Source organism: Hypomesus transpacificus, chromosome 25 (assembly GCF_021917145.1).
Source record: "Hypomesus transpacificus isolate Combined female chromosome 25, fHypTra1, whole genome shotgun sequence".
Taxonomy (NCBI): Eukaryota; Metazoa; Chordata; class Actinopteri; order Osmeriformes; family Osmeridae; genus Hypomesus; species Hypomesus transpacificus.
The window spans coordinates 2,110,653-2,368,152 of record NC_061084.1 but is presented as its reverse complement, the minus strand read 5'-3'; the positions used below and the strand labels follow the sequence as shown (position 1 = coordinate 2,368,152).

General features: G+C 42.2%; 1 protein-coding gene across 1 annotated transcript; it reads left to right on the top strand.

The window, feature by feature from the left end:
* Window positions 1-38,851: 38,851 nt before the first annotated feature.
* On the top strand, window positions 38,852-249,394 carry LOC124486914 (neurexin-2-like). Its single transcript, XM_047048794.1, has 12 exons — window positions 38,852-39,553; window positions 76,026-76,043; window positions 123,462-123,491; window positions 167,428-167,439; window positions 214,145-214,446; window positions 223,849-223,872; window positions 233,210-233,371; window positions 240,958-241,405; window positions 242,551-242,934; window positions 245,155-245,358; window positions 248,795-248,821; window positions 249,387-249,394. Exons 1-12 carry the CDS (start codon window positions 38,887-38,889, stop codon window positions 249,392-249,394), a joined length of 2,286 nt encoding a protein of 761 aa, XP_046904750.1. The 5' UTR covers window positions 38,852-38,886.
* Window positions 249,395-257,500: the final 8,106 nt, after the last annotated feature.

Genomic DNA, 257,500 nt, shown 5'->3' with positions numbered 1-257,500 from the left:
CCATACACCAAATTGTTATTGCAAGAGGGAATATGGAGTGCTGGTCAATATGCCAAATACCAATAAAAAAAGTTATGCCTTTGACCCAATTAAGGATTCCCACATCAAGGCATGGTTGTGGTCTTCATTGTTTTCAGTTTTGTGTATTCCTCATTGAGAAGTTATTCTACAGTTCATGACAACGTAACTTTGCCACTGGAATTAGGTACCTGAATTATTAATCTCTGAGCTAAGAACATAAGATGTTTTTTTGATAACTGAACACAGTTTACTGTTTCAACTAGCTACATTATATAAACCAACAAATACTTGGACAACAAAAATGTGTTGGGGTTGAAATAAGAAAACCAAACCGGTTAATTATTGATACTCCTCTTTCATGTTTCATAACATGTTACGTTCACACCATAATGTCAAGTGAAGTGTGACACATATTTGTTTACCTGAAAACCAATGTTTACACACAGTGGAAGAAAATGCAATGAAGCAAAACCATACGACCATAGGATATGGTCCTATGGTCCATAGGATATGATGGGGCCAACAACAGAAGGGAATAAAAAGGTAGACAAGTGGGACACTTGGCTTTGTGTCCCACTTGTTTTCACACTTTTTTTGTGAAAGCAGGGAAATGGGTCGCTGAGGCTACGCATTCACGGCCATGACCCTTTTGTTGACTACTTAAATGAGAGGTGGTGTGATTTAGAGTACAATCTTCAGCACTTGTTTCTTTGATCTGCATTTTAATTTTCTTAGGTTAATTTAGCATTTTTACAGTGTCATTTTGGAAGTACAGTGAGTTGCCCTAAGTGGAGCGACAGCAATCAGTCTGAGAATCGTTCATTTGCATATTGAAAGCATTTAAATTCAAGTTTCAAAGTTTCAAATCCAAGGTTTGAAGTATTCAGTTGCGTCAGGTGTGCGCTCGCTTATTTAGCTGCTGTGGTTGCAACAATACTTAACAATACTATTGCAGAATAATGTCTTCTATGGTTGCCAAGGAAGAACATGTTTTTTAACATTAAGGGAAGTGGACGTGAGGGAAGATGCTTAAAGGAAAACACTTCATCTGTACCTTTTCTTTTTATCCTCTGTTCTCTGTCCTTCTTCTCCTTTGTTGAGGTGAGAGCCAAATGCCCTTCATAAAACTATGAGAGATGGATGGGCAAGCACATATCTCTGTTTCAATACGTATGTGTGAATGCGGGTGAATTATGGGTCCTTGTATGTTTATGTGTCTGTGTGGGTGAATGTTAGTGTGTGTGTGTGCAAATGTGTCTGCGTTTGAATGGGCATTGTTTAGGGGCCGTGCATCCAGGGCAACCTGTTAAGGAGAGGGGGGGATCCTAAAGTTGACAGACATAGGACCAACTGTCACTAATCCCTTGGATTGAGCAACGGAATAGTGTCCCACCTCTAACCCCTCCAAGCCTTGTGAAATGGAGGTGTCGTGAGCTAACCTTACCTCATGTATTCTTTGTCAGCACTGAGGTACCTTTCAGACATGGTTTATAGTCTAGGCAGGGGCTGGCAGCTTGGTAGTGACACAGAGGTCACCCTGGGTCCTAAATCATGTCATGTTGATATATACGCCATGCCATTATGATATAGGCCCTTCGACCCATACCAGTGACTGAGCTCTGTAAATGAAAGAAATATAGGAGTGTACTAGCTCTGGGAATACCTCCCAATGGTAGAGATTGAGAGTCCATCGCCACACTCTCCCTCTAGCACATTGCATCAGTCCCCTTAAAGGCCCTTTCCCAAAACCAAAAGCACCTTGCCTCCAGGTGTGAGAGCGTCAAATTGAGTCGATACAAAAGAGGTCTGTTAAAGAGCTTGGGCATCTGCCAACTTGGCAACCATCCCTCCTCGATGGTGGAGATGCAGGGTAGCCATGAGCTATTGACCCCTGACTCCATGCTTTAGCATGCTAAGCATCTTGAACCTACCCTGAGAGTTGATGAGCACATCTGTTTCTGGAAAAAGGTGAGACAACTTTTTACAAGTTCTTGGATCACAAGGTAAAGCTTTAGTTTTGCTTTAGTTTTCCTGTTCATTTTTTTGTATGTGTGTGTGTTTTGTAAGAAGACTCTCCATCTCTCTTTTTACTTCTGTCACTGGAGGTCCTCTCGAAAAGAGGAGTAGGGAAAGGAGGAGGACAAGGACGAGAAGGTTAGGAACCCTCAATTATTCATTTGCATCTGCTAATATGAAAGCTGCCCATTCCACATGAAATAATACATGAAATGTCTTCCTCAGACAGTCCCCTGTCAATTATTAATAGTGCCCCTTTTTCTGCCATGACTACACAAAATCAGTTATGGCTCCAAAACTCCAAAGTAGAAGGGATGTTTCTTATAGCTAAGAGGAAGAAGCTGTGTGATGAGATTTTAGTTTTGTCGACGATTAGGTGCGGATAATTGAACATTACTCCGTTTTTAAGGACTTTATGGAGGTGAGATGAATGCTTCAGGATTGGAAAGGTTTTGATAGACAACTCTTTACCCTGGTACCCTGTACCAATGTTTTTTGTGTTTCCAAGGACCCTGAGTGCGTTCTCTTGTTTGGGACTGGAAAGTGCCATACTTCACATTGTCTAGGAGCAGGCCACACACACACACACACAAACACAAAGGCATACTCTGAGAGAGTGAATGTAGTGTGCCATCTGTGTTTGTGAGTGTCTGTGTTGTTATGCAACTGTGTGTGTTTTTATGTGTTTGTGTAATCGCCCATGCTCACTCATGCATGTTCGTCTGTGTCTGCGTGTGTCTTTGACTGTCTAGGACAAGTGTGACCTGGATATAAATAGCCACTACTGTCTCATTCTTTCTCCCTACAGTCCCCGTGTGTTGCATATTTTACAGGGTCTCAGTCCCCTCTAGTTCACACAGGTATGGACAGGTGTCGACTGTGCATGTACACCTCACTCTCTCCTGACCAATATTGCTTTAGAAAGCCACGCTAGGGTACAGACAAGGACACACATGGACAATAACATTAACAATAATTCTGTGCACATTTTTGTGGAAGAGAACAAACTTGCTCTCCACATAATATTATTTGTTGACATAGGCTTTGTCAGGAACAAAGTGAGTTCAGGCACCAAGAGAGCAATGGTCCTAACCCAGAATAGTAGATTTCTGAAGACAGAATCCCCAGACAAATATTTAGCACAGACTCATCAGATAGATATCTAATCAACCAGGGAACTCTTGGATGTCTTTACTGAGTTGGATCTACTATGTATTTACAGAACCTAACTGCCCTGCAATGTAAAGTAAAAAAGTATTAAAGCAACAACATGGTTGGAAATAATTACTTGTAATAAATTGTAAAAAAAAAATCAAATGGGTGTGATAATATCTGGTACAAAACAACAGATGGTGAACAAAGTATTTGTCAATTAAAACACATCTTAGACCTAGACTTTTAATTTTTGAATTTATTCAAGGAATGAATTCAACAACAAGAGAGAAAGAGAAGAAGAGAGAAAGAGAATATACCATGAAATCAGTTAAGTCCGTAATAATAATGATCTTTTGACATGACATTTTTGTTTACTCATAATGGGCTCATTACATCTGTCTTCGCTCTTAGCAGCCAACCTAAGCAAATACATTGTCCAATGCAAACAATTTTCCACAGCATTACAGTTATCAGTTATCTCATGTTTTTATAATGAACCCACTGAAGCATGTAAAGTAGAAAGAACCCCTAGGGTGTAAGACTCATCGATGATGTCATAAACACTATCAGACAAAAGGCTGGATCTGAATTCTGTTGAATTTCCTTTAGGTACATACTGCATATCATAAACATACAGTATTGTCAGGCCATTGGAAGGTTTTCCAACGGAAGCAACTAAACTCTCGTATCTGTCGTAAACTGTCGTAAAATGTCGTAACACAGGCAATGCACACAGCATATGTTTTCTGTTTCTGTTCTCAGACCAGCAGACATTTAGGTTAGTAACCCATAACATTTGATGTTATGGGTTGATTCCATATCCTTCAGTGAACATATTTAAGTTTCATTCTCATCTTGAGAATATGTTCAAAATAGAAATGGAAAAAGGGAACTGATTGAAACTCTCTTAGTAGAAATTCAAAATTTAGGGAGAAGTGTGGAAGACTTTGAATGCAGAGCAGACTGTCTATTGGGTGCAGCTTGGTAGGTTGTGTTCCTTGTTTAACACGGTTCTCCATCTCTTGCCGGTACCACTTAAGCTTTCACACTTGCGCCCAACTTGATTAGGTCACCTCAGCCTTGTTTTCCTACAATTTGTCCTTTATTTTCTTATAGGCTTAGCGTTCCTTTGGGGTTAGAGAGGCTTACGATTGGTAGGCTGTAAGATGAACCTCTGCTCACTGTCTTGCTTTCTCTACCTCTCTCACTCTCTTTCCATTTATCTCCTTCTCATACACACACACATTCTCTCTTGTATGCAGACTCAAACGGGGACACACACACACACACAAAAAGGAGTGCTTTGGTTATGACCATGGTTGATGCTTGTCTTGGCCCATAAAACCGACACGCTCATCACTGACTTATCACTAGCCATATCAACATAAACAGTCCCCCGAGATACAATATTAAGCCATAATTGACCAAGCTCATCTGGGAAATTGAACACATCAGTCCAGTTCACATATGTCTCCTCTAGATGACGCTTTCATGGACAAAATGAATGGGTACATAGGATGCCAGTGAAATAAATCAGCATTGACTATAATTGTTGCCTAAAGCCATTACCATTGGTAGAAGTAGCATTAGCCTCATTAGCACTAGGAACAGCATGTTTACTTTGGGGATGCTATGAATAGAATGATCTGAATGCACTATTACTGAAAAGCAGACGCTAGTATCTGAGGGGGAGTTAGCATCATGCTGCCTTCTAGCTAGCTTTCCTTTGGCTTGTCCTGCAGAGTGGCGGAGGGAGATTCAGACTGGGAGATGAAAGGCTTTGTGTGTAGTGGGCTGGGGGTCGGGGCAGGTCCGGGGGGCGACCCGGAGGCAGGGCAGAGGGTAGAGGCAGGTCCGGGGGGCGGCCCGGACGCCGGAGCACGGGGGCACCTGGGAGCGTGGACGAGGAGGCGCCTGGGAGCGAGGACGAGGAGGCGAAGACAAAGACTGGACACAAAGCAGGAACCTAAATATACAGAAACAAACAAGACACAGGTGAACACAATGAAACTAACGACAACTGAACGAGACAGGTGACGACAATGACAGGGAAACACTAGGGCAGGGCAAAAACCAAAAACAATAGGGGGGCACGGCTGTGGCCGTGACAGTACCCCCCTCTCAAGGGACGTCACCCGACGACCCACAAGGCAGGGCAGGGGGTCAGGGCAGGTCCGGGGGACGACCTGGAGGCAGGGCAGAGGGTCGGGGCAGGTCCGGGGGGCGGCCCGGAGGCAGGGCAGAGGGTCGGGGCAGGTCCGGGGGGCGACCCGGAGGCAGGGCAGAGGGTAGAGGCAGGTCCGGGGGGCGGCCCGGACGCCGGAGCACGGGCACGGGGGCACCTGGGAGCGTGGACGAGGAGGCGCCTGGGAGCGCGGACGAGGAGGCGCCTGGGAGCGCGGACGAGGAGGCGCCTGGGAGCGCGGACGAGGGGGCGCCTGGGAGCGCGGGCACCGGGGCGCATGGGAGCGCGGGCACCGGGGTGCATGGGAGCGCGGACGAGGGGGCGCATGGGAGCGCGGGCACCGGGGTGCATGGGAGCGCGGACGAGGGGGCGCATGGGAGCGCGGGCACCGGGGCGCATGGGAGCGCTGGCACCGCGGCAGGCAGCAGCCAGAAGTCCTCGGGCGGAGGAGGAGGCCAGAAGTCCTCGGGCGGAGGAGGCGGCGACCAGGAGTCCTCGGGCGGAGGAGGCGGCGACCAGGAGTCCTCGGGCGGAGGAGGAGGCGGCCAGGAGTCCTCGGATGGCCTGGCACTGGGCGGCACAACCTCGGGGCGAGGCAGGGGCTCAGGGCAGGAACGAGGCTGGGGCACAGGGCAGGAACAAGGCTGGGGCACCGGGCAGGAACGAGGCTGGGGTACAGGGTAGGAACGAGGCTGGGGCACCGGGCAGGAACGAGGCTGGGGTACAGGGCAGGAACGAGGCTGGGGTACTGGGCAGGAACGAGGCTGGGCTACAAGACAGGAACGAGGCTGGGCTACAAGACAGGAACGAGGCTGGGGCACAGGGCAGGAACGAGGCTGGGGCACAGGGAAGGAACGAGGCTGGGGCACAGGGAAGGAACGGGGCAGGGGTACAGGGCAGGAACGGGGCTGGGTTCTGGCGGCAGGCGGCCGACTCTCCCTGGCAGGAACAGCCTTGGTGGTCTGGGTGCTGGGCGGCGCAACCTTCTTCGTCCGGGCGCAGGGCGGCACAACCTCAGGATGAGGCAGGGGCACAGGGCAGGATCGAGGCAGGGGCCCAGGGCAGGACCGAGGCTGGAGTCGGGGTTCCGGCTGGAACCAGGACTTGGGGTGGGCCTTGAGCTGCAGGCTTCGGGGTCCACCAAAGGCCAGGCGGGTCCCTAGGAAAGGGTTGGGTGAACTCTCTGCTGGGTCCCATCTTGGTCTTAGCATTCTGTCACGACGTGAGGTGGGGTTGGACCCAAATGCAGGGGAGTACCGAGGCATAGCGAGGAACACAGGTTTAATTTTAAAAACGGGAAACAGACAGGGTACACGCAGGGACAAAGGGTAATGCTAAGACAAAGACTGGACACAAAGGAGGAACCTAAATACACAGAAACAAACAAGACACAGGTGAACACAATGAAACTAACGACAACTGAACGAGACAGGTGACGACAATGACAGGGAAACACTAGGGCAGGGCAAAAACCAAAAACAATAGGGGGGCACGGCTGTGGCCGTGACATTTGCTTAAATATGTGTAGCACCATGAGGTGTCCTCATATTCCTGTTTTTGAAAGAGGCTAAGTAGTAATTCAATATTCTCCACATATTTGTCTCTCCACAGATGTTCTTGGCTTGTGTTAATATTGTCTCGCCTTGGATTTGTGTGGTCGTAATCAACCATTCCCTCTGCTTCTCCGAGATTAGATTAGCTGTGGATTGTGCATGGTAAAAAAGGAACGAGAAAAATGCTGGGATTTAGGACAGACAATATTTTTGGCATGTTCATGTGCACATATGGTCTCTTGTTCATATGGTATATGTGACTCTACTTATGTCCATGTACAAACTCTGTCGCAATCACTAAATCCTTGTTCTGTCACACCAATCTCTCTACCACCAGCCCTTTTTTCAAGCCATGCAACCGGGGCTAGGGAAACATACAGTGAGGGACAGACGAAGATCTGTCCCTCACTGTATGTCGGTGTAACCGAGTTGAACTGGTTAAACTCACTCCTCAGTATAAATTCTGCCCACCTGCTCCATTGGAGGGCTAGCCTGTTTCTAGAGTTTCTAGAGGTGGTTGTAACATTTGTAGGTCAAAGGACCCGAGTTTGAACCCTGGTTCAAGACAATGCTGACGGCCGTTAGACTACACCTGCGACACTAGCATTAGAGAGAAACGCTGATCAAGGGTAGCTTCTTTCCCACCTCCCCAGGGAGATGCCTGCAGTGCTGTGTGTGTTACATCACACTTCCTCAGAAGTGGGTCATGCACTGTGCGTGGGTGAGTGTGCGTGCTTTGGCATCCATTCACTCAGTCCTCACCTTCTCCCATCCTCACTTGCATCCAATATTTCCATAATTTGGTTTCCACAACTCTGAGGCGAGGTGGTGGGGGTGGTGAAGCTGTTTACTCACTAGGCTGGAGAACGTCAGTGAACACCCGCCGTAGACGGCTGTTTATCAAATCACATATTAATTGTTAACAAGCTGGCACTGTGTGGAGCAGCAATGTTAATGAAGAGCAGTACTGGAGCGATGAGACCAATCACAGCCATCTTTAAGACTAAATTGTTAAAAGTAACACTGGTAGCTGAGTAAGGGTACGCTGGAGCAGCCAAGGGGGTAGTGCGAAAAGGTGACTTGTATTTCAGTGGGTGTGTTTGTGTGTGGCTGGGAAGATGGGAGAAGGGAAGAGTTTCTCATGCAACTTATATGAAAATTAAAAACAGAGAGAGGGCCACCACCGAACAAAGAAGATTGGGAAGGAGAGAAAAAAAAAGAGAAAGAGAGCGAGAAATTCAAGTGCAAGGCAAGGGGTTAGAGTGAGAGGCAGAAGGAGGGATAAACAAGCAGAGAGAGAGGAGAGCGCTGGCCTTTCTTCCGTGGGCTTCATCACAGCCATGCGTGGCGGTTGAGGGATCAAAGGCTTTGTCAGTCAAAGCCTCTACCCTCGGCCTCAGCAGAACAGAGGTTCTGGGGGATTGCGGGTTGCTGTGGAATAATTCATGACCAAAGAGGCTCGTTCTCCGCTGCCCTTTTCACCAGGAAGAGGGCAGAGGCTGGGGTTCCCTCACCAGAGCAACACCCACAAACAAACTACCAAAGCCTCCAGAGAGTACACAAGAGAGCATTTTTCTGTATAGTGTATTTTGTACAGCACTATTTACATTTACATTTAGTCATTTAGCAGACACTCTTACCCAGAGCGACTTACAGTAAGTACAGGGACATTCCCCCGAGGCAAGTAGGGTGAAGTGCCTTGCCCAAGGACACAACGTCATTTGGCACGGCCGGGAATCGAACTGACGACCTTCAGATTACTAGCCCGATTCCCTAACCGCTCAGCCACCTGACTCCTATGTTGCATGTGTGTGTGTGTTTGTGTGATTTAGACATTGTCTACTTTTGTATGCTGTGTACTGAATCAAATTAGCGTATCTTGTTAAATATCTTACACTATGCTTGCTGTCCTGTTTTATTTATGTAATTCTATTTGATGCTCTTTTTAATGGAATTGAAATATATTAGTATTTTGTTTTATGTGGCTTTTACATTTTGTATTGATGCTTTTTAAATGTTTAATGTAAATACACTTATATTTTTTGGGCCTTGCCCAGTATAATATTTTATTGTACTTGTCTTGACTTCTTATTGGAACTTAAATGATTGCAACAAGGCCATATTGTTTTTACTGAGGAACAGAATAGGAAGGTTCAGCCATTGTGGAAAGTTTCAATCTCTCTCACTATACTCTACAGCTCCGCCCAACAAAAAAGCTAAAATAAAAGGAGATTCAGCTGTTTTTTGATTTGACAGATACTAGCTCTTGACTGTACTCTGCTAGGTATGTACCTGGAAAGAATGGAAGGAAGAGAAAAATCCTGCTCTATACAGGCTTTCTGCTCTGTAGAATAAAAAGGGAGGACAGAAAGGAGGGAGTGGGTGGAGGAGTAGCTGTGTCTGACTAGCTGTGGGCATCAGACAAGTTCCATCCCTTTTCCCTCCCCTTTCTCCTTTCACATCAATAATGGAGGTGTTTTTTTCCTCTCAAGCTCCTGGCTATAGGTCTCCTTCCCACCTCTCTCTCTCTCTCTCTCTCTCTCTCTCTCTCTCTTTCCTTCCCTCTCTCCCTCTCCCTGGATCTCTATGCCCTCCAAACTCTATTCCTCCTTTCCCCATCAAACCTTTTGCTATCCACCTTCTAAAAGTCGATGCTAGTTGGCTTGGAGCCTGATGTACAGTATTTCTGTTGTGGTCATAGAAAACACGATTGACAGCTGTATTTTGATTTCACCTGGGGGCTCATGATGATGATGATGATGATGAGGAGGAGGATGATAATGATCAGCAGTTGATTACTTCTAGTGGTGCTGGCATTGATGTGTATTATCATGGCAGCAGACAGGAACTGAAATATTAGTTTGACTTTCTTGATAGCTGTGTTGATCGCTTCTGTGGACAGACAGTTCACCATCTGACCATCATTTTTTTCTAAGATATCTTTTCGCAAAGGCCCCCCAAATCGGCATGTTTAAAGACTAGTGACTCATCGGTGTTTCTCCTGAACCATATCTTTGTTCTCTGCCTGCACAACCCTCTACTACTTCTTGTGTTTATTAAAATATGAGACCAGAGGGCATGCACAAACAAAAGTGGGTCAAGATTAATATGAAATGCGCACAAAGGTGGACAAAATAAGAGAGGGTGGAGGAGGAGAGTGTTTCGGGTTGGGGATGGAGGGGGTGGTGTGGTGTGGATATGCCAAAGCAATAATTAAATGGAATATGCAGGATGCCCTTGGGGGTAAACCAGAATCATCTCTTTGCATTTTAATAAAATGCTAGAAGGGTATGGGTGTCACTTTATTAATGAGTTATTTATGTTTGTAAAACATTTTAACCCTGACATTGCGACATACTTGGACAGACCTTTGCTAATACATGCAAATTGTGGCACCGGAGGGTGCATGAGGGGGGATCCGGTCATTCAAACGCTTCTTCTTCTGGGCACATGAATTGAGCTGTATTTGATGAGGGTACCTCTCACTTGAGCTTTTTGGACTCTTTGCTTTTGGTAAATATGGTAAATAATCTTATAAATTGTATACTGGCTGCCTCTTTTCCTGGCTTTTCAAGTTCACAGGCTTGGATACACTTAATAAAGGCTGCCACAAACACCATCAGTTCAACTCTCTTGAGGAATGTGTTTGCTGTGGAAGTTTACAAGGACAAAAGTCATAAAGATTTAGGATGGATCTTTTAAGCTTGCTTACAACATAAGTGCCCGCACTGAGCGCACTAAGTCAGTTAGAGAGGTCTGGGAAGTATTGAGTGTCGTGCCAACATGGATTGTGGATGACACGCTGTAAACTCTGAGGACTCAGACCCTCTTTCTCATTTGATCTCTCTGTCTCTGTATGTGGACCAATATGTTTCAGGTGTTGGTCATCCAAGGTTCAAATTATTGGGGGGTTTGTCCCGCCTAATTAAGACGACCCCTCCCCCAAAACAGGAGTCAAAATATTTACATATTGTTCTTACCGGTAATTGCAAAAATGTTATGCTTACCTTATGTCAGGAATAATCTTATAATAACATTTCAGACACCCCCAAGTGGACCATACCATTTCTTTATCTTGACGTTAGTTAGGCTAAACGTCTTGCCTGCATCACTCCCAATGTTGCAGTAATTTGTTATTAAAGGGTTAGGGTTACTACAACAGTAAACTGGAACTATGAAGACATTCATTTATTCAATAAAAGGTTGGCGATACAGTGCACGATACAATTCAATATACAACCCCCGAGTGTTAATTGAAACATGCGTTACCTTAGGCCAATTTCTTGTCACAATCTGTAAAGAGATTGTAAATGCCCTTATTTTGTGATGAACAATTAAATATGTTTCTCTGTAAATTTTGATGTTTTCAAACTTTTGATTTGAGAAACTTATGTTTGTGTTTTTTATAGATAGTTGCAGGACCCAACCTTAAAATGCAAAATACTTATACATGTTACCAATACATTATTGAGCTAATTTCTGAGCTGAGAAATATAATAGCCCCCCAAAATGGGCACAACCCTCACTAACCTTTCCCCCCACCGCTAACACATTTTTTCAGAGGAAACACTCCAATATAATAGAAGGTTTACCCCTCCGATTCTCAATGGATAATTCACACTCTGTGGTCATCTGAAGCAGGGACTGACTCTCTGTGGTTGGGACTCCTCTCTGCCTCCCACACCTCTGCAACGTGGTAGCCAAGTATGTGTTAAACGATTGACCACTCTTGACTGTAAAATGACTTTTGAGTGAGAGCGCTCACCCAGGGTTGTTCATGATTGGTTTCTAGCTCTCCACCCACCTGATTATTCCGTGAATTGATAGACTGTAAGCATGTATGGCTTTCATAACACTGAGTTGATCTACAATTTCCATTGAAACAAAATGAACACCTGCATCTAGGAGGTATTCGAAAAATTGAAACTGTCTTTGATCAGATATGCTGTGAAAGGTAGAGATAGCGAGCTATGCCTCACCAAAACTAAAATTTCCCCAAAGAAACATCACGTTTATTTTTTTAGCCAAGGGCAGTGGGGGGTGGGGGTTTTGCGGGGCTTCGGGAAGTTTGGGGAGGTGTGTATGTGAATGCCTACCTTAAATCGGAACCAAACCAGGCACCAGTTTCCACTGTCTGAATCGTTTTGTTTCACCAACAACAATGATAACCTTTGCATTCATTGGCTGTGGGCCTCGTCGGTTTCCCGGCCAACGTCCTCCCCCGTTTTAATTAACCCCGTAATTGTGTGGCCAGACTCTTTTCTCTGCTCATTATATCTAATCTTTTCTTTCAACCTGCTCTCCATCTCTCGCTCAATTACCCACGCACGCTTAGATGGTGGGCGGCCGGGCAGACTGGAGACACGCGGCCAAATAAAAGTTTGGTGTTTGACAATAGATATCTGAATTTGACTTTGATACTTTGTCCTTCCTCTGTGTCTCTCACATCGAGGAACCTCTTTCCTCTGAATTGAGAACAAAACTTTAGAAAGAACTGTCTCTTCTTCCTCGTGGAATTCTAACACTTTTGAAAATTGAGAGTCTGAATGCGTACACTACGCACAAAGCTTCCTGCTGTTTGTTAAGGATATAACAGTGCTGTGTGGGGACAGAGCCAAGGTCACATTGGCCTGTCCCTGTAAGTGTTTCTATGTAGAAGAGCTGAGGTTTCATGCTGAGTGCACCGTGCTGTTTTCAAAGGCCCTGCGTTTAGCCTACACCACATGACATTTCTGTTCAGCCATTGTTCGTGAAGACTCATGTTCCCTTTTTCTCTACTTCCTCCCATTCCATAATCTTTCCGATGAGGAAGGAGGAACAAGGACATTGCTGGCAATGGGCTGTTCCATCTGTTATTCACAGGAAGAGTTGGATCCTACTACCAACAGAGACGGTTGTGTGTACTTTGTAATTGGAAGTGAATTAGAGAGGATGGGTATAGTATAGTATACAGTATAATATATAGTTTGAGCGTTTCTGGGCGCTTAGCTTCACAAGAAGCACAGGAAGCTGTTCAAAAAGTGGTTGAGTCACGGAGGGGTTAAATGGAGATTTAAAGAGGGAAGTTAGCCGTTTACAGCACTTTTCAGATTTTGTGCTTTTGTGTACGTGCATGTTCAGGTTAAAGGTGCCCCCTATGATAGACAAACGATGGGGAGGCTGGAGGGGGGGGGGGGGGGGGGGGGGGGGCGTGAAGGAAGGGGGGGTTAGATCGATATCTTCCAACACAGCTCTTCTTTGCAGGGGCACAATTGATTGACACTGGAGGGCAGAAGAGGAGGTGAGCAAAGAGATGTGACATCATCTTTCAGCTCACATCTTTGGGATGTTGACAGAAGTCTTCTTATGCTTTAAAACTACATTTGCTGCCAATTCACACACGGACTATTGAGAATGGAACATACTGTACCACAGACAATTCAGTGATGTTAAACAAACTGAACATTCTGCACAATGTAATACGTAATGTAATACACAAAAAAGTTACTTTTAAATACAAATTACATTTTAATTACATTTAAATTACAATTTGACTTAACCCTCTCATAAGAAGATCAATTTCCTGGACGGCTGAAAGGTTACAGTGTTCCATGTAGGAAAAAAGAGCTTGGTACCCTTAATTAAGAAACTTCCATTGAGGTTCCCGGAGTGAGCATAAACTGCACAAAACACTTAAAGACTCTAATAATCTGCTCATGATTGCCGTACACTCATGGGCAGCGGTAGGGAGGGGCTAGCCGGTGCTTCAGAACCCCCAAGAAAGACCAAAGCACCCCAATAGCACCCCCAAAAATAATTTCTGGAAAATCCGATCGAAGAATGGGATGTTAATTGTACGGAGTCTGACACGGAGTAGTCCGCTGATGCGTTTGCCGCGGATGCAGAGACGGCAGCTACCACAACTGCAGTTCCATTCAAATTAGCATCACAACTGGCCAAGTTTTGCTCCTTTATTAATAGTATTTATATATAATACATATATATATTTATAATTGCGCAGCTTCCCCCTCAATGATCTAGCACCCCCTCTGTTTCTGGATTAATAATGATCTGCCGCCGCCCCTGCGTACACTCGAAATTGACAATGGTCACATACAATAGCTTTTGAATAAAATGAAATAAAAAGTATTGTTGCAGTTCAACCACGAAAAGGCAACGTCATTATGTACCTAGGAGCCCTTGAGTATTTACTGGAGAACACAAAACCTGTTGTTCTGCAGAATCACAGTGTTCCAAGCTTGGATAACCTCATTTGTCTCAAAGTTTCTGCAATGGTATGTTACCAGATGTGCTAATAAGACCAGAAAATGTAGGTATAAGTAAAGAAAGCATGACATTGCTAGAGTGACAAAAAGAAATACAGGGCTTGGTGGACAGGGAATTATTTAATATTATGCAGTTGTGTGGGGGAGACATCAGAGTGTGTGTTAATCCAGTTGTGTAGACCAGTGGGATATTCAGAGTCATACAGCTAAAGGATTAATTTTGCACTTATTGACTCACTGACTGTCGCCCACTCATTAAACCCCTTGTGGCACCTTTGCAATCAGAAACATTGTGTGAGACACACACAGACATTCCTAGACCCATACCAGACCTACAAAGTCACTTCATCAACTTCTCCCTTTGCTGAATAAGACATAGTGTCTAATTCCAAGCATTGACCCCAATTTCCACATCAAAACACTCTGACCCTCTAACCATGCAGGAAACATTCCACGACTACACTTCAAAAAAGGTTCTAAAATGCTTCCTAAGTTGTTCCTGAGGGAGAAACCACTGGAAGTAAACCTTTCGTTAATGATAGAACCATTTATGATTATAGGGTACAACTTTCTTTTCCTTAGAGCATAGCATTTGTACATATAGAGTCCGTAGCCCCTTCCAGACAGCTCACACTGTGTGGGCTGCATGGGAGTCCCTTTGCATCGTTAAAAGACACTGCTTTAATAATTAATTGAGCCCTTCAGCTTCAAAGGGAGTGATCAATCGAGCGGGCAGCACTCTCCACCCTCTCTGAGGATGTTAGCAGGAACGGATCAGTGTTTCCTTCAGTAATGATTTACATTAAGTGCATCTGCCCAACTTAGAAGCTCTTTTGACACACAACCATGAGCCTAAAACAAGTCAGAGTCAAATCGCAATTACACAGGTGATTCATAGTGTATTCTGACATAATGGGATACCACATTTCAAAAGAGTGTTTGAAAGGAAAGTCCTTAAAGATGTAGACATCAGAAGGATCCCAATCAAATTTGATTTCTGCTTAATGTAAGTAGTGGCTGTTCTGTGTATTTGTAAGTGGACACAAATATGTCGATAGATACATAGACAGCTCAAAAAAAGTCCATGAATTTGTGTGTGTGAAAATGATTGTAACAATAATGATGAACTGTGATGACAGTAATGATGACGATGACAATGCTGATCAAAAGCCTGCGATTGGCTGTGTCAGTTTCAAAACCCTTTCACCTGGGGGTCACCGCCTGCGTTGTTTATCTCATTCCTTAGATCTCATCTCCAACATAAACAGGACAGGGGCCATATTTTTACCTTGCCCGCTAGGGAGGTTATGTCATCAATCTTGCAAGCCTCCTCCTTGGTTCTCCAAGATGCCCGGGGCTGCTTGGCCCACTCTTCCTCGCTCCTCTGCTGAGCATCGTTACTTATTGTCAGTGTCTGTGTCTCTGCTTATGGTAGGTGCTGTGGTTATGATGTATGTGCATGACTTATGCTAAATACTGCTGTCTGTGTTGGGGGGGGGGGGGGGCGTTGTGTGTGTATTTTTGGAACATATGTTTTATGTGTGTGCACTTTATGTGCATGTATATTTCATTAAGGAAAGCCTTAGCTTATCTTTTTATTCTTTAGTGAATGTCCACGTTCTCAAGTCTGTGGCATTAAAAAGCATAGGTATATTTTTTTACTTTCTTCAAGTTTGAAGCAAGGTGAAAATCTCAGGCTCATTAATCACTCATCCTTTACATATAAAGGTTATGACAATGGAAACACCTTTACTGAAATACTTGAGTGAGATAGAAGAGGCAAAAGCAAAAGGAAGGAATTGTGGAAACAAGTATCAGTAGGAGGGAGAGAGGGATGTTTCATACACACACACACACACACACACAGACTCTCACACACACACTCACAGCCCAGGAGCTATTCCGTACAATAGAATAATACCTCACATATGAGTCTGTGTTCGAAGTCTTTAGACCTAAGAGAGATGCTCCTTCCTGTCACCCCCCCGGCTGCTGAGCTGAACCCTCTGTCTCACCGTAAGCGTTGAGTGCTTGCCGATGTTCAGTCAGGTTGAGTCAACGCAGCAGTAAGACACCGTAGTATACTTAATCTGACGTTATCAAGAGAGATACAAAGAAACTTGCCCTCTGGCTATGTCCACTAAGGATCATGTTTTTTCCAATTCTGGCCAACGGTAAGTACAAGTTTACTAAGTACTGACCTTGATTAAGCTAAATACATTTGTTTTGGCATTCTCTTAAATTTGGATAGGAAAAATTATATTTGTTGATAATAATATTTTAACATTTGGTGAGGTGCCTTTATAATAAAAAAAGAAAGACACACACAATTCCAACTGCAAAAACTTAAGCTGACTGAAAGTACAACCGCAAATGGTCTCAACCTCGAAAGTGAACAAACAACAAGTCTACTAGACCACGTCAGGTCCCATTAGGAGAGTGGGTGACCGCTGTGGTTGTCCCCTTTTACCTTAAGGAGCACACATTGATCCATGTCAAACCGCTGTCATCTCTTCTTAGAGTGACCGTCCTTGGACCATTGTATGTGTCCTGTCCTACTACAGGTGTCATTGGAACCACTACAGGAGACAGATCTGTTTGGCTGGGCAAGACGCCTCAATTAATTATTGTCAATGGAAGCCAAGGGAATCTCATTACAACATTCTTCCTGCTTATTAGAAGAGAATACACAACAGACTTGCTTGTGTGGGAGGTGTTTGTTTGCATGTGTGTGTTTCACTGGCAGACAAAAGAGCAACAATTGAGGATTTCATCAATGAAGTTGGAATGAGAATGTCGCAGTTAATTGAAGTAGGGAATGAGGTATTTGACTCGATGGTTGCCTCATGCATGTGGTGTCTATGTAGCCCTCAGACTGTGATCCTTAGCCGCAAGCTAATGAAATGGGGAGGGATTTTAACACGTTCTAGGGAGATTTCAAAGTGTTGCATAACTCAGGAGTGTGTAATGCGCTGAGCCTTAGTCACCATTGACCCTGTTTTGTGTTAAAAGCTTGAGCCGAAAAAGACCTCGTCGGCTTAATCCTACTGCTTCATACACAGCGGACCGTGTTAATGCTTTGATGGAACACACACACATCCAGACACACACACACATGCAGACACATATACACACACACCCACATACACATGCAGACACGCACAAATACACACACACACATAAATGTGTATCTGGTAAATCCCTGGGCAGATGAGTTTAATGTAGGATTTAAAGCGTTTTCACACAGTCTATCCTGGGCATGATCTGCTGCTCAATTAAGCTCTTCTGGCTTTAGTAAAGTGGCTAATTCACCCCAGACCGGAGCAAGAACATTTTATGACTCCTACCCCCGTCCATCCCTTCTGACCTTCTCAGAAAACATTCCTCTCAGTAGTTCAAGATGGGCTGTTTATCGTAATAAATAAATAAATAATTCAATGGAGATTCTCCCTTTAAAAGGGCCTTAATGACTAGAGATGAATGGGTAAACTCTGTCTGTCTGTGTTCGTGGCCTCTATACATTACATCCAGACCAAGTGGTAGAGGTGGGGTGGAGGGTGAAGTTAATTTTTTGACCTGATGGATATTCACATTACAGTGACCTGGAGATAGCATTGTCCTTAACCTTCGCTTTCATCTGCATACGTTTTGGCATAATTCATCAACTTACTTAATTATCTGTCTAATCAAAGGTTAGAAGGTTGAAACCTTCCACAAAGGTGTTAGAGAATAGTTGGTGTCTGTTTGTTGTTGTTGTGTGTGTGTGTGTGTGGGGGGGGGGGGGGGCAGAGGTTGGTAAAGGTTACACTGTGTCCTTTGTTCCCTCATCATCATAACCTTAAGCGAGTCAACTCTTCCCCGATCCCCCCTGAGTGCATTGGACCACTGCAGCAAGGGACAAATGTGTTTGCATTGATGTTGACACAACTCTTATCCAACATCAGATCCACAAAGCCCATTACAGATTATTTACAACAGAGAAATCAGCACTGTTCCACACGCAATTATACAAAGCTGCTGAGAAGCACCCATCTGAAGCTCATCCACCATCAACTCTCTCTCTCTCTTTCCCTCTCAGCTACAATCTCTCTTTCACTCTCTAATCGCCCCTATGTACTTAGACAGTGAGATATTTCAGTAATGGTGAGACCCAATGACATGACACCTGGGTTACAGAGAAAATGTTAACACTGTTTCATTGTACAGTGTTGTCCAGTTGTGATGATGATAGGCTTTAAAAAACATAATCGTTTTGCATGTTACAGACCATTGTAGAAACACCACTGTGCAAACACCACTGTACACTATGTAGAAACACCACCAACAAGGTTTCAGAATTGTTTATTGTGTGACGCAAGTTTTCCTTTATGGTCATTACATTTTTTACTCTTTTGCTCTTCCTGATCTCTTCACACTGGAACTTTCAATAGGCTACAACATTGTTAGTCATGCTAGATTAGTTTCGATTTAACTTTTTTTATTGTTAAATTCAGGTGTCACAGCTGTAAAGGCCTACTTCACTATATTACAATTTATTTAATTCTTCACGCTGTCTGCTATTTCATACACCTTCACATTTAGGGTTCTTAGCCAGCTGTCCTTACGAGTGTGTGTGTGTGTTTGTGTGTGTGCAGTATGTGTTTGTGTGTGAGAGAGCTCTGGAGGTCACTGCACCTCACTATCCCCATCCAAACGACGCCCCCTCCCACCTCCTGCTGCTCTCCTTTCCTTTTAGTTCACTCATCTTTTGATTCCCCACACTGTTCCCTCTGTCCCAGCTCCTCTCTCACCACACTATATATTACAGTAGTCCTTTCCTCACCTCTTCTCTCCATTTCAATCCCTTTGTTACTCATTCTCTCCGCCCCTCCAATCTATAAGGTACAGCTGTGAATTGTATTTCTTTCCCTTCTTTCCGTCCTTTCCTCCTCTCCTCTCTGCTTCCCCCTCCTCTCTTCATCCCATGGGTCCCTGGAGGTGACAGGTAACGAATGAGGACACTCATTGTTACACCAGCGAGAACAAGTCCATACATTTTTTATCCGCTCCAGCACTCTCCCTCCTGGTTCCTGACTAGTCTAGTCTAGTCGCCTGCCTGCACCCTGGTCCCGCTTACCATCCTGTGCCTCCAACCCCTTAAACAAGGCACTGCTCACACCCAGCCCAGAGGGGTTCAAACTGGGTCTCTTTGCCAGCCTGTCCTTGGATGGTGTGGGTGTGTGGCTGCTGGCTGGGATTTGTGCAGTTCTGTGTGTATATGTGTGTGTGTGAGTGTAAGGGGGATGGGTGGGGGGAGGGGGTAAGGGTGTGTGACTGCAGACACCTCTGCAGAGAAAATACACTTAAGGGTTTCACAGCCAGTGACCTTCAGCTGTGAAAAAAAACGCAGCCACACACAGATAGACACACATAGATATAACCACAGTACATATTCCTTCTAGGGATGTAACAATAAACTCAACTCACAATACAATACACAATACTAGGTTCACAATACCAGTTCACAAAATGAGAAAATCACATTACTGTGTATTTTGGAGGTGGGGAATAAACCATTCAAAACAATGCATAAACTATGCAAAACAGAGAATATTTTCTTCATAAAGGTTTATTTTGTCTAAACAATCCAAAATGCATTTTATACAAATAACCAAATCAAATAAATAAATGAATAAAACATTATTTATTTTTTTACCTGTGTTCCAAGCTTGGATTTTGCATAATCAATCTGGAAATCTTCATGTAAGAACTGACTCGCCAGATGGTTTATTGCACAAATCTATCTGGGAACGGGCAGGCACATTCAAAAGATAGGCTACTTGGCATGTGATTGAACGACCCATCTTTCAATAACCGTGTACAACAGACTCTGATTGATACGAACCATTGTGGTTTGGGCAAAAACTAATAACTGAGCTTCACAAAATTGATTATTGCGTGGTCCTAATCTCGTGAATCCAACTGTCTTGCAAGGTTAGCCATGTAGGGCATTCACAAAACAAATTAAAACAAAAACGTAGCTAGTGCCATCTTAGCCAATTAGTCCAACATACAACCAGGGCTCTCAAGTTTTATAAAAAGTTTGGCATGAGATTATCAGACCTAATCAGAGCATACCACCATCTCATGTTTTAAGACGGAAGTTTTAGTAAAATGCGGTTTTATTGGTTTTACCAAAATTATATACATTATTTACAGTGCAGTAAAAGTAAAAGTGCAGAGTTAAAACTTCAACCACATTTCACAGAGTGTAAATATAAACAACACAATCAACCACTACCTCAAAAAGCTTATCGTAGTGTGCAAAGACAAAGTGCAAAACATGACAATTCAAACCCTCCCCGCGCCAACTTAAAACCCTCCAGGAAAGCGAGGAAAATCTCCCCAACAACAAAAAACTATTTTGAAAAATCCCAGGTAAGAAACCTTGGGAGGAGCCATTCGAGGAGGGATCCCCTCCTCCAGGGATGGTTGGGGGTGATGCAGGTCAGGCTCGGTGCCTGTGTGCTGGTTGTGCATTGTCTCTGTGCGCGTGGTCAGGGCCGTTCCTTCTATAGGCGACATAGGCAGCCGCCTAGGGCGCCATGAAGAGGGGGGCGGCATTTTCCGAAGTACATCCATTATTTAACCCTCCCGCACTACCAGAAAAGGGTGCCAACCGCGCCACGTCATATCCATGCTGTGGTTGGGGGCTTCCCTGCTCGACCTTTTTGGTGTAGATTTATTTGGTGTAGAATTGACCAAGCTGTAAAATTATGAGCTTTGTGACATGACGCAACCAAGAGACCAGCTGCCACCTCAGACAATGCAGTCTACCGGGTGACATTCTCACTCAAATTTCAAGACTTTTGGGACCCAATTTTGATGTGACAGATCAATGGGGAATTGCTTTCTCTCTCCTTGACCTTTTTGGTATTTTAAAATCGAACTATTTGTATTATCCATGTAATCCTCTAGCCGTTATAAAGGCTACCTTTCCCGGTTTTCTGTCACGTGGCATCCCGAATGTTTACAAACAAATAATTGGTCTATAGTAGAACCAGACAGTTATAGTCACACTCCATGCTTTAGACCTGTTGACACAAAAGAAACACCAGAGTTGAGTTTGACTGTCATCCACATACAAGCTCAAATGTATACATCAAGACATATATGACCCTGAAACACATTAAGAAAGAATTTACAGATTCACCACTAAACATTCAGTAGTAAGTATTGCTTAGATTGATTGATTATTTATTTCAAAGATGCTGTACTGTAGGGTTCTGTACTTTAAAAGTTAATTTTGCCTGTCTTCATAATGTACATTCCAGTCACGTGACCATGGCAGCCAAAGTCCTACGACATTACTTTTGGTGATCTTCCATTGGGTTGGCATGCATTGTGTCTTGGATCAGTGTTGAATTCAGTTAGTTCACGCTCGCCTCGTGCACACACACACACATTCACGTACAGAAACACATACACACATCCTCTAGCAAGCACACATACGTTGCATCCCTCACATACACCTTTTAAAAAACAAGACATTTATTTAGCTCTCAACACAGATCTGCCTGTAATGAAGATTTTGTGTTTGTACTCCGGGCTGAGATTGGCTTCAAATTGAATTGGATGTTTCTCTCCTCGCTCTGTTCATCTTTCCTTCTATTTATGGCTCTTTTTCCTTTCTCGTCACAAGAATTTACCCAGTCTTTCTCCCCTGCGTGTGCTCCTGATTCACACACATACACATATGCACAGACACACAACTTGCAAATGAGTGCATATGCATTTACACCGACACACAAATGCACACTCCACAGACATGCATTGGAGTTGACTTCCAGACCTTTAGAGACACCCTTCCCACCCCTCTCCAGCATTGACCACCCAGTAGTCCACTATGGTCTAATGCAGTCTTCTGGCACTAAGTTCCCCCTGTACGTGTGTTGCAGTCTTTCCAGTGTCTGGAGAGGAACTGGTTTGATCTGGACCCTCCATGGAGTGTGTCTCTGTGTTGTGAGTCAGTGGTTTGGGCAGAGAGGCTTAGCAGTATGGCCTTGAGCATTTCTGATCCCACCAAGTGCATTTCTTTTTCTGTCTGTCTCCTCTCTGTCTGCTCTCATTGTCATGATTGTTGTTGATATTATTTATTGATTCCTTCTCTAAAATCTTTCTGACCCCGGCACATTTTTCAACACAGGCTTTCTTTTCCTGTGGGGAGGTGTTTACATGTATTCACTGTATTCCACGTGGATAACGGGCCTTCTATAGTTCTGCGCTCAATCTCTTACAAGGCACTTTTGTCTCCCCTGCCCCTCTCTTTCCTCTATCCATCCTTCCTCTCTCTTGGTAATAGTTTGGGATGAAAGAGAATGCATGTTTCCATGCAGCTGAGCCCCCAATTGGCCCTTTTTCTTTCTTCTTCTATTGTGGAGGGGCTTAGCGGTGGTTAGCACCTGCTTAAGAAGACAAACGCAGCATGATGCCAGAAGCAAGAGAGCGAGGGAAGGAAAGAGAGTGAGGGAAGGGCAGAAAGAGAGACAGATGGGTAGAAAATAAATGAATAAAGGAGTAGGGGAAAAAGATGAATGATAAATGATAGCAGGGCAGGCGCTTTCATATGAAAGTCAGCCAGTAAAATTGGAGCACAGAAGAGGGCAGAACATGGGCCTTGGCACCGGTGAGAGCCATTAGTAGGTACATCAGCTCTGCAGGAGTAGTCTGTTTTGATTCACCATCTGAAGATGCAGCACCCATGTCAGATGAGCGCTTGCATCATCTGTGGGATTGAAGTTCAAAGTGTATATAACTTCTTGTCATATCCACTGATTGAAGCTTCAAGTGTGTGGTCCAGTACTGCAGCAGACAGCAATACAGGAGGACTTGACGAGACCAGTTGTGAAGTGTTTTTATAATTTTGTTAGCAATAAAAAACAAACTACAAAAAAAATGAAAACATCAGGGTTGCTCCTCCGGCCACTCTGCCACACATTGTGTTTCCCTAAACTTGCTTTGACAGCGAGGATTTATGTAGAGATCGCAGAAAACATGCAAGCTAAACATTTTTTGGTGTTGTTTGCTTGACTTGGCGAAAAAATACCAAACTAAAAACTAACAAATGTGGAGCATTAGTCTTTTTTTTAAACACTCCCGCATGAGACTGGAGGGAATGTAAAATATATCAAAAGAGGAAGAGAGGGGAAAGTGAGCATGGAAACTATGGAAACATTTGAAAGAGAAACAGAACAAAAAAGTAAAAAAGAAATGTTGATTGTTGACAGCAATTTAATACGATTGATAATAATTCCTACTTTCTCTCCCCTGAATGTAATCAGCCTGTGGTGTTTTGGCCCCTGTGGGGACTGGCAGCCTTGTTACTATCCCTACTCACTCTCTCTGTGGGAGAAGATGAGGTGATGGTTACAAGCTTGACTGTGCAGGCTTATCACTGCATATTACATTACATTACAGGCAGTTTACTGTTGCTCATTTGGTGTTGCGCAAGCCCTTAGCTTGCTGTATGTTACCTGAAGAGCCATATGGTTTAGGTGATTTCATCTTTTGCCGTCAAGATGCCCAGGTAGCTCTTCGGTGTAACAGTATAGGAACAAGTTTTTTTTTATCTTAGTAATTGATGTGTATCAATATATGTTTGATGATGTCTCTTAATTTTAAATGTGGCTTGTCACTACACACAACATCCCCAACAAAATCCAAATACTGATTGCAGAATCTTTCCCTTAACCATTATCTTTTTACTAAATGGATACTAACAAATATGACACACACAAACCACAAACATTAATTTGACACTGTCTGTCAATATTGGCTTCCATGGGGATCAATAACAGCACACATGTACAAGAACATTCTTGTGTAGATGTTTTATCCTGTACATCAGGTTGCGCATTTGTCCTGCTCTCCATGTATACTGTATGGGTTTTAATGGCTGTCTGATGAGCTTGTTAAGTCTTTCTTCCAAGGCATCCCAGTTTAATTTAATTTGGTGGGTGACTTGCGTCTGGTTACTGTCCCGCCATATTTATGATCATTTAAAAGAGTGTGGGCTGCTCACAAGCAAAAGATTGGCTGAATATGTGTTTACTGCACTGTTTAATACATTTCATGATTAAAGAACCACTTCTGCGCCAGAGATATCAAGAAGGCTAATCTCCAACCACTGTACATCAAGACATCATACAAAATCACAAAATAAGTCCCACAACGTAATGTGTGATGTATTACAAGCAAGTTCAGGAATCGAACCGGCAACCTTCGGATTAATAACCTGATTCCCTAACTGCTCAGCCATCTGACCCCCCCCCAAATCTAATGTGGGACACACAAGTGGAAAGCCCATGCAGACCCAAAGACGATGTCCGTGGATCGCTTTCTACTGTAGTTGTGGGCAGGTCCCCTTTGCTCTGTGCTCTGTAGATATTAGACATTATCTAACTATAGCAGCTGATGTTGAGAGAAAGTAGGTGAAAGCTTATTCGGGAAGTCATGAATCAATGGAGTAAAATGAAGGCTAAGCAGACGGAAAGCCTCTGGCCTTGCTCTGTGGAGAGTTACCTGGGAAAGAGAAAACCTGCAAAATGAGCAGGTGTGTGGTTCTGTCTGTGTGTGAGTGTGTGTCCACGCGCATGTGATGTGCTCAAAAGAACTACACTACTTGTAATAGCTTGAGTCTGGTTCGATGGGTTGATATTTTCGACACATCCGCATACACACGCACCCACACACACGCACGGCTGCTAGCTGTCTGCACTGTGCCTTTCTTTACACATAGAAAAACATGACTAAGCCCAAATCCCCTGACACAGGATGTCATGATAGCAAATCAATAGGTAAGACAGGTGCGGTTATCGATCCAACACTGTTACCTTGATAATCAGCATTTTAGTTTTATACAAACACTGTCTCTTTTATGGCATATACATATTGCTTGGTGAATACTGATTTTAACAAGGTCATATTTTGTTAATCTCTCTGTATTTCAGAATAAATCACAGTTTTTAGCCAGAATTCAGCCAGTATGAGACGACATGTCAAAGATTTAAATTGCTTTATTTCTGAGAAAGGTGTCCTGTCTGAAATACTGTTGGAAAAGCCAGTGCAATGGAAGCCAGTCTAGGCTTGAAGCTCTTCTCTGCTTTTCTCAGCTTTATTTAGAAAGAGGGAAAACATTAGTGACGCTTATGTAATCTAATCACATATTCCAAACTGTGGTCCCTTCTATTCCAGGCGTTCTCTTTCTCTCCCTCTCTTCTCTCTTTCTTTCTTTCTTTCTTTCCTCATTTTTCTACATTTGCTCAGTCTGAAAATAAACTCTGTCCCTTTTATACATTTCAGTCTGTTCTCTCCATATCTGCATGTGCCTTTTGTAATCATCACTTTATACATATAGTGTGTGTGTGTGTGCGTGCGCCAAGCTGTGTTCCACCATGAATTGCCATCCATGCTGATTTCAGACAGATTATTACCCTTTCAACATCCCCAAAACAGCAAGACTGTCAAGGGTAGCATAAAGTAGTTGTCCTTCATTTTTCCTGGCTTCAGATATAAAAGACCTACTGCATTGTACTGTGTGGTTCTCTTCCTTCACAGTAGAGAAAGGAGTCTCTTCTAACTGCTGTCAGTTATTCTTAGTCCTGTGCTTCCTCTTTCATCCATTAATATATGAAAATAAATGGTGTGAACAACATGACACCATGATGAGGCAGAGAAGAGGAGACGAGGTGGAGGAAGATGGAGGTGAGAGGTCTTTTGTAAGACACTGCTCGCTACCATATTGTCTCGATCGATAGTCAGCCATAGGAAGTGCGCTGAGGTGAATTGAGTGGCCAGTAATGAGCCTTGCGAGTGTACAAGGTCTGTGAAATTAAACACATTGCTCACCTCATTCTATCTTACGCCATAGCAGCTTCTTTGTTGGTAATCATATCTGCGCTTGAACATCGATAGAAATTGCTGAACTCTGAGGCTGGGAGGGTAAGACAATATTTCACAACTTTATTGCTTCTGTGTTCTTTCAGTATCTTGCCAAAGAACTGGTCTGTTCATAGGAGGCGTTTTTGCTTTCTAATGAGTTGGCTCCTTGGGGTGTTTCTTCAACAAACACGTGGGAGATGGAGATTGGGATTGTTTCATTAGCAGGAAGTGGTGAAGATGTTGCATGTTGGAGTCGACATGATAAAACCGGCAACAATTAGGCATTACCTGAAGTCACAGCCCTGGTGAAAGCTGGTAGCTTATACTCTATCAGTGGTTTTGGTTGAAAGTGGCTTAGTGCTTAGAAGGTTGTGTCCAAAAATACAAAGCACTATAGCAGACACCATAGTGATTTCTTTAATCTATTTAACTGGGCTTAAGTATTAGTTTGAATGCTTATTTGTAGAGCATTTGAATTTAGATGTCTTACTATTTTCAACAATCGGATAAAGCTTTTTTCAGTCACTTTCTATCTTTGTCCCTCCTTTCTTAAAATGGTTGCCGTTAAACAGTTGCTGATTTACAGAAGTGGTTTGTGGGTAAATGGAAGGTGAGAGAACTAAATGGTAGACTTTGCCTCTTAATAAGGTGCAAATTTCAGGCCTCTGGCATGTGCAACGCAAATTGCTTTTTGACAGTATATTTAGGATGGTAATCAACTGTCATTTACAGTGGCCAATTTCCTCTGAATTGCTTTGCTCTCTCTTTCCTTCCTGTCTCATTCTCTCTCTCTCTCAGTCAATCAATCCATACTAAGGTATTGTAATGCATACTTGTGTGTGTTTGTCTTTGGGAATAAGACTGTAATGTCCCAGTATGGTGGACATAATATAAAGATAAATTACTCAAAGCTTAAATATTGTAATTTAAGAATATAATTTTATTTTCTTGAAAACTTTCAGAAAATATGTTTGACAGATTGTGTTACACATACATGAGCCAATAATGTGATGCATGGTCAGTAATAGAAAACCTTTTGCAGCAACTGGTAGCAATGTCTACGAAAGTCAGAGTGTGGTATTTGTATTGGATAGTATAATGTGTGTGCACATTTGGTATGCCTGGGTGAGTCTGTATATGTCCCTCTTATCCACTTCACATTCTAATTGCCTTGCTTCTCATGAAAAAGTAATGGCTGTGCTTGTGTTTCTCCAAGTGGCCCCTTTCTCATCCTCTGCACCGTGGCCAGGGTGTCTGAAAGGCTACTTGTCCCAGAGCACTCTGAAAGGCGAGATGCCATCTAATTGCGCACACCATCTCCACAATAAAGGTCCAGGGAGCCTTAGATTGATGCCTCTGTATATTCCCTTGATGGGGTGTGTTTTGTTGTGGGGCCAGGGTGTCCATGAGGAGACACTCAGGGTGTAGGCAAATTGATCCTTTCTTTGCACTTTTGAGAACATGATATTCCGTATTTCTTTGATGAAACGGTCACCCTCAAATAAAGGCCGCCCTCGGATAAACGCTGCATCAAAAATTAACATTGTGTAATAAACGCTGCAGCGTTTAATCGAAGAAATACGGTATGTAGGCTACTTCAGGCGAAGTCAGTGGAAGTGAGATATTTATGTTTTCTGTTTGTTGCTCTGACCAACAAACTTGTAAAAACTTCCTTCAATATACCATTTACAAGTAATAACTGCTGTTTCCATGGCAGCACTGCCTTTCAAATCCCTTTCAAAGAGACATTTTATGAATCCAGTTCATAACACTTCAAAGGCAATTGAGAATAAGTTGATGCACCTGTGGTGTGTTGCTGACCACTCTACATTCAGATGAATACAGGAGCAGTCTCTTAAATAGTCTCATTCTCTGTACTATAATAGAACACTAAACCCTGATCAGCGCCCAGGATCTGCTCCTCCTCACTGAGGTGCCACCAAGTCTTCGCCAGCAAGTCTTTCTCTCTCTCTAAGATGGCTCCAAACATCTCAGCCTGCTGGTCACTGACAGGGAGTGTTGGCTACTATGGAGGGACGAGGGAAGATGGAGGGATAGGAGAGAGCAAAAGAGAAAGCAAAATTGTCTGGTATAAAGGCCTTTTCGTTTTTCCCTTCTTCTCCCGTCTCTTTTTCTCTGTTGCTCCGAATATCCACTTTGGCCTCTCTTTCCGCCCCCTACCCCCCTCCTTTTCCTCCGGTCACCCCCTCCCTGCCTCCCATCTTCCCTTCTCTATTTCCCTCTCCCTATCCTCCCAGATAAGGCCTGCTCTGCTCCAGGCTGCTGAGCTGTTTAATTGGAACGAGAGAGTCTCCGGGCAGTGCCACTGAGCCTTGTGCTCACTACCAAAACATCTGCAGGCGCACGGGAAAAACCATATGTACATATGCACCCTACTGCACACACACAATCTACAGCATATACACCCATCTTCTGTCACCCACAAATAAACATGATTGTACCCACTAGCTTCGGAGTGGAGTATGGCTTTTCCCTTTTTACAACAGGGCTATATTGATATTAATTTGCAGTACTTTATATTTTATCCACCAAATACCAAAATACAAAATCTAGACAAGACATGGCTGACAATCATTTCCCAAAAATATGGGATATTTCCATCGCCTTTTATAAATGTGTTCCCTCTTTCAGACAGTCTAACACCTAAGGATTTACCAGGAAAATCAACTGTCCTGTACAGCAAAACATCACTACAATCAAGGCTGGTGTTCAAGCCATGTGCGTCCTCCCACCAAGTCCTAACCTTTCTCCATACCACCATTCACAGGCTTCTTGTTTTTAAGGGCTTGCTCCCCTCATCATGGTTCTTATTTTAATTCAGTGCCACGATGATCATGACAACAGAGTCTCTACCTATCCGTCCTCTCCGTTTCACAATTTCATCTGTGATTTCTCAATATTCCTTAAACCTTACATTGTGTTTTGGTACATGTGTATGTAACAGAGAGACTGATGAACTGGGATGTGCTGTATAGTTAATCTACTAACTGAACGTCTTTCTTATAAGTCGCTTTGGAAAAAACGTCTACTAAATGTAGGCCTTAAAAAAAACAAAAAAAAACAGCAATAGACACTTCATCTTTTGTAAGAAGAAAATCGCTCAATTACAATTATTGTTTGTTTGTTACCAAAAATGAACAATGTTGGCTCATTTTACTTATTGCATCCAATTACAACTACCAGCTCATAAAGCACATCACGAATACGTAAAGTTTTGTTCCAAACAAACCCCAAGAATGCCCCCTTCCTGGTTCATGTAAAAGCTTAACATGTCCCTTGATAATGGAGCGTGCTACAAGCAGTGTTGGGAATAACGCGTTACTTTGTAACTCCACTACTTTTGGCAGTAACCAGTAATTTAACTAATTACTTTTTTAAATTAAATAACGCAGTTACATTACTGAAATTTAAATGGGCTCATTACTTTTTTCTTGCATGAATTCCCCAATTTCCTGTTTTTAATCTAATTTAAATAAATTCATGGCAATGCAGTGTATGAATGAATCAATCCGGATTTTAGACTAGCCCACACAATGGCCGACAGTTCGGACGGTGCAAGCTTATTGTCTTGGAAATATCAACATTATTTTTCCCTTGTCCAGATCAAGGATAAAAATATACTGGTTAGTTGTAGTTTGTGTGCAGGTGCAGGAACTTTATCAACAGCGAAGAATAGTAATTATAATCTTCACAAGCACCTAGTAAAACAACACGCTTCTACAAAGCAAATCGTGCTAGCTCCGCTGATCAAGCAGTAACTAGTAAAGTAAAGCAGTTACTTCTGAAATAAGTAACTATTAACTGTAACTAATGACTAATTTTCGGTAACGTTCCCAACACTGGCTACGAGTGACACACAAACAGCCAATCATTGTATTTTTTGTTGCACCATTGACATGTGACTAAACAACAGAAAGTGTCAAGTAAAAAAATAACGGTGAGGAGGAAATTGTTGATTATTAAGGACTGGTCAGTATAAAAAAAAGAAAGACCTGACCAAGAGTGAGAATACAAATAAACTAAAACTTACACAAAAGTATTTTATCACCTTAACCCCTTCCCCCCTTTGAAGCAACATGCATGTTTTTAGCTGTGACCAGCGCTCTAAAGCTCGGTCAGTGGGTCGTATATTGCATGTTCGTGGGTGGAAGCAACAATTGCAAATTTGTACCAATCCCCCATCCCTAGCTTCTTAGCTTGAAGCAAAGGCCCCGATGGATCTTGGTGGTGTTGCATTTCTGTTTTGGCACCTGGCTAATTCCTGTAATTTGGTTCTACTACTGCAGTGCCCGCAATGCAGTTGATGATTAAGATGCCAGTGAAACACACAAATACAGATTACTTGAACAATAGATGGTGCACAGAGCACAATTGGTTGCACACAGATTTCTGGAATAATAGATAGATAGTGCAGTGCCCGTGATGCAGTTAGTGATGACAGCTCTTTTTTCAGTGGTTTTGGTACTTATATTTCTCAGATCACAATTTAAATTCTCTGTCATCAAGTACTTGTTCAACACACATTGGCCGGGTTTCCCAGATTCGTTAAGAAGCTCTTAACGCTAAGAGCTTCTACAGCGCTAAGAACTTTCTAGAGCGCTCTTAGAACGTTCTCAAGACGCTCTTAGCGTTAAGAACTTCTTAACAAATCTGGGAAACCTGGCCATTATCGGTTCAATTGCCTTATGCATGTCATAAAAGCTATTTCTCAATATTTTAAACAAATTGCCAATGCTCTGGTACATTCATGCAAATGATTACGTAGCCGAGGTGTGTTTGCTATGCTGACATTAGTGTTTGTATTTCTTCCTTTGTGATATCCAAAGCTGTAAAACAGTCTTGCATTTTCTGTATCGCCTTCTCATGACAAACATTATTCCTGTCAATATGTCCCTGACTTAAGAAACCGACCAAGAGGCTAAAGTGGTAGGAATAGTGCCCATGTCCGTGATTAGCGCTAATGTAATGTCGTAGTTGATTTTGGTGTTTTGAGTTTTGTGCACATTTGCAATGTAACAAAATTCACTGATCTATGCTGAAAGTATAACAAGATAAGATGCCTGTTTCCGGCTCACTGTATCCGTATGGTTCGGCTCGTGAGAGATGGCTTAGTCCAGCTCAGTCAACTCAACATGGCCGAGAGTTGAGAGCAAAGCGATCAAAACCGTCAGCAAATATATTTTTTTAATGTCTAAATGCTTATCCAAACAACGTCAATCGCGGCACTACACTCCCTTGGATTATAAAAATGACACCTGCGAAATATGAACTTTGCAGAGTGCCCCTTTTCTCGAGATACTCGTTGGAAACTAAACCCATTCTAATTTGTACATACACAGATACACAGAGATTCCTTGAATTATTAGAGATATAAACGTCAGTTTAAATATCCCAAACTTATGTTCCCTAATTATTACATTTTCTGTTCTTGTTTCTGACGCATAGTCATAGATTTTTTTGAGAATAATTTTTTCGGAAGACCAGTTCATAAAAAAATTAAAATACTCAACTCTACTGCGTAAGACCGGACAAGCTGGAAGTTCAACATGGCCCTGACCATATCTCATTTTGGCAAGCTTCAATAAACCAATGGACTGCCATAGAAACTGGGACGCCTTCTTTATACAGCTGCTTGGTATACTTAATAATAGGTCTATGATTTGTGCTTGTTCATTACTGTGTTAACATAAAACATATTACCTGTATGCCTTGAAAAATAAAATGTTAAATTCAAAGAAAGGTGGTGTCAAATTCAAAATAAAGTGGTAGAATGTCAACTTTTAAAATAAATATATCCTGGTCTTTATTACTGCAATACATGTTTCAGAAATATTACCAGCTCTAGGTAAATATTCCTGTGAAAAGCAAAACTATTTAAATGCAAGAAGTTTGAGAACAGGCATAGAATAGATGATAGAAGTGGAGTGAGATAGAAAGGGGTGAAAGATTGGAATTTGAACCGAGAAACATAGTATGGTTAATGCCAGAGAGAGAGATGGATGAGGACGAGAGAAGAGTTTAGACCATAGATGGGAAGAAAGGTTGGCAATATTTTTACATGTACATTATTTTCTCTTGACCAGCTGTTATTGACACTTTAAATTGTTGCTGAAAAAGTGGGGGATAATGCATGTGTGTGTATGTGTGCATGAAACCCAGACACTTTCGTAACTCTTTTTGCATAAGAAGTCATTGTCTATTTTCCATCTCTTACTAGCTTTAAAAAATGTATACCCACAACTTCCCATTCGCTTCCCATCTTGCTCTTTTCACACTGTCGGCCATTTTCTTGTCTTTATGCATGAATAGCTGATGTCTTGATGAGGCTCTCTCACGGTGGGAGGTCTGTCTCTCTGTGTCCTCACTCATCAACCTCTCCCTCTCGTGTGTGTGTGTCCGCCTAAGTGTCCATCTTTGTGTGTGATCGAAAGCCTACGTATGTGTCCTTGGAGGCCGGCTGGCTGGAGCATTTAACAGTGCATTGATCACCACTGATATAGCCTCTCCCATATTGGATCCCTTGGTGAAGTGGTTTCCAAATTCAGCCATGAAACTTCGATTGATTGGTTGACGGCGAGAGGCGAGGTCATCCAACCCTGCTGCGACTTGTTACTGCAGAACTAAGTGATAGGCTGGATGTGGATTAGCCCCAAGTGGGGATGGAGGGAGAGAGAAAAAGAGAGAGGGAGAGGGATAGGTTTGAGGTAATGAGAACATAACAAAGCGTTCAGTCGGTGTACGCTGCGGTATTGATGAGCTTGAGGGATCTGATCCAGGTTTTGCATGTCTATTTCTGGCTCTTCCTCTTGGACACACTGATATACACATGATTGCCTTAATGCGTGCACATGCACACAGAATTTTGGTCTTTCAGACGTTTTCTATCCATGAAACGTGGCAATCCCTGATAGTTAAGGGGTTGAGCCTGTCATCGTGTTGGGTAAAGCTGTGTTCTAACACAAAGCAAAATCCTTGATCCGAACTATTAGCATCTCGTCATCAGAGCAAAATGGTGCTAGTGCAGCCATTATGGGCTTACTGTAGAGCCAGCACGTCTGATCAAAGGCACCGTACCCTAATCCAACAAGAGCTGCCAAGAGTCAAAAGGCCTCAATCAGGCTCTGTTTTAACGTATGCCTGAGACACGGAAACATTGACCCGGTGGTGCTGGTGGTGCCAGCTGTTTCAATTGAGGGCACAGGCTCATTATTTTCTGGTCGCAGCCATTTTTCCCTGCTGTGGGAGGGCATTATATGTCCGATGGACCTTGCTTCACAAATTACAGTGGGTTGAGTATTATATTGGCAGCTAGACATTGAAACTTATGCAGGTGTGCTAATGTATTTTATTTGCAAAAAGTTTAGGGACCAACTTCAAAAGACAGATCGTGTTTGGGGCTAGAAGGGGTAGAAGACTTAACTAGGCAACTGTGAATTTCTGTTCAATTTCACATAACTGTTATATAAAATCCTGAAAATTAAAACACACCATTTTCACCCAAAGTTAAAGTATCTTGAACAAAGAATGCTACTTCTCTGCCCAAGGCTGAAAGAGTTGTAAATACAAATGTTTCGATTTCAGTCTGGAAACATTCATACGTAGTGCCTGTTTGTTTTTTTGCGCTCAACCTCCTCCTCCTCTCATCTCACCCTCCCCCACCCCCTCCGTCTCTCCAACCTGAGGAACATTAGATGTGCCTCGGCATGGGCCTTGGTTAATTAGTGAACAGCGGCTGGTGCAGCTTCGGCAAACTCACTCTGACGGATGAGTCCAAGCCATGCCTCTCAGGAGTCTAGATTTATAGTCAGTGTGTCTGTGATCGTGTGTGTGTATGTGTTTTCAGCAGAGCATGAGAGAAAAAACATTGATAGGAACCACAATCTATTTGAATAGTTTTAACAAGGACTGACACACATTTTTCCAACATGACATAAATTTGGCTTTACCTCCTTTTCTCAAGAAAAAGGTTGATACTCTCAACCAAGTTTTCTTTTTCAGCTCAGCACCCCAGTCACCACTAAGAGAAGGTTTACAGCAATCTACACATGCTGTCACCCCTCTGACCCCATTCTCAGCTGAGTGGCGCTCTGGCAACCGGCCCGCCACGCTACCATGCTGACGTGTGCAATGCCGCATGAATGACCTCCGACCCTATTACGCTCACATAGTTGCGTAAAAAACCTAGACAGAATATGAGGAAAAAACTATTTCTGGCACACACACACACACACACTCTACTCTGAACATACCCACACACATACACAGAACATACCCAGTTTTCATCCTTGGTTGTTTCCCTCCTGTGTGAGGATTTTAAAGGGACAAGAAGGTGTTTCACGCACCTCTTGCAGAGTTAATCCCCTTTCAAACCCTCTCCAATACCCCCAAGGAATTTCTCACCTGTTGTGACTTTAATCTTGACTTTTTTACAGTCTCCTATCTCCACATCATGAAGCTGTTGCGCCTCAGCACAGCAATAGTGAAACGTTGAAGTTGGTTCAAGGTTCCCTGTCTCTGTGTGGTTACGACTGTGCTGTGGTTCATAAGTGGTTAGCTTGTTGTCACAGGGTGTTTTGGCTGTTTTTTTAAAGTATCTTTTTGTTGCTCCACCCTCTCCCCCCCCCCCCCCCCCCCCCCCCCCCCCCCCCCCCCCCCCCCCCCCCCCCCCCCCCCCCCCCCCCACACACACACACACAAAGACATTTCCATAACCACTAATTATTTGAATGATATGGTAAACCACAAATTTCAGAAAAAATATATATAATTGAAGTTATATAAAAGGCAAAGTTTAGTAACAGGCAGGCCACTGTCTGTTTGGGGGGTCCTGAGGGCTGACAAACTGCCATATTAGCTATCTTAGTTTTGCAAACGGTTATGGTATCCATAACATTCTTGATGTTTGAATTGAAAGTGCAGGAAAATGAAGACCGTGCATGGTGGGCTGGAGCAGATGACACTGCACTCGGCTGACTTACTAACTAGCAGACAGGAAGAAAGTGAATATTAATGTATACATTCAGTTATATTTAAATAATTGAGGGATACCTCCAAAAAATCTGTCTCTGCCATTCTTAGATGGGCCTTTCATATTGAGTTACTAATTGATCTGAAGTTATACAGCAAATTATTAGGCCATTTGATAAGAAATATGGAGATTTACAATATACATTCTGTCTGTTTAACTAGGCAAAAAGGGAGATTGACAAGAGAACAGACACTAGTACAACTAGCAACCAGTGTAGTGGCCAATTGCGTTAGTGGTTTTGGGCTTTTCAGGCACTGTTAAGAGAATGAGACATCTGGTAAATGTGTTTGCAATTGTGTGCGAAATGTGTGTGCGATTAAATAAAACTGTAATTCAGTTTTTACACTATTGTTAATGATATGTAAGCCATAAACAGTACAAAATAATGCAACGCTCTTATCACAAGTTTACAAACTGAGGTGTTTTTATGAACGTTACCCACTAGCTGATCATGGCATTCTAAAGAGAGTGAGAGCTGAACTGTACTACACTGGCTGCATCATGGGCACAGGCACAGGCACAGGCAGGCACTGCACTAGTACTAGATAATAAACACAAAATAAATACTTAAGGCTGTGAGAAGGCTGTATTCCGTTGAATTTTAGCTCATCTGGGATGCAGATATCGTATGATACACACCACAAATCTTTCCAACCCACACACCGTTTTCCTCATGCAGTTACGATCACATCTAGCATTTATCGCATTTACTAATAATGACAGCTGATGCAAAGGGAGGAATGTTTTTATGTGTGAGAGTCTGAGTTTGAGATCAGATTCCATAATTCATTTGACTTCTCTTATCTCTCAGTACATGTACCCTGGTTCTCTTCCTACTCCTTTGCTGGAGACAGCCCGTGCATTCTCTTGGCAGAGTCTCTTATTAGACATCACAGCTCCATAATCTCCACTGGAAAATGTCTATATCTATCAATACTGCTTTGATCTAGGAGTTTTATTATGCAGGGCTTAATTTATGTTGTGTGTGTGTGCATGTGTCTGCATGTGTGTAAACATGTGTGCGTGCATAGGCAGCAGATCTTATGCAAACACACAGTGGCGGCTCCATCAGTCAGTGACCAAAATAAATTGTTGCTCTCTCTCCTCGAGGCATGACATGCTCGCCAATGTGAACATTGCTTTAAGAAAAACTTCCCCAATCTCTCTCTCTCTCTCTCTCTTTCTCTCATTCTCTCGCTCATCATTATGGTGTTGCCTCATTCCTCTCTCTTGCTCTGCCAAATTGTAAGTTTCTCTCTTTAACTGTCTTCCTTCCTCCATTCCTTCTTCCCTAGGGCAGTCATGTTGTCAGTTTTGTCAAGTCAAAGTCAGCAACTGCAGTGTGTGCCAGCATGACGGACGGGGAGGGGGGAGCAGAGGTTTAATTGTAAACTGTCGGCGATGGAAATTAAATCTCACTTGAGAAGTAATGGGAAAGTATTAGGGCAGGGCTAGGGGTCAAGAGTGTCTATCCTGGCAGCCGTTGACTCCAAAGCACCCTGCTTAAAATGAGATTGAATATAATGATGTGTGTGTGTGCATCTGTGGGTATGCGTGTGCAGAAGTGGAAAATAACTAACTCCATCTATTGGAGTTGTAATTTCATTTTTTACTGAAGTATGTCTATAGATAGGTGCTTCGCTATGTTTAGAAAGCCATCTATGAAAGTTAAACATTTTTATTTGCTTATTGGAGACTGAAATGTTTACTTATTTTGTCCAGATCAGGCCAGTCAAACTGTATACAATGGGTGACTAATTCAACATGGAAATCTGACCTGGGTTGACCTGTTTCATTCAAGTTAAATAACAGTTAACGCTTCTTCACAAACTATCACTAAGCACCAACGTTGTGGATTATCAGTCTCTCTTCATCTTCATCTGTATTAAAGGATCCAGGTTCAGGTAGCTGGCCTGCAATTTCTCCCTTAACTGTGCCACAATCTGATATCAGTATTTGCAGTTGAATAAGAATATAGCTTTTTGTAAGTCATCCAATAAATGCAATGTGTTACAATGTGTGACTGGCTGTCGCTCAATCATAAAGTCTTCCGTCTGCTGGCGAACCAGTATTCCCACAGCAAGGTAACAAATCAGAAAGGAAAATGTCAGAAGCTAGCCTAGCTATTTTTACATTACTAGCAGTTATATACAAATATTTAGCTGTAAACCTCTCTGTGTCAAACCATTCATTGATGACCACATCTGAATCTATAGCCTCTTTGTTTTTGCCATTTTTATTGTTTTCCAATTATCAGTTTACCCTTGATGGATGTAGGATTTTAAATGTAATTCTTTTAACAAACACAATCTCTTTAGCATGTTATACTGGTCTTAAGAACTTCACTTTACATATTACTTCATACCTTAAATATTATACTCAAAATCATGTTGTCTTTCCTCCATTATTTAGTGATTTAGCCCTTTTTTTCGTGTCAGCGCTTGCTAGTACACTACAGTATGTGTGTGTGTGTATGTGCAGCTATGTTATGAGCAATGAGAACATAAACCTAAACAAAAACATACTCTCTATATGGTGTGCGACGGGGCCCCCCACAAAGCCGATTTATCCAATGACTTGTTGCTGAGGGATGGAAAGAATAAAATGGATTCAAGCTGTCCATACTGGCCTTGCTGACCCTGTTCTGGTGGAATCAAATCTGAGCTTCTGAGATAAAGCAAAGGCTTCTTGATACCTACTTGCATCCAAATAAACACAAATAAGCATTGTAAAGCATGAACCTTTTCCTAAAATCTATTGGACACATTCATTAGCACACACAGCTGTACCTAAAGATACTAATACAATAAACAGCCAATATACACACAATAACAAAAAATTAAGCACATGATTTAATAAACAATATGGCACAATGCATTTGCTACCAAACTAAGCCCAAAATAATCTCTATTTTTTACTTTGTCTCAGAGACTTATTTGTAGTGATTTGTTGATTTTGAAGGCATGTTGATGATGAGCTTGTAACTTAATGAGATCTTTTTTTCTTTCAGTACTCTGACTGGCAGGAAAATGATGGGAGCAGGACCTGTGTAATCACCTTGGACCGGAGCCTTGAGGACAGGAAGGTTTTTTTTTACAAAATCATGACCACACTCTGACAGCTCTTCTGTGCTCTCTTTCATCCTCTCCTCCTTACCCATTCTACCCTAAAACAAACAAGACTGAAAGGATCTACTCAGAACTGTTGTTGAATCCAGTTTCTGGAAAAGCTTTATGCAGATTCTTAGGACTACAGTTCTTTTTTGGCCTATGATTGACCAAAGGCTTTTTTGGAACAAAAAACTGATATAGTATTATCGCATAGCTCCCCTCTCTCTTCCCTCCCATCATCATTTTCCTTCCTTGAAGTCCCAAAGGCACCAACCAATGGAGAGACGGAGAAGGGAGTCAGGATAAAGCAGAGAAATAGAGTGCCGGAGGAAGTAAAAATCTGCTGATTCGTCAGGCTTTGGAATTGGGTCCTGTGAGTTTTGATTCACTCACGGTCCCCCAGCCTGGGAGAACTCCTATCCCAGCACAGACAGACATAATAATAATAATCTCTATTTACGGTTGAAAAAACAACACAGAACCTAAAAAAAGCTAGGTTTGGCAAGGCCACATATTTGCCAGGTACATTTCGGCCATTTTTTACTTGGTTGCAAAAGAAAAACTAAATATGACAAGAGGGTTGAGTTTTCCATGTTGGCCCTTGTGGTCGTTGATGTTGTTCAGCCTGCTAGCCACGGTGAGGGCACTGGAGTTTGGAGGTGCTCCCGGCCAGTGGGCACGCTATGGGCGTTGGGAGGCAGGCTCAGTGGGTGAGCTGAGCTTCAGTTTGAAAACCAATATCAGCAAAGCCCTGGTTCTCTATCTAGATGACGGTGGGAACTGTGACTTCATGGAGCTCCTGATTGCCAGTGGACGCCTCCAGCTCCGCTTTGCCATTCATTGCGCAGAGCCGGCAACCTTACACATGGAGACGCGGGTCAACGATGACCGCTGGCATATGGTCCTCCTTACCCGCAACTTCCGCGAAACCCTTTTGATGGTGGATGGTGAGACTAAGGTGGCAGAAGTCAAGTCCAAGAGGAAGGAGATGGCTGTGGTCAGCGACCTTTTTGTCGGAGGGATTCCTCCAGACGTGCGTCTTTCAGCGTTGACCTCCAGCACAGTCAAATACGAGCCCCCTTTTCAAGGCCTGATCTCCAACCTGAAGGTGGGGGAGATGCCTCCAACCCTGCTCAACAGCCAGGGTATCCAGAGTGACCTGGAGTACCTGTGCACCAAGCAAAACCCATGCCTCAACGGCGGGTTCTGCTCTATCCAGTATGGAGAAGTCCACTGCGACTGTACACACACACGCTTCAAGGGGAAGTACTGCAAGGAAGGTAAGATGGCAAATCTTTCGTACGTCATTTGTGAGATTGTACTGTAAATGTACAAAATCTGATAATAGCAAAACTTTGAAATCATTGAAAATTGGAGGGAAATACTAGCCTGACGCTGTCATACTCATAATTCTAGTCAGAATATGAGTCTGATACTGCACTATTGGGCTGTGATTATGGTGCTCACCAAGCGCTCTGTGGTGACGTGGTTGATTAAGCTACTGTTGATCATCTGTCCATCATCGTATACAGCCCGCCCTGACAATTTGATTGGTACAAACAGCTTTGGTGCAGGCATAGTTCCGCCCCAACAGAGCAATGCTAGACCGAACTTCCCGACCTCAAATGTTGTGGATGGGGCTAAGTTCGGGTGGCACCCAGGCTAGGGAAATACAGAATTTTAAACTAAGTTGAAGTGCTTTCATTGAATTGGCTTCAATAATTGTCACTTAAACCCTTTGATACACAACATGGGTCCAAAGTGACCCGATGGAGTTTTCTATATCTTTGCATTTTTTTTACAAAATCATTCAGTATTCCAGCTATTCCTCAATTACCTTGTTTATAGTCATCACAAGTCCTTATTTTTTCTAAAGGCAAAGCTAGCCATGAAAACCAATATGATCATGTATATTCTAATGAAGTCTGCTCAGTGACCTTTTGAAGAATCATGCGAGTGAGGTGGCGACTCACACTTTGGGAGGAGGCTCAAGTGAAGTCTCTATTCTGTGGTGACGTTGTTTCTTATGCAGACATAAGTCTGATAGATGAGCTGAAGCAGATGGAGAAGATGTTTGTAATACTTTGGTTCTCTTGAAGGTAATTTCACATAGAAAGAAAACATATTGCTAAAAAGATGAATTGCTCAAGCTGCATCTGCTCTTTGTTAGAGACTAACTTCATTTTGAGAGGGTCTACTTAATGAAACTTGAATGAGGTTTCGTGAGTGAGGTTGACATGTCAAGCGTTTACTCGTGAATCTAAAATGAAGCATTAAAACATAGCTTTTTCCTTCTTGTCGTCCAGTTTTCTATTTTTTTATCAATTGTTTCTATGACCCAACAAATTTGTTTTTTTCGTCCCCAAGTTGGGTTTGGTTTTGTGCATGTCCCTCATGTCAGTGCCACGACCGTTCACCACCCATCTTTCTATCACTTGGCCTCTTTATCATTCCCTTCCACTCCCCTCACTGACATATCCCTGTAACATATTTATTTCACCTTACGTTTTTGTTCATTCATCTGGGATTCATTTTGATCCCACCATTCACACTTTCCATGAGGCAATATTTCCTTTCCATTTCTCTGAAATCACTGTTTCCCACCGAAATCCTTTCTTGTTCTTCCTCCTTTTCTCTCTCTTCACCTATTTATCTCACCTTTACCTGCTGTCAGCACTTCCAATCATCCCCTTTTTTTCTATGTCTAACTTGTTGCAGGCGTGTCTACACCTCTCCTTCACCGTTTTGTCTTCTCTTCCTTAGTTTTTGCTACTTCCTTTGTTCATTTACATTTACAGTTTCATGCCAAGTAATGTTGCTGCCACTATAGTAGCTGTCCATTTTCCTTTTACTATGCAGATCAGCTATATCTCTGGTGATCATCTATAATCTATGGGCCTCCGAGCTCCTCCGGTTGATGATGGTGATGTAATTCTAAGTAATTTTCAGAAGCGAGTAAATTACTTTGAAAACAAATCTAAAACATTCTTCTTATAGTTATACAATCCATACAATTTGTACATGCTTTTGATGATGTGTATCATCAGATAAATGCAAATATGTGGTTGAATTTTGAACATAATCACAAATGCGTCACAAATGCAAGTAATTAAATTCATGTTGGATAAAAAGATTATGGCATATATATGAGAGATTAGGATTTTGTGTGTTTATGTTAGTGTGCTGATGTACGCTGATGTGATCTATCTCTATACTTTAGTTAAGGATATAGGAAGTGCAGCTGTCTATGAAGATCGAAATGAGTTTGACACAGTGGGCAAAACGGCCAACATACGCATCTCTTTCTGACACACAAGTACACTCTTCCTTGCACACCCATGCTCATATTTGTTAGCGGATAAAAACACTCTTGAAGAAACAGACACACACTCACACACTCTCGCCCTTTTCGTCTCGTGATAGTACAGGCCTCTGTTATTTGTGCTTGCCAAGGCCCATGAATTGCAAGTGTATCTGACACAGACTTGTTTCCCTCTCTGCTCTCTCCTCAATCAGTATTTCTATTATTCCATTCTCCTCAACTCTCTCATTCTGTCTCCACCTTGTTTTCCTCTCCTTTTCCCTCTTTTCTTGCTGTTCCTTCCTCTTTCTGTAAATCTTCAGCCCCTCTTTCCTTTCTCTTCTGTGTCAGATTGCTTGGCGTCTGTGTATGGCGGAGGCTGAGAGGAGATACAGCCCCGTAGCTCTTGGCGAAATTGAGAGCAGAATACCAATGCGATGCACTGTGACTGCGGGAAACATTTGTCCTTTTGAAATGGAGAGAGGAAAAGAGAGGGAGAGAGACAGAGACGAATAGAGAGAGTGAAACTGAGCAAGTAGGGGAGAGAAAGATAGAGAGGGGGAGGGTTACAGAAACGAAAGCATGAAGATATTCATTTGGTCTGTGCTAATTTGTTTCTGAGCTGTTCTTTGGTTTGAGCACTGTAAATTGGGTCATTATTTCCCAACCGCCTGTACAGAAGCCTATTTATTCCTTTTATCTAACATGCGGGTGGAGATGTAAAGGTCTCTCTCTGACTCTGTGTATCCCTCTTTTTCTCTCTGTCTCTTTAGTTGGTTTAAGCCACTTAAATGTCTTTGCTAACCAAGGCTATGATGGGCTGTGTTGGCTTTGCTATGAAAGGAGGGCATGTCAAAGGAACTGCCTTGAATCTTTTATCTAAAGACCTCTACTCATTTGAAGGAGAGCAGTGTACTGCTACATTTTTAAAAGCAGTTACATTTTTTCATATATATTGAGTCATACTACCAAAAGAATGGAAGTATTGTAGTTGGTAATGTAAAAACAAAAATCAACATTTGAGTGGCAGAATGGTTAGTAATGAAGGTTTTGTTTGTTTTACAATTAGAATGGGGGTGATAGTCTCACAACCCTTTTCCCCAATGGTACATCAAATATTTCTCTCACTTCTATTTTGCTTGTATACCTAACTTATGAAAAGAGGGTCTGGAAAACAGTTACCTTTGATTGGGTTGTCTGAAGATTCCATGAAAGAGTGTAGGTTGGCACAAAGAAAAAGCTTTCAAGTCTGTGAGCACAAATAAAAAGAATGAGGGCAGAATGAGTGTTCTCTTCTTAATATTCACCTACAGGGTGTGTGAATGCCGTGTCTCTCAAACATCAGTAACACACAAGGGCATACACTCATACAAACTTAAACACAAAAACTTGAATACAATTTCACCTCCTCCCAACCTCAGCCCACAGCCTCACCCTTAGAATTTTTCCCATTGCACCCTGCCATTGAACCAGTTGGATTCTGACGATTTCAAGCATGGGAGCCTCTAATTAAAGGGGACTGTGTATCACCTGTACAGGTCATTGTTTTTGTATAATTGATAGTGACACTTGGTGTCTTTTCAGATAAACCCCATTGGCAGTGCAGAGGCCCGGGAGTCTATGGTCTCACTAGCCGGGGAAATTAAAGGTTAAATGAGCTAAGGAAAATGGCCGCCTTGATGTTAAATCTTCCCTTCATTTCCCCTGAAGACATGAGAATAGGTAGCCTGGCATTGGCCAGACCCATTTGCGTTTTTCTTCTCTGTTTATTTTCGATTTCATTATCAATGGGCACAGACCAAAATGCCCCTGGACGCAATTGGATAGATACAACCAATGTAAAATGTAAAAAATTTAAATGTAACCAATCAGGGCAGTGAAACGTCATTGTCGTTTTTAATGAAAAGGCCTCAATGGAGCTTGGTGGAGATTTTGTGATTGAGATACTGTTTATACCCATGAGCTTATGTTTTGGGGGAATTTTTTTGGTGCACTATGCATTTTTACTTGGTCCAGGTTCCGATGTTTTCCTGTAAATGATGCCCATTAGGGTTTTGTAATTTTGTGTGTCAAAGGTCATGTGATGTTTACTGTGTATTTTTCATGTGTTCCTTCCAACATATAATACACACAGATATGTTTATTTTTCATAGAGACTGAAGGTCTGTATGTGAACTTGGAATAAAAAAATAAAATTATAGTTCCTTCTCATGTTAAAAGGTGCTACTGCAGGGCAGGATCCTCAAATAACCCAAATAAGTTAAAAAGAACCTTTCTTCAGCTGTGAAGCTCTGTCACCAAAAATATGGGTCAGAGTACAGCATCAGCAATACTGTACCTCCTCATAGTTGGCACGCTCTGTGGTGGGCGTTCAAAACATCTGCTTCTCTCATTAACAACCACTTCGCTTCAATTCCACTCTCATCATCACTTTTTATCATACGGCTGAACCTTACTCCCTCAGGAGCCTTGTAGTTTAACAGCCCTAGCCCCTGTTCATAGGGCAGGGAGACCCCTTTAACCACAGAGCTGTGACCTGGGGCTATAGAGCCATGTTGCAGCATAGAAGCAGCAGGAGACAGCTTTGTTGTGAGGTTTGGTACTGATAGCTTGATGTGGTGCATTCTTGTTTTTCTTCCTCCAAAAGATAGACAGGATCATGGATACACACATTCCACTACTGTACCTGAACATTCTCAAGAACGAATGTCTTCCTCAGGATTTCCAGGATTGATACACTAATAGTACAGTTAGTTTGAAATTTGAGCTTTGATTGAATGCTTGAATAAAAATGAGCAGTTCCTTTTATTGCATGAGTTGAGTGGCATGAGGGATGGGATTTCTTGAAGAGGTTTCATTGAAGTTTATGTATGATACATACTTCTTATATGAAGAATATATTAAATCAAGTATTTGATATTACATTTCATATCAATCCCCTATGTAGTCACAAGGTCAGTATGTCTATTCATGTAATCTTATAAACATATGCAAGCAAACAGAACAGAAACACAACTGGATCATCCACATTTCTGTTGTATAACATAAATCTTTGTATAACATACAATAACAGAAAAGTATGGTTGCAAAGAAGTTATTCTGCTTGATATATTTTGAAGACCTGCCTCACTAAAGAACCCGTTAGAAAATGTGTGCTTTTTTCTCCACAGTCTCCATGGAAGTTTTGTAGAAGTTCAAAGATGAGGCCACATAGATGACTCATACTGTACATCACCATGATAATTGTGTTTTACACCCTGAGTAGAAGATGATGTTTACTGTATGCACCTTCCTGCCAAAGCAAATTCCTTGTCTGTGCAAACTTTCATGGCAAATAAATCCCATTCTGATTCTGATTCTGATTCTGATGGGGGAGGTGCGTCCTCTGACTAAAAAAGTAGCAACACAATTCCTAAATGTACATACCGTACATCAATGCAAATATAACTGACTCTGATCACAAAACAGTTAGGAGAAGAATATCGAACATGTTACGTAATATTGCTAGGCATATTTTGGTGATTTTTGAAATTACTGACACAAAGCACTCACCTTTTGCTAAACAAAATTCAGTTTAGTTTTGGCAGACACCTGAACTGTGAAGCTTAGAAATGTTTCACTAAGTGAACAATTTTATGCAATTGAGACTTGACAACAAGCAGTTGTGTTTAGAGTGAGGTTAGTGTTCCTATATTAAAAAAGGGTCGTAGAGTGTTGTTGTGAAATACCTTCTTTGGCTTTGGGAAACTTAATTGTTCAATGATAAATTGACCAATAAGGTAGTTAGCCATGGCCTCCTATTTAGATTAATGTACTCTACTGTAGATCAAAGTCACTGTTTTGTTATGTGGTACCTATCTCTAACCGTGAGTTAGCCCCCCAACAGTAAGATCAAACGGTTATCTCCTGTCCCTTAGACTTCAGGGGGATTATTCACACACATCATCCGTTTCCAGCCTCAATCCCCCTGATCTCTCGTGTTGTTTTGTGCCAGACCCACAGGGGTCCCTGCCAGGACTAGAGACGACCTAACACTGCAGCTTGTGGCCTGCTGGTTAATTAAAAAGATGAGCACTATAGTAGTTCCCCCTACCACCCATGACCTTCTTCCCCCAAGAGGGGGATGGCTCTGAGCTGGTTTTGCCCCACCGGGGCTCATCTGTGGGGGGTGGATGTGGGTGGGTATGGGAGGCGGCAGGGCGGAGGGGGCAGGGGAAAGGGATAGTTTAGCGGATCAGGCCAGTTATCCTGCTTCTCCCTGTCAGAGCGGTTGAGATGTGAAGGTGGAGGGGAAGGATGGAAAACCCTGCGGTGCTGATGTCTGCTCTTTCTTTAGCTTTGTCTGCTCTATCCATCTTTCTTTCTGTTTTTTTCTCTCTTTTTCTGTCTCCTGTTTCTCTACTCTTGGTTTGTTACCTCGCTCACACTTTCTCTCTCTCTTACACACTCTCATCCTCCACTCCCCTGTCTGCAGTCGCGCACACCTTTCCTTTTCCTCAGACAGAAAAGAGTAGTCATGGCTTTTTGCTAGCGGAGCAATCACAGGTTCAAAGGACACACAGTGTTCCTCTCTCATCCTCTCCACTTTCCTGATGGATTCCCAGCACCCTCAAACAGACAGCAATGTGAAAACCCACCAGTTTGGGCTTGGGTTTCCCAATATTATACCTTGCCATACTTTGATCAAAGCTGCATTGTTGACTTACATGCTTCTGTTTTTCTCTCTCCTTGTCTGTCTGTCTGTCTGTCTCTCTGCCTGTCTGTCTGTCTGTCTGTCTGTCTCTGTCTGTCTGCCTTTTTCTCGGTCTCACTCTTTCTCTGTCTACCCCTTGTTCTCTCTCTCTCTCCTTCTGTATACATGCCTTTTTTGCTTGCTGACGTGAAGGGTTTAATTCTTTTGAGATACCATGCTTTGCACCTCTCAATCTCTACAAACCCTACAACTACCTCAAGCAAAGCCTATCCCATAAAACATCTCAAGTTGAGAGACTTGCTTAATTCCCTAATCCCCTAATTTCCTTATTTTTCCATACCGAATGAATACGTTTATGGGGATATTTTTTCCTTGCAAAGTGCACAAAAGCAAGCATTAATGGATTAGAGAGAGAGGTTAAATCGTCTAATTCTGCGGTGTTGCGACGTGCGCAGAACGTGTTTGTTTTGACTCATAAGCTTTGCTCTCGGCTGACGTAGAGAGCCGCAAGCGTTCAGGCGAGCATTCAGGAGCCTGGTGTCGATGGGATGTTTCCACGCCGTTGCCCTCCTTTCTTTCTCCCAGGTGAGTCTTTACTGGCGTTGAGCTTCAGAGTCGGAATGGCCGTCACAAGCAATTAAAGCCGTCTCTCTCTCCACTGTCACGCTGAAACGGAAAAAGTGAGGCGCCGCAATAAGTCTGCCGTGCATGCCGCCGTCACACATGTCACTTCTGATTCATCCCCATTAAGGGTCCGAACGTGATGTGGAGGGAGAATTAGAACACAAAATGGAAAACCATGGGGGCACCCTCCTATTTTAAAGGCCACTGAGTTAAGGTGTCTTGGCATCTCTTTTTATTAGACACAACTCTAAAGGGATGATGAATTTCCCCAAAACTTCTACAATAATCCATATTGTAAATATTTCCAAAGCAAGTCGTTGAAACAGATACATGTTTCAAAATATGTTCTAGTCGCATTTATAGCATGCCACTACAGGTAGAATGACAACCACGCTTTCTTCCAAAGTCTGTCCATTCACACTGACAACATAGCACATAGCACAGCTTGATAGTCACAAAAAATGAAGAAGTTGTATTAATACACTGCCAGCATGTTAGTTCCTTAAGCAGTTGTTACAGAACAGCCTATATCGATTGGACCGGTTCTCCTAGGGCTCCTTCAAATGAACCCAGTACATGGCATCAGTGTCCAATGACAGTCAGTGTCAGCACCCACTGATTTCATATACATGGATTTTTAGCTCTTGCTGCGGGGCCTAACACAATTTGTCTTGATTTTTTTCTACAGTAAAGGTCTCCAGACTATTTGCAAGTGCCGTTAATTAACAGACACAGGGCTCCCTAGAGAAAACTGGAGATTATCAGCGACAGACAGAAACATGCTCACTTCCTCCTATCTAGCCTGGACATCCCACGAAGTGTGAGCTGACTTTTTAGATTTTTACCTCAGTGGTGGTTTCCTGTGTCCAAATGTTTTCATTATGAGGTGAGACATTCTGGTGCAGAGTGAGATCAATATAAAATGGAAACCTCTGAAAACACCTTCTTATACCTCATTCAAATTAAACACCTCAATTATTGTTCTCAGTCATAATTGCAGCATCCTATTTATTCTCAGGGGTGTCTAATTTTATTAGTCTCTTCGGTATTTTAGTACAGTAGTAAATAAGCCACAACAAGCTTAGGAGAGATTTGGCTTGAGTATTCTTTGCCTTAAAACTAGAGTAGTCTCCCGTGAAAATCTGTCAAATTATCAACCTCAAGTGACTTCCCAAATCACACAAGGTTTACAGCGTTCCTAACTCCATTTTAGCTTAGTTTGTACCTAGGAATCCCCATGTGTGCCTCTTCAGAGTCTGCAGCTCATGGGAAACGGGGGACGGGGCCGTAGACGGGAGAGATGCCGAGCATTCGTCTCACATTGCGCTGTTAGTCTCTGTCAGCGAGACGTGGCCTTTCAACCTCCGGGAGGGGGGGGGGGGGCTTCTCTCAGCGCACCGCTGACTGATGGCGGCCTGAGCCATCGCCATGCGTCAGGTGACCCCCGCAGCCTCTCCCGGACGACTTGTTTGTACTTTGAGTCAGAAAAGACACATGGAGAGGAAAGAGAGAGACGGAGAGAGGAAAAATTGAAAGAGAGAGGGGTGAACGAAGAGGGGTTTAGTAAAAGAGGCAGCAGAGCGTGGGAGAGTGATGATACCAACCAGCACAGTGGGGCTTTAAGACAAGACTGTGGACACACACACTGAGCCATCCCTTGCTCTGCGGATTCCAATTCAATCAAACACCTGCAGGCTGAGCTTCAAAAGAGCATTGTAATCCCCCCCCCAGCACCACCACCACATACACAAACAAACACACACTTAGTGACCTTCTAACATGTATCAGGTGCAATCAATGTATGGGAAGATTAGTTACAGTTGCTGGACCCTGTACAGTGCCCCATAAACTCCCTTTTACTGCACAATGTGTAATTCCAAGGCTTTGTCTACCCTTTACCCACATTTTCTTCAAAGCACTAACACTACACAGTGAATACACGTGGGCCCTCCGAAATGGCCTCTTTGAGGTTGAATACCTGGATGAATTGTGGTATCATATCGAGTGAGACAGGACATTATTTAGACTTTCTTTATAGATCTCTGATGCATTGAACTGGTGGTCTGACTTAGTTATTTGTTGAGGGATCTGAAACAGACGGGACCACCTATAGCGTTAATATAGCGCCTGTGACAGCCAATTACAAGGAAATGAGCCTTGATTGCTGATTCGCTTGCCATACTGTGGTTGCTAAGTCTGGAGCTGTTTGCACTGGGGGCATCATCAGGACTCCATTGTGCCAAGTAAGGTTTCTGACAACATTAGAAGCCAGAATAATTTTCCCTGCACACCATGTCGACAATTTGAATGAGGCGAGGATGATGTGGACTTTTTTTCCTATGAAAATAACAAGGCTTATCACAAAAACGTGATAATCTGACATAGTCCACCTTTTACTATACATTTTTTAAGTAGTCAAATAGCGTGTGGGAATTTTTCAAAATTGAGGCTTGATTCCTTCCTTTGCTTAGCGGCTAAGCTGAGATTGAACTCTGTGTGTTCTCATGGACTATACTGACAAATCAGTTTTGCTTCCCCTACCCACCGACTACCATGTTGAAGACTGACTTTCAAAGAAGTATGTAAAAAAGAAAACGAGTCGACTTCCCTTAAAAGGCACTTGGGACGATTTCCAAACAGGAGGCCCTGGAAACACAAACAGTATAGCCATTCTGTTTGATGGAGCTCATGTACGTTACGAGCTGACGTAGAATCTGCAGGTGAAACAAGGTGCTTCCCAGAGAGATGGGCTAACAGTGAGGAGTGAAGCACGAAGCGCAGGAGTTTTACTCTTCACTAAAGCTGCATGTTAAGATAACTGCCCATCAATCATTCAGCTTTGCAGACATGAAATGGGAGTGAGCTGAAATACTGTAACTGAAGGGGTGGAGGTAATGAAGTTGGAGGATTGAACAGGGATTATATTGGAGCCAGAGAGAGAGCGGGAAACAATGTAGAAGTAGAGAGTCGGGGAGCCTACGTGGGATTGATTGCTTGGTGGGTGGTGGTTGGACATGAAAATCACCTTATGGGGGATGAGAATGTTGTTGAATACATCGACAGTGGGCATGTGTCTCTGACAGATAGCCAGGGCCAGTATTTGTCAGTAAAAAATGGAACAGCTTGACTGACATGCTGTGAATACCAAGGGGCGGCGCATATTGACGCGGGCCGGTAAGATTGCGTGTCAGCAGGAGAGTGTGGAAATGCAATCAGAGCACGCGTGTGGGGGACCTCAAGCCTCCTTTGAGCCCTGGGTCTCCAGTGGGGTGGTTTTCAACTGTTCCTCCCCATGCCTTGTAGGAGGCAGATGGACAGAATTATTCACAAGGAGAAATATAAAAGAAAGGTGAGAAGAGAGTTTCTCTGAATCACACTTTTGTCAGATTGACAAAACTTTGCTGCTGCTTTTGTCTATTGCTGCTAGTTATTTATTTTTCATGCCATCTAAGTTGCTTTGACGTAGATTTAGCAAAATGTACCTCGAAGGCTTTGAAAGTTTAGGGTGTGTTGAGAAGATGTGTCTGGAGGAAGCGCGGTGCATGCCTCTTTCAGCGATTGTAATTTATTTCCAAAACCACAATTCTGGACCATCAATCAGTCAACCAAGCAGTTCATGGACAGAGCAATATGTCATGTAAATCACAAAGGTTTCCATTGTGTAATGTTCAAGTTGCTTGAGACACTAGAGGACAAATGTCATGTCTACAGTATTACCTTGGCTCAGCACAGAATTATTTTATATGATGAAATTCGCAAATAAAGTTTGAAGTTCTGGACAAGTTGCTGATAGTAAATTGTAATTGTTCATAAAGACCTGTATCAACACACTACCATTTTTTTTTCTCTAAATAGTGATCACTAAAACCAATGCAAAATGCATGGATTGGTGGCATCTTTCTGGGCAAAGCGTCCTTGTCCTACATTTCCATAATCACACAAACAGTTGACACATATCTTGTGGTGTCGTTCGGCTGTGAGTAGGTAAATATGTACTCAGTGTCTTCTCATTAAAGGCCCTCTTTGTCAAAGCGTGCACAGGACATGTTGTAATTACAAAAGCTATGACAATAGGGGACCAACTGTATCAGGAGATACTAAAGCCAAGCCAGACAATGTCTTGGTTATCTTGTACATGGTTGCCAAGGAGAGGCATTTGAAAGGGAGTAAAATGTTTTCTTTTTTTTATGGATACACCTATCAACTATGTCAGTTATCTTATAATGGCATAGTCGAGTCAGTCTGAGTGTCACAAGGCAGGATGGTGGACCCAAATGCGGACAGGAAGCAGGGTAGTTTGCGATAGAGGAATCTCATAGTCCAGGGCAAGCAAGGGTCGGCAACAATGTATCAATGCAGAGGTACGCTGGGGCAGGCAGGCTCGTTGGTCGGTGGGCGGCCGGAGGTCGTATCGGGCCGAACGGCAGAGGTACACTGGGGGCAGGCCGGTCCGTGGTCGGGAGACAAAACAGGTAGCGATCCAAACGGAGAAAACACTGATGAGAAACAAACTGGAATGCTGGAAACGACTGTGAAGCACAAGACGATCTGGCAACAGACAGAACAGAAAACAGAGGTTAAATACAGATGACAATAGGGAACACTTGGTGAGGGGTGGAGACAAACCAACAGGTGAAACGGATCAGGGTGTTACACTGAGAAAAGGCAAAACACTGTGGCACACAGGAAATCGCAATTTCTTCCACAACACTATGCTCGCAGCATACATTTATTTGCAGATCTGATTTGGGTTAATAATTTCTCCCAGTTTTTGTTGTTGCACAGTGTTTAATGCTTAGGATGAGTTTAGGTCTGTCTAACTACCCAGGTCATGCTACGATACAACACGTACATTATTTTGGAAAAAACTGACTCTATTCAGTAATGAGTTCCCAGAAGGGCATTTGGGAAAATGGATTTGAGAGAGACAGAGACAAAGTGAGAAATAGAGTATGCGAGAGACAGAGAAGCATACAGAGAGACAAAGACAATGAAAGAGCGAGGTGAATGAGAAAGAGAGGAATGAATTAGATATTAGCCTTTCCTTAAATGTATTCTGCCCCCCCCCCCCCCTCCTTCTCTCTAATGAGAGTAAGCACAGATTCCAGAATTTTTCCACGCTCCACATCTGATCAGGTTTAAAGAAAACTTTTACTCTGTTGTCAGTAGTTCTCCCTGGTTTGACTTTGTAAAATGCATTGACCTTTTATACAGCTCTCTTGTCAGATATGTTTAGTGTTGGCAGCTAGACAAGGCATGTACTATGCTTTATGCTTTTTATAAGAGTTTAGTTTCATTCAAAGTGATTTCAGCCTCTTTACTGCCTCTCCAGTCACAACAAACACAGTAGCTTACAGTATATTACAAAACTAAATTGTAGAGACTTTGAGACAGGTTACCCTATCTTGAAATAAAACTCAAAAGTACAAAGCTATGTTAAAATCGGTGGGGGCAAATACAAAAAATCAAAACAGCTGAAAAAGCAATTACCAGTAATATTTGAAGTGATCAATTCAGTCAATCTCACCACTAATCTCAGTGCTTGATATGGAATCCAGTATTTTTCCATCCAGTACAGCCAGCGACCTCCTGCTCTCGTCTTCCCCATTAGTCATTTAATTCTCAGTCAATCCGGGAAGCTCAGGGTTCTGATTAGTAAAGTCATTGCAGCTTTGACCTGCCTTTGAACTATTGGCACCCATTTCCGCTAAATTTGTGATTTTTTTCTTGACCGCAAACTGGAATTGCCTCCTAGATATAACAACCTCCGTGCACAGACATTGTCTGTGTCTGTTTGAAAGTATTTATCTGAGGCAAAGACAAGGTGTATATCCAAACAAACTCTTTGATCCAAACAAACTTGAACAACAGTATTCCTTCTAAGATGCATGCACACACACTCACAGCATGTCACTTGTTCCAATGAGCATAAGGTGTTAGCAGAGTTGTAGCACCACATGTCAACACAGCATGTCCTGATTCTATTTGCTTAAGCACAAAGGGTTGGCACTCCATTTTTGCTTGTAAACAATTGTTTGCTGGTGTATCAAGAATAGGGGCATACCAGCACATAGGGTGTGCACTCCGACACTAAAACACACACACTTTGAGTGTCCACCAATGACATTCCCCTTAATTTTCCCATCCTCTTGTCCTTACTCCGAGGGCAGCCAGGACCCATCAGCCATTTCTTGGTGACCGCCTCTTACTGTAAGGCCACCATACCGCATTTGCTATACACATGGTCTATTACAGTGATATGTCCTCGTTTCTGTTTGAGAATTGCCATACAGGTGGCTGTAAACAGAGCGGCTAGGGAAACCAGCCAGTGAGCAGGTACAATACCACTGAGGTGTAAATAACACAACCTGTGCTGCAGTCTGGACTCACACAGTCCTGAGTGATCCCAGAATGCACCCTGGCGTGAAATGCCATAGGTAACATTATGCTCCTGCTGCTCAGTTGTCAGACTGGAACTGGTAAACACTCACACACGCGCTCACACAAACACACACACACACGCACAGTTAGAGACACACTAACACTTATTAATTATTCTACACGTATACAAACACATGCACACGCATATAAAACTGCACGTACAATGACACACTACACGTCTGCACATGCAAACACACTCTACACCTCTCAAGGTACATAAACAGTCACACGCGTGCACACACTGCCAAATGTTGTTTCATCTTCTCTTATAGGTGTTATTGCTCCAGGCAGGACAAGCTTAATTATCCATGCACAACTGACCCATTGAGTGAAGTGAACATTCTTACAGTAGTTGGAAGCAGAGCTTCAGAGATCAAGAGGGAATAAAAAGAGCAAGGCGCAAAAAAAGAATATTCTCCACTCTGCTCGAAGGGGTTCCCTGCTGTCAAGATAGAAGAAGCGAGTAGAGCTTGACACTGTCTGACCCCCATACATGAGTGATCAAACCTCGAATAGCAAGAAGAGGAAGAGTCCATTCTCTCTCTATCTTGTGCTCTTTCGTAGCTTTCATGCTTTCCTTCCTTCGCCTGTTGCTGCCTTCAGGCCTCAGGACGGGCCAGAGTGGGCCGAGCTTAACTTCTTTGCACAGATTTGTCTGCCTTACATCACAACCTCACTGAGTTTGTCAAAGCTCTGATCCAAACTTGGCTGAAAGAGAGGGTGTCAAAGATGAGGTTAGCTTAGGCCTGCCATTGTTTTAGGCCAGCGCTTCAGAAGGAATGCTCCTCTGTTGATGGACGTTTTTTCTTCCTTCACAGACAGGAGTCAGCTGTTTTCTGGAAAGTGCTGTGTTATAGTTGTGAGCTGTGCTCTGCTAAGGATGCATTCAGTTTTCAGTTTTGGTTCAGGCATATGAAAATGATTCAGATATAGTTCTCAGTCAAAGCATTTAATACTATTACAATTACAATACTTTAAATTGTATTCTGGAAGACCTTGCTTTGTGAAAATGCATGAGGAATACAATGTATATCAACTGTAAGTGATTTAACATCCTGAACCTAGGTGAAATAAATGAGTTCTATCTTAAAAGTTCGAGACAAGGGAAGTCAATGCATGCTAAGTACTGGCTACTTTTTTATAGTACATGCTCAGTTAGCAAGTCAACGGCCATCTCAAAGACTAACACTGTTAATGGCCTCAACAAATCTCAGATACAGTATTTGTCTTATCCCTCCCCATTTTCTTACCTTGTGCTCCAATGTTGCTCTCTTACTTTTCTCTGTTCTCTGTCTACCATGACTGCCCAGAGAAATGATGTACACATCAACCTATTGCGGGAAGGAGGAAATAGAGGTGGGAGAGGAGGCCTTAGGTAACTGAACATATATACCTGAGGCAAAATGGATGTCCTGAATTCTGTAGAGGTGGAGTTGACTTTGGATTCATTTTAGGGCATTCATTTTGTGAGACATTGCCAGTTTAACAACTGTAGAGGTAGACATGGACTGCAGAATAGGCCCCATTGCTATGTTATGAATGTGACCAAATGCAAATGAGGGTTCACTGTGTGTGCATTGCAAACAAAGTGCAGTCCTTTGGAAATTGACATCCTTTAACAATTAGTAATTTAGCAGACACTCTTATCCAGAGCGACTTACAGTAAGTACAGGGACATTCTACCTGAGTCAAGTAGGGTGAAGTGCTTTGCCCAAGGAATCGAACCAACAACTTTCTGATTAATAGCCCGTCTCCCTAACAGCTCAGCCATCGGAGCCCTTTTCTCATGTTGCTATTTGTTTTTAAAGGGGCTTGACACAGACCTGGTTTGTCGGAGTGGAAAGAGAGATTTATCCTAAAACAAAATATGATTTGAAACTTTCCATTTGTAGTTTGTATTTGTATTCAGAGTTTCCGGTTTGCCACATTGTCTCGCAAACTCACAAAGTGAACATTTCCAATTCACTAAGAGTGACACAAGGTCTTACGTGGAAATGAAACCAATAGCCTTTTGTGTAAGAACCCTAACAGCATTTACAATTGGACTAACAAGGCATTCACAGTGATTGAGACAACAATTTTCGATTACTCATGACACAAACTTTGTTCTAACTAACCTGTGGTATATTGGTTTATACATGTGACAGGTTCAGAAATGAAAGCAGTAGCCACACTCTTTTTCAGCTGCATGTTTTCTTTACCTCCCACAGATGGGATTGTAGTCGGTGAATCGAAAGGCCAGAGACGCTTGGTGTTTGTCCCTGGCTTGGGAACCACAATTCACCTTAGGTTAGATTCTCAGGGAGATAATTGACTCGTTAATATCTGACTCCAATTTTAAGACACGTGCACAAGTGCGTTACCTGTAACCTCGAGCGCTAAACAGTTAATGACATGAAACTCTGACGTAGGTAAAAATCGTCTGCTTGATCAGAGCACCGACCCTAAAGTATGCGTGTTCACTAAACAGTCGTTTATCTCTACTATAATATAGATTTAACCATAGTCGACCTAGTAGGATATGTAATCGATCACTCAGAGGCCCCGGTAAATTCCTTCGGAGCGTGGAGATCCACTGTAAGTGACTCAGAGGCCTTAAGTTAAAACCTACTCAAAAGTCTATGTTTATAATCAGTTAGCCGCATCAACCAGACTAGATCTAAGTTTTCACCGCCGTAGCCTGATAGATACGTTTCAAAGAGAACAAGTAACGTCAAAATGCACAATAATAGTTTATTATCTAGTAAGATAATCAATACAATGATAATGAAATATCATCAAATACAAAACATACCTTCAGAGCAATGGTTAACAAAGGTATGTCACAATGAAGACTAGGCGCCTAACGCACCGGAGCTGTATCGTAAACAAAACTCGAAGTGATTGGTAACACTTCTTCCTATATACACCCAAACCTGACTAAAATGGGGACACCGGTCACATGACTGAAAAGTAGTCTAAACGCATACAAATTCAAATTGGATCATTAATCAAGGCTACAGTAGACCAAGTGGTTCCCTTGCAAGACAAGGGAATATGTTAAACACATGTTGGTCTGCTGTAGGCACAAACTCTGTAAACCCTGTACATGTACATGTTACAGTATTACAATTATTTCTAGCATGTAATACATAAAGTAAGAAACAAAAGCATATCAAACATGACATTAAAAGCTGTTTAGAACCTTATTTTCAAGAACACAACTTTTAATAATAATTTCAGAGTCTTCCTCTGTCCATCTTCCTCTTCAACTGTTGAGACCACCTCTCCAGAGGTGTGTCATTAAGGTGTGATTGTCATTTTAGCATTCATGTAAATCAACGACTGTCCCAGACGAGTGTCTGGGTGACCAGTGACAAAGGGGCTGCCAAAACAGCCCTACAGGATGAAGCAATAGTATTGAAGTAATACATGCTTGCAATAAGTCAACAAACTAGCTTCTGAAACCACCAAGGGGGACATGCCTTGATTTTAGAGCCAGAAAAGCCTCATGTTGCCTATAAATACAAATGCCACGCTAATGCTACGCTTTTAAACTTCTCTAGCCTCTGATTCAATCCAAATATGATACTAAATATGATAAGTGTACTGTATAGAAAATGACTGTCTCAATCAATCTAACTTAATGTCATTAAAGAATGAGAACTTAGTTTATGTGTACAAAGCCCACTCATCCTGCCATCCTGGTTGACATCTTATGCGTGTGTGTGTTCTGTAATTTATGTGTTTGACAATGAATGTGTGTGGGTTCTGGCTGGCAGGCTGTGGGAGGGTCTCATTTCACCCCATTAACTTCTTTAATGCCAGGCAGCAGAGGAGGAGCTTACTAGTCCCCAAGCACACCAACACACACACACACCTTTACATAGGATAGTCTGGCTGAAGAGAGGCCAGTGTCAGGTTAGGCTGTGGGGTTAGTAAATACTGTGCAGTAGAGTAGACAAAATACTTTTGTGGACCAAATGGATGTGCTGTGTGTTCTAGAACCTTAAGGGATTGGAGCATAAGTAAAGGGTCCCAGGTTCATGACCAGCCAAGTGCAATCCTTCTTGTTCTAGTAATGCAGTTTTGTTCAGCTAATCCCTGCCATTACCCTCTACCAACTGGTCACACCGATCCAAACCTTTTGACATTCGAAGCTGAATGAGGATTAAGAAACCCTTTCAAAACCTTACCCTAACCAATAACTAATCAATATACAGTAGTATTGTTACGGATGAGTGCAGGGGTAGGACCCAAACACAGGAGAGCCGGTAGACAGGGATCCAAAAACAAAGGGGTTTTATTTTGGGAAACAGGCAGGATACTCACATGTTTAACAACGACACAACACATACACGCCAAACTAAACAAGGGAGCACAGCCATGGCCGTAACAAGTATCCACTCACCTAATCCAAGTTTTGTGCCTTTTTTTAATTAAATACATCAAAACATTGTCATAAATGTTGATCATGGTGAGGATGTAGATAATTCTGATGATCATGATGATGATACTTACTGCATTACGTAATAGGATCCGGAATGTTCTCAATTGTGTAGGTACACAGCAGCAGTAAGGCCGGTACTGAGGACCATCATCAGTTTGTGGTGGCATCATGTTGTCACAGATATATTGAGCTGTTTAGGAGCCACTTGAAAAGGGCAATCGCCAGATTAATGGTTGACAATGGCAAATGATTTATAGGACATAACTTCGGTATCAAACAGGTTAATGGAGTGTGGGTGTGCCTGTGCAAGTGTGCCTGTGCATATACTGTATGTGTGTGTGTGTGTGTATGTGTGTGTAAGGGTGGTTTCAGGAGAAAGGGGTGTGTACCCTCTTTTTCTCATGCTATCAGGGCCCTCCACCATGCCATAAAGAGCTTCAGGGGCGGGGTTTAAATGAATAAATAAAAAGGTCACGTCAAGCCATTTCCCTGAAAGCTCATTAACTTTTATTTGCTGCAAGAGATGTCTCAATAATTAGAAAAACAGAGATTGGGCTGATGAAATTACAATAAACAGTGGCAGAGTGGAACCAAAAATAATAATGTTGGGTTCACGCCTGTCAAAGACTAAATGCAGATTATTGGTAGATGACCGTCCAATGACATTGAGGTAGATATTTGAAAGTGAGTGTGTGTGTATGTGGTTTGCTTATGTGTGGTTGGGAAATGGGATAAATGTGAGTATGTGTGCGTGTATGCATTGGCTGTTGGTGGCAAATGAGTAGCAGAGAAAGCTAATTTTGGAATTTGTATCAATGATTAATGACTGAAATAAACATAGGCATCCCCGAATTGATAAATATAAAAGCTGACTTACTTACCTAAGTATTTACAAACCAGGGTGTCACATTTTCTCCTCTCGTAAATATTCCCTTGAGTTTAGATCAGCATTGGATTCACCTTGTGTCATTAACTGAGATAACTCTGTAAATGATACTTGATGCTCATGCTCCATTGCATTGTAAATGTGTTGAATGGATGAAACACTTAAACAAACAGTAATCAACTGCCAAAAAATCAACCACTACCAATATGAAGGGATACTCATGAATGTCGCAGATTATTTTTGACCTTTAAAAAAGTAATCAATTTGCTGTTTGGCACTGTGGTGTCATACAACCATGTGCCACCCGGCCCTCTCACCTCTCTCACCTGTTTGAAACCTGGACTGGTGCCACCCATCTCAGGGAGAGATGTCAGTTCCAGTGTTTGCTCAATGTGTGTGCTGATGTCCTGACAGGGTGTTTGTTTGCTTATTGCCTGTGTAGGTCATAACATGCCCTCTCTCTTTATCTGGGCCCTGTGGTCTCTGTCTCCTCTCCCCCTCCCCTCCTCTCCTCTCTCTCTCTCTCTCTCTCTCTCTCTCTCTCTCTCTCTCTCTCTCTCTCTCTCTCTCTCTCTCTCTCTCTCTCTCTATCTCTGCCACACACACACACTTGTTGATTTGACCTACACTATGTACAGTTTAGCTAGAATGATGAGTCATATTATCCCTTGCCCCCCCCTCACTGCTCACACATACTGTACTCTTTGACCTCTGTGACCTGCATGGCATCACTGTGCATTGTCCTCAGGGGATATATATACACAACTGATAGCAAAGCAGCTGACAGATTAAAAAACACAAGATACTGTAACATAACCATACAATTTACTTATTAAATTGCATTTGATATGTAAATGAGTGTGGCTTGCAATTAATTAAAAGATGAAGTGAATAGATGGATGGGTGGATGGGTGGGTGGATGTATGGATGAATCAAATCAAAAGTATTTGTATAGCCCTTTTTACACGCAAGCATGTCACAGAGGGCTTCACATACGCCCACAGAACTGCCACTCAACCAACCCAAACCCTCAAGGAAGACAAGGAAAAACTCCCAGAAAAACTCTGTACAGGAGAATAAATTGAAGAAACCTTGGGAGGAGCAATTCAGAGAGGGATTCCCTCCTCCAGAGACGGTTGGTGAGAGAGAGGAGCAGAACACAGGCTAAACATAGTCAAACAGTGTCAATGGGTTTTGAATGAATAAATACATTCAGGTTGAAATTGGTGGCCAAGCCGCGAAGCGGCAAAGCCACCTTAAGTGTTTCTACGTATTCTTCTTCTTCTTCTTATTATTATTATTACACATCTTCTTCTGCCATGGGAGTCTATGGCAGCCCCTAGAACCAATTGGTCAGAAGTTGTGAATTTTGGCACACTATTTGGGACCAGTCCCCTCATCAATTTCACCAAGTTTCATGTCTCCCATTCCAACCATCTAGCGCCACCAATGGGTCAAAGTTGAAGGTGTGTTTACACATGTTACTTTTGAACCATATGCCCCATTGTCCAAAATGAGGTATCGTTGGATTCCCTGGATCAAGACGAGTTCAACGCACTCTATGACATCATACCCAGTTCTATAGATTCTCCGCCATTTTGAATGTAAAGGAAAAGCATTTTTTCGCTACTCCTCCTACAATTCTTGTTGAATCTTCTTCAAAATTGCCACAGATGATCTTCAGACCAAGCCTCACAAAAATTATCCCCTGGAGCTTTGATTTTCGCAACCGTTTGTTATATACAGCCACATCAAATTGATGTGGCTGAATTGATGTGGCCGCCATTTTGAATATAACGTTTTTTCGCTACCTCTCCTATAAGGTTTGTCCAATCTTCACCAAATTTGGCACAGATCATCTTCAGACCAAGCCACACAAAAGAAATCACATGTTTTTTAGACTTTCTACACTCGACTGGAACAGCCAATCAAAGTCATCAGCCAATCAAAATCGTCAACCAAGCCACCATAAAAGAAGTGAGGTCATATCTCAGCACCTCTTTACTGCATTGACAACAAATTTGGTATAGGGACGAGGGACCCTGTTCTAAATAAGTCCAAAATAGGTCATGCCATTTCACCTCTAGGTGGCGCTGCAATAGGCAAACATTTTCAGACCAAGCCTCACAAAAGACATCACATGGCGTTTTGATTTCTGCAACCGTTTGTTAGTTACAGCCAATCAAATTGAGCAACTGATCCGGAAAAAGGAAGTGAGGTAATATCTTAGCCAAGCTTTGATGCATTGACTCCAAACTTGGTGTATGGACTCAAGGCCCTCTTATTAAGAGGTTTGAGACAGGTAGTGTCATTTGACCTCTAGGGGGCATTACAATAGGTAGGATTGTGTTTTGACCAATAACTGTTGATTTGTTTGGCGTATTTAAGCAATTCCTATGTCTCGTGAGATCCCGTGTCTGATGCATGTTAACGCGTGATACCAGACGAATTGATGAGGCCGCCATTTTGAATGAATGAATAAAACTTTTTTCCTTACTCCTACACAATGTATCCAATATTCACCAGATTTGGCACAGATTATCTTCAGACCACAATCACCTTGCCATGTAAAAATATGACTGAATTACAGCTGTTTAAACTCGGGCCAAATCTGACCATGCGTGCCACAGGAGAAACGGCTTCCTTTTTGTATTCAGTAACTGTACACAGCAATTCCCAGTGCTGATAATGGCTCACTGGGATAGACTGGCTCCGTTGAAGTGCAAGGTCGTAGGTTCGAATCCAGGCAAAGTCTCAGGCATGTCATGATACTGGTTTATCTGTTTAGTGAAGCCAGGTATGTGACAGTAGCTGTCGAGCAGTATAATCATAATGGCCACGATAATGTTTCATTCTCAGGGGATTTATACTCATGAAGAATCCGATTTATTGTGCTTTGTAGATATAGTGAATCTACATCTAGCCAGTGCATCGGATTTCTTGCATCATAACTTCTGAACAGATTTGTCATAAATCACAAGATTGGTCTCTTCTGATTCTACGTGGCATACCAAGTCGAAATATATCACATTGTCCCGTGTCCACCATTTTGGGCGTCGGCCATTTGGAATTTTCATAAAAACATACTTTTTTGAACTCCTCGTTTGCCGTTGCTCCTATTTTCATGGACATGTAATCAAATCATTTTCAGACTACAATCACCTCGATTTGTCAAAATATGACTGAATTACAACTTTTTATACTTAGTTCAAATCTGACAACGCTTCCCACAGGAAAAACGGCTTACTTTTTTTTACATAGTAACTGAACACAGTAATTCCTTGCACTGAGAATAGCTCACTGGGATAAGACGGGTTCCTCTGAAGTGTAAGGTCATAGGTTCGAATCCAGCCAAAGTCATCACGCATGTCATGATACTTGTTTATCTGTTTAGTGAAGCCAGGTATGCCACAGTAGCTGTCTAACAGTATAATCATAATGGTAATGATAATGTTTCAATCTCAGGAGATCCATACTCAAGAAGAGTCAGATTTATTGTGCTTTACAGATATGTGTCCTCTAACCTCTAGGGGGGCGATCCCATGTCTGACACATGTTAACTTGTGATACCAGCCAAATTGATGCCGCCATTTTCATTAATTAATAAAACGTTTTTGTCCTACTCAAAATGTATCAAATATTCACCAACTTTTACACAGATTATCTTCAGACCACAATCACATTGACATATCAAAATAGGACTGAATTACAGCTGTTTAAACTTGGGACAAATCTGACAACCGCTTGCCACAGGAAAGATTCTTTATATTTTTACGCAGTCACTGAAAGCTGATATCCAGCACTGAGAATAGCTCACTAGGATAAATTGGTGTCCTGGCAACGTCAGAGGTTCAAATCCAGCCAAAGCTGACAAGCTTGTCATGTCTCTGATTCTCTGTTTAGCGAGACTATAAGCCACTGCAAAGAAAGCCAGGTAAACCGCAGTCACTAGATGTCGAAAGTTTCTTCTGGGTCATCTGACCTGCTTGGCCACCACATTGCTGCTTGCAGCTATATTGTTGTCTTTGTTTCTGTCTTGTAATACACAAACTTAGTTATAACCTGACTGTGTTAAATTGCCTGCTTACAGGACTGGGTCCTTATCAAGATGCAACTCGCTTCATGTATTCCAGTCAACAAGCTCTCACTGTTCTTTGCTGTACATTTGGAAATTGTTCCAATTGCTTGAAAATTGCTGTTTCAAAATTGATGCAGAATGCAGGATCAAACTTTATTTACTGTAACGTTATCAAGTATATAACCAAACACTCCAACCAAATACTGAGAGAGAGAAGAAATAATGTGATAGAGAGATACTGTATATGCACCGAATCAGAATCAGAATCAGAATGTGTTTTACTGTAATCGCCATGAAAGTTTGCACAGACAAGGAATTTGCTTTGGCAGGAAGATGCATACATTAAACATATAGGAATAAAAAAATAAATAATATGAGGTCTAACTATACTAAGGGTACATAAACTAGCAATACTAAGTGGATTTAAAATTAAAATTAAATATACAATAAAATCAATTATTATATGGCAACGACAGTACAAGCGTTCTAATTGGCTAATGTGTAGTCATGCCAGCCGCGTATTGACCTCATCGCCGGCCTGCGGTCTGATACGGATTATCCTTATTGCCCTGCTCTGACGTCATCTTCAAAATGAGCGATATCGAGAAGTCAGCTGAGTTTCATTAGGTGTATTAAGCCTAATTTATACTTATGTCGCCGACACTTTTGAAATGGTCGCCGCCGAAAAATAAAAATAAAGTGTCGCTCAGGCTGCTGTTATACTTCGACAAACAGTCGCCTGTGCTCAAGGTTTGCGTTACATTCATAGCTATGGTTACATTGAAACTGACAATTTAAAATGTTCACTATGTGACGACATCAGCGCAAGTTGAAATTTCTCCTGGTAGGCGACACTTCCAAGCGACGGTTAAAAGTGTTGACCGTGACGTCATGTCTGTCGGCGACCTTTTCAAAAGTGTCTGCGACCTAAGTATAAATCGGCCTTTAGATTTCATGCAGCGCCGGCGGCGCCGACAGTCGGCTGCAGGCGGCTGCATGCGCTGCATGAAATCGAACACACCTACTATCCAGACGATACTGAAGACATCAACAGCGACGAAGAAATTGTTAACTTTCTAGTCGTTATTTGTGTTGGAATTAAAGCAATTTTAGCAGATCCGTTTTGTCCGCTTTTTATCAAAAGTAATTGGTTGCTTGACAACACCTGAAACACACCATGAGAAGACTTGAGAGCTAGCTACAATTAGCCTATGATTTATTTTCATTTACAAAATGAATAGAGCTAAAAATGCCATATAATAAACAACAAATTAACCTCGACTGTTTGGTCATGCCGGGAAATATCAAACCTTGACTTTGCCGTATCAACCTCGCTATCGCTCGGTCTATACTTTCAGGCCTTAGTTTGATATTTCCCGCACTGACCTCACTCTCGGCTAGTAAGTAGTTAATATAAAATAAAATATAAGTGGCCGTAATTTACAATATAAAAATACAAAAAATACAAATATTACAAAACATACAAATGGAACAAAATATAAAATTGTGGAATGCAGTGCAAAATACATTCAACAAAATGCACACGTCCTCACAAACCAAGCATACAGTATTTTCCAACCTTAAACCTTTTCTCTGGTGCTGCATTCATTTGACACATTTGAAAGATAATACAATGACACCTAATATAAATGACATCTATTTTTTATAAATAACCTGGCCAGTATTTTATAAATAAATGTAATTAGCATTCTCATTTATATTCCTCTGTTAAACATCCTTTGGTGTGAGAGTTAGTATAACTGTTACCTGAAGAAGTTCAAACATGTTGAAATATACAATCCTTAAGGCCTGTCTTACTCATTGTACAAACTACCTTTCACAAACTTCTGGAGGCTGTCATCTCTGAAAATATGCCCTCAATCGGATGAAAGTAGTGATTTGGCATGTCATAAAAAACACTGTTACAAAACACTGTTACAATTTTATCAACTTATTTTTCTTTAGTGCGAGAAACATGACATATCTGAAATGTGTTTACACTTTTGATAAGTGAGGGATGTCTCTACACACATTCTCACAGGCTTCTAAGACAAATCAATATTCTTAAATGGACAAATCAGCTTCCCAAACAATGCAGACAAATAACTGGCAATTTGTGAATTACATTTGATCTTTAATCATTGGATATTGGATTTTTGCCTCTTGGTTCTCTGTTATAAAAGGAAGAAAGAACCAAACTAATATACATAAAGCACCCCGATTTTCCACTTTTTAGAAGCGTATTTTTTTATTTTGTTTTTGTAAGGACTTTATTCAATTTGTAATTTGCAGCCAAGGAACACACCTCACAGACTTGCCAGGCAAACCCAGACAAAGTCACATTATCTTCTCTCAACCTCTTTTCTTGTAATCGGCTAGGCAGGGTCATTGGTGATTTTGCAAGATGCTTTCTCCCCATATTTGAAAGTTTCTGGAGAGTGTGCCCCAAAAATTTACCTGGAGATAACAGCATCAGCAGTTCACCAACGGTAAAAAAACAACAACTCTGGATCTTTTCTGCCATCTTTCTCAAACATGCCTGTTAAATACTATCATGTTGTTGTGACACTGAACATTTAACAATTAATATTTAAATATTTAGTTTGAACAAATCTCAGAAGATTACAGTTTCTGTTTACCCAGCTTGTTTAGTCATTGACCTTGTATAGTCTTTGGTATTGTTTTCTCAATTAGACAAACGATGGAGGGTGGTGGAATGGAACTGAATTGATCAGATCTGAACATTTGACCCTTTTTTATGAGTTAGTATGTGAAGCGGTGGCAGACATAACACTTAACTAATTTTAATTTATTGTTATGGCTATTTATATGGTATGATTTTTGTTGTGTCTGGCAATCAACAGATTTGTACACAACTATCCACACAGCAAAACTGCATGAGTCTAAAGGAGTGTCTGAAAAACAGATTTTTTTTAATTGTCTCTAGATTCTAGAGAACCATATCTGTTTATCCATTATCTGACACTCAATTTGAAAATAATGGATTGAGATAAGACTGTTGCTATTTTTATGACTACAAAAACTTGCTTTTCTGAGGTAATTATTTTTCTCCTTCATTCATTCTCAGACATCCCTGACAATACCCTCCATGTTTGAGGATGACTTGGCAAGCTCAACCTAACTCAATCGAGAATCATCAACAATTGTCACTAAATCAGCGCCTTTAGTCTCAGCAGTCTCTCTCAATTCATTACAAGTGAATAGGCTTTTATTGGCGTGACCATTTTAACAGGGACCCAGGGAGAGAGGGAAAGCTTGTAAGGGTTGGATCGACACAGGCGATTTACGAGGGGATCCACAGGCAATTCGAGGCCAAACCCGCAGCCAGCACAATGCAAACAGAGCCGGTGGAGAGATTAAGAGATTTGTAGGCCCCCCTTTGCTGTTCGTTTTTATTGTCTCCCAGATTTTTGTTCCTCCCTTGTTTGTTTTCCAGATTCATCCTCCTTTCAATCATTGGGCTGACACTCTCTTGGGCCAGCTTTCCGCTTCGCGCCTCACCTTCCTTTTCCTTTTCTTTCTAAAACTCCCTCTTACATCCCGTTTTGTCGTCAGATTCTCTCTCATGTGTTCTCTCTTTCTGATCCTCACTTTATTCTTATGTTCAGATCCCTGTGTCTCTCCTGCTCTCTGTCTCTTTATGTCAGATTCCATTATTTACTGTACCTTTAATTATGTTAGCTTAAATGTATTCTGACTGTTACAATTCTACAGATAATTACAATAAATGAAGTATAAATCAGTTGGACAAGGAGAATGATTAGGAAAAAGGAAAGCAAAACAGAAAAGGTTAAACATGCAGATTTATGAAACATGTATTACACATATAGATGCAACATTTAAATTTACCCCTAAACTATCCACCTGTTTCCTTACAATAGTTCCAATTGAGTTTTTCGGGTTTGTTTTTCTTTTTGTCCCTGACAAGGTGTAAAAGCCTACATTTTGGTCTCATCTACTGTTGCAACTTTTTTTCAAAGACTGGTGTGAAAGCACTCATGTCAATCAAAAAAGCCATCTGAGGTCACAACTGTGTTTTCCTGTACACTGAATTAGACAGTTTCTTCTTTGTACAATCCAGTAATGTAATATTGTACCATATACAAAATACTTGATACTTGCTCTTAATCATATTATCACTTTTATATAGTAAGAAAATGGTTACTTAACATTTTGTATTTCCTTCCCTGGTTCTTCTCCCACTTTAGCCCACTGTCCAATCTTTTCCTCCCTCCAACCCCTTCCTGCCTCTCATTTCACATTTCAGAGATAAGGTTTTTTGCCATCTTTTCTTACAATCTCATGTCTCTCGCCCTTCTCTATCTCCCGATCTCCCCCCCCTCTCTCTTTCTCTCTCTCTCTCTCTCTCTCTCTCTCTCTCTCTCTCTCTCTCTCTCTCTCTCTCTCTCACTCACACTTTTGTCTTTCACTTCCGCTCTCTTTCTGTAGTTCTATTTTCCCATTTCTCTTTTCTTCCAACTCTCTCTTTCTCTCTCTCTTGCCCTCGTCTCTCTCTCTCCTATCTACCCCCACTATCCTTTGCTTCCATCCCCAATATCTTTCCAGTCTGGACTGACTTTCCTGTCTTTCTAGCTTTTCAGAGATAAGGTGGAATCTCCCTAGTGGCTTCTTGGTGTCGATACTAATGTGCTGCTACCATCGATAAACTGTCAGACCCCCCTCCCCTTGTCCCTCAACTTTCCTATCCTGACCTTCCAACACACTGTATTCTGACTGCAACACACATGCATTATGTTTTATGAAGTCAGATATTAGAGCTTGAGAGCTTCCAGCATGTTTACCAAACAAAGTCCAATGCAGGACGTAATGATTGAATGCATGTAACTCCCTGACGTTATACGTAAAATGGATTCTTTGGTACCCAGTTTTTACTTTTAATGACAAAAACCATAGTAGTTTAGTTAACATGATTTTTATGTTTATCGATGACATACTGTAATGTACTGTCTTTTGTATTGTTATGAGGTCAGTCACTCACAGTAAGTAGTCTTCCTCGTGTGAAACTAAACAAGCCAAATTTGGTGTTGATGGTGTTTGACTCCTAATGTTGCTCCTCTCAGAGGTTTCTAGACAGTGACATGAGAGAGTTAGGCCATCCTCTCCCGACTAAAACAAATATGTATTCATCGTCTTGGGAAATGTTAACTAAATAACCTTTGTACAATGTTACAATAACACCAGAGTTAGAGATGTTAGTCTGAGTGAAAGCTTCTTCTTTACACATTACACACCCACAAAGGTCAGTTTGTCTTGTGGTTCCTATTGTCAGAGTGCTATCGACTTTAAATGTGGTTGAAACATTAGTATGAGTCTTTGATGTATGGGACGACTAGAAATGGGGTGACTTTGAAATGGCTGCCTACTTCTCAAAATGGACGTCAGTTTACAATGGATAAAGATAGACTTCCGACAGACAGTGATGATGCAACGATTGTTCAGGTTGCCTTTTTAGGCTTCATCTGAGCTACATTTATCTGTCAATAACTGTCTTTCAAGAAAGGATTGGCTCTACTGCAGGCCAGTGCTAGTGCTCTGAGGTGCAAATGTTGCCCATCTGAGTGTGACTGACTTCCGAGCTCAGCGCAGTCACTCAGTGGGGGTTTGATGAACCATTGCAATTAAGCAGTCTCTTAAACTAATTGCATGTCAGACGGGTGGAATAGGAGCGGGTACCTTTCAATAGGGGCCCCATGAGTGACACACTAATTTCTCAGCATATGTAGTCCAACATTATTATTTCAACTGCTTTCCTATTTTCTTTGCTTTTGTAAATCCTCCTTTGTAGGCAGATGAGGTTGATTTCAGAATAGGTAACAACTGTCATACACATACAAGCACTAGTAGTTACATTTTTTCATTGGCATGATCTTGCGAATGGAATTAATATAAATGGGGTTGATATGACCATAGGAGTGGTTACAGTCATTTAGTAAATTAAGAATTAAATAAATACATTCTGTTATGTTCTAGACATTTCAAAAGCCTGACAGGATCTGGCATATATTGGAAACATCATACATGCAAACCAACTTCTTTACGTAATTTAAGAAAATTCTCTTATGAAATTGTTGTATCCAATCATATTTTTTTATTTGGCTCATTTTGAAAGAATAATTGAGAGATTATGAGGTTGTACAACAGCAAGACATCATTTCGTAAACAGCACTGATACTACAAAGAAATCAATTCAAGGTTGTCCTGACATTACAAAACATGTCTGCATGTTGTTGATATTGAAGGAGTCCCTTTACCCAGAATGAGAAAAAAATACTATGTTAGTAGTGAGCACTATGACGTACAATATGTGCTTCTGTCCCATACACTTGCTGCTGTATTGCTTTGCCGTACTGCATCACCCTATTCTGTAGAATACTTAGGGAATAAAGTGCACCTATAGTCTTTAGGAACACTAACACTTTAAAATGAGTAGGAGCCAGTTCACCATCTCTCCACTGACTGAAGTATTTATTTCTGAACACACACACTAGTTTCTCTGCACTGTAACACACAGGACTCGGTCTCAGTCATGTTTGGCTGAGTGTGACAGCATTTATCTCGTCTGTGTCACCTGCCAATGTAGCAGCTTGTGGCAACCACTCACAGTAGACATTTTGAAAGGCCCCATTGCATGGACTTATGGCACCCAAGCCCTGTTCATCTTCCCCCATGATCACTTACCCTGTCACACTAAAGCAACTGTTCCCTTCTGTTTCAAAGCTGGACAGTAGAAACGTCAGCCGTTCCCAATAATACAGATTTGTTGTTCAACAAAGCATTGTCAGCCCATTTCAGGTTGTAATACTTGTAACAAAGGAGAAATACAAATAGAAACTCAAATCATGTTTAGAGTAAAGCTTAGATGTACTGAAGAATTACACAGAAAATCAGCCTAAGAAACACATGCCTGGTTTTTGTATTAAACAGCAACACAGCAACACATCAACAAACACCCGCATGCACGCCCGCACACACACACACACAGACACACTTGAACTGGTTTTCTCTCTAGGGAGTCTCAACATGGTCTAAATATTGAAACAGACTTGTTTTGGCTTTGAGGATGCACTCCTATGGCAAACTCCCACCTTCAAATGTAGACAAGTACTCCACCACACCCCCTATTAGCCACATTTACGTGTTGCATTGTGTAACACCACAAAACATGTGTAACCGCCTTCTTCTTCAAGACAACACAACTCCAAATAGGCTCCTGCTCTCACATTCACCGATTCTTTCACCCTCTCCGCTCCAACGTTCTCCCCAGTCGACTCTAATTAAGCAAACGATCATCCCCTGCCTAATTAGCGCATGTCTAATTGGAATCGTTCAGAATCAGCTCTGTTCTGTGTTTTTCTCCCCCGCTGAAACTGTTGCCGCTGTGCTCCTACCCTACCCAGACCGAAATATCCTAGTTTCTAAGAATGCTTTTCTTATGTTCCATAGTTTGAGACACAGGGAGATGTTCTAATACTTCCTTATTCCTTGTTGTTTGATAAAGGGGGTCAACAATAGATATGCCCTTCCAGCAGGTGTTCATACAAAGGTGAGCACAGGAGTGGAGGTTTATATTGTTTCTCAACTCAATCCCCACCTCATCTCTTTCCTCCAGCTTATTTTTTTGAGTCTCTCTCTCTTTCTCTCACACACACACACATTCATATCATCACCCCTATGTCTGGATATGGGCCATTGTCTTTTCATACCTTTTGTTAAAACCTTTTTACTCCACTGACTAAAACAAGGTTATCAACCCTCCCTCCCTCACCTCACCTTGACCCTTGCAATTGTCTTAGATATACAGTTCACTGCAACATTATGGCACATTCAAACCTGCATCACTGTGTTAGAGTCTGTCTTTCTGCGTTCTCCCTCCCTCCCTCCCTCCCTCCCTCCCTCCCTCCCCTCTCTCTCTCTCTCTCTCTCTCTCTCTCTCTCTCTCTCTCTCTCTCTCTCTCTATCTTTCTCTCTCCCTCTAATTTTTTCTCCCAAGACTTTTATTGTCAAGATAGGATGCTATCAAAACAATTACACCAATTCACTCCCTCTTGTAAGTAATAAAAGTTGAATGCCTGTACATTTCAGCAGAAGATAGTCAGGGATGGACCAGGCTTGCCAATGTTTTTTCCTGGTTGTATTGCCCAAGATGACATAAGATATGAACCTGTGGCCAAATATAGCAGACAGGGTTGCCTAGTATTGCTACTGTATGGGTGGATGATGTACAACTTATTAAGTATTGTATCATATTGTTGGGTGACAACCTTTGCTAGTGTAATGGAAGAATGAGTTGATATGAGACATGTACAGTTTTTCGGTAGTTTTGGTACATTTTGGATGGGGAAATACCTGCTGTGCCAAAGTATTGAAAAACAGGTTGATTGTAAAAAAAAACTTTGGTCAGATCATTTGTTTGTGGCTGTATATTCCATATGTTAAGATACCAAGGACTCATCACGGACTGTCATGCAGCGGATGAGGGCTGACTGGTGGATTAAGAAAAATTAGTCAGAGTAAAGGCTCAATATTGCTCCGAAGACAAACTGACGTTTAAAATTATGCAACTCCACATGCTTGTGTGGTAATGTCCATAGTGTTTGTATATTTGGTCTTCGTCTTAAGAAAGCTGTACCATGCTGCCAAATTATTGTGAATAACCATGGCCAGAGGCTATCATGAATTCTCCAATCGTTGTCTGACACCACTGGCAAAAGTGTATCCTTGAAAATAAATGCCTTAGATAGAGTCAAATTGTGATCTACCATAGTGTAAAATAAACATTAGGCTTTGTGTCTGAAGTGAAAATGAAAGAGTTGTTGAACTGTGAAGAGAAACAAACACACTTTCAGTTAAAGATCATTCTGGGACCCAAGAATCCATAAAAAAAGCCATATACAATAGTTCAAAAATCATTATTATGCTGTGAGTCTTGTAGCTTAATAGATCGATACTTGATTTTTGTCTGTAGAAACAGTTTAGTCTGTAGGAAAGCAGAGAGACAAGCAGCTTCAGTGGTAGTCATTGAAGTTATACAACTGCCAAAGACCAGCCTTATTGTGGTATATAGATATTGACATAGATCAGCGCTGTCTAGTTACTGAGACATAGATTCTTGGTGACAGTAATTCCGATGTGATCTACCTTAGTACTTACAACGCAAGCCTACCGCCAAGAACACAGAGAAGGGTCTGGATCCTAATAGCAGGGTGTGCTTGCCTCTGCCCAGCCATAATATTGACCTGTTCACAATATCTCTACATAGACAAGCATTTGTTAAGCCTGGTATACTTTGACCAGCTGCTGTTGTCAAGTGTATGTGTGTATTTGTGTATCATTAGCTCTCTCTTGGAAGTGGCTTTGGATAAAAGCGTCTGCTAAAAATGCATAAATGTAAATTAGTGAAAGTAGGTGTGTGACATTTTGTAAAATCGGGCTGTTTAAGTGACTGCTACTTTCCAACTGGCTCTGTCTTGAGTTTGAACCCCCACACTTAAGGTGTATTGCAATACTTTATAGGTTTTGCTTTTAACTATTTATTGACCTTGATCTGTTTAAATTTTTATTATTAACTTTGATTAATTTTTATTTGCATTATTATATACTCTGTAGCACTTTGAGATTGCTTTAATGTAAAGTGCAATACATATCAAATTTATTATTATTATTATTACTTCCACTGCGAAGCTTTTAGAGCTTTTAGGTTATAACCGCCTATAACCTAGAACTCACAACAGGGTAGAATCTCTGGCCAAATTAATATTTTTACCCAGTAAAGTTACGAATTCAAAATTCAAAAATGTAGACCTTTGATAGTCCCTGAAAAAAGTAGTAGTTTGCACTTTTCTTTCTCTCTCTCTCTCTCTCTCTCTCTCTCTCTCTCTCTCTCTCTCTCTCTCTCTCTCTCTCTTTATCTATCTATCTACATACAGTTTTTTACTGCCTTCATTAGAATTCAGCTCACTTCTGACAACTACTTTTTTTGATCAAGTAAGCCTCTTATGTTTTGCATGTATCTCATTTGTGGTGAGCCCATTAATTTAGAAGTTCATCATATCAAATGGAGTTGTGGCCGATTGTTAAGGCTATAATGTCTTTTTCAAATCTACTCAGATGTGTAGTATTGTAAAACGAGAAATTGGGTCCTTTTTCTTCTCTAGATGTGGATGGTTGAGAACAATATCTAAACATTACATTCTCAGCTGCCATCAAATGTAGTCTATGTAGTACCTGCAGAGGAAAGCTGACGAGCTCTCAGTTTCAAAATGGCCTTCATTTATCTGACAGCCCAGAGTACATTTATAGTAAGACTAGAAGCCCAGTGGTGCTTAATGCCTGAAGCTATATCGTCTGTACCTAGTAATATCAAAGAGTGGATGATATTTTAGTAAAAAGAAGCACTGAACATGGGAATGGGATCAAATAGATGGTACCAGGATGCCAGAAGTGTCTACAGATTTAAATAGTATTTTCCCTTACTACAATTCAGCTGTACAAAAATGTATCCCCTAGTGTATTGTGATACGCAGGAGGATTACTAAGTCATTTTGTGACTCTATAACTGCCAGAAAATGCCACAGTCTTCCCAATTAATTATATTAATTATATTGAGTTCGGTGGCCTCTTGAGGAAGCAATATAATCTTTCTCAAGGGATGGAAAACACTCAGTGGTGTAGTGGGAACACCATCATAAATACAGTTTGCGGTTGTATTTCTTTAGTTTCTCAGTTTATAACAGGTATTGTTTGACACTCAAAAATGGAGTGTCAAAGCCTTAAAGGGAAGATTTCAAATAAACTACAAACTTCATTTTTTTCTCTGATCTTCTATTGCATAACAGTTTCATTATCAAATTAAAGCTTATATTAAGCATTTTTATTCTTGTCTCAACTTCCAGTACTGAGATGTTAGCTGTCCTTCATAAAACCCCTTAGAAGAGAAGTCACAAGGTTTAAGTCCATCGTTCCTAAAACCAAAGGCGGGAGACAATGGGAGAAAGTCCACAGTAACAGCCTCAGGAACGTTTTCACACAAACCCCTTAATTACTCAAATACAAATAGGGGTTTTGGAGTAAAAGGGAACTGTTCTTTCATGCCTGTTCTGCTTTTATGCATAGAACTGGGCAAACTCTGAATGTGTTTCTAAAAGATAACCCAGACAAGGCATGAGATCCATGGTTAGGAGAGTTGTAAGAGCCATGATGAGAGTGGGAGGAACAACAGAAAAGAGGGAGTCATGGCCGACGATCACAACAGCCATTACACTTGATAAACAAGGTCCGTTAGTTTCAGGCGCACTTGATATCTGATGTGGAATCGTGCAATAGCATTTGACCGACTGGCCGCTTCTAGCTTTGTTTACACTCTTGACTCTGTGTGGAATGGCCATCTGGTGGTTGCAGCAGAATTGTGGATGTTGTAATCTTGAAATCAATAGAATGAGGGAATTGAGGTTCAAGAGGACTAATGGTGTCAGACAACAAAAAAATCATAGCCACACACTTCCTTTTTAAGCCAACATTGCAATTCTTCTCGGGATTATTTGTTGTCTGTGTATGAAAATATTCACATTGACAAGTTTCTTTCTATGAGAGACCTTGAGGATGTTCAATAGATATGAATCATGCCACCAATTACTGCATGTCACAACAGAAAGGCTGCATTTAAAAAAATATCCATGGTTTATAGCCTAACACATAGCCATGAATTATAGAACACACTCATCACAGATAGATTCAAGCTGGTGTCATCGGTGCTTTGCACAACAAGAAAAATCCTTTTGAGGGAATGTGGTGCTTTGTATGTGTGACATCATCGACAAGAGACCTAGTTCAACAGACCAGCTTGTTGTAAAGCTACACTGCGGTCATTACATCTTAATAGTAAAAGGGGAGGTCAACAACCCTGCCTTATAGACTAAAGCACATACACTTGAAATATATGGAATGGTACCCTTTAGCCAGGATTTAGCTCTTTGTGTTTTTCTAAACTGGTAGTAGTATATTCTTGAACTTGCTATAATTGCACCTAAAAGCCATGACACTGACAAATGCTATTTTAAAATCTTCAACTAGCTTTTCTTCAGGCACACCTCATTCTTTTACCAGTACCTGCCAGCCATTCAACCAAGGCCAAAAACTGCACGAAGAACTTTGTTCTGTAAAAGACCTATATTTTAAGCTGTTGATTATGATATAGTAAAAACTAAAGGAAAGACCCAGACCCAGCTGCCAAGCTGTAGTTAAGGATCAAGATGCTAAACTCTCCACAGGGTCCAGTGTTAAGCTGGAGGCACTTCACATCTCCGCAATCCATCCATCCATGTTTTCTGCGCAGCGGCTTCATTCTCTCCGTTTTGAACTCTAGCATTAAAGCATCTCTGCGGTTGCCCAAGGGGTCCTTTTTAATTTTTTTACAAAATACTTTCCTTGGAGCTTGCTTTGTTCGACTCTTCTTGTCTCATATAAGATCATGGAGTAAAAAAAAACAGTGTTGAAGGCCTATGTTTTGAGTCAGGTGGCTGAGCGGTTAGGGAATCGGGCTAGTAATCTGAAGGTCGCCAGTTCGATTCTCGGCTGCGCCAAATGATATTGTGTCCTTGGGCAAGGACACAATATCTGGATAAGAGCTGGATAAGAGCGTCTGCTAAATGACTAAATGTAATGTAAATATAATGTTTTGCTGTACAAGTCTCTTTTCATTATGAGGAGTCTAATTGGAGGGAATCTACAAACTGTTCTTTGAACTGAGCGGTTACAATATTGGATTGTGCTTGATATTTCCTATTCAAATGTTGAGGGCATTGGACATACATCATTTACATTTTCCCTTAGTTTTTCCATGTGCAATTCAATTGAAAAATACGCTGAACGTGTGAAGTGACCCTATGAATCATTCTTAGATGCCAGGGCATGGGTTTGTTTTTAACATTGGTAGAGACCATCATTTTTGATCACTTTATGTGCCAACGCTACCTGCTCCGCACCTAATCATTAGTGGGGACATTTCAATAGCATTTCAATGACATTGGTAGAGCCCTGTCTCTACTATCCACCCCTAAACCTAAATGTATGCTTACATACATTTTAACAGTGAACTTTACAGAAAACAAATGTCCCTGTTTTAATCTAGTACCTTCAGAATAATTCCCAAATGTTTTGTATCAAGGCTGTTGTTCAATGCGACAGAAATGTTATGTTGTGTCTAATCTATTTCGTTTTCTCATTTTTTCCATCTCTTTTCCTCACCCGCTCTTACAAACAGAGGAGTATGCTGTGGAAGGTAAGGCGACCGCTTTGTTGCATTATATTTCTTTAACTGCTCCTCCCAGGTTGGTGGCTACCTGGGATGCTAATGTTGGATGCTAAAGTTGGATATGCTGTGTGCCTTCCTTGAACGGAGGGGCATTGTCAGTTTGGACTGCGGTTATAGTGACTCCCGGGGGCCTAAATTCCGCTGTTACTAACAGCTGCTGGTTTCTTAATATCGTTTTATACCTTCTTTTAACCTCTGTTTATTTTACTTTTATTGATTCTACTCTTTGAGATATTGTGGTGGGTGTGCTCTTGTGGGACATACTGTCAGTATGATCACTAGTGCTTATGCAAAACAACAAGTCAATCTCAGGTCAATATATACACACTTTTAGAGATATTTCTCAGAATGACTGTAGGAAAGGAAATATATGGTTGTGTAACTATCAGCAAGGATGTGCGTATACTGCCAGTTAGAACCCAAGAGGTGTCATTAGCCCTGGGGCTTGGCACTAGGCTAGCTCCCGGCCTTGCAGACCTTATAACTATGTTAGCATTAGCATCTTGTCTATCTGCAGGCCAGGCCTGTCATTTAGCCTTCAGAACTTGGCAGCAGGGAAGGGATGGGAATACCAACTGGATAAGTTAGACGGTAGAGGAGCAGCTTTGCAGCTTTTGCAGAAAGCAACCTTTTTGTTGACTCTCCTATTGATAAGATGACCTAAATCCACCAATGCTCTGGCAACATGTAGCATGAGAAGTAAATGTGAGCCAGAGAAAACAGGTTCTGCAGGGAAAATGTCCAAACCCGGACACATTGATGCTCCAAAGCAACTAATAACAACAAAATCAAGACTATCAGCAACACTGCTTGATTAATTGCCTCTCACAAGCCCTACTCACCATGGAAATTGCTTTGGACACACGCCCTCTTTTTCTTTTCTTTTTTAACTTTTACATAAACATGAACTCTTGAATTAGGCAGTTATGCATTTGCTACTGTATCTAAGCCCGTAGTTATTCAAAGTGTGGCATATTGGAATCAGAGAAGTGCATATTCTAGTATAATCTCACAGTCGCTGTGAACTCAATTTGAATTTTGACCCCTCTTTGCTATATAGAGTTTTTGCAGTTTTGTATAATAGAGTCTGTTTAATGCTGACATTCACATGCTGTGTTTGAGTCTTGTGTATCAAAGACCCCTGAACTCTCTTTCTGTTGTGTGTGTAGTGTGTAGAGTGCGTACATATTTGCTTGTGTTACCACCCTGTCTGCCGGGTCACATGTCGAAAGAGCTGAAGCCCTTGATGGGAAAATGTCAGGATGGCAGTGAGCAGGCAGCTAGGGACAGTTATGTACCCAGAATCCCCTGTGATCCGGCCCAACGAATCTGTTCTCCTTGGTGGGACCTCTTTTCCCTCTGATGTGGGGTTAGGGGGCAGCCAAGAGAGAGAGGCAGAGAGTGTGTTTGGGTGTGTGTTGCTTGACGCAGAGGAGCAGAGCAATGACCCATGCTGAGATGATGTGTGGCGATCTGTTTCATACCCTAGCCCCAGAGGGAGTTCCATGTCGTGCCCATAGGTTCCCGAGGGGTGCATAGCAGATCTCTCTCCGTTGCTGCTGCAGGAGAACTGAGGCACGACAGGCTTACTCAAAATCAAGTAGTCATGGGTCCAGCGATTTGTGCACATTCATCAAAGAGCAATATCATTTAATTTAGTAACTAAAGAGATAGGACACTCAGGCAGGATTAAGGCAAACACACTTGATGTGCTGAAGAATGCAAGGACATTCAAGGTTCTGTCCAACATTTGTGCTTTAGTCATGGATATAAATTGAAATGGAGTTACTTGTTATTGTGATTTTGAGGTTAACACTGTCCTTGAATTTTCTTTGTGGGTGTGCCTGCATTTGTGTAATATGTACATACACAATGTGGTACAATAAGTGTGCGGTATGCAGTATGCAAGTGTGTGTATATGTATAGTTTGTCCCAGCTGTCGCTATAGCTAGAGAGGTGACTCTAATCTTCAGGGCTGTGGTACCTCTGGGTTTTGCATAAAGTGATTGCCCAAGCTCTGAAGTTTTCTAATTCTAGAAAGCTCAAGGGTCAGATATTCATTTGGACTGTCAGAATCTTCTTGTCAAATGTTCTTATTCACAATGAGGTGCAAAATAAAACATTAGCCAGAATATTACTTAACCTAAAGCAATAAGTGTTTTTGTGCATCTCCCAAGTCATCTCATTTTAATTAAGCTGGCTATGCATTCCCACGGATGCTATAAAACCAGATACCTGCACTTAAATATAATATTGAATGGTTTGTTGTCTAAATCCCCGACCCAGGGAAAATAAGACCAGCACCACACACACCTTGTGTTCTAGTTATATACTATTTTTAGGTCTCCACTACTGAATTTGGTCTAATTAGTGCCAGTGACCGTGCGTTCAAAGGTTGGTTGAGATTAATGATACGCAGGGACCTTGAAAGCTCGAGGGAGTGAGAGTGACCGAAGGTAGGAAAGTGGCTGGTCACCTCTGCCAGACAGACAGTGGGATTGATGATCTTTAGAGCACAGTGACCTGTTTTCACAGCCAAACCAACCCCATGCTGCCATCTGCATAATGTTTCCCAATAAAGCATTTTTCCTGTTGAAGGAATGTCTGTTTTTAAGGACTAAGGGGAACCATGATGTACAGCATATGTATGATGCTTGCCAACTAAGCACTTTCCAATGGATACAGTAGACAATTGAAATGTATTTGTGTGAGGAACAATATGCACATTGCAGATTTTATATAAGTTTGTGTTTGTTTCACAGACACATACAGAGAGATATATAGTAAGTGAGACAAATTGAGACACATACTGGCCACAGAGACAAAGGAATAGGCAGGGTGTGTGTTTATGTGTCATTGGGCAGCTAAACTGAGAGGGGTTTGAATGGAGGAGGGATGCTGTACTGACAAAGCAACTCAGTTCACTCTTTTTCTCTTCTCTCTCTCGCTCTCCCTCTCCCTCTGTCTGTCTCTCTCTCTCTCTCTCTCTCTCTCTCTCTCTCTCTCTCTCTCTCTCTGTCTCTCTCTCACACACACACACACACACACACATAAACACAACCACAAACACACACACACACAGATCTTTATCAATCTGATCAAGGCTAATGATCTTTTCTTTCTGGGACAAACAGCTTCAGAGTTGATCTGAGGTTTTGGAGAAAGAAAATCACTCTATTTCCCCCCTTGCAGAATGGGAGTTAGATGTTCAGAGAAGATATAGGATTATAGATGGAGTGGGTACTGTAGTTATTGGGGATTACTTTGGATTATCCAAACCAGATTATGGATTTCTTCTTATTGCTAAGGGTAAGGCAAAAATGGACTACACATTTGTTTCCTAGATATGTATACAGGAGGGGAGACGAACAGAAATAGAAACGGAAGAGAAAAATAAGTCACTGATGTCAGCAAGGGTATTAACCTATTTCTGAATGTTGTTGTCAGAATAGTCTGGGAACTTTGTAAACCTGGGGGAAAAATGAATTCCAAGTGACTATGGAGGCTACATTTTGGATTGTTTATTCGTTAAAATGGATCTATATTTATTTCTTAACAGGTTATTCTCTTTGTTAATTCGTTTTTTGAATTATATTCTTATAGTCACCTTGCATTACATAACTTGTAGGAATGCATTGAGTTTACATAAAAATGTACGATTCAATTACAATAAAGAATGAGAATATGGTCTGTATATCCTAGTCCACACAGGGTTGGGCATAGCTCATTGGTTAAAGCACTTGACTGTTGATCAGAGGTAACAGGTTAAAATTCTTCACTGTATGTCACTACGGATAAAATCATCAGCTCCTTGAAAACTAACAGTACATATATCTAATCTATATCACCCCACTGTTAGTACCTTTGCATTATTTCCATTTTGCAAATGGTTCAGTTCCTGTTTTAAAACAGTATGACTGGACTTTTAATCAAATGTGTCAAATGTTTATGGTGCAGAGTGAGTTTTGTTGACACATTTTCAAAATTAAAGTGGATGAAATGGCATTCAGCCAACTTACTTCCTTCCATCTTTAAAAAGAAAGAGAGCAGCCAGAACAGACAATGTAACTGAATGACATCCTGTTGTGAGTCTGAAATTTTTGCTCTGTGTGTGGAGGCATTGATGTTCTCTTCCCTGCCTGGCCTACTCCAGATGTTGTCTTGAGATTAGAGGTGCTTCGGCCATGGCAGAGGCATTCCAGTCCTGCTCGCTCTCAAAGGCCTTTAATTTCCTCACACACGGAGGCACGCACCCACATACACACAAATACACACACACACACGCACTCAGAGCTTTGTGATAGAGCAAAAGGCAGAGAGTAGGCGGCTACTTGTGAGCCAACGCCAGATGCGCTCGTGTCAACTTTCGTGGCCTTGGGTGACACTATGCGCAATGTGAAGGAGCGCTATCTGGCAACACACTAGGAGTGGATAATATGTGGCCTCAGGTGGTGCATTATTTATTTGAAGGAGCACTATGTGGCATAAAACCAAGGAAAGTCCATTCAGCTGTAGACTTTTGGTTTAGTAGAGGAGTTATCATTACCCACATTGTTACACGTTATTGTATCAGCCAAGTACAACGTATTACAGATTTGCCTGATGAAAATGGTTTCATATTTGCATAATATCTAACTCTTATTTCTCTCTGTGAACTGTTAAGTTCAGCTGTGAACTGTTAAGTTCACAGCTACCGAACATTGGGGTTGATATCTCTAGACAGTCCCAAAAAATACAAACATTTTAATAACAACTTGATGCTATCTTGGTATATCTCTCAGCAACTCAGTTCACTCTTTTTCTCTTCTCTTCTCTTCTCCTCTCTCTCGCTCTCGCTCTCTCTCTCGCTCTCCCTCTGTCTGTCTATCTGTCTGTCTGTCTGTCTGTCTGTCTGTCTGTCTGTCTGTCTGTCTGTCTGTCTGTCTGTCTGTCTGTCTGTCTGTCTCTCTCTCTCTCTCTCTCTCTCTCTCTCTCTCTCTCTCTCTCTCGCTCTGTCATTCCCCCACCACTCCACAGCTCTTGAATGGCTCTATCCTCATCTCATCTATCCAGTCCTGAACATCTCTGTATTCCCATCCTTTCTTCATCTTTTACTCTGCCAATTCCTTTTTTCTCACCTTTTCTCTCTCTTCCCATACCCCTCTCTGGCAGAGCTGATAAACGAGTAGGCTGTTGCTAAGAGGCTTAGCAGAGGTGCCTGAATTGCTCCTTTATCGGCCTGAAGGAGGCAATCTGGATGGGGAGGCTGCTGAGGATTCACCTAATGGTGCAAAAACTACGTACAGTATTTATCATCGAGGATATCTGGAATGCGACATGATGACTGTACTGTAGACTTTATACTTTAAACTTTAGACTACGAATGTGCCATAAAATAATGCACAATGGCCTAACTGTGACCCGCCGCTCCTCAACTGTGGTGTAGCTACAGCAGCACAGCATTCTATGTGAATTTGAAAACTGAGGTTTGCCCTGCAGTTTCATATTCCTTTTTATATTGTTAAATGTTATATTGGTAAATGTTAGTTGTTTTTTACGAAAAACGGCCACGTCTGCTCATTTACTTTACGTAACAGTTTATTCAGTCTGTGAAACTCCATTGAAATACATTCATCAAACAGTCAGCTCTTAAAAGAGACTGAATCAGCCTTCACAACAGGACTAGTCCCAATTGGTCGTCTTTTGTCTGCTAAGGCAGGAGGCAGCCTCCAGCCTGTCTCACTGAGTGTTTGGCGTGTGCATGTCTATTACAGACAGCATTTTGACGAGCCTCCGACACTTCCCTATTTTCTGCCTGACACCCCTCGTCAAGTTCATAACCAGATTTTCTGGGTGGTTCAAGACAGCCACGCCTCAGTCAAGGAGCACAACTTCATTTCATTCTCCCTTCTCCTCTACTCTAGCCCCCTTTTATTTCCAGTGTTGGGTTGGAGAGTGTTCTTTGTGTACCCGGACCCCCACTCCTGGATTCAATTATGCTGTGAAATGCCACTGACCACAAATCCCAGAAGCCTGGATGCCAAGGTGACACATGGGGAGATTACACTTGGTCTGAACCTAGAGAAAGCCCATCTCCTTCCCTCTAAAGGCCAGTCTTACAAAAATAAAAAGAGCCCTCACTCATACCAGGGCTGCTAAGCAACAGGGTTGAGAAAACGGGCACTGTCTTGTCTCCCCCTCTTAAAGGTGTTGAGTTGGAATAAGTGTGTGAGTGTTTGTGTGTGCACGTGGGTTTGTTTGTGTGTGTCTTCAAGAAAGCGAGAAAGATAGAGAAAGAAGGGGAAAGAAAAAGTTTGTGTGAGCCAGTCGGTGAGTGAAAGTGGGGGGGCTTGGGTATGTGAGTAAAAAAGTGTGTTTATGCGTTTATGTGTGTATGCGCACGCGTGCCTGTTCACTTTGTGTCAAGTCTGTTGCTCGTTCTCAACACCTTAACAAAGGGGGTGAGATGGAGCAATCCAATCTGTTGTGTGAAGGTCAAGTTCAGCACACTACGCTACTCTCCACAGTGTGCTCCAAAGATGCACAGTTTTGCCGCCAGTACACAACTATATTAAGAATATGCATTGTCCATTCTCGTCATTGTTGGCTCGATTGTTTTCGGGCAAGAGCACTGAACTAGGTGTCCATAGCTCTGCCCACACAAATCTGGAATCACATTTATTTAGCCGGCGCTACAATTATGTATAGATGACCAAAGTGAAACACAGGCAGTGTAAAGGAAAATGGTTTGGTAAAATTGGGATCAATAGGCCACTGAAGATGAATGGAGAGCCAACCTGAGAAGGAAACGGGGGAAAACATTTATTCTTTTTCATCCACTTCCTCCATTTCATAATAGTAAAAAGGTAACACTTGAGCATTTAGGTTTTCTCTCAGTTTCAGGTTCTTCCTCCATTTTAGAGAAGGGCATTCTGAAGGGATTCCTGAGGTTATGGTTGTTGATTGTAATGCATTGAGTTTCCTCTTTAATCCTTGTCTTCCCTTCTCTACATTGCTCTTTATTGTCCAATCCCAAAACGAAGGTAGAAGAATATCATGTGATCTTAAACAATTCAGTTTCAATATCTCATGGCAACTGGTTTTTAGTGCTTTGAGAACAATGACTACCAGTGTGTACAGTAGTACGGTTTGGCAAGCTGTGAATGTGTGTGTGTGTGTGTGTGCGTACACCCATGCAGTCATACCAGTGGTTGAGAAATGGCCTATGGACCACCTGTAGAGACTCACCCTTCTTTTTGCAAACATACACAAATGCACCCAAACACACACACACACACTCTCCATTTCTCTTTCTCTCTGACAAACTGCACACTGTCTCACACAAATACACACTGAAATGACACACTGATTCAAAACCTTTCATCTAAAGTGCCACACATTGCGTGTCATCCAATTGCACAAGCATTACTTCCACAAGCACACTCATTCAAACAGCCACTTGTATCCCAGGCATGTAGAATAAGGGGTTAATATGTTAGGAGACCTTATGCAGAGGTGCTTTGGAAACCCTCCCCCCCCGAGCATATGAATAACCAGCAAGCCTCTCAGGGCAATGGGTTAGGGCAGTGGTTCCCAACCCTGGTCCTCGGGACCATAGATATATATATATATATATATAAACAGTAGATTTCTTACGGCGGAGTCTAGAACGTCCGCACAGGGCGGCCATCTTGCTACAGTGAACTCGCTCACCCATAATATTGGGTTGGTGCTACATGTACTTCTTAAATAACCATAACTTGCTCAAACTTCAACCGATTTTTAAACGGTTTGGTTTGTTATCAACGTCAGAGATGTAGCTATGCCACTAAGTACTTATTAATAATTATGTAATAATTTTTTTTTTAACAGAAGTATGCAGTGGCATAACTACATCTCTGACGTTGATAACAAACCAAACCGTAAAAAAATGGGTTGAAAATTGAGCAAGTTATGGTTATTTAAAAAGTACATGTAGAACCAACCTAATGTTATGGGTGAGCGAGTTCACTGTAGCAAGATGGCCGCCATGTGCGGACGTTCGACTCCGTTGGCCGGCAACACGGACAAAACATCTAGTCTTTATATATATCCATGCTCGGAACCCCCTGTCCTGCATGTTTTAGATGTTTCCCTGCTCCAACACACCTGATTCAAATGAATTGGTTGTTATCCAGCTCTGCAGAAGCCTGTTAACGACCATTCATTTGAATCATGTGTGTTGGAGTAGGGAAACATCTAAAACATGCAGGACAGGGGGTCCTGAGGACCAGGGTTGGGAACCACTGGGTTAGGGGATGGGGAATGTAGGCTAGACTTCATAGAGAGGAGCTTTACAAGTCCTCCGACAGAGCTCCCCTCCGTCTCCATTTGGTCTGCCGCAATGAGGAGTGTTTATAGGAAACACGAAAAAATTGGCCCAGCAGCTGCCACATAGCATTATCCCCCATGGCGCAAGTTATTTATTTATTTTCCCTCTCAAAGTGTTTTGAGGTTGTGTTTGTTGAGAAACAGCTTAACGCCAGCTAACCTCGACTGTGCCTCAGTGTTTGCACTTGGCTAGGCTCAGTCTGCCCCCTCCCCTCATAGCCCACCCTCAGCGTGTGTTAATTTAGAGAGGGAGAGAAAAAGACAGGCAGCTCCAACATATCCCAAAAAACCTAAAGCCTGTTTCTCTAAACTCACACACATGGCCTAGATATTTCAATGCGCTTTAGTGTTAATGAGTGTTAAAATCGGGTAGGGTTTCAATTTGACCAGCTAAGCCAATGATGCTATCTGCCCTGGTGTTTTTCTCTGCTCTTTCTACTTACTACTGTAGTCTAGTGTGTGCGTCATTATGGAGACCGGGATGTGTGATCATTTTGGTCATGGCTCTGACCCTGACTACTGTATTACACCACTTTGAATTTAAGTCCATATCGTGCTTGACATTTTGACATATGGGTCCTTGAAATAATGTATTTTTGACATTTGTCAAAAAGGCATTGATAGAGTACTGCAGAGTGTGTTGGTATGTGTTGGATTTGATTTTTTCCTTCAAAATTGTTTTTGTAGCCTAAAGTGATACATGCTACATACCGTATGCTGCAAGCTACCAATCTCTTTTCTTCTGTCCTGTTCACGGCTGGAAAACAGTAATCCAGCTGTGTTTTTTTTCTTGACCCAGAGCGAGACAACGGATGAGAGATAACTGGTCCAATCTCCCAGATTCCTCTTCCTTTGTTCACTTTTTGCTGATGTGTGGAAAAAACGCCTCATGCCTATAGAGAGACTACAGGGAGAAACACACACATCCACGGATCTACACAAACACACACACACACACACAAACTATATTGGGATGTACTGTATAAGGGACAGATTAAGCTGTCTGATAGACTTTGATTCAACCTAGACAGGATGATCAATGTTGTCCAGTAAGCAGATAGTAAACCGGTTCCCCCACAATCACTTTAATTAAACAAGTGTTGTCCAAGTCCATATGGACAGAGGTCATTCTGGGAATTGGTTGCTTTGGTTAGATACACTACGCTACAAAGGGAGTTGACACTCTCTCAGGCTTCTCAGTTCAAAACTAAAACAATGTAGAAAAAAACATGTAGCCACCAATAAGCTATTCGTTTGTCTCGCTGTTGATGTTTGTTCTTTGTATACAGCGTCATAACAATTCAAAATTGTACCAGGATAATTCGTCACAGAAGCCACAACTTTCCTCCAGTTCAACTGAGAAATGTTGACGCTGTTGTTGGTTTCGACAGCCATGTGCTTTTCTCTGCAAAGAGTCAACAACTCCTGAAAGGGAGTGCCAGAGGAACCGACAATCTGTTTGTGCCAATCGCCAAGTCATCCGCCTTCTGTCCTCTTCTCAGGCTCTCAGGACAAACAAGGAAAGCTTTTTGACTTAATGTATTCATTATCCAGACCAAAGAACTTGAATTTGAAGTGGGACAAAATAAGGTGAAATCCTACCTCTGTTAAGAATAAAGGTTCTGTCTAGATGTCCTATCTGAACACTGACAATTACTTACCCGCTCCTCTTGGGTACATAGCATGTCAATAAAATGCTTCATGCTGGCTCAGTTTATTCGGTGGAACTCTAAGACTTGGCAAGGCCCCTATCCACTATTCATGATCTTGGGGGAGAAGGTTGTCTGACCTTTTACCGGAAATGTTGGGGCAAATTAGTTGTCAAAGCATCGGACGTGTCAAACATGCTAAGCTAAACCTAGCTACCATTGTGTGTTCCCTGTGACAGACAACCTGACTTCTGCCCTTTGAGTTATACACTGAGGAGAAGGCTAACTCTGTGTCAGTGGTGTTAGTGCAAGTATCCACTGACATTTTGTTCAGCATGGGTACAAGGTAGATCTCAACCCCACTGGGTACTGGTCATACTATGAATGTAGAACACAGCAGGTGGAAAGCAGACTAAACAAAAACAACAGGGATACTGACACACAAACACATGCATACGGACACACGGACATACCCGCGTCTTTTATTCTTCAAGCTAAAATGATCATTTTAGAAGTTGCAGCAGACTCTTGATGAATAGCATGCACAAATTGTTTTCAGACCATTTTGGTCTGAAAACAAGAGTTCCACTCTTTTGTCAACATTGCAGTCTAGTTGGACTAGCAAAAAGTTTGGGAGGGCAAGTTACAGATTGATCTCATTCATTTAGTCCCATCTCTAATCCCTGGGTTTTTGTCACCCTCTCTTTACTTTGATGAAGAGTGGGTTTGTAAAGATCCCAAATCTAAGCAGCAGCTTTTAACGTGGAGTGTAAACACTGTAAGCTTGCACAGTCGTCCCCCCAGAGTGCATGCCTATTCATTACCTTACGTAATGGCTTTTAAAATAAATACCACCGCATTTGCTCAATGAGCATTAGTTATTCCTGCATAGTAATTACGTACTTGAGCTTGTTTTGATTCGACATTGCTTTTTCAGACACCTGACATAATTGCTCAGATGTCAAACATTTGGCAGATGTTAAAAGAAAATATCAGACTGGTTACTGGAAAGCAAAATTTAGGAAGAACTCACAAGAGGGTATGGCTCTTTATTTTAAAGGATTCTGGTTTAGAATCTCAGTTATCAATGAAAAGAGAAAGAGACACACGGATATAGAGAAATGACCAGACAATTGTTAGTTGGTGGCTTTGTAAATTGTCTATGATACATGGAGGTCAGAGAGGTCATTGAAATAGGAAAATAGAGAGAATAAAGATTGTTATGTAGCAGAGCAGACGGTGAGAAGGAGTACAAAACACGCAACAGCAACTCACTTGACGCCAGCCAGAGGGATGCACACTTTCTCTCCTACATTGGGTTCGAAACAAAGTAGAAATGCATTCCTTTTGCATCCTACCCGCTGCTTTTATCCTCCTCTACTCTACACATTTAGGGCCATATTTTAACAATCTGAAACGCAAGTATCAAACGCGAAACACAAGTACATTTGTGGGCTGAACTTGGGCGCTGTTGCTATTATACCGGCGGGATAAATGACTCTTGCGCCCGACGCAAATTTAAAATGGGTTGGTCTGAAGTAGCTACATTACTCATAGGTGTGGTTTGGGCGTAACGTGTAATAAACCAATCAGAGTGTCATCTCACATTCCCTTAAAAGCAGGCGCACTTGTTCCATGGCAAATTGCTATTATAATAGCGGATTTGCCAGGCGCACGACAGCCGAGGAAGCAGATGTTTTCGTCAGGGCCGTAAAAGACAGAGAACAGTCTGTGGAGGGAAAAGTCCGCTGTGCGTCGGGTGAAAAATAGGAATGATACATGCGCCAGTGTACAAAGTAAATTGCGCTGGATGAAAGATAGGGCCTTAGTCTTCTGCCTGGATCACTCACCCATCCACCTCTTTCCTTCCTTCCTTCTTTCCTTCTTTCCTTCTTTCCTTCTTTCCTTCTTTCCTTCCTTGTTCATGCTTCAAGTAAAACTATAAAAAAATATATACAGGTGTTGGTTTGTTCTTTAAACTTGTGAACTTGTAACTCTTCGTCTTTACATTTAACATATTTGGCTAATATGCACTGCCAGTGCACTGGACAATGATCTTGGCAGAAAAGTAACATGTGATCTCATTGTTGATTCAGAACAACTTCATCCCTTTTGTGATTACTGCCACAAAGTGCTAGGACTTTTGCCGTCATGCTTCAGACTTACATGACATCAGCCGTGTAGCCACTACAAACACTAGCAACTAGCAACACCGAACACATGCTCTCTGGAAGTATAGCTCCATTCTTTACTCAGCTACTTAAACCACAGTGACCATCATCGGCTTACACACAGGCCTGCTTTGCTGAATGTCCAGGACCCATTGACTCAACCTGGTCAGCACAAAGAAGACACAGACTAGCTTGGTTCCAGCAAATGTTTTGAATTTTTACCTTCGATATCTAGTTTGCTGATATACAGTATATAGAAATATATTAGGATCTACAAATATCATCCTTCTTCTTCTCATGGTTGAACAACAGTATCCTTTGGACAGGATATCTTATGTGAGGATACACAGTTGCTCACGCCAGAGTTTCATCTCAGGAATCCAGGATTCAGAACTGTGAACATTCCTCACTATAGTTCTGCTTGTCTGACTATCCCAATCAATATAAACAACGGACGCTAACGCTGTGATTAATTGGATTCTGGTCGTTTGTGCTGTTTGGGTTCAGCCCACACTGTGAGAGAAAAATCTATCTGAGGGCAATGAACATATTGCTAAGTAAGGGGAATGGAATGTGTGTGAGCATTGGACTCTGCATTCAGTATGACAGGAAACACAACCTCACACTTAGTGCTGACACAGCTACCATGGTCATAGTGACTTGTTTCCATCACCAAATCTTCAAAGACTGAATTCTCTTCGTCAAATGGAGGGAATAGTAAACTAACTGTTTAGAATAATCATGGTGCAGTATGTCTATACAACACTGCTCTGTTATTAACTGAGGTGAAAGAGCTGATTTGAGTAAAAACAGGATGTTGTTATCATGTTTGTATCATGTGCAAAAAAGTCAACATACTTTTTTGCACATTTTGCAATATGAAGCATATTCAATAAAGTACCCTTGTAATTTCCATTTACGTATTGTCCAAATGTTTTTTTGGGGAAAAAATATTCCATTACATAGTTTGGCCACTGCATATGACACACAAAACATTAAGTCTATTTTCCTAATAGCTTAGCTTTCAGGTTGGTATCCCTATGAATATGTCTATGTTTATACTCTTAAATTCTGTCTGCATTCAACTCCTTCAAAATCAACAATGCGCCATGATTAAGCCCTGTGACAGAGCATATGCAGCCATTACATCCATATTATATAAGCGGCATCTCTCTCTCTCTTATTATACACAATGGGCTAAAGCCGTAATCAGCATTCTGAAACACTGCAAATAATTATTTACTCAGATAATGGCTGTGTTTACGCAAAAGCGGGTAGGCTTGCTTTTTGCTCTTTTTTGTACGATAAAGAGTATTCTGATTAGGTAATGATATGGTTAGAAGCTTGTCAGATTCTACCCTTGCAGACTGTAAATGGTTATGTTAATATCATTTGCTTTCTCCAGGGAAGGCTTTACCACAGTAACCTATAAAAAGGGGGTCTGGGTACACTCTTGATTTCTTTAAAAGATAACGCAAACATAGATAATACATTGTAATTGCAATGTACAGACATGATCATTTAAAATTGTCTTGTGCTAACACAAGGTGTTAGGAACTGACTCTATAGAAGGATAGATTACTGCTGGTTTTCAATGTCACCCTGTAAACCTTGAATTTTTAAGAGGCAAACCCCTATTTCTCAGAGTCAGAACCACATTAGAGCAAATGTGGTTCCACAAATGAGATCTCTATAACATATGTTATGGGCAAGGCCAAAGGTGGAATTGGTGTGCCCAGTTTCCGCCTTTTAAAATGGCAATAAAGGACTATCGGAGACATGGAAATGGCATAAGAATTCTGAAATACAGTCACATTCTCATCTAATGGATAACAAAATAAAAATAAAACAGATTTAACAGTTTTTCAAATGGTGCCCTCTCAGTATTGAATATTTTTGTAAATGACAAACACGCTCACATAAACATACATTAAGGGAAAGGAGAGGGTTTATTAATCTTCAAAGGTCAATGTTAATGCTGATCAAGCTTAACCAAGAAAAAGAATATACTCCACTGTTATGACAAAATCTTCCCACAAATGGGACTTATGCCCAGAAGAAATTCTACTCAGTGGCCTTCTGAAGGAAGGAATTTTCATGTGCACATGAAACCATTACTTGTCAGAAATCATTTAAAGGGAGTTTTTTTCTTCTTCCCTCTTCCTCCAGCATCTTTTTCATCCTGCCGTCTCTGCTCTCTCTTGCTCTTCTACGGTGTGTGTGTGGGTATGGGTGTGTGTAAGTGTTTGTGGGGGGGTGTACCAGTGTTGACAGATGTAGACCAGCCCACCATATGACAGCCAGACACATGCCCACTTGAGACCCTAAGCCCCTCCCGGGCTCTCGCGTCTCGCTATGTTGTTTTTATTTCCTCCCGTCAGGCAGGTGGATGAATTGAATGATTGGAGCTGCAGGTTTTTGGTGAGGAGGTTGACGTCCCCTACGGCTCTGGCATCGTGCTCTGTGGAACCCGTCTCTGTCTTCACGTCTCACTTATAGAAATAGGGAGTCTGTCGTCAAGGTGAAGGAAAGAGAGATGTCATGACTCGTCATGGTACAGGAAGTCACCGGGGGATTTTCCTGTTTAGGGAGGAAATACCCTTGCGAATGAGAAGTCAGTGGCGAGTGAATGGTCTGCAGGTGCCAACAGCTGTTTGACAATGATGGTTTGTTGACTGCGCTGGTAATATTGACTTGAGCAAATGATTGCAGATCATACAGTGTGAAGCAGTGTATACCAATTGCTTTTACGTTGGATGTCTGTGCCTTCATATTAAACCAATATAATTACGTCCCTTCATTACTGAGAAACAGTTCACATACATTCACATTCAAGATTACAATCACCATGGTTTCTGGAGTCTCAGTTTCCTTTATCTTTCCCAATTGCTTGCTGAAACCCTTTTCCTGTGTCATCGTGTAAAGAAAGAAAACTGTGTACATTGTTTTCCCCAAGTAAACATTAAAAACCCGCAATGTGCAGACGAAACACTATAAATATGCACATATTTGTATGAGTAAACATCACCTCTCACAAAGTACTTGCCCTTTTGACGTTTTATAGCCTTTCGGCTCTTGCCAGCGCAACATGAATAACAATAGGGCTCACTTTTGTGCTTATTGCAATCTGTTTGGCTTCAGTACTAAACTACCTGAAAAAACAGAGAGAACAAGTGACAGGTGGGGTTTTAATGCTGGGATGCTTCCAAAATGGCTGCTAGCCTTGAGCTGAACTCGTGTTTGTTTACCAGGTTTGTGTAGGCGCCACGTGGACAGGTGTCAGCTGCCTGCGAGGAAAGTGGGCTGATTGGGAGGGTTAATGGAACAAGACAACAGCAGGTCTAAGTTTAGGTGGAGGCTGTGCTCTCTGCACCGTCAGCCTGCTACTGTCCACCTGTTCTTGCCAGTGAACCGCATTGATCCCTGTTCGCTGGCATCATCGATCCTGGTCACTTACAGGGAGCCTACTAGTCTGTTACATCCAGGCAGTTTTCACTCCAATACATTGCTAACTTGGATGAACACTGAAGCTACCGTGGGCTTTTTGTAGTGTGAGATCATATTTTAAGACTCAACCACTTTTGTAGGCTTTCTTACTCAGTTTATAGATATAATCCAGTTGTTTCAAAAACATACATAATTTACTCTTTTGTAAGGTTAATTCATAACCTTGTGATGTTATTGTTATTATTATGAACTTTACACTTGAACCTAGCATATAGCTCACAAGTGCAAATAGCTAGCAGTTTATCTATTTAGTTTATCTCACTAGACCATAACAGAAGCTAGTTGACAACTACATTCTGTTATGTGGTTCTGTTATTCTTCACAAATATCTTGGTAAGCATTCTCTGGGCCCATTTATTACATGCACATACATTCTTGTAACACATCCTTGTAATTACTGTTTATCAAAGTTATTGCTATGGACAACAGGGGGTGCTCACAAAATACACCCTGTCTGCAAAAAATTCTGATTATCAGTGTTTATCAATCTACCAGTATTTCATAGTTCACCGTTTTAAGTGCTGGTGGTCCAACCCACAACATAATCCACATGAGGACAATTTAAGTTCAAGGGTTTGTCTCTCAATAAAAGATGTGTATCTTCCCATTGCCAAATGAATACAGACTGAAGAAATGATGTTGTAATCATTGTTATGGCGTAGCCTCTTTACTCTAATAGGATGACAAATCTTCGCTTCTGCTCTTTGTTTACAAGCGTGATGGATAATACACACAAGACCTTTAGGTGTTTTTTTTTACTGGTACAAACAAGCCACTGTCAATCCGTTAACTACCTCACTGAACCAGATCTTTCATTGTAGCCATTAGCTATTGTCAGCCCTTTAGATAAGATCACAGAAAAGGCGAGGCACAGGCTACAACTCTTGCTTCCAAGTTCCAAATCTGTTGTCGTATGATGTGCTAGATTGTGTCCAGCTTGGTGAGGAAGAAAAGAGAAACTGGCATCAGTATCACTCAGTGGAGTTAGATCAGAACAAGTTCCCTTTTCTGTTTTACAGCAGGTTAGAGCAGTTCTGTACAGACCGGACCACACCTAAACATGACAAAAATGTAATTTTACTTAGCTAAACCTGAATAGCTAACCTCACATGAATCAACCAGAAGGCTTATGGTGGGTATTATTTCAAGTTGATTTGCCATTTATGACTAGTACAAGTTCAGGGGCCTCATGTATAAAGGATTTTGCAGCTTTCATACCAGAAGATGGCATACGGCCAAAACTCGAAAAGTACCTACGCACAGAAATATTCACATGTATAAAACCGGTCGTACGCCAGGTCCTGCTAGCGCAGTTTGAGCAGTTTGAGCGATGACAATATCGTGGCTGATGGGCACCACTTAAGATGCTTTACTTCAACTTTCTCCTCCAAATTAAGGGTTTATAGGGTATATAACCGGTGCTCAAGTATGAAATCCACTTTATTCATTTTCTCAAGTTATCTGGCGTTTGTGAAGCTAACAAGCTAGCTAAGACAATCTAGCTACATATCCTCGCTCTTCTTGCCGACTAATGTTGGCGACAAGCAGCCAATCAGGGCTGAAATACAAAATGACGCTGTATTGGGGCAACCGGCTCTCAGCCCCACTTGGCATAAAATTTGTGTGATCTACTTTACATTACATTACATTCTGAGCATGCGTATTAAAACTTTCCCACGTCCAATGTACATTGCATTGTGAGAGAGGGGCTAGCCCCACCACGCTCTCCTTTTTGCCGACTAATGTTGGCGCCAGAAAGACAGATAGCCAATCAGGTCTGAAATACGAAATGACGCTGTGGTGGGGCAACTGGCTCTCAGCCCCACTTGGCATCAAATTTGTGTGATCTACCACCCGATACAGAATGAATCAGTAGATTCAATCGAACCAAATCACAAAAAAATCACCCATTTGAATCAATTAGTAGGGCACCTCCTGTCCTACCAGTAGTTTAGAAGGTTGGAATTACTCGATTTGTCTAATGATATGCTAAGCCGTGTGTGTTAATAATGAGCCACCCTGGACCTTAAACAAGCAGAAGGGCAGTAGATTACAATCGCCCGTTTCATATAGTGATCCCAGTCACGAAAAATAATCTAATATTTCGTGACACGTTCACGAAATTAGCACTTTTTTTGTGACTGCCACGTTTTTTCAACCAGTGCATTTCAATGGAGAGAATATTTTGTGACCTCGGCACGTTTTAATTAAGCTACCCAATTCATTTAAATGGAGCAACAATGGTGAAATGTTTTCGTGTTCATTTAAGGTTTTGTTCCAATTTTTAAGCGATAAAAAACGAGTTCATAATATAACTTGCCGTGTTGTTTTTTTAAGAAGTAGTCTATAGAATATTTATTCGAATAATACCCAAAGCCTACTACTTTACCACTGATCCGTGCTTTTACGTATCCTTTACCACCCGTATTCAACCGATCTTCCTATTTATAACCAAGAACTTCAGCAATAACCGAGGAAATATGGAAGCTGTCAATGTCATTCATAATGGAACGAGACCTGGACAACGAGAGCACGCGACCTGAATGGTTGCCCTGGCTACTATCTACCACGCTATTTTAACTTTCAGTGACTTCATCCCTTTCCTGGTAAGTAGCATAATCAACCTGCTCGACTTTTCATGTGCAGTCTACGTTGTGATGAAGTTACTAGCCATAATTCCTGTTTTTGCAACAAAACATAGAAGGCCAACTCTATTGCATTTTTGCAGTATTCGTACATATAGTCGCCTAAAGATTAGGAGGCATATTGAGGAATAATGTGGTCCCGGTTCTTGGGCCTTTATACCGTATATATCTATGCTTGGGACACCACCGGATAGAAAATCCGGAAATGACGTACTCAAATTAAGAGAGTTCGTGTAACTTCGTGTCTTTATCAGGAAATGACGTCCCGAAATGAAGAGATTTCGTGTAACTTCGGCTCTTTAAATCGATTGTCAAGAGCGTTTCCATGGCATTCAGAAATATACAACCGCGCAAATCGCGGTTAATACTGTTTTCGTTGATGCTAGCTAGAGGCTAACGTTGTTAGTTAATGGGTTAGTGGGGTGGTTCAGTTACATGTAGCAACGTCTATCTGTATTACATACTTAGACATATCCAATGTTTATCAGTGTTTATTATGACTAGACAGACCATCTTCAAATCTCAAAGCAAAACAGCTATTTATCAACCTGCCTTTCAGGCCCACAACCCTAGCCCTACCTCCTGCTCTGCATCCAGCACTGGTCCCAGCCTCCTTCCACTAACCCCTGCTCTGCGTAGCACTGGTCCCAGCCTCCTAGCCCTACCTCCTGCTCTGCATCCAGCGCTGGTCCCAGCCTCCTTCCACTAACCCCTGCTCTACGTAGCACTGGTCCCAGCCTCCTAGCCCTACCTCCTGCTCTGCATCCAGCGCTGATCCCAGCCTCCTTCCACTAACCCTTGCTCTGCATCCAGCACTGGTTCCAACCTCCTGCTCTGCATCCAGCACTGGTCCCAGCCTCCTTCCACTAACCCCTGCTCTGCATCCAGCGCTGGTCCCAGCCTCCTTCCACTAACCCCTGCTCTGCATCCAGCGCTGGCCCCAGCCTCCTTCCACTAACCCCTGCTCTGCATCCAGTGCTGGTCCCAGCCTCCTACCACTAACCCTTACTCTGGTCCTAGCGCTTTCCAATTATTTCGGTGTTGTAACCGCTAAACACTCTCAAATGAATGACAGTCCATGATGTTTGTGTGATGTGTCCAGAAAGCCCAGTACAGGACTGGTTGCCAGCCACAGAGGTGGCGAGAGAACTTGTCCTTTTCATCCCCCAACAGTGGTAAATCTGTTGATTAAATCAAAATATGCCATTAATAGTTAATATACAGCTAGCTGTCTTTTGTTTTTATGATAGAGACATTGCATTGCAACATCTCTAAAATTCCTTAGGTGAAAACAGCGGAACGTTTACTACATCAGCAGTGCGAGGGATCATCAACTATTTTTTGTTATGGCTTGACTTAGGAGGTTAGTTTATGAAATTAGTATCTCTTTTAATCTATTCTTCGTTTTATCTTTGACTCACTGTGTTGTTTTTCAGAATGATATAGAAATGGAGGTCAGCTTCCCAAACAGCCCTGAAGAAGCCAGGGAGACCTTTACCAGCAGCTCTGCAGCAAAAACATCTTAATAAAGCATGATTTTTAACATTTATGTCCAATTATTTAATCAGAGATAGAATACAAAATGCAACCATATGAGCCAAACCTCAATCCAACAACTTATTATATATAATATATACTGACCCTACTTAAAACGTGTAACCTGACCAAGCTATTCCTAATAGCCTAGTTGGGGTTCCAAATATTCTAGGTTCTTTTAAGATCTTTTTTAACTAAGTGCAAGATCACAGTGACAAAACACTTCAATACAACACAGGTATAAGCATTATACATTGCAATTGACTTTTTTCCAGTCTAAATTAATAGACAGCACACTCCTTGCCTGGTATAACGTGTCATTACAGTAGCCTATACCACTATGACTATTCTGACTGGAGCAAAAGTTATTGTGAAACAAGCCGAGCTAGTCAGTACTGTTGAAATTCCCCGTCTCACGATTGTCACTTCTACAGTATGAACTGGTGAAGTGAGCAGCTCTTTTGAAGTAACATGGCATCCAAGATGCAAAGGGCAACTCCAATCATTCTCGCCCATGCTCCTCCTATATGTGACACATGGGGAATTGAAGTCATTTAGCTGAGCTTGTATTTACCTTCAGCTCTTTGCAGGCTCCTATTGAATTATTACCTACTTACCTATGACATAAAATTAGATTTAGTGTATATAGTGGCTAAATTCCTAATGATATATATTTTGTTACTTACTATTGTTGTTAAGGATTCAACATGGGACCAAATCCAACTTTTAAACAAATGTACAATACAAATACAGGGTTGCAGTCAGACATGCAGTTTTGGTCCAAAATTAGGGTTAGGGTTTTGAGTTCCCTTTATGGTACATAGTCATGACTTATTACAGTGAATAATTGGGGTTAGTTAAACACAATCTTTCAATATCATAACCCTAGTACCAACAGGGGGTCAACAGCGCCACCTAGAATCCCAGATTTTGGGTCAAAAGTCCAAGTTCAGATGTCCATATTTCACACCAGGAACCAAGTAGAACCTTCAGACTGGCATTGTTTTATTCTCCTGATCGAGACCTTTCCAATTATGTATTTGGTGTAGTCGCATGACAACATTTTATTTTTTGACCCTGCTTGACTAGACCTTGTGTCGGGCGCACATTTCACAGAGGCATGAAAAGGTCAAATGCATAGAATTAGATTTTGTGTGTATAGTGGCTAAATTCCTTAATTAATGATGTATATTTTTTAACTTACTATTGTTATTTAAGGATTCAACATGGGGCCAAATCTAACTTTTAAGCAAATGTACAATTAAAATACAGGGTTTCAGTCAGACGTGCAGTTTTGGTCCAATATTAGGGTTAGGGTTTTGAGTTCCCTTTATGGTACATAGTCATGACTTATTACAGTGAATAATTGGGGTTAGTTAAACACAATCTTTCAATATCATAACCCTAGTACCAACAGGGGGTCAACAGCGCCACCTAGAATCCCAGATTTTGGGCCAAAAGTCCAAGTTCAGATGTCCATATTTCACACCAGGAACCAAGTAGAACCTTCAGACTGGCATTGTTTTATTCTCCTGATCGAGACCTTTCCAATTATGTATTTGGTGTAGTCGCATGACAACATTTTATTTTTTGACCCTGCTTGACTAGACCTTGTGTCGGGCGCACATTTCACAGAGGCATGAAAAGGTCAAATGCATAGAATTAGATTTTGTGTGTATAGTGGCTAAATTCCTTAATTAATGATATATATTTTTTAACTTACTATTGTTATTTAAGGATTCAACATGGGGCCAAATCTAACTTTTAAGCAAATGTACAATTAAAATACAGGGTTCCAGTCAGACGTGCAGTTTTGGTCCAATATTAGGGTTAGGGTTTTGAGTTCCCTTTATGGTACATAGTCATGACTTATTACAGTGAATAATTGGGGTTAGTTAAACACAATCTTTCAATATCATAACCCTAGTACCAACAGGGGGTCAACAGCGCCACCTAGAATCCCAGATTTTGGGCCAAAAGTCCAAGTTCAGATGTCCATATTTCACACCAGGAACCAAGTAGAACCTTCAGACTGGCATTGTTTTATTCTCCTGATCGAGACCTTTCCAATTATGTATTTGGTGTAGTCGCATGACAACATTTTATTTTTTGACCCTGCTTGACTAGACCTTGTCTCGGGCGCACATTTCACAGAGGCATGAAAAGGTCAAATGCATAGAATTAGATTTTGTGTGTATAGTGGCTAAATTCCTTAATTAATGATATATATTTTTTAACTTACTATTGTTATTTAAGGATTCAACATGGGGCCAAATCTAACTTTTAAGCAAATGTACAATTAAAATACAGGGTTTCAGTCAGACGTGCAGTTTTGGTCCAATATTAGGGTTAGGGTTTTGAGTTCCCTTTATGGTACATAGTCATGACTTATTACAGTGAATAATTGGGGTTAGTTAAACACAATCTTTCAATATCATAACCCTAGTACCAACAGGGGGTCAACAGCGCCACCTAGAATCCCAGATTTTGGGCCAAAAGTCCAAGTTCAGATGTCCATATTTCACACCAGGAACCAAGTAGAACCTTCATACTGGCATTGTTTTATTCTCCTGATCGAGACCCTTCCAATTATGTATTTGGTGTAGTCACATGACAACATTTTAATTTTCACCCTGCTGGACTAGACCTTGTGTCGGGCGCACATTTCACAGAGGCATGAAAAGGTCAAATGCATAGAATTAGATTTTGTGTGTATAGTGGCAAAAATCCTTAATGATATATATTTTTTAACTTACTATTGTTGTTGAGGATTCAACCCTTGGACTAAATACAACACCCTGTCTGGGATTTTGTATTTAGACCAATATTGATACTCTTCACATAATGTCGGAACCACTTTTGAAGATTATGTGAAATAATGCTAGGTGAAGGTTACATATAAAGACAGTTAAATGTTGACTTGTTGAGTATTGATCATTTGTGGCTTGTATGTATATTTTAAATTGTTGACAAAGATGTTTAAAATAACAAGTTTAAAAAGAAAACTACATTTCTCAAATCGCTGCCAACAGGTTTGAACGATAATAGGCACCATATTTGTAGTTTGGTTTGTTCACTTTGGTTGTAGCACAGATGATATAAAGTTGTTAGATATGAAATTACTTTAAAAACTTGTTGGAGTAGCCCACTATTAAATACAGTGAACCTTCAATGACATTGAATGACAATCCCCATCATGGTAAAAAAATATTTTGTATTTCTAATAGGCCCTTACCTACATAAATTGTAAATTTCTTGCCAAAACAAAAGAGGAATACTGAATGGAAATGAATGACTATTTAAAGTTGATAATAATAAATCTTTACTTTTCAAATGCATTACAAATGACACAAATAAAAGGGTGATGGTTAGGTGGTGGAGGTGAGGGTGGAGCTGTGGAGAAAAAGTAGCTGAGGGGACCTAAATCAACAGCTCTGTAGTATCAACATATTAATAAAGATTTGTTATTTAATCAAATTATTATTCAATTATGTATCATTAGTTATTCAATACAATTATTGTTGGTGTCTATTCTTGGGTCTGTCCCGATGAAGGGTCTGTCCATTCGCTGGTACAGACTTTCTCTTCTAATCACAACCCAACCATACTTGCTCTCTTTTTCTCACACACACACACACGCACGCACGCACACACACACACACACACACACACACACACACACACACACACACACACACACACATTCTGCTTTCTGTTGCTCTTGTTGAAGTGAGCATGTGCAGAGGTGAGTCTTGTTGCACTGGGATGCATGCGCCTCCTGATGGTCCTGGGTGACCTTGCCCAACTTGCCAGGGTTGCTGGGCTTCTACATCTGTAATGGTGGATGGGTAGAGGGTGTTTACTTTAGGTTACACCAACACAGTCTGTGGGGCAATAGGAACAACAGTATCATTTGTAAGTGTAGTTTGTGCATAGAGTATTATTATGGTGAATTATTTAACATTGGTATAAATTTAATTAAAAACAAGACCATTATGTGAATGCAGTCCCAGCAAAGTGTTAGTGTCATTATATATTAACTGTATTTATATATAGTTTATTAGTTTACCTCCTGGATGCAGAGCAGGGGTTAGTGGAAGGAGGCTGGGACCAGTGCTGGATGCAGAGCAGGAGGTAGGGCTAGGGTTGTGGGCCTGAAAGGCAGGTTGATAAATAGCTGTTTTGCTTTGAGATTTGAAGATGGTCTGTCTAGTCATAATAAACACTGATAAACATTGGTTATGTCTAAGTATGTAATACAGATAGATGTTGCTACATGTAACTGAACCACCCCACTAACCCATTAAAGGGGCAATTGACTGGGTTTTTTGGGTATTTCACACTGTTCCTTAAGGTCTCCGAATAGGGTATGTAACATTGGTTGGGTTGAAAATGGCCCGGGTGCTGTTCTATGCCCTCTGACAGATCCTCTGAAATGTTCCCGGGAAAAAACACTAGCTTTTCTCCTTTTATGGTATGCTCATTAATATTTAGATAAGCTGCGCGCTGATTGGTTGGTTATCAACGAGTGAAGCTGGGAGCAAAAACGCAACACGGCCAACAGCAGCACTCGCTGAAACACCGAAGTTGGAGACTTGAAATAAAAACACGCAAATAAATCTATTGTGTCTACACAACACTGTTTTCAACAGATTGACTATATATCATTTGAAATGATAACATTACTTGTTTCCACTTCTGTTGTTGAAGGAAACTGGATTGACTTAGGTGGGTAGAACGTTAGGCTACAGCTTAGCAACCAAACCATATCGTGATTCTACTCGGCTTCAGTTAGCTAGCTAGGCTAGCTCTAGATATCTTGCTGTAAAATAACATGACAAAGATCTGGACAAACATGCATCGTGAATTGTAGATTTTCATTGTACAGGTTATTTATTTTAATGAAACACAGTCAGGAACATGAATCAATGTTAGCCCCATTGCCAATAAACTAGGCTAAATTTTCACACATTCTATGCTCTTGCGTTAACTAGCAAGCTAAACTTGTTTACATGCCTACAGTCTAGGTGTTACTAGTAACAGTTACTAGCAATGCTAACGTATCCTGTATCTAAAACCTGCCTTTCTCCAGTTCTTTCAAATAGATTATCTAGACAGGCGTTAGCAATAAGCCAGACTGCAGTTCGTTTTCTGGCCATTTTTCGGAAGCTTCCCTTCTAATGCCGACTACAGCTAGTCTAGCTAGAAACATTTGATGTGTGTAGAAACCTATTTAACATTCTACCTGGTATGCTGCAGGAAACGTTAGCATTGCTAATAACTGTTAGCACAACATCATACTGTCCTTATAGCTTGCGGTTGCAATGAGCATACGGTTGGAACAGCACCTCTTTCCAGGTTCAGCTTCCTAGCATATCCTGCTTGAAATTGTACAAGGTTGTCAAAACTGTCTTGGGTGAAATGTTCAGAGCAAATGAATGATTGTGTCGAACTTCGCCGGGATCTTCTCATAGACAACAGCAGCCATGCCTGTTGAATGTTTGGCTCCTTGGGAAGACTGTGAGTGTTAGCCTTCCCTGTACAGCCTGGAACACAGCATTTACGACCGTGGTCCATAATCAATATCCTTGTTATAATTCAAAACGTTCTTCTTTGTAATTCCTTATAAGTAGCCTACACAGAGCAGCGCGCAGATAAACTAGTATCAGAGATAGACGCTACCTCGGGCTGGTCTGGATGTAAATTCTGGGGCGTGACAAAGATACAGACCAGAGCCAATAAGAGGGCGATCACCGGTCCTACGTAGGACCGGTGGCTTTGTTGAAAAGCTAGCGTTTTACAGCCAAATTGTTTCTTTTTGAGATTTGAATAGGAAAGAGGTGTCAATGGACTTTGATATTCACGGTATGTTCAGTTTACCCTCCGAACTGTCGTTTTTCAACAATGACAAGGTAAAATCGGTTTTGCAGTCAATTGCCCCTTTAACTAACAACGTTAGCCTCTAGCTAGCATCAAGGAAAACAGTATTAACCGCGATTTGCGCGGTTGTATATTTCTGAATGCCATGGAAACGCTCTTGACAATCGATTTAAAGAGCCGAAGTTACACGAAATCTCTTCATTTCGGGACGTCATTTCCTGATAAAGACACGAAGTTACACAAACTCTCTTAATTTGAGTACGTCATTTCCTGATTTTCTATCCGGTGGTGTACCAAGCATAGATACGGTATAAAGGCCCAAGAACCGGGACCACATTATTCCTCAATATGCCTCCTAATCTTTAGGCTACTATATGTACGAATACTGCAAAAAAAAAAAATGCAATAGAGTTGGGCTTCTATGTTTTGTTGCAAAAACAGGAATTATGGCTAGTAACTTCATCACAACGTAGACTGCACATGAAAAATCGAGCAGGTTGATTATGCTACTTACCAGGAAAGGGATGAAGTCACTGAAAGTTAAAATAGCGTGGTAGATAGTAGCCAGGGCAACCATTCAGGTCGCGTGCTCTCGTTGTCCAGGTCTCGTTCCATTATGAATGACATTGACAGCTTCTATATTTCCTCGGTTATTGCTGAAGTTCTTGGTTATAAATAGGAAGATCGGTTGAATACGCGGGTGGTAAAGGATACGTAAAAGCACGGATCAGTGGTAAAGTAGTAGGCTTTGGGTATTATTCGAATAAATATTCTATAGCCTACTTCTTAAAAAAACAACACGGCAAGTTATATTATGAACTCGTTTTTTATCGCTTAAAAATTGGAACAAAACCTTAAATGAACACGAAAACATTTCACCATTGTTGCTCCATTTAAATGAATTGGGTAGCTTAATTAAAACGTGCCGAGGTCACGAAATATTCTCTCCATTGAAATGCACTGGTTGAAAAAACGTGGCAGTCACGAAAAAAGTGCTAATTTCGTGAACGTGTCACGAAATATTAGATTATTTTTCGTGACTGGGATCACTATATGAAACGGGCGATTGTAATCTACTGCCCTTCTGCTTGTTTAAGGTCCAGGGTGGCTCATTATTAACACACACGGCTTAGCATATCATTAGACAAATCGAGTAATTCCAACCTTCTAAACTACTGGTAGGACAGGAGGTGCCCTACTAATTGATTCAAATGGGTGATTTTTTTGTGATTTGGTTCGATTAAATCTACTGATTCATTCTGTATCGGGTGCACCTACTTACATTACATTCTGAGCATGCGTATTAAAACTTTCCCACGTCCAATGTACATTGCATTGTGAGAGAGGGGCTAGCCCCACCAGAGCCCCACTTTCACGATTAGCCTATGCTAAACTCGAATAGGCAGAATGCAGTCTGAAGCAACAAGGCAGGGACCAATGAACATTAAATTAAATCTAAACACAAACGAATGAAACGAAACAATTTAAGAAGACGCTATATTCATAGATAATAAATTATTCGAAGTAAACGAAAATAAAAATGTTTGAGAAATAAAAAAGAACATAATTTTGTTGCAGTTCTTTCTGTTGATAACAGGTGGGGCACTGCCTGTCTTTTTTGTTTCTGTTCACAAACACACTAACACACACTTTTGCTCCTGTCTTTAAAGTGAGGCAGAAAACCCTTAGGAATCTACCTCCCCTTGCCTCTCCCCCCGCATCCGCCTCTCCCCAGCCTCCATAGGGCCAACAACAGTGTCCACCTACATTCTCACTCAGCTTTTCTTCACGTCCACTCTATCTTTGTCATACTTTATACTGGAATTGTACTTAAATGAGCAACATCACAGTGGGAGAAATGCATTTTCGTGTTGTTTTCATTGGGTTCCACTTTACTGCCACTTTTATGCCTTGTCATAATTCAGCACAACATGGTTTGACTGTTATTTTGTCATATTTTTGAATGATATAGGACCTTTATAGTACAGATCACATCCATGGCCTTGACCCGACAAAATGATCAGTACTGCCCTCTGACTCATTAACACGAGCAATCAATTGATCAGTGATCAACTAATCACTTGATAAAACTAATGGTTGAGAATCCACTGAGAGGTCTTGTTGATTAACCAAAATAAATTATAATCCAACAGATAGACAACAGGATCCAACATAATCCATTAAGAAAGAGTGTCACAGTATTGCATTTTATGGCAAATAAAAGCTAATTAAGAGATTACATTTAGCCCTGGACATCTTATTGAAGTACATTTAATTGAAGTTCTCTTAATTTACATAACTTTTGAAAACAGTTCTTATTTGACCGAGATGAAAACATAGAGATCATCATTAGATATAGATATAACATGACAATAACTACGTTTCATTTCACTCTCAATATGGCCAGCTTTATTGGTAATATATGCATCCAGTATCCAGTATATGTTAATAAAATTGAAAATCCTTTTTTGGGTGGACCTTTCAGATATGCAGATAAACCTATAAACATGACTCCACTCTCTGAGGTGACATGTGAGGTGCATTATCTTATGTGAAGGAGTCTATTCTCTCTGTCTCTTCCATGAATCAGTGTAAAAGGCAAAGAGGAAAAAAGTGAGTACCTGTTTGTTAATGAAGATTAAGTTGACGTGTACTAGAAGTGTATTATTTGTTTCCATTCTCATTTGCTACCAATTCATCTTGTGTCTCATGAGATTTTTGGACTCCAACTATTCACAATTTTTTGGGGGCCATTTGACCTGCAACCTCTTTTAAAGTATTTTTATGCACCCCTTTCCATTTCACCAATCTGTCTCTCTTTTCTCTCATCTTTTATAGGGCACAAGAATGTAAACATAGATAGTGACAGTCAGGCAGTAATGATGTTACAACAGTCTCAGAGAAATAGATTCACAGCTCCCAAGACATGACCACTCAGAATAGCGAGTTCATAGTTGGAACTCTCCTTGTAGTCATGACAAGGAACATTTAGCCAGTACTTTCTCCTGATCCCAAACATCTATTAACCCTGACACATAGACACAATCTACCTTTATTACTAGCAAGCTTACATGAGAACATACTAACTAGTATCCAATGACTAGTTCTATTGATTAGTGAATAATGTAAGCACATAGGAAATCGCAATTTCTTCCACACTCTCACACACACAGACACACACACACACACACGTCATCTCTCTTTCTCTCTATGAAATGACATTGGACACTTGATACATATTTCATGATGTGTCTGCCCACCCCCAAATAAAGGATGCTATAAAAACACAAACACAGTCCCCCTGGAAGTGTGTGCGTTTGTGTTCACAAAGCATCCAGGCCTGATCCACGGATCCACGGTCATTCCATGAAACAAGCAGTTACACCCTACGGCTCCAAGGACATTGTTTGAGGAGATAGGGGGACAGAGACCTGAATTCTTGAACGTTTTTTCCGTATACGGAGAACCTGGATAATAAGTAGAAACCGCTTGCCACCAGGCTGTATGAGAAAAGGACACAACAAAAAAATTCATACATGTACTCAGACATATGCCCTGATGTTGTCTTTCATGGCATGCCCCAGCCACATAACCTCAAAACAGAAGCCCTGGTAGGGGAGATGAGGTTAGCTGATGTGCACACTATTTTCATAGAGGGGATGAAGTTTCAACAAAACTCAAAATATCAGGACAGCTGTTTGACTAAGTGTTTAAGTCCCCCCCCCCCACACACACACACTCACTCAGGACATCAGTTTCGGCTTCATGTCATATTTTCCCCTCTTCTGCGTTGGTCTTCTACATTTTTTCTTTCCCAGATTCTTCCTTTCCTCCCCTCATCATCCAGGTTGTTTGAAGCAAGCAGAAGTGGACAATGTTGGGCCATGTGTGGAAGGAAGCACATAAAAGGCTAATCTTACTTAATTCCCCCTGTGATGAGCTGGTTCGTGCTAACTGTTGCTACATCAAACGCACAGGGAAATTGGGCATGGTATTGGAAAAGGGACGGTATCGGAAAACGATATAGAGGTTTCTAAATTGGATTAGCTTTTTTAGATGCCAATGGGTTATTTTTTCTTGTTTTTGTCTCCTTTCTTTTTTTACTTTTATCTCCCCATTCATCACATCATAGCTAAGTTCACAAGACAGACAATGACACTTTAGAAAATGGCTTGAATATTATAATTTTTTCTTTTCTTTTTACTTGTTGCCAAGGAAATACATCTTGGGATTCTGGCCATTTGCGTGAAGCTGTCATTTGGGTAAAAAACATATTTTTTAAATGTCTTTCTCAAGAGCTTCCCAGCTGCGCCATAGTGAGTGATATGAAAGCAAATCGGAACCAGAGGCTAAAAACCCTTTTAAGGACCCTTTACAACTCCCTGCATTTACGTTGTCAATGACGGCAGATTGATAGCCATTCACGCCATCTTTCTTCTCCTCATCCTCCTTCTGACAACGCTTTTGTGAAACCAGATGCGTGGTCAATGACTGTGCCGACAAGTTTGGAACCAGCGTTTGCGACATTTACCCATGAAGATGCACAGTATACTCAGAAAGAAAACCTTGGGTTGCTCAAGATGTAAGTCCTGATCGATTATCAGAATGAATCATTTCAAACTTTTTGTTGCTTCCTTACATAATAGTTACATTTATGTGTTTGAGGTCTCCTTTTTAAAATTGCATGTGGGAATCTCATCTTGAGATTTGGGTTTGATGAAATTCACAGAGTATGGCCTTGCAAGACATACAAAAGAGACTTGGCAGTCCATTTTGAAAAAATACTAGCATCATTCTTACTCTCGCTCATCTCAAAAGTGATGGACGTGTCACTTAGAACATTAGACACACCTTCATTGTCTGTGCTCCCCTGCACAGCTGGAACAAGCATGAATTTGAGAAAAAAGGACAGGAAATTAGGAAATAGGTGTGTGCTTGAGAATAGACTGTTAGCTGCCTTGGAGAGTTATTAAGAAAAAGAGAATATGGCATAGGAGAAATATTCTGACGTGAAAAGAAGAGACTTTGTCGTCCGAGCCCAGAGAGACATGAATATTGGTGGGCGAGCACTCTGCGAGAGTGGGGGCAAGATACCCATGGTGGGGCGATAACACACATGACAAAGATTGGGTGACCTGGCTATCTGATGAACTGGAGGACCGTGTGGCCCTTTAATACAGGGTTTGTTCTCCTCACAGTATATAAACACTGCTTATCTTATCTGGGGCTGCACTCTTGCTCCCTACCTCCCTACCTCCCTGCCTCCCTGCCTCCCTACCTCCCCGCCTCCCTATTTCCTAGTCTTCCTACTTCCCGGCCTCTCTACCTTCCAACCTCTTTGCTTCCTTGCTTTCGTACCTCCCTACCTTCGCTCCTCTCTACCTCCCTGCCTTTCTGCCTCCCTTTCTTCCCACTTCCCTACTTCCTAGTCTCCCTACCTCCCTGCCTCTCTACCTCCTAACCTCCCTGCCTCTCTGCCTTCTTGCTTTCGTACCTCCCTACCTTCCCTCCTCCCAACCTCCCTGCCTCTCTACCTCCCTGTCTCTTTGCCTCCCTACCTCCCTGCCTCTCTACCTCCCTACCTACTCTAGTGGAGAATAGCATTACTATTTTAGCGTGTTTGTGTGTGTCTTAGCTTGTGTAGTAAGTAAGATACAAAGTAAGATACAAAGAAGTGACAGAAAAGGAGACAAATAGTCTGGATGGTGCCTTACAAAAAAACAGAAACACTAAAATAATTGCAATGTCCCTCCAAGGCTTTCTTCTTTATTCGACTGCCCGGTAAACCAAAATGGCTGCAAAAAAATCGGAATCAGAATCAGAAAACCTAAAACTCTTATACAAAATGGCTGAATCTCTAATATAACAATGCAGTGTGCTGTTGCTTGACAGTTTTGCATAACATATGGATTGTGGTTTGGGATATGCCAATGTGACCAGATGAAAGATATGAGACATACACACTCTCCCACAAACACAATCTCCCACAGCACACACACACACACTCATACCGGATACTGAGAAATTATAATGAAAATGTCTGTCAAGCCACATCAACAGCAGACAGAAAACATTCTAATCTAGCCACGCACTGTGAGTGGAGGTGTGAAATGAGACTTCTGACAAGGAAAAAACACATCGGCCTCACTCTTGATCTTTATCCACCAACGGGTATTCAGGAGTGATGTGTATGTGTATGTGTGCACTGTGCATCAGTGTGTGGTGAATGTGTACAGGTATGTGTACATCTACAGTAGGGTATGACAGGTATAGAGAGTTATACACCTGAGTTTTTAATCTGTGTTTCTGTGTGTGAGCATATGCTTGGGTTTTCTTGCCTTTTTGTATTGTATGAATACATCATAATTTTGTCAGTCAGAATGGATCGTGGTCATTATTATTTATGATTCTTTCAACTCATCACGGTCTGTGACGTATTCACACACTGTCAACCTCAGAAACATAGTAAGTACACAAACGCCATTTGGTTTGGAAACTGACATCCACAAACGATTTACATAGATGTGCATATGCAGTACTGTGTTTGTGTGTGTTGATGGGTATGTGCATATTTGAATGTTAATAGACAAGCACCAGTGACACAAAATCACATGATTGTGCGTGTGTGCGAATATATTATTGGAAAGAAAGGGGTACACCATAATATTGCAGAATAAAATCTAGAATATGTGGATGCATCTCTGTTGACACTCAAAAGAAAAGATCAGTTTGAATCTAATGAATGTGGATGTGGTGTGCGTGCGTGTGCGTGTGCGTGTGCCTGTATGCGAGTGCGATTATACACTCTGTGTTGGCATGCCAATATGAGAGCCATATGATTTTTGTGTGGGTGTGTGCATGCATGTGTGTCAGTGTGCTTGTGTTTTAGTGGCTAGCTCCACCAATGACATCACCGGATGTTACAAAATCAAGCCTCCACTAAACTCTCTCCAATCACTTTTAAGTAAATGTTAGCTCTGTTGTGGGTGGAGTGGATCACTCCAGCCTTTCCCCTGGGGGCCTCAGAAGGGGGCTGCAGTGGGGTTGAGCGTGCAAGTAAAGCGAGCCGCCAGATAACGGCCCCTGGTGCGTCCCCCCACTCTCCGGGCACCGGCTTTATCGAATGAGGGGGCCGAACCTTAACCACTCTCCCTCTCTCACCTCTCGGTTCCGTGACATTTGTCAGGCCTGTGTGATGCCATGAGTGACAGCTAGAGGCTCTTTGGAGTGTGTGTGAGCAGAGAGGGCCTGGCAGAGAGAGATAAGAGAGGAGACCACACACACGCACAAACACACACACACACAAACACAAGGGGATTGGCGGCAATACACACGCTCAAGAACTCAACACACAAACACATATGTATCAACGCACATAAACAACTTTCCTATTCCGTACAGACATCTGTCTTTGCATATATTCAATGCATACACATGCATATTGAGGCATTATAGTCTTAGCTCTTTATTGCGAGCACAATCTCCCACAGGCACACACATTTTAATACCCAATATGCGCACACTCTATCTGGACGCATTATAATGCTACCGTCCTTACGCAAACACACACACACAAAGCTGTCACTTCCGATTGTTCTATAGTCGTATGAACGGAGACATATACTATATAAAGAGACAAACATTTGACATGGTACAAATATGCGCAATGACTATGACCATAGGATCAGGGGAATGGAGTCTGTCAGGGAGTTTGGAAGCATGGAAGATTTGGAGATACACGTCCAAATGTTAAAGATTGCATGATGATGATGACGATGATGAGGGGTGTCTGGGGTTGCTGTCATGCACCTCTTCCCTCCATATTTTTGTTTGTACTGAAAGAATGCATTTTTACATTTTCACACCAGCAACCCCCTCTAGCTACCAGTCCTTGTAGCTCATCCATATGTATGCCCACACACACACACGCACACAGAAATGCACGCAAGCACATACACACAAACAGGACCATAGCCCAGCCCAGCTTGCCTTTATAGTCCTCAGGGACTGCAGCAGATGGCAGCTGTTCAAAAACACAAGTCCCTAGACCTGGGTGCCTTGCCTGAAGAGGTGCCATTGATCATAGAAATGAAGTGGAGCTGACGTTGATCATTCTTCCTCCTCCGCATCCCCAAGGCTCTCTCACGGAATGTAAAGAAGCACGAAACACTTAAGACTCAGATTGAGAGTAAAGAGGACATTCTGGGGTAGGCACTTTTGGAGACCCAAGCGTCCAAACAAATATGATCCTTTGATCAAACCGTTTTGACTCGTTTGATAGGCGTTTCTGTGGGAGCGGTTGAAGGTGGACGTCGTTCAATGGGCCTTTGTAAGAAAACACATCTTGATAATAGATTTTCCTATTTCTAAATGAGAGCCTAATTAGATGCTGCTTAACTGACACTGATGGAAGATACAGAATGCAAATATCGATTTTGCTCTCGGACTTCTCCCCAGATCCAATTCACTTTGCCTTGTATCAATCTTTCTCTCGATAGAACGTAGCTCTATCAGGACGAATAATTAGTTATAATTACCAAGGCTTAAATCAAAATGGATTTCAACGAGTAAGTGCTTAGCTGACTGTGTCTGAGATAGCCTGCAATTTAAGTTTTTCCAAACATTTCTGGATAAGAGCATCTGCTAAATGCCTAACAGTAAATTTCAAACCCTGGAGTATCTAGTGACTCACAGACCTGAAAGATTAGTGCGACATTAATGTCTACTGTCGTTGGTTTTGACAGCGTTGACAGACACAGTGTAGCATCTAAATGCTTGCCATGGACCTCTCAGGTGTGAAAACCTAAATTGTAATAATAAACCGTTTAGAAAACATTCCTTTTATGTGTGTGTGTGTGTGTGGAAGAGGCAGTGGGCCTCATTTCCTAACAATGGCGCAGTTTACACTGCGTCTCTTTTTGTGAGTTCAGTTTTAGCGCCCGCTCTGCGTCCTCATTTTGCGTAGTATTTATCAAACCTGACACTTATCAGGCAATCAGCACATACTCCGCCCATTAGCTAATTTGCGCGCCTATAAAAGAACAAAAAATGGGCCCGCATCAGAGGCGTTGTTAGACAAATAAAACTATACTGGGGCACAGGCCCCTATTCATATCCCTTTTTTTCTTTCAAGTTTGCTGCACACAATGCACTACTAGGCGAAACTCCCATTGCTTAACCAACTATAGGCCACAACAGTTCAGGGACGCAAGTTTGATATCAGCTTCGTTGGGGATTTTTTTCCAAATTCCTTTGAGCGCAAATACTGTTTTCTTTTGCTTCATGTAATATTGTTTTTATGTTTTAGTCAAAATAATATGATTGGTAGGCCTATCCTTTTGAAACTATCTTTAGTTTTGTAATGTTTTCTTTCCTCAATTCTGACTTGTGTGCGGAGTCCGACACTGGACTTCTGTGTGCGTGCGGCAATGGCTATGTGGCAAGCTCAGAAGAGCACTGACATGGAATTCTGCATGCATGGGTTTTTGTTTTCGGTTAAACACTTTTACAAGCGTTGATTGGGATTCCAATCCATTAATGCACTGACTAATAAAGTAAATTGTTAAAACTCAAACTTTAGATTTTACTGGGACACAGCACATTTTTACTGGGGCACGTGCCCCAGTAAAAAGGGCCTAACGATGCCCCTGGCCCGCAAGTATCTGTCATGGATCTTCCTACGGGAAAAATAAAGCCCAAACTTAATTGACATATTAGTGCATGAAGTTACAGGAAACCTGAACATATTACAGGGCAAAAGATTTACACTGACATGTATTCATTTAGCAGATGCTTTTATCCAAAGCGACTTCCAAGAGAGAGCTTTACAAAAGTATATAGGTCAATGATCATAAACAACGAGATAGCCCCAAAACTATTGCGGGTAACCAAAACATGAAGCATACGAACATCCACACCCTAGGACAAAAAATTGGCCTATGTCTTCGCCATGCTCGGATCACTGCTGCCATTGAATAAGGTACATTTGTACACACAGGAAAACGCGCTCCTGGTTTAGACCTGCTTTTAAGAGGCGTAGAAATTCCCCCGCAGAATAGAGGCAAGCTCTTATCTTTGTAAATACCGCGGAATATATAATTAAGCGCACTCTACGAGTATCCTCCCACCTTTTTGGGTGGAACTCCCACTTTCCCCCTGACCCTCCCACTTTCTCCATGACCCTCCCATGAACGCATATTGAAAGCGTAACTTGCCTGTTCTCGCTCATGTGGCAGGCAATCTGCGATTTTACCCAAGTGCGCCCTGTTTGTAAATAGCCCGCATCGGTTAAGTCCGTTTTTGCTAACAATTAACGCCTGGAAACAGGCGCAAAGGCCTTGATAAATGAGGCCCAGTGTGTCCCACCACCTTGGGACCTAGGTAGAGAGCCTGTCCCCCCCCCACCACCACCACCCCCCCAACTACCAGCCCTCAGAACCCCTCGGGATGGAAACCCTCGCCAAAGGATTGTATCCCATAGAGAAAACACAGCATCCATTTTCAATTTTCACTTCCCCCTGTTCAGATAAAGCTCTTTCTTTGGTATAAGGAGCACTGGATAATTGCATATAATTGGATTTAGCAGTTCAATGACCTTGTGGTCAGACTATCCTATCTTGACAATAAAAGGCTTGGGAGAGAAAACGAGAGGGGGAGAGAAGGAGAGAGAGAGAGAATAGTGTGTGCATTTTGTCTTTAGCTTGCTCAGCTATTATGCAGATTGCTCATAGTGGAGGGGTCCATGTGCTATTCTTAGTAATTTCAGCTCACTTTTAGCCTTGACACACAACTGAATAATGATGGTAGCACGTTCCCTTCAGTCCCTACTGGGTGGTAATCATGTGAATCAGGCACACACTAACTCATCTCTGCTTCAACTTCAACTGCAAATGTGCTACAGAAACAGATCAGTATTGTTCTGCTTCTGAATGTACTGTACATCAATTACAACTTCCTGAATCCAGATCAATCCTTGGCAGCTCCCAAAGAGGCCTTCCCTGTACGTTTGTTTTTGATCTGCCCTCATTCGCAAGTTGCTAACAGGCATGCGCCCCCCCCCCCCCCAAACTGCCACAACTCACTGACAGGGCCGGGATGGGGGTGTTGCGTGTTGCCAAGATCCGATGACACGGGCACCACCGGCCCTTCTCTGTTCTGCAGCCAACGGCCAAGTCAGTTGGACATGGGAGTTAGAGGGGGTAAGGATGGTGAGGCGCTGCACTAGACCCACTCTTTAGAGGGTAGGGGTGGGGGGCAACCGCACCGGGCTTCATCTACAGGACTGAGCTAATAGGAGACACAACCAGCACGAATGTCTCATAGTGCCAAACACCTGTCAGTCTTAAACCTCTCTTCTTGGTAAAGGAGGCCTTTAAAAATAGTTTAGAGCAGATTGTCAGGTTTCATCTGAAGGACTGTCAGTGTGGGATTGGTACAGCATGCCAGATAGATGACGCTGTGACAGATGGCTTCTCTGAAGCAGATAACAGCCCTACCTGATATTCAGGTCCCCTGATGTTCTAGTGCTGTTGGAGGCGTAGCCAAAAAATTGATGACGGTAGAGCCGGTGGTGTGTTTGTGTGTCAGTGTCTGTGTGTAAATAGATGTGTGTATCAAGGAGAGAGAGCTGCTTTATAGAACATAGATAGAATCAGAACACACAGGTATACAAACACAGACACACACACACACACACACACTTGCGTCAGGTGTGTGACTATCTCACCCCTGCGGCTGCCTCTTCTTGGGAACGATGGCTGCCTCAATCTGCTGCCTTTGGATCCGTGACAAAGGCAAACTCAACAGACAGAGACGCAACAAATATGTTTCTCTGTTTACATTTCAATACTTCCTAAGTGCATACAATATAATCTCAATAGCATACAAAGCTCATGTGTTTGCCATATTCTGCATCATGCTAAGTCATGTTCAACCCAGGTGTGAAATTCATAGACAGAAACATAGATTTAAATCCGTAGAGAAGCTTTTCCGAAGTTGCTAATATAAATGGCTAGATAATAGCTGCTTGTATCTGTTCCACTCACCTGTGCTTCATCCGTCTCGTTAGTTGGAGAATGCTCACAGTGAAACAATAACCAGTCTGCAGTGTGGGCTTAATGGGGTGTGGGATTCGTGGCAATATAAAAAGGATTTAGGCCTAAAGGCAATTTTACAGAAAGGAGATTTATGAAAGGGTAAGAGTTTATTTTATTGACCTATACCAGCAAGGAGTCTGTACTTTACTTTCTCTCTCGACCAGCAATGAACTAGGCCCTGTAGCAATGGTAAAGTCTGAACATAATTTCTGAATAAAACAGTCTCCCTAACATAATTACTGGATTTTCTTATTTCATTTTTATATAACCTTTTTTTTCAAATGCAAATCCAGCTTGACTTTTCAGGCTAGAACCCTATATATTAAGAGGATAATGTAATAAAAATGCACAATGGAAAATGTAATTACTTGCCATGAGACAGAGAGAGAGAGATAGAGGGGAAGAGGCTAAAAGAGCTCTTGGGAGAGAAGGATATAAATAGGAGGATAAAGTATAGAGAACGGATTTGAACATGTAACAGTGAGTTACAAAATAGGATAGTGTCATAGAAAGAGTGAAAGATGGGAAAAATGGAAGGCGCGGAAAAGAGTCATTGACAGACATAGAGGGGAGGGGAGGCGGCAGAGCTAAGAGAGCTATGCAGGAAAGAGAAAAAATGAAGGGGGGAAAACTAGAAGAGACAGTAGGCATGCCAATAGCGACAGCTACGGACGAAAAGAGAGAGGTGAGGTATTTCCAAGAAAGACGGTGGTTCACAGCCACGCCAATATGGCTGTCGTCATGGTAGAAGAGACACAGGAGCCTGTTGCCATGCCAACACGGGGCGAGCCACAGCATTTCAGCGCACACGTCTACAGAGGGCCTCAAACCGTCAAGTGACTTTTAGAAAGCTGAGCGTTTAGATTTCGATTGTGTCAAAAAGAAAAAAAAATGATTTGGGGCAGACTGTTCTCGCTCTTCTCTCCATAATTTGTAGCACTGTACTGGGGCTCATCTTTCTGTGGAATATTGCTGACAGTTCAAGGTGATATGCTCCACATTGACAGTGACAATTATTAATGAAGGTAATAAAAGGCTTTAGCAGGTTTTACGAAGGTAGGATGGAGGAAGTGGACGACAAATGTATACTTGACTGGGGCTTTTACAATTTCGGTAGACCTATGCACACACATGCACACACACACAAACGTATAGCTATGGTTACACTTACAACACAAACAGCTTTGTCTCCTCCATTATTTGTCCCTACATCCAAGGATTCCATTTTAATCCTGAGCTGTGCGTCACTATAGATGTTGTCTGTGGGGGGTTCTATTCTTGCATCCCATCATACGTGAAATACAGTTCCGAATAACAGAACATCGCTATTTCACAGCAGACTGGCCTCCAACGCCTTGTACATCGTGTTTTAACATTGTTGAAATATTTGTTTACAAGGTTCAGTACCATTTAATTTTCTTGTGATCAACTCTCTCTCTCGCTCGTTTCTTCACTTTGTAGTCTTTGTTTAAAGATGCGGGAGGATTCAGTGTTCGGTCTGAGCCTGGTATTTATTCAGTTTGTCTAATTAGGGGTTAGTTTTCTTAGATAAAAGGAAGCTACGAGGCTTGTAGCCAAACCACAGAAAAAGTATGACTGCACTACAGACCTTAAACAGTATAACAAGTTTCCCTGATACATTCCTTTTGAATTCCCAGTGTATTTAAACCTATAATATGTATATTGTATGTAACTATGTATGTATTTATATATATTAATGTTTGTATATATATGTATATATATACACACACACATATATACTATACATATATGCATTTAACCCAGACTATATGTATGTATGTGTATACACACACATACATATATTTAATAAATACATACATTGATATACAAAATATATATTATAGGTTTAAATGCACTTTTTCCTGGAAACCTGGAACCAGAGTCTAGAGTTCCGGGTTGCAAAAAGCAGGAACCAATGATTGTTTTTCTGTACCAAGAACACCAAGAATATCTTTTTCTTCCAAATGTCCGAGACTAGAATGGTCTGGCAAGATTGTGAGGACAAAGAATGTACCAATAAGAAATTGAGATGCAATGTGTGCTTGCTTACCTCTTGCTTAACCACTTTCAATCAAACTGTAGCTGGAGGAAAGCATGGAAGTTCAGATGATAATTGGGGGCGCTGTTTCTCATATTAGATTTGTTTGTATTAGAGCCATTATTCACCCAAGCCAAGATTCATTTTTATAATAACTTAGTACAATTTAAACATACAGTAACACATTGTAACAACTTAGCAATACTTAGGTTGTTGAAATGTATGGCACATTATGTTCACTTTTTTAACCATGTTAGCTTGTAACCGCCACTTAGTGCAGTGGCAAAACCAGTATATAGTAACCTCGCAGGGGCTCAAAGATTATTTGTAAGACTTAAGACACATTGTCGAAATATCACTATACAATAAAACACACCCGCACACATATTTTGCTTCTACAGGTTTTGAATTAAAACACATGATACTTTGTAAAAAAATGTATTTGCGAAGTTCACTAACTGATGTTTTCTGCATAAATAGTTCAAGAACCACTACACATCATGTAGTTAATGCATGGATTCATATGTGATTAATCTTGCATAATTACCTAACTTTCTCCAAGGAAGTCAACTTGCCAAAGACACATGAATTCACTTGGTTAATTGAGTTTATCAAACTAAATGACAAACATGCAACATGCCATTATGTTGGAGGACATTAAGTTCTCATTATTGTATGTTTTTGTGAATACCTGCTGAGTTCTCCTGGCACCAAACAGCGTCACACAGCCTTAACGTACGCTGTTGTATAGGAAACACAAACAGTCGTTAGCATTCCTCAGTCTTAGTAAGGCAAAATATACAAAGAAAGTGCAGTAAATATAAAAGATCACAATGTGAGACCGTGGGGAGAGAGAAAATTATCGTCATGAAACATTAAACATCAACAAATGCTCAGGGCAAGGTGGAGTTTCAAATTAACATCTCAAAGGATTCGTTCAGGTTGTGAAACTGAGCTTGTATAGCATGGGGCTAAAGGGTTCGATACAAACTTTGAAGCTTTGAAACAGGCAGCAACAGGTGACAGGTGAGGGAATACAATCACATGAACATTATTAAAGAAACAAAGAAGCCACAGATGATTGGAACCATGTATTAATCCTCTGAAAAGCTTTGAGAGGGTGGTGTGATCAATAGAGACGCTTTTGGAGGACGGTTCCTTGTCGAGCAAGAAAAGCACTAGGGCTTGTGGGCATTGGCCTTGCTAAGCACCCTCTCGAGATGGGCGTAATGTTCATATCCGCTTTATTTGAACGTGTGGCATCCGATGGCAATTAGATGTTGCTTCACCAAGCTAAAAGGAATTAAAAGAGAACTGAACGTTTCGGAAACTGGTGTCCCAGCCCTTTCAGCTGCTCATGACGGAAGCATAGTGAAGAGGCAATTCACAGCCTTGCCCCAACAACCAACCATGAAAGGAAATGCGTCAGTTCCTTGTAGAGGGTCACGCTATTGGTCAGATGCATGTGAAGCACGAGGGATGACAGAATTAAAAGGGGAGAAGGGGAGATAAATGATTAGCATCAGCATGGGGTCTAGGAGAGGAAGCATTGTTTCGCTATTATGAAATGTCACTACATGTTACACAGCCCTTGAGTTGTACAGTCCTTGAGTCAAAGTGTTTTACATTGAGTGTGAAATCTCATAGGGTACACATAGTACTGCACATCAAAACCATAACCAGCTGAAGGAAAATAGTCATTTTCTGGAATCTAATGCATTGATTGGAAGACATAAAAGCAGGTCACCATAGTCCACTCTTTGTTTCTTCCCAACTTAAATTCTAATATTAGAACATTTCTGTGTCATACCATATGTAGGTTATGTTTAATTAAAGGAGCGGTTCAGTTGTCTACTCCCTGCCAATCTGAAAGAGTATCCAATTAATTCAGCGAATGTATCTCAGACAAATTAACTGAGTTTTAATGAATAAAATGTGCGAATGAAATGAATCACTGAACTATATGTGATTAATTTCAGAAAGTTAGGTGAACATGATTGCGTTATGATAAATATTTAACCTGATGCCATACGACCGTGGTTCTCTCTCTCTCTCTAATACACACACGGGTGCACACGCACACACACCTGTTTACGCTTATACACACGCACAAAACACAAACAACAAATTAGGGAAGATGGGGAAGGACCATTGGCAGACTGATTAAAATTGACATTGTAAATCTTGGGTGACTTTCCACTGCCTCTATATGGAGATTCCTCATTTGATCTGGTTCCATTGGCTCTAAAGGAATAAGTGTTTGGAATTCACGTCAAAACATTTCATTTCTAATCTTGCTCTAACTTGTCTGACCTTCATCTTAAATATTCCATTTAAATGGTAAACCACTTCATTTGACATGTTTTCAAACAACTCCATGAACTTGACTTGGCTCACGGGGACTGTAGTGAGAGCTAAAGTGTAAAGTCACCATAAAGATTTTATGTTAGCCCCTCTTAACCTAAGTGCCTTTCTAGGGTCAACAGTTCCCAATGGCATTTAATCAGAATCCGCCGTACCTTTAACACACCTACTCACAGACACACACATGCACAAATACACACATTTTTGCAGGCAAACAGAAATCATATTTCTAAAAAATATGACTGAATATCACGCTGGAATACAGCTGACTGTGAAAACTTCTGATGCCAGCAAAGCCAACCACCCTTCATATTATAAATGGAAAGCTGGGACAGATTCCTAAGGGAGGGGTGGATCCATCTGTTTGATGAATTGACGGCTTAGCCTGTTGACAATTAACGATATAGGGTCAAGTATACCTCACTGGGATGATGACTGAGGAGTCCACGTGGTTATTAACTGAACATTTTGTAAATGTATTTAAGTATGATGGATGGATGATGTATCAATGCAAGATAGCAAGAATGCAGATACAGCAGATAGCAAGAATGATGGCCTTCCATTTGATGTCAGGGCGAGGAGTTTAAACTAAGGTTTTCTTTCTTGATATCTGACAACTCAATTATTGAAAAAGAAAGAGGTGTGGAGATCAACTCATAACCAGTTCCCTCCCTTGTTGTCCCAATAATCTCTGCAGATACGTCTCTTTCTCCCTCTTTCTAGCTCTCCCTTTCTTTTCCCCATATCTCCTTCGGTTCTTCCACAGAACTCCAATGTGAATTATTAAAGCATTTAAAATGTTGCTCGAGTTTCTATATTACTTTAGCTGTGGAAAGACCTCATGCATTATACATAGGCCTATTGAGATGTATATTCACCTTCACTAAGAATTATCTCCAGACATCTTTTAAACAAATGTTTTTACAAATGGCTCCAGCTCTCAGTAGCCCTGAGGGCAGAAGCCACGCTTGCACTGTTATGAGATGATACATCAATATCAAAAGTCATTCCTCAGTTACAGTATAATGCACTACAATGAGATACATGAACAGCTTTTATGTGTCAAAGTAACCCTTGTCATATAGAGGAGTCTTTCAACTTGGAGATTATTTATGGTGTTGCTAGGTAATACTGTACGAATAATATGTTTTACTGCTAAGCAACTTTTATTACCTGATGTTAATGTAGGTTGTATATTTTCTAAACAAAAAAACACAACATCTTAATAAAACACATATTATTATTTTTTACAAATGACCAACTCATGTTGTTGTTTTTTCTCCTGAAGGTGTGGCAGCAGTGTGTGCAAGCATATGGTAGTGTTGGTATCCTTAGAGGATATTGAGGTTAAACATGCCATTTCAGCTCGACGGGGGTCCAAACATGAACACACACACACATGAACACACGCATATACACAAACACCTCTGTATCACAGTCTACCTTTACCACTGGCGAACGATGGAATTGGAGACAGACTGGGGAGAAGGGAGGGAGGATAATGATGATGACTCTCATTCTTCTTTGTCCCTTTCAAATGTCCTTGGTATCCCCAACCCCTGTCTCCTTGCACATCTGTTCACATGTGCATATATGATGGAAAGGCCTAGTATATGGGGTGTTAGCAGCAGCTCAGCACCATAGGTGGTTGGGTAAACACTTGGTGAGTGATGGGCATTTGACAAGGTCGCTCAAGATTGAACCTGTTGCTGAAATGATAATTGAGCAACATTGTGCATTTTCCAAGTGAACTCTGTCGCTTATCTCGATAAAGGTGCAATTATCTCTAAAACCCCGTCATGGTGCACTGATGTAGCTCACGTCCAAATCGTGTTGACATCCATCCCATGCTTGGATTTTTTTCTCTGGACTATTGGAGCCGTTTTCTCACCCAAGGCTGTAGAATAATCGGAGTAATTCTGAAGTGCCTACCCAGCAGTGGGGGTGCACATATAGAAGACTGGAGGCCGAATGGAGGAGATGATGAGGAGAGGAGGAAGGGAGGAGTAGAGCAGACGGAAGCTGCAGCTGGCTGATTGAGCGGTTGATTTGGTGGGAGCAAACGAGGGGGAGGTGGAGAGAGGGAGAGAGAGCGAGCCACATTTTGCGGATGCACGTCCACCTCCTAATGACAGAATTATGACCCTTCCCCATCTGTCAGTCAATCATCTCCAGCCAATCAGAGCTCATCCCATCTCGGCTCCAGTTTGGCTGGGCACTCCCATCTGCAACTCAATTAAGGATCAAATCAGATATTCAGATGTCGGTATAGAGGGAGATTTATAGAATGAAGTTGTATTTTCATTATCCCCCCGTGAAAAGTGAAAGTGATACTGTTTGTGGTAGCGGTAATTTGATTTGTGCCAGAAGGAGTGTGAGTGAGAGTGTAGATACAGTTCTGTGGTTCAGAAGTGTGTTGAGTGCTCATCAATGGTGATCTCTCTTTCTGCAGAGGCTTATGGTACAGATAGACTTTCACATGTGGTCAACTGGCAAAATTAAGATAAAAGGATACCCCCTGAAGCTGTTGGCCATCGTTTTCTCTCCTTATCTCTCTCTTTCTCTCCCTGTCTCTTGATCAAACTCAGAGACACACACACACACACCTCTATTTCCTCATTTGTATTCTGTGATATGTTAGGGTTTTCATTTCTCTGTGTTGATTACCAGATTCCTATGCCACCCCTCAATCTCGTCATTTTTGGTCAGGGGCTGAGACGGCTGCCAGCTGACGATGCCACCAGCTGCTGCCGCCGTGTCCTTGCCGTCCCTATCTCCTCGCAGCACCGTGCCATATTAACACTCCTCCAACCCTTCCTCCTCCGCTGGCAGTGGGGTGGGCAGGGGGGAGTAGAGGAGGGAAGAGATGATTTGGTATGCGCCATCCAGCACAGCCTCCTGTTTCATTGCAAAGCTCTTATCTTCCTAATGGATTAAGGGAGAATGAACAAAATGAACGGAGGTGGCAAAAGGATGATTGGACTGCCTGCAAAGGACCTGAAGAAAAGTGCCGCGAGGAGATAAATAAAACTTGCAGGACATGTTCTGTCCCTGGAATCTCAGTCCTTATTAAGAGTGAGCACGGTAAAGAATGGCTTGTACCAGTGTAGAGCTGAGTTGAAGGACACATAGCTATTGTTGCTGCCAAAGTCGCCAATAATAACTCAGCAGTCTTGGTAAACTCAAAGTACTGTAATATGCCTCATGCAAGACTATCTCTGTCTAGAACTCTTTGGATTGCATAACAAATAGTTACACCCGATGGACTTGCAACAGGTAGTACTCAAATAAAGTTAATGTCAATGTATGACCCACTGGTAATAAAAAAAAAATATATGTCTGCTATGACAGGACGCTATAATGATGAAATACTACATGATGAAAATGACTCAGTTCAGTACATTCACCAGGTAGTGTACCATTAGTCAATTAACTGCTGAACACAGCAAATGGTATCCATTTGAGTCAACATTGCTGCTGTTTCAAGAGATGACGACTGTTTATTCATTACTTTATCCACTTAAGTAATCAGGTAATCAATGTTCTTTGGCAGCCCTCTTCAAATGCCAGAATGTTTTTTGGCTGCCCTCTTCAACTGCCAGGGCCTCTAAAATGTTGTTCTTTTTTCATACTATGATGACCTCAGGCAGATTATATCTTGTTTATCCTTTCTATGATGTTGGCCTATTGGTTCTGGTTCTCTGGAAATAAATCTACAGTATACAGTATATCTTATATATCACATTACAGCACCTTGTGGGCTTGTCTCATTTCAGTTCATTGACCAGTACTCACTGAGAGTGTAAGATTAGATGCTGTTACTTGGCTGTTTGTTTTCTGTTGATCGAGATCTTCTTTGTTTGAAAATAAGATCTGTCAACAAACATTGATACTTCTATGTGACTGAACTGAATCTCATTAAAAAGAGGGTTGCCAAACCTTGAATGATTGGATCAACTTTATTAGCATAGAGTTTGTCTTTAGAGCTAGATTGTGTGCATATTATCCACTTCCAGGCTGACATTAACAGGTCAAATCTCAGTTTGTTTTAATCTGTGTTAATACATTATATTATCAATTTTACAATCCGATGCATTCCAATGCTGTATGGTGCAGTGTATTGTAGATTCCTAAGTTTTATGTGATTATTCTACAGGCTATTTTGAACTTGCTATCCTAAGGCCTGAATTACTTTGGTTTTGGGGTTACAGTTCCTGTCTTAAGATAAAGCTAGTAGAAAAGAGTACACGGTGCTGTTTAAAATGAAGGGTGTGATCTAATAAGGAATGGTTAAACCTAGAGTTCCATTGTGGGAGCATATCAGATGTTGTCTTCTTTGACTGATTTATACACTGGTCTGTATAGTTATTCAATCAGTAGGTGGGTAACCTGTGAACAGCAGTTAGATGTTATAGAGTTTGTCCACGGTTTTATGTCGTGCTGAACTCAATTCAGATATACAATAACAGACCTATGATAGCAGTTGATATGGTTGTGGAATGATAGTAAGAATCATGACATTTATTTCTGTCTTGCCGTAATGCATTCAAGCTGATTTAGAGCAAACAGACTGGTGCACATCAACATTGAGTTCAGCCGAGTGTCTGTGGCATTGTAAACATTTTATATGTACAGGTATTTTATAGTTGGCCCTAGGCTGTATCTGATGACACGAAAGATGTTCTTTGGATCTGTTTCCCGATTTATATCTTTTCACTTTTTTGACAAAATCTTGTATTGTGCAGTCACAGTTGGAGATTTTACCCTTTACGGGAGACAAATTCAGTTAAAGCTTTTCTCTGCCAAACAGTTCTGTGTGTGTTCCATAAGTACCTCAGAGAAAAAAAAAGCATTTGTGTGAGCAATAGCCTTCGGGGGTTGCACCAAATGAAAATGCTTTTTTTTTCTATCCCCCACACCTCACTCAAGAAGTGTTTGCTTGTTTTCTGTTATCTACTTTCTCTCTCTTTTTTTTTTTTTCCTTTGAGTTGAACTCTGACATCCGAATCTGCCCCGTGGATGTCTGTCACAAACTGCAGTCCAACGTTGTGACAATGCTTTTTTTCTTCCCGTGCCTTTTATGACCTTCTTTTTTCCTTTCTTTTCTTTTTTTCTGTTCTTTCCTTCAAGGTCTGGCGCACCTGACGTTAAACAACCAAGGTATGGGTTCATTCCTTTTTGTTTGTTTTTTTGGAGGAATTGAAAGAACCTCTCTTTGCCCAAACCTCCTCTTCCTCCACCTATTCTTACTCCGCTTTTTCCCCACCTTCTTGCTCCCTTCATCCTTCCATCATTACCCTTTATCTGTCCTTGACCCTGGCGATCCACCTCTTTGACTTCCTCTCCCTTCCCTGGCCATGTTTCTCTGTTTTGGTTGTGCGTCCTTCCCTCCTTCCTGTCATTTCCTTGTGTTCTTTGTGACCTCACCAATGTCCGTCTCACCCTTGTCCTGTCCTCTGCCTCACGTCCTGGATCATCACCTCTGAATCCCTACTACAACGCCACTCCCCGGCTTCAGGTAACGCTTTTCTGCTCTAAACCTTTTTTGCCTGGGTTTGAAACAAAGTGTTGTATGTGATTGCTCTGCTAAATATGAATTGTTACTAAACACTTTAAAGGGTAATGTGTTGAATGCACAGAGTCTCCAATCACCACTCTGCTGTCATTCACATTGTTTGGCATCCATGTAGTCCTCAGATATGGTTTGAGTTTATAGAGTTGACTTACAAGCTAACAATGTGTGCCAATATTGTGCGTTCACTTTCTTTATGTTGTTAAATTGGAAAGATTAATAGTTTGTGACATGTCATATGAGTTGTGAGCAAAGCTATTTAGTTCTTCTGCATTGTGTGCAGCTTATTACACTGTGCTTGACACGACACCTATGTAAATATGATTGTTGATATGTTGTAAATAACTCATGCATGCTTATTCAGCATGACCCATGCAGACACATGATGTAGCAATGCAAAGCCCCACCTCAAAGTGTTATTCTCCTCATAACTGTGACGTTTATCTTCAGTGTGTACCAAAGTCTGGATGGCTCTGTGACCTCTGAATGTGAACTTTCCCAGCAATATGGTGAAGAGGGAAAGTTCAGGAGAGAGAGGGGAAAGTACATGAGACAGAAAGAGTGAGAGGGAGTGAGAGAGAAGAACAAGGGAGACCAAGGGAGATATATAGATTGATTAGGGAATACTGTGACCTTTAGCAGACTACAGCACTCTCTGTAATATTATTTCCTACATCAACCTTAGCTCTGATGCACTGGGATATGACCAATAAATGTGACCCCCACCTACTCTAATTAGCCATTATCGGGCTGTGTCACTGTGCTAAATTGCTCTCTACTTTAACTAGTAAGTCCACGTATTAGAAAAGAGCCAGAGGCCCCAGCATAAAACTAGAACTACAACTGTTTCGCAGCCATGACTGACTGATTGCCATGCATTTCAAAGGATATTACTGACAATGTGGCACTTCTATAATGAGGATACTAGTGTTTCAGAAGTGTGATAATTGGAGCAAAAGCTTTTTTGGCAAATTCCACAGTGACCTTTTCAAGAAAGGTATAAAATACACTAAAAACATGTAAATGCAGAAGTAGCCCGTTAACACAAAATATGTCCCATGACTGAAGGGGAACACCAACATAAACCACTAATTTATTTAGTTGTTTTGTCATTACTGTGCCAAATCTCCCCCCACTCTGGAAATGAATGTTGGTCTCAATGATTTGCAAGGCAACTTAATGTTTCATGTGTGACATTGAGACTCAGAAAATATCTCTGTTTTTACATTGTCATAATAAATCATCATTCCAATGGCTTGATATTTCTATTTTATACCAAAGATTGCCATCTTAGTAAAGATACAAAACAACTGCTGTTGTATCAGTTGGGAGTGCTCTATCTTTGGTAAATCTTTTCTCCACTGGGAGCTAGACCCACAGCTGAACCTTAGCTGTTGCTCTTTTGACAGAGGAAGCAAACACCTAGTAGCTACGGAAGATATTTTGATGTTGCACAGCCACAGTATACAAGGCAGTGGCACAAGGCAGTGATGAGCAAACCTCACTGCAACATCACTTATGCCACTTGTTTGAATGTGAGCATACAGATATATAGTATTTTAGAATATCCCTAACACTTTTTTTTCTTACAGGATTCGCTCTTTAAGAGCAGACTGCTCCTTGTCTGGTTATCCATGTATGGTTCCATCAGTTGACAGCATTGAGGTCTGATCGGTTTCAAATGTACTTCTAGCAACTGACAGCAGAGAAGCTTAGTTTGCTTTAATTATTTGTCCGCATAGGCTAGGTGTACTAGAATCGGGCTCAATTGACTAGGGTTTGTCTATAATATACTAGCATGTGTTCGGTCTTCCAAACAGACACAACTTCATTTTGAGCACTGTTAGTAATTTACAAGACAAACACGTGGAACCTCTTTTTTTTCTCTTTCAAAATATGTACTGATGTCTGGGTTTTAGTTCCAGCTTCATATCAGATGATTCTGCAGTGAGGCCATGACCACTCTGTCAGCACCCTGCAACATAAAATAGGAATATAAAACAAATAAATTCTGCAGCGGTGAAGGTAAATGGGCACCCATGAAAAAGATTCAACACTCTATTTGGAGAGTGAATCTGAGGATGATCTGAATGCTTAAAATACGGTATGTGCTAAACTATCAACAAATATAAAAATATTATAAACCAACCTCCAACTCTAAACCTAAAAGGTGCTACTCTGGATAAAATACTGCTTTTAAGGTTCTAATCCCCAACTCTTCACCAGAGCTAAGAGCAGAACGTATTACGTAATGCATTAATTAAAAAGTTGCCGTTGCGCTACTTCATTGTTCAGTGTATGACTCATATCCATAACTCGGATATGAAACAAGGAGCCATAATCTCTCATCTCTATGCTGGGTCCCTTTTCTCCCTCTGACATTTTCCCCCTCATCTCAGTCTGACGTCACTTAGTGGGGCTGCCCGTCTGCCCTGTCTCCTATCTAAACCCTCACGTGCTGTTTACCTGGCCTGTGCACTCGCAACACAAAGAGGTAATTGGACGCACACAAGGAATTAGAAATTTGGTATTAGGACGGTTCCCCGCATTCTCACACCCAGAGCCCACCCCATTCACACATGCGGTGGTCATCGCCTATTCTCAATTCCGGTCCATGACAGTTAAGGTGTGTCTTCAGCGGTGTTCCAATTGAGGTCTGACTTCAAGCCCATCTCGTTGTTGAGAAGAGAATGGTCATAGTCATGAATTCAAAGGCAATGAGAGAAAATAAACACTGGGACAAAAGAAACGCAATGGATCCATACGCACACACACAAGTTAAAACACACACACGGTCAAACTCTCCCTCGTTGTTGTATGTATCAGCTACTAATGTGTGAGGCACCAGCTCTATTAAACTGTCAGTTGTTTGCAGTCTCAAAACCTTTGTCCTATTCTGCCACGTCCACTATGCAAATCAGGTTTCGATGTCTGCGTTTCTGTGATACAGAAACGTGAAAGAGAGTACATCAATGCATGGAAACGTCTGTTTGTTATGAGGCTACCAGGAGTTTTCTAAAAGCGTTTGTAAGACAGTTTGAAGATGTGTGCATGTGTGTTCCTGTGTACAGCACAGTGAAAAAGGCCTGGTGTGGTCACTGTTGACTGATCTGAGCAGGTTTTGGTCCCTATCACTGGTCATCACAGGCTGCTGAACCAACCAAAGAAAAATCAATGTTCCAGCTCCTCACAAACCTCGTCCTTCACAGTTGGGAAGGGCAAACCCCAGGCTTCAATACTGATCCTTATCTGCCCATCTCCAAGCCTGCCACACATTTTGAATATGCGTTCACACACAGGTTCTGAGACAATCTGCTATCAATTATTTACATCATTCACTGCATTCATCACTCAAGTTGCGCATTATTCTCACGGCTGACCTTAACCCAAGATGCTAGCTTTAAACAAAGACTGTTGCCTTTTTTCCAAAATAACTTCTGTAAATAAGTACTGATCTTGTTAGGTAGTTTTACTAATTGAATAATCATTTCTAAATGTGATTTCAACAGTTTTCCCAAAAGATTAAGTAATTATATTAAATATTATTTACGAGGAAAAACATGTAGATATGAATATATAAGTGTCAAAGCAAAACATATACATTTGTTTACCTAAATATAAGCATAAAGCATGCATAGTATTTTTCAATAATTCTAATATTCAATAACAAGATCATCCTTTTTTGCCATGTTTGCTTACTATTAACTTACCTACTTAATTTATGTCCACATTTTAGGCCCACTTCTTGAGACTAGCTATAAATAAAGTTGGTCACATTCCGACAAAAAAATACACAAGAACAGTTTGGTTCTGATCCCATTCTTTTGGCCCAGAAGGCTCCTTAAGTCTTCACATAGTATTCTTCTCCAGAGGTCTTTTTCTCTTTAACAGGCCAATCAAGGGGCTTCTTAATGAATCTGAATGTTGCATCGTTAATGAAATAATAGCAAACCTAATGGGGCTAAATCTCCAATGTTTCCAGCTCCTTAGTTTTTGATTGCAGATGACTTTAAATGCGGCTCGTTGAACTTGTTACATGAGACTTGTTACAAAGCTCCACTCTCATTGTCGAGAGGTTAAACACGACCAGAGAATCCGATTAAGGAAGTCCAGGGAGAGAGCTATTGGCAGGAACATTTCTGATCTCCTTGCAGATATCGAAGGAAATATAGGGAGTGTCTCATCTGATGCTAATCTACCACCATGTGTAATAGACTAAGTACCAGCAAAGATGGCCATCACCTTTTCAGTGAAGGGATATTTCTTTTATGATATTCCTGATTGGATATTCATAGTTTCTTCACTAAAATGCAGACCAAACCACACAGGGTTGTGGACACACATGTACAGTATGGGAAACAATTATTTGATCTCCTGCTGATTTTGTACATTTGCCCACTGACAAAGAAATGATACGTTTTTATGGTAGGTGTATTTAAACAGTGAGACATAATAACAATACCAAAATCCAGACAAATGCATGTCAAAATTGTTATGAATTGATTTGCATTTTAATGAGTGAAATACATATTTGACACCCTCTCAATCAGACAGATTTCTGGCTCCCAGGTGTTTTTTATACAGGTAACCAGCTGAGATTAGAAGCACACTCTTAAAGGGAGTGCTCCTAATGTCAGTTTGTTACCTGTATAAAAGACACCTGTCTACAGAAGGAATCAATCAATCAGATTCCAAACTCTCCACCATGGCCAAGACCAAAGAGCTGTCCAAGGATGTCAGGGACAAGATTGTAGACCTAAACAACGTTGTAATGGGCTACAAGACCATCGCCGAGCCCAGAACTACACAATAGGATCTTGTCAATGATCTCCAGGCATCTGGGACCATGGTCACTAAGAAAACAATTGGTAACACACTACGCCGTGAAGGAATTAAATCCTGCAGCGCCTGCAAGGTCCACCTGCTCAAGAAAGCACATGTACCGGCCCATCTGAACTTTGTCAATGAACATCTGAGGAGGAGAACTGGGTGAAAGTGTTGTGGTCAGATGAAACCAAAATTTGCTCTTTAGCATCAACTCAACTCGCCGTGTTTGGAGGAGGAGGAATGCTGCCTATGACCCCAATAACACCATCCCCACTGTCAAACATGGAGCTGGAAACATTATGCTTTGGGGGTGTTTTTGTGCTAAGGGGACAGGACAACTTCACCGCGTAAAAGGGATGATGGACGGGGTCATGTACCTTCAAATCTTGGGTGAGAACCTCCTTCCCTCAGCCAGGTCATTGAAAATGGGTCATGGATGGGTATTTCAGCATGACAATGACCCAAAACACATGGCCAAGGCAACAAAGGAGTGGCTCAAGAAGAAGAACACTAAGGTCCTGGATTCTCCAGATTGTAATCCCGAGGGTGCTGAAGGTTCGAGTTTCTAAACGTCAGCCTCAAAACCTTAATGACTTGGAGAAGATCTGCAAAAAGGATTGGGACAAAATTCCTCCTGAGATGTGTGCACACCTGGTGGCCAACTACAACAAAACATCTGACCTCTGTGCCACCAAGTACTAAACCACGTTTTGCAGAGGGGTCAAATGCAAATCACTAATTAAAATGCAAATGAGTTCATCAACATTTTGACATGCGTTTTTCTGGATATTTTGTTGTTATTCTGTCTCTCACTATTCAAATAAACCTACGTTAAAAATTATAGACTGATTATTTATTTGTTAATGGGCAAATGTACAAAATCAGCAGATCAGATCAAATCATTTCCCCCGCAAACACATTATCTTTTCCATTTATAAATGCACCTGTCATGTCTTGGAACTTGCATGAGACAAAGCAGTGACACTGCGTGTTAAATGTGTAATAAATAGCACGAAACAGAAACCTTTAATTGGAATTTGTAGAGATAGAAATGCATGGGCACATGGGAACAGGTAGAAATAGAATGTCACAAGGACAACAATTAGTAACGACTTGATCACAGTGTAAATGAACAAATGATTGATAACACATGGTGGTAGGCCAATGAAAAGGGAGTTTAATATCCTGTTTATGAGATACTCATACGGTATGTACTCTTGAGTGCGAAAAACTCATTAAATCAGGGCTTTTTTGTATTCCAGTATTTAGAGAGCAAAATTATTTTCAGTCCATCCCTAAATGTCTAAAACAATCTACAGAAAATTGAAGTTGTAAAAATATTGCAATATCTTTCAAGAAAAACAACATCATCAATTTGCTGGATGTTTTAAATCTGGAAATGCTCAGCCTAACCTTCAGTTCAGGACCATCCTCTCCAAAGCATCATCAAGTCCAAAGAGAATATCCCAACTGTATATAACAGGGATCGATTTAATATCAAACATTAATCACTTTAAAAACCTCAGAATATTCTGAAACAAACTTTACAGTTAGTGCACTTCCAGTAATTTGAACACTTCACAAAAAACTTTAATGAACTCAAAATGTAATAGCTTATTGATTACAAATCAAAATAAATCAATAATACCAATAAACATTTAGATTGATGGACAGGAGTCATTGGTAACCATGCTGTCAAAATCATTTTTCAAACATAACTATAAGGGTAACCTTTCACCTACCCTCTATTTAATGACAAATTACATGGACCAATCCCCCCGACTCCCCCCCCCCCCCCACCACCCCATCCCAATGTTTCCTTGGCTACAATGTCTCGTCCTATTGTTTTGTCACTCTCTATATATTACAAATTCTTATTTAGAAAGACCCTTAATTGAATTTTCCCCCTAAGGCATTAATCTTGAGGGCAGATTGGTCCAGGGCTAGAAATTGGATGCGGGTAAGGTTTTTACATGGTGTAATTAAGGTCACTAGGGGCCAGTGTGAGAGAGAGAAAGAGAGAGAGAAAGGGAGAGGGTAAAGAAAGGGAGGGTAGTAAATGCAGTATTTTTTTTCTGCAGGTGTAGTTGGGTATTGGTGAATTATTGGTGACTACTATCAGACTATAATTACCGAAACTTGAGTGGGAGGATCAAATATGAAGAAGACTGCATAACATTACGAAGGATGGCCGTATCTTCTCATCTCCCGCTCTCCTCTTTTCTCCTCCTCTTTGAACTCCTAAGGGAAGGCATCAGTCAGTAGGGTGGACTGATAAAGACTGGAATATGATATGGATGCAGGGAGGACACGTGTCAGTAGATCATTGGAACCGGACTTGATTAATAATGACCACTGCTGTCACCACACAGTCTTCTAAAGTAGTTTGAAATAAATGACTATATCTGCAAATCCCTTACATAGTCCCTCTTTTTCTCATCCTGAAATATACATTCATTTATGCTTTGAAGTATATAAAATTGACCTTAAACATAATGTTTCACTGTTTTATTGCAATGTTTGATATCCTCCTAAAGCTGTCATGACATTAGATACACCAACCAGTCTAGGCATTTGAGAGAAATAGTCAAATGTGATTTACAGTTGTTTTCTAATGTTCTTTAAGCTTTTAAATGAAGACTACAACTAAATTGAAAGCTGAATAAGTACTTTTTGTCTCCATATTTAATAGTATTTGCAAATGGAATGATAAAAAAAAGAATGTTTGGCTGTTAGACTTGAATGAAACTTAATTAACAGCACCCTCACTACCATCCTCAGGAAAAATATTTTTCTGCATGTCGTAATACAAAAAAGCTAATCTCTTTGGTAGGAAGAGGAAGGCAAAGCAGGACTGATAAATGAAACATGTTGACACGTGTATTACAGTATTTTGCTCTAATTGAATAAGGGGATTTGAATGGAGAATGTTATTATTTTGTGTGGATTTAGAATAGGAGGCGGGGCAGATAACTGTTGAACACAAGCCAATGAAAAGCCTTTAAGACGTCTTAATCAAGTTGCTCAGGAATAGGAAAACATATTGGTGTGTTGGTGTGTCTTAAATACATAGTATCAGGTTGTCTAATATGTATTGTAGATAACACATGCATGCAAGACACTTTATTCATTATAGAATACAATTTACCAGGACACATAGCAAATGATAGTGTTAAACAAGTCACCTTTATTTTAGATACATCGTATTAATTTGTTTTAATTACACATGATTATGATGAAACCATGTTCATAGATTTTATAGAACTACATACAGTAGTACATTGTATCCCACTTTCAGTTCAACAGTACCATTGCATCTTGCAACACTTATTATTAATCAGCGAACAATAAAATATATAGTAAATAAACTCAATGATAGCATATACCTCCTATAGTGTTGTAACAATAAATTGCTGCTAAAACCAGGAAATAATGCCATCCATGAAGCATTTTTACAATAAAATGTACAGAAATAATTTGTGCGGTGGTTTATTGATTATTGGGCAGGATGGCAGGCATGGGTGCTACTCAGTGGTGAGGAACATAGGCCTAGGTTTGCAGAGAACCATGTCCTGAACTACGACATGAGAAACATCGGAGAGAGACACACGGCCAACCTATCTTGGATAAAGATACCATAGTCCCCCATAATGCTGACTCAACCTGGCCCCCCTTTCTCCTTGGAGAATATTCTATTTTCCTCTGGCACCATATCTGCTGTTGTCCTTTTCTCAACCTTCCAAAACCCCTGACTAGTTCAGGACATGTTTCTCTGCAAACCTAGGCCTCACCACTAAGTACCACCCATGCCTGCCACCCTGCCCAATAATCAATAAACAACCACACTTTACATATTGGTAATTGACATACAGTGTAGGTTGATTTTACACAAACTCAGATTAGTGCTACTTTCTAATCCATTCCTTTATCTGTCAGTGTGTAGACACAAACATAACTGGGCATGTTGGAATCTTCATCATTGATATTCTCTCATTCTCACGCTCTCTGTGTCTGGATTATTTCAATTATATGGCTAATTAGTATCTGTTCACACCCTACACAACCTTTCCCCCTCCTCACTCACAGTTAGCCAAATCTCCCCATAGACCAATGTTGCATATCATTATGGCTCCTTGCACAGCAGGTAAGGCAATACCTACATCATTAACTGTAGACATTTACACACTGTGCACAATTGATAATTCCTTAGTTATATATTTTGTCAACAAATATATAGACTCATTTGGTTATTTCTGGCGCTAATAATCAGTCAGGTTTTAAAGATGTAGCTCGCCATTTACCTACTGCATCTCTGTAGTACTGTATGTGTCTATTGGGTCTAAATTGTTTACGTACAGATCATTAACTAAGATTCACCCCTGGCCTTCTGCGTACCAAACATGCTCATGACCCTCTGTGAGTAGACAGAGAGATGAAAGCATTGCTTTAAAGGTTAGAGACCACTGCTGTCCAGAATAAAGCAAGCTAGGATTCCCCCATTGAGAGGCATGAGGAAATGTGTCATCCCAAACATGTCCCCTTTAATGGCTTCCTTTGTTTCCTTGATCAAAGGTGCTCATCAAATCTATTTACAGGATTAATTGGCCACATGATTTGTCTGGCTGAGTCTAACATACCATTGACACTCGGTGAACCAAAATAATTTGTCCACTTAAGAGCTGTATTTTCTCTTCTACTCAGTTGGCACTAGATTCTGACTAGGTTACCTTCAAATTAGTCATAAAATAAGACAATATTTGAGCACCTTCTTTTTGATTTAAAGTCTGAAGTAGAACTGAATTCCAAAACACAGGTTAAAATAAATAACTGTTCTCTTTTGTAAAGAGCAACTCATACTGACTAGGCAATCATCTGTTACTTGGGTTTGTCATGACAGTAGCCAACATACCTGTCAACATTTGAGTACCAAAATCCCAGAGACCTCAGAACAGGGGGGGGGGATGCTAGAGGCAGGCTAATTACACATAAATAAGTCCCTTAGTTATAAAGCCCATATATTGTTAAATTTGCAGTCTTTTTTTCCCGCCGTAGCACCACCTGAGACTTTTAATGCCATTTCTTCCACTGATTCTTGATTCAAATCCCCCCATCTACTATTCAAAATTTCCCGTCTACCTGCGCAGATATCAACATCGCAACTGGGTTGTAGGTTGCCAGGATGAGGTCACAAATGGGTTGAAAATTGTATGACATGTATTATGTGTGTAGGAGGCGTTTCATACAAGATCTGGCAACTGGACAACCATATAATATATGGATGTGATTATTTATATAACGAGGTTTGGGCCATACAAATTCCGGGAGTTTCACGGGAGGTCGGTGTAAAATACGGGAGACTCCCGGGGAAAACAGGAATGTTGATAGGTATGGTAGCCAAAGCTGTTTCAAATGTATTTGTTTTCACTTTTTTGTTATTCTGTAGCGTTATGGTAGCCTGACGTTGTCTTACTCATAATTCTAGTCAGAATATGAGTCTGATAACTCTCTGTTGGGCTGTGAGTATGGGGGGTTTCAACTGAACTCGTAAAACAAATGCCTCTTCGCTCAATTGGATAGACCTACAACCAATCAGAGCAACCTAATATGTTGTTTGTTGAAAACAAATTCAACCCAAGCGCTCTTTAGTGACGTGATTGATTACGTTACTGTCGATCATCTGTCCATCATCGTTTAAAGCCCGCCCTGGCAATTTCATTGGTCCGAAAAGCTCCTGTTCGGTTATAGTTTTTCCGCAACCGAGCTACTCCAGACCCAACTTCACGACCAAATTATTTTGTGGGCGGGGCTAAATTGGGCTGGCAGCCAGGCTAGCGTTAAGGAGGCCTTTGAATCTCCTTTCCATAGCATAAATATATAATCAACCCCAGAGAAAATATATATTTTCCATTTAAAAAGATAATGTATCTTGTATAAGATTGCCGCACTGGATATTGGCCTTGAAAATAAATAATATTTTATAGAGGAGAAAAACACTGCTACCACAACTTCCCCAGAACAACTGGCCTTTTAGCTAATTTCAGAATTCACAGCAGCGGGTGTGTGGTCGGTGCTTTTGTGCTTGCCAGAGCATACAAGCGGAAGCAATGAGGCAAGAGGAATAGCATTACAACATTGTTTGAAACTGCAATTCTTCCAAGCAGGTAGCGGAGCAAACAACCTGACCAAGAGCATAACTAATGAGCATGCTCCAAACGCCTATGGAATCAGAGGGGTCCGTACACGGGCTGGTTAACCAACATCAGTCAGAAAAAAAATCACAGGCCCAGATCAAAACAATGAGCTAATTTTCTGAGTGAGCAAAAACAAAAGGAACGGAAACAGAGGAGCAAAAGAGGACTGATGGTCCTATATTAGTCTCAGTTAAGATGTTCTCTGTCCATTGACCTGACTAGCTTATGGGAACTCTCTGTTTAAAACATGGACTCATCCCTGTTGGACAAAACATCATAGCATGACCAGCATAATGCATGCAACCAGCAAGATCAGCATGTGCCTGTTGAGAAGTCACTCCTAGAAGCAGACTGAAAGGAAATTAACAGATAAACATTGTTGACTGTGTCACAACAAAAACAAGAACATTTCAATATTCCATATCAAATAGCCCTGTTCATGACATCTCTCAAAGAACACATGCCTCCTGCTACCAAGAATCCCATACCATTCAATGTTTAGAGTTTCTGCAAGGTTAAAGACTGCCTGGTAGTTTTTGTGTTGGGGCAATCCTTCCCTCTAAGGCTCCTCTCCACCAGTGTTTTAGTGCCTCATATTGCCACTGACAACTCCTTCACAAACAAGGAATCTTGAGTGTTCTTTTCGAGGCTATTTCCATAAAGCGAGTTTACCAAATAAAACAGGCGTATCTCTTTAGTCTGACTTATTTTCAGTCAATTCTGTATCATTAAGCCAATTCAACATAGTTTAAGCACAATTACTATGGCAATTTATGCTATGAAACTAACCTAATCCAGAGCAGGATAAATGTCAGGTTTTTCCTGTGTTGTTGCTTATCTGGAGGTCACGTGACCTTTTTGCAATGGTGGATCCCTTTGATCCATGTTCTACCTCTCGGACTGCTTAACAATAGCTTGCCTATGCAATTATCTGGACTACTTGAACCTGGCTTGAATTTTTCTGATTGCATGAACTAGAATTGGCCTTTATCCCCAATGGATTTGTAAGGCTCATTTAAGTCCGGTTTGGAACTTTAATCCAAACTTTTTGAGCAGGTTTTATGGAACAGGCCAGAGGCCTCATTGCAAACGTGAAAGTATTCTCCCAAGCGAATCTGACAAAAATACAAAATAAATCAAGGAATTAGATTGTACATTAGACAAAAGTCTAATGAGTGCAAATGATACAACTACAATTGAGGGTGTAATCTTGAACCCAGTAAAATGTTGCTACAAGTCTCACAATCTTTTTAATATCTTGTGTAGTGTCTGCAATCTGTGGATGATGACAAATCAAATCCATTACACCAGCTCATGGGGCGCATACCACACAACAGCCTTTGTAGTCCGGGGTCACCAGCAAAGTGTTTTGGAGCAAAACTGCCAGCAATCCAGACCCGCACAATACTGTATCGGAACCAAAGAGAGGAATTTTCTGTGGTGGAATTTTTTGCAGAAATTGTATGAAAAAAATTGTCTGGGTGCTGTGTTAAACTAAATATGTATTAATACCAAAAGTACTTGTGATACTTGTGATCTGTCTATCAAGAGGCAGCACACTAGTCGACGTACCTCAGGATAGAGTAGATAGAGTGATGCTGGTCACAAAACATACACAGTCTTATATAGGCCCAGGCTCTTAACATCTGGTCATTCTAAACAATAATCAATCAGTATTCAATGTCAGTCACACCCTTCCCATAATAAACTTATTGAACAGATATGCAGCTGCCTTATGGTCCTTCTTAACATTAGCTCACTCCTAACACAATCTTTCGGTGCAATAAGAGTTGAACCATCATTAACCCTCAGACCAACTGTCCCAAACAGTCTCGGGTTTCCTTAGAATCACCCCTTAACAGCTCATCACATCAAAAACTCCTGTCCTACTACAATGACTGATCCATTAATTAATTGTCCAACACCTGCATCCTGTAAGCAGCAACAGTTGGTCACAGAATGTCTTTAAACAATGGACACAGAAGCCTTACCGATCCAATCACACTAAAAACCCATTGATTTGACATAAAACATAACATTCCACATCAACTGTCAACATGCCAGTGAGGCTGATAATTTAATACCAGAAAGCATCTAGGCATAGACAAACAATTTAACTATTAAAGGCATAGGCCACCCAAAAGGATTCTTCTTCTAAACATGCTTGCGCAATGCATGCAAAAATAGACTTTAATGAGAGATCATAGACGGCATAGGTTTTTCTGACGGTGTTTGGTTTGACGGTGTTTTGTCTGAGACTGACAAAGGTTTTTCTGACGGCTTTTGGTTGGACGGCATTTTGCCTTAGAATGACAGAGGTTTTTCTGGCGGCGTTTGGTTTGACGACGTTTTGTCTGAGATTGACAGAGGTTTTTCTGAGACTGAAGCCGTTTCGCCTGAGTCTGATGACTTTTGGTCTGAGACATTACGCCTTTTCGTTTGAGTCTGACACTTGAGTCTGAGATCTGAGGATGTCCTAAAATGAACACAGAAATTTGGTAAGATTAACGACACAAAGTGAATCATCGAAGTTGAGAAGTAGTCTAGGCCTATATGGAGTTGTATGACCCACAGCACTTATTTTCCAAAGACTACGGCAACAAAAAGCCAAATGTTTTCACGTTATGTTGGGATGCTGTTTGCTACGGCTGCAATTAGCAGCACAAAATGAATAATATTTGCCACAGGTTGACCCCAAGTCAAAAACACAAGGGGCCCTATCTGGCACCCAGCGCAATTGACTTTGTCAACGATGCAAGTATCATTCCTAGTTTGCACTCGATGCAAAGCGGACTTTTCCCTCCACAGATGCACGTCGGTAAATTAGGGAATTACTTTGCGCTCCCGGGGGCGGTTCAGCGAAAAAACGAGGCGTGTTCTGGCACAATCGTTCCGTGGTGCTATTTTGCGGTTCCAGAAAAACAAAAGTCAATGGCGCGTAATTCAGATGCTATTTTAAGGGCGCAAGCTTGGTCCGTGCGCACTGCTGGCGAGGTCAGGGTCTTCTTTCTGCGAAGCTACATTACCTTGTTTTGATTTATGGCGTGTTACATTTCTTCAATGATTATAAAAAGATTTTTATGACAAATGTCTATGTATGTGAACTTGATTTGTAACAATTGTGGCAATTTCATCCCACGCCTGTTTAACCGAAGCTAATTTGGGTGGGTTTCTTCTACCATCTCCTTCAGAATCAGAATTTGGTTTTATTCGCCATGTAGCCTATATCAGAAAAACACAGAATTTACTGTGGCAGGAAGGTGCAAACAATCAACATATACGGGTCTTAAATTAAATAAAAAAGTTAAACAGTTAAACAAAGTTTTTTTTAAATAAATATATATAAAAATAAGAATAAGAATTTGAATGAGCAGCATGAGCGGGCAATATAATGCAATGAAAAAACTGTTCTGCCTTTCCCATACAATTTCACTTCTCTATCTGTTACGGCCGTGACTAGAACGTCGGTCTCCTCGGCTGTGAACCGCTACTGGCGGGCGCCTGGCAAATCCGCCGTATTAATAGCAAGTCGCCATGGAACAAGCGCTGCTCTTGAAGGGAATGTGAGATGACGCTCTAATTGGTTTATTGCACATTACGCCCAACCACATCCATTAGTAATGTAGCTACTTCGGACCAACCCATTTTAGATTTGCGCCAGATTTATCCCGCTGGCAAAATAGCAACCGCGCCGGAGTCCCGCCCACAAAGTTACTTGCGTTTTGCGTTTTGATACTTGCGTTTCAGATCGTTAAAATAGGGCTTAAGGAATCTTATCTACTTCTACCTTAGTTTGGCCGTTTTTGACTCTTGACTCAAAAAGGCATGGATTACATTCGATGATCAAGCCAGACAGTGGCGGTTCTACATGGGGGCCTACAGGAGCCAGTGCCCCTGTAAAAATGTCCCTGGCCCCCCCTGTGGCCCCCCTGAGCTGACAATTACAAACAATTAAAACACTTCTTTTTTTCTTTTTACACGTTTTTCTTCTTCTAGTAGTCATCATGAAACCAGGAAGGGGCAGCCTTTTTTGCCCCATTAAATACAAAAGTTTGAGAAACATATCAACGTATTGAGAGAGCTGAGGAGCGGGAAGAAGGAGAGCCAGAGCCGTTTGTATGATTTTAATGTAAAGCTAAATTAAAGTATTTAATGTTTAAATATAATTTGTTTCCGTTTTTTTATGTGCCCCTCTAATTAAACACTGCCCCCCCCCTTGGCCCCCCCAGTAAAATGTGTCTATAAACGCCACTGAAGCCAGAGGTTTTGCTCTCACACTCATCCAGTAATTTCTGCCCTGTGTTCCCTGATTAATCATATATTCACTCTGGTCTCAGGCAAACTCTACCTCTCATAGTCTCTCACCGCTGATCTCCTCCTCGTCTAATTTGTTTCTTATCCAATACTGTATATTGCCTGTCTCTGGCATTTTGCACATCCTGTGAAAGAACAACAAACTAACTCACCAAAGTCAGCACTATCCTTCTATTGTTCTCATACCTCTCTCTTTCTCTTGCATAGATATGTGCTCTATTATATTTGCTTTATCCTGTGTGCATGAAGTTAAAGTAGTGTGTTGTAGAAGTTATCATGTACATGAAGCATGTTATGGAGATAATGCGTCTTTCCATGGATGTCAATTGATCTTGTTGGGTATAGGTTAGTGGTAGATTTGACTGCAGTTCAAGAGGTAATAGGTTCAAATACCCCCCTTAAGTTCCTATTGATAAAAGTAATGGCACAATTCATAAATTATTACTGTATTTTTTTGGACTATAACTCGCTCCGGACAAACTATGAAAAAAAGTGTGACTTATAGTCCGGAAAATACGGTACATTACTACATTTTGCTCCTAACACAACCTTTATCTACCCCACAAACAGTAATCCCTGGATTGTTCCCCTACTCATACTCTACCTTGTTCTGATTTTATAATTTGTAAACCCTTAAATCATAAAATAACATAGCATACTGGATGTGAGTAACCCAAACTAAATTAATCAACAAATTTAGATTTTAAGCGATGAAGTGAATTATTAAATCAGCCAGTCAGCCTCAACAAAACTGACCACACGCCATTACCCAGGGCAGAATATTAATGAAATAGACAAATGGCATTTAAAAGAGAGAGCATTGTAATTATAAACAAGTCTGGTTTGGGCTCTTTTGTCATGGTCAAGCATTAAACAAGTGCACCCTTTAACCCTGTAGTGTAGCAATACATGCTCAAAATATAAGAAGATTTTCTGAACTCAAAGGACCTTTGGTTTTAAGCTACCCCAGCCTTCTTCCTCCCAGAAAAATATTGTTGCATTTTACAATTTCTGTGGTACTTGCTTTTCTATCTTGCTTCATCGTCACCATACAGTATGCCTTATTCAATCAGTTTTTTTCTCGCCCACAACAACCTTCATAATATGATGGATATGGTGTGGTCAATTGGTTGGATGTGTTGATCACGTCTCCCCAGATATCTTTCAGCTTCACTTATGACTCTGATTGCTTCAATAGGACACATCCTCCAAACAATAACATATAACCAAATACAAAACTGAAGAAAGAGAGTTTCAGAGCTCATGATTAAATCTGTATTTAATACTGACGATAACCATGTCCAATCTAAATTCTGAAGACAATATCCAATACAAATTTTGAGACTGACTATTATCCTGCATCATGATATGAAATATCATTGCACTGAAAAGTTCTAGGATTACAAAAATTAAATGGCTGTATTCTGCACCTTAAATGATGTGGACTAAGCATTGACACAATTATAAAACTCAAAGTTGAAGTATACAATCTGCAGATGATACACTCCACATTTTCTCAGTGATAAGACCAATAAATTACAAATAACATCTGAAGATGAATGCGGAAGATTTACAGACGCACCTGCCACAGCCAATGCTAAAGATGAAGTTAGACAAAGACGTCCCACTGATCAACGCCTTTCATTGTTTCCATACATATTTTTACACGTCTTTCTAGCATTTCACATGTCAACCATAATTTATTTTGTTTTGGCCCTGCATTTAGCTCTTGACAGTCTACCAAATAAAATCTATTGTGGCAGGCTAAAATTACACGTTGTTCAGAGGACACACAGATTGCTTTTTTGATCACAAATTGAAGAGCATTTTGGGTGATTTGCAAGAAAACAAAACATTTAATGAAATCAACAGTCCGATGTCGGTCTTTGTCATTGGCAGTTCTCCACTAAAGTAGCGACTAAGAGAACCTCTAATAGTTGGATGCCAGACAAAGGCTATCATCATACCAAAAGACTGCTGACAAAGAGGCCATTCTTACAAGGGTGGCTGACAACATACATTCAAGTTCTGTGTTACATTCTCTGTATGTGTGTATAATCAAGTTTTATTTACATATAATAGTGTGTACTATATATATATATATATAAAGTACATGTATATTGTATGTATTTATATAATTTTTAAACATACTTGATTAGCATGTATGTGTGTGCGTGGTTGTGTGTGCTGTATTTGTGTGTGTGTGTGTGTGATAATGTGTGACTCTAAGAAGCTGTTGACACCTGAGGGGTATGGACTGGTGGCTCCAGAGGGGGATTTGGTGAATTAAGAGGCTGCAGTCTCAGCATTGAGCCCTGGGGATTAGTGGAAGCTAGTGTCCAGCCAGGAGATGTGCAAACGCACCATGAGGAGGGGATCAGAGGGTGAAGCGCTGGTCAAACTGACACACACGCATACATGCCTTCACAGACCTCAGCACACACGCACATACGCACGTCCCCACATCACACACAATGACCAGAAGGTAAACAGCGCATGTCGAGAGAGAGTGAAGGTCACCACATTTGCAAGTACATAGTATTCTGCAGGCTATGTCTCAAATGTCATTCTCACTAAAGAGTACTGCATTTGACTGAAGTCCGCACACCTACATACATATACTATATGACTCCTATCCTCCTTTTTACTCGAGATTCGTATCTTCCCTTTGGCAGTGTCTTAGAAGGTACTGCTCTACAACCTTATAAGGTTTCATTATACATACATCACTTCAAAATTGCCTGCCCACCCACAATGTAATATATATATATATTATTTTACTACATACCTGCACACTACAGTGGCAATGTGTGTTTGATTGTCCGTTGAAATCCTCTTACTGCAACTTTGCATACGTTATAATATATCCGTATTTTTTTTATTGATTTTATTCAATACAAGCAGGGTCGGAGTGGCCGTCGGGAGAGTCAGGAGATTTCCAGAACAGCCGGTCAAACAGCCATGGCATAATGCAAAAAATATATTATGATAATACACCATGGGTCGGTCTGTGTTTCAAAGTCGTTTTTCAGTGCCAGTCCAGACCTGTATACAAGTGATTATCACTCTGTTTTGTGTGAAATAGCAAAATCACGTCCTTGCTTTATATACTGAATGCACTTGAATCCCATAATGTCAGTTTTCAAACATTAAAAAGTTACATTCTCATAACAGAATACTATAGTTAGCTACAGCACATTCTTTTAAATAAACAACTAAATAAACCGGAATACACTTGTGTACCCACTGGTTACAGCTGATTCAAGGCTTCCTACATACAAACCATTACATAGATTAGAATCTTAGGTATTTTAAGTGTCTTTGGGTGTCAGGAAAAGAGGTGTATGGACCTCTAAGACATGTAAATGCGACACTAGCTTACTAGCCAACCGCTGGAAAAGGCTAACACAATTTGGGAACATCAATCAATCATGAGATCTGAGCTATGATTCTATAGCTATAAGTAATGCACTCATACAGATTAACACGTTACAAATATCGACCAAAAAACAAACAATGCACTATAAGAAAGTTGTCTTTGGACAATTGTTGAGTTTTCATGTACTAATATTATTTTACGACGTTCTCCAGAGGTACCGCACCAGAGCCCACTTGTATAAGGTCCTCTCAGCAGGACACCGTTCTGGTTCTTCTAGCCAGGCTACCCAAATGTCTCCCTGTTACCTGGCAACAGTTACCTACCCCTCCTTCCATCCACCCTCTTTCTCCTTTTTTCTCTGATGTTGCTGAGCTTCAATGCAACACTGCAATGCCTTGCAGCACCCAACCACTTAATAGCCAAGCAATGGTCTGATACGATTCATTGGGGTAGATTTGGGTTCAGATCTTCAAATCCATGTGGAAATGGTTAATTTGTTTGTATGCTATTCTCAGATGCTGCATAATATTATTAGATGACCTAGCTAAACGAGTGGTTTAGTAAGATCATATACGCACACAGTTTCTAAGGTCTGATCTATCCCCTGCATAATATATTCTGTAATCTTCCATACATGGGTCAACATTCTGGTGATTTACAATACGTCATACAGTATAATCAGATAATAAAAAGCTATTTAAAGAATTGAGACAAGAAAAGGCAATTAATTAAAAAAATGTATGTGTGTACAGAATATGTTGTTCAATTTTAAATGGAAAGTCTTATAAAACACATACATGAGTGTATGTACAGTGTACATCAAAGATATCTCTAAGCAGCCAAAGCAATTGTACTCCAGCCCTGGTACTGCGCTCTACTGAATTTTACTGAAACGTTTGTCTTTTTACCAATTCCCTGAGAATGACTCAAAATTGATACAATGACTTGTAATTGTTGTTTTCCTATCCTCAAGCCAGCAATACAGCCTCACCTTCAAATTCTTCAGGTGCTAATGGGACCCAAATATGATCAAACACAGGGCCAACACTGCCTCTCTACATCCTGGGCACCCAGGCACATCCATCTATACACACACAAACACACATTACATACTGAGAGAGACAGGAGAGATAAATATATAGTTTGTGAGAGAGAGAGAGAGAGAGAGAGAGAGAGAGAGAAAGAGAGGGACAGACAGACATAGAGAGAGAAAAATAGAGAGGGAAACTGAGGGAAATGGAGGCCAGAGAGAGGGAGACCAGTGGTGGAAAGAGAGCAGGAATGCACATGAAAAAGTCATGAGGACTTCAGCCGCCAATTACCCTCAAAAAGCTGTGCATCATGTAGCCCTTCGCTAACGAGCAGCAGGCTTCCCTCTTAGGCATTTGGACTGCTAGTGCTGGTAAGGGGGAGGGGGCATGAGCTGAGGGGGTCAAACGCTGACAACTCTCATCTTGGGAAGGGGCTGGGAGGTGGGGGCCCAGTCAATATCTGAACATGGGGGGATACTAATGGAAGGGCAACCACTTGTCCATCACTTTGACACGCTCTTCTCTGTTTTTGTCATCGCTGCGGACTTTCTCCCTCAATCTGTGTTCCCTCTAATGAGATCTGGCTTACACTGAGGGATTTGATTGTCCTGGTCTGTCCAAAAGACTTGGTTTATCTCACACACTGATGCTAAGCAAAGTTGCAGTAAATTATGGGAAAAAAATACGTCATTTGGAATGCTGTGTAATATTTTTTAGAATGAGAGAGAGATGAGAGGGCGGAGAGAGAGTGCGAAAGAGAGAGAATATGGGAGAGAGACTATGTGAGCCATAATCAGTCATTTTTGAAACATGAATGTTTATTTTATACTGATTGATAACAGATTTTTAGAGGTCTCATTATTTAAATCACCAATTATTATCTTGCACACTAAAGTTATTTTATGTTTGCACAAATAACAGCATGAACTGCTTTTGAGGACAACAACTGAGTATTTCTCTAAATCTGAAATGACTACCTATCCACCCTGAAAAATATAGGATTGTAGATGTTGACATGTCGAATAGATTTTATTTCATTTGCTTTCCTTGTATTGCTACTATGGACAACCCACCATATTGTTTTTGTCCACATTAAGAAAAAAACATGCTGTTCCAAAAATGCTAAGGATGTCTTTATGGTTTAGATAAACATCTGATTCAGCTAGTTTACTGTACATAAATCCATACAAATCATGTTTCCCATTGAAATGTACTGTATACCCAGTGTTGTCAAATAAGCTTATCTGCTTAGGAAGGTGCCAAGTGGATTTTGTCTACAGAAGCTTTACATGCAGCCTGGTCTAGTCACTTTACACCCACAGTTTCAAAGATGCAGTTTAAAAGACAATTATTTCATTTGGCAATCCAGGGAGGGGAACTGTGGCTGACTTATACCAAGACACTCTCTTACTGCTTACAGCAATACAGAGAGGGGCAATATACATGGTTTGGATAGACAGAGGAGGAAAGAGATGAGGGAGAGGAAGGGAGTAGGAAAAACTAACAGTAAGATAAGGGATGCGGGAGATAACCCCCAAGTCCTTTACTTGTTTAGTGAGGTTTTACATAACGCTTTGTGCCATTGAAAATACCACGACATACAGGAAATATGAAATTGGCCATGTTAATGAAGTTTGTAGCTTTTAGTCAGGATTCTAAACATTTTAGGTCTATTAACAGGTTAGGTTATTAATGTTAAAACTATAATAAAGCTATGATACTACTATAAAATAATGTTTTTTATTATAATTGTTTTATGCATGGTGGTTATGGCACAATGATTTCTTAAATCAGAACCAATACACACACTAAAAAGAGCTTATGTTGAAGCATGACCATGCGATGGAAAGTGACATATAAGAAAGTTTTTGTGAGCCTTCAGCCATCATTGACACATGCCCCTGATGCAGTCACTGTCACATTGTCCTTACATTTGCATAGTACATATGACTTACTTCTGTCACAGTGATAACTGAACACTGCTGTTAGCAGCAGCCAGTGGGATAAGCCTGTGACCCCCATGTCACACCTTGTAAAGCTTGATTGACATGTTCTCAGATAGAATTATGATTTTCTTCCCTGTCCTTCTTTTCAGACAGTAGTATGTCTTTTTCATTTGAAGATGTGAGCAAAGTTGACTGACGGCCAAATCAAAGCTAATTCAAAGCACAGCTGGAAATCCAATCAAGCAAAGACTCACTGCTGTCTTTGTATCAAATGAGAGAATATCACTGAAAATGCCATGTTAGTTTCTTTATATATCAAAATATGATCTATTACTGATTGCTGTGCAGTCACTGTGTGGAATGTGAAACATTGGTCTGTAAATTAATTGGTAAACTAGCAAGTTTTAGTGACAGTCAATTAACAAAGAAACCAGTCCAAAAACAAGCAGGGATAGTCTGTAAATACTTAGAGAAAGAAAGACTTGTTCCCTTAGTGGTGTAAACAGGAAAATATTTCGGAGGCAGTTGTCTAGCCGCCCATGTGTGTTAATGCACGCTGTGCTGTTTCATCTCTGTGCCTTTTGGGGATGGTGAGATGGGCTATACAACATCAACAGGAAACCAAACACTGTCACAACTGAATGTTTATACTCTGAATTTAGTATCAGGCAATTGTTTCTTGTCTTTGTTGTAGTGGTCGATACACTTGTCTCTGCATTTTGCCTTTACTTTTTTTGCTGCTACGGCTATCCAACCTTTTACCGTATTTGAATGAAAACTAAATTAATGTAATTAATTTAGTGTGACAATGATAGGCAACTCAATACATGTGATTCAGTATATGTTGCAGTGAACCCTTTAATCCCAATTTCAATCAGTGTTGAGTTAAATTTTATGTTGTTTGTCCTTAGTTTATATCCGTGAGTACTTTTTCTTCCTTTCTTTTTTTTCTCACCCTTCTCTCCCATGATCCCTTTTTGTTGATCTCACTAAGTGTGTGTATGGCCAGTGTCTCTGTCTCTTTTTTACTTCCTTCACTTTATGTTCACAGACACACAGTTCCAGTTCCATTCAAACCCCCCCCTTTTTTTTTTACCTAAACCTTAAACTTAACCTCCCAACCTCCTAACCCAAACCCTTAATGCCATTCTGATCCAAACACTAGTTCTAAGCCTAACGCTAAAACACCTAGGAATAGCACTTGAACTTGTGAGTACCAAGAAACAGTCCCCACGAGTTAAAGTTGTCCCTGTTCTCCTATTCTTGAGGGGACGTTTGGTCCCCACAAGAACAGTTAAACAAGGCCACACACAAACACACACTTTCATTCGGTTGTCGTGTGCCCTTCACCCTTCCCTCTTGCCACATTTTACAAGGTGAAAGGGGTTGACAGCTAAGCAGAACTGAAAGAGAGATAGGGTGAGCTATGGAGAAATGAAAAGTAAATTGACATGAGGCAGGGTCACTGCTCAGCAGTGGCAAAAGGGAGTTGTTGAAAGAAGGGGTCGGCGCCAGGTTCAAGGTTCAACCCCACTCACTAGGCCAGTGATAGAACCATTGTGAAGCGCAATGAAGGGTGTCAGCCAGTGGTGCCTTGGAGTGTGTACTTGGGATTATGTGACAGGGTCCAGTGAGGGTTAGCTTGACTAATATCACTAGCGCTATGCTAGTAGCACGAGCACCGCTGCTACATGCTATCAGGCTTAGCTTCAGTGACCATCCCGTGTGAGAAGCTAACTGTAAACTGCTAACTGCTAAGTGCCAGTGGCTGGCTTCTGGAGGTCGTTATTTACTGTGCAGCAGGGGTCACAGGAGACACTATGAGTGCTGCCTCCTGCTTCCTGTCAGCCCCCCTGGGTGTTCCACATCCAATAAAGTCCATAGTTAGCGACACATTATATCCCACTCTAGGCCAATAAAGATAGCATGCGATGGCAGGTATTGTGTGGGTGTCTGTCTGTATGTTGTTATGTGTTTGTTTGTTGGCAAGGATTCAGTGAAGGGCTTCTGCCGACCATCAATTTGTTTTTTTGTCTTTCAGTGTCTTTTTCTTTCTATCTCTTTTTTCTTGCAAATCTCAGACTACTCTCTTCCTCTTCCTCACAACTCTCTGAAAGAGCCCGAATGATGAGCATTTGGACAACGTGTGGCAAAACACCCTTGATTTTGTTGCTATCAAGCAGTAAGACCATTCAAGCTAAGAATCACTGACACAGCATTCAATCTTTTGGCTCTTTCCCAAGCCTATACAATCAGTTCCATAAAGCCTTCTCAAGCTCCTCTCCTACCCCAGGCATCTTTGTGGTCCAAGTGCTTGATCCATCTGTTCCAGCTTTGGAGTTTTGTTCTTCCATGTGTTGGATTTGGATGGAGAACCTTTGCCTCAGATCCAACATGGAGTAGAGCCCCATTCTTAATCCCTCTGTCCAGAGTGTATGCAGCGTGATTCTGCAGTTTTACACCACCCAGGTTTACAGGGAATTACCAACCTTACTTGTTTAAGGCCAAACCAAGAAGTTTCAGCATGTTTCTACTGGAGGAGGTAATGGTTAGCTTTTGGATGTGTATGAGTTTTTGAATGCGTGCGAGTTAAACAGGCTAGTCCATCAACAAACATGCCAATGCTTTCCACATGACCTGAATTTAGTTATAACACTGCTCTAAAAATGTTTTCTCTCTTCCCTCCTCACTGTTGTCTTTGCTCATCCAACACTGTACTTAACGCCTGCCAAGTAAATAAATAAATAACTATGCTCCAAGGATCTAATTGCATATTTGACCTGACATCAGATCAATATTTCTGATGAGAAGTATGGCTGCGTATTTAAATATTTTTTGTGCTGTTAATTGAACACGAACTTGAGCTAGGCAAGATACAGAAGAAGATCTGAGACAGGGTTCCAGGAATCCAGCCAAGAGGTGAAAGAGGAGACAGGGAGAGAGAGCGTACAGAGAGGAATGATAGCTGAGCGAGGGGAGAAGAGAGAGGGGATGGAGCATACCCAGAAGGGTGCTGCCCGAGATATTGATATTGAGCTCCATGCACGGTTGAGCCGTGATTCGCTATTACCCCCCACCTCCCTCCCTCCCTCCATCACTAGACTATGTATTCCAGTTCCACTAAGTCTCCTCCACTGCCCCAGATGAGCTCTCAGACAGCTAGAAAATGAGCTTTTTGCTGAGTCACTCTCCTTCCCCATCCCCTTCTCCCTCTCTTTTTACAATTTTTTTCTTGACTCACATTCTATCAACTTGTTTCTTGCCCCCACCACACTCACACACACTTCCCTTACACCCTCTTTTGCTGTTCAATTTCACTCTCCCTTTGCTCTCTCTCTCTCTCTCTCTCTCTCTCTCTCTCTCTCTCTCTCTCTCTCTCTCTCTCTCTCTCTCTCTCTCTCTTTACGTCTCTCGCTTTCTATCTTTCTCTCTGTCATTCACTCTCCTTCACTCTCCTCCCTTTATCCCCCCCCCTCTTCTTCCTTTCACTTTTTCTGAATGTTTCGTATTTCTCAGTTGTTGTGATCGACTCTCTGCACTTCACCGGACTCCAATATCATTGGCTTATGGCATTCACTCTGTCAGGTTGTCATGGGTTTATATGCCATGTCATTCCTAGATGAGGAAGTAATGATATGCCATGTCATTCTGCAATGACATGCTAGTGATAGAGGGAGAGGCCACAGTGCCGAGGATGACTCCTAGCTAGTCGGCTAGATTGTGAGCTAATCTACCTGTCTGTAGCAGAACTGTTGTGAGCCTAAAAAGCAACAATGTCTGCATTCAGTGTTAAAATAATACACTTTTGCTTGAGTTTGTGTGTATTCTGAAAAGTTAATTAATTGATGAACTATTTACTCATTCAATACAGTAATAGCTTACTAAAATACATCAAGGTCTGAAACAGTATGTTGTTATTATTACATTTGAATACTTCTACTTATTTCCTGAAAGCTGGTCTACTATGTGGGTATTTGAACTAGGAATTGATTCACATTTTCTGTCAATTGCTGTATATAATGTCTTCTGTATTCCAAAAAGCATGTATGTTACAGTTGTGCTACGGTAGTCTCTCTTTAAGTTTTATTTAAGCCGAAAACTAAAAATATTTTCTCTCTCTTTGTCTTCCATAGGTGACGCATCCCAAGCCGGTAAGTCGACTATCTCTCTTCCTTTCTGATGTAACTTTGATTCTATAACTGTGTGTCAGCTTCCCAGATATAATCACTCATGGCACAATGAAGTAAAACTGACACTGGCACACACACACTGATATGCACAGACATAAACACACCTACTCATGCTGAGTCATATACACGCAGATGAACAAATGCATTTCTCAACACGCACGCACGCACATACTCAAACACACACATTTCCACTGATGTTGAGTCAGAGCCCTCACACACAGATGCACGCCCACAAACACTCACACCACTACACAAATACACAGACCAAAACAAACAATCATCATAATCAGCACCCCAAAGTTGAAGTTGACAAAAGCGCCATGTAAAAAAAAAAAAAAAACTCAATGCGACAATACAAACAGATGAATTGAAATTGCTCCACCACTTGAACTTTCCCTCTCAGCGGTGGAGCCACATTGAAGGGTTGCACAATTACCTTTCATTTGTTTGCGTGCTGGTGGGGTGCTATGCCTCTGCTAGGGGAAGGAGCTCTCTCCCTGCTCCCTGATAGCCCCATGCTGGATTGCATCCACTCTGGAGAAGTATGAACTATATTGGTTTCAATCAATCATGCGCTAGTTGGTGCCCAACAATTGACAGCAATAACCACTTTGGGCTGGGATGAAGACACATGGGCATACCAAGGGTGTATCAAACTTCAGCAGCTGACTCGAAGAGAGGGATAAGATAGCTTAATGACAGAGATTGAGTTTCTCTCCAAATGTGTCTATGGTGGTCATGAACAAGGTGGTTGTTTTATTATGAAGATGTTTTTTTTTATGCAGGGATAATTTATGCACTTGGCTCGCCACCTTTTAAAATATTTTTTTTCTTGCTTGTATTTTGCTTTTGCTATCTTACTTGGCAGTTCTTTTCAGTCAATTAATCTAATTCCAATTAATTTTCGTGTGTTTGGCCAAAACTGGTTGTGCATGACTTAAATATTCATTTAAAACACAACCATAGTCTGTTTTAGAAATGTGCTGATCACACACGTCACCACACGCTAGCAGTTTATCAGCATCTCATTTAAGATCAGCACTAGCGGAAACGAGGAGGCACAGACAGACTAATGCGATGTACGCATCTGCCACACACACACACACACACACATTAGAACATGGAATGGGTGCTGAAAGTATAGCTTTAAGCACTTTACTGGAATGTTCCTTCAAGTTTAGTGATGGCATCATTATTACCATTGCCTTCAATATACTGTATTAGCTTTGTGCCACACAGGCACATATACATAGGTACACATGCACGCACAAACACTTTGACTAATCAGCTCTTATCACCAATCCTGGACAGCTGCCTTTCAGTAGGCCAGCATGCTAACTTGAATGGCATGATATAACTAACCTGACACCTTATACGTTGTATCAACATGCTAAAGTTTTGAATCAGGTGGAGCCAAAGTTTGAATGGTAGCTCAATCTACCTGATGGGACAGCCCTGCTCTATGCCTGTAGTTCCTCAATATATTCCAGGGATATTCTCTGACACACTTATAGACAAGGACCTCGTTGTTTCCAGGCTTTTGGATATCTCCGTGGACACAGCGTTGCTCTTGTCTTCAGAAGCCCCGCCAGTACAGAGAGCAAGCTGCTTGTTAGCCAGCGTATGTGTGTGTGTGTGCATGTGTGTCCTGCACAAGCTCTGCCCAGACTGAGTGTGCCAGACTGTGTTTGTGTGTGGAGGAAATCCAGGGCGATCCAGCAAAATGGAGAGACAGAATACTAATGTGCCATTTTGTCTGACTGGAGAGTCAGCATGGAGACTGGCGGTGGGGGCAGTCTCCATGCCTCCATCCAAGGAGCCCCACCCAAATTCCACCACTCCTCACCCCCAAAATGAGTGAGAGTGAAAAAAAGAAGAAAAGAAAAACGAATTAAAATCAGAGCCCACTGCAGGAATTGAGTTACACATTAGACCGCAGGGCTCGAACGATAGATCATGTTTTTCTTTGAGATTCACTTATTCAATTTCTTCACCGTCGTTACAAATTCTGACTGTTCAGGCTTTTGGGACCTTTTGGTGGAGTATACAGGCAAGCCTTCATCAGAAAGGGAGGATTAAATATGTTTTTTTGGTTCCAATGTGACATTTTGAGCAATATGGGTAAAAGCAAATTAAATCACCTTATTATGTTTGGATTGAAGGTCTGAGACCTCACAGGAGGTTGAGATGACTCAAGTTGCTCCTGTACAGGAAAGAGGGGGTAGGGGAATATACGTGGAACCCCAATGGGACTTAACCTTTTAAAAGAAGAGAGATGTTTTAGTTCATATCATTCCCCTGGCAGGTTTGAATAAAAAAGTACCCCAGGTAAGGCTGTGTGTGTTTAAGCAGGAAACAAAACAACTATTTATACAGAACCCACCTTTTCCCAGAGGGATTGCCCATGGCAACAGGGCAAAGGTCTAGAGTGTTTGCGCAGGCCTGAAGTAAAATAAGTACTCCAACTTCACAGACATGGAGAGGCCAATTGCTGCAGTTAGGAGCCATATTTTCCCAAGGCCCCCCTATTCCTATCCCATCCTTTCCTATTTTTCTACCCAACCAGAGGTAATTGTGGTGGCTGGGGATAATGGACGAGTGCCGAAAGAAAAGAAAAGAAGGGATAAAACCTAATTTTTCTGGGCTTTTAAGTCTACCATGCACATGGTTGTCTTGTCTTTCTCTGTCTTTCATGTGTAGAGATGATAGACTGCTTTCATGGAGGGAACACAGTCACTTGTGTTTATAATTATATAAAAGTGACTTGCTCGGGCGGATGAGAGAATAAAATAAATATAGAGAGAAAGAAAGAAAGGCAAGCGACACTCGATCAGAGATAGCACAGATGGAGGAAAGAATGCTAGCTAGCACCCAGAGTCGCATCATTCAAAGAATTTTGGAATTAATACAAAAATATCCTGTGGTGGAAGGTTTTACCACTGTCTTTGAAGCCAGTAATATACATGTCCCATCTTTCAAAACCAGAGTAGCCTAAAAGTCAATCAGAAAAACCTCTGTCACCTTCAGACAAAACAGCATTAGGTCTTGGAAAAAACGGCCTCGGACCAAAAGTCTCAGTCAGTTTTGTCTGAGGCTGACAGAGGTTTCAGCTGATGCCGTTTTGTCTGGGACTGACGACTTTTGGTCCGATAATTGATGCCTTTTCGTTTGAGTCTGACACTGAGATCTGAGGTTGTCCCATTCTTGTCATGGACTGATACTCATACTTGTTGGTAGTGAGTATCATACGGCTCTTCAAAAACCTCTCGTTGATACTAGAAGAGCATGATTTGAATTCTGATGCATCCCAAGTCAGTGATGTGTTCTGTGATATGAAACATTAAATAATTAAATTTAGAAGTTTGTGTCTACAACACACATCTCCTAAATCTTATGAATCTCATAAGTCATAAATCTGTACTTTGCACAATTGATCAGATGATTGATGATGAAAAACAACAAATATCTTGACATGACAGCAACCCTCATCAAAACAATGTGTTAATTTATTTCCCTCAACATTATCAATCTAAATTACTAAGTTAATCACAGAAAAACTGCATAAAGGCTAAAGTGAAAATGTGTCAAACCAAATCTCTTTATTGTGATTGGATCGTATTTTCCAAAATGAATAAAAAACCTTACTAACCTAGTAGATCAACATGGTTAACTTAAATAAAAACCTCATTCACCCCACTCCTGAAAATATGATGTTGAGTGCAATTTAATTGAATTATTGCTGAGTTTAAAGCCTCTAGATCATCTCTGCACAAACACAGGCCTTTAGAAAGACTTGATCTCTAGCCAGCATATACTTTCAAAAGGCCCATAACTTCTCTAATTTACAAGTCTATTTCATCACCCATCATAAAGACTTCACAGAGCCAATGTCCTGTGTGATGGCATTGCAAAGAATTACAGATAATTAAATTTTCCTTATATTGGACCCAAAACGAACAGCTAAAATCACCCAGGGTGTCACCAGTATATAATAACCAGTCCTTTCTGGCAGTTATTGTCTCCCGCTGATGTATAATCAAGCTCCCCTGGAAAGTGAAACAAAATGGCCGCCCCCTGAATAACAGTGATTGCAATAAAAGAGCAAAGCCTGCAGCACATTTACATATTGAAGAGGGTAATGAGATAGCTACCTTAGATAATTTGTGCTTGAAGGCATTTCAAACTCTGGCTTTACAAAGGGTAGGAGTGAAATCGCAGCAATTATACAAGTCATTTCATTCTGACATTTGAGGTGTTTTTTGGGGGGGCAGTACCCGGGCCAATATGTCAGCTAGTCAAGCCCTGGGACCTCTCATAAAGCCCTCACTGCTAATATAGCACAATAAATGCCTACTGGACCTACAGTGATGCTAACATCTGGCATCGAAGACACACTGTTAATGCTAATGATGATAAATGTCGCTTCACAAATGTTAATGTTAGCTCCCGCTTTCCCCCTAACTGTTTTGCTGACATTCAATCACTTGGGAAGCCTGTGACACCAGCAGAGAAGTGATCGGTCAATTTCCATGGTGTTTTATGGCTTACAGAATCCTTAAAAACGAACCATTTGATTAACAACCTCCCTTTATTACTCCAGTATTGTGTTTAAAAATAAACCCAAATATTGTGCATCTTATGTGGTCAATTAGCTCCAGTACAGTTTGTAGGGTTGAAGAGAAAGTTTTGAACTTGATATCAATGATATGTATGTATTACTATGCAGAACCTTATATGGTGGATTCTTAGTGGTAGGGAAGAAAACGGCTGCTGGGGTTTATGGGAATTGAAGTCTGTAGGGGTGTAGTCCAAGGCAGATGTAGTTGCTCACACCTCAGTATTGTCACAGTATCTTACTGTAACAATCCTCCATCTCACTCAGAGGATGAAAGGAATGGATGGGTGTGTATTTTTGTGTGTTTGTGTGTGTGAGAGAAAGGGGAGGTAGCGGGCATATGTGATGGAATGAGAGAAAAGAAAGGTGAAGAGAGGAGTCTCTCCTCCTGGGAGAAAAGGTGTATGTGTCTGTGAGAAAGAATAAATAGAATTGAAGGATAGACAGAGAAGCGGACAAGACAAGGAGCGAGAGAGAGAGAGAGAGAGAGAGAGAGCGAGCGAGAGAGAGAGAAAGAGAGACAGACAGACAGACAGACAGACAGACAGACGGACATAGAGATAGAGAAAGAGAAAGTAACGAGTGAGAAGGACACTGGTCAATATTCTTCAGCAAGCCCACCTTGATTCGACCTTCATTGTTGTTCACCCCCTTCCCCCCATTTTACAATGGTAAAGCATAAAACATAAGAATACTACTCATATATCTGGTTCCCCTGATTTATTTATGCTTCTCTTTTCAGATTGTTGTGAAGGCCATGAATTCTAAAATTTAAGGACTGCTATACAGATTTGAGTTCTATAAAGAGCTGTAAATGGATGAATGGAGACAGAGATGGACTGGACCACTGATAGGGGGTTAGTTACTAGAGAGACAGGTCTGGTCTGCGGACTGACACTGTCTCCTGATAGGTACAGAACACATTTTAGAGAAGCAGTCTAGAGGACCTAATTAGAGTCAGCGGGTGAGGGGAAACAGGCTAGAGGCTTTGGGAGCAACATATCCCATATGAATTCAGACACACACATACACATACACTCACACAGAAATGTCCCAAAAAATATATCTTAGAGAAAAAGTAACACAATCGTGTGAAAAGAGTCACAAATGCAGGTCGATACATTTGTACCCACACTCATGCACACACACAGGTGAAAGAAAGAGATGGTAGCGAACTCTGATATGTAAAACATGGATGTCTCTTCACACTGCTTCGGGGTTCATAAGACGTTGATGTGAATTACACTGGGGTGGGTATAACTCAAGTCTAGAGCAAGAGGTTACAAGTTCCAATCCCTGGGCGCCTTGGTGGTTCACTGGACTAATGCGCGTACAATGTAGGCTGAAGCCCAGGGTTCAAATCTGGCCCAGGCCCTTTATTGCATGTCATCCCTCTCTCCCCACACATTTATTCTCCAAAAGCACACTACCTCTCTCATAAATAATGATAAAGACAGAAAGTTCCACCAGGTGTACATATAAAAGATACAGTTAATATTGCTTTATTTGAAATGAATCTAAGTGAACACCTTGTGATGATTATTCTCAAGTGGGAGTTTCTGCACACACATTGCACTTGCAGGTGTGTACTCTATGCAGTTGTATTTCTTCTATTTATGCATGTTATTTGTCAGGTCCATGACACAAGCAACAACATGGCCGTTGGCCTCTGCCAAACAGAATATGCATACATGCGCTAGCGTTGATCTGAGTGTGGTTTGCATGCATACTCAGGAGCAGTCTTCACCGGCCCAGATCAATGGGAAATCCAATATGAGGGATGGTGCTCATGAATCAAGCTGTCAGGGCATATAGAATGCCAACAAGCTAGTGTTTCCAGGTTCTATTACCCGTGAGTATTGGTTGTAGATGCATTCGGAGTGTGCATGTGAGATTTGGTAGTCTTTTAACAGTTTGAATTGAATTGAGGATGGAGCAAAAATGATTAAAGCCCATGGTTTGGTTACAGTTAGTTGGTGGTTAGGTGTGTTTCTATACAAGCCTAAGAAGTTCACTGCAATACAAATAATATGTGTTTAAACTTGACTACCTCATGCTGTGCCCTAGAAGGAGTCGTTCTATGGAAACTATATTTGTACTTGTTTACTCCTTTGTGTATGAATCACCCTTCACCCTATCCACTTCACTAGAACCTAACCCACTGAACTTCTAACTTCATTAGAATCAAGACTCACATGGATGGAATAGTTTCATAATCCAAGCTCGCACTTATATCTTGGTCAAACCTTTTTAATCATAGTCTTACTTTTTCCTCCGTCATCAATTATTTCACCTTGGACATCATCACAACAAGAAATCAATGTTAAAACTCAACATAATAATATTTAAATACTGTTTGTGTAACAACACAATGAAGGTAGTGTCAAATTGGCTGCGAATTTGTGTTCGAAAGATGTCTTTCCAGCCTGTTTTCAAATTATCAATGGAGACCATGATTGTTAATCTATTCCTGGGGAACATTTAGTGCCACATTGCCATGGTAAAATTTGGCACTGTGTATAGCAAATACTAAATTAGTAAACAATTTACTCTATTGATGAAACCATCTATGAAGTGGTGAATTTGCAAGCTGTTGATGATGAACACAATGCCATCCATTTAAAACGGATGGGGAAATGCTTTTTTTCTCTTCCTCTCAGTCTCTGTCTCTCTTCATCTACTTTAGCTATACAATGCAGTATAAAGCTGTACACAAAGAACAAAAAGTACACAAAGAGAAGAAAGAAAAAGTACACAAAGTTTATGACCCAGACACCAGCAGTAAAACACTGCTTCGCCGCACTCTCTTTTTCCAGGGTTAATCACATTGTTTCACTGCACCTCTCATCCAACACCAACTCTCTCACACAGTCTATGAATGTCAACACCACATTTAGGGTCAGCATTTACCTTCCAAAATTATTGCAATTTGACTCCTCTCCCTCACTTTGTTAGCATTGGCATTTATCATTTGAACTCACTTGAAATGTAACAACATTTGAAACCTAATTCCTCTGAATTCCTCTCTTCTTTATCACCACAGACCTTTTGGGATTTGTGGTACAGGTGCTCCGGCCACTGTAGTGTTACCTGTCCAGTGCTTGCCATGCTGTGTGTCAGCAGCAGGCCAGTGATGAATGAGAGAGGTCTGCCTCTGTGTTATCTGCAGTGTTAAGGGCCTTACAGAGCCTGTGTGTGTGTGTCTGTGTGTGTGTGTGTGTGCCTGCGTGTGTGCATGAGTGTGTGTGTGCGTGCCTGCGTGTGAGTGTGTGTGTGCGTGTGTTGTATAGGACTGGCTGAAGGGCTGTACGGTGAATGCACTTGTTAAGATCATAGTAAAAATGTTGGACTAGATTGGAACTCGTCATTAGTTTCTTGCATGCTGCGTGTGTGTGGATGTAAGTAAATACATTTGGTATAACTATACAAGTTGATCACTCCTATAGAGAACCTTGAGTGCTGCTACAGTATAGGCTTCAATCTATATTACAGAGAAGGTGTTGAGGTTTTACAGGATTGGTTGTGTATTTGTGTGTGTGTGTGTTTGTGAGTGAATGTGTATGTTTATAGGTCTGCTTGTTAGAAAGGCATGCGGCTATGAAACGAGCACCAGATTAAATACAATCTGCTCCGGAGGACAGATGACACAGTAAAAGTGCATCATTCGTTTGGCAAAGAATGCAGAGCACTCAACCACCCACCCACCTACACACACACACACACACGCACCCCTGCCTCCACAGTGTCACGTAAAAGTCTGGGAGTGGGAGGAGAGGTCAAAGCTACCTGGATAACTTTATAAGATAACTTTCATTGCTGCTCTCTTATGTCTCATCACCTCTCTCTTCCTCTCTCGTTCTCGCTTTGTTTTTATGGAGGTGTGTCATGTTGGCTGTGTGCCATGTTGGCTGTGTGCATATTGTATGCGTTCAGTAGGTGATTCTCCATGCATCCATGCATCCCTAGGCATTGTGTGTGCCTGTGTATCTCGAAATACAGTATGTGCTGCAAAGGTGTTGATTGTCATTCTGTATGTCTTGTTATTCCATCTTTCTATACCTCCCTCTCTCTTGCTGTCTCTCATGTCACCTCGCTCCCTGTTTCTTGTGATAGTTTACCTCCTCCGCACTTGATTGGCGGCCTCAAAACTAGGGAATATTCGTAACCGCATGTCATTGCACGGTTGTACTATTGTTCAGCTGACACTAGAAATAGAAAACAATATGTGCTTTCGTGATGTCAGGATAGATTGCTGAAATGATTCAAGAGCACTGCAAACATATATATAATACTCCAGTTGGATTTCATACTGCACCAATACCTCCTGAAAGAGATTGAAATGGTTTCATTATAAAGTTACCTATAATCAAATAAAATTGGTGCATTTGCATATACAGCATTTTATGGTTATCCCCATCCATTCAGAGACAACTTATGAGAACATGGAGGAAAAAGATTGCTCTCTAAGACCAAAGCGCAAGCATACTGTAGAGCGACTGCAAGCTACATAAAATTGAGGGTGCATGAAAAGAAGAGCTAATGAAAAGCCATTGAATAAATGGGTAGTATATACTGTATATACATCATGTTTGTCCAACATTGACAGAGAGCATGAAACATTATAATGTTCGTCATTCCTACTGTATGTTTTATCTTTTACATCCTTGAAACAACTTTGCCCCAGGGATTGGCAGATATCTCTTGTTTGAACCCACACATTCAGGTATGGTTGAAAGAAGTTCAAAGACATTTTTCTATTGAAGTAATTATATATTCTACATGTAAACAACAGGTTTCCTGCATAGTGCATGATTTTGAGCAAATTGTTTACCTTGCCTCCAGCTGTGGGCAACATTTCTCTGTTCTGTTTCACAGGCCTTTAACAGAAACATGCCATTGCCACTTGTAGCTTCCTAATTCTTTTCTGCAGTCTTGTTGTTTTACATAACTGCTTTAGTCTGCGTCGCATCCTGACAATTTGACAGTGTGATTTATATTTCCGGATACTCACATAAATAACTTTTAAAAGCTAGTTGTACTACTGTACATGCTTATTCAAAGCCTTCTCCTCTCATAGTATAGTCTTAGATTGTAGTTCATTTTGTCCATCAATGGAGGACCATTGTGGTTGAAATAGAAATAAGAAATGTGGCCCTACATATGATGGGCTGCTGAATGCTGTGTACATGGGTGAATGTGGATGTGTGTGTGGATGTTTGTATGTGTGTGTGTTTGTCTCTCAGATTTTAAGGTTCTGCAGTGTTCTCATTGCAAATGTCAGATGATGCCTCTAGAAGTGCCCAACACTCAAAGCCTCATCCACATACCTTTTGATCTCCCCCTCCTCACCCTTTTCCTCCTTTCTATTCCCTCTCTACTTCCTTTCTCCATCTATCTATCTGAATCTATTATTTTAGCCACCTTTACCCACGCTCCCCTCTTCCTCTCTGTCCTTCCCAACCCACTACATTCTTCTCTCCCTCACTTCTCTCTTTCACTCACCTCTTTCTCTGCCGCCCTAACTACTCTCACAGTAGACGTCCCTTCAGTACCCTGGGGCAAACAGCATGATGACTGGAATTGAGCCATGATCTGAGAGAGAACAGAGAGGTGGAGAGGTTGAAGCTAGAAATAGGGGAAGGGAAGCGGGTAAGAAGAGAAGCCCAGCCCAAGCACCCCTTTGCTGGGTAGAAATATTCACCTTACCAGGGCCTCAGGATTTTGTGGCCTCGTGTTTTTTTTTTCTTTTAATGGATGTACACATTTTTCAAGGGGGGCTTATCCGTAACATCACTTCCAAAACAGTTTTGAAGGGTGAAACTCAAGGAGGCGCTATATTCCCAACCCTGCAATGGAGTACTTCAATTGGGTCCAGAAAATTGCCACATTGATCCGTCTTTCAACTGCTACCCAAATGCCTCTGTATTTCATGCAGAACAAATGAAGAAGCAGCATAGCTTTGTCTCGTAGCAGCAAAGTGGACCTCCCATAAGCTTGTGCGCGCTGTGTGAGCATGTCTGTCTCAGTGTCAAAGCCGTTTTCAAGGTACCCTGTGTCTGTAAACAAAGCAAAGGATATTACTGTGTGGTCCCGCAACGAAACGTGGTTTCATCTGTCAGGCTTCTGAATGTTGTTGTGTGGTCCCGCTCTGCAACCGAACTTGGTTTAGTCTGCCAGGGTATGTAGGAGGCAATAAATTGGATACTCCCACAATTTTCAAGGTGCTTTGACCTTCAATCCAACCAACCCTAACCCCTACAATCACAATCTTGGGTGCACAGGGGATACAGACATACATTCGTGAAAACGCCTGCACACGAATATACGCACGCACGTTCACACATGCAGGTCCACACGCATACACACACACAAACACACACATATCCCTGATTCCTATAACTGTCCCTCCAACCCTCTCCCCTGCCCACATCACCTCAAGCCCACAGATTGGGGAAAGAAATATTCAATACCCAATTTCAGTCCCTTTATGTGCCTAAAAACTGATTTGATAAAGATTGATTGGAAGGTGGATGGGCCATTTTTTATCAGTAAATGGAGCTTCGCTGGAAGTCTGACAGCTTCAACCTTGATAAGGTGTGTGTCAATGAAATAAGTTGTCATTTGATGGGATGACAGCTCTAAATAAAGCATGCTATAGTTGATAGGGTTAGGCCGATATGGCTATTTTTGTCTCTCAACACATACAGACTAACACCCGAGGAAGCATACACACGCAGGCACCTTAACATATACATACTCACACACTTTGCACATCCCATATGCAAATTGACATGAGTGGTGCCGCATGCTGATTTACACATTTTTTAACATGTACATATGTGATAGAGATAGAAACGGAAAGAGAGACAAAGAGAGAGATGTGAAATATGTGACTGTAGAATACCCTATTTATCTCTCCATACAAGTGAGGTCTTGCCATCTGAAATGTAACTGATGTAGAGAAGATGACTTAAATCAAGAGCCATGACCAACTTGTCTAATCCAGGGGATATAAAACTCGCGCTCGCTGTCTGAGAACTGAGATGGAAGCAATACAGAACCGTGTCACACTGCAACAACCTAGTGAAACAGGCAGTGGATGACTTGTGTTTGAGAGTGTGTGATTATATAGACATCATCAGAATATAGGAACATACTGTGTGTACTATTGCTTTTACCTCCCTCCGGACAAAACTCCCTATCATTCTGCATTGAGGGCCTGGTTCCCCCACACTCACCCCCAACCTCCCCCCCTTTTTAGATCCAACTGTAGTCCACACACTAAGCACGTGCCATTCTATTCAAAGGAGCAGCAGGTGTTTGTTGCTAAGTCCCCTTATTCTTCCTGTTTATGGGTGCCCTCCCTCCCCTCTCAGACACCCCTCCCCTATATCCCTGTTCATGGCCAGAACGAAGCAGGTTTGAAGAGGCTTTTAAGGCATCTGAGAGACAGTGGAGACAGGGTTTTACAGCTCTGATTGCCAACCTCGCCTCTTATAATGAGACGAATTACTGAGCTGATGGTGTAAGATTAGAGAGTCTTAGAGACACGGGACAGCCATGCAGTCAGGATTGGAGGGAGAGAGGCGTGCAAGCACAACACCGGGACAAAGAAAGAGTGAGGAAGAAAGAGAGATGGAGACAGACGGAATGAATAATAAGCTCAGATCCCATGCATTATGCCAGATCCTTGCATTGAGCATTTAATTCAGCTCAAGTGTCAGGAAACGAAGGAAAGACAGGGGAGATGGTGTAAGGAAGAGGGAAGACACGATGAAGAAAAAAAAGAAAAAAAAGAGAGAAAGAAAGAAATACAAGAGATATCTGCATTCCTGTCAATGCGTTCGAAAAGAGAAAGCTTTTGGTTATTAAATCGTTGACAGAGTCTTGACAGTGATAGAGCTCCATTTTGCTGCTGGTCTCATCGCATGTGATGACTTGAATTTCAAGAGAGGCTGAATGTCACCAGGAGCTGACAGGTGTTTGTGCCGCTTAAACGTTAATACGACACACACTCGTCAATAAAAGACCCATTCTTCCTTTCACCAGGCTTTGTTTGCACGCAGTTGTATCGTTAAGCTGCTTTCGCTTGGAAGATACGTTATTAGCCATACCCAGATGTGAAAGCCAACAAACGTGTTACAAACATTGTGGATTGTTCTACATATAATAATAATAATTCATGTTTCCACACGTACACATACCCACACGCACGCACATTTCCCTGTCTGTACTGTAATCACTGGAGTGAATAGTTGTAATCAGCGTATCTGAAACAGATACATTGACATTTCTACACACTCTAGGCCCTCTATCTCTGATTACCTCAGCAGACCCAAAGACAGCAGACACACCACACAATCCCAGCCCTTGTAGCGCTTTGTGAATACAGATACAGGTGACCCTATTCACAAAGCACTACAGGGTTTGTTTTAACTTGACTAGCAAGCACAGCATGACAACCCAGATGATGGTGGCCCAGTGCTTGTGGGAGTACAAAGGAGTATTTATGGTGACTAGGGTGGGTGTGTGTATGTGTGTGTGTTGTCCATGTTGACTCTGGGTTTTTCAATACAGCTCTGATTGGGGCTCATGTCAAACAATGGCACTGTGATTCCAAACATGGCATTCTGATTGTGGCAAAGCTCTTTCCAGTTGCTTTGGCAGTTGAGATGCAATCCTTGCTACACCCCCTGCGTTCACAGACTCATATTTGCTTCAAGTGTGTGTCACAAAACAGTACGGTCTTTCTCGCCGTAAGGATGACGACAAATGCAATCAGATGTAAACACAAAAAACGCCCAACACGATATACACACCTCAACTCACCTACACATACACATAAACACAGACATCAAAATTGTTTTCCCCTCATGTGGCTTCATCTCACTGGGCCCCAGGGGCTAGGGCTAGGTACAGGTGTGGCTGGGGGTAGGGCCTAATGGACCAGTTGGCTGGTAGTAGGATGCAGCTTGATGGGCCGTTTCGGGCACGGCTGGTCGGATCGCCGTCGGCCCACCTGCTGCAGTACCATGACCAGCGCTGGTGACCCGCACTCTTCTCAGACAGGAGTGATGGATGACTGTTGGCTCTCTTGACTGGAACGTGATGGAAGCGCAATTACACAGTCACACACTTGTGGACACCCACACATACTGTACACACACGCACACACGTATGGATGCGTACTTTAGACACATGTGGACAACCATTCATACAGTTGAATTCACACAAATGACTCGGTTCCACCCAACTGCTGTTCCTAATTTCAAACACATATACAGCACTGATTCGAGAGCCCGACATGACCTATTTTAGCATCATTCCTCACCAATGACTTTCATCTCTCAGTGGCACAGTTAGCATAGTTAGCATAGCCAACCCTCTTAGATCTCACTGAAACTCGCAAGCCTGTGTGCTAGGGGATTTTCACAACGTGTGGCTAACACCAACCAATACTTGTCAGTGTGACCAACTGGAGCTAATGTATGGGCTAAGCAGGGTTCGAATTACGAGGGGGTTTGGGGGGGTTGACCCCCATAATTAAGACTTGGACCCCCCCAAAAGAGGTAAAAACAACAGGTCGGGGGGTCGATACATTTATATCTCGTTCTTACCTGTAATCGTAAATATTACTTTACACCCTGGAGAAGAAGTTGACCCCCCCGATTGTCATTGTATAATTCGCACTCTGGGGCTAAGGTAATGAGGCTTTTCTCCTTGCACAATCAGCTTAAGAGAATCTCACAGCCAGTCCAACGTTCCTTACGAATCCAGTACACAACCCTGATGATCTGTAATCAAAGGCAAGTCAGCCCAGCTTGGAAATTATTATCAACGTAAAAAATATACCTTCTCCTTATCTTCCAGTTACCCTTTTTCATTCCATTACAACAAGGTGTCTGTTGCCATGTGTTTCCATGTGTTGCCCAAAAAAAGTTTGGCAGTGAGTTCATGTGTGCTTTTGTTTGTGTGCACGTCTGCATGAGTAAATGTGTGTTTGTTTGTTTGCAGAGGTGGGGCGGGTGTTTGGAAAGAGGGTGGGGGGGCAGCTAGAGATCCAATTCAACAGAAGTAATTATGGGAGAGACACCCAATTTAATTAAAGTTGGACATTTGGGCGCGATAAACAGAGACGGCAATTTATCATCTCCTCCATCAATTAAGGTGTGGGGAGTTGGGTGTTGGAGAGGCTAGTTCCTTCCAGGCCATTTAGCCCAGCCTGCCTCATACAGCAGGTCCCAAAGTAATAGGGCAAAAATATGCAGTTAGTTCATTGAAATGGTTTCAGACAAGTTTTGTGTATTGAATCTTTCTATTAGTCAAACATGACTTGAATCTGTTAGTACAGTATATCGTTGAATACTCAGGCTGTGTTTTCAGTTCAGTTTGAGTAACTCCCAAGTGCTGTAAGTCAAATGCACTTGCTACACTTTCCAATGTTCTCCCTCTCAAGTTTGATTAGGGATAAACGATGGTGAGAAGATCTTTGTGCCTTAAGGGTAAGCACAAACCCAAAGCCAGGATTTACATCTCAAGCATAAAGATGAATATTAAATATGCACCCTGAAAGTAAAATTCAGAACGTAGAGAATTTCTCTGAGAGAACTGTATTGAACAATTATTCAGGTTCCAGGCATTTCTTAGACGTGCTTGATCTACATTATATTTCAGGACGTCATTCATACCATTCCGCTGCTATTGTTGCTGTGGATCTAAAGCACCACACATATAGCGGTGATTACTTAATGCATATTTGCAACAGAATATGCAAATAGGCAATAAAAGCAACATCTCAACCCCTTGGCATCGGAATTTCATCAAGCAACAAGGACATAGAACAATAGGATGGTAGTTACTCCCGTGGTATCTGGTATATATTTGTATGCAAGCAGCAGAGCCAGAGATACAAGGTTGGCAGGTAAAGGGCCTGCGTGGGAGGACAGAAAGAGAGAGAGAAAGCGACAGGAGGATGCAGTATGGGTGTGTGGGGTGCACCCTGTGTGGGAGGATGATGAGAAAATGATGCCGATTCTCAGAGCGCACAGAAGCAGACGATGGGGGGAGATGGGTGAGGGCTGGAAGACACCGACATCTGATTCAATTAGCACTGTATGTTTTAGGAAACAAACGCCTCAGTTAGCCTTGCAGCAGAAGGAGGAGACGCACCCGATACAGCGTTAACAGATCGCACACACATGCATAACATTTACATTTATGCATTTAGCAGATGCTTTTATCTAAAGCGACTTCCAAGCTTTACAAAAGAGCGTAGGTCACTGATCATAACAACGAGGTAGCCCCAAACATTGCAAGCAGCCAAAACATGAAGCATTCATTGTGAAAAATCAAATAAGTGCCAAAGGAAAGAACCATATAAGAGCATAAACAAGTTACAATTAAACAACAGGAAACCCAAAAAGTGCAAGAGTGTACCTGTAGAAGAACAATCAACAGTAAAATATTTCACAGCGAGTACAAAAGTTTAAATCCATTATAATTAACCAACAAGAGCAACAAGTCTCTCAATAACAGTCATTGTGAATCTGGAGGAAACTAACATTAGGTACAGCCAAGCATTCCTAAGTGCCGTTGTACTCCCGGAACAAGTGCGTCTTGAGCCTTTTCTTGAAGGTGGGGAGACAGTCATTGTCCCTGATGGAGGTGGGGAGCTGATTCGTGCAGTCCCGTTCACTGCTCGGAAGGTCAGTACCAGAGTCTTGAATCTGATACGGGCCGTGTTGGGTAGCCAGTGGAGGGAGATGAGGAGCGGGGTAACATGGGAGCGTCTGGTTGATTGAAGACCAGACGGGCCGCCGCATTCTGAATCCTCGGAGAGGGCGGGTTGCGCATGCTGGGAGACCGGCGAACAGTGAGTTGCAGTAGTCCAACTTTGAGAGGACAACATGCTACATGCTCTTATGGTTTCTTCCCTTTAGCACTATATTTTGGTTGTTCACAATATGTACTTCTTGTTTTTGACTACCCGCAATGCTGTGGGGCTATCTTGTTGTTATTATCAGTGACCTATGCACTTTGTAAAGCTCTCTCTTGGAAGTCGCTTTGGATAAAAGCGTCTGCTAAATGAATAAATGTAAATGTAAATGGACAAGTGCTTGGACTAGCAGCTGGGTGGAATGCTCAGCGGGTATCTCCTGATCTTCCGGATGTTGTAGAGGGTGAATCTACACGACCGGGAGACTGCAGCAATGTGGGCAGTGAGGGAAAGCTCGTCATCCATGGTCACCCCAAGGTTCCTGGCAGAGGATGAAGGGGTCACCATTGCCGATCCCAGGGTGATTGAGAGATCGTGGGAGATGGAGTGTTTGGCCGGGATGATGAGGAGTTCTGTTTTGGCGAGGTTCAGATGGAGGTGGTGCTTGGTCATCCAGGCGGAGATGTCTGTGAGGCAGGCCTCGATCCTAGCTGAGATCCCCGGATCAGTCGGGGGGAACAACAGGTACAGCTGCGTGTCATCAGCGTAGCAGTGGTAGGAGAAGCCATGGGAGGTGATGATTGGTCCAAGCGAGGTGGTGTACAGCGAGAAAAGGAGGGGTCCAAGGACGGAGCCCTGTGGGACACCGGTGGGGAGCTGGTGAGGGCCTGACAGTTTGCGTCTCCAGAAGACCTGGTAGGATCTTCCCGACTGGTAGGATGAGATCCACTGGAGTGCAGTGCCAGTGATGCCCATCTCAGAAAGTCTGGAGAGCAGGATCTGGTGGTTAACCGTATCAAACGCTGCAGAAAGGTCCAGCAGAATGATGGCGGATAATTTTGAAGCCGCTCTGGCAGACTGGAGGGAGGTGGTGACTGACAGGAGAACAGTCTCTGTGGAGTGGCCAGTCTTGAAGCCCGATTGGTTGGGGTCAAGCAGGTTGTTCTGAGAGAGAAAGTTTGACAGTTGGTTAGATACAGCACGTTCAATTGTTTTTGAAAAGAAGGGTAACAGTGATACCGGTCTGCAGTTCTGGAGGACGGCAGGGTTAAGGGAGGGCTTTTTGAGTAGAGGGGTAACTCTGGCCTGTTTGAAGGCAAAGGGAAAGGTGCCGGAGGTAAGAGAGGAGTTTAGGACATGGAGAAGAAAAGTTTTGATTAGGATTAGGGATGGGCATAATTAATCAACGATTGATTATCGATCATTAAGAATTTAGTCGATAACATTATTTGTTCATCGATAAAACTAATGCGTGTTCTGTTGCGTAGTGTGAGTCTTGAAGGATTGCAATGGATTTCGCTATGTGGCAGCAATTAGCTAAACATTTTACCAAAAAACGCCACAGGCCTACTCAATTACCGGCGAGTTTCCATGTAGCTATTTCAAAAGTAAATATGAAGAGGTCACGGCGAAGTGTAGCGTGAGACCATATTGACAAAAAAATTCCTTTGTTCACTGCCAACACTGCAAAGCTGAGTATAAATACAACTCCTCCACGACTCAAATGATGTACCACTTGAAGAACGTACATCCGACCCTGGTTAGTGGCGGTGCATCCTGCTCTTGGTGCTAGCACGGAGGAGCTGCGATGCACAACGAGCAGAGAAAATTACCCAACGGATCTGTAAGTCCATCGAGATGGATATGCTACCCTTAAGTATTGTTGAGGGCGAAGGTTTTTATGAAGCTTTGTTAATTAGCCGGAAAAAAGCGAGGGTCAGTTGTGTTTGAACACAGGCTTCTAGCTGTCGGCTCCGCTTCTAGGAGTTACAGAAATAGTTGTTTTTCTTGTAATACCTAGTAAGAGGTCCCATTATCGTCCACCTAGTTCTCGACGCTCGTTAGCAATGTTACCAAAATGTCGTTATACTACAAATTAAAAACGTTAGGCCTATGTCACAGCATTATACTTTAATATATAGATACACACCTATATTATAACATTCCAGTATTGAAATCCAATCCGGATATGCCTAGAAATGTTACTTTCCTGATTTTAGCAGTTAGCCAGGGGGTCCCATTATCATCCACTCAACCACTTTCAATTAGTGATGTGTCGTTCGTGAACGATTCGTTCATTTTGAACGAATCCTTATAAGGACTCGGGAGTAACGAGTCCTCTCAACGAGTGATTTGTTCATTTCCCGACTCGGTCTTTCTACGAGTCTTTGGATCATTTTTCACGTGACCTGCATAGGCTCTGTAGCTAGAGGAAACGAACGATTCGTTCCTTTCCCGACTCGGTCTTTCTACGAGTCTTTGGATCATTTTTCACGTGACCTGTATAGGCTATAGCAAGAGGAAACTAACGATTCGTTCCTTTCCCGACTCGGTCTTTCTACGAGTCTTTGGATCATTTTTCACGTGACCTGCATAGGCTCTGTAGCTAGAGGAAACGAATGATTAGTTCCTTCCCCAACTCGGTCTTTCTACGAGTCTTTGGATCCTTTTTTCACGTGACCCGCATTGTATTTTTTAGTAGAGGAAACAGTTTCCTTATTCCCTTTCGCGTGGCCGCTGTTTTAGTAAGACGTGAATGAATTATATTCGCTCAAGTCATCATACTGACTGGTTTTGTTATTTTCACTTTACATTTACACTTACAGTTTAGTGCAGTGTAATTGTTTGACGTGATAATTAAATGCTAGTGTGATAATACATGACCAAATCATACAAACTCATGATACATTATTTTAATGCAGGAATTTATTTTGAAATAGTATTTGCTGGTGCACATGTCATGCACTAACCTACAGTGGACGTATAGGGGCTATACGTCCTTTGCAGTGGACGTATAGCCCCCAACCCCCCCCCCCCCCCCCCCCCCCCCCCCCCCCCCCCCCCCCCCCCCCTCCTGAAATGAACAAATGACTCGAAAAAAGATTCGTTCATTTTACTGAACGAGATTCAAAGAACCGAATCAGTAAAAAGAACCGAACTTCCCATCACTACTTTCAATGGAGAATTGTCAGTTTGACGCTGCGGAAGGCAGATGCTACACATACGGTTTGAGAGCGTATTTACACACTCAAATCTCGAAGTAAGAAGCTGTAATTTGGTGTGCAGCATAATAAGATGTGCACATATCGATGAGTTACTTTCTTTCGTTGCTGCTGCATATTTTCTTTAAGAAATTAACGGAAGAAACGGTTGTGGACGATAATAGGGCCCCGAACGTTGGAGATTTAGAGTGGACGATAATAGGGCCCTTTACACTACAGATCTCAATGCGGAAACACGCTGTTTTTTCTATTTTCACTGCATTTTAATATAGCCTATAAATTGTGAATTTTAATATTTTAATATAAAAATTTTAATGATTAATCGAAAATCGATCGTTAATTCTCCTGACGATCGATTAAGACAATTTAGTCGAATGCCCATCCCTAGTTATGATGGAGGGGGAGATGGTTTGAAAGAGACGAGAGGGGATAGGATCAAGGGGACAGGAGGTGGGGCGATGAGAGAGAATGAGGTCAGAGATCTCTGCCTCGGACAGGGGAGAGAGTTTAGACATTTAGTTGCAGGGATGCAAACAGCGCGCTTTTTCGCGCCTCTCGCTTTTTTCACGTCAGTTTGGGTGACTTGCGTGAATCGTGCAGATCCTAAGAGTTTTTTTTTGAAGGGGCGGGGGTCTGATTATAATTGCACCAACAGTAATTCTGGATATAAACATGAATTAAATCACCCGGAACGGATCAGGATGTCTAATCAAATTCACAAAACTTACAGGTCCAATTCTCAAAAATCAACAAAATCCATATTTTTTTAATAAAATCTGCTTAGAAATGTGCCTAAAGGACTGTCAATCAATCATCTAGTAATAGCTGCTTGTTAGTTCCTGGAAACGCATTTTCACGGCAACAGGAACAACATAAACTGGCAGAGCGACGTCAGGTCCACACTGTATTCTGCTACAATAAGCACGCCAGATAGATATGCCTCTGGTGGCTTATTGCTCAGGATCAATTGACTGAGATAAAGAAGAAAAAATATAAAAGGTTGCAAAAAAACATTATCATTTGTTACTAATCAGTGTACCGAATGGTTACATAAATCATACAATCCAGGTAGTGCCAAACTCCTTACTGTAAGCCAAGCTATTTTAGTCATGTATAAATGATTGTGCTCGCTGTTACTGTAACATCTAACAAAAACAAGAACGTTTGGAGTCTTTATATGACATGAATTTGGCTAGGTTCATATTGCAAGTGTTTGCTTTTTGATTATGTGTTACTTCAATTAAACTAAGTAGCTATCAAGATTAGGTTGTAGGTTGTGCATTTCTTTAGATGAGTCCAAACACCTGGATGTATATTCAGTTCAGTCTGTTGCTTATTATTCACTGAGACAACTCTCGCAAGCAGTGGCGGCCCCAGACATTTTTCATAGGGGTGGCAAGATAGGGCGGCTGAAAATCTTAAAGCCGTAACTGAATTTCAGGAATTCTATTATGCCGTTATAGTATATAGGCTCGTTGAAATCAAGTCAATATGAGAGTTAAGGAATCACATACTGATAGACGTTGGTGTTTTATTTTACAAGTGTTGTTAGTAGGCTAATTATCTAATTTCACACCGACAAAAACCGTTGTTAACTTTTTGAGTTGAAAAAATGAATCTGGACGATGTGACTCGCCAGTTAAAATAATACTTTTGAAAGTGTTGGATATGTACACTTTATACAAAGTATATTTTAACACCTTCTGAGTTTAGATTGTAGTATTGGTGCTCATGTCATCATTAGCAGGGCCAAATATACACTTTAGTTTTATGTTTATCTACTTGTATCGTTAATGTACTTTACAGACATTTTTTAGATCCCACACTACTTACTAGAAGTTACTTTAGCTTAAGACAATGGATCTACTCAACCTACATGCACTTTCTAGTTTACTTAACACAAAAAAAAAAATATTAGGTTGACAAAAATGGCAAAACATGTTTTACAGCGTAGCCACCTATTCATTTTAAAAGTGCCCAAGGCCCTGCTGATCTAATGCTGCATAGGAGAGAGAGAGAGAGAGCAGAGAGAGAGAGAGAGAGAGAGAGAGAGAGAGAGAGAGAGAGAGCGAGAGAGAGAGAGTGAGAGAGAGAGAGAAAGCGCAAGAGAGAAAGCGAGAGAGAAAGCGAGAGAGACGGAAAGAAAGAGCGAGGTAAACAACTTCTCCCATCTTGTTAGTGCTCAGCTTATTTATCTGGGTGTCCTCCATTTCTTAATTTAGCCCTTGCTGGACAGCTCTCAAGGCAAACTCCCATGATTGCTTTGATGATTCCTTTTTTTGAACTTTGAACTTCTCAGATCCTGTTGCACCCATTAGTTCCTACTGATTGGAAAAAGGGAGGGAAGGGAAGAAAAATCAGGTCTGGCAGAAATTTCAACCTAAAGAAAACACATTTATATTGTCTGGGAACCTTAATGAGACATGATTTTTGGCATTGTTGATGCTGATGCATTATGTTGCTTTGTATTTTATTTTTGTACTTTTTATAGAGGAGAAAAGCAAAAATGCAAGCAACACTTTCACTGTAGGCGGCGGCATTATTTGCATAAACCTGGTGAACTTCTACATTGTGTAATGTTTTAGCACAGAATAATTTGGGTTGCTTTTTAATTTTTACCGCCATTTTTTTTAAAGTTACATATTTCCACAGAAACTAAACCGTTGATGTTTTATATCCTGTGCATATTTGGTATTTGACATAAATGTCAATGTAAAATGTCCTTCTGCCATTGCAATTGAAATCTCTAGATTTAGACCTATCTCTATGCTGCATGTGTCAACACTTTGATTGACAGTATTGCTGAAGGGAACAATCGGGGATTGCAATTTTGCTTTGTAAGTGTCCTGACAGAGGCTGTTTCAGTTCAGCTGTTATAGCCCCTAATCCAAACACACACATGCACACACCAACACTAGCACGCACACATGTCCTTTGATGACATAACACTGCCATTCATTGCCATTCTTGACTGCACATATATTGTGCATTACATACAGTACTGTTAGTCCATAACACACTTTTTGGCCAGTGCAAGTTTATGGCTGGCCTTTGCTATTGGAAACTGGTGTTTGTCCGTCACTGGTCCAATCGATTAGAAATCGAAAAGGCAGCTCTTTGGAGGACCCTCTAATTGCTCAGGGAGTTTAGTATGGAAAAGACCAGCATGAAAAAAGAGGATACAGTTAGACTAATCCACAACTTGGACACTGGGAAAAAATACTATATATTTCCCTTTTTTTATTAGGCTTTGCAATTTAATACACTACGTTGGAGTCTGTTAACTTGAGATTGTGGTGCATTTTTAATTGTAGTTAAAGGAAATAGTCCAAGCATCAGCAAATGCCATTACTCATCGCAAAGTGGGAGCTGTAGCTTTGTGGGAGTAAAGTATCGATACTGGGGTTACAGGTGCGTTAATTCAGCTTGAGATGTATGGAGTGTGGGGAAACACACATACTCACGGAATTGACAGTGTGTGAGTATTGGAATGTGAATTCAGCTTTTCCCCCAAATAGGAGCATGGTGTTATATCAGGGCTGTTGTGTATGTGTATCGTGTTGTCTCTTTAATTGCCCTCTGTGTCGGTCCAGCAAGTTTGTTAGGTCATTTCCCTCTGCTATTGCCATAGAAACGGCAGTCAAGTTCAGTTAAGTTTAGGTTCTTTGGTATCATCCTGCACCATCACTACACCATCTAGGGAAATCATGTTACACTGATTGTGCAGGTACTTGTACCGGGAGTCTGGTGGCTGAGCCGGTAGAGCATCGGGCTAGAAATCTGAAGGTTGCCAGTTCGATTCTGGCCGGTGCACATGACGTTGTGTCCTTGGGCAAGGCACTTCACCCTACTTGCCTCGGGGGGAATGTCCCTGTACTTACTGTAAGTCGCTCTGGATAAGAGCGTCTGCTAAATGACAAAATGTAAATGTACTGTATTGTCTGTGTAAATCTACAAAATTAGGAACATTCAAGTTTGCCACATACAAGTTTGTAAAATGTTTGCTGTGTACGTATGCATGCCTGCATGCCTGTCAGTGTGTGCGCGTGTTTGCTTGTGTATGTGCACATACGCATGTGTTGCTCACTCTGTGCATGTGCAAATGAGTGTAGGCCTACATGAGTGTGTGTGTGACAGTGTCAGAAGCTGATCTTGAAGGGGTTGACCTTTGCTTGCCCATAAAAGAAGTTAGTCCGTAACAGTCACTGATCTGCCATCCTCATGTCTCGGTGGAACGAAGAAGGGGTTGTTTAGTATGCCCATGGACGCCCTGGCTGTCATGAAACAGGCTAACCCGAAAGATTAAGCACCATGATGGAGGGGGTTTAGTGTCGGAGCGAGATCATGTTTTGGTCTTACCATCCTCGCTGCCACCTGACAGAATGATAAACAGGAAGATCAGAGTAGCGTCTCCATTGATTTAAATGCCCTCACCCTCGCCACCGCTATTAATGGGGTCGTCATCAATGTTGAAGGATGTGTGTTTGTCATGCGATAAAACATAGCATAGCATGGTTCCGAGGGAGAAAATGGCAGAGATTGGGTGCTTGTGTATGGTGAACATAGAGAATGAGTAAGTGATGAATTTCTCTTATTTGTGTACCTATTTGTTGTTTGTCGGATCAAGGAGGTCCGTGAAGGGATTTGTTGTTCCTAACAGCCTATAGTCAAACAAACGGTATGTAACAAGATAGTGAGCTGAGCGCCACAGGAAGTAGCAGAGAGGCTGAGGACTACATGTCCCATGGACATTTTATTTGGTCCCAACATGTATCTTTCAAAACAGAAAACATTTTGCAGAAAAGAAAAGAATAAACCACTTCACAAACCGCTTTAAACTTTAAGAAAAAAAAGCATCTGCCTTCCTGCGTCTCTCAGTGAGCTGTTTGGTTAAGTGCTTAAATTGACAGCAAAATCAGTACACCCCTCCCATGGACTCGCCCAAAGTAATGGACTCGTTACAACAGCAGACCATATCATTTAAGACTAGGAGGATATGAACGTACAAATGGCATGTGCAGTGACAGACTGTGAAAGACAACAAGTGGGATATAGAAACAGCCGACACCACACAACCCCTCGATGTCAAATTAGTACAAACAGTTCGGTATTGTTGCCATTATTTAATGTGTCTATGTTGTCTGTAATAGGATTTAGTAAAGAGTAGAACTTTTAATCCCTTGTCTAATGTGCATCACATTTCACCCTAGATGAAGATTTATGCTGTTAGTGTCTCATATTAGCTCCGGCCCACTTAATTTCCCTTCACGCCCGACGAGTTGGCAGTAAAAAGGGCTGTGCCAGCTTTATTCGCCATGTTAGAGTCTTGAGTAATCAAACTGCCCCCAGGTCTCGCTCTCCCAACCCCGCTACCTCACAGCCAATCAATACAGAGACAGACCAAAAAATAAACAGGCTGTCGTCTTGCTAGAGAAATTGTCCTTGTTGAATGTTTAACCGACATGTGCGGGGCTCGCTCCTCGGCACTGCTACCGTCTGACGTTGTCTGGGGGCTGGGGGCTGGGGGTTGCTGAAATGCCTGAACAGAGAGGGTACTAGTATTAGTAGAAGAGAAGGCATGGATGAAGGGAAGGAAGTTGGGGGAGCACAGGAGGAAGCAAAAAGAGGATGATATTGGGAGTAGGGATGGGCCTTTTGATTCCTTTCAGAGAATCGATTCCTTTGATTCCGTTCACCATAAAGATTTGTTCACCAATTTGCGAACGAGATCTGGTGATTCGCTCGTTCCCGAATGAGATCTGGTGATTCTGCGTTACTGGTACGTAACGATTGCTAGATGGCGCTTGTTGCATAGTGAAATGGCAAGCTCAGAAAATGAACTTGCCTTAGAAAATGTATCATTGATTTTGTGTTCATATGCTGTTTATTTGATTAGAGCTTTTGTTGTCTAGGCCTTCAATCTTCCAGAAAAATGTAGTTTACTATAAAGGGCATCATGGACATTGTGTGTTAGACTGCCGTTGGTAGGCTATTATGCGTAGCACAGTAGGCCTATCAACCAAGTGCACTCACTGATTCATTCAATTTGTTCTCTTTCACAAACGAGATCCAGTGATTCTTTCCTTCTCATTCGCGACGAGAATCACTGATCGAATCACTGAACGATTCTCTTGGTCTTGTTCGTTAAAGAGAATCATTGTCATCAAATAACTGAAAGAATCACTGAATACGTCCGCTGCAAACATGTATCATATTCTCATGTTTAAGTTAGTGTATGTAAACCAGCAGATAACATTTTTTAAGAAGAATTCCTGCATAATATAATACATCATGGCAGTTTGTAATTTGAAATTGTAATTTATTATTACACTAGCATTTAATTATAACGTCAAACAATTACACTGCAAGTGTAAATGTAAAGTGAAAAAAAGACTGGTGAAAACCAGTCACTATGACTTGTGAAAGAATATCATCCACATCCGACTATACCAAATGGACACGCGAAAGGGAATGAGGTATGTTTCCTCAACTAAACCTATGCAGGTCCCGTGAAAAATTATCCAAAGACTCGTACCCGAAGACCCAGTCGAGAAATAACGAATCATTTCCTCGTCTGAGCCTATACAACAGTCCCGATGCGCGGCCACGAGGACATGAACGAATCACTCTTTGAGAGTGTTGTAAGGATTCTTTCAAAACTAATGAATCGTTCACGAACGACATATCACTAATAGGTACCAAAGACGTCGGCTAGGGCCATACCCCCCCCCTCCCCTTCCACGCCCCCCCACCCCCCCCTCCCGGCGTCCTACTCGCAGCAGTCTATCAGGGAGGGCATGACAGATCTGAACTTAATCAGCAATCAGTATTAATGTTGGTGTAGCGCTGTTTATTCAAATTAATCATGGCGGACAGGACGCGTGTGGGGAGAAGAAGGAGGGGGGTGGGGGGTGAGCTTGTCTCTACGGTGGGCTGCCAGGAAATTGATGATGAATTACTCCGTTTATCAAGTCAACCCCTATTAGCGAACACAGTGATGGCTGATCGTCATGTTAGCAGACGTTTTCTTTAACTTTGACTGTCGCTTCATTCCCTCTGAAGGAGCTTCTTTTTTTTCTCGCTCCCTCTGTGGGAAACTCGCCGGCAAATTCTCCTTGTACTGTAATGCCAAAGAGTTGCGGGGATGTCATTTGCATCTCATTGGGTTTATAAGTGGAGGAAAGAAGACGAGGATGAGAATGGATAAGAGAAAAAGAACAGGCTAGTATTTACATAGTAATCCCAAAGCACCGTCACAAACAACTGATTGTAGCCAAAAAGTAATGACCAAGATGTAGTGTATATGGATTTTGCTGATCAGAACTTTAAATCAAAACCTTTCAATTCACTTTGTGTTTGCCTTAATGCATGAATCAGCTAAACTTAACCTCGTACTAACCTCAGCAACTGACCATATCCTGCACTCGGTCAAATACACTGACAATGACTGACAGTGACTGCATGTACACTATTATGTGTGAACCTCAGAACTTTTTTTTTGCTATTTGAGTGTGTACTTTTGGTTTCATGGTGAAAAGTAAATCAATCGGTTGTTTAGAGACCACAGGCAATCAGGTGGGGTAAAATTGTCCCAAAACATTTTGGCCTTTCATGAAACACAGCTGTTACATACAAGATAGATGGTCCAGCAGTGAGGAAAAAAAGAAAGAAAAAGAGGCAATCAGATGAAACACTGAACAAAAGTGTGTGTATGTGTGTAAGGGAGAGGAGACAAAAAAAGAGACAACAGTATCGGAGGACAGTCATCTGGTGTTGGTCATTCGTCATGTAGCAAGAGCGCGAATGGGAAAGGATGGAGGATGGATGGTGGGAGCGAAAGAGGAGGGAGGGAGGGATGAACAGTCGGTCCATCCCATCAAGGATGGCTTCTAACCTGTGTTGCAAAGAGGCCCATCTATCTTACAGGCAGCTGGCTCTGGTAACACCAGACACACACGCTGTTCATACAAACAACACACACAGCTCAAACATCCAATACACACACACACTCTCACTAACAACTGTTCTGCTACCAACTGTGCCCATTGATAGTTTGAACTGAAATATTGAAAGCCACACTGAGAGAGTGGTTTCGCAACTTTTTTTCCCCTGGGAGTTGTATTTGGAATCAAGTTGATACCTTCCTAAAGCACTGCAGTACATGCCCGTGATCACGCCCATGCATCCATCTTTTGTGGGGGGCGTTGCTGTGGTAACGAGGGCAGGAAACCAGAAGGTGTGCCGTCGGGCTGTATTCCAAAGGGAAACGTCTTAGTTTGCATACCGCAGGACAACTCTTTATCTGTTTGGCCCTAACGGGCCCAGCTGTGTGTTAAATGGTTCAGGCAATGTGTGTGAGAGTGTGGGGGGGAGGGTGGGTGTGTGTGTGAGGGGGGGTTAGCGGTCGTGCACTTGCCTGCGTGTGTGTGCGCTCGTGTTAACGCGGGCAGAAGCACACTCGCCGGCAGATGTTGCTACTAACACGGAGAGGCTGTTCACACTTAATCATGTGGGTGCGTATCAGACACCCTGCTGCTGGTATGGATTAGTCTCTTCCAGCTATTGACTGCCGGTGAATCCACTGGCTGGGGAGACACTGATAAAAGACTGATGAGTGCGTGTGGCATGCTGGGAGTGTGTGTTTTTATTGACTGGCCCATCAGCAGGGGTGAGCTGATGGGTGCTTGTTAGCAGGCATGTACTATAGTGTAGATGCCTATACTGCCCTGGTAGATAGGCGGACGTGTGTCTCTCTCCCTCTTTATCTCTCTCAATCTCGCTCTCTCTCTTTTTTCTTTCCTACTACCACAAATGCAATTTATTTATGCATGCAGGAAAGCCCAAAGACACGCGTGCACACTCACACACGTACAGTGCACCATCGATGCAGTGTTGCTCAGTTCATTACTAAAACATGGCCCTAAGTGTTGTTTGCACTACGTTTACGGGTTAAGATTTTAATTGAGGAGATGGAAGTGCCTCTGTTTGCATCTGTTTGCATCAAAGAGATGAGGCGAGAGAGAGAGAGAGAGAGAGAGAGAGAGAGAGTGAAAGAGGGTGAGGGTAAATAGAGGGAAAAGAGAGAGTAAGAGACAGAGAGATGGGGCTGGGGAGATAGAGAGAGAGATAACGAGAGAGAGAGAGAGAGAGAGAGAGAGAGAGAGAGAGAGAGAGAGTAGGCAGAGAAAGACTAGGAGAGACTTTGAGAAATTGCTTCCTTGGTTAAGCATTATTAAAAATGTATGCAAACCTACTTTCTTTTTTCAATATCTGATTTAGAGTTAATGAGGGGAATTAGAACGACGGGGGAAAAGACTGATTGTATGGCGAGTGGTGGGGCTTGGTTGCCATGGAGATCAAAAGGCACCACTTAGGGATTGTATGGAGTCAGTTGGTGCTGTATTCTGCATAATTGAATCACATTGACAATCTGCATCAACTTGATTATTAAGAACTCAGTCATCATCATTATCATCGTCCTTATTATCATCAACTCTACCATATTGACTGGATGTGGATATGATTAGGAATGATTTCCTTATGCAAACTCAATTCCACTGAAAATATGGATTTCATGATGTGAGTAATGGTCAGATACATGTTCTGCTATTTAATGTTGGCCACCAAATAATAATGGCAATGGCTAATAATGATCCTTTTTTGTCTTTCATCTTTCTAAATCATTTTGTGACAATCCCTAGTGTGTGTCAAAGGCTGAGCTTAAACACATTAACCCTTTACTGCCTAATACAAAATTCCGAACATTCCATTTGCCGTTGAAATATGATATGCATATTAATATTCATATTTTATGGATTTTCATATAAAATCATACACCTTAACTGTTTATACCATCTTGAAGAGGAGAACTAGGGGATTTTTATCATGTCAATGAATATATGATTACTTAAGGCAAATCATATTTTATCAAAGTGGTTTCAGGTAGATATTTTTAACAAAAACTTCTCCATCCACCATACCTCATCAGACAACTGAATTTGTCACCACTTTAAATACAAGATAGAGAAAAACTTTGAGTAGGTGGAATATCCACAAGTCTGTGGGCAATGTAGAACAGAAGACAGATTAGAAATACCTTATTTTGATTAAAAGTTATGACCATTCTTGTGACTAGTGGAGACATGGGGGAAACCGGAATTATCCTGTCCCAAAAGCAGCTAAAAGCAGCTAGCGCTATGGCTAGATACTCCTCTCGATAAGTAAAAAACGTTCGAGTTTCTTCCACAATCGACCGAATTGGCCAAACAAGGCATGTACATTTAGCTTAGAGTATACATAATCTACCTAGTTAATGTTGTTTTTCGAAGTTTTTTAGAAATCTGCTCAAATCGAAGCTAAACAGTGCTACTACCGTCATTGCTGCCTGTCACAAACGGCCAAGCCGGACACGTCATTCTTTCCTGAAAACACTCGCGTCACTCCCACAAACAAATTCTTCGTAAGTAAAAAGTTGAGACTTTTAATAGACAATATTGACAACACATATTAAGGAACTTGTCTTAACTCATAATATCGTCTCCGATTTCAATTCGAAACTGTATATCTAACACTGTAGGCAATCTCCCATGGTCTCCGCTCTGGCTCCGCCTCAGAAAACAATGGCTGCCGTTGCAGACGATAGATTTATTTCCCCCTCCCACTAACCCCTTAACCAATGATATGTGCTTTGAGCTTAAGTTGTCATGAGTATCTGGCAGTTTTCAGAAATAAAATCGGTGATTGGATGGCAAAGTTATTAAGGCGGGTTCTATGGGTCTTTTTCGACCCATATTTGAATGGTCCGGCATATAGAGTTGCAAACATTATTGGGTATAAAATGGACCCCCAGTTGTTTATCGTCATCATTCTTGTATCATTATACTGTATTGCATCATGAATTGCACCCAAACCGGGCCATTAGCTTTAAGCATGCATCATTAAAGATAATGAATGCAGTATTATTAAATAACTATTGTGTCTACATTTCCTACAAATACTGAAAAACATTTTATTAGGGTCTAGTTTATTGGTAAAAATGCATAAATGAATGCATGTGCACGAATTACAGCATACAGTAGTTAGGACATTACAGGGATGTGTGTGAAATTCAATTCAAATATTGCAAGTGCCATCTCACAGTAAAAACATGTTTTAGCCTTCCTTTCTCTCTCTCTCTCTCTCTCTCTCTCTCTCTCTCTCTCTCTCTCTCTCTCTCTCTTTTTCTTTCTCTATCTCTTTCTCTCTCTCTATTCATCCAGCTGTACCTCATCTCCAGTGTGTCTTTCCTCTGCCACTTGTTCCATGCAACATTTTGTCCAAACCTCCATATCAGGACCCTGTCTCCATGGAGATGGGCTTGACTGTGCCAGCATCTGGCTGGGGCTCCAGTCTCCAGAGAGGCCTAGTGCTCCTCTGGCAAGCGGCCATGTCTCCCTCATGCGGGGCGGACACACATAGTCTAGCATCCAGCCTCTCTCCAGTTTCTCCTCCACACATGGTGCTTCTGGAAATCACATACTGTAGCTTTTCAATCTGGGCTGGGTCCCAAGCCCTAGATAAATAAGTAACTACCGAGGGGGGCCTTACTCAGATAGGGGTGCCCCCTAAGTGGAAATGCACTTCATACCTATTTACAATGAATACCGTGCAAGTATGACAAGCACACTATTCACAAAGTTTATATTGTAGAGCGGACACACGTTCATACATGTGTGCATTGTTATTATTGACCGTGAACTTTCCTTTGTGATGATGTCATCACCCAGCATCGCATGGGTTCAAGCCGTGTCTAGCTAACAGTTGTTGGCTGTTGACGTCTGTATTTGTACTGTTCATATCTAGATACGTTTAATTAACCTTAACCCTTGGAGACTACCACACTGATCACAACTATTGTCTGTTTTCTTGAAAGAAAAATGACAAACTGTCCTCCTCATGAGTTTATAACTCCATGCTAGGATTAAACAATACAGTTCTAGCTACTTTTTGCAATACACCATTTTGATTGACAAGTGGGCTGGTATGTACCGCTTTGATATGAAATAGAACAGATGATAACAAAGATTCTTACTGAAGCTGAGTAATATACTGTAATACTGTGTAAATGTGTATAAATGTATTAGCTTGTGTTAATTTCTTGGTTTGTTTGATTACTCAAGGATTAATGAACATGTTTTTTTTTTATTAGCTGTAATTGTTTCTCATATCCTCTATCATTTAGGCTGTAAATGTCATGAATGGAAGACAACACAATTATCAGTGGCACTGTAGGAGACAATCTGGAGATGCTCATTAAGGAACTATCAATCAAAAGTCAAAAATAACTCTGCTGATATTAAACTTATAAATTAGTTCAAAGTTATTAACCATTTGCTGATAGTTCATTAAGTATAAATATTGAGCGATTATAGATAATCTGTAGAATAACTCTATGGATAAACCACATTATATTCCCTTCATATTTTCAAGTTAAGATCCTTACCAATACATTTGAGCACAGATGATTTTAAAGTCCATCTTATCTCAGACTCACTGCTGTAATGCACAGTGTTCCCCAATTTAGTGAAGCTCATCATTCAACATGTATCTTTAGATGTTTGTAAGTAAATGTATTCTCTGGACTGCAGTGTGATTCATACCTGAGTGAGTCCTCCACTTCAGACCAACCTAACATGCAAAGTTACACATTTAAAAATGATTAAAAACCCATGTGATTTTAGGTCTTTCCTTCACCTGTCTTTTCTGACAAAACATCTTTATTTCCTTTTTGTGTTCTCTCTAAAACTTAAGTTAGCTTGTTCAGTTAAAGAACAACTTAACACATACCAGTCAAAAGATTTGGACACATTTTACCACTTTTGACTGGTACTGTATATTACACTGAGAAGCTGCTTTACCAGCCATAGAATATCACATTCAAAACATTACAATAAGGATGGAATAATAAATAAGTATAAGATCAGTCCCATACTCATTACTATACAGTACAATACTCAAACATATTTCCATGCTAGACAGTCAGCTCTCAACCCCTCTCCTCCACCTCTCTTTGCATCTGTGACAACCCTTTGAATCACAACGCTTTCTGTTTTCTCTTTTTGTTTAATCTTAAATATTTTGCCTGCCAGCCTGTCCCTGTCTGGAGTGCCGGTAGGTTCAAATTAGTGGGCCTCAAAACATTTTGACTGAGAAAGGAAGGAGAAAAGTAGAAACAGAAAGAGAGATGAAAAGAGGAATCAAAGGGACGACATGAATGAAAATTGACCTTGACTGTGGTCTCCTCAGTCCCTTCTCTTCCTCTCCCACAATTACTCTATCTTTCTTTCTCTTTCTCTCTCTCTCTTTCCCACATTCTCTTTCTGTCTGTCTTTTTCTTTTTTTCCCTTCATTCTCTCAGTCATCTTTTCACACACATTCTTGCTCTCTCTTTCCTACATTCATTGTCTCTCTCTTTTTCTACGTGACCATGCCAGTGTACTGTACAACATATGCTCACAGTTGGACAGGGTTACACTTACTAACATGCTATTGATTGGTTGCCTAAAGAGGATGTAGGTGCAGTGTGCAGAGGTTTCGGCTGTGGTGGTGCCATTGTTCTGTAGATGAATTTGATGCCAAGAGTGTACATACTGTACAAAAGTGTACAGGATGTTACCAAACATACGTATCCAATCCCTGGCATTTTCCTTTCACATCACTAACCCTATAGAGCCAACCGTCTATATACTGCTGAAGTAAGGTTACATACAAACGGATATTGTCACAGTGCCACACCTACAGAACTGTGAACAGGAGCGTGTCCAGACATTTTTGATAGGGGTGGCTCAAGGGGTGGCCCACCTCTGACTGGGCATACAGCCAATCATATTTTAAGATATTGGGGTGGCCAATCAGATTTCAGGGGTGGCCCTTGCCACCCTAGGCCACTCCCTGAACACGCCACAGTCTGTGAAGGCCATTTCCTATTACGTATTTCTGGAGGAGGCCCATACTATATCTTGACAACAATGTCTAATACTCATGAAAACACTACTCTGGCCTTGACCACATTGATGACAAGACACTGCTTCCTTATAAAAATGTCAAGTAGTTAAAATATCCCATGCAATTTTTGATTACGGTGTAACCACTTTTAAAAATTTTGGGGGTTATAATGTACATTTGACACTATTGAACGTGCACAGGAGGCTGTAAGTGAAGTGGGCGTGTGTACAGCCCATGGAAGTGTGTGTGTATGATGTGTGTCTGTGTGTGTGAGTGTATCTGTCACCTTGGCAGCGTTAATAACGCCCCCCCCCACCACACACACACAGACACACACATACGCACGCACCACAAAATCTCCCCATGCCCATATTACACCCCGGCACCTCTGATAAGCACATCATCAAGCACCATGCTGCACACTCCGTGTGTTGTTATTGGTGAGGGAAGATTCTCGATAAATCAAGTGTGTCAAATTACAAGATTGTGTTACATGATTAGAGGCTGGATAATGAGGATAGTTCATTAGCGAGATTATTCGATTTGATTGAGCTTGCCGGATATGGTGTCGAAATGACTTAAGGACTGGGCAAACATACATGTTTATACTGGAGGGTCTGTATGTCGATTTGGTGTAAAGGTACTTGCGTTTTTTGGGAGTGACTGATCTTGAATGTTTGTAATTCACTTTATGATCCGTAAACAGATGTTCCCCTCAGGCAGTTACACAATACACATGCATATGTAACACGTGTACACACACAAAGAAAAACACACAAACACACGTACAGCCACACCGCCATGTGTCAGTGGGTAAAGGTGTGTCTGCTCAGTTTTCAATGTACACTCACCGGCTCAGCACGTCATCTCAATCCACTTATTTATGTAATCCATTTAGACCGCCTACATGGTGGGCGGTGCCACCTCCTCCCTGATGGCCTTCCTGTGTGTTAAAGTGTTTCTGTCTGTGTATGTCTGTATGGGCTCCTTTAACGTAAGAAATATAATATTAAAACAAGTCAAGCTGTATTCAACTTAATGTCAGTTGACAGAACTTGTACTGTTTAGCTTTGAGATGCATATTTAATGGGGTGACAATACTTCTCACAGAATACTAGGAGTTAGGTATCAACTCATAGGTTGCAGTGACTGCATGCTGGCTTTTGCAAATAAACACACAGTATCTAGCTACTGTTTTTTAACCTTTAAAAATGCAAAGTTTGACTTTGATTTAAAAGGTCAAAAACAGTATATATATATATATATAAAACATAATAACAGTTATTAAACCTCATTTATTTTCAAATAGTTAATAAGTCAATCTGTCTACTTATATGGCAACGTGTGGCACTTTAGTGACTATGTATTGCAATTGGTTCCAATTAATTTACTTGTTAGAGGCTTACATCTATACCTATAGCCAAGTGCTTTATGATCATAGGTTGTGGATATTCCAGGGAACTGTGGTAGGTTAGTACAGAGTTTTTAATTTTGTATTTTGGCATTAAAATCTGATGCCTTTCTGGTGCTGTATGGGTAAAACCCAATACATAAAAGCATAAAAAAAAATACATAAAAACACACACACCAACACCCACGTGTTCCTTCCTCACCTCCAGTTTGCCCCTGTAATCGCATCTATCTCGCGGTCTGTCAACAAATCACGTTTTGAGCAAGGATGTGAAGCTCACAAGGTAGAGTGTCACCCCACATTCACACACACATACACACACACACACACACACACACCTACCAGGGGCGCTATCTCTTTGGGCCTGTCAGTGCTGTCACTCACTGATGGATAGAGGCTAGATAGTGGGGAAGGAGAGGGCAGAGGAACATAAACAATGCCTCAGCTCTCTGCCCTTGCTGTGCTGCTGCTTCAGTGTTTCAGACAGAAATGGTACAGTGGCGATCCATGGCTTTTTTGGGACTGGCTGGCTTGATCACACAGACAAAGACAAAAACACACACGGAAACACACACAAATGAACAAACACGCACGCACACCTACACACAAACATGCACGCCCGCACACAAACACATACCCGCATACATACACATGCAAACGTATCCTCAAGAGTAGGATGTTCTGTAGGATATCATCATGAAACCATCATGCACCTGCTAGATTTGCAGTAGGTAGACTTTAGTTAGATGTTCATGTCCGAGTGATTTATTTTCCTACCTATGGCCATTGGATTTCGTTTCTTGAAGATTCTTAGGAATATTTTAAATGCTTTGTTGAGTTAGTGCTAACCAGCTGGAAACCAGCTGCTCATGTAAAACCCTTTGAATCAACTGTTGAATCGTGTGTGTACAAAATAGCGTAAAATCCAGTTATGTTTATTAAAGTGGTTTAATAAGTGCAAGTGAAGGTTGAGGTCAGAAGATGTCTTAGGCAGCTTGGATCATGTGACACCATTACCAGACTATGACATGGAAGGTAAAGGAGGGATCACGGTATTGTTTCTCTTCTGCTAAGACTGCCATACCTGCCTTGATGCCTGGAACTTTCTCTGTCCAAGCATGTCTTCAAGATAAATGTTTAAGGCATTTCTGCTTTATTGAGAGATAGCTACAGTAATAGAGGCACAGGAAATGTAAGGAAGAGAGAGAGGAAAAGAACATACATGAAAGGGCTAGGTCGGAATCGAACATGGGTCCCTGCGGTAAGGCCTTAATCTACTGTTCGTGTTACGTGCCTAGGAAGCCACCAAGGCACCCCTGCCCGAGCGTTTCTACTGCTTGTTCAACGCAAAGGCAACCAGAGGGAGAAAACCACCTTCCTTTCATCACTCCTAAAAGCCACATAGACCCTGTCTCTGATATCTTAAGGACAGAGAGTAGGCAAATCTCTACGTAAAAGCATAGGAAGGCAGAGTGGAGAGGGGACGTTGAAGGGGGGACGTAAGAATGAGAGATGTCTTGAAGCATGCACATGTGTGAGAAGAGCAGGGCCAACGAAGACACCGGTGCCTGTGCAAAAGCTTAAGAGCGTGCTCGGAGATTTGGTGTCGTCATTATTTACGGCGTCAATTGCCGCCGCGAAGGTCAGAGCGCGCCGCCTTTGAAATGTTATTATGTGGCGATTGGGGAAGTGTAGGTGCACCGCTGGTGTGGGGCGGCGATTTATGGCCATGTTAGGCTAATGGATGCCACCTTAACGCCCCCCACTCAAGGCCTGTCAGAAATGAAGCTAGTGGACCGGGCCACAGATGAGAGGGGGATGGAAGGTAGTTTAAGGTAAAAAAAAAGAAAAAAAAGAAGCTGAGTGGTAGAGAATTTGCCTGCCAGTCAAAAGATTTCCTTTTCGAATCCCCCAGCATATTGCTTTGTATGAATGTGTCTGCCAGGTGAATACATTTGTCTAGCTGCAGGATCATGGGATATGTAGCTTGACTGGTGCTCTACAATTATGTTACCAGTTCCACAGAATAGAGAATGTGGAGGATCAGACTCTACAGTCGATAACAAGACGACTTAGTTGAATGCAAAGGTTTCTGTTCAAAAGTAACCCTTTTTCCCATATGCATTTTCAGTTATGAAGTCTTTCGTGTGCATTTTCAGTTAAGGTCATTATTAAGCCTGGCATGGTATTGTAGCTTTCAAACTATAAACACACACAATAAACACACACTCCCTCACACACCATCTTTGTCCACCTCAAGAATATTCTTCCCTTCAAGGTCACTCACAGTTTATCACATAAAAACACTATACAGTTATGTATCCATTTTGCACGGAAAGGAAGGGAGTGGATCTTGGTGGCTGAGATTGTTTCTGTAGACCTAATTATCTCCAAACTCAGATTATGATTAGTTCATTTGGTTAATCTGGCCGAGGAGTCCCCAGCCAGTGTTGAGGGGAGAGATATAGGGAGATAAATTGGTAATGCCATGTAATGACTATATACAACTGCCTGCTTGGTTCTGACCAGACAAATAAGCATGCAGTCGCCCCATTGCCTTTCCCTTCCATTGTGTCAGGGCCCAGGAAGGGAAAATAATTTTTCCATTTACTTTTTAATCATTTTCTCAATTTCCTCCATCCATGCCGAAAGTAATTTAATCTTAGGGCCACTTTAAAGCGAAACATATTTTTGTCTCGTCACTAACTCATAAAGATAGATACAGACACACACACACACGCACGCACACACTCATACAAAAACACACAACCTTATTCTCCTCAACCTTTTCCATATGGGACCTCATGTAATTTTGTAAAAATGTATTTGAAAACTTCTGGTCCAGTGGAATATGTTGACTCATTTCCAATCTCAGAAGGCCATCAATAACATAATTAATTTACGGTAAACTCACTAGTGTAAAGTGTCTGCCTGTCTCAGTCTGTTTCAGTCTACAAATGTTTGACAAAGGAAATTGCATTACACAGATCTAGTCATCAATTTGATGTATTAAAACATTTTGTGATTTATATTATTGTAACTGAGACCATAGAGAAAGGTGCGAGAATTTCAGTTGCCAGTGAATGCAAGATAATAGGTCAACTGATGCATTGAAATACATATCTTTGAAGTTACATTCGTTACAAGAAAATGTCTTGTACTGTAGAGTATGTAATAAACCATGTATTAATGTGTCTATTGTAGGGGTGTCCAGTAAACAGAAGTTACGGTTCGGCACTTGCCTTGTTTTGGGGTCATAGTTTGATGAGGAAAAGAAGCAAATCCCAAATGCTTTATTTCCTTTCATTTTACTTTAGTGTCAACTTTATGTCAATCTATTCACAAAAGTCGGATCTACACGACTGTGAAACAACAAACGTTGCTGTCCAGGTGGTCCGATACAACAGTACTGTTGAGGTTTGTGCAGTAACAAAAGAGACTGGATCAGAAAGCTAACAAGTTTGAATATGTATTCTTTGTGTGATTGCATGCACCGAACCTTGACGTAAGTACCCTGAATTTGCGGTACGAAAACATGTAGCCTACTGTGACACCCATTGTGGATGGAATATCCACAATGAACAAAATTAATCCTCCTGTGATGCCAGCAATGTTTAATAAAAAAAAAGGCTCCCCTAAAAGACCTGCAATATTGAGCTGCATTGCTCACGTAGGCTAGTAAAGTCAGCAGTGGTGTGGAATACATGTTATGACTTTTCGCCGAAAGTCATGGGCCAAGTTATCATGAACAAAACAGGCCAGAGGCATTGAACAGATCTACTCAAGCCCAAGACACAACTCAACAGAGCTAGGAGTCCAAACACCACAAAGATCCGACTCAAAGATGGTAGTTGTATTTCCTCAGTGGTGGGCAAGGCGGGGCACAGGAAGGAAGGGAACCAGAGCAACATTCACATGTATGGGTGTACCAACAGACTTTTACCCTCATAACATAGAAATGTGTATTCAAATCCTAACACGCTGTCCTTAACAATCACCTTTGAGAAGTGAGCCTAGTTTTTTTGTTTACCTTAGTCTGAATTTTCCCCTGCAACACTCGTACGAATCCGGGTGTTATATAAAATGCAATAACAGGAGATGAGTAAGGCCCCTGTAATTTCCTGAATACATATATCTAATGTACCAGACCTCCAGTGCCAGAATTTTTTTTCAGACAAATAATAAAGCTGTGTGTGAAGGCATGTGGGCTCTCACCCATAAATATTTAAAGACTGTGGATTATTACAGGGTTGAGGTTTATAGAAACCTTGGTTCTGAGATTAGAGTGTCTAGTGTGTGTGTGTATAATGTGTGTGTATGTGTGTCTAATTGTACTGTATTTGTGTGTGTGTGTGTGTGTGTGTATATGTTGTGTCTGTGGGGGGTAGTGTATATTGTCAATGAACTTTTTATGATTGCCACTTCCTCACAAGGAAGAGCCAGATGATTACACCTTGGTTCTGTTTGTGGGAGGGACGGTTTGTTTTTAGCTGTGTGCTTTTTCATTGGTTTATTTGACGTGTTGTTGTGATAGGGGCTCTGTACCCGATTCCAATCTTGTCAAAACAGTGACTTAAACGAACGGTTTCCGACTGAGGGTGTTTCACTGTTTGGCACAACGCAGACTGGCATGAGTGTGCTTACACTGTCAATTTTCCTCTGAGTTTCCGAATGTTAGCATTTAACTTGAAAGACTGAGGCAGAATCAACGGAAGTAGCAGTGAAGGAAACTGGGTTTACAGTAGAATCATTCAAGCACAGCCAACCGTCATACAGAAAACTGAGAAAGAGCTAGACAAATCTTCAGCAATGTCAATATGATCCATGGCAGATTAACATGATTAGGTGCCTGAATCACAGTGTAGAGGATGAAAAAGTATTTGTATTAGTCAGAAGAGAAACATATGTCATATCCAAACATATATAGGATCTGGACGTTGTAGACCTTGGAATGACTTTGACATTTGTATTCCTTGAATGTACCTGTGCTTTTCGAAAATTTAACCGAAGCACTTACAACACCTACAACAAATAACCTGTTGCATTGTTTAATATTTTGGTAAATAATGTGTGCATGTATACGTGCACGCGTGTGTGCGTGAATGTGTGTATGTCTGAGGATGGGTACCACCAATGATTTACAACCTCTAGGTGACTCGACAGGGGGAAAACAAGCAAGCACAGATTCCAAACATCACAGTGTAGGACATTAATTTAATGTTCTTCAGTGAAGAGAGAGCTAGTGAGAACCAATCAAAGTGCAAAGAGAACAGAGAAAGAAAAAAGCTATCAAAATGCTAATTTAGGCTAAGGGACTTTCAGGGAATTCCTACAAGTCCACCTCATCTCCCTCCCCCTTCAGACGCTGCTCTAAACCAGACCTCTGACCCAAAACCTTTTTCCCTGTTCACTCACCCTCGGCCTTCGCTTTCCCACCGCTTCTATTTGCCAAGGGATGAGAAAAAATGACCCTGACATTAGCTATCGATCACCCATTAATGTATTGGGGCTTCTGTGCTGGCTAGACACATTGATTTCTATTTTCTTTGTTACACTAGAACAGGAAAGAAGGTGAGTCCTTCTCAGGTTTGAAAAATGGATGAGGGGATCCTGTGTCCAAACAAATACCAGCTCATATCTTGGTGTCCCCAACTGTGTACCACAGCCTTGCAGGCAGAACAAGCATGCTGTATGTTGTGAAATACTGGTGTCAGGGGAAATAAAGTGACTCTCCAACTAACCTTGAATGTAACCAATTGTTTCAAATTGTCTCGTAAACAGTTTTGCAGATAATAGTTTGAGAGAGATATAGAGAGAATTAACTTGCTTTTCCACTGTATGGTACTGGCTCGACTTGACTAATCGCTTTACCAAGTAGGCTAATCCATGTTCTACTGCAGATAATAACCCTCCAATGTAGCTAGTTGTTATACATTTACATTTTACATTTATTCATTTAGCAGACACTTTTATTCAAAGCGACTTCCAAGAGAGAGCTTTACACAGTGCATAGGTCACTGATAATAACAACTAGATAGCCCCAAAAACATTGCGGGTAGCCAAAACATGAAGCAAATATTGTGAACAACCAAAATAAGTGCCAAAGGGAAGAACCATACGAACATGTAGTTAAACAAGTTACAATAAAATAATATGAATCGCTACAAGTGCAAGTGTTGCTGTAGAAAAGCAAGCAACAGTAAAAAATATTTCAGAGAAAGTACAACAATTTAAATCAGTTACCACTAACCAACAAGAGCAATTAAATTATTAGCTAACTACCAAGCTGACACAGTGTTAGTCATTTCTTTGCCATGGCAACTGGCAAAAAAGTTGGATGAAGTTAGCTAATGTTACATTGCTAGTCTTACTATTATTAGCTAACCACATGAATGAAACAGCTAGTTCTAACTAGCCAGCTGCTTCAGTAGTACTGCTGGAAATTCCATTGAACAAACGTCAGCAAACAAAACAGCCTTTTAACAGTTCCATTTTCGGTCTTTGTTGTGATATCAATATTGCTAGGCTAGTTAGCAAGGTTGATTAGTGTAGGCATTCTCTAACCATAATCAAACGGTAATTCTCTTTTAACCAATCAATAGCCTGCAGTGTTTTCACGTCACCTTTTGGTATCACCTGAGCTCGCTGGGAACCACAACAGAGGTGCATTGCAGTGTAGCTGCTGTAACCACACCAAGAGAGTAATCTGCCTCTGAGCTGTCTTCTGACAGTTGAGTAAGACTACGTCATCAAGGAGCTTTTCCTCTTTGAAAGACAATACCGGCGTCTTCTTCTCCTAGACAGAGAGGGCTTGCCAAGCAGTCCCTGGCAGGTGGGGAGACTAGCCACAAGAACATTCTGTAGACGTCCCCTGCCACTACCAAGATGGCACCTCCACTTAACTCTGAAAAGAGTTGTGTGGAGTAGAAGGGGCAAGGAATATCTGCTCTTATGAGAATATGAGCTGTCTCCATTGGAGACCTCAGAAAGACACCTCTTTTTATCGTTCCCCATTGGGAGCATCTGCAATGGGCCCTGAGAAGGGCTTTGTATGATGGTGCTAGGATTAACATCTGGACAAGGAAATGACTAGCATGTGATTACTCAGAAAAAAATGTATTATAGTTTCAGAGATGTTCTTTTCTTCAGATTTTGACCGGTGATGACGTTTTTGGGAAAATGAGTGGCGGGCTAGCGCCCTCTGATATTGGATACCTGGTGGTTACATTTTAAGCTTCAGTTGAAATATGCCACGGCATGGTCTTAAACCACCAGGAGTAAAGCTCGCCTATGGGGTGGAACTCCATGATATAGAACCAGGTACATAGGTACAAGATTTTTTTGATGGAAAACCAAAAAAGGCAAGTACAGTCGAGATAAGACGTTATCATGCAGTGGAAAAGCACTGTTAGTAACTGCATGTTTTTCAACCCATTAAAGTTAGTAATAGGCCTGCTTATTGAAAGGCCAAGGTCAGTAAGTGTATAATAATTATGCAAAGTAGTAGCATTGCAGACATTAGCGCTGTGAACTCCCACCAAAAATAAGTCGGGCCATGGTGACACACAGTCACTTTATCACCTAACACAGTCGCATACCACCTACCAGAAGTATGTACCCAAAGTCGTTTTTTTTGCACCCAAAAAGTAACTCTGCATAAGGCCAAATGTATTTTCTGTATTTTCTGATTAGAACTTGTGTGCAATGAGTGGCCCTCTGGCACAACACATCCAAACTCCCTGAGAGTAGATTTTTTTATAATCCCAGTGATGATAACTACGAATAACCCCAAATTAGGGAGGTATAATAACAAGACAGCAAGACACAGTGATTTATGTCATTTCACTATGCTGACAATGAACACTTTTGCTGTTGAAGTAAAAAAAAAAAAATACATTTCTTTGTTGATTTCTTGGTTTTGTAAAATTGATCATTGCTGCTACTCATTATGGAAATAATACACTGTAGTATTGAAGGACAAATCATGCATCAATGGGCAGGAGAATCATCACACTTGTCTGTGGACGGTATCAAAGCCTCTCTTCCACTAATGAGGCATCGGAAACAGGGTACCTTTATTTTCACACCCTGAGATGCATCTTTGTTTTGTTTTACCTTTATTTTTCTGTCCCCTGAAAGCCATTTTGAAAGGTGTTTGTTGTTTATTTCTAATGTTATTTGGGCCTGCTGTGTGCATATGTCTGTGTGTTTTGCGGGTGGGGTGGTGGGGGTAGGGGAAGGGGGGGGGGGGACATTTTGCCAGCCCCATAATGTCAAATGGTGTTTTTAGGGGGTTATAATTAGTGTTAGGGGTACAATAACTTGAAGAGTTAAGGCTAGGGTTAAGGTTTAGACATTACACGATTTTGAGTGGCAGTGAAGTGTCTGTCCTCATTAGGATCGTAAAACCAACACGTGTGTGTGTATTGTGTGTGTTTGTACTGGGGCTCAGATATACATGTTTCTTTCTTCATGTGGGGAAACAGCACTACATGTGCCCTGAGGCCAGATGTGACATTGTGTGTGGGATGAACTAGAAAGTGCTTACTCAAAAAAGTATTTTGCAAGGTTTTTGTGTGTGATCCTGTGTGTGTGTGTGTGTGTCTGTGTGTGTGTGTCTGTGTGTGTACATACATGCTTGTGCTTATGTGGTACCTTCTCTCCCCTCCTGTAACTTAGCCTCTAGCCAATGTGTCACCCCAATTAGTAAGGAATGAGTATACCTCTGAGTTTGGAAGAACCAAAGAGAGAAAAGAGAGAGCAGCGACAGAGAGGGTAAAGAGTGAGAGAGAGAAATCAGAGACAGAGCAGAAGTAGTGTACATTTAATATTTGTACAGTATTTTATTATAGTTTTTTTGTATACATGTACTCATATATTTCACGTCTTTCTTTTTGTATTTCTTTTATGATGCAAGTGTCTCATCGTTCATGTATCCTATACGGCTCAGGCAAAACATTGCTCACCGATTCATGTCAATAAAGCATTTTTTTTTTTGAAAAATGTAATTGAATTAGGATAGTAGAGAAAGAGGGCCTCATGGACGTACATTTGCAAGCTTAGCGTTATTAGCGCCATGCAGGGGCGTTGTTAGACATAAAGCTCTACTGGGGCACAGGCCACTATTCATATCCCTTTTTTTCTTCCAAGCTTGCTGCGCACAATGCACTACTCGGCTATAGAAACTCCCCTTGCTTAACCCACGATACAACGGTTCAGGGACGCAAGTTTGATATCAACTTTGGCAGGGACATCAATAGTTTGTGCGAGCATGCAAAAAAAATTTGCATTCATTTGAGCGCAAATACAGCTTCATGTAATATTGTTATTATTTTTTCGTCAAAATAAGATGATCGGTAGGTCTATCATTTAAAAACTTTCTTTAGTTTTTTATTGTTTTCTTAACATACCTCAATTCTGACTTGTGTGCCAGACTTTAGTGTGCGTGCTGCAGTAGATATTTGGCAACCTCAGAAGAGCGCACTGACATGGAATTCTGCTGGCATCGGTTTGTGTTTTTGGTTAAACTGCTTTGATTTTACAAGCATTGATTGGGATACGGTGTAAATTTTTTCCGGGATTATCAATCTAAATGAATGCACTGACTAATAAAGTAAATTGTTAAAACTCAAACTTTTGATTTTAATGGAGCACAGCTGATTTATACTGGGGCACGTGCCCCTGTAAAAAGGGTCTAACAATGCCCCTGGCGCCATGGACAACCTGCATATTGTGCACGCTGTTATCCTTCAGTTACGTCCTATTTACAAAACCTGCAGTTCATCGGGTAATCACCTTTCTCCGCCCACTTTAAGGAAATTCCGAGCATTTAAACGAAAACCGGAATTAAAATCTATCTGTAACTGTAATATTGCATGGCTGCTTAATCTATAACGCATAATGATTTTGTGTTCACTCAACTGAAAAAGTGTGATCTTTGTGGCAAAAATCCTTTCAGATCGTCTCCTCGGGCTCTGTCTTCGCCTTGCTCGGATTACTGCTGTCATTTCACCAGGAGGCGCACTTTCATGGGCGGGTTCTGTACATACCGCGGAATACATAATTAGGCGCACTTTACGCATCCCCTCCCATCTCTTTATGGGAAATTCCCACTTTCCCCTTGACCCTCCCGTGAATGCATATGCATGACACGGAAAAGCGCAACGTGCCATTTTCAGTTCCCGCAACAGGCAGTCTCCGCTTTGACCTCAGTGTGGCATGTTTGTACATACCTCGCCATGCTTTTACGTGCCAATTGCGAAACAAATATGCCTGAAGTGGGCGCAAAAGCATTAGTACATGAGGCCCAGAGAGAGAGACCAAGAGGGAGAGAGACCGAGAGAGAAACAGAGATTGCAGAGATAGAGACAAAGACAGCAGTGAAGTTATTCCACCTTTTCCTGTTCCCGATAGATCAACATGCCAGCAGCAAATTCAACCAAGCTCCTAGACAAGACAGGATCCACACCATTTAAGAACCTAATTCTGGGCCTCATTTATCAAGACCTTTGCGCCTGTTTCCAGGCGTTAATTGTTCGCAAAGACTGACTTAACCGATGCGGGCTATTTACAAACAGGGCGCAAACATGAGCGAGAACAGGCAAGTTGTATTTTCAATATGCATTTGTGGGAGGGTCATGGGGAAAGTGGAAAGGTCATGGGGAAAATGGGAGGGTCATGGGGAAAGTGGGAGGGTCGTCGGGAAATGGGAGGGTCATGGGGAAACTGGGAGGGTCAGGGGGAAAGCGGAAGGGTCATGGGGAAAGTGAGAGGGTCAGGGGGAAAGTGGGAGGATCAGGGGGAAAGTGGGAGGGCCCTGGGGAAAGTGGGAGGGTCATGGGGAAAGTAGGAGGGTCATGGGGAAACTGGGAGGGTCATGGGGAAAGTGCGAGGGTCATGGGGAAAGTGGGAGGGTCATGGGGAAAGTGGGAGTTCCACTCAAAAAGGTGGGAGGATACGGGTAAAGTGCGCCTAATGATATATTCTGCAGTATTTACAAAGACTGCCAGTAAGAGCGTGCCTATTCTGCGGGGGAAATTCTCTGCCTCTTAAAAGCAGGTGTAAACCAGGAGCGCCTTTTCCTGTGTGTACACATGTACCTTATTCAATGGCAGCAGTGATCCGAGCATGGCGAAGACATAGGCCACATTTGTTTTTCCGAGGGTGTGGATGTTCTTCATGTTTACATTTACATTTATGCATTTAGCAGACGCTTTTATCCAAAGCGACTTCCAAGAGAGAGCTTTACAAAAAAGCATAGGACTGATCATAACAACGAGGTAGTCCCAAACATTGCAAGCAGCCAAAACATGAAGCATACATTGTGAAAAAACTAAACAAGTGCCAAAAGGGAAGACCCATAAGAGCATGCAGTTATACAAGTTACAAATTAAAACATCATGAACCACAAAAAAGTGCAGGACTGTACCTGTAGAAGAACAATCAATATCAATGTTCATATGCTTCATGTTTTGGTTACCTGCAATGTTTTGGGGGCTATCTTATCGTTTCTGATCATTGACCTATGCACTTCTGTAAAGCTCTCTCTTGGAAGTGGCTTTGGATAAAACCCTCTGCTAAATGATTACATGTAAATGATCTGCCCTGTAATATGTTCAGGTTTGCTGTTCATGCACGTCGCTAAATGTAAGTGTTTTCTTTTTCCCGTAGGAAGATCCATGACAGATATATGTGGGCCCATTGTTTGCTCTTTTAGAGGCGCGCTAATTACGCTACTGGGCGGAGTATGCGCTGATTGCCTGATGAGCGTCAAAAACAGACTCAATGTAAACTCCGCCATTGTTAGTAAATGAGGCCCTCTGACCCAAATACTGTGCAACCTAAACACACACAGACATACTTGTACTGACATACACACACACAAGTTTATTGTTTACATATGGAATGCCGGAATAAAGTTCAGGAGAGAAAATACTCCAAGCTCTCCAAAATATTAATGTACTGTATGCTCTTCCCACACAGAAACACAGACACATGTACACACCTCATCTGCACCAGCTGATTACAATGCGAGTGAAATGGAAGATGACAGAAGAAGTCGAAGCTTGATTAATTCTTCTAGTTGGCAAGGCAATTGCAGCGCATACCAAAGATAGTCTGTCACACTATCAACTAACTAACTAAGTGTGCCGTGACATTCCCATGGTGGATCCTTCCAAAAAAACGCACACATACATGCAAACAAAAGCACCCTCACACACCACGCACCCACACGCCAGCCCCATCTGCCGTACCTTCCCACAGGCAAGGCACAGTCATCTTTTTCTTTACCCTCACGGTGATCCTTCATTTCAGAGCCAAATGCCACAGGCACTGCACCTCTAAGTGCAGGGTCATGCTACTATATTTGTACCCGTAGGTAGATTTTGTGCACCCCAGCATTCACTTCTGATTTGCCTCACGCCATCTCGAGTAAACCTTTCATTGCTTCAACTTACGCTGGGATTTGGTTGGTTGGTTGGTTGGAGTGGTGGGGCTTTCTGAATGGTGACAAATGACTTCAGTGTGTGAGACCTCAGCTCAGCCCTCCTCAAGGGGAAAGTCCCAATCTCCCCCTTACCTGCCAGCTTCTCTACTGGAGACGTCAGATTGCCTGAGGCTTGATCAGAATGCTGTATCAACCTCACTGTGCCTCGGCCTGAGAAGCTGGGAATAGTTGTAACAGTTGAATAGCTGAATTCCACTATAGGATTTTGGACTTGGGGGTTCTCTGGTGCGTTGTGTTGTGCGGAGGCAATAAGGGGAGCCAAAAGAAGAGACGTTTGCACTCTAACTCAGTGGACTGCTTAGAGAGGCGACTAAATGTTGGTAATTCACAGGAATAGACAGCGCACACAGACCATTCAAACACTCACGCACAAACACAGAAATAGTAATAGTCAACAATATAACTAGAGGCTAATTTGATTTGAATCATGTTGAAAGAGAAAATATATATATTTGCTTCTGAGATGAGAGAATAACTTTCAGATGCTGATAGACAGGTCTGCCATTGCAAGCAACATGTCTGTATGTGTGTGTCCTGCTGGCATGCGTTCATAGGTGTGTGTAGGTGCGTATGGGTGTCAAGTCTGTATGATGTATCAAATCCTGTTCCTCCGATAAATACCAACCTAAATTTAAGAGCAGAAATGTTGGAACTAGCTGTAGGTGTGAGGTAGGGATTCACAACCAAACAATGGTGTTTGATCTGTAAAAATAAAAGTTCCAGATTCCCGTAATTATGCAGGGAGTCTGGGAGACGCAGAGAACACATTTGTGTTGTTTACAACAGATCACAGCTCTAAATATAGATGCAACCATGACCATCTCAGGGGCTTTCAAAGGGATTGATGAAGATTACGATTTGAATGACACGCCATTGATTTCAAACCATGCTGAAATGATTATGGAGGGAGAGGCATTTTGAATGCACCTAGGAGCTACAGCATTTCTGATACGGTGGTCCTGTCTTGATTTTTAAGCATGCATGCATGCATGCATTGTAGTCAACATGTACTGTAAGTGTTTTGTTAGGTTACACAATCAACTAGAAAAAATAAGAAATGCCATAGAAGGAGGTACTATAGCTTTGGACCTGGGGAAGTATTTAAGACTGTTGTACTAGCCTTTGTGTTGTGGTGCCTTGGGAGGGGGAGGGGGGTATGACAAGTCTGCAAAAGAAAAGAGATCATTCTGAGTGATAATGCCCCAAAAAATTCTGGAAATATGTGACATGTCTTGTCCCTTCCCTTCCCCCCCCCCCTGTTTGTCCCCTCATCTCTGTGTGCCTTCGAATCACTCTCTCCCTCACTCCCTTTCTCGGTCTTACACTCTTGCTCATTATTTAAGAACCGGTCACAACTTGTTTAGCCGCCTTCTATTTGTCAGTCATACAGCCTGTATTTGACAGAAATTGGTGTATTACGTTTAAATATAACAGTATATATTAATTGAAATGCTCTCCCATACATTTAACATTTCCAAAAATAAACAGTGACTGATAATAACGACTTAGCAATGCGTTGATAGAAAGACAGTGTTCCTCCCTCCTCTGTTAAGGAAATACGATACATAGGCAGGCAGACAGGCAACAATGCACAGAGAACAAATAACAAGGGAAAACAAGACAAAGGAAGAGAGACAGAGATGATCCGTGCAGCAGAAAGAGGGGTGGGGGTTCTGCCTGTGTGGTGAGTCAGCCAGGAAATGGCAAATCAAATGGTTCTCGTCACAGCCAGCCACTGCTCTGCACAGCTGTTGGAAGGAGAGACCGAACGGAACCAGAAAGTGTGGCCGTGAGAGAATAAGAGGAACAGAGGCAAACCGAGGCAGAGAAAGAGAGAGCGATGAGATAAAGGCAGAGGACAAAGCATGTGGATAGAGATGTAGGGAAAAAATTCAATTATATATGTGTTTTGTATTCCTAAGTATCACGGTCATATTCTTATTGGCTTCCTGCACATTTGAATGTGACCAGATGTAATTCCACAGGAAGAGGCAAAGAAAGAGTGCGTGTCTGTATGTGTACACACATGTCTGTCTGTGTGCATGTGTGTGTGTGTTGAGAGGAAAAACAGAGAGATGGAATACTGCAGAGCTACAGTATGTTTAATCCTCACATTTCTGTCTCGTAAGGCATCCTCAAATTTGGCATCAAAGCAGTTATAAATCAAAGCTACAATTGTTAAGTTTAATGATGCGTTTAGGTTGAATGAACTTGCATGTGTCCTTTGAGAACATTGTTCAATAGCAGGGAGGAAAAGCTGTCATGGAAAGAGATGTCCACTGTGTGATGGTATTCCACAGCGAGAACAATTATAAGGGAGTCAGATGGCTGAGTGGTTAGGGTATCGGGCTAGTAATCAGAAGGTTACCAGTTTGATTCCAGGGCCATGCCAAATGACGTTGTGTCCTTGGGCAAGGCACTTCACCCTACTTGCCTCGGGGGGAATGTCCCTGTACTTACTGTAAGTCGCTCTGGATAAGAGCGTCTGCTAAATGACTAAATGTAAATGTAAAATAACAAAACAACGGTTATTTCAATATTCCTTGTTATAATTTCTTGGGCTTGTCGGAATGGCTCCTTCAAGTGATACATGTAAAGATAGAGGTGGAGAGAGACGTGGGGAGTCTGCATGTGGTGTGAAGCAGATATAGTGGGAGAAAGGGGAAATGTTTCTTCTTGAAATATTGATGCTAGGGGCACACTAGTGATGGAGATTTACATGGAGAGAAAGATGGGGGCGAGAAGGAGGTGTTTGAAGGGGGGGGGGTGCTCAGTACTAAAACATTTATGACGGGAGTTTGCTCTGGAAACTTCAAAAGGGGAAAAGGAGAAAGATGAGTGGAGGTTGGGATGTCAATTTGTGATACTAATAAGTGATAGGAGTTGACTAGGGCTGTTCATTTGGGTGTGTAGGGACCCCGACTCTCCCTGAGTTTCCAGACCAGAGGGAGCTACGCCTGTCATAGTATGAGCAAGACATCTTTCTTAATAATATAACCATGCATTTCTCTGTCTCACTCACTCTCTCGGAATCTCTCATTGTCTCTGTCTGTCTGTCTGTCTGTCTGTCTGTCTGTCTGTCTCTTCACTTTCTTTCTCAATCTCCCTCTCTCTCTCAATCTCTTTCAAATGTCTTTCTTTCTCTCTCTCTTTCTCTCTCTCTCTCTCTCTCTCTCTCTCTCTCTCTCTCTCTCTCTCTCTCTCTCTCTCTCTCTCTCTCTCTCTCTCTCTCTCTCTCTCTCTCTCCCACCCTCTCTCTCTCTCTTTCTCTCTCTCTGTCTCATCCCTTTAAATTCCAAATCCCAAGCAGACATCCTGCGATTCCATTCTGTTTTTAGCCAGCACCTTGAAATTCCATTGCGTCGATCCTCCATTGATATAGCACGTAGACACGACCTCAAAAAACCCTGGTGTTAGAGAGATGTGACACCACCAAAGCGTTGTCAAAAACAGTCCTTCACCCCTTAAGTCTTCCCTCATTCCGTAACTTCCCTCCCATCTCAACTGCAGGAGGCTTCCATGCATTAGCATCCGGGCTAATATGCGAAGATGACCCAGTGAAGTCCCGCTGTGCCCAGCGCTCTCACTTCCCCTCCCGGTTGTTTGTTGCTAGTCGTTTACTCGTTAACGAGAGTGAGAGTGTGCTGTGGAGAATCCCCCACTGGGTCTCCTTTTTATGAGAATCCCAGTGTCCCTTTGTCATCCCCTAGTTTTTTGACGGAACATAATGGAGCTCTGAAGTTACGATGCTGACGTTAACAAGCAGTCTGGGTGGATACTGGGCTCTTAAGATAATTCCCAAAGAAGCTAACACTACAGTAGCAAACACTTCAAAAGTCTGAGACTGAGGGTAAGATGCTAAAGCTAGCAAATATACTTGCGGCTGCAAGGTTCTAAAACTGCAGTGCCAATGTTGACATGCATGTCGAACCGATGGGAGAGTAAAAAGAACATTACATTTAGTCATTTAGCAGACGCTCTTATTCAGAGTGCCTTACACTAAGTACGGGGATATTCCCCCCAAGGCAAGTAGGGTAAAGTGCCTTGCCCAGGGACACATCATTTAGCACGGCCGGGATCGAACCGGCAACCTTCTTAGTAATAGCCCGACTGGCTAACCGCTCAGCCGTTGGACCCTCAGCAGAACATATGTATAAAGTGAACAAGCAGGGAGCTTTCTTAAACCTGCTCATGGCACATACAATCTCGGCAGCGTTTTAAACCTTTGAGTTTGCCATGGATGTTTTATTTTCCACACAGCAGATGGAGTTGTCTCAACATTCCCTTGGGTAGATGTGGCATCTTACTCTCCATCTTTCTGTTGTTATTAGGTAAACCAAACCTTGGGGAAACAACGTCCGAAAACTCCTGTATCAAGTGTTATGACAATACAAACGTGTGGGGAACCCATGTGTATAGAACTGTATCAACTGGAATTAAAACGGCATGGGATTAAAGTTCTGCTATGACTATATTATATCAGAAATGTATTTCAGTGCTCTTCTCTGTCTCTCTCTTTGTCTTTCACACACACACCATTACACATAAAAACCCAAATTGAGTCACTACCCACACCGCAGCTCCATGGAGTGAATGTGTGTGAGGGTGTGTTTGGATGGGTGTTCAGAAATGTTTTTGTGTGTAGGTGTCTAAGTGTGCAGACAGTGAGTGGGGGGACTAGGGCCTATTTCTAATTAGCAGCCCTTCCGAGGATACGTCTCGTTAAAGCCACAAGCAGATGTTGACCGACAGTGCAAATAAAATGGAGGTGTGAGAACACAGAGGAGAGAAAGTGTGTGTGTGCGCAGGCACTGCATCTGTGTGTGCTCATTTGCACGTGTTCGTGTGTGTTTGAGTTGTGTGAGGACACTTTTGTTTGAGTTAATAAAACAGGGTTACGGGATGCCCGTGGGCACTGGCACCAGAGGGCTGGAAAAAAGAACACACAAAAGGAAAAGGTGTGTGTTTGTATACGGGTGGGAAGGGACTGTGTGTGTGTTTGTGTGTGTGTGAGAGAGAGAGAGAGAGAGAGAGAGAGAGAGAGAGAGAGAGAGAGAGAGAGAGAGAGAGAGAGAGAGAGAGGGGGGGGAAGATAGAGAGTTTTAATTAGAAGGTGATGTCTGGCTGTGTGGAGCCTCCGTATGACGAGAGGCCCACTTTGTGGGTCATGCCTGCTGAGGGACAGAGGGAGTCAAAGTCACTTTCAAGCTCAGCCACGTTGATGGCTCGTTGAAGGGCCGTTGAAGGGTGATTCAGGTGCAATGGTGTTTTGGCATTTACCTGTATTTGGGAAGATGAACTGTGACGATGAGGGGGATGTTGACCAAATCTCCTTACCACACGCGCGCTCGAACCATGATGTCATATCCGTCTTGTCCGGATAAACAGATTGTGCAGTGAGGAGTGAAATTGAAACACAGGCCTTGTTATTAAACACAGCGTATCGCCTGTGCACTTTTTACACTGTCAGTTTTTACAGTTGTTTCCTATCACTTACATTTACATTACATTACATTTAGTCATTTAGCAGACGCTCTTATCCAGAGCGACTTACAGTAAGTACAGGGACATTCCCCCCGAGGCAAGTAGGGTGAAGTGCCTTGCCCAAGGACACAACGTCATTTGGTGTGGCCGGGAATCGAACTGGCGACCTTTAGATTACTAGCCCGACTCCCTCACCGCTCAGCCACCTGACTCCCACTTAACACTACTAATTTGCTGGATTTGAGAGAAGTGTGTGTGTTTCGGGATGTGTGTGTCTTTAAACTCAAGTTCAAGTCTTTTATTTGTCAGGTACACAGAACAACACAAGGTTAGACTGGGCACTGAAATTCTTAAGACAAGACTATACAATGTACTGTATCCTTGAGAGCCTTGTAATGAATGTGCGTTAAACTGTAAGCTCTCAGATAATACGGTTTAGTCACACAGTTGTTCCAGTTGTGATTGTTAACAAGTGCAACACTGTAGACGAAACAGGAAAAATCATATTGAGCAGTTATTGATTGAATATGTGAGACGGATTGAATAAAAGATGAGAGAGAAAATGTGTGTGTGTGTGTGTGAGAGAGAGAGAGAGAGAGAGAGAGAGTTCCACTGTAGACACCGCAAGTCAGACTCAATTCTAAAATGTTTTTTTTAAATCTCCTGAGTGGTCTTGAGATGCATGTTAGACATCGACGAGTCCTCCAGTTGAAAAGGTTAGCATTTAGCTAAAGGCTTTCCAATACCTCAACAGAGAGAAAACACAACGTGAATTCCCTACACTTGCTTGTTTTCCTGTCTGTTTACACTTATGGCCTTCAAATCGATACTTTCAAATTCACCTCCAAATGTCAGCAGCAGTATTGATTAGGTGACATAAAGAGGTGAGTCACTCGGGATGAAAGAGAGTTTTACATTTGACACATTCTCTGTAGGGATACTGTCATATTTTCCAAACCATACCATTTACTAAAACATTTTCACCCCTGTCTATGTATTGTATACTGGATAGCGGATGAAAGGGTGGAAGATGACATCGCGAGTTTCTCACCTTATCTTCCTGTCTGTGTGGCCATTTTACCAGCCCCTTTGTGGGCAGTTAGACACAACCCAGATACCAAGAAGTCAGGAGGTCAACCCTCCTGGCAGCAAAACCTTCTCATTAGAAAATGTCTACAGCAAGCGTGACACCTTGTTAGCGGTTAGCATCCTAATATCGCAGAGCCCTCATATGTCTTGCTATCTGCAGAGTCGACCTTGTATATCTTTTTTCTGACATTACTCAATCAATTTTACCCTTTTCACTTCCATGTGTTGCCAGGCTGTGCTCCAACTTTGATGAATACAGAGTGAGTCACTACTGGGGAAATTAGAATGACGGAAGATGGTTGGATCTTTATTTGGAGCAGAGATTAGAGCCCACATAAGTCCTCAGTGCATAGATCATAGAGGGAGATGCAGCCAATGTCAACTTTGAGAATTTATTCATGAAACATGTTAAACCAGCATGGTAGAATGTGTGAAAACAAGAACAGTGACAGTTTGGGACCTTTTTGGGGTTCTATGTGTGATCTCTGATCTAACAGCAGCGAGGCTTTTGTTTAAAGCCAGGCCTGACCTAGAACTGGTGTTCTTGGTGTGTGTCTCTTTTTATCTTAACCCCGAAGTCACCCCTCACAGGCTGCACTCTATCACACTCACTCACACAAACACACACACACACAAAGAAAGACCAATACGCTCACAATCTGACACAATTCCCTGCCGGCTATGACATTAACATATTAAGTAAAAGCAATTTACGTAGGATGATTCTTCAGGCAGTTTGCCAGGGATTCAATACAATTAAAACAACCCACGTAAAACAATGTCAGGCACCCTTCCAAACAAAGGCCATGTTGTTTTTGTTTTTTTCTCTGTCTCCATGTGCTTTTATCGACAGTAATTCAAGATGAACTGTGTGAAAAAGTGCATTTCATTAGAGACGATTTATGTATCTCTCCCAGCAGTTGGTCTGGATTTCAAATGCAATTAAAAGTATTTTTTTCCCGTCTAAGGAGTGATTGTATGAAAGCAAATAGACTCATTGTCACTTCTACAATGCAACTGCAGGCTTCGGCACAGCCTCTTTTGTGTTGGAGTCCCATTGTAAATTGTATTCATGACTGTGTGTGTGCACGCGTGCGTATTCCTCTCACCACTTTTGTCCCATTGTTGTAATTGACTAAATCAGACGAAAAATGAGCAACCCTGAAGATCTCTGCAACTGTCATTGTGATCTGTGTGCCTGTCCTACACATCTCATGCATTTAGTAATAATGGGGTAGATTATAGGAAAAACCAATAACCGGTAATCTTCCTGTGACTGGAATCTTTGGTTTAACGTATGCCTAGCAGTTGCAGGACTTTGTCATGTACTGAAGAAGTGGTCAAATCTTCATGTGGCATAATTGCTCTGTGCCAACTAATCCACCAACCTTGGCTTAAGACCAGGGGACTTAAGGATGGGCACCACCCAACCCTATCCACTCACGCTGCATTCCTTCCCTCATCCCATCCCTACTCAACTCATGATGTCACCATAAACCTCCCCTGAACCTGAGATTTTCTGGTGGGAAAATAACATTTCCGTTTAGTTCATTTACAGTAGAATATGTCCTGTTTGCAACAAACAGGACAGTATCAATGTCTGTGACAACGCTTGATGTCAATGTAGCAACGTGAAAAGCATCATATAGAAATACACGACACGAGTTCCAGTGGACAAACCCACAGTAAAACTGAACCACACGCAGTCGCTAATGCACTTCTGTCCCAGAGTGCATACCTATCTTTAGTTAGTCTTGATTGACAAGTACTTTGTGCCCTGTGTCACACTTCGAGAGCCAACGGGCCACAGCTGCGATAATAGTCACCTGTCAGACATCCACGGTGGGGGAAAAGAGAAAAAAATGAGGGCGGGGGGAAAGGAAGGAGGCAGAGTAGAGCAGCAGGTAGCTAGGAGCGAGGAGTCACGATGCCAATGAAGTGATGCTCGCCGCTGGGTTCGAAGAAACGCTCCGTCTCCCAGGCAACAGGCAATTAAAGCATCCTTTGACTAAGCAAGTACGTCTCGTTAATCCTTTACCACCTCAAATTACCTTGCGGAAAGGAGACAGTAAGAGAGTGAGAATGAGGCAACAGGAGTGAGGTCTAAGCGATTCTCCAAAGACAACACTTGTGGAAATGCCAACCGACAATTGGGGAGTGAAGAGAGTGGAGTTTTGAGCATAAAGACCAGTGGAGGGTAGGACGATGCAGACAACAGCCTCTGACTTAGTGTAGAAAGCTACTTGGTAAAGGTCAAACTAAAGCTCCCCTCTACACAACAAGGTCAGAACAGGGCAGCTGCACTTCTAGAGTCACGTCTTCCATTGTCAAGTGAAATGTCAGTATATTCAGGCTCTTGTTAAAATATCAGCCTCTCCTATCAAAGCCAACATTAGTATGCTAATAGTGTTTGATCTTTTTTGTTGCCGAACTGCTAAATCCTGTATTTTTCACCTTTTTATTCAACTTCTCCGCTGCTTATCACATAACCTTAAGCGGTTGTCAATCCGACAAACTAAGCAATCAAATTGTACTGAACAGTGTATTCTTTAATGAGTGACCCGTGTTCCCGGGTCACTTGTTAAAGATGCGCTGCATCTAGAGTGTTACAGGCAAAATGGCCCTTGATGACTCATCTGTGCCACAGGGCACAGGAAGCTTTATGTTTAGACTATTTACGTAATGACGTCAAATGGAGAGTACTGTGGTCAACGTGTGATTTTGTGTAGCGGTGCAGATATGTCACTTTCAAGAATCGGGTCACCTTTGATATAATTCAATGAGTTATTATGAGTATTACTTTGTTTCATATCTTTGTTTTGCTGGTTTTAAATGAAATACACTATGGAGACTCCAGTTGATTTGGAGACCGTTTAATTGATGATAATTAGTGGCAACATTTTGCACATTTTCCTTTGGAAATACTTTTAAGGTCAAGGTACTCTTGCTTTATCCTAATCATGGTCTTAGTGTCAAAATCAACACCTGTATCTACTTACCTTAGATAGGCTACTTTCTACATCTCTGTTCTTCCCTATGGCTGGGAGTCCAATGTATTTGTAAAAAGCTTTGAATCCACAGAAGCCTAACTCCCTTCATTCTTATTTAGCCCAGACGAAACTGAATAACACAGGAGGAATTTACACAGTACAATACATCAACCTACAATACTTCACTGCAGATAGCACATTCATTAAGGGTGAGCTAGCTGTCGATAGCTAACAAAAGAAAGCACTGAGCTGCGTTGGCTTGCATTCACCGCCAGGTCAATGAGCTTTCACGGGAAAGCTAAGAGCGAAGGGGCCAGAGGTACAAAGACGACTCGACATCTGCAAATGAGGTGGGTAGACAGCAAATTATACCCTTCATTATGGCGAGCGCAATCAGTCCAGAGATCAATATACAGTAATCATCCGTTCTGCTGAAAGGGGAGGCAGAGCGGCTGCGAGGCAAGACATTGTTCTCTCTGCTTTTTGTCGAAAGGGCCCAGATGCCGTCGATTCAGAGACATGGAGACCTAATCTGTGAATTAGCTAATGTTGCGCCTCAGGCTAGGTCAGCTTTGGGGAGAATCAATAGCTCTGTATAAGAGATGAACACTGTAGTAATTACACTGTAGTCAATAATACTGAGATGAGGAAGGTCAAAGTTCAAACTTGGTGCTACTCTCGAAATAGACTTTTTCTTTAACACCCCAGTGCAAACTTCTGTATGTATACTTAATGTAGCGTGTAGTGAATTATTGATTTGTACTGTAAATGAAGTATTGGAAGAAATGTGTTCAGCATTTTTTAAGGGAAATATGTTGAAATGTGTTTTCCTTTCGTCACACTTTGTAAAGTGAGGAAGTCATTTTGTCTTAGCGGAAAGAAATTTATTGGGTTGCCTGAGCTTAGAATACAGTTTAGAATTCAGTTTCTTCCGGGGCTTTTTTGGTAAGGACAGCTGACATTTTAGATTTATGTCTGAGGGAAAGAAAAATCCATGTGGAGTGGAACAGGGAAGCAGGAGATCTGAACAACACGTATCAATCATGTTGTCTTATCATCTTTTTCTTTCTGTCCCTGCTGACAAGAACCCCCAAAACACACTAACTCACAACCACACAAACACACACACAGTACACACACTCACAGACACAAGCAGAAACACACGTAAACATACACACCCACCCATCCCCCCCACACACACAGACACACTCAGTCATTTCAAAATCTGTCTTCATCCTTCTCTCTTTTCCCTATTGCCCCCCACCTCTTCTCCCGCCTCTCCCTACCTCCCTCGCTTTCACTCCTCCGGGCTACAACTCTCCGTTTTGACCTCCCCTCACGCCTCACTCAAACGTCCCTATGTGTGTCTGTCTGGGTTGGTTCTTTGTCACTGCCCTGCCTCAGAGCGGGCATACAAACAGCGGTTACCCTGGCTTTGCTGCAGGGCTACCATCGGACACAAACCATCTCTGAGCCCCTGCAGCCCTCCTTGATTCATGACTAGGCTTCGGAACATCAATATACAACCTACCTTCCCATTGGCCACTTGGCAAATGAGGTGCCTTGTTGTCTTGGGAGCCAGAGGGTAGTCTTGCTGTGGTGGACATGGCTCTGTAGAGACAAGGATTGACGCATCAGTGTGGATAGGGTATAAGAGGGAGCTGATGTCGACTCCATTGAGGAGGACTGGGAGAGTGTGGAGTCACGCACACAAGTGCTCTTGCCCACCCACACACAAACACACATTGTTGTGAAACGTTGGTGCCCCCACCGCCCCTCACGCCGCCCCGTGGTGGGGTTTAAGGAAGTAGCCAATGAAAGAGCACAGCAGAATAGTGGAAGAAGGCGGGGGGTGACTCGTGGGGGGATGCTTTCTTCTGGCGCGGCACCTCAGTAGCCCCTGCTGTGTGCCATGACTGAAATAAACACAAGCACACACACACGAGCGCACGTACAAATAACCACATATTCATGCACACATACCTACATTCTTGTTCACGCACGCACGCACGCGCCCACACACACACGCACACACAGTGTTCTGGACGATATCCATCCTGCTTTTTCTTACTACTTCACCCAAAAAGCTCAACCTAATTAATACTACTGTATATATAAACCAATCGGCCACGAAGCAGAATGCTAAGGTCCATTATGCGTTGACTAATGTTCCACACAAGTTTGTGATGGAGGAAGTCATATCTTATTAAATCCTCCCTCTCCCCACTTTCACAATCCAATTTAATGACCCGTGCTACATTGCACTCATATTGTTGTAATAACAGTCACTATTATGCATTCCCTCTAAAAAGGGACAGAAAACTGCAATCCCGATCGCCTGCGCCGATAGCGTTTCAGTTTCAGTCGCACATTTGTATTCACGTTGGGCACCATGTGTTGCTCATGCATCTTTCTGACTTCCCACCCATCTCCCTCACTCCCCGACATGCCTTGGTGGCTGTCCTGTGAGGTGGAACCGCATACTGCTGAATTGACACGTGTCACACACCCTGAGTGGATTTGTTTACATATTTTGATGGAGTTCAGATCCATGACATGAGGTGTCCCTGACATCTAGGGTTTCATCACAAGGAACACTGACAGTCCTCGGCCACAGTAGCCTGGAAGTTCCAACGGTCGGCTCGATCTTTGTGTCTGTGTATGTGTGTGTGTGTGCGTGTGGTCTTACAGGTTCATACCGTACGTGTGCGAGTTTGTGTATGTGTTCGTCGATGTGTGTGAGCTTGTGTGTGTCAGTGTGTGTGATATCCCCCATCGGGGAAACTCGATCTGAGCTATTGAGCGTGTTTACCTCCCTGGTGAGCGACATGCCTGGTCCTTCCTGTCTGGGTGGCATGGGTGTGGAGAGGGGATGCACGGCCATTGATCCCACATGGGTTGGAATTCCATCCCGCTGCACACGCTAACCGACCACCAGTCCACAGCCCTGAGAGAGACGCCCTTTGAGGGACAAGGACACGCTTTTATACTGTGGAATTAGGGACCCAGGCTGTAGGACATGCAGGGTTGGATGGACGGTTCGGACGAACAAAGAATAGCACTAAGTCTTCCTGCTCGTTTCTTCAATTGCCGAAAGTGAAGTCGTTTTCAGCTTTTCTTGCCAAGCTTCCATTTGCATTCCATTAAGAGTTTTCAAGATTACACTGGTACATCCAGAGTATTTGCCTCTTTTCGCCTTGCCTTTCTGTAGAGAGTGAACGACCCATAAGCTCTCTAGTAAAATGAAAAGGGATCTGAGAGGGGTTGGTGAGAAGAGAGAAAATGAGAGAGAGAGACAGGCGGACAGAAGGAGAAGACGAAAAAGAATACATCTTTATGTTCGTTTTTCGTTTGAAAGCGGAGGCTGGAGTGGTTCTCGCTGTACTTGTGGCAAAGTGGGCTGTTTTAGGGCTCTGTAGTGTGGCAGAGGGATCACTGGCTTATTAGAGCATACATGTGGGTAAGGAAGAGGCCTTACTTGTATTCTAGAAGAAATCCCTTTTGAGAGAAGTCCAGAGAATCAAAGGAGAGACGTCATAAAAGGAGGGAGAGAGAGAGAGGGAGGCAGATAGAGAGGCTGAGAGGGTGGAGGAGAGAGCGAGAGAGAAAGAAAAGAGAAAACAGAAGAAGAAAAAACGTTGTCTTCCCTTTTAGTTCAGGTGCCAGGTTCTATTCTGAAATCTGTCAGATGGAATGTTTATTTCTCTTTCCGTCATAGTTCTTGGTATTTTTGCTCCAACACCGTCTGACTGATGGACGATTTTTATTAAGATACTTTTTGCCGTGACATTAGCCGAACGCAATGACAGGGTCAGAGATAGCATAGCTCCCTGTCAGCAACCCGTGCATTGTGGGAAAATGTCCCTCCCCTGTCCTTTCCTGTCACTCGTAACGCTTAGGCAGTGTCTAGTCGTTGTTGTTTTTTTCCGTTTGTTCTTGCAGCCGTCACTTCATAAACATAACGTAAACAAAAAAGCTGAAGAAGGTTATTGAGTTCTGCTGTGTGTTTCCTATCCGTGCGATCCATTCTAATCTCTTTGACAGTGGACTCGTAGAAGCAATCACAAGCTGCTTGTTGCTTACACTTACCAACCTCAACAGTTTTATTTTGTACTTTTCCGTCAAACTCAATACATAATTGAAAACGGCTGGCGCAGTCCATTTACCACGCTTTTGTTCTTAACAACATCAGCAACACTAACGCCCCAAGGAGACCATTTTCATCAGATTTGTTTTCCTCTCTCTCTCTCTCTCTCTCTCTCTCTCTCTCTCTCTCTCTCTCTCTCTCTCTCTCTCTCTCTCTTCTATTGCTCTGCTGTCCCTGCTCCCTTGCCACAATGACACTATATCCAAAACAAGATTAATCTTGTATCTAACTTAACCATCAACTACCATCTAACTACCTACGGTAGGGCTACCTATTGTAAAAACACAAGTTTTAAGCGTAAGTGATATTGATTATTATTTAACAAGTGTAAGAAGACACAGTATGGGGAGGGGTGTGGGATACGTGTATGCTGTAAAGGAAAAGCAAAGGTTATGTTCCTGAAGTCAGATCAATATCAATATCCACTTACCCCTGGAAAGTTTTAGGTATATCTATCTAGTTATATAATTTGAATGTAGTGTTGTCAAAAAATGGACTGAAGTATAGTGCAGTACAGTATCAATAAATCTGGGTTTAATCAGACATCGTAACAATGTCTAGCATTCCAAGAATGTTAAGAAGGTGAAGAAATGCTAACTGCACCAAACTCCTTTCACCCTTGCTGCTAACGTACAGATGTGACAAACAGCACATTACTGTGTTGGTGTAAACACGGTGTAACACATGCCTTTGTCTACCTCATTTTACCAACTCTGAGCTTGGATTACAGCTAACTTTCTAATCAGGTGCTCCGAGTCTGACTCAGCCTAGCCTAGCCTATCCCAGCCTCCCAAGGGAAATGTCAGCAGAGGGTTGGAGTGATTTGCAGTAATAGAACTTTGGGATAAACTGGATTAGATGATCCCCCTCTCCTAGGAGGGCTCCCCCTGATTCAGTGCTAAACCTCATTACCTGGGCTAGATCCTTCCACCGAAATCCTCAGGGACCGTCGGAAATTACCACCAGGAAGATGGTGTCGCCACCCGTTACACCTTATGTCAGGGGGGAAGGAGTTGACACATACAGTGCCCTCCAAAAGTATTGGAACAGTGAGGCCAATTCCTTTATTTTTGCTGTAGACTGAAAACATTTGGGCTTGACATCAAACGATGAATGTGAAACCAGAGATCAACGTTTCAGCTTTTATTTCCAGGTATTTACATCAGGATCTGATGCACAAATTAGAAAATATCACCTTTTTGTTCAAACCCACCCATTTGTCACGTGAGCAAAAGTATTGGAACATATGACTGACAGGTGTGTTTTGTTGCCCAGGTGTGTCCTATTACATACATTATTCAATCAATAAATACCACTGAATGTCTACACTCAGGTTCAGATTGGGTAAGATAGGTTTTGTCTATGCAGACTGTATTCAGAGGTGAAAACAACATGAAAACCGGAGCGCTGTCTTTGGGTGAAAAACAAGCAATTGTGAGTCTTAGAGAAGATGGAAAATCAATCAGAGCCATTGCAGAAACATTGGCCATAGCCAGTACAACCATTTGGAATGTCCTGAAGAAGAAGAAAACTACTGGTGTACTAAGTAACAGACGTCGAACAGGTAGACCAAGGAAAACATCAGCAGTTGATGACAGAAACATTGTGAGAGCTGTAAAGAAAGAACCTAAAACAACTGTTAGTGAGATCAGCAACAACCTCCAGATGGCAGGAGTGAAGGTATCACTATCTACTGTTCGCAGAAGACTTCATGAACAAAAGTACAAGGGCTACACCAGAAGATGCAAACCACTCATTAGCAAGAAGAATAGGAAGGCCAGGCTGGAATTTGCCAAAAAGTACAGAGATGAACCTCAAAAATTCTAGGACAAAGTTTTATGGACTGATGAGACAAAGATTAACTTTTACCAAAGTGATGGAAAGGCTAAAGTTTGGAGAAAGAAAGGAACTGCTCATGATCCCAAACACACAAGTTCATCTGTGAAACACGGTGGAGGTAATGTCATGGCTTGGGCTTGCATGGCTTCTTCTAGGACGGGCTCATTAATCTTCATTGAGGATGTAACACATGATGGCAGCAGCAAAATGAACTCGGAAGTCTACAGAAACATTTTGTCTGCCAATTTAAGGAAAGATGCAACCAAACTGATTGGCAGAGCCTTCATCATGCAGCAAGATAACGACCCAAAACACACTGCCAAAACAACAAAGGAGTTCATCAGGGGCAAGAAATGGAAGGTATTAGACTGGCCAAGTCAATCTCCAGACTTAAACCCTATAGAGCATGCATTTTACCTGCTTAAGAGGAGACTGAAGGGAGGAACCCCACAAAACAAACAACAACTGAAAGAGGCTACAGTGAAAGCCTGGGAAAGCATCAAAAAGGAAGAATGCAAAAGTTTGGGTCGTCAATGGGTCACAGACTTGCTGCAGTTATTGAAAGCAAAGGATTTGCAACTAAATATTAAGTCTTATTCACTTAAATATGTTTTAAGTATATCTGTTCCAATACTTTTGCTCACATGACAAATGGGTGGATTCAAACAAAATGTGATATTTTCTTAGTTGTGCATCAGATCCTGATGTAAATACCTGGAAATAAAAGCTGAAACGTTGATCTCTGGTCTCACGTTCATTATTTGATGTCAAGCCCAAATGTTTTCAGTCTACAGCAAAAATAAAGGAATTCGCCTCACTGTTCCAATACTTTTGGAGGGCACTGTAACACCCACTTACGTATGGTCACGGAGTTAAGTGAACAGTGGTGTTATGGTCTAAATTGCATAGGGGTCTATAGGATTATTATGGGATGGCTGGAGACAGGAAGTCTCGCTTTGTCTCCAGACGTGCGGTAGTGGGGTCTAGGCCAGAGTTTGACAGATGTCCATTGTGCTGGTTGACATGTTTTTTTTCTGGATGTGTGTAAGCTTGACATGCTGAAAGGTGGATGTGGGGCAGGCAGAATGACAGACGAGCACGGTTTGTATGTGAACATTGTGCTGACATTTCTCTCTTTTCTTTTTTCCCCATCTGATTTCCGCATTCTCTCTCTCTCTCTCGCTCTCTCTCTCTCTCTCTCTCTTTCTCTCTCTCTCGCTCTCTCTCTCTCTCTCTCTCTCTCTCTCTCTCTCTCTCTCTCTCTCTCACTCTCTCTCTTTGTATTTATCTCTTTCTTTTGTCTTTCTACATATCTCTCTCTCTCATCTGTCCTCCCCCCCTCCCTGCTTCCTGCCAACAGGAAAGGAGGAGTCGGTGGCCACCTTCAAGGGGAACGAGTTCTTCTGCTACGACCTGTCGCTGACGCCCATCCAGAGCAGCACGGACGAGATCACGCTCTCGTTCCGCACGCTCCAGAGGAACGGCCTGATGCTGCACACGGGGAAGTCGGCCGACTACGTCAACCTGTCTCTGAAGAGCGGCGCCGTGTGGCTGGTCATCAACCTGGGCTCCGGCGCCTTTGAGGCGCTGGTGGAGCCCGTCAACGGCAAGTTCAACGACAACGCCTGGCATGATGTCCGCGTCACCCGCAACCTGCGCCAGGTAAACACACACCTCCTCCTCTTCCTCCTCCTCCTCGGCTGGTTTGACGGAGCCCGACTGGCATAGGCCGGCAATTTTTAATGCTTGCTCTGTCCATATCTCTCTCTCTCTCTTTCTCTCTCTCTCTCTCTCTCTCTCTCTCTCTCTCTCTTTCTCAATCTATCCATCTCTGTCCTTTCCTCCATTCACCTCTTTCTCCCCCCCCCCCCCACTTTCTATCTCTGTGACGTTATCAGCTGATCTCTAGAACATCTACCTCTGCTTCCTTTCTCCTGTTGCTTGATGCCCAGCTAACATCGGAGATTTTCCTTTCCAGGTCCAGAGGTGACCCTAGGAGCAGAATCCTTTTTGGTTCCTTTGTTTTATCTCCTTCTTGAAAACAACCAAAGATCCATGTCAACGAGAGGGTACATGGGTTAGGTGGTTGGGGGGCACATCAACTGATAGATAGAAAGTTGAAAGATGACAGTCATTTACTCATTCATCCTACTCCACATTTAGGGATGTCTTATTTTGGATCTCTAACAAAGTCTTCCCAGTCATGGCCTGATTGGACATTTGCATGGAAGGGATGTCTGTGGTCCGATGCAGTGATGCGGGCTAATTCAACTGACCTGAGCACTTGAACCCCGTTTTAATACCGGGAGATCTGTGCAAACTCGTAATCATAGACAATAGGAATCAAAGGGGGCGAGATACACACACACACACACACATACACGTACACACACACACATTGAGCAGCACAGGCAGAAAGGCTCAATACTGGGTCATCAATTGGACATTGCGGATAGTGTTAGTGAGATGCAATCAATTTCACTTACCATTGCCTTGCTTACTTCTCCTAGTGTTTTGGTAATTGTAATTGGAATGAATGGCTTGTCAGCCCTAATACTAGCCATTGTAATAGCCCCGTGTAACAAGAAACGCTTATGTGAATGCATTAACACAAAGAAGAGCACCAAGTTCTTCTTGTGTATTGCTGAATAGACATTTACATGGAGAGTCCTTCTTGGATAGGAATCAGACCGTCTCAAACTCCCTGTACTTTTAATGACTAAGGAATTCTGCAACCGAAGAAGTTTTGAAAGAGAGAGGGAAATAGAGAAAGAAGGATAGAGACGGGGGAGGGAAAGAGACTGAGCGAGTAAGAGAAAAAAAATAGACTTTTAATGCCTTTTATGCAACTATACATTTTGTACACACAAACACAGTCATGCAGACATGTATGGTCAGGGTCAAACATGTTGACGGCTGGGGCATGTTTGTTCATCAGAGTGAAACCAGCTTAATAGGCTAAGAAAGCGGGACGTGATTACAAGATTGTAAAAAAGTTGTACTCCACCCCCTCACCACCAACATCTATAATGATTCAGAGAACAATGTTGGCCCTTCAGAACTGCACAGCCCACAAACACTACAGTGCACAGCATTTCAGACCACCAGCTACCACCATCCCTAGTTACAACGATCCTCAGGGAAGTACACTACCAACAAGAGAGCCACACTTGCTCAATTACTGACCATAATAACCGACACACCAGGAGCAAAAAAACCCACAAAAAAACACGAATAACATTTCATTTCCTTGGAAATCAGACTCCTAAAGTGTGGGGATTTTCAAGCCAACTGCAAATCCAAATCAATAAGATACGAAGCCCTGGAGTTCCTTATTCTGCATGTCACCCATATAGCCTGTGTAGATCTTTGGATGAGAGGCCTGTGTGTGCCTTGATGCTGTGTCCCGCCAAGGCGTGGAAGAGTGCAAGTATTGACGACATTGACTGGCCTTAGAAACACATCTGACCCCATGTACTGCACTCTATCCGCTTGCCGCTCACCAGTAGACCGGGAGACAGGCAGACACAGTCGCCTACATAGTTTCCATCCAATACAATGAAAGTCTCTGAGAACGGCCATGCTTTACTATTTGACTATCTGGTTTTATTCCACTTTGCTGGTGAAAAGGGCACTCACTTATGCTTCAAAAATAGACACAATGAGCTCCGCCAAAAATGTTAAATCTACTAAGCACACAATTTAGTCATATTTTATTCTCTTCCTCTGTGTTTGTCATTCTCCATCGCCCTCTTAAAATGGTTGAATTTGTCAGCCTCTTTGCAGTGAAAATGAGGCAGAAAGAATTCGGAGAGGGGACGGGGAATCGAGAGGAAAAAGAGAACGCACCAAAAGACGGACACATGCTGTCGATTGAAAAGAGCGCCACAGCATCACAGCTCCACCCGATGGCACTCGGAAATACTGCGCGCTGGGGTAATGGCCGAGAGTCGCTGCTTGAAGGACTGTGGTCTCTGCGGTATGATGCGTGATGGGCAGGCAGGGAGGCACAGGTTGACTTATCATCAATGAGAAGCTCCCCCCAAACACACACACACAGGGAGACAGGCGTCTTGTCTTCTCTTCCTCGCCCTCTTCCCTTGCTCTCTCCCATGCTCCCTCCCTCCCTCTCTCTCGGTCTCCGACGTGACGATGAGATATGATCATGGCTGGCATGCAGACCTCTGCGTCGATCACCAAGCTACAGTCCTCCCGGGTTCTCGTGGAAAGAGGGCGTGTGCCGCACTGCGCGCACACACACACGAGCACGCACACTCGGCCATACCGTAAGTGGACACGCATAGTGCAACAATATGTCACACTGATTATGCATCCAACTCTACATCCTATATTTTCTTAATGCACGCCAAAAAACAGATGACAGGAATAGACTCATGTAAAGTTAAACCAAATACCTTCTGCACATAGTAGACAACTATGAGAAGGTAAAAGCACATTTTGTGTAGGACTGCCAGAAACACCGAGCATTCCGGTATTCCATGGTTTTGATCGGTAGGTATCATTCCACACCACTTACTGAAAGACTGTAACACAGTAAGCACAGTCAGGCGCTGTCTATCTGTCTGTGTGCTTAACAGGCACCTGGATCCCCAGAGGGTCTAAAAGGTATGGGCAACATGATCCACAGATTGAAAACTGTATGTGTGTGTGTGTATGTGTGTGTGTGCGCAACCTTCTGTAGTCAGTATGTTTGATAGCAATTGTAAGACTGCATTGGCTGATATGTGCGGGTATGTTCGGGCTTGTGTGTGCGTGTGTGTGTGTGTGCGTTTAAAGAGGAACGAGCAGTGAAACATAAACCGTCAGAGGAATAGCCTGTGGGATGCAGAGCACAGTTTAGAGAGAGGAAGAAATAGAGGAAGGCTTTCTTTTATTCCCACATGTGGCTTACCAACCAAAGACTCCACAGCTCCTGTGTCTGTGAACTGGGATGAGGGCTTAGCTAACGTCTGGAGAGAGAGAGACATTTGAACTCTTAAATATCTTTCTTTCTTTCTCTGTTCCTCTCTCTCTCTCTTTCTCTCTCTCTCTCCCTGAACTCAGTATCTTCCCGCGCCTGTGTTCTCCCTTATTATCTGTCTCTAACGTTCATTCTTTCTCTTTTTCTTACCCTCTTTCTCTCCCTCTCTCTCTCTCTCTCTCTCTCTCTCTCTCTCTCTCTCTCTCTCTCTCTCTCTCTCTCTCTCTGTCTCGCTCTCACACACACACACACACTCACTTTCTCGCTCTCCATCTCACTCTCTCAACCCATTTGCTCAACCCTTCTCCTGCCACTTGTATTCTCAGGGTCCTTCTCCTTTCCATATAATTAGACCTTAGATACAGCCATTGGATTAATTGAGGGATCAAACAGATTTGTCTTGTTCTTAAGTGCTGAGCGCACAGCTCTGGGCTCCACAGGGCCTCCAGAGTTCAGCCAAGCACACACCCTTTCATGTGCTGGGAAAAAGGGCATGCCCTATGTAACCTGTGAATGACCCTACAAAGGCACACTCCTACACGAAAGACAGACACACGCACATCGAAAAATAAAACAGACACACGCAGACCGACAAATCATTCTCAAACACGAAACGACACATACACATCCATGCACACACCCAAAACACTTACGACACACAGCCTCCATGCTGTTGCATTTAGGGGCAATATAACCCCATGCTCCCCTCATTGAACATTCATATTCTGCACATAGACCGTACCATCCTCAAATACTACTTTCTTTAAGAGGAAGCTTTTCCAAGTAGAACAGAGTAAATAAAACATAATGTATGAATATATTTGACATATAACGGCACACAGCCTATGTAAGGTAACGTTGTACAACCTACAGCCTTTGAATTGGTAGTGGGGGGCTGGGATCAGATGATTCCCAGTGCATACCCGCCCAGTTGATGCCAGACATCTTACACAGAGACTCCGCCTTTTCTCTCTCTCTCTCTCTCTCTCTCTCTCTCTCTCTCTCTCTCTCTCTCTCTCTCTCTCTCTCTCTCTCTGTCTCTCTCCCTCCCTCTCTCTCTCTCTCTCTCTCTCTCTCTCTCTCTCTCTCTCAGTCTCTGTTTTTCTACCATCTGAATGACATCATCGGGCAAACGGATGTAATTAGGCTCCCTTCCCCCATGCTCACTCTTCCTGTCTACTCAAAGCCCCCCCCCCCCCCTTCCTCAACCCCCCCCCACCCCCCTGCAACCATCTTCAACCTTCCCTGACACAGAGGAGGCCTCCTTCTTGAATCCAGAACTGTCGGTCCAATCAATTCCCTCTCCCTTTCCCCCCCCGCTTGCGTGGAGCCCATCCCTCGCCGGTAATTTGTCACCTAGCAACGGGCACGGTGTTGTTTCGCAGCAGAGCAATTGCAGCCTCTGGCGCGGGAGCGGTCTTAACCCCTTGTCTGCTTCCAGACGCCATTTTCCACCCGAGCTAACAATTCTACCACTACAACTGTAACAGATTTCAACTATTCCGCAGTCTTACCAGTCAGAGTCTAGTCAACTGCACCAGTGCCTATAGAACACACTCTCGGCATACCCATACAATCCAGGTTTTTCTCTGGCCATCTGGACTTGGTGTAACTTGGTGTAGCTTTTTGTTGCTAATTCTCTAATACACCATTCAGGCAGTAAGTAGTGTGATGTTCACCACTGAAAATGCTAATATCCACCCTAATAGGCTTTGTAAAGGTTATCATTTCTGTTGAATAGACATGAGGACACACTAACACCCCCATAATCTTCAAATAGTTTACCCCAGATGACATTTTAAGCATCCCTAATGGGTTGTAGCCCTGGGTGAGTGGTAAGCGTCATATTGAGAAGACGGGGTAAATTTGGGAATGTTAGCGAAAGCTAATGGTTGAGGCTAACCTTCCTTTGTTTCCTGGTAGGCGTTGAGTGGGATAAAGTGTTGTGATGTGGAATAATGATATGCCAAAAGAGCTGGGTGGATATGCTTTTATGTGTGTTTCGTGTGTTCAACCGAGAGAGTCAGACACAGAGAAAGTGTTGTGTGCGTGTATCCGCGTGTGTCTATAGACATGTGTTACCACAGCCCAACAAGGGTCACCTGTCCATCTGAGAACATTGATTCTGAAACGAATGACGTCGCTTCCTCCAGATGAACATATCCACCATCACATCTGCACAAATAATCCTCACACACTACTCAACGCCCTACGATCCTCATGTTTATTCATGTCATCGTACAAAACCCTCCTAATTACCTAACAAATCCGAGCATCATTAGCACGCTCTAACAGGTGGCTCAAACAGGTTACATCTTAGGGTGGGGATATTGTCAAAAAAAAGAGGGAGGGTAAGAGAGAGAGGTGGGGTCGTTTTTCGTAGCATCAGCTATCTGTTTTTTTTTCCCTCAGCTTTTTTTGGGGCGGACCAGCACGCACTGGCATGTCCTGCTGCCAAGCTTGCTCTCTCTCCCTCTCTCCGGCGTAATTGCACTGACATTTATATTTCTACCTGAGGACATGCTGTCAATTTCTATTACTCTGAGCCAGGCCGTGTGTGTTTGTGTGTGTATGGCGGGGCGGGGGGGGGGGGGGGTCGAAGACTTCCAGCACCTTTCTTCTCAAGAGGGAAGCTCTTTTGGAACGTCCTTTTCACCTCTCCACTTAATTGCCTCACAGCACTCTCACATGCACACGTCAGCTTTGCAACATCAAATATGTTAAATGTAACCCCGTGTACACCTATACTTTACGATAGGTGTGTGTGTGTGTCTTGTGTCCTCCGGTTGACGATCAGGAGTTGAGATGAGGGTTTTGCTAAACGGCTGTCCACGTTTGGGCTGAGGATTGGCATTGTCTCTTTTTTTTTATTACTCATTTCCTAATCTGTCACAAATAATTTGTATGCAAAATATAGGATAATTTAACACCATTGAGGCTATTGGACTAACATCATGCCATATTTCACTAGGAGAATACTACCTATGAGAAATCCCTTGTTCCTTGATACTACTTCAATCGAAATGAAAAATATTACACATTTTATGCCCAGAACGCAATTCATCTGCTGCCATCTCATCGCTTATTATTAAATAGCTCAATTGGAAATTTATAGGAGAACAGTCATCGGTCTTACAACTCTTTTGTTCAGTATGACAAATTTTCCCAGGGTGTGAACCATTTATCATATACACAGCCCTAGTTAAATATTAATCTAGGTTACGCTTGCGATGATAGTTCAATCGCCTCCATGGTGACTTGTATGTAAAGATCAAATCCTACAATTGTGCCATTTGCAGTGCACTCTGTCAACACATTCAACTCTCATATGGGCATTGGTGATCCCACAGATTGTTGACAGAGAGACATGTCAATGTGCTTCCTCTGAGCAGCTACATGGTAGGATTGATTCACATTTTGTTAGTTTGACATCTTCCCTTTCATTTATAATGCATGGCAAGCACATGCCATGGGAAACCAAGACATCTCACTGAGATTTCTTCTTTTTGTCTGGGCTGGTTTTGTTGACATAATTAGGAGTTTTTGTCTCCATTTGTAAACAATGGTGTCAGTAGCTTCTTCTGTGACATGAATCAGTTACTCGAGGGACAGCGGTTAGATTGTGGTGGGAGCCATAGCAGTATGGGCTGCAGTATGTGTGTGTGTGTGCCTGTGTGTGTGATATGGGGGAGGGGGGGCTTCAGACCATGCAGTATACACAAAGTCTTCTACCCAAACTCTTTGCAGAGAGACTGGAAGAGACGGTGGATATGTGTTGGTCGAGGTTCAACTCGTTTCCTCTAAATTCCTGTTTACCCTCCCTCTCTTTTGTGCAACTGTCAAGCTCCCTCTTTACGTGCTGTTTCCTCATTTTACCTGACTTCTTCCCCTCTCTATCTCCATTTGTTTTCTCTCACAAAGGATTTAGCCGTCATTCTTTTTACTATATTGTTACAAATAAAAAGGTTAGGGTTTCAGGAACCTTGTTTGGAAGTTTGTGTTCAGTGTATTTGTCCAGTACTCGTCATTTGTAGTACGTACAGTTCTCTCTGTCCTCATGTTGCCGTATTTCTCTCTTTCTCTATCTTTCTGTGAAACTCTAAGGAAGTGATGACTGTCTGACTTTTCTCCATCTTCTCTCTTTTTCATCTCTTTTCCTTCTCCTCAGCCATTTTCCTGGATTCATTTTTCCTTACATGTATCCACATTTTTTGTTGAAGAACTTCTTAGAGATCCAAGATATGTGCCGGATTCATACATCAAACACTGTAAGATCTCAAATCTACAAATTCAAATAGAACGTCCAATCATCTTTTTCCACATAATTACCATCAGTCAGTTTTAAAAGTCCTTGTCACCTTCACATGCAGCATTTGTCTTATTTAATCAGGCATTGTTTGGTTCCTGGTCCTTGGAGTCCCTGTCATATCACACTCATTTGATGTGTTGTTAGTGAGATTAGATGTTGGAGTAGGGGCGCGAGTTAGTGCATATGCAAATTCACACCCACAATTGAAACTCAGTTGTTCAATTAATGGTTTAAACATGAGTCATTAGTTACAAAGTGAGTATTCTCAACATTAACATGACCTGGTATTAAACAGTAGGCGGGCTGCACCCTCTTCACCAAACCTAGTGACCCTCCAGGGAGCTCAGATGTGCAGCTGCCACTCACTCCCACACAGACACATACACACATACACACATACACACACACACACACACACACACACACACACACAAAGGCAGGTTAAACAGCACACATAGTAGCATTATACACAGATTTTACTCTACCCACAGACACACACAACAAACTTACATCATCTTTGTACTGTCAAACTCAAACTGTGTATACAAAGAGACAGTTAAACAATCCTTCAAGTCAAAGCCTGACTTTCCCCACTATACAAGCAAAAGGGCACAATTCCATTACATAAAGAAGGGTTGTGCATGTTTCCTTCTGTTACTTCCAGAGATAGTGGAAAAGTTGAACAATTAATTAGTTAAAATAGAACATACACACCCTTAATGGCCAGAGACATGGGTCTTTGTTGTTTTGGAGATTTTTTGATGACTAAATAACGTATCTATCTTTTTCAGGATTCAGACTGGAGGCTGCAATACTATCAGTTTCCCTCTTCCCCTTCTCTCTCTTTCGCTCTAACTACTACATTTCTGAAAGACATGTCATTTTTATTTATTTTCTTGAATATGCCCCATTGAAAGTGAATATCACTAACTTTACAACTACCAATATCACCAATACTGTAATCTCTTCTAGTAGTCTATTTTAGCAATAGTAATCTTTTTTATCAATTACATTTCGCAATGTTGCTTTATGGCTTTTTCATTCTCCCTAAACTAGCTCATGAACAAGACCTTGAGAAAAGTTTGCTCAGGAAAAAAAAAACCTGCCAAACATTCGGATACATGATTGGCCACTCCCACTGCAAAAGAAGAACGATTTTAATGGAGCTTGCCCCTCCCACCAGCCATGCCCACCTCCAGGAATAGACATTCAGAGTCATTACTAATAATGGTCTACTTTTCCTTCATTCCCTACCCTGCTCAAAAGCATACCTCACCCTAAACTGCCCTGAACCCCTCTATGTGAAAGTTGGTTTGCTAACTCTTGTCTTTTTACTAACCAAAAGCTTCAGAGTTCTCCGATTTATAATTTTTTTTTCTTTGTGATTTTGGTTATCCTTTACCTCTTGATTTGAACAACTAACATTGTGTCATTCACGGAATGTGAGTCATCTGTTGTTTTCCTACTTAACTTGCGTACTTACGTACTAACAATTACAATGGTATTGTTTTATTTTTGGATAACCCTTTAATACAAAAAAACAAACCTTTCGAATTACTTTCTTTATTTCTTTATTTGGATGATTTGTATTATATTGACAGAAAAAAGAGAACTTTTTGGGAACCTTCAAGGATTGGTTGGTTTAATATCGCCTTATACTCTATGACTCCTTTTTTAATTTCTTTTTTGCAAAAGGCGAAATCTGAAGTGTCCGATATCGAGTTATGGTTTGTCATTATTTTTTTCTTTCTCCTCCCCTTGTTTTCTCCTGAAGCACGCAGGCATTGGACACGCTATGGTAAACAAACTGCATTATATGGTAGATATCATTCTAATTGTCTTATACTTTGGTTTGCCCTGGGTTTTCCGTTTCCTCTTTCTATCCTGTTTGCTTATACTGAAAAAAACAAACCGCCATCGATTTCAAGGTAGCTGAAAAACTCACCTCTCTATTTGTCTTTACTTTTACCTCTTTTCTGTAAATGCTTTCTACCATCCAATACTCCCCCTTTCCTGATATCCAAGAACGTTTTCACTGAACGAGGTCTGCCCTAATTATCAATTAAATGCTATTTTTAATTTTTATTTTGTTACTTTGATTTTCCCCTTTTTATTTACGTATTTTTCCTCCAACACGATCCGTATGAAGAAATAAAGAATCCTTCCATAAAGTAGCAACCTTTCGATTGACTATTGCAAAAAGGACAGCTATTTTCACTTCAGTTACTTTGTTTTGTACCCTCTAATTTGTTTTTCTTTGAAGAACCTTATAAAGTGAACGTACACAGCAGACTCCATAAACAGAGAAACACCCCTGCTGTAGCCCCAGTGGCAGTCAGTAAAAACAGGTTACACTGAGTTTCCACTCTGCTAGAATACTCTAGAGCACATTTCTGTCAAGTTTAGCTAATAGGTTGGATCACTCAATATTGAGCTAGGTCTGGCACAAAATATGCCTGATAAAGCAGGCAATTAGCGCTAAAAAAATATTGAATATTTGTCTTATTATAAGCAAAAAGGCAGACATTTTGGTTTTCTGTCACTGGGAGTGACCCAAGTCTATTCTACCCACTCTAATGTTCACTGAGTTAGAGGATGCATTTACACTTCCTGATTTAGTGTTTGGCCAAGCTGTAAAGGAGGCTTCAATTGAGGGCCTTATCCCATTAGAGGCTGCACACTGATTTATGGGTGAGAAAAAGCAGCCCACAGCCTCATACCTCTGTTTAATTCAGTGCCATTGTGTGAGGATATTGCTCCCTGTCCACCGTTATTTTGGTGTGTAGCTGGAATGTATAGAGGAAGATGACTTAGATGAAGCTATTTGAAAAGGTTGGCATATAAATATTGGGTTGTTTATTTCAAAAAACACGTTTAAGATCTTCGAGCTTGTGAAAATACTTCACATGAACACCGATAAAATAAAATAATTACTAGTGAAGTAATAAATTGTTCACACTTAGATTTAAATCAACTTAAATTTGCTCTGATATTATTGTCAAGAACATTAGCTTGGACTTCCTAATAATTCACTTTGATCCTTAGTGATCCGATTTTTACTTCCTGTCACTGGACTGGAGAAGCGATAGCGGCTTCTTCCTCTGTTGCCTGGCTCGTGTTGTGGGGCTATCTCTCGGAGTGTCTGGACTGTGTCCGATCGACTGTCTCCATCATAACTAACACTAACTCTATACCTATTAGTTTACTGGCCTCACTCCCTGCATGAAGGATTTGACTCCCTTAGCTTTCTGTTTTTCTTTTTGATATATAGATTACATTGAGCATATATGTTTATGTATATATTATGGCTAACATATATACATACATATATCAATTGTCCTAATGATCAATATATGGCCATATAACTGGTTAGCCACTCCTCTTTAGATGTAGGTTTAGTTTTTCTTTTCTTTTTTACTGACAAAAAACACTTACTAAAACAAATAATGACCTCACTCCTGACCTTTCTACAAAAAAAAAGAAGAATAAAAGGAAAAAATAAGAGGGTGAAAACTGTTTTCATTTCCTAGGTGAATAGAGGTTTGAAGCATACATGAAACTGAGAGTAATCCACCGTGTCATTGTAGCAGGAGAGGAAACGTGCTGAACTTCAGAAGAACAATCAGGACACGGCCATGGATGACAATCAAGTTTTCCATAACGGCTCATAATCACACTGTAGTCACACAAGAAGTCATTGATACTGTAGATGCATACACAGATATTAGACAGAAAGTAAAAATCATGGCATGTAATCGATTAGATTTTGTTGGGTAAAACACAAACGTCTATTCACAGTTGAAAATGGATGCTCACTTTCTCCCCTTAGATTTTCTAATTCTTTAAAACCCTCTCATTTCCCCCCTCAGTTCATTTGTAGTTTTCCAAAAAATCCCATCCTGACATTCTCTCTTCCTTCTGCACCCTGTTGGCATGTTCCTATTGGCTACCATTTCTGTCATCCGCATCTGTCACCCGGTTATCTGCCACTCTAGCCCAGCGCGTGCCTGTCTTGCACACGTGTCTAAATGGGTCATTTCCTTCATTGTTGCTGTTCCTGTCCTAACACCCAACTTAACCTTGTAGTGGTTTTCATTTTCCATTCGTTTTGTGTTGTGATGGACTCCTTAGCAATCTCCTTGACCCGTCATTGTCACTTCCTGTCAAGTGTTTTCTTTGGGTCTTTGTTTGATTGTGTGTTGCTTCGTGTTTGTCTGTTAAAGCACTCATCTCCATTTATTCCAACCATTCAGTCAAGTACGTGCATGGCCTGTGTTTCACCTTAGCCTGGATGGAATCATTTTGTTTCTTCTTAACTAAAACAAACCCTTGTCACGTAACAAATAACATTCAGTCCAAATCTGGATCTGGTTTTGAACAAATCAAATTACAGAGGACTTTTAAAGAATCCTCCAATTGTTTTTCCTACCACTACTACTACTAAATTTACTAAAAAAAGTGTTACTAATACTACTGTTTGAATCAAACCTTTGTTGTAATTGTACTAACAACCATTTTTGTGTCTGACTCTCCCTTACTTACTAAATTACTAACCGATTTCGTTCACCCTCCAACCTAACTCCCAAACTTAACTTTGCCCAGCGCTTACGACATCTCTCCTTCTCTTCCCCCACATCCCCCTAACATTTGGGAATTATGTCAAATAAGTACTCTGCCACTCCCCTCGCGTTCCTCCTGTTCTTACTAACTCAGGGTCCTAGACTACTTGAAGGGCACCACTTGGAATAACCTTTTGAGCTCAATGCTCCTTGTTCATGGCTGAAGACTTCAGAAGCAGGATCTCACTGTCATGCCTTGCGTCCAGTCATTCCTAGCAGTCCAGCTGCCAGACACCTGCCAGAGGACTCCTATGTGCTGAACAGATGACCTCTCCCTCTGCTCTCAAACTGTTTCCAAATGATCAAAAGCATGTCAGAGGGTGTGTTCTTTCGCCATATGACTTTGTATGGCTGTCAATCCTTGCTCAAAAAATGTGGTGGATTTATTCTGAAAACGAACTGTTCTTGAAAATACTCGATGAATTTGTTGTATGTGTGATTTTTTTCTCTTCTAGCATCCAATGGTAAGTACTAAAAACTAATCTGATTGTAAGTCCTTCTGTAGAAACTACTGAGATTTCATAGAAATACATTCAGTGACAGGTAAGTGGTGTGCAGACAAGGTAAGATTATTTTAATTCCTCAGAGCAGTGAACTTTCAGTATTAATGCGATGCAGTACATAGAATCATTGGATGGGTACATCTCCTTAATGGGTTAAATGTGTGACGGTAACAGTTTTAAGTCATGTATGCATAAATGAGTAAGGAGGTATTTCATCAGAGATTTAAGAGAATGTTTTTTGTCTTTTGTGCAGAGGGTTATGGTCGCTTTAGAGAACTGGTGACCAAAGGTTGACACTAGGAGCAGGAAGGACTCACACACTGCCGCAGCTTTGATAGAGGCTGAGCTTGAGCTTCCAGGAACATGCTACTCTTCAACTCTCGCTATTGTTCCATTTCCCCCCTGTTAAGGGACTACAGTGAATATAAGCTGTCAGAAGAGCCATGCTTTGATACTCGCCCTAGTTCCACTCTCAAAGAGAGCCTGCCTAGCTTCACTTTGATGCACCTCCTCATGCAAGCGGCTTCCCCTCTCTCTCCCTTCCTCACGAGTTTCCTGATATGGTGCTTGTTCAGGAGCCTGAGCCATGCCAGACCGCAGGAAAATCAATAACAACAGTAGGAGCCGGTAAATTGGCTTCATCCAGTAGTTTCCATCCAGTAGAGTGTTTGTGTCTGTGTGTGTGTGTGACAGTGTGTGTGTGTGTGTGTTGCGGGTTCCCCTAGATGTCTCCTCTCGCCCAGACTTCTGATGACATGATGAGAGGGTATCCTCTCGATGGAGACTTTTCGCCAGTGAGCCTTCGAGTCACGGAGCCTTGCATGGTCAATGAGCCGGTGACATGCTTAGCCAAGCACACCACAGGGCCCTGCTATTAGAGCATCAACACAGGGCCGCACTCAGTCTGCCTGGCTCTTCAGTCCCAAAAAACAACAGCGGATGAAATAGTTTGGAGGGGAACGGCTTGTCTTTCTTCAGTTGACGATCCCAGGAAGTATTTTATTCCGATGAAAAGGTTTTAATAAGATGTCTGAAATAGGCCAATTGGGAGAGAGAAGTGGATTATAAAGGCTATCTGTCTGCCATGTCATGAAGTCGATCAGTCAAAGCTCTTTATACAACACTCATGGCAAGTTGTGAGCTGGCAATTTTTTCTTGACATCCAAAAAAGAAACTATTTGACAATGTCATGTCAGTCAGCATGATTAAAAGCACTGTGGAACTGAGGCGGAAGCGTCACAAAATGGTGCTCATCACCTTTGCTTTGCCTCTGTATTTCAAGAAGTATTTCCTTTGATTTCAGGAAAGGCACTCACAAGTTTTATAGGGGAACGATTTGATCATGTAATAGGAATCAGTTATATGGTGCATATTCTATTGCCGGTGGGTATGAGAAGCCCCAATGGAACACAGATGATTTGGCACAAGAAGGAGTGGGCTGTCAAAGCACATTTAATGTAAATAAAGGGGATGCTGATATGGCTATGAGTTCAATACATCAATGTGAAATAATTATCTTTATGGGTGACAAGGCAATCCATATTCCCTCATATTTATTACTTTGGTCCAGTCCTTTGACAAGAAGATGGAAACTTAACAAAATACCCCAACACATTTGCAGTGTCATCCAGAACAATAATGGTTAATGTTTAATATTTCATTGTCAGCTGACGTTGAAAATGTGCCCTAATCTCTTCTGGCAGTATCAAATGTGAATTATTGTAAACAGAAAGTAAAAGGGAAAAACATATTTCCTGTCTGCTTTATACACATTTGTTTTATGTTACTAACTGAAATACACACACTTTGCTGTCAAAGTGAAAGCGGGCAATTTACTGCAATCCCACATTCAAGGCATCTGACTTGATTACAGTTGCAAGCTGCACTCAGCCAAAATCTCCAGCTATATAATAAGATATTCTAAATGGAAGGTATTACTCTGCACTTTAAAGATCACGCACTGTACATAATAACACAATCTGTTAGCTTGTCAATCACTTTTTCTTTTAAATCAGACTCATGGAGTCACACTTAACATTGCAATAGGAGTTGATGAAATATTTAACCACTTACTTCGACTGCTTTCCTGCTAGTCAATCCCAGCAAAAAAGTGTCAGGTTGATGGTCAATATATTTTATTAGTAACTGTCTGGTGACTAAGTAGTCTATCTTTGAATTTACGTGACACTGCACGATGAGGATGGCTGCTCGTGATCATACACCATGAAATGACTCTTCAATTCAGTCATTGTGAAAAAAAGTTGTATTTTAGGTGTACTTTACGTTATTTATTTCACCATAATAGTGTATACCTGGTTCTGGGAAAGAGTGTACTTAGTCTTTGTTATCTTTAAGATGATTTCACTCTGTGTTAAAGGAAGAATATAGTATATTTGCCAATGTTGATAAGATCTGGACACAATCTATCAATGTTGACTTTTGGGGAAGAGCTTTTGAAAGTGTCAATAGAGCTTACTCTACAAAGCCAATCTTTCTGGTTGTCTGCCCATAGACCTGTTCACTGTGTTAGCAAAGTGGGATTACCTTGTAGCAGACATTGGACGAGGAGCATCTGAAATCTTGCATGGATTGTGCATTTGATTCAGTCTGGCTCTTTGGAGTGTCAGAAGTCAGAGTAAAGTAACAGTTATCTTGACAGTCTTGCCTCATTCCTAGCCATGTTCAAATTGAGCCAGTCCTTTGGAAATGTTTCTGTCATGTGTAGTCAGTTGAGGGCAGGCATTGCATAGAACAGGTTGCATGGCTACCCAACACCAGGTCCATATACAACCCAACCGATTGTAGTGCAACACTACGCAATTCGCGATTCTTAACACAACACCCTCCCAGCGTTTGAGAAAGGTGTATATTAAACCAAAACAAAATCTAAATAACTCATTTAAGGCACATTTGTGTTGGTAATATTGTAAAGAAAGAATCAGCATTGCAGGTAAATGTTTGGGGCTGTTGTTGTTCTAGGTCTGCGTGACTTTCATCTGGCGGCCTGTGATGTCATCATCACCCATCGGTCTCTTCTGGCCAGTGTCTGATGATGCAAGCACAGGCAACATAGAGTTATAATGAAGTACAAGTGGTGCAGTTTGGCTGAAGCAATGACGTGCTAGCAGAATGTGGTACTATTCCCGTCTTCTCAATGAGAGCCTGTTTCTGATAGGGTTTGCTACATCAGTAATCAAGTGAGCAGTAAGGATTCCCATAACTTGGTTGACTTTTCTCACGTTATTAATGTCTTGTGTTTTTATCTGTGAAAGTATGACATGAATGAAGTGAGCTTATCTGAGGTGAAGGGGCTCAAATCGCTGGGATGGAATAACGGAAAAAAGAGAGGTGGAGAAGTAGAGAGAGGAGAGGGAGAACAAGGGACAGCCAAAAACTAATCTCTCATTTTCCCTCTTTCAGCTGGAATCCTCACAGGTGTCTGGCAGCTGGCTGACTCTGGTCCATTAATGACCCAGTAATGATGCTAAATGCTGGACCCCATGCCAGACTAAAGCTGGCAATGGCTACACTGTATCAACCTACCCAACCATCCAACCCATAGCAACATACAAAAATGGGCTGGCAACCAATCCCAGGCTAAAAGCTCCTCGTAGTCTATTTCTTTACCTTCACAAGCTGCATGTAGAGAACAAGGAAACATAGGTCACCGGTCTTATGGAGTTAAGGTGCCTAATCCGTCCACATTAACCATGAGGAGGTTGGATCCCTCCTGGTGCAAGGGTTTTGAACTTTACAACGACAAAAAATCCCCCCTCTAGTTGATTTATTGGATGGCTTGGAACCACTTGGCGTGGTGCGGATATATTCAGAAGAGTAAGGACCACCCCCCCCATCCTTATCCCTCGCAGGCGGCCCCACTCTTCTCCCATACGACACCATCCCCACTCACCACCCGGCAAAGAAATGAACTTCCACTGGACATACCGCGACGCCTGCCCCAAGAATAATCCTTATTCTGAGAATAACTACTACCACATGAATGTATCCTCTGTCATGTGACATGTGTCCTCTTAGCCAATCAAACCAGGCCTTCCTGAACTTGTCTCACCCAAGTAGTGACAGCAGACATAAAAATGGGTTGCCCTATTCAGGGAAGTACGAAGAGATTTAAACGAGAAATAAAAAAACACAAGTCGAGGACTCGGTTAGGAAAAGACCTTTGGAGTACAGTTGTCAAGGTTACCTTTAGGTGCTTTTGGGCGCGACAGCACTGTTTGGAGTTTCTTTTCTACATTTGTGGCCGTCATTGAAGTAGGATACGTGTCAACGAGTTTTAATTTGTGAATTGTTAAGTGTGAAGTATGTTCTCCAGTGATTGTGTCAAATTAAAGTCAGAAAAAAAAAACCTATTAAAAGTTAGAGTGCCCTTTAATTTCTAATCACTAAGCAGGTATTTAGACTCATAATCCTGGAGTGAAGATCAAATCCTATTGAATTTGACCTCTTCTGAAAGTATATGCTTATGGTCAGGAAACCTGCTTAATGCTATTGTGAAACAACATTCTAGTTTGTAAGCACCAAACACAGTCATATTTGTATAGTGTGTGGTACAGTCTCAAAATAGCAGATGTCTAATTAACGATTGGACAGCATTGTAGCTAGCCCAGCCAGGACCATTAGTATAATTACCTCATATATTAGTATCTGACTACAAATTCTGATCCAAATCAAGCCAGTTGGCAGAACAATGCTGTATTTCCAAACAACTCACCACAAACCTAGTCACAATATAACTCAATTACCCCAAAACCATCATTATTAGAAAATGCTTTGATGAAAAAAAAAAATGAAAAAAAGTCCCTACCTTAATGATTAGGATTCTTCAAGGGCGGGCATTCAATTATAAACACCTCATCAAAGTTGGTTAGAGGAAAATTTAGTATTTCTATCCCATTTTGCGCCACATTATAACTTCAATCGGACATATTTCATGTTTAATTTAATTCCCCTCCTGGGAAGTCTCTGTGCTGAGGCAGAGTGTGGTGTTACATGTTAAACACTCCCTGTTCCTATCTTGGCAGGTCTGGTGTTAAATGTTAAAGGCCCCCCTCTCATCACAACTGCAGTATAATCAAATTAAGGTCAATTCACAATAGCCTTTTAGTTAATGCTTTAGCAATACTAATGATAAGTCATTTACCACCTTTATTTTTAGGAAGAGAATGCGCATACACATCTGGCCCCTTGACAACAAAAACTGTCAAAAATCCTCTCAAAATGCCGGAGGGAGACTTTAAAACACACACTTGTCACTTCTGTTTCGTAAAAGAAAAAGTATAGTTGTCTCAAAGCTCAGTCGCCACTATCACCCTCCATCTCCTCCTAGTGATGCGTTTGATTCTGCCTGGCGGTTTCCTCTCAGTTAGTGATCAAAGACATCACGCACCCTTGTAACCTCTCACCAAAGACATTACTCTGGGCAATTAAATATTAAAGGAAGCTATTTTTACACCAGCTATGTTGATTGAGCTTATTTTCAACCGGGAAAAGAGTCAGTGTAGTCCTTTTCAAAATGTTATGGTCTCTCTCGAAGAAATAATACCGGTTATGTTTTTCTTTAGGAGGTTTAATATAAAGAGATTGCATAGTTTTATAAAGCAATGTATTTAGATATTAGGCGAACACATTTGTTGACTACTTTATGGTAGCATATACAATACACGGTCAAGAACAAACCTCTTCTACAACTAAAAGCTGGGCCTGGTCTATACATTGGATACAAACAGTGCTGGCCAAGGGGCAAACCCTAGCAACTGCACTCCAGAGTAACTCCTAGCCGAGTATTAAACCTAAAACGCAACCGAAACAAATCGAAAGGACACAGCCCTGCCTACCGCCAGTGTTTAATCCAACTTCTTCCTTTCCTCTCCTCCTCCATCTCCTACTCTCTTCCTCCCTCCTCGCTCTCTTCCTTCCTCCTTTTTTTTCTTGTCTTTTTCTCCGTATCCCTGTCCTATCACTCCCTATCTCTGTTGGGCAATGCCTGTGACAGGTGACCATATCAGTGGATGGTATATTGACCACCACTGGTTACACTCAGGAGGACTACACCATGCTGGGCTCGGACGACTTCTTCTACATAGGAGGGAGTCCCAACACTGCGGACCTGCCCGGATCCCCCGTCAGCAACAACTTCATGGGCTGTCTAAAAGATGTGAGTGAGCTCATAGCAGTGCTCTCTCTCTCCCTCCCTCCCAAAATGAGTAAATCTCCCTCCCTCCCTCTTTCTCTCTCTCTATCTCTCTCTCTCTCTCTCTCTCTCTCTCTCTGTCTCTTTCTCGCTCACACACACAAACACAAACATCCATGCCCACATTCACACACACACACACACACACACACACACACACACACACACACACACACACACACACACACACACACACACACACACACACACACAGAGAGCCAGACAGCTCACACAAGCGCAGCCATGTAAATAAACATGAGAGCATGCAGACAAGTGCACGTGCGCAGAGGCGCACACAAAGGCAAGGGACATACAGCGCCACATACAGAGTATGGTCCCACACAGATGTCATATTCCATAGCGTGGGCCGCTGCGGGAGAGTGTGGGAGGCGTCGGACAGGCTGTCAGATTAATCATGAGCCCTCTCCCAATGTTTTTGCTTCCTCCTGCCTCGACTGCTAGACTAAACATGCGACGCTGCTGTACACACACACCACAGCAAGGGATGGGAAAACAACAAACACACACACACACGCACAAAGACCTATTTTTAACATGCGTCACTACAGGATGTTAGCAACAGAGTGTTACATTCTGCATGCTTCTGTCATGCAATAGTCATTATTTCCATAAGCACTATGAGACATCCTAAACAGATACATGATGCAGGTACATCCTGTTTAAAACGAATGCTTGACATTTTGCTTATAGTATTCACGATGTTGTCCCCTTTTTCGCTCTGAATTACACGCACGGACCCACCCACACAAAAAAGCACACCGACTCCATTGAAGATACAATGCATCCATTGTCCTTTAGTAGAAAGTTAGCATGAGAACTCTGAACATTATGCCTTTTCTCCAGGGGGGAAGCTAATTTGGTCATCAGTCTGAGGAAGTAAACAAATACATTTGCTAATAGCAGGGGGAAAACCAAGTCCCAATATTTTGTATGAAATTGCTTTTCTTTACCTAGGCTTCAAGCCACAATTTAACAAGCTGACAAGAGCACTAGTCTGATTACAACATTAAACTTTTGTTCGGGTAATGACTTGTAGGGAGAAATGGCAGTGAATCACTATATTCCCTTATAAAGGTTGGCTGATTGAATAAGTAATTACTTTTTTCAACCGTTTTAATGAATGATATAGTTATCGCTCCATCTGAAGCCTAATTAATGCCTTTATGATTACAATTTCATTATTTGGTAAGGGAAAAAAAGATCCCAAATGTATATCCTCAAAACTGAGGACGGAAAGAAAGAGAAAGTAAGAAAGAGAGTGAAACAATGGCAGAGAGCAAGAGAAAAATGAGACAGAAAGAGGAAGACATACAGTGCCCTCCAAAAGTATTGGAACAGTGAGGCCAATTCCTTTATTTTTGCTGTAGACTGAAAACATTTGGGCTTGACATCAAACGATGAATGTGAAACCAGAGATCAACGTTTCAGCTTTTATTTCCAGGTATTTACATCAGGATCTGATGCACAAATTAGAAAATATCACCTTTTTGTTCGAACCCACCCATTTGTCACGTGAGCAAAAGTATTGGAACATATGACTGACAGGTGTGTTTTGTTGCCCAGGTGTGTCCTATTACATACATTATTCAATCAATAAATACCACTGAATGTCTACACTCAGGTTCAGATTGGGTAAGATAGGTTTTGTCTATGCAGACTGTATTCAGAGGTGAAAACAACATGAAAACCGGAGCGCTGTCTTTGGGTGAAAAACAAGCAATTGTGAGTCTTAGAGAAGATGGAAAATCAATCAGAGCCATTGCAGAAACATTGGCCATAGCCAGTACAACCATTTGGAATGTCCTGAAGAAGAAAAAAACTACTGGTGTACTAAGTAACAGACGTCGAACAGGTAGACCAAGGAAAACATCAGCAGTTGATGACAGAAACATTGTGAGAGCTGTAAAGAAAGACCCTAAAACAACTGTTAGTGAGATCAGCAACAACCTCCAGATGGCAGGAGTGAAGGTATCACTATCTACTGTTCGCAGAAGACTTCATGAACAAAAGTACAAGGGCTACACCAGAAGATGCAAACCACTCATTAGCAAGAAGAATAGGAAGGCCAGGCTGGAATTTGCCAAAAAGTACAGAGATGAACCTCAAAAATTCTGGGACAAAGTTTTATGGACTGATGAGACAAAGATTAACTTTTACCAAAGTGATGGAAAGGCTAAAGTTTGGAGAAAGAAAGGAACTGCTCATGATCCCAAACACACAAGCTCATCTGTGAAACACGGTGGAGGTAATGTCATGGCTTGGGCTTGCATGGCTTCTTCTAGGACGGGCTCATTAATCTTCATTGAGGATGTAACACATGATGGCAGCAGCAAAATGAACTCGGAAGTCTACAGAAACATTTTGTCTGCCAATTTAAGGAAAGATGCAACCAAACTGATTGGCAGAGCCTTCATCATGCAGCAAGATAACGACCCAAAACACACTGCCAAAACAACAAAGGAGTTCATCAGGGGCAAGAAATGGAAGGTATTAGACTGGCCAAGTCAATCTCCAGACTTAAACCCTATAGAGCATGCATTTTACCTGCTTAAGAGGAGACTGAAGGGAGGAACCCCACAAAACAAACAACAACTGAAAGAGGCTGCAGTGAAAGCCTGGGAAAGCATCAAAAAGGAAGAATGCAAAAGTTTGGTGACGTCAATGGGTCACAGACTTGCTGCAGTTATTGAAAGCAAAGGATTTGCAACTAAATATTAAGTCTTATTCACTTAAATATGTTTTAAGTATATCTGTTCCAATACTTTTGCTCACATGACAAATGGGTGGATTCAAACAAAATGTGATATTTTCTTAGTTGTGCATCAGATCCTGATGTAAATACCTGGAAATAAAAGCTGAAACGTTGATCTCTGGTCTCACGTTCATTATTTGATGTCAAGCCCAAATGTTTTCAGTCTACAGCAAAAATAAAGGAATTCGCCTCACTGTTCCAATACTTTTGGAGGGCACTGTATATAGAGAGAAAGACGGAGAGAGAAACAGAGGGAAATGTGAAAATACCATGGGATACAATAGCTGTTTAAGTGAGAAACGTGGAAGTGAAAGCCTGATGGGATTGTATGAGTGATAATCTAACAGAAAAATGAAGTGAAAGAATGGGTTTTTAGAGCAAACGGATAATGTGACAAATTAAGGGGTTGCCTTTGGGAGAGAAAAAAGGGTTGTGAAATTGCTTTTAATGCAATGTGAACAGGAGGATGATCAGGAATGGGGCAATAGCTCAAATGAAATTTTCCTTGAATTGTTTTGAATCTATAACTGTCGGGATAAACCAGACCTGGGCGTGACAGTAACATTGCAACCAAATCTGAAAAAAAGTTCTAATCATATTTTTGGGTTGAACATTTGAATTCAGCTCCAAAACCAACTTTCAAGTGTAGTAAAAAAATACATAAATACATGAAAAAAAGGTGTCAGGACTAGTTTTCGGGGTGTACACATCAGGTTCTGGATTTTCACGCTACAACACAGGCAGCTGCAGTGGATAAATTCACTACACACCAAACAATTAACTTTTACTCAGTAGAAACAGCTGTGTTTACACAATATACACTGCAGCAGACAGTATGAAGACAAATCCACCTCTTTGGGACATGCTACGTAATCCTATGTTTTATTTTTCAAATCGCTTCAAAGTGACAGTCAGGTTCACAACCATCCGCTTTTGTCCCATTTTCTCTACGGATCACATCTCTCTCCTGGGAAATGGGTTATGGGTCAGAGTGGGAATCCCTACTGCAAAATGTTATCATAGTATGTCACCCCGACATTTAGGCATTCTGTACTGTATTAGCCATACAATGTTATGAGCCATGCTAAATCTTTAGTTTAGCCATTATGGTTTGGTATATAGACAAAAACACTTCAGCTGGACCGAGAGTAAGCATATAAATTGATAGACACATATGAAGTTCTAGATTTGTGTTAGTTTGTCGTTAATATTGTAGTGTAATTATTGAATTGGTTATATTATTTAAAGTTATATTAAAATATACTAAAATATTCCGTTCAAATTCAATCTGGTGGTAATTTAGCTCCACAAGTATAATTGAAAGAAGAGTGAATATTTCACAGGATGTGGATAAGAGAGAGAGAGAGACAGAGAGACAGAGAGACAGAGAGACAGAGAGACAGAGAGACAGAGAGAGAGATTTGTTGTGGTACTTATCTGTTGGGGAGCTGGAAATGGTGTGTGTGTGGCTGTGCTTGTCCAGGTTTCTATGCTGTAAAAATGGTATTTCATCCTGTGGTCAATACCCTAACAACCATAACAAGTGGGGTGTCATGGGCTGTAGCCCAGCTTTCATGCTGCCACTGTGGAGAAAAGAGCTTTGTTAGGGCGAGCCCCGAGGCTTCCTGGACCCAAACAACCCACCTGTGGGTACAGTAGCTAAAGATTGAGAGAGATAGATAACCTGGGGGGAACGAGAGAGATAGATAACCTGGGGGGGGGCTGTGCCTTCAAAGACTTTTGAATTGATATACACTTCAAAACAAACACATTCTTATAGTTTATAATACAGAAATGGTAATACAGGAGATGCTGGCCTATGTTTGTGGGCTTCTGTGTTCATAAATGTGCTCTGTGTGCTGGAATGTGTTTGTGCTACTGGTGTGTGTATGTGTGTGTGTGTGTTTCTTTGACTCTGTTTGCTTTAGTGTTTGCGTGAGAAATCAGATCACGCCATCCTCACTCCCTCCAGTGTCATTCACACGTGTTCTCTTTCTCCCCCTTTTCACCATCTGTGCCCTCTCTGCCACCTTTCCTCCTCTCTACTTGTGACCTTGATATCCCCCTCTTTCACACCCTCCCTTTCTCCCTTTCTCCCTCCCTCCTATTCTCCAGGCATTTGTGTAATTAAGTCCATGCCAGTGTTGTTGGAATGCCAGCTTTACCATCCTGACAGCCAAATTAAAAATTGATTTCTTCGACTGATTCTGCACACTGGTCCCTTCCCTTTCCCCTCTCCTCCCTCTCTTTCTCCTCCTTCGTCTTGTACCCTTCATCTCTCACCCACCACCATCCGAGCCAATTTCTGCAGCGTCTCGCATCAATGATAAAACTTCACCTTACAATGATGATAGAATCTTCTTAACTTTCTGTATCCTGACAGACAACATTGTGTGCATGTGTCTGTGTGTGTTTGTGTGTGTGTGTGTGCGTAGGTGTGTAATTGTTTGAGACACCGTAAGACTGCTCAAAATCAACTTAGCCAGTCAGATCTTACAGATTCCCATAAATAATATTTATGATAGGATGGTTTCTATGAAATATTTTAAGGGGACAATAGCAACAAACTAAACTCTCTTGCCTAAGCACACACACACACATTGCTGTAGCACACACTTGCACCCCGGAGCATCAGCAAAAAGTGATTATGTCTGGGGCTTTGCGAGTTTCTCAATGACAAAATAAATCAATCTAGTCACCCGGCAGCAGGGAAAGCAGTCCAGCGATAGCAAACTCATCAGAACACTAAAAAGCATAAGCCAATACACATGTCATATCTACAAACATCCCGGTGGCTTGAACGCCTGCCAAACTTAATCCTACAGAAAACCATAGTTTTCTCTCTCTTTAAAAAAATTATTATCGTAAACCATTAAATCCCACCAGATCTTATCTCTGAAGTAAGACTCTTTCAACTTGGTTAATTCATTTCATAAGCTTTCTTGCGCTTAAAATGCAGAACCTGGCCTGGGTTGAAAAGTCAGTGCTGTTATATATAATACGTGGGCCTGCTTGCAAAAAGTCTGCACCTTTCCACGCTAAATAAAAAGATGAATTGAAATGCCTTTTCTGTGGAACTGGACAATTTCCTGCAGTGTTGTGAGTGAGTCAGATGAGGTTGTGGTCTAACTGCAGTGTTGAATACAGGTTTCTATTGCGCTTTTCTATAGCCAAGATTCACGCTGTCTGGGTTCTCTGTGACACAATGCCAGCATTTAGCCCTTTCAGACTGCTGTTTTCCGAGATGCACAACCACATCTCCTCTGCCTACTCTTCCACCACCGTTCATGTTCCTCCCTCTATTCCTTGTCCTACCTTGTCCTCCATTTCTCTTTTCTCTTTCCATTTCCATTTCGTCATTTAGTCATTTAGCAGACACTCTTTCCCTGATCCTAAATCTCCTCCTGCCTGTCTTTATAACAAACTTTTCAGTCCTCTTCCCTTACTTGAATGTCTCCAACCATTGTCACCCACACACAACCTGTCTTTCCATTCATGTTTTGTCTTTCACATCCCCCTCTCTTCTCCTCCCACTCCTCCTTACCCTTCTGTTTCTCCTGTGGCCTCATGGCTCACACCTCACCTCTCACCTCCTTCCTTCTTTTTGATCTCCCTCCTATACTTCTCATAGCTGTTTCTCTCCTCACTGCATGTGCCATCTCCTCTCCCCGTCCTCTTCCTGTCTGTCTCCCTGTCTGTCTCCCTGTCTGTCTCTGTCTGTCTCTCTCTCTCTCTCCCTGTCTGTCTCCCTGTCTGTCTCTGTCTCTCTCTCTGTCTCTCTTTCTCTCTCTCCATCTGTCTGTTTCTCTCACTCTCACACTCTCTCTCTATCTATCGCTAACCCTCCCTCACACTGTATCACCCCAAGTAGCTCAAACTGGTTGCCAGAGGAGAGTTAGCACGGCTAATTAGCAGCACTAATCCTTGCTAATGACAAGACTGTGGGGTCCACACACAGTAGCACGCAACACCTCAGGAGTTACCCCAGTTAGCCCATCCCGCGGCCGCGACAGAGAGGAAGGCTGAGGGAGGCTGAGGGAGAAATTGGAATGCAGCAAAAAAAAGAAAAAACGTAATTTCTTTGTGTTGGGTTTGAAACTGCACGTGCGTCGAGGGCACTCGTCTGAACGTGAATGCGTGCCTCCTTGCATGGATGTCTGTGTGTTGCTCACGTGCGAGCGTGTAACACGTGTGTGTGTGTGTTCGTGTCTGTGTCTGTGCGTGTGTGTGATGGGCTCTGGGATGTGAGGAGCCACTTGGCTCCTCCGTTCGCACCCTCCGTCTAAGAGGTGCTCTCACACTTTCCAGCTATTTCACAGTGTGCCACCTCTCCCAGGCTAGCGCCATTTCCTTGATGACAGCCATCACTATCGTCTATGGACCTGACAGAAATAGAGGGAGAGAAAAGGGGGGGAGTGAGACCGCGTCGTAAAACTCGGCGATCCAGCCCTTTTAGCACCTACTACATTCGAAACGCATGGTCGTGCCCACACACACGTATACACACGCAGCCATTTGAGTTGTAACAATAGCATTACGTCTTATGAAAGACTGTCAGGAACGGTCGCATTCGTCCTCGGGCGTCGGATCTGGTCGAGTGCCTTGTCTTCTGCCCGTCTCACGGGCGTCGGAAAGCGTCCCCGAAAAGAACCGCCAGATGTCCATGTCTGCATTTCTCGAGTCCCCCGAAAGTCCCACGAAATGTCTCAGACCTAACGGGGGGAAAACGTGTTTGCTAACGTGGGCGACCCCCTCCTCCTCCCTCCCTTCCCCCCAGGTGGTGTACAAAAACAACGACTTCAAGCTGGAGCTCTCCCGGCTGGCCATCACGCGCGACCCCAAGATCAGCCTCTACGGCGACCTGGTGTTCCGCTGCGAGGACGTGGCGGCCCTCGACCCCGTGACCTTCGAGACGCCCGAGTCGTACATCGCCCTGCCCAAGTGGCACACCAAGAAGACGGGCTCCATCTCCTTCGACTTCAAAACCACCGAGCCCAGCGGCCTGCTGCTCTTCAGCCACGGCCGCCCCCAGGGGCCCAAAGAGCAGCTGCCGCAGCGGCCGAGTCGCGAGCTGAAGACCGACTACTTTGCCATGGAGCTGCTGGACGGGTTTCTGTACCTGCTGATGGACATGGGCTCTGGGAGCATCAAGCTGAAGACCAGCAACAAGAAGGTCAACGACGGGGACTGGTGCCACGTGGACTTCCAGAGAGAGGGGAGGAAAGGTGAGAGGCTTATGCCGTTGGCTGCTTGGTTCCCTTTAAGTTTGTCGCAGATGCTTTCAGGTAGATACTTGTGGACTGGTTGTTTGGTTATCAGGGTGTGTGTGCGTGCGCGTGGCGGGCGTTGAGGTGTGTGCGCTGTAGGTGTGTTAGTGTGCTGCGGAGGACCTGCATGTGTGTGGCAGGGGGAGGGGGATGTTTATGAACTGTAGGTGTGTAAGTGTTTTGCAGTGTACCTGTGTGCATGCGCACGTGTGTGTGTGTGTGTGTGTGTGTCAGCGACTGATAAGTAACACAGAGGTGGGAGAGCTTCTCATACGTCATGCCTAATCCCCAGCAGCGATCCATAGTGGGGCAGGGGATCGCAGTCCCGCCTCTGCAGTAATTGCCTTTTAATAGACAATTAAGAGGACGTCGTACATCACTGGGATGTGCAGGGAGAGGAGCCTTTGTGTCCCTCGCTTCGTGCAGAATTCAGCTCTGCTTCTCACCCTTCAGCCAATTATATATAGACCCCCAAACAGACAAACAAAAGCACACCTACACGCACGCACACGCAAACACAGAAGCTTATTCAATTATGGTGAAACACAAACACAGCTGAGAACCGGTCTATCAAGTAGACTTGTTAGCAAACTTACGGGGAATAATGATGTGCTCACACGTGTGCGCACTCACTCACACACACACACTTACACAATGCACACAAACTCAATGCAAAAAGCTGAGGTTTGCACCTTTAACTATTTTCATCTTCTCTCCTTCTCGCTCTCCCTCTGGATCTCTCTCCTTTTCTCACCTTGCCTCTCCTCCCTTCCTTCCTCCTCCTCCTCCCTTCCATCCTCCTCCACTCATCCCTCCACCTGCCTCCCCCCTCCTCTGCTTCCATTCCCTCCTCCCCCACCTCCCCCTCCACTCCCTCCCCCCACCCACCCATCCCTCCCTCCCCTCCCTCTCCTCCGCCACGTTTCCCACCTCGCTTCCCCCTCCCCAATCTCCCCCCTTCTCCTCCTCCTACTCCTCAACCCGTCCCTCACCTTCACCTTCCTCCCCTCCCTCTCCTCCGCCTCCTCTCCCCCCCCACCCCTTACCCCTCACCTTCCTCCCCCTCCTCCGCCTCCCTTCCCTCCTCCCCCCCCCCAACCCAGGCTCCATCTCGGTGAACAGCCGCAGCATCCCCTTCAACTCCAACGAGGGCAGCGAGATCCTGGACCTGGACAGCGACATGTTCCTGGGGGGGCTCCCGGAGGCGCGCGGCGACCTGGTGCTCTCCCCGGAGGTGTGGACCGCCCTGCTCAACTACGGCTACGTGGGCTGCGTGCGCGACCTCTTCATCGACGGCAAGAGCCGCGACGTGCGGCGCCTGGCCGAGATCCAGAGCTCCCCAGGCGTGAGCAGCTTCTGCACGCGGGAGCCCCAGAAGAGGTGCAGCGGCGCCCCCTGCGGGAACGGAGGCCTGTGCAAGGAGGGCTGGAACAGATACATCTGCGACTGCACCGGCACGGGCTACCTGGGGAGCAACTGTGAAATAGGTGAGCACTCGTTCGGTCGCAGCCTTTTCGTGGGTGGAGAGGCTGAAAGTCACGTTGAGCTCCGAGCGGCGGACAAGGAATTCCCCTCGGATCTCGACGCAGCCGCAACGAATTAGCCTAACAACGTTGTGTGTCGGCCCCTTTGAATAAAGGTACATTTCACACTTGTTGCTACAAGATGGTCAAAAGCTCTACAAAGGCAGACCATAAATAAAAACTTTGTTTTTAAAAAATGTGTCATCGCGACACGCGCCGTGCTCTCTTAAACTTCTACGCCGCTGCTGTCAAAAAGAGAGAGCGTTCGCTTCTCTCGTTGAGCCATCTGTCTTCGAGCCCAGAGCTGGGTGGCATTTAGGCTTGTCTTGGCAGGGGTTAACTACACACAGACACACACCGAGTGAACTGCTGCACGACTTTCTGGCATCACATTCCGGCCGAGCGCCGAGGCTTACTTGCACCATCTGGGGCGCTCACCCACTTCTCCAGGTGGCCCTGCCCGTTTTTCTGCCTTGCGATTCCAGGCGATGCCACATAGCTGCTAGCTCGCTAGCTCCCTCATGTCTGGTCCCCCTAATGAGACCGGAGGGGCCCGCTGGTGATGTGACACCGCCAGGAGGAAGCGATGACACACTTCCTTTTGAGCTGGAGGAGGGGAGGGGGGAGAGACTGCGGAGGGGGAGAGTGTTGGGCTAGAGAGAGAGCACAAAAGTTAGAAGAGAGAGAGAGAGAGAGAGAGAGAGAGAGAGAGAGAGAGAGAGAGAGAGAGAGAGAGAGAGAGAGAGAGAGAGAGAGAGAGAGAGAGAGAGAAAGACAGACAGACAGACAGACAGGAAGAGGACGGGGAGAGGAGATGGCACATGCAGTGAGGAGAGAAACAGCTATGAGAAGTAGAGGAGGGAGATCAAAAAGGAGGGAGGAGGTGAGAGGTGAGGTGTGAGCCATGAGGCCACAGGAGAAACAGAAGGGTAAGGAGGAGTGGGAGGAGAAGAGAGGGGGATGTGAAAGACAAAACATGAATGGAAAGTAGGGGTGTGTGGGTGACAATGGTTGGAGACATTCAAGTAAGGGAAGAGGACTGAAAAGTTTGTTATAAAGACAGGCATGAGGAGATTTAGGATTTTTTTGGAGTGGGTGTGTTTAGAGGGGGAAGAGCCATAGAGATGCCTTATAAACATGTAATAATGAGAGACAGAGAAGGAGAGATAGTGATAGGAGAGAGGGGGGGGGACAGGGGCTGTTGAGAGAGAGGGAGACGAGACACATTACAAACATAGTTTGTGAAAGAAAGAAGGGTAGTGCAGGGTGTTCAGAGGGGAGGACAGAGACATTATAAAGACAGATCGAGAGAGACTGAGAACACAATAGATTGCGAGAACCATTGTAGAAATCCATAGAAACGTGGATTTTGCAAGGGGTTTGTTTTTGCGAACAGCCCCATCACGAGACATCTGGATAACAAACAGTCTTCATCTCTGCAGTCCTCCACTGCCACCTAGCGTGGTTGTATATGATTGCAGGACTATTCCTTATGACGTCACATTCTCAGATGCATGGTGTTGTTTCATTCAGCCATGAAGACGGTCATTACTGTCACTGGACATTTCGCTTATATGTGAACGACGTTAAGCCAAAGTAATTATAGTGCACATTTGATCATGGAATATTCCATGGTAGTTAGATTCGCTGAATCTCATTCCTCATCCTGAATCTTATCATTATTTTCGTCACGTCACATGATTGAGGACAACCTTGGATTTGTGTCTGTATAACCCACACACATACAGACACGCAAACGCACACAAGGGTGGAAACCATGGCTCAAAACCAGTTGTATAACCAAAATATTAAGGGTAGTGTCCGGATGAGAGGAGTCCCCATGGCAACTGGTGACATCTTACCACGCAACCAAAATAATGTCGATGTTTGTTTCCTGCGGTAGTTCATTCCTGTTTAGAAATCAATCGTGTGCGAGAGCGTTGGTTTCGCTGATGAGACTGTCATGAGACTGTCATTCTACTGTATCAGATCTCTGTGTGTCTGTCTCACTGTACCTCTCAGTTCTAACTCATCGATGCACGTCTGTGTCTGTCTGTGTGTGTGTCTTTGTATGTGCGTCTTTATGTGTACGTGTGCGTTGATGCACGTGTCTACGGCCGTGCGGCAACACGTGTGCGCGTGTCTGTGCCCCCCTCCCTCCCCTTCCTCTCCCCCCCGAAACAGAGGCGACCGTGCTGAGCTACGACGGCAGCATGTACCTCAAGATCATCATGCCGGGCACCGTGCACACGGAGGCCGAGGACGTGGCCCTGCGCTTCATGTCCCAGCGGGCCTACGGCCTCCTGGCCGCCACCACCTCCAAGGAGTCCGCCGACACCCTCCGCCTGGAGCTGGACGGCGGGAAGGTCAAGCTGACCGTCAACCTAGGTACGACCCCCCACCCCTCCCCCCACTCCCCTCCTTCCTCCCGTCCCCCCGTTCCGCACCCTTGCGGAGGCCCTTCGCACCGAACGCCCCTTTTTGTGGTTTTCCTGTGACCCTCCTCCCCCCCCTGCCCTATGCTCATGATCGATGAGCATGACCCTCACCCCTCACCCCTCAACCCATCCTGACTCTCTCATGTCTCCGTCTGCTATCCTGTCTGGTGGCCACTAAGTAGAGCTGCTACTCCTGTACTCCATGTAGGCCTGCTCCCCAGTCTGGGCTTGTTTACCCAGGGGATGTCAACGGTCCAACCTGGTAATTAACTTTGGTTGTTCACCCTGTCTGCCAGGAGGGGGTGCCAGAGAAGCATTAAGGATTGCTAACTCCAGAACTCACATTAGAGGGCGTCATCGTTTAGTGGCTGTGTCGAGTTAGGAACAGTTAGTAAAGTCAAGTTTGTACAAATGTGAAAGGATATCTGTTAACATGGATGCACTGGCACAATGAAAGAATATACACTGACATGTTCTTCAGAATCTCATGACAAGACAAATATGTTTAACAGTTCTTGCTAAGCTACCTATTATAAACATTTTATCAATGTCAAGCCTGACTAATTACAAAATAATATTAGGTCATTAGGAAGTGTAGATTGGAGTAGGGACTCCTAGCAGACAGGTGTGTGACTTGAATACTACCAGAGTTTGGGTGGAGTACAGGAGTGTGTGACGTGGTGGGACAGAGGACGTTTCCTCTGAGCATACGATTCTTCATCTTCTCATCTCTTTTTCTCTGTCTGTCAATCTTTTGCTGTCCCTGTGTCACATCTCTCTCTCTTTCTGTCTCTGTCTCTCTCTCTGTCTCTCTCTCTCTCTCTCTCTCTCAATCTCTCTCTCTCTACCAGTATTGTGCTCTCTCTTGCTCTCTCACTCTCTCTGTCTTCATCTCTCATTCTCTTTATCTCTCTCTCTCTCTCTCTCTCTCTCTCTGTGTCTGTATTCACCTCTTATTCTATCTCATTCTCATTCCTCTCTCACCTGGCCAAGGCTCAGAAGATGGAACTTTTCATCCCTTCAATGGCCTCTATATCTGCGGCCCTCGGATCAGACAGTCAGAGAGACCGGCTCACTGCCAGCCTTGTCCCTTAGCAACACACACACCACACTCACACACACTCCCACACACACACAAACACACACGCACTCACACACACACGCACGGCCTCCAGGAATCTGAGAAGCGGCAGGACGCACACACACCATGCACACCGAAGCCTCCAAACAAACCGAGGTCCAAACCCATCATTTATCCTCGTTAATGGGGCTGAATTCGAATCCATAGTTTCAAATTCTCTCAAGCAAGTCAGATATCCGTTTACCCTAACACCCTCTTCCTTCTTTCACTCCCACGTAGCTTCCTTCCAAATGACTCAAAATCAAATGATGCCCATAGGAGCAGTCCCAACGATCAGAGTTTTATCCATAAAGTTGGCAAGGCAATTAATGAAAGACATTAGAATCAGCGGGGTATCTTTAATATCTGCGCATCCCTAATCCCTAGGATTAATTAAACTCAAGTCTTACATCAACGTGAAAGCGCATTGACCGACACAATTAGCAGCAATAAGTGATCAGTTATGTTAATCATCTGATCAATACGGGCTAATTCGGCAGATTACGACGATGTCTGTCTGACTCAGACACGTTCAAACACACACACTGACATAGCACAGTGGATAGAGCGCTTGCCTGCAAAGCAAGAGCTTACAGGTTTCGATGATCCCTGTATTGTATGTCGCTTTGGATGAAAGCATCAGCTCAAATGAGTTTGACACAACATGATACTGTAAGCATGACTCAAATGTGCCTACTCGCATTGCTACTGTGATGGGACCTTGTTTGTTGATGTATTGCACACAAAACGCAAGAAAGCACCGTTCTCAATGCATTTTTAATCACACATAAACTTGACTAAATCGGACTGATGTATTCAAGCTTCACACTTCCGAAATGGAAAAACAAACATTCAACATCATTTCTTGGCTCAAACACACACACACACACACGCACACACACACACACACACACACGCACACGCACACACACACACACGCACACCTATGTTCGCATTCTCTACCCCTTTTCAAAGCGCACGCTTATTCATCCTTCCATGTGGATTCAAAAGCATCAGGCGTGTGTGAACCTACAGCGAGGGCACTGTCTAAACACGCCTGCAACGTTGATGCTTTTCCATCCACAAAGGGGAGGCACGCAAACGAGCGATACAGAGAGAAGGGTAGAGGAAGGAGAACACGCTCCCCTCTTGGTCCCCCCGACCGCATCAGTGAGTCCGGTCCCTGGCTGTTTGCGTCCACTATTCTGTAGCGGTTGACAGCTCGAGACCACACCAAGGCCACGGCCACCTGCACATGAAGCACTCAACCACTAGGTGGCAGAGGAGGCCCAATAATCTCATTTAAAGGACTAAAGAAGTGAAACTATCTCAATGAAAAAGGTGAATGTTGGTGTAAAGTGGTGTTCTCGTCCAGGTGCCCATGTGTGCAAATGGCAGATAGTGGCTGATGTGTGCAGATCACCCTTTTCCTACCGTTGCTGCATTTGGTTTTCACCCCCCAAAGAATTACACAAGGCAAGCTGTTTCCAATTCATGATAAATTATACTTAGTATTCCTTACCCAAGAAGCCATTACTGGGAGTATTTTTCACACAATTTACTCCTTCAGTTTGAAACGCTACCGTGTCTTGCGCTGTAGCGAAAAGGGATTATGAAAGCACTGAATAACGTACGTTTTCCCTACTGTATGCTATTATCTTGGATTTGTCACCCCAATGTTGAGCTGGGAAGCAATAGGATTTATTGGTTTGTTCTAATCCTGAATTGCCATATTGAAAGCAGTCCCGTAATATACAATAGTGGAGTTTGTTCCATATTCTGAATGCTTTGTTCTCTTTTTCCATAGTGCATTGTGGACGTAAGCTGTCTCGTGTGAAAAAAAGACGTGTCTAATCAATTTCCTTTACCATCTTAACTATTTTTTAGCTCAGTGTTTGTGGCAGTTATTACTCTGCCTTGACGTACAGAACAGTAGTTTACAGTCAATATGTATTGTGTTTTTACTTGTGGCTTTTTTTTTCTAAAGATTGAATGAATGTAGCTTGCCTTCTGTAGTGTTTTTGGGGTGGCGTGGGTGGGTTTGGGGATCGAGGGATGTATGGAGGGATGAGACGGAGGTCTGGGAAAAAGGAAAAGGGTGATACTGACTCGTTGCTTGTCCCCAGATAGTGGCCCCCAGAGAATTGCTTGGTTGTCTGCAGAATTTACCTTGAAGGATGTAAAATGTCTCTCTCTCTCTTCTCTTCCTTTCTCTATCTCTCTCTCTTTTGATTTGATCTCACCATCTCGCTCTCTCCCCTGCCAGATTGTATCAGGATAGACTGTAACCTCAGTAAGTGGTTCTATGCATTTTTACAATTACCTGTTTTTGAGTGTCTCGACATGACTGTGATATGTACCTTCTCCACTTCGCTTCCTGCTCTCCCTCTCCCCTCATGTCATAGACGTGACAGCTATGTCTTTCTGTCTTCCTGTTCTTTTCGCCATCCATTTGCAAGCCTCAATATATATCATTTGAGTTCTTTTCAGTTAAATAATTATTCCTGTGTGATATTACCGTCTGTTAAGTTGAAAAATGTGTTTTTCACCCCCCTATGATTTTGAAAGTAAATGTTTTCCCTCCCTGTTAAAATTATGTGATTATAGAATTGGATTTTTTCCATGTACCTTTTTGCTCCTCATTTCACTATTGTCGGCTGTTTCTTAGTTTTCAGTAACTTTCCATTTCTAATTTCCTTTTTTGTTTTTTTCTATCTTCACCTTCCAAATGATAGGTATATTCACCTTGTTTCAGGATGCTTATATGACTGTTTAGGAAATCCTTTTTTTCCATAGTTGACAGAGCCCACAGGTGCAGGTGTTATGTGTGTTATTTTATGTGGGACATTGTTGTCTAGACAGTTAATTGCTTTCCCAAACTAGGGCACAGCACCTGTTGAGATGAGAGAGTTCTAGAAAAACTTCAGTCAGTCAGCACATGTGACCGAATCACTTCAAACTGTTATGTATCTCAAGTGATGATAGTGTCAAAGGTAAGTGCAGCCTAAAAGGAGAAACCTGCTGTGTGTGTGTGTGCGTGCGCGCGAATGTGTTTTGTTGGAGTTTGCAATCCTGATTGTGTATATGTGTGTATCTGTGAGTGTATATGCGGATGCATGATCGACCTATTTGAATGATGTACCTGGTGTGCCATACAAAGGACTTGTGAAAATATAATTTGTTTTGACACTTTGTTGCGCAGTAAAGAGAATGCCAAGGTAAGACCTGGAGGGCTATTGTGTCGTTCCACTGGTGTGACACATACAAATACCTGGGCAGTGCAACCATTCAAACACAGGGTGTCACTATAGAACCATTGTGGAAAGAGAAGAAGAAGAAATGATTACACCACCAGAGGGCACACAGAGCTTTTAGAATGCAGTCAAGTCAGCGTCCTGATTCTGTTGCATTACCTTTCCGTATCATGCATTGTGGATGGATAAAAAGCAATGTAGCAGTTGAGCGAAACTTCTATAATGTAAAGTTTATACACAATGGAAGATATATTCTATGCTATTTCCTTGTTGCACGTTCACAATTTGAAATACTGCCAGAGAACCATCCATACAAGCCTCCGGGCTTATCATGTTGTGTACCGTGCACGGGAGTTGCCCATTCGAGGTTGACTACTTTTTGATGAAATTTGGTGAGATCCGTGTCGTCAAGTTGGTCAATGGCTGCTAACACTTAGCTGGGAACGCCGTTGTGGGATTTGATGGGATGCGCGGCAGACAAAGACTGTCGTTCCTGTCAGATGGGGTCTGGACTGTGAGCTGTTGTATGAAACAGACACGCGGTCGTGACCTTTGAAGCGCCCTCGCTCGGTAGGCCTACTGCTGTACCGGTGGGCGAGATGAGATGTGTGCTGACGTGTGGCGTGCGTGTGGCTTCCCGATGCTTCCTGATGCTTCCTTCTGCTGATGTCACACCCTTTGGCCCCCCTGCACCTGTGATCGCTTAAAGAAACGCGCACACAAACGGAGACACACACATTCGCCCGAACGCTTTTCCACACACAAACATGCGCATGGTGTCCTGACGGGCTCCATCACCCAAGCCATTTCAGTTTTGTAATGTTGTTATATCCAGTCTATTAGGGTGAATTTGTAAGTGTATATCCCCCACCTACACATTAGTGAGTGATTCATTCATATGAATTTGCTTTGTCCTTAACTACAGGAGACAATAATGTTGCATGTAGTCCAAACATCAGTTCCTTTTTTGAAACACAAGGTAAATACCAGATGTCGGTGACGTTTCAGGCAAAGGGATACCTCCCCTGTAGCACTGGAGAAGTTTGTTTGAAATGCGAGCAGTCACTGACATTTGCGGTTGGAACAATTTGAAATGTTCGGGTGAAATTAAATTCTCTGTTTAAGGCAATTTAACGCTTCACTGGAGGTGAAACACTTAATTCAATGTTCACTTCATCTTCAAAACTCTGGTCTAAACTCAACACAATCTGCCTTAAGAGAGGTTTGTGACTCGTACAATACCTTTGATTTTCGCCCCCACCCCGGATGTACTCCTGTAAATGTTTCTATTTGATTAGAAGTCACATTAACATCTAACAATGCAATCAATGTTTATTTTGAACATAAACCTTGACAATAAGCTCGCTAGTCCACCAATAAAAAAAACCCAGGACCAGTTTTCTCGTTGATTATTATACTAAAAGTACTTTAATGCTATGGACAGACATGGCTGGTTAGCTGCTGTCCGTCAGACATACGTGATCACATTACAACAACATAGTCTGAAGATTTGGAAAAACATGTTCGCAAATATCACTCCTCTATATAGCATCATTTAATTTTACCACTTTTTCTTCCCTCTATCTGCATGTTTTAATGTGAAAAGAACCAAATGCCTCTTAAAATGTTAAACAGAAATGACCCAATAAAGTAATCCTTTGAAGCCTATATAAACTTCAAAGGAATATATAATCAGAGCATTTTCCTAACCACTGCTGCAATGAAATGAACTTGGCTAACACTGGGAGATACACTAAGTGTGTGTTTACATGTGTCTGTGTGTGAGTGTGCGTTCGTGTGCCAGTGTGCGTGTGATTTTGGTTGCGTCTGTGTGTGTGAATGTCTGTGTGGGTGTGTGTGGGTGTGTGTGTGTGAATGTCTGTGTGTGTGTGTAGTTGTGTGTCCTGACACATGCGTTTTATCAGTTGCTAAAGAAGGAGTATGGGGTGGATCGTAAAAAACAATTGAGCTGGCAGGCGGACATGTTGCAATTTTACATGACTATGACAATAATTAGTAGTCAACTGGCCATGCAAACTTCACTCTTCTTCAGTTATAATAAATTCTAATCTCCATCTCAAATACTTGGTTGTAATTTTCTGAAACACTATTTATACGTCCACCACTGACAATGTTCTGGATTTGATTGTGTTTCTCACAGCCTTTAACAGTATGAACAGTATAACATACGCACTTACCTGGGTGTTGTGCAGCAGCTATTTTGTGCTTAGCCTCTAAGGACGCAGGGCATCAGATATCACCTCAGTTACTGAACTGCTCTCGTGTTTTTTGGAAACACTTTATATCCAGGTGATTGTCATATGCCTTGGTTAATAGGTAAAAAGCCCTTTTAAGATGTTTATTGTCAATACTATCTGTTAATAAGATTATAAAGCTGTTAATAATATAAGTTAGGGTTTGGGCAAAGGTTAGTGCCATTTTAAGATTAGATAAAAGTTAATTAATAAGTTCATTATTTTGTTATGACAGCACATTTACTTAAACAAAACCTCTCAAAAAGCTAGTTTAAATGCTCTTCAAATGAGGGAATCTAATGCAAATTAGCAGTACAATAAGGAAAGAAAGAAAGCATGTAACAAATAAATTAATAGGTGTCGGAGAGGTGTTGAGAATTTAACCTTTTATTCTGTATAAAATGATGCTGTGTTAGCATTCCTTGTGTGCAGAGAGAGGCCACCCCCAAATAAACTGTATAGACAAGGACCAGGCTTAGGTAAACAGGAAGATCCTTATCTTATCTGAGCATGTAATTTAGTTAGCCTAAGCAGGGCCACTTCAAGACTTGCAACCGGCTGCAAATAACTTCTTCACTGACTGACTGTGCAATACTTGATATAGATTAATATTTAAGTCAGTAAGTCATATAACAAAATAATTAACTTTTTACAGTTCTTGCCGGGGCAGTATGTGAGGGACTTCTAATTTACTTGTATCTTTTAGTAAATCCTAGATCTAAGAAACACGTGTGTTCGTTTGCCATCGCACATCGTGTCCAAATGCCAAAGTAAGAAAAGAAAAAAAAGGTGCAACGACTGTGCACAGAGGCAAAGGTCACAGCCGTGGGAGTCAGTCAAAGGTCAGTTTTGAAAGGTGTCAGTCCCCAAACGGTCTCATACCTGAAGCCGCTGACCTTCCCAAGTCAGAGAGGCACACACGGAACGTCACAGGAGTGTACTCTCCTCTCTCTGTTCCCTCTGGTTTGAAAATATCCAACCGCTGTGACTCTGTCAAATGCATTTCTTCACAGTGCTCTGCTACCATACGCCCGACGAACAAACATTAGCAGAGAGGGAGAGAGCGAGAGATGCAGTCAGAAGGATGGAGACAGACGCAGACAAACGGCAACAGACGCATGGAGCAGAGGGGGCAGGAGAGGAAGGGCAGAGGTAGAAATAGAGAGGCAGCATAACTAAGTGAGAGAGGGAGAGGGAGATTTAAGGTTGGTGGCATGATGCCTATCGACATTATTTTCCCTACCTCTTCTTTTCTCTCTCTCTCTGTCTCTCTCTCTCTCTTTTTTGTATTTCTTTTTTACAGATTTCTTGTTTGACTTTTCAATTCAACTGAAACATCCAGAACCATATCTACTAGTCCTGTTAGGACAGGGAAGACCTGTTTCCTTGTCAAACCTTAAGTCCCAATCTTTATAGATTTACCTTGAACAACGCTCTCCCCTTCACTCCCTGATCCTCTAAAATCAATCGAATCCACCTACAGTGGAACACATGAAGGATTTTTGCCTACCCCAGTGAGAGGACCCTCTGACTAAAACCAAAAAACAAAAGGAAAAACGGCTCAATTTCTCTAACACAAAGTTGTAGCAAGAACGTCAGTAAAAAGGTTGTAGAAACAGTTTTAATAGCATGGGATCGGTGTCCCAGCCTAAGACCACTCAAACCTAGCTACGTTCTTATGGTCGAGCGGAGAGGTGTAGAGGGAAAAAGTACTCTTCAGGGGCAAAAAAGTGGATACTTTATTGGAAAGGCGGGGAACGAGGGTTAAACTCTCCCTGCACAGTAAGATCACAACCGCTTGAAGTCAATGGCCTGCTAAAGAACGACGGGGTAGCTCTGCTCTCATTATAGGAGCTGTAACGAGGACGGCTGCAGCACATTGATGCTGTCTGTGTTCATACTGCCTTTCTGGAATGATGGCTTTCCCAGGGCGCATTGCTGCTGCCGCCACTGCGGCATGCTGGGAAATGTGGTCCCAAGCAGCTAAATCCACCTGGACTTGAGTCCTGGAAAGAAGGAGACGAGAGAAAGAATAAAATGATGGAGAATGATGGTAGAAATGAAGGGAGATATAATGGTATGGTAAGATATGTTAGGGAGAGGAGAAGGAGCGAGCGAGAGAGAGAGAGAGAGAGAGAGAGAGATAGAGAGAGAGAGAGAAAGAGAGAGAGAGAGAGAGAGAGAGAGAAAGAGAGGGGGGAGAGAGAGAGGCGAGAGAGTGAGAGAGACAGAGCGAGAGAGAAATAGGATGGGGAGAAGACGATGCAAGATTCATTCTCATCTCATTACAATTGAAATCAATATCTCTTCCACTCAATACCAGCCCCGTTCATTTTCACTGCAGTCATGGCCATCTGCATTGCTCGGAGATTTCAACTGCACTTCTCTAATCGTGCACCGTATAACAGCCACATACGTGCACGCGCGCGCACACGCACCCTTATCTCTGTAATTGGCACAGAGGGCAGAGTGCCTGCCGTGGATAATCATGGCTGGGGGGGTCATTCTCTGTGTGGTCCCCACCCTCCCTCCTCCCCTCCGCCCGCGCTCCCCTCCCTCCGTGGCCCTCTCCCTCCGCTGCGGTAAATCAGCCAGTGTTTTGGACGGAGCCGCGAGGCTTGTTTCGCTGTAGTGGCAGGATGTGTCCTCGGCTGGCTGCCAGCCCCGATACTCTCTCTTCGCCAGAGACCCTCTGTTTTCAGTGCTGAGTGATGGGTGCAGGCCGTTGCGTGTGCGTGCGTGTGTGTGTGTGCGAGAGTGTGTGTGTGTTTGAGAGAGCGACAGAGTGTTGATCCGGTTGTTTCCATCTGGTTTATCGTCCTCAATCGGAGCTCTGGTCGCATCGACGGTCTTAGTGGTCGTGGTTCCGATGAGCAGTCATCGAGAAAGCGGTGCACACACACAAACACAGGCTCATACACGCAACACAAACAAACGCGCATCCAGACATACTCAGACACGCGTGCGCACGTCTTCGTCATTAGATCTATGGAGATAGATGTCGCTCTCCAGATAGCGGGGGCTCCAGATAGGGAACTTGATCTGTGATAAAGAGACGCCTGCGATCAGTGTCAAGCGCCGCTCTAACCTGATCTGAGAAGTCGAGCAAGACGCTCCTCTCCTGCTGTAGGAGCTGCTTTCATCGGCTTACGTAACTGCCCTCCATGGCAAAAAACACTGCTTGTCTCAATGGTTATTGAGGTAGAGATACGAGCAATTCCACAAAGACATTCGCTTCCTAACATTGTTATACACATGACAAAACAAGAGTAAAATACCACACAGGCCTTTTTATTTCGAGAAGCGGTGAAGGACGATTTGCGTGGTCTCTCGTGGACACACACCCACTCACACTAACTGTTACACACACATACACACATACACACATGCTTGCTGTGTGCAATCCCCTTGAGCTTTTGCCAAAAAGGGTTTCCAATTTAAATTGCACAGGATTCATTTTTTAACCAAGACACTCCACAATTTGAAAGTCAATGAGGAGAGGTTAACACTGTTAGTGGTCATGAATCATGAAAATGGACCCTCGGGTCTTTAAATAAGGTATTATTTGCATAGCCTCCATCATGAATTCAATTTGAGCCCCATACATAAGAAATGCCTACAGTCTGCTGGTTTGGAGTCCTGGGTTGGGAAATGTCTTTGTGACTAAAGGGTTTGCGGCTTGGAACAAATGTGGTGGCCACACTTAACTTTTTCAGTGAAATGTGTTTTAATATGAGGAAAATGTTTAGGCACTTAGAACTGTAATTCGATAGAATGCAGAGGCAAAATGGCAAAATGCCTGCTCAGATTTGATTTAAAATTAACAATTTGTTTTACTATCATTGCATTAACTATCATATGACTACATATAAATATGTATATTAACAACATCGTAGTTACATAAGAACTGCTATTTAGTTACACTAACACACAGTACAGTTTAGCAACCACAAGTTATTACAAGTGAAACTCGGTATGGGGAGGTTGGGCCTTCCAGGGGTAAATGGATGTTGACTTGGTTTTGGAAACACAACCTTCAGCTACCCCTTTACAACATCCTCTTACCCCTTACATCCCTCCGCCATACTGTGTCTTCTTACAAATGTTTCTAAGTCTTCTCACGTTTGGAATAACCAATACCGCTAACGCTTAAACATATTTTAGAAACAACAATTGTTATATTGTAGCTTTTCACCCTTGATAAAGTGATTGTCAGACATAGGCAACATCCTTTCATCCACCAACCACGTGTGCCCCCCTTCCCTCCTCATCCCCCTCCTCATCCCCCTCCTCATCCTCATGCCCCTTCCTGTCCCCTCCCCTCCCCACCATCAACTCAAGTTCAGTCGTCGTTCGCTCCACGATGCTAAGCCGTCAGCTCCGAGGGTTGTGTGTGCTGGTCCTGGTTAGCAGATCACAGTGTACAGTAGGCTCAGAGGACTCTTTGGGGCCAGTGTGGCTGCTGATGCCAGACTGTGGCTGCTGGACCCACTGCCCAGGCTGGGACAGAGTAATCAACTGTGAAGGTTGTGTGGAGCAAACAGCCATTAACCTATGACAACACTGGGCATAATCACTGGCTGGAAGACAGAGGGTAGCGACATGGTGTTTGTCTGTGCTTGTGTGTTAATTGTGTGTGTGAGTTAAATGTGTGTGTGTGTCCGCGTGCACTTGTGTGTGTGTGTGTGCGTGCGTGCACGTGTGTGTGTGCTCGCCGCTGCCGCTCAGCGGCAGCATGCCCCTTTCATTCGAAGCCGTGCTTGTGATGCCCATATGGTGTTAATGGCGCCTCCCCCTCCCTACCCTGCTCATGCCCTCGCATTCACATGCCATGCTTATTGTGTCGGCTGGTGTGATGTCATGCCGAAAGAACCCATCTGCTCCATAGCGGGCTGGCACAAGGGAACCCTCGGGGGAGTAGCAGAGCGGGCGGAACCGTGTTAGGGGCCACCCGATTCGGCAATGAGATCCGTTCAAGACTTCTGTGCGCCTCGAAGCGGTCCGTTGGCCCATAGTGCGGTGCCATGTTTTGATGGCGAAGGTCCTTAGTGGCAAAGGAGATCAAGTGCGTTTCCGTTCTGTGCTTATTGGAGTAGGACAACGAGACGTGGCGAACGCCAGAGGTTTCAAGCTGTGGAGCACTTGTAAAAACCCACAGAGAGCAAACAGCTTGAGAGCAGGGCTGGTGGGACGATATGTCGTGTTCGCAGGATGGAGGAACATCGTGTGCGTGTGTGCGGGTGCGTTTGTGTGTGTACTGTACATTTTACCTCAGTCTAAACACAATTGGCATCACTGGGCACATCACTTGTGTGTGCATTTGTGCCCACACGCAATTGGGTTTACCGCATGACTGAGTGTGTGTGTGTGTACGTTTGTGTTATCGGAGGGGCGTATTTGGCAGTGTTACAGGCGGTTATATGAGTATGAGGAACGAGTGAGGATGGAGGAGGGTGGAGTATG

Bases quoted from the DNA above. Each gene is read 5' to 3' on its own strand.
- LOC124486914 (XM_047048794.1), top strand. From the start codon at position 38,887: ATGTTGTTCAGCCTGCTAGCCACGGTGAGGGCACTGGAGTTTGGAGGT. The intron at 233,372-240,957 runs GTGAGTGAGCTC...CCTTCCCCCCAG, and splicing joins TCATGGGCTGTCTAAAAGAT to GTGGTGTACAAAAACAACGA. The intron at 242,935-245,154 runs GTGAGCACTCGT...CCCCCGAAACAG, and splicing joins GGGGAGCAACTGTGAAATAG to AGGCGACCGTGCTGAGCTAC.